Source organism: Rhipicephalus sanguineus, chromosome 2 (assembly GCF_013339695.2).
Source record: "Rhipicephalus sanguineus isolate Rsan-2018 chromosome 2, BIME_Rsan_1.4, whole genome shotgun sequence".
Lineage (NCBI taxonomy): Eukaryota > Metazoa > Arthropoda > Arachnida > Ixodida > Ixodidae > Rhipicephalus > Rhipicephalus sanguineus.
This window is the reverse complement of record NC_051177.1, coordinates 33,180,439-33,434,038: the sequence shown is the minus strand read 5'-3', so window position 1 is coordinate 33,434,038 and position 253,600 is coordinate 33,180,439. Positions and strand designations below refer to the sequence as shown.

General features: G+C 46.6%; 2 protein-coding genes and 1 non-coding gene across 4 annotated transcripts; 2 read left to right on the top strand and 1 right to left on the bottom strand.

Moving 5' to 3' along the window:
* Window positions 1-10,836: 10,836 nt before the first annotated feature.
* LOC119382682 (ecdysone-induced protein 78C) lies at window positions 10,837-152,169 on the top strand. 2 transcript variants are annotated; one of them, XM_049412290.1, is made up of 9 exons: window positions 10,837-11,240; window positions 89,404-89,528; window positions 110,319-110,460; window positions 118,367-118,605; window positions 127,482-127,679; window positions 129,738-129,863; window positions 130,669-130,774; window positions 136,790-137,122; window positions 142,332-152,169. In XM_049412290.1, the coding sequence occupies exons 1-8, from the start codon at window positions 11,135-11,137 to the stop codon at window positions 137,107-137,109; spliced, it is 1,362 nt and encodes a 453-aa protein (XP_049268247.1). In that variant the 5' UTR covers window positions 10,837-11,134; the 3' UTR covers window positions 137,110-137,122; window positions 142,332-152,169. The 2 variants fall into 2 exon arrangements, with proteins under 2 accessions (XP_049268247.1, XP_037506412.1); XM_037650484.2 differs by lacking the exon at window positions 10,837-11,240 and adding an exon at window positions 59,791-60,161.
* Window positions 152,170-158,095: 5,926 nt separating this feature from the next.
* LOC119382680 (uncharacterized) lies at window positions 158,096-204,661 on the bottom strand. Its single transcript, XM_037650482.2, has 8 exons — window positions 204,601-204,661; window positions 176,235-176,544; window positions 171,838-172,081; window positions 171,257-171,353; window positions 170,341-170,463; window positions 164,512-164,692; window positions 162,144-162,327; window positions 158,096-159,062 (listed from the first exon to the last, which is right to left on the bottom strand). The coding sequence occupies exons 2-8, from the start codon at window positions 176,523-176,525 to the stop codon at window positions 158,932-158,934; spliced, it is 1,251 nt and encodes a 416-aa protein (XP_037506410.1). The 5' UTR covers window positions 176,526-176,544; window positions 204,601-204,661; the 3' UTR covers window positions 158,096-158,931.
* Trnak-cuu (transfer RNA lysine (anticodon CUU)) lies at window positions 184,691-184,763 on the top strand. Its single transcript has one exon. It is a non-coding gene; the product is annotated as a tRNA-Lys (tRNA).
* Window positions 204,662-253,600: the final 48,939 nt, after the last annotated feature.

Below are 253,600 nucleotides of genomic sequence, written 5' to 3'. Positions count from 1 at the left end.
TGAGACTGTTTGCGGATGAACTGGATATTAACTGGGGTAAAAAGTGTTGCTAACCACGTCTTGCTCAATGATGCTTTGTGTTTTCTGTTGACTGAAAGGTGTGAGAAATGGAACATGAAAATCAGTTTCAACAAGACTACTGTTGGTCGATATCAATAAGAAGTGCCACTGCCGTTTACGTGTAAAATAAAAAATAAAGAGTTAAGTGATCAAGTCAGATAAAATATCTGGGTGTTACAATTACTTAGAATCTAACCTGCAACAAGCATATTAAAAATATTTGTGCTTTGTCTGAATGTAAGCTGGGTGTTCTAAGGTGAAAGTTAAGAGATGCCACACCTAAAACAAAGCTGACAGCTTATAAAACAGGAGTGCGGCAAACTCCAGAGTATGCTAGTATAATCTGGGATCCATACAGTCAAAAGCTAGCTGATGAGCTAGAACAGATGCAACAAGTGGCAGCCAGATTTTATTATTCATACTACCAGAACTTCACAGGGCTAACCTCCAGACGCTGTCTACGTGCAGAGAAATCACATGCTTGAAGTTCCAGGACAAGCTGTATATTAAAACACTAAACATAGAGATCTTACCTTGTACATGCACCCTTCGCCAGAGTGTCACTGCGTATCAATCATCCATGTGCTATTTTACCCTACACTATAAAAATTGATGTATTAAAGTTTTAGGTTCTGTACCGTACAATTATCGAATGGAACAAGCTCATGGGAGACTTAAGGCCCGGTCGGCGAAAGCTCTGCAGCACTATCAATAAAGTTGTTAGCAACCAAACAAGCTCGATTCCAGTGTATTTGTTGATTGTCAATGAGCAAGAGTTTTTCAGCAACATTTGAAACTGCAGTCTTTGTGTATGGTATTGTATAATATCTTTTACCACCCCTGTAACAGCCTGTGGTGGCTTACAGTATTGTCAAAACACACACACACACACACTTATATACATACATGTATTACATTCATGACACAGCACCTGTGTCGTGTTTTATTCATCAAATCTAGTGTTCCACTCTTGCACTGTTCAAAGAAGTATTTATAGTGCCCTCACGGAGGCCTCCACAATCAAACTGAATTTTGTGGACTCAAGTATATCAGGCATTCCTGCAGTTGTCCTCAGCACACCCTACAGGACAAGGATATTTTGGTCATTTCAGGACGTCTTGAGGATGTGTTGTGTTTTCTGAGGAGGTACGTATCAGCGCATGACCAATGCATGCAATCCGCTCTTTGTGCAGCCTTATTTTATCTCCAAAAAATCACGTGATGGCAATATCGGGCGGTGAAGTTGAGCCTTTTTGGAGTAACTCTAGGCCTTTCCATAAATCACAGTGACATGTCCTCCTCTGGGAGAGAAGTGCAAGGAGATATGACAGAAGAAAATGTCGGCCTCTTGAATCACCTGTGATGCCAAGCACAGCAATATTCAGTCGCGCAGTACGTGCTGTGCTTACACAAACTATTCTTTAATTGTTCGCACTGCTTCATTCACGAAGCTTGAAATACAGTATGCCTTTTTAAAGTGAAGCTTGTATTGGCTCACAAGTGTCGATGTCGTCAGCATTAGATGTACAAAAAAATAATCATCGTGAAGGCAATGTATGAGCACGTATTTCTTCTCTTGTGTTTCGAGCGTTCAATGGGACTTCATTTAATTACCAAGCCTTGCTTGTCTTAGTAGTTTGGTAACATGTGTGATTTCACTGTGGTTGTTTTCCTTACTTTTTTCTTCATTCCTTTTGTTCTAAATGTTCCACTTTTCTGTGTGAAAAACTGCCTCGTCTTTTCCTGGTCTGAGGCCTTGCCTCAATCAAACAAGCTAACCTGCATTACAGACATTTAGCTCCATTCAAGTTTGCGCAAATAAACTGTATAAATCACACACTATATATTTATTTTGTAGTATAGGGATGCTAAAAACAAGCTGAAGTAATAAATTAGCACTCTAAAATATGCAAAGAAATATACGATTACTGAACAGGATTAGTGCGGTTCCACCCGTGCACCGTCGTGTGCTAAGCGGTATATTCACAGTGCCATCCTGATAAAATCAATGCAAATTGCATCAAATAGAGTCTCGGATGTCATAGAGACACGCTGCACACACCCCAGAAAGGGAATGGGTAATTATTTCAACTGCTATTTCTTTCTTTGCCTTTTTCTCCCTTTTCTTTCCTAATTTTTTTTTCTCTTTAGCTGTCTTGCTGTGTCTTGGTTTCTCTATATGTCTCAGTGTAGTCGGTCTCTCACCTTCTATGTTTTCACCTATTTCTTCTATCTGTTACTTCTTTCACTCCCCCCCCCCCCCCCTCTCTCTCTGTTGTCGGTCTCTCGCCTAATACCTGTTTCTCTGTTGCTTTGAAACTCTTTCTCCGTCTGTTTCTTTCGGTGCATTTCTGTGTTTTTCTCTCTCTCTATTCCCTTGCTTATCTCTATTTTTTTTCTCTTTATCTTTTTTTTCTATGTCTTTTGTTGTCTCCCTCTCTCTGTGCAGTTGGTTTTGTCGCCTTCTATCTTTTTTTTTTCTCTGTTGCTTTTCTTTCTGTCTATTTCTCAGTTTCTATGTTCTCTCTCTCTCTAAGTCGCTTTCTCGCCTTCCAACTTTTTTCTCTGTCTCTTCCCTTTCTGTCTATTTGTCTGTTTCTATTTTTTCTCTCCCTCTGTACTCGTTCTCCCATCTTCATTTTCTTCCTGGTAACCCTCATGCCTCTCTCCTTCTCACCCTCACTTCCCTTTCTAATAACCTTGCTGAGCTGCATATACTATTCAAGGCTATGCTCTCCTCTGCAAGCGGGCCTGGATAGCCGAGTGGTTATGGTGCTCGCCTTCAAATAGTTAGTTCACTGGTTCGAATCGCGCCTCGACAAAATTTCTTTTTTCGCCAAGAATTTTTTGTTCTCTTTCCTTCTATTTTTTTCTGTTTATTTCCTCTCTCTCTCTCTGTGCTATGGTTCTCTCGCTCATGAAGTTATTGCATCATTTGCCGGACAAATCGGCACGCGTCTTCTGGTAAAAAGCAGAAGAGGAAGAAGGCGACGACGACGAAGATGGCACGTGCTGGTTCATGATGATGATCATTTTCTATCTACGGCACACGGCCAACCTCGACTTTAACAGCTGTGCTGTAAAAGGGTGGTTCGTCGTAGGTGGGGCCCATCTTCCAAAGCCACACTGGCCCAGGGTTGCCAGTTAGCTTCCCAGTATAGTCAGTCAAATAGTTGTGCCTCCCCAAACTACCTATATTGTGTGCACATAATGGACGACAATGAAGGCGTGGCTAAGCTTGTTGCTGACCTATCACCAGCCTTGCTGCAATTGTTTTAAACATACGAGGGCTATGTTTGTTTTCAAGTTCTAATTCGTTCAAGGTGAAAACCACAGCGAAATTAAAGACGCTTATGTTTGGAACATGTAGATACACTTTCCAGCTGCCCCATAGTCGCCACTGCAACTGAGGCATTTATTGTGGCGTTGTGCCAGCGTTCTTTATGGCCCCCACATTGAAGACAGCCACCTTTCAGCCAATTCTGTATGCCGCTCACTGTTGTCTACACATTCTGCTTCAATGTTCCTGCACTGTTGCTACACTTTGCTGTCACTCATGAAGGCTTTACCATACACAATACTCATTCAACGATGAATTTTGGCTGTATTGCTGCATGCAGAAATCAAATGACACCACGCACGTCACACATAGTGGGAGACTTAATTGTTCGAGGCATGTTTGTGTGCCCAGTGTGTGCTCGGAATTCACAACTGCTACCTCGCAAGATCGGAGGACATACGAGAGGTGCTGTGCAACACGTCTGCACACAACGTCAGACTTTCACTATGGCTTTAATCGATTAAAAAACTGATAGGACCTCAAAAAAAAAAAGGAGAAAAAAAAATGAGCGCCGCTCTCACGTGCAAGGCAGGGTCACTGCAGAGTTGGTGAGCTTTTATCCTCTAAGCTCTCTCTTTCCTAGCCCTTTCGCTGTTCTCTCTTTTTCTATCTTCTTTCTTTGTGACTTTGTATCTCTTGCTCTCTCTCTGTTTATTTCTTTCTTTGTCTTTCTATCGTTTTCTCTCTTTCTTTCCTTTCTTGCTCGCTCTGTGCAGTCATCCCCTCACCTTCTATCCTTTTTTCTCTTCCCTTTCTCTCAGTCTCTTTCTCTTCTTCCTATTTCTTTCTATTCCCATCACTCTCTGTCCTCGTTCTCCCCTCCTCCTTTCCTTTCTCCTTACACTCACATCTCTGCTCCTCATCCTCAGTTCCCTTTCCCACCCCCTTGCTATACTATATACTATACAAGGCTATGTTATGCTCTGCTAATGTGACTGGATAGCCAAGTGCAATGCTTCCCTTCTATTCGTTGGTCCGCGGATTTGAGTCTTGCCTCGCCAAGAAATATTTTTGCTGAGAATTTCTCTCTTTTTCTTTCTTTCTCTCTGTTTGTCTCTTTCTTTCTCTCTATACTCATTCTCTCGCCCATCCGAGTTATGGCACCCTGTGCTGCAGAAATAGGCGCGCCTGTTCTGGGAGCGAAGCAGAAGAGGAAGAAGACGGCGAAGAGAGCGTGTGCTGGTTCATGATGATAATGTTCTATCTACGACATATGGTAAACCTCAAGCATAACAGCTCTATTGTAACTTTACTCTGCTGTAAAAGAAAAATAGCTTTCAAGCAGATACTTTACTATGCCCTAGCCAAAGGCGAGGGCATAGTAAAGTATTTGCTTGACCTATCTGCATAGTAAAGTACCTAAAGTAACATAGTTATCTGCGTAGTAAAGTGTCTGCACAGCGTGGCATAAACTTTACTGTGAGTAAAGTTTATGCCACGCTATGATAAATGTCTCAGTTGGAGTGACGACAGTTTAGAGGTACCTGGAAAGTATGTGTAAGTGTTCCAAATAAAACAGTTGTGAATTTCATTTTGGTTGAAATTTTGCGACCAAGTGGGCTTTGAAAAAAAAAAAGGTCGCCCTCATACTTAAGGTTAAAAAGCACATATAGTTGTGATGAATTAGCAGTGCAGTCTACACTGAGCCATAGGGGTATGTTATATGTTGTGCTTACTGGTTTGCGTGTACCGCTAGCTATCTCCTTAATATTGGCATAAAGGGAAAGTAAAAATATGCACGTTCACCTGCTTTTTTAAGGTGCAAGCCTTTATGTCTCATGTGGAGGCTGCACCGACAAAATGGCGGCAGAAAACACGGTACAAAAATATGGCACAGATACAGAAAATAATGGTACTAGAAAAAAACAAAAACTGGCAAACTCAAAATGTCCTGAAGTAGAACTGCTGCAACCAAAGCCGTGTCTGAGAACACAAGGTGCCCAACCAAATGGGGACAGTCGGGGTGGCTGGCGACGTGTCGTATGATGCGCCGTCGCTCCTAACTCATTTCTTGTTCACTTGGTATGAACAAAAATTGGCATAGAAAGGTAAGAATGTATGACTGATTGAATGTTAACTTTTACAGCCTATGCCAAATTACATTCGCTATGATTTTGGAATCCCTAGGTAAAACACATCCACACGAATTCTTTGCTTATTATGCAGTAAAAGGAATTGATGCTGAGAAGTGGTGCATGCACCACGTTTAAAAGGCATTTCGCACATGCACTCTGTCATGGCAGAACTTGGCGCAAATAACACCAGAAGCTGTCGGCCACTGTTTGCAACATGTGTTGTGTATGAGACTCCATCGGCAACAAATATGATAAAAAATATTTCATCGCCTTTTCCCTGTTGCCATTGCATGATTAGACACTCTGAATTGTAAGCTGAATTGTAAGCTTTCCATTGCAATAAAAAAACAAGTACGTTATAATTTGGTTGCCTGTCCATTTAAGGTATAGATAAGAACTCCTAGAAATTTTAAAAACAGAAATACAGCATCTCTAGGAAATAATCATGCCCTTCGAATCCACAGAACTCTTAAGAAAGGGTAAGTGGCCATTGTATAGCTGGTAAAATCACTTTCCTAGAGCGAAGTAGCCAGCTGCACTACATAAGCTCTCATGTTGAGTGCTTATAATCTACCAGCAGGGATGAAATTTGTCATACTTTTACACAAGTTTTCTGTTTATTTTGGTGTATTTAACATTTTGAAGCATTCGTAAGATATTAACAAAATATTCAGTTTTACACATAATGCTTATTGAATCGAATACGACAGTATTCAATTTGATCTGTTATATCATTGAATATTTGCACACCCATAGAATATTTGCAGTGTCGGAATTTTCCTGGTGCGTATAATTCTCCATGTTGGCTTTACGTGTTTCCTAGAGAAAGCTTTTGTTCCATGATTTGGAATAGAAGAGCGAAAACTCGTCGATGTGCTACATCGACAAGCTTTCACTCTTTTATTTCAAAACATGTTTCACCAACTAGCCCAACAGTTCACGCTTCTGTGCCATGATCATAAAACTATTTTAACCAAGCCTTCATAGAGAGTGTTGTACTTGTACTACATTTGCTTATTGCAAAGCAACTGTATGGTTCACATATATTCATGCTCGACAAGCACAGTTGTGTAGCTAGGTGAATAATATAATGACCCATCTGGCCTATGACCAATGGGAGGGTGGAGGGGGTGGGGGGGGGGGGGAGTTCTTAGGAATGTACTTACAGGCTGTTAAGAGTGGACAGGCAAATCTGTCTTATTGTTGCATGAGTGGCAGAGCATGTCAGTTGAGAATAAATATGAGGTAAGGATTCGAGGCACGGGTGGTGAGAGAATGGCATGTGAACTGTTGGAAGCATTTCATGATGGGGAAGGAGTGATGTGTGTATTAGTGACCCATCTGTTGAAACTCGGAAAGGCAGGAAAGTTTCTTGAGCATTCTCTTGTGATGGTTGTTAATGTTAAATGGCTGTGACGTTGCACCTTGCCCTACTGCGCATGTGTCTGTTCCCTTACATATTTGCTGGCAAAGCCACAAATAAAGATAGATGGAAGTTAACACATATCCTGTGTTTCTTGTCGTGAGTGGTCACTTCTGCATTTTATTACCTCCCTGAAGATATGCACGTACATCTTGCCGAGTTATAAGCTTTGTTGAACTATTTATTGTATGTGGCATCGTTGACACAAGATGACAACAGGGCATATGCTAAAGCTCCTGTAAGATCACAGGCCGAAGGTAACAAGCAGCTTACCTTTGTTAGCACAAAAAGCGCTGACATTTAGGATATCACTGTTCGCATATGTTGTAAGTGCTTCAGTGGAGTCTTGTGAGATTAAAATGTGGTGCTCCCACAAAGATTTTTTTCTTTTTTTACTGTCACCAACCTGGAAAACTATGTAGACGATAGGTAAAAGAGATCAGGGTTAGGCAGAATGATGTGATGCCTGACACTGCAAATGAATGCAAGAGTACTTAATTACCATTGTATTGCAAGTGGAATATTATATTCAATATGAACCTCAGCTTGCTTTGCCATGGTGTTCCTGTGGTTGTACACCTTCTTACCACCGTGGCAGGATTGCGAGAACTAACGTCTCTGTCAAAATCTTGTGCAGGTGTGTGACACAAGCAGTCACTGTTTACAACTTCAAGGTACCTCTTACCACCTGTGGCAGTATTGCCAGAACTAACGTCTGTGTCAAATTCTTGTGCAAGTGTGCAAGGGACAAAACAGAAGTGGTCACTGTTTACATCTTTAAAGTCCTAAACAAGCACACCAGACCACGAATGTACAGTGTCTGACAGCTCCAGTGGAATACACATCACGATGGCTGGAGCCATCCCTGTGTGGCACCAGCTAGCCTGTGACAAGCTGCATACTTTTGCTTGCGATAACTGTGTGGGAACAAAAAAGGGACACCGCACAAGGAAAGGCTTTTAGGCAATCTTAACGGCTTGCGGTGAGGGAATTCTGAAAAGGTCTGATGTGCCATCTTGCAATAAAGAAGCAACTTTTATACCTTGTCTGTCTTGTGTTAGTAGGAGTCTGATAAACGTAGACAGTACAAGTTCGTGGCTAGGGTAGGATGATGGTGAGGAGATGCCCTCTTGAAACGTTAACCGGCACCCCCCTCCCATCCCCTTCTTGGTGCACCGGAAGCTTTGCCCTATAGGTATTAGTTCCTTCAGTGGGTGCTCCTGAACGGCTTGTGATTGAGCTTGCTCTTACTACCTGCTTTACCCAAGTACCAATTCTGGTGTTGGATTTTTCTTGCTCCGTAGCAATTCTGAATAGAAAAAGAGGCTTCAAACATTACGCAAACAAACAGAGCGTTAAATGATTACCATGGATATTCTGCACACAGACCTCCCCTATACAATTCACTAAAGAGTCTAAATTATATGCCTGATTAAACTGTAAGAAAGCATGTAGTTTCTTGATGTTATTTTTTTTAAACAGTACAATAACTTTGCAAAAACCAGAGTGTCATCAGTGGTGCTTGATATACAGTGCATGAAGCCAGTGAATATAAACTGCAATGATGCCACCAGAAGCATTAGCAAAAGTAAATTCACCCTGATATAAACCTCATTCTGCATTAGGACTGTCCCGGCATTATTAACAAAGTATATTCAATAATTTCATTACTTCTAATTGCCCCATTTGCATAATCCTATCTCATCCATAGCATGCTGTGAATCCAATAATTATTGACCTATGAGGGGTATTACTAAAGTTGCCAGCTCATTTAAGGTACCTGCTAGCCCCAGTGCTAACCTCATTAAATTGGAGGCTTTAATAAGTACTGCGTTGTGTTAATTCCTTCAAGAAATTTTTAGCATCCCCTTCATAGCTACTTTTTAAAGATTTGATGATGCATCTCCCCATCTGATGACAGGCACTTGCCTAATTACCACCCCATCTTTCCAACAAGCAGCCCCTGTAAGATGCTTCAACGCATGCTATCATCGCAGGTCACCATAAGTTTCCTGAAACCACCTTGCTTTTAGTTCTGGCACCGCATGGCTTTCGTAAATCATTTTCTTGCAAAGCTCAACTTGCTTCCTTGACCAACTGCACCCATAATTTTTGACCATGCTTCAATATCTATTTTTCTTGATTACTCGAAAGAACGCAATAATGTGAACCATAAGCTACTACTTTTCAGAGAAAATTAATGAAATATAGATGATCATCTCCTATACCTAGCCTGAGTATATACTTCGTTAATAATCATTTACATTTTGGAGCATATATATGTGATGGCACGAAATCTGGAGTACCCATGGAGTCTGTCATAGGCATTTCGCACTTTTTTAAAGGCGTCATGCAACAATTTTGAATTAATCCTGCAATAAATTAGAAGAATTACTGCCTTGCCAATCGCTTGTCACATTTTTTTTTCACAGAGTAAATTGATAAGGGCTCATTACAGAGGCTGGAGTTGGTGGTGATGCTGTCCGCCGCATCACCACTAATGAGACAGAGGACGGCGCGTGTATAATTAAGGCCCACACGCGCGCGCGCGTACTATGTGTGCTTCACCGCAATATACTTTGTGCACTTCACCGCATGACACAACTGTGTTGCGGCAATGTTGACTTTTAGAAAGACGTTTAGGTGTCGGGAATGTAAGCTAGACAATGCTCCTAACAATAAGATTTCTATTTTATTTCCGTTTTCATTTGTACACAACTACCTAAAGAGGCACTGCTTATAAAACCGATTGTCATAATCGGCGACAGCATATATGTTAAGCCACTCGACAATAACGCCGGGTGAACGCCGGTTCATATCCCGTCGCTTCCAGCTTGCGCATTCCATATCTGTCACGCGCAGTTACTCAAGACGAAGCTTAAATAAACGTGTTGGTCCAAGTAATTCGCCCAAATGACAGTCCAACTGATAGCGATCGATCCTCGATCAAGCAACACACGCACTTCTACCACACATCCACGCACGCCACAACACTAGTTGTGCATCAAAGAGACATTCACAAATCGCATAACACATGGCCTTTATTTCATGCTCGTACAGCTCGTTATCATTGCTTATAGATTTGGCGGCCAACATTTCGGGAGATTGGCGTTACCTGCTAAGCACCGCGGAGAAGCTCCCTCCGCTCATAAGCGTCCACTGAACACGGTGATATCGTAGAACTGGCAGAACTAACAAAACGGCAACGACATGCAGATGAATCGCTTTCTACAACACTCTTACACAATGCGACCACGTAGTACGTCCCCACGGGCAGAGGCGGTTCTCGCTAGTGCACACAGCTCACTGTCAAAATCTACACCAACAACCAGCACGGAGAACAAACTACCATAGAGTTTCTCACAGTTAGTGGGAAACTCTATGGTTACCGTACCAACCGTACCCCGTAAACCGCCTAGAAAGTATTTCTAGCCCAGCGATTCAGCGATTCTGCCGCCACCTACTTATACACTTCAAGCCAAGTCAAGCCGGTTTTAAGCGGCTATATGGGTGCGCCGAACGCTTTACCCCACTTTCGTCTCGTACAACCCGGGCGCAGCAACGCCGGCCTTTCTTTAACTCCTCTTACTTTTTTTTTTACCAGGGTGGCTAGATCTGTGTAACCAACTTCTAGTCAAATCTAGCAATCAAGTCAACACAAGCCAATCCGCCATTGCGTTTTTGTTGGTTTCGTTTTTATCAACGTCGACGCTGAGTGAAGTTCAAGCTTGAAGCGTATATATTATTTGTTGCATGGCTACTGCGAGCACCATGTTGTGAAACGTTCTGCGCGCGCTCTGTTTGCGCGAACGCGCTCCCAACAACTCGATGCGTCTAATGTATACACAAAGTAGGGACATCTGGTGGCCTAACGGTACTTCGCATTCGCCATATTGCCGCTGGGCGCTCGCGCTCTGCGGCGCAGGAGCGTCTGCTTGGCAATTTTCTCTCCGCAGGGCTCGTGCTCGCCGGGCACCTGCAAATGGCTGCACCGCGTCGAGATCCACTGCAATGCAATCCGGACGGCGGGTGCGCGTCCAATGCAAGGCCTAAATGAGAGCTCGGGGCCGGACGGTGCAAGTTGCGAGGGCGCATTTCTGGCGGCCTGGCGAAGGAGTGAGGAGTGCGGGACCCCCTGAGCGTGCGGCCCGTTTGCAAGCTCGGGCGCCCAGCCCCTACCGCCCATTCGAGGAAGTTTTGCGTGTGATGTGCGATGTGCCCTGCTGATGCGTTGCTATGGACTCTACGGATAACACGGAGGAAAGAGAAGACGAAAAATGTCCCACCACCGCTCGCCCCGCGACTCCTGACATCAGCGAGGATACTTCACTGCCTGACCAAGGTAAGCGCGCGCTGCGCTGGCTATGCGAAAACGCGCTTTTTTTATTTTTTTCCAAGTGCCTATCTCTAGGTGCAAATCTGCACCTTAGCTTTCTTTGGTTGTTTACTGCTCTTACGATAGTTCGACTACTGTGTGGCTTTTTTTTACCCCACTGCTTATATATATATATATATATATATATATATATATATATATATATATATATATATATATATATATATATATATATATATATATATATATATATATATATAATATATATATATTTTTTTTTTCTCCTAACCATTGCGGGTGCCACTGACATAATAATGCAGCGTGGAAGTTGGTGAAAAATTGTGCGCGTTGATTGTTTTAAGCACGTTATAACGTTTGCACACGACATTTCGGCGTTCCCATCCGTAACATATATGCAATAAACGAAACAAGAGTCAACGTTTCCTGCGCTTTATGTAGGGGTGGGGCGAAATATATATACATATATATATATATATATATATATATATATATATATATATATATATATATATATATATATATATATATATATATATATATATATATATATATATATATATATATATATATATATGTTCTTTGACAGGATATTATCTACCGACCACAAAAAAGGAGAGCATCATTGCCGATACTTATTGCATATCTAGTTTGAATGCGAAAATGTATAAGAAAAAACCCTCCTTTTCAGAAAGAATCGCCAAATGTGTCGCTTCAAAGAAGCGCTTTACGCAATCAGTTTCGTTCAGTGCTGTCTTTGTAATTGCCATCCAACGAAGCGGTTTTAGAATCTTGCCAACCTGTCTGACCATCCGTCGACGTTCGATCGTCTTTATTTTTTATGTATTTACTTTTTTCAGTACAGCTCTTTGCGGCGTTTGTTGGCTTACGGTTTATCGAACTTTTGAAGACCGCTTTGACAAGACTGCGGTCGATCTTTCCTGACTGTGCGCTTCTTCAAATCTTGTGGTATATGAAACGTGACGCTCCATACATGCCCTTTTATTTTCGGTCACAATTTGGCATTTATTGACTTCTCAGAACTACGAGCAAGGATGTGAAATGAGGTGGGAGGAAAATAATTTTTATTATTTTAATCCTGCCCGTTATGCTGCGGTCTGTTTTGCTTCAATCTTCGCTTCGACGTAATATCGAGTTATCGACGCGTTTTTGCGCATATTATTGAACCCTGCCAAATATTTTTCGCCGCTACGGCATGTAGCTGTGATTTCAAGTTAATTAATGCAGAAAATGAATTTTAGCAGGTCATCAACAAACGTTTTAACGTAGACAATGCATAAAAGCAGATACTTCAGTCAGTTTCTGAAAAAATTCGTACGATTTCCGTACCGCGCGTAAGTTCTAGAATTTTACTAGAATTAAAAAGAGCTAAGTGTAATTGAAGATGCGCATACGTGGAAAGGTTGTGGGGGGAAGGCGCTGCCATTCTTTTTCACGCTAGTAAAGCAACAAATTCAAAACGACTATGTTTTTAAAGACTACAATGCTCTAAGGTGTACATTGCAAACGTAACTGCGCATTAAGTTTTTTGTATGCGAGAATCTCCATTTATTGTATATCCCTATACTTCGCACCGTTGTGTGTGTGTGTGTCCGTTTTGCGAAGACATTCGCCGAGTTTTCGGCTATTATAGTCACGTCTTGGAAACTGCACCCCATCACGCTTTAGCGCATACTATAGTCTAAAATGCAGCCGCCTCCATCCATATTATCCGTTTTTCATGGTTAACAACAATGTATACATGCGTGTAGTGAAATGCCGGACCGCCTTTCTAATTTATCAGATAATTTTGTGACTCGTAGTATAGGCGAAATACCACGTAATATATATTTCCACTTGTCGAGCTTTCGTCTTATTCTTTGTTTCGGCTTAATCATTCATCCGATCAGCTTCCGATTTCATTCGATTTATTTTCTTTTCTTATTCGCTCGCTATTTCGTAACAGTTTCTTTCTCCGATAATTTCTGGAATATACCGTGTTTCCACCATCTTGACAAACGTATAGAAAGCGCCCGTCGTAAAAAGGTCACGGCACTATCTTTAATACCAACACGTATTCGTTTATCAAGCATCGCTTCGCTTGCCTGTTTCTTAATTAAGTAAATAATTTACGCGTAATTTTCTTCAATCGCGTCGCGATACGACATAGGGAAGCTATGAGATCGCGTTTCCATCGATACTTAAAGAATGAATGTAAAGGGGAAAAAAAGAGAGAGAGGACGCCAGAAGGGTTTAGCTCAGATTACAATCATTTCATCCCTTATACTCATTATTAACGAACTTTAAAGCGTGAAGTCACGGCGTACCTCCATGTGATACAACACGGAACTATCAGCAAGGGTATCTACAAACCGTTACGTAACTTTAGTGAAACGCGCGCGCGTTTTGAAACGAAGAAATAAAAAAAAAAAGCAGCGAGAGCGCCACTGGCGCTCAAAGCGTCACATGTACGTACGCGTCCTGTTTCTCTTGCTATTACTCGCAAAATTAAACGTTCGCCGAGTGTACACGAGTAAGAATAAGCGCGGTGAACGATCACAAACAAGAAAACGTGATTACGCTAAATAAAAAAAAAAGTATATGGGGCGATGTAAGAGAGTCAGATAGATGTGTATACAAAAACGCCGTCAGTCTGTCTCTCCCTTCAGTGCGGCACGACTGCAGATGTATTTGGAGGCAGCGCCGAGTGGGTCCAACGAATTTTTTTTTTTTTCCCTCTCATTTCCGGTCATCTCGTTTTTCTCTTTCGTCGACATCGATTATGGCCGTGCATGCCGAAATCGATGCAGTGTGTGTATTCCGTGCGGCAGGCAGCAGCCGGCCTCGCGGAATCAGGTCGGCGGCGCAGAGAGCTCCCGTGTGCGTCGGCGCCGCGCCCGCCCGGCTGCGGAGTCGTACGTACGCGCTCCGAGTGGACGCGCGCGAGCGCACTGCGCGCGGTGCCGTGCTGCTGCTGGTAACTTTGTATTCCGCGCGCGTCGATTTCCGCTGACAGCATGCGCGCGCCGATCGTTCTCGCCGCGCCGCGCGCCGCGCGCCGCACTAGTTCCGTGCAGGGCGATCGGTCCCGGCGAAATAGCTGTAACGTTGAATGACATCATTTTCTATTCCCTATGGGAGTGAAGTGCTATTTTCCTTTGACGCGAAAATATAGCTAGCTAGTGGATGTTTCTTACAGTTGGTTCATACAACATGAAGTTACCAGATAGCGAAGCCCAAGAAAACTTACAGAGTCCCTTATGCATTCACCTAAGAAGACTCGAAGGTGAAAGCCATCATCTTCTTTTTCCTCTCCGTCGATGTATCTATCCTCCCCTACCCTCTTCCGAAAACTTTCTGCACCTAACGGAATTTTACACTGACAGGATCGGAGGCATTGCAGGCTATCTGCACCTCGCCAGGTGTTTTGCACTGCATCCGTGGTCGGCACCCCTTTTGATCAAGCGACAATGTCATGTGGTGATCATGCGATGGCACGTCATGATGACGTCACAAATTTCGGCTATCCGTTACGTCATGATGACGTCGTATGGTGACGTCCTCACGTGATGATGATTTTTTGCATCACTCCTGTTGATGCCGCCGACGCCGGACGCCGACAGTGAATTTTCACGTTTGGTGAGGCAGCCATAAGGCTTTCGTTTGAAGAAACAAAAAAGAAACAGGGATGGCGCCAGCCATTTTTACTAGGGGCACCTACGACAAGTGAGTTCCCTCAGGACCGGTGTCATGCATGCTCACAGGCGATAAGCAGGAATTCAGGCTTTTCGCAATTCACGTGTCCCGTAGACTTTTGTTTGCTGGCTGTACGGAAGAATTAAGGCTTCACGCATACAAAGCTGGGTTGGGGGCAGCCACTTCGTCGTATACCAAAACTGAGCCAATATAGAGAGGGGACACACGTAAACGGTGTTTCTCAACCTTCATGCGATGCCACACGCGATGTCTATTCTCGACAGCGGTTATAGCATTTATATTACGGAATGCGAAATGCTCGGAACCTTCACTACTTAAGTGTTGCGATGGCACAGTTATTCTCAATCAGCCAGTCCATCGATCGTCAACTATTTTAGCGCTAAAACTTAGGATCAGTGATAATCGCGACCTATATGCTTTGAAATTTTTCTATATTGAGATAAATATAAATTGAAAAGCTGACGTTTACCGGTGACGGTTACCCAATTTCACTTGGTTACTGAATTAAATTTTAATTAAAGGCAAATTCTTGCATTCGCTGAATAAAACTTGTCTTCCAAAAGTTGTCGTTTTAACAAAGTCCGCGAATATACGTCGGGCCTTCAAGACACGCAGTCATACACGTGATGTGGTCGAGTCATGCAGCGTTCATCGCTAATGACAGTATCTTCAAATAAGCGAAGAAGTTTCGTGCTACGTTAGACTTATAGATATGGACATCCTCGCGATCTTTTAATAATTAAGAGCGAGCGTTGACCCCTCGCGAGAAGTAACGATATTTCCTATGATGCGCAAGCGCAGCCATGGCACATTCGTGTGCGAGCGCCGTCCGCTGCGCTGTTCGCTTAGGGATGCATACACAATATGAGCCTTAAGGCCTGAACACACGTACGCGTTGCAGCGCGTACGTGTGTTCAGGCCTTTATCCGGGCGATCATGTGTCCAGAAAGGCGGTGTGATGCTGATCATCGTACCGCTGATCTCGTTGCTTCTCGCCGGTATTAGAACCTACCGTATCCTGGGGCCGACACTCGCGCGATATTATAACAAAATTGCGTGGATAATACTTTGGCAAGGGAACGGCGCCCCTCACGTACCATACACTCTAAGGGGGAAAAAAAAGAAAAAAAGAATCACTTGACATTTTTTTACGCCACATATATGACTCTCACATATAACTCTCTTCAAAGGAGCCCTGCAACACTTTTTGATCACGGTCAGAAAACGCTTCCGATAGGTGATTGAGGCTCCTGCGAACACGTGAGCCGGCCTGGAATTTACAATTAATTCTGCAAAGTCAGCTAGAAATCGCTCCCTCTTCTCTCGACAAATGACGTCATAGACCCAAAGTCCACGGCCTTTGGCTGAATTAAGAATCGTGAGCTGCATAGTTACTGCGGTCGCCACGGGATGACGCGACGTGACCGCGCGCTCGCTCGCGGTCCCACTGAAAGTATAAGCAGCGCATTCGACGAGAAAAAAAGAAAGAAAAGAAAGTACTCGAGGTTATGACGGACGCGCGACGTAATGTTTTCCCCCCATGCCACGCCTTCCTGCTTAGCTTCCAGCGCGCTCGTCGGGACGAGATGGGAGAGAGAGAGAGAGCGCTTACAGCGTGTGACTGATCTCTGTAACTCCGCTCGTACTTGACGGATTCTCATTCTTTTTATTTTTTTGCGGCAGTCGATTCTCGAGGCAATGTAGTCCTTTAATGAAGATTACTTAGAAAAGTGTGGCAGGGCCCCTTTAACGAGAATGAACGAAAGAAGGGGAATTTTTTTTCGAGGATCTCGTTTCTTTGTTAGACGCAATTCCAAATGAACCCAACAGGCAATTTGACCGGGGAAAGCATGGGGTGCATTATTAACTGTTGTCTTTAACTGTAGTGTTGTAATTATGACGTAAATTGTAATGAATTAAAGTGGACGAAAAAACACCCTTTCTCGAACGTTGTGGGTTATTCTTATCCCACCGACGGGAAAGGGTGACATTTTCGTCCATTTTAATTCACTTCAAGTTACGTTATTGTCACTACACTGCAGTTAAAAGACGACAATTAATGGCGCCTATGCTTTCCCTGGCCTAATTGTGTGCTGGGTTCATTTGAATTTGGCTGTCTCTTTAACGAGACACGATAACTTTCTTTTGAAGAGACGGGTATACCACGACTCTCTACAAGAGAGTTATATATGTGAAAGCCATATATGTGGCAAAAAAGAGTCAAATGACTCTTTTTATTTTTCTTCTTAGAGCGTATAATATGGGTTGCATATCCGTTACTTGCAAACACCACGGTTTGTCAAGTTATGTATCACACACGGAGACAAGCACGCAGTCTATATAGAAGCAAAAGATGCGCCAGCTGCCCTGTGCGAATCGGGACAGCAATGTCTCTCCCTGTGTTTCTGATCCCGGCTGAGTTGGCAGGTTGCGTAAGGAGGGCGACACCGCGATTTGTCTTGAGGGGGGGGGGGGGGGCGGCAGTGGCCCGTCTAAACTTAAAGCGCTCAACACAGCGCCCGCGAACGTAATTGAGGCCGGTGTCGCTTTTTCTTTCCTTCTTTTCTTCTCGTCCAACCCCTTGAGCCCCAATTCTACTTTCTTGCTTCTGCGATGTTATCCGCCCGCGTTGGCAACGTCGCCTATCACAGTATCCATTCTCTTCCGAGACCCATTTCTCGAGGCGAGGCTTTATTATACACGGGAATGCTGGAGATCGGAGACAGTATCGCGTAAAAAAGAAGAAAAAAAAAGCTTGCAGAAAATTAGGCGCAACGCGTTGGAATACAATTGAAGTGCCGCAAAAGACGGCATCTCCTTTGAACGACATACGTTGTTTCACCGGATTCAGTGTAGCCAATTGAAAACTAGCGTCGTCGTCGTCGCGGAAGCAGCCTGACCGCTTGAACGGCAATACGTTTCTATTTTTAATGCATGGCCTAAAGGAGGTGTCAAAGCAAGCATGCTTTACGATGCGAATTTTACGCTGTGTGTGTGTGTTAATGTGCGTGTGTTAATGTGCGTGTGTGTGAGTGCGAGTGCGTGTGTTGCCGAGAAATCGATGAACTGGAAAAATAATGGGCACTGTGTGTATGCAAGAGAGTTCGAATAAGTTCAAAAGCTTGCCTGCCGTAATACTAGCGCTTCCCAACACAACTTTAGTTTCAAGCCTATGAACTGACCAAATCCACCTCTCTCGTATAAACGCATAACCGCTTTAATTGGAATCGTTGGAGCCTTCCAAATTAATTAATTAATTAATTAGTTAGTTAATTAATTAATTAATTAACTTGAACTCGCATGAACTCGCATGAATGAACCCTTTTCGAGCCTTGTGCCCCCCTCCCCTCGTATGTAAAAACCGAAAGGGCCTTTAAGGGAACAATAATGATGATGACAATAATGACGATTATGATGAATAAATAAAAAAATTAATTTAAGCAGAGCATGCGAATTAGATTGGACACGTTCAAGCTTAAGATTTTATTACTTTAGACAATTTTCAGGGCCCAAAATCACTGCTTCTTCCTCCTAACTGGTTTAATTTCCCTGCTTGAAGTCACTTCGCTTCACCTGTATGCGTCCACGTTACATGGCCTGCCCTTTTTTTTTTTCTCTCTCGATGTCAACCAGGATATCTGCTAAAGCTGCTTGTCCTCTCACTCACGCCTTCTCAGAGAGTGTAACAGAATGGAAAAGGCCTATAATAATAATAATACAATAGCTGAGGTTTTACGTGCCAAAACCACGATATGATTATGAGGCGCGCCATAGTGGAGGGTTGCGCAAATTTCGACCATCTGGTGTTCTTTAACGGGCACTGATATCGCACAGTACACGGGCATCCAGCATTTCGTCTTCATCGAAATGCCACTGCCGCGGCCCGGGATCGAACCTGCGACCTTCTGGTCAGCAGCTGAGATGAGGCGGACAGGTCTATGTAACGATGTTTTGAGCCCCCGTTCAACTCCTGTGTTGATATATATATATATATATATATATATATATATATATATATATATATATATATATATATATATATATATATATATATATATTAGGCGTTTTTTTTTTTCGAAATGAGTCAAATCCATCCAAAGAGAATTTGAGAAAACGGCAAAAATTTGCTATGCAAACTAAATACAACGCTGTTAAAGCTATTCTATGATATGTTTTACATGTCGGCTAGGGGAAGTTTCTGGCCATAACCAATTAAAAAATATGCAGCGGATTTCACCATTATTAGCATGATAACGTCGGATTTGGCTCATATTGAATTGAGACATTGAATTCAATGCGGTATTCTATAAAAACATTTATTAAAATTCCAGCAGCGGCACATTCTTGCTTCGCCGGCGTCGACATTGCTTCTGTTCACGATGTCGTCGACGTCTGGGGACAGATCTCTCGCCGATCTCTTCACTTCCATCAGAATCCATGATAATTCAGCGCCCAAAGGGCAAAAAAAACTTGCAGAAGCACCCAGAAAACAGGCAGAGCAGTCAGGCTAGGCGGGAAATCACACGGAAGCTTCCATGTTTGCTAAATCACGTGATCGCTGAAGCGCTCTGCTATTGGCATACTGGATTTGACTCATTTCGATCCATACAGCGCATGGATCTAGCTCAAATTCGTTTTGAAACGAGATCTGTGAGCACGAGTAGCTGTTGGTATTTGATCCATTTCGTTCTGATAACTCTCTTAGAGGAAAGTTGAGAGAATGTACATGCCAATGGAGCAATATTTGAGCTAGTTTCGGTTTCTGGATTTAGCTCATTTCGAAAAAAAAAAAAAACGCCTCAATTATATATGGGTGATTCCACGTAAGATCGAACAAACGATGGCTGGTCGACCTCTCAAATTTATTTCAAAATTTTATATATTATTGCCTGATGAGTGGAAAGAAGAGATCCGCAATTTGTTTTGCAGCCAAAAATTTTTTCGAACCACAGGAAATCAATAATGACGAAGAGGTGGAGTGGAGCGCTCATCCGCTCGGCTGTTTTGGCCAACTTTCGTTATGAATTGCACAAAATATATTAAAGTTAGGTAGCTGAAATTTATTTACCTAAATGTATGCATGTTTTTGCTTCTGCTCAGGTATTTTTAGTTTTTATGTGTTGTGTAGATGTTTTTATAAAAAACCTCAAAAATGGCCCAATCGGCAAAATTTTCTTTACTTTGAAGGTTTTTATCTCAAAAAAGCCTTGTAGCAGAGCGACAAAAATTCTGCATTACGTTCTTCGCATGCGTATCTACCAAACTGCCAAATCTTGTATTTATATAACTTTTCAGTAAAGAGATATGATCGGGCTAAGTTCAAGAAAACACCGAACAATGAAAACTTCTGACGACAATTAAAAAAAAAAAAACCATTTTTTAAATTTCTTAAACTTTGGCCACTTATTCTCCTCCACATCAGCTTTCACAATCATTAAAAACATGTTGCATAATGTCGTTGCACTAATAGTTACGGCCCCTCCAAAGAGACCCTTAGGCAAGGATGGGCCAATCCGACTTCTTGCCCAGCAAGTGTATAAAATGCAGGCAGGATTGAATTTCTTTTTATTAAAAGGTCAGCAGGTACCTAAAAAGGTGTCGCCGGCACTGAAGACGTTAATTTTGAAATTATTTGGTCACTGCAGCGGCCACGAGCGCGGAGCTACCGAGTAGGCGCGCGTGCACCCGAGATGCTCGTTGTAAGAGACGGCGCAGTGAGAGCTCGTTCTCGCGTCCTCAGACCGATTGAGTTCGAAACAGCAACACCTCTCGGGTGACTTGAACGCACGTGCACTGGAGCTTCGCTATTCTATCCGCCCTCTGTTCGCATCTCAGCTAGGCGCTGATAACACGGCGGAGATGGAAGCAAGATGAGAACTCTATAAGGGAGCTATGAGCGCTCGCTTCACGCACGCTGCTGCCACAGAAACTGCGCTGCGCCAGTTGCGATCAGTGGAAAGCATGAACGTGGCGCTCCTGTGGCAAAGCAAAATATGGATTGTCAAAGGAAAGAAAAGCAAAACTATCGGTAACCGGATGCGCTTGTCTATATTAGATGCCGGCAGCAGACGGCGTGAACTGGCCGCGTGTTCGGTGCGCTGTTCACACTTCATTCGGCGCGGATAGTTCTTGTGCTTTGCTCTTACTCTACTCCTCCTGTGCGTCTCATGACGAGAAAGTATAGCTCTGAATGAGTCTATTGTGGAGACTACCTTTCGAAGCACAAGAAGCTTAAAGGAGTACTGACACGAATTTAAAAAAATTTCGGATTGTTGCTCTAAATAAAAATACTGTTGTCGAGAAACCTAAAACGACTATTGTGGTGCCTGGGAATGCATCCTATACTTTAATTAGCGCCCCCTTAAATAGACACTTTCGGTTTCGATATCGAGGGGGTGGCTTCTCAGTGTCGTTTCATAGCAGTGTGACGTCACGGAGATACAGAAATTCGCGACGTACTAGCGGGAAATCCGTCATCTGCTCGTGGTGCAATAGACAACGATGAGTGAATTGTCGTCCAGTGACCCTGACAGTGATTTATACGATTTAGGCTGCATGCAGGACGCAGAACTCCCGAACTCGGAGGAACTGTCTTGACTTGTCGGGATAATGTCCTTGCAGTGTGGCTGGCTTGCAAATGCTCAGCGACGAAAACTTCAAAGTCAAATTAAAATATTTTATACTTGTTCTCCGACTCCAGTGTGTGGACAGCGTGGACACTGCATACCAACGAAGCAAAAAATGTCCCTTTTGCGATGTCTCAAAATCGTGTCAGTACTCCTTTAATTAATGCAAAGAAGCCAAAATTCCGCAGAGTTACCTACCTAGACATAAATGCTTTGAAGGAACGTTTAACGCCCGAAAGATCAGTGACTGTCAGTGAGACGGACTACTTGTGCTACGCGTGCTTTTGCTACCACTGCAATGAAAGATCTTCACGGAACGGACTGTATAACGATGACATTCTTGTGCCCCCTGAAAAAGAAATCGACGCAATTAACCAGATCACTGCGACTACCGGTGCACGTGCGTTCAAGTCACCCGAGAGGTGTTGCTGTTTCGAACTCAATCGGTCTGAGGACGCGAAAACGAGCTCTCACTGCGCCGTCTCTTACAACGAGCATCTCGGGTGCGCGCGCGCCTGATCGGTAGCCCCGCGCTCGTGGCCGCTGCAGTGACCAAATATTTTCAAAATTAACGTCTTCAGTGCCGGCGACACCTTTTTAGGTACCTGCTGGCCTTTTAATAAAAAGAAATTCAATCCTGCCTGCATTTTATACACTTGCTGGGCAAGAAGTCGGAATTGCCCATCCTTGCCTAAGGGTCTTATTGGAGGGGCCGTAACTATTAGTGCAATGACATTATGCAACATGTTTTTAATGATTGTGAAAGATGATGTGGAGGAGAATAAGTGGACAAAGTTTAAGAAATTTGAAAAATGGGTTTTTTTTTTAATTGTCGTCAGAAGTTTCCATTGTTCGGTGTTTTCTTGAACTTAGCCCGATCATATCTCTTTACTGAAAAGTTATATAAATACAAGATTTGGCAGTTTGGTAGATACGCATGCGAAGAACGTAATGCAGAATTTTTGTCGCTCTGCTACAAGGCTTTTTTGAGATAAAGACCTTCAAAGTAAAGAAAATTTTGCCGATGGGGCCATTTTTGAGGTTTTTTATAAAAACATCTACACTACACATAAAAACTAAAAATACCTGAGCAGAAGCAAAAACATGCATACATTTAGGTAAATAAATTTCAGCTACCTAACTTTAACATATTTTGTGCGATTCATAACGAAAGTTGGCCAAAACAGCAGAGCGGATGAGCGCTCCACTCCACCTCTTCGTCATTATTGATTTCCTGTGGTTCGAAAAAATTTTTGTCGGCAAAACAAATTGCGGATCTCTTCTTTCCACTCATCAGGCAATAATATATAAAATTTTGAAATAAATTTGAGAGGTCGACCAGCCATCGTTTGTTCGATCTTACGTGGAATCACCCATATATAGTGTCCCAGCCGTGGCGCTCGCGCATCGCAGATTTTGCTGATAAAATTTGTGCGTTTTTCTTGTGCCACATGGAGTATTGCGGCAAAACATTTTTTCTCAAAAAATATGTTGACGATCGTGGCGCCCCCTCGAAGTTCGCTTGTGTTTGTTAGACTATGCCTAATAGAAAAATGTGTATAAGATCAATTTTTGTGTGTTGAGCTTTGAAACCGCGCTTGCGCTATTACAGAGGTTCTGTTTAGTTGTTCTATTTATTATTTCCAACCTTTTTGTGTTTCACTACCAGCTACGCATTTTTGAAAAACTACAAAAATCTTCAAAGTTCGTGATTTTTTCTTTAGCTATCTCGAACTCTTCCTAGCCAATGTTAATGATACTATGATTTTCAAGAAAGTGTATTTCAAATCTTCCCGAAAAAAAATTGTGAAGTTGCAGAAAGTATGCAATTTGTCGCATGTTTGACTGTATTTTTCATACTGATGCGGTCCAAGTAAAAATCCTCGTCATGCGGCATTTAATAAAAGACTTCATTGTTAAGTAATGAAGAAAGTCTAATCAAATCATTTTTTTTAAGGAAGAAAATAATTTTTGAATTTGGCCCTCCGAACGCGCCCTGCATTGCTTTTTGTTGCCACTTTGCCGCAAAACACATGGTCGCCATTGCAGCTGACAGTCGTCACAGGCGGCGGTAAGATGCGAGATGTATGTCAGTGGCTTCTAAGTGCTCGAAAGTCTTGTCGCGCTGATGTCAGGGCGACGAGTAATGAATTCGCGTTATAGTTTGAGCTTGCTTGGCGGGCCCAATGGGAAGTATAGACGCCCGAGAGTAGCTTATGGTATCGTTGGCACATTGTACTGCAGGGCCGTATGATAACTAGCATACACATACTGAAAGAAATAATGCACATTGTATACACCTTTATTCTGGATATATATATATATATATATATATATACCCTGTCTTGGCTACGCAACTTCCTCTCTTCGCGTGAGGTCTCATCTAACCTTTGCGACGTCACGTCCGGTGTTCCCCAAGGCAGTGTAATAGGTCCGTTACTTTTTTTAATATACATTAATGATTTGCCCGCTAACCTTTCATCCTCAGTTAGGTTGTTCGCCGACGACTGCGCCATATACCGCAACATTAAATGTTTTAATGATCATTCCGCTCTCCAAAATGACCTTGACCTAACCTTCCAGTGGTGTGAAACTTGGCAGATGTCCCTTAATACCTCTAAATGTAAGTTAGTCTCGTTCACTCGAAAGCGTACTAACTCAGCATTTGACTATACGATTAATAACATAATGGTTTCGGCTACACCATCCTACAAGTATCTCGGCGTTCACCTTTCATCGGATTTATCCTGGACTACGCATATAGCAGCTGTTTCATCGAAAGCCTCTAAATCTCTTGGTTATCTCCGCAGAAACTTGCGCAGCGCTCCATCTAACGTGCGCGCATTATCATATATTACTTATGTTCGCCCACAACTAGAGTATGCAGCATCCACATGGTCACCATATCAAGACTACCTAGTACGTATGTTGGAAGCCGTCCGGAATAGGGCAGCGAGCTACGACTATCATTCAAGCATTACACTAATAAAACAAGACCTTGCATTTCAGTCACTGGAAGAACGCCGCACCATTGCTCTTTTATGTCTGTTTCACAGGCACATTTATAGTGATAAATTTCATTGTTTGCCACTTCATTCTCCTGTGCGCACATCCCGACGCATCCACAACGCACGTAGTTTCATGAGCATTCATGGTCACACGCAGGCATTTAACTCATCATCACTACCTCGAGCCATTGCACATTGGAACGATCTTCCTAATCACATTGTATCCATCCCTAATCGTGAAACATTCCGTGATAACCTGATTTCATTCTACTCTAGAATTGTATAACGTTGTTCCATCTTGCTGTTTGTTATCTTTTTCTTGTTTTGCTTTTTGTCTGTATTCCTCTGTATTGTTTTGTAAATACTGATGCCCCCCTTACTCAATGCCCTTCAATGGGCCTGTAAGGCATTTTGAATATATATATATATATATATATATATGCTGATAAAATTTGTGCCTTTTTCCTGTGCCACATAGAGTATTGTGGCAAAACATTGTTGCTCGAAAAAAATTTTGACGATCATGGCGCCCCCTCGAATTTTGCTTGTATTTGTTAAACCGTGCCTTATAGAAAAACGCGTGATTTTTCCTTGACCTATCTGTAACTCTCCCTAACCAATATAAATAATAGTATAATTTTCAGGAAAGTGTATTTTAGTACAAAAATGTTTAAGGGTAAAATAGACTTCAAATCTTCCCGAAAAAAATTGTGAAATTAGAGAAAATGTGCGACGCATGTTTGACCGTATTTTTCATACTGATGCGGTCCAAGTAAAAATCTTCGTCATGCGGCGTTTGATAGTAGACTACATCGTTAAGCAATGAAGAAAGTCTAATTAAATCATTTTTTGTTTTAAGGAAGAAAATAATTTTTGAATTCGGCCCTCCGAACGCGTCCTGCATTTCTTTTTGTTGGTGCTTCGCCGCAAAGCACGTGGTCGCCCTTGCAGCTGACACTCGTCACAGGCAGAGGCAAGATGCGAGATGTATGTCAGTGACTCTTGAGTGGTCGAAAGTCTTGTCGCGTTGATGTCAGGACGACGAGTAATGAATTCGCGTTACAATGGGAGCCTGCTTGGCGGGCCCAATGGACGCCCGAGAGCAGCCTATGATGCCGTTGGTTCAATGTGCTAGAGGGCCGTCTGCACAAGACGTATACCAAGACAAACAAGTGTATACAATGTGCATTATTTCATTCAGTATGCGTTTCATAGCAGCTCCCCCCCGCATTGGTCGAGTCTAGAACAAATGCTCAACAAAGGATGAAAAAATGAAAATGACATGATGACATACTTTTCACAATGGCCCACCTTTGGTCCCTGGCTTTCCGGGAGTAAAGGTAGGACGTAAACAGTTCTTGGAATTCAACATGACGGGCCTTCGGCGGCCATTATTGTCAAGAGCACGCGTGGCCATAACTCTGTCCTTTAACCAATGACGGGACAAGTCCGATTGAGTAACGGTATAGGGATGATGTTGGACCCCCCCCCCCTCCCGCCCCCGCTCTAGGGTGATTAGGGGGGTGCAGCAGCCGCTTCTCGTGGCACGCCTGTGCGTATGTCTAAAGCACGAAACGTGTGTGCGTCAGCCATCTTTCACTGCGTCACGCGACGAGGAAGCAGCGGCCAGGCCACATTTGTACAGTACATGTCCTCTGGTATATGACTGACTGCAATGCACGTATTCTCCTGAAGCGTTGCGTCGCAACGGGCGCATGTATTGGGATACGGCCGCGTCGTCGTCGAGATAAGTGGCCGTATCTGCGGCACCCGCGAACTGCAACTCCCGCGCGCGCCAAGTGCCTCAAGTTATCAGCGCCTGAGGAAGCGCTGGGCCTGGAGTGTCTCCTTCTCTTCTCGCAGATTGTGCGAATATGCCGAGGGCACTTATAAGCGCTCGAGTTATAAAAGATAGCGTCGAGGAAAAGAAGATAAACACTATATATGGATGACGCTGGTGCACCATTATAACCCCTTTACGCGCACGCACACTCACACTCACACACACGCACACACACACACACACACGCGCGCGCGCGCGCGCGTGTGTGTGTGTGTGTGTGTGTGTGTGTGTGCGTGCGTGTGTGTGCGTGTGTGTGTGTGTGTGTGTGTGTGTGTGTGTGTGTGTGCGTGCGTGCGTGTGTGTGTGTGTGTGTGTGTGTTTAGTGAAGCCAACAGACCACCATTAAAAACTCCTGCCTGTCTATCAAACAATCAGGACCAAGGAAACCAAGGCGTGAATTACTAAACTTGACTTAAATGACAAAAGTAGAATTTGTAAACAACGTAAATCAACGTGGCCAATAAAACAACGAAAAATACTGGCCGCGCAGATTGGATTTTTCATTTCCAAACTTGCGCAGATACTGACGCGGCAAGTTTGGCATCGCAACAGAATGCGTTGGCGGGCTACTTGGTGAGAATCCATATTGCTTTTTAGGGCAAAAAGACGACATCACAAGAAAGAAGACGGAACACAGCGCTGTGTACCGTCTTCTTTCTTGTGGTGTCGTCTTTTTGCGCTAAAAAAGCAAAATTGGCATCGCAAGCATCTCCCGCTTGTATTGTTCTTGCAGTTTTATAACTTTTTCTTGCTTGTGTTCCCCGACGGACATATATACTATACTTATTTTGTGAGTGTTTCGATATTTCTTAATCGATATTTTACAGTACCTGTTTTGTTTGCTGTTTTTGTTACATTTTCTAAGCTATGATGTTCGCATAACGGACTCTTTTTGTGCCAAATCATCCAACACTTCGCACTTGATAAAGACGACTCAGTCTTCTTTATTAAATGCGTAAGAATCATTGCAAGTCACTGTCAGTCAGGACAGACAGGAAGTGATTGATTGATCGACTGACTGCGGAAGTACGCACGCTCTGTGAACTTGTCGCGTGCAAGGTACACTTTCTGTTGCATGGTGTATCAAAGTTTCCCAGAGGAAAATGAAAGATAAAAACTTGGAAAGCTTAGACACTGAAGTTCTTTTCTTACAGCGAAGCCGCATATGGCTAGGCGAAGCCAATGTTTGTCTATCCTATGTACGCAAGACCGCGTTTGTGCCACGGAAATCGTACAGGCCACACTACTTACCACTGATCCACTAATTAACAAGTGCAAGCTAGTGCAAATGCGGAGCGACTGCAAAAATTATAAAAGAGAAAGAGAGGCGCGCCATTGGCTGCGCCGTCAGTGACGATGTTTTTTTTTCTTTTTCGTAAGAAACACGAATGTTTTAACGAACCGTCGAGATTAACCCAGTGATAAATACCGGGGCCGCACGTTTCAGCTTCTGTGGTTAAGCATCTGTAGGGAGTGCTTGAGTGTTCTGGCATGACCGGATTTATTTCTATGGTCCAAAAGGAAATCCATGCCTATCTACAATAAACGACAAGCAACTCACAGGGTCCCTGCTGCATTCACGTAAGACGACTCGAAAGCCATCTTCCTTTTCTTCTCGGTCGATGTGTTGATCCTGCCCACCCACCCTCCCAAAGCTTTTGGAACCTCTATATGAAGACCATATGAACACTGTATGGATGGGCCTCCGTGATCGGCCCACTTTTGGCCAAGCGACGATGCTATGCAATGACGTCATCATGCAAGTGACGTCATGTGACGTCATAGTGACGCCACGAGTTTTGCTCATATGTGACTTCATGATGACGGCATATGGGGACGTCGTCACGTGGTGATTATTTTTTGCATCACTCGTATTGACGCCGCCGAGGTCGACGCTCAATTTTCGCGTTTGATGAGGCATATAAGGCTTTCGCCTTAACAAAAAATGAAGAAAAGCCTGTGGCGAGAAGGAAAGATCCTCATTATGGTTAGCGCAAACGGAACACGGACAACCATCATGAGCATGAGCATGCGCTAACCATCATGAGCATTTTCCAACTCGCCCAATTCGCTACCATCTTAAAGGAAAGATCCGTTTGAAAGAAATGCCAACGCGAAGAGACGGGTTGTTGTATTCGAAAGCACCGAGATCCGTTTGTTGCCTGTATTGGCTGTGTTTTGTATCGTACACCCCATTTCCGGAAAATGTTTGCATTGGACAGAGGTTGTTGGAAACGGTCGCCGCGACATCACAATAACAAGTCGAAATGTGCATGTTGCTCACACCTGTCTGATGTATAGGCCGTGTGGCGGCAAGCCTTTCTTTGAAGTGTGAGCACATGTGTTTGACGACGAGGCAATTATTAAAAGAAACAAAAATCGAGTGACATTGCGGTGGCGTCCCGCATCAGCCTGTCCCTCTTTTTGAGCGCGAGATTGTATCGTTTAAAAATATGCGTTTTGATTTAACTAGGCGCGCAGATTGACGTTGTGCATTTGTTTGTTTCTGAATAACCTTGCTAGTTTATTTCTAAGCGAATGTTTTCGGGCTCTTGTCCTGATTTTTTTATTTCATTTTTTTTTTATGGATGAAATTGTAAATGTTCGCAACTATTGTTCCTTTAGCTTGTCCAATAAGAACAATCAGATTACTGGTTGGAAGGCGTTGTGAACAATATTCTAGACATAAATAATATTTCCACAGTTTCTGCGGTTATTTGTGTTTAGGAATTATATTGCACATAAATAACATAATGAAGTTAGTTCGTAAGCGTAGACACACGCCGATCGAGTCAGTTCAGCAATGCAAAGTAAACAAAATAAACACTCGCAAAGGCATTCTCATTAAGGGCGTTTATCAGAGTTATCAGGGCAGATTTCTGTAACAGCTCTATACCGCAAGATCGGAGGAAACCTTTTACTTGATATCATACGCAACCATCGGGGAAGTTTGTTACACGCACTATGTGAACTCAGCGGGTGCGGCGAAACAATCGCGCACCTTCTGTGCGAGTGCGCCCGCTTCAAATTGAAAAGAGCAACCCTCTCGGCCGCACTATAGGCCAGCTGGACAACCGCCCTCTCACAGAAGACAAAATCCCAGGGCACTGACCTACCCGGTCTTCAACGCGAGCCGCTCTGAGGGCCTTGGTGCGGTTTCTTCGAGAAACTGGACTGAACGACGAACTGTGACTGTTCATGAACGGCTACGACTCAGTGTGCACCGTTCGTGTGACTGCTCATGAACATCCGAGTAAAGTAACAGTTCAGGGGAAGATGGAATCGTGAAGCCATCAAAAATGCTCGGAACACGGGGTTTCGCTGACGTCAACACTCCGACAAGCGGCCATGTCTTCTTGCAGCCTTGAAGAAGACAAGACCACAAGTCGAAACGTTGGAACCGGTGACACCCCGGGTTCGAGGATTTTTCATTGCTAGTGAACAGCCACATGAACAGTCACACACAATGTTGGTGTGTCGTGCTTGGATTTTGTCATGACTTCGTAGTTTCGTCACAGACTTCTCTTTCATTCTTTGGCACCCTTTTTCTCCTTCTTATCTGCAGGGTAGCCAACCGGATATTTGCTTTGGTTAAGGTCCCTGTCTTTCCCTTATCTCTCTCTCTTTCTCTCTCTCTCATACTTCTTTTATTTATTTATCTTTTTTTTTTTTTTTGCAATGTGCCCATAGATCGCATTGCTGTTGCAAGCAAGACGAACCTCAATACGTGCCCCGCTACGAAACTCGCCAGCACTCTGGCGTGTTTCGGCGCTATGGATCTCCCGTTTTGAAAAATTCGTCCTGTCTAACGAATCTGGAACGCGTAGCAGTCACCGCAGCAGCAGTCGCAAATAGAGCCAGATATGTCGAAATAGGTCGCCTAGATCATAGCTAACCGTCAATCTCCGCAAATGTGCGTCTGCTCTGCTGAATTATGGCCGGCCAGGACAGTTTGAAAGGGAAATTCAGCGCAATGGGGGGAGAGAGAGAGGTCATTAATGTGAAGAGTGTGGAGCGCGTTAAAATAAAGTAACAGAAATAGGGCAAAGTGTGCAAAGGACAATGCGCGTGCGACCTGCACTTAATGCAACATATGAGCATTGTCATAAGCTGCACAGTATATACTGAACGCATCAAATCAAGTGCCATGATCAGATCAGCAATGATGCAGGCTTTGAGGATATAAATGTGAAATGATGTACGTATATATGCGTGCTCACGTATACCACATACGTAGCAGGCTCTACAGGGACAGACACTCTGCTTTGTTTACGATGTATAGTACGTTTATTTCTCTCACGTCGTACGTGATGCCCTTTTATGAATTGTAATTGTGTTAATGACCGTTTTTTTTATTTAACAAACGTTAGCAAAAGATTATGGGCAAAGTCATGTACACGATACTGACACCATTTTTTTAAAAAGTTATCTCCAGCAAATGATTAGGAAAAAAACTTGTTGCCACGTGCTGCTGAAGGCGTAAGGAGCAAGAGTATATGATAATTAAATAACTAAACATGTTTGCTGCAGAGGCTGCTGAATATTTGATCTATACGAATCTTTATCTTAAGTGCCGATATTGCATACCTCAACGGAATCTAAAATATGGTGTATACGCATGTGGAGTAGGCGTACAAGGCATCGGTGAAAGATTATCACGAAGCTCGTATCACAGGACTCGTATATAATTGACCACATGCACTTCGCGATTATGCATTTTGTCAGGCCCGTAGCCAGGAATCTTTCTTTTTTTTGATGGGGGGGGGGTATCTAGACCCCCCCCCCTGGCTACGGGCCTGATATATATTTTCACGGCCAATGCATGCATGACAACTGGGGATATCGGCACGGATTTGCGCCGCTGTCTTAACAGGCAACGCCGCCTGCGTGTGCGATGGCAATAAAAAGTGAACGACCGGGTCGTGTACTGGTCACGTGGTTCCGTGCCTAGCGCACAACAGAACAATGCGGAAAGAAGCGCGTAAGAGGCGAACAACGGCTTCCATTCGGTATCCGCGCTCTCTCGATCCTGCTCCTGCACGTATATACAATCGAGACGCCAGACAGTCAGGCCCGATAAATTTTAGTTCTACAAACAAATCCAGCTTGCACAAGACGTCGTGTGCGCGTCGGAAGATGTAATTGATCTCATAAGGGAAACTGCGGCGCGGCATGGCGCCGAATCAGGTTTGCGTAAGGGGCGTATAAGAGTGCATGGGCGGGTCGGTCTATATATGCATGCACTCTGTGCAGTTTGCAGAAGGATTTTCTGGTAAACGTGATTATTATCCGGTGAATAAATTAATAAGTACGACTGCGTAAATATTATATAAGTGACCATACGATTGGCGTAATAGCGCAAACTAAGGAAGCCGTCGTGGTCTTTATGAGGACTGCACGTAGTCACTTACAAGAAAGCAACGTGACGCACCCTGCAGCCTATCGACAGATTGAGGGAAGCAGGGACGAACTTAATAGACGTACCGACAGACTAGAAATATACACGAATCTGGCGAAAAGAGAGGCATCACAGTGCCATCATTTCTTCTCAAATATTATCGACCTCCTCTTTCCTTTTCTCTCCTACAATGTAACACTCACAGTGTGCATTTCGCTGTGCAAGAATACAAGCTGGGAAATGTTAAAGAGGCCCGTCTGTGGCGTAAAATGCACGCCGTCTTCGTCGCCGCGTATGCATGCTTTCGCGCGTGTTGTATGTATGTACACACACATCGCGTGTTTCGCACCGTGCTCTTTTTCTGCTCGGATACGCTTTGTCCGGGCGCATTTGTCTCCTCCTGTCGCGGAATTGGGGTCGCAGCTGCTCGTCGCCGCGACGTTGACGCCGGCGTTGCAAAGCCGCCGCGCTGGCGTGTGTGTGTGTATATACGCATCAGTGCGGTGCACGCAGCGCTGATATCAGTCGCAGATAGTAATACGCACATACGCGGCCTCGTAGGAACAGCTTACCCCCCCCTCTGCCGTATCGACTGCAACGACGCAACGAGGGTGTGCTGCGGGTTTTCTTTTTATAGCGACCACTGGCCGCCGCCGGCCTCACGTGGCTCTGGAAAGGAGGAGGGGGGCACACTATGTTTTATCGAACAGAAGCAGTGGCGGCGTGGGCATACTTCCAAATCGCTCGCCGCGCTTTTTGTGCGGACGGGTATTTCGATATTGGCGGAAAGTGCGAAGCTTTGTCACCCCCGTATGATCTATACACATGTGTGAACAATATATGGCCCAGGTAAACCAAACACTCGGAAGTTTCGAATATGCACTGATTGAAAGAATTACAACGAAGAAGACACACAGACGGACAGAGGTTAAAGGGATAGACGGATTTCCGTCTGCGTGTACTCGTCGTAATTCTCTCAGTCAGCGCGCATTCAAAACTTCGAAATGAACCAGATAGCCTCACTTAAAAACACGTGGCGTTCAATGCGTTACTCGACCCATCCATGTGTACTTGTGCGCCCAAAACTTTGCGACGCAAAGGATTAAAGAATGCGCACTTGTGTGGTGTATATGTCGTATTTATAAACATAGGCGTGAGCATGGGGGGGGGGGGGGCAGATTCCCCCCTAATCACCTAAGGAGGAGTCGGGGGGGGGGGGGAGGCAAAGTCTGCCCCACACATGTAGTCAGTCGGACCTGTTCCGTCGATCATTGTTTAAAGAGAACGGTTATAGCCACGCAGGTTTTTGACGACAATGGCGACCGAAGGCCCCTGATGTTGCGTTCCAAGAACTGTTTACTCCCCCATCTTTACACCCGGAAACCGAGGGACCATGTGAGCAGCACGTCATCGCTTCATATTCATTTTTTCATCCATTATGAAGTATGTCTTTGGTACGATGCGATAAAACCTTGCCCCCCCCCCCCCTCCGTTCCCTCTAATGGGGAACCCTGAACCCGCCTACGCTTACAAACGATCTAAGCTAAGCCTGTTAACTATAGCAGGTTGCATAGCGCCTCACAGAGACTACAATAAAAAAAAATTGCGAAGTGAAACTTGATGTACATAACACTTTAGCGTGAACACAGGGACTAAACAACAACAACTCTTTGTGGCTATTACTACGTCATTATGACATGAATAAATAAAACTGCACGACATTATTAATGTTCGTTCGGACATTACGAGAACGTGTTGACGGCAACAAAAATTTTAAGAGTTGAACGCGATAGCGATATCCTGCCCCTAGTGCGCACTGCGAACACTACGAGTGTTTAAGAGAATGCGCGCACTACGGTGTGTGCCTTATGTAATGGGTAGCATGCTTTCAACCAGGAGCAATTATGCTCGAGAAACGATTTCGAAGTTGCGATGCACCCACTACGTGGTCTTAAGGGAATACGCGCAGTAATGTGTGTGCCTTTTGTAATGGGTGGCTGTCTTTAAACCACCAAGTCGTTATGATATTGACATGGTGTGACGCCCGATGGCAATGTACGCTTGTACCACGCAATATTACTGCGCTATTACATCTCGTACTGTGACACGTGTATACAGGACGCGTATTTTTGGGAAGCATGAAAGTTAGTTTCAGTGCAGCTGCAAGCAGAGGCGTAGCTGTGTGGCAGAACACCTGCTTGCCACGCAGACGGCCTGGGTTTGATTCTCACTCGGAGCCAACATTTTTATTATTTATTTTATTTGCAGCTTTTTCGATTTTTCGGTCACGGACAAGATGATGATTTTTCGCTCACAACCAACGGCGCCGACACCGACGCCGACGGCGGAATTTCTGCGATACGAGCTCTTTAACGCTATCGCGTTAATACTTGCGCAATAGATAGACGCTTATACGCCTACGAGATGGCTAAATGCTCACGTTGTAAATCCCGGCCGAACTCTGGCTCCTTGAAAGGCGGCACTTCCACGTTACTCGAAAGCCGCTCATGAAAGCTCTCTCAAGTTAGCACTCGCGCGTGTAGGCTGTCGTGTGCAGATGGTTTGTGTTACGCTCAAATGTTAGAATTTTTCACCCTGCAGGATTGATCTACATATCTTTTCTTCTTATTCCTGTCTCTCTAACGACATTTCAAGCACATTTCAAGAATAATTCTATGCAGCATTTTCACCATAAGGCTTATCGATGTGTTAGGGTGCGCCTCGAAAACGCGCGCACTTATTTTAGAGCTAGCCATACAAAAATCATATCTTACATTCAATTGCTTCTTAACAGGATGTCTGCAAGGGCTACGGCACTAAGTAGGAGCTCAGCAGGGCTAAATGGAAAGTATACTAGGCTACAAAATCGTAATAGAAACTGAACACAGTTAATGTGACTGTTTTACAACGACTAAAAGGTAAGAACAACCTATACCTCTCGTTAAGTCACAGGCGCCTGTATGCGTTGCTCGCAGAAGTGGCCGAAGACTTCGAAATTGAACCAGTGATCGGTGATCGAATATTTCACGATTCTCGTTGAACACGTCCACGTTTCTCCTTTTAAAATGTCTCCGTCATTACACGGCTGTCCTTTCGTTGGCTTTCCGTCGTTTTAAATTGGCTTTTTGTCGAGTTGCAACTGAATAGCATGCAAAATTTTCCCTAAGGGGCGGCGACGAGAGCCGTTCACATGTCATAGCTGCGATGCTGCCACCTGCGTTTGCACCGCGGCTCGCACTGGCAGGTTTGCTCGGCGCCTTTGGCTATTCCGTTCACGTTCCTGCACCCGTACGTCATTTCTCGCCCTAAACTTTCCCGCCCTGCGTTGACCGTGTCCCATTTAGCCACTCAGTTGTCCTCTCCTTTACAGTTACATGGCTAAGTTCTGGCGGATAGCTCCCGCGGACAAAACACGCGTAGAACAACAATCTCATCGAACAACTCGACTAATCCACTGTTCTCTCTCTCTCTATCTCTCTCTCTCTCTCTCTATATATATATATATATATATATATATATATATATATATATATATATATATATATATATATATATATATATATATATATATATATAAAGAAGAGCGGAGAGCAGAGCAGACGTGTGTAAATATAAATGTGTATGTTTTAGCTGACATAGCAGGGTGACGTAGAGTACAATTGCTGTTTTGCCTCAAAGACAAAACCATCTGCATAAGAAACGAACGTCACGCCTTTTTTTTTTTTTGTACTTCCGAAACAACGTGGTTTTTTACGTACTAAAGCCTTTCATTTTTAGACTGCCGTTGAAATAATATGCGTCATGCGCAAGAGAAAGGCCAGAATCTTTGAGAGTTTGTCTCAACGCTCAGTCAAGTCAATAATGATAATTATATAGGTCCAATATAGCAACAGTCACTATGCTAGACCCACCACAGTCGCAGCTTCGCTGCATGGCGTCCATCTTCACAGTAGTGGAAGGGCTCTGAATTTTTTTCACCTTGGCTCTGCCGTTACTGCCTGTAGCTCGTGTTCGTTTTGAAAGATTGAACTCTTCTCTGCCTCAAGCTTCGATCGTTTCTCAGCGTGCTCGACTGGGCGTTATCGTTCATTTTACATCGCGCTGCTACTTTATGACGTCATAAGAAGGCAACGAGAAGCACGCGCGGATGTATAAGGAAACTAATCGATCGCGTAGCTGGTCGATCGTTTTCTGCGATGCTTTTACTCTTCCTGTGGCCTAGGGGACAGTGCACCGCGTCGATTGATGCAACGACGGGTGTACAATGAAAATAACGCTGACTGGAGACTCGAGGAGGCGTACGTGCTAGTGATGTAGAACTATCGATAGTACTATCGATACTATCGATAGCTGAGTCACTATCGAGCTATCGATGGTGAAAATACTATCGATAGCGCGATCGATAGTAAAAAATTCGATGGTACTATCGATAGTATAAAATCAATAACTGCAGAATAAACTTGTTTCCCCGCGCGCGTGGTACATAGTGGATCCGGAGGAGCAGGCTGAAGGGCAAGAAAGTTGACATGATTGTGTTCTTCACCAGAGTGCTTTGCTGACACATGATCATAAAGTCGAACTGTTCAGCTGTAGCGGAAAGGAAGCCGTTGCATGTGGTGGACCTGCGCGGCTTCAAATTGATATTGCATTTCATGATTTCAGAATAAAAAAATACCAAGAAAAATAATTGTAAGGTGTAACTGGTTGCTTTTGGATACGAATTTATTGATGGATATATTCCACCATTTTCACTGCGGAAATATTGATTTCTCAGCCGAAAATTGCTCATAAATTAAGCGAAGCTGGTAGTAGGCTATCGCAAATATTCTGCCAATATGGCCGGCCAGCAACCGCATCATTATTCACACCACTATCGATAGTATTGTCACGTAGTTGTGACGGTGAAGAATGCTGCAGCAAGACTGGGAAATACGGAGCTCTTTATTTGGGCGAACTTGTGCCCAGAAAATCAAAACTCAAAATACAAGCGATACATGCTGCGCACTGACAGCGGCGGGAGCAGTCGCCGGCCGTTGAGTAATCTGATCATCGGTAGAACGCGTCGTCCTTTTTACATCAATCATCAAACCTTCCAGCGTTATTGCTGGTCCTCGCGTAAACTCTCGAATAAACTTGACTATTCGCGTCCGGCGCGTAATCTTAACAGAATGATCTTAAGCAATCGTGAAGTTTCTCAAACATTACGGCGCGGTACGTCTGCGTCAAACGTTGCTAACAGTCTTTGTGGGTGAAACCCGAATACATAAAAAAAAAATCAATAAACACGCGTGGCCGTAATATCGCTATAGTAATATTAACGATGGTACTACCGATTGCACTATCGATAGTTTGTCGATAGTAACACAATCGATAGTTTGTTTACACTATCGATAGTTTCAAAAAAACTATCGATACTATCGATAGTCAATTGACCGATAGTTCTGCATCACTAGTACCTGCTCATTTTGTCACACGAATCACTCACTTTATACGCCAATCAGCGCGCACTGATATAGTGCTATTTTTTTATTTAAATATGAAAAAAAGGGGAAGGCAGGCTACATTAGAGCCGGCTATCCCATCAGCATGATAATAGTATTGAAGAAACATCAGAACAAGGAAAACTAGAACGAATAAAAGAACAAGAAAAGTTAAAAATAATAAGAATGTTGCCGCATGCATGTGCTTGCATAATTGCCTTAATTAAACCGATTAGACCTAACGTCCATCGATTACGAGTATTTACCGCCGTCGTGAGATTGCGGTGCTCTAAATTCCTATTCATGACAGCTAGCTGAAACCGGATACTCAGATGACATACTTTCGCTATCATTGCTGTGTGTCAAATTCATTTACACGATGTACTGTTATTCGGTGACAGATTGGGATTCTTGAACTCGGACGACGTTGCCACGTTGCCTACTAGTACTGCAAAGAAGCTAGAGTACGCTTTTTTTATGAGCAAATCGGCGTTCTCGCAATTTACGAGCTGCGTCAAGCCCTCCTGTTCCAATGTTGCTGGGAAAATCACCACTACAGCCCGCTTCTTCGCCAATTTTGGAATTTCCTGGGGCGATTTGTCTCTTGCTACCAATGCGTTTTGATCATGCCAGTTTGCGCGCGTAAGTTTGAAGGTAGGCACAGCCACGTTACACGTAAGCAACGCAAAGAAGCTTACGCACTGTCGTTGTCAAGCGTTTTGTTTAAAACTTAGCTTCACGTTCGGGTTATAGGGCCTTACCACATGATCATTTCTTACTGTCTTACAGATAGGCGCGCTTTCAATGACCCATTAAAAAAAGGAAAAAAATACCGGACGTTTCAGATATTTTTTGTGTGTTTAAGTTTTTAATAATACTGCCATCCATAAGTATGCGTTCATAAATTAAAACGAGCCCTAACCAGTGTCGTGTGTTTGCACGTCTGTTTTTTTTTATTAATAATATTTTTGATAATTTTTATTCCATTAGTTCTGCAGAATCATAGACTTGGGTGAATTCGTATCAACTCCATGATCAGGTTTCCTGCAAAGGAAGTGGGCAGCATGCAACAGGTGCCTCTTCAGCGTGTCTCCATGTATTTCGGTGTTCACGCTTTCCCGTTCACGTTGCGTCTTAATATACAGTTTAGTTTCAGGTGGTTTAGTAACAAACATCATAAAAGAAAACTCTACTTAGTGCAGTACCACGCAGCGCAACACTCTCGCCCCTCCCGTTCTTTTTGTTTCTTTTTTATACGGTAGCGCTAAACGTGTGTGTGGCGGAGACAAGCGTCCAGGAGCTCCTCACAGGCAGCAGCAGCCAGCCGGCCGAGTTCATCGACCCCTCGGTCACGTGACGCGCGCCGGCAATGACGTCACTCCGGGGATCCCCGGTGCCGCGTCGACTGCGGCCGCTTCCTCTCTCTCTCTTCTTCCTCTTCCTCCTAGCATCTTCAGCGCCCGGCAACTGTCCGCACTAAAGAGGCCCGCGTCGACGTCAGCGATAGGAGCGTGACATCACACGTAGCGAGAAACATAGAGTTTCCTACAATACTTACTAGAGGGAACTCTGGCGCTAGTGTCTATGGGAGCTGCAACGTACGACGCTTCAGCCAGCATGGGAATGATGGGTAGTACACAAATTTGTCTAAACTTCGTTCTTTCGGCTCCGTTTGGCTCCGTGTCGGCTGCATCCGCTTTGTCGCAAAACAAAGTTCAGCAAAAGTCAGCAGTTTTACTTCACCACTTTAACTTTTTTAGACTCACCAAATCAAACGTGGTCACGAAGTTCACAACGGTCTATTCTTTTATCCAAAACGAACGCCAAAACACAGCAATAAACAAAGCCGCAAGTGCGTTTGAAGCCGCAAGCACGAAGACTAGGCAAATTTGTGTACTACCCATCATTCCCATGGTAGCTGAACGATCGCAGCGCCAGAGTCCCCTCTAGTTAATTTTAGGAAACTCTATGGCGAGAAAGGCACGTTTCCTTGCAGTGGTTCCGTGTTCAGTAGGGCATAGCTAGGTGCTCCCTACAAGTAGCAAAAACTATGCATTGCCACGCGGTTGTAATGGTGAAGAAAGTATGACGCGGCAGGTAAAGATAAAACGCTTTACTAGGCGAACTTGTGCCCGCCCATGGGACACTAAAGAGCAAAACGATTTTTCTCATATTAGTAAAGTACTCCTTCACGATACCATAAACAACTCGCTTGCTGCGAGACGACCCTTAGCAAGCGAGAAAACACGCAAAAACAAAATGTGGGTGGCGACGCCACCTTGAAGTTTCCGCACCATTCACCGTGACGTCACATGTTTTGACGGCGCCTATTAGGGACTTCGTAGTTCATAATCGGTAAAAATGAAGTACATTGTCCTCTGAGGGGGCCATTGACTTAACATACCAAGTTCGGAGTTATTTTGTTGAGCCAATGGCACTAAAATACGATAAATACACTTTGAAATCCGTGACGTCACGCGAGGAGATTTCGGCGCGAAATTTAAAAATGAAACTTTGAACTTGATTTTCTCCTCTATTAATAAACCTATGACGACGAAATTAACGACATTAGAGTTCCCAGAGCACAATTTATCGATCTAAACCGATTCATTGTTTCTCTTTAGTGTCCCTTTAAAAGAAGTAGCGCTCAAAGGGCAGCTAAATCGTCAAGCACAGACATAGGCGTGCGCACAAGGGGGTGGGGGGTGCAAGGCGGGCGCCCCCCTCTATTCACCTAACAGGGGGGGGGGGAGGGGGCAAAGTCAGCCCGACACATTGACATAATAGGGAGGGGGGGGGCGCTGCGATGAACCTTCGCCCCCCCCGTGAAGGGGAACCCTGCGCACGCCTATGAGCACAGACGTCGGTAGTCGACAGGACTGATGGTCGTCGGAACATGTCGTGTTTTATGCAATCCACCCGCAGCGTTGGTCTTGTGGTTATGGTGCTTGACTACTGAACCGAACATTGCGCAACCGAATCCCGGCCGCGGTGGCCGCATTTCGACGCATTTGCGCGCACGACTCGACTACTCGAGTCATGCGTGCAATCTTATCGGAACAGTACAAAACAATCGCGAAGTTTTCCCAAACATTCGGACGCGGCCTGCGCCGAGAGGTGGTTACACGTGTAACATTCTAGTTACATAAAGGGACTAAAAGAAGCGCACGTGGCAATATAAGGAGGAGACATCGCGGTTATCTCTGGTTTATTTGTCCACCTGTTTCCTCAATTTTCAGGGGCTACGGCGAATCGTCGCGACACAGTTCTCTGCTAATGCACTATTAATGTATTATGTGTTTAACTTGGGCAATGGTGTAGGCCGCAGTAAATATATAGGTACTACAGGCTGAAACATTTTCTCGCAAACCTCGTGTCCCAAAGATTTTTTTTGGTGCCGAATGTATCATCTCGGGTATCGTTGTGACTTCCCTAAAGTTGCTAGTTGGGTCTATTGGGGAGCCATATTGTGCAACGTGACGCGTAAAAGGCGCATATTTGATTAAAGAACACGCACGCACGCGCACGCGCTCACCCACACACACGCACCCAAACACACATGCACGCACCCCCCACACGCGCACACACACACGCACACACACACACACATATTGTGCGATGCCTCTACATTAGTATTTTTTTTTTTGCTTCCTTCCGTATATTTTGCGCCAAGTTACACGTATTTTAACCGTGATGATCCACCCATCTTAGATATATTTTGCTAAATTGTCCCTTATTTGTGAATAACCTGTATATGGATTTTATAAAGCTAAAATTGTATGCTGAGCTACTTTTACAGTATTTCCGTTTATTACTTTTTTGTTTATTGTTTTCTTTGTTCTAGTTGACCACCCGCTTCCCCTATGTAATGCTTCTGGCCCTGTAGGTGTGCTAAATTCGCGGAAGAAACCATATGTATACTCTCACCTTACAGGCAGAGGGGTTTCTCACATTATCCTTGTGTTACGTGTGGCCCGCATATAACGGGGATGACAAGAACGCTGACTGGAAACCATGACTGGAAAGGAAAGCACGAACGGCATTCAAAGTGATATATCTTCGTGAACAACAAACTTGCACGAATTAGCCTAATTCATCGCACAGGCGCGTTCATTGCTGCTCAGCAGGATATTAATGAATCGTGGCTAAGCTTAACCACTCAAATATTAGTTTGTTTTCGTTTGTAAAGTCTGTCAGAATATAGGTCACAGTCTCACAGGTACACGGATATCTGTCATATATAGAAGATATACAAGATACGCGAGGTCTGGTAGTAAAACGAGGTCTGGTAGTGTACAAAGACAACAAGAAAGAGCAAAGCAAATAAGAATAAAAACAGCATTACAGAACGCTACGCTTTGTGCAGTGTTCAGCCCTTGTTATGTACGCGCCAGAATAATACGAGAAGTTCGCTATATAAAGCACAATATAACTATAACTGTACCCATCACTCAAATATAATCTTGAGCTACCCGTTTTACAGCTGAGATGGAACACGGTCACTGACCAAGTCTGATGAAATTATCCGACGTTTCGGAACCGCACACGGGTTCCGTGTTCACTAAGCGGAACTGGAAGTCGTTGTCACTTCACAACGTTGAAGTTAACGACTTCCAGTCCAGCTCAGTGATGAAGGAACCCGTATGCGGTTCCGAAACGTCGGATAATTTCATCAGACTTGGTCAGTGACTGTGTTTAAATGCCTGACCAGACGAACTTTTGTAGAACTCTAGACCCCGCTTTATAGCTGTGGATCACGCTGGACGTGATATTGGAAACACTGAGCGGCTAAAGGTAAGCTCTTACTTCTTTTTTCAGCTGTTATACTGTCTGCATTTTGTAAAAACGAAAATAACGACAGCGTTTAAGGGGTTAAATTTAAGAGATGTACAAAGGCAGCGGGGACCAATTCACCTTCTCGCAGACAGCGGCGGGCACCTCAGCTGTCGAGCTGCCAGAAAGGAATTTAATTTTAAAATGAAGATCCGGAGTGAGCGAAAACAAAGAGTGAAAGGAAAATGGGAAGCGCATAGAAGGTCGCGAGCGCAGCCGCCATGTTTCCCGGCGCACAGCATGTCCTCGTTGTTCTTGATAAGGGGTGTCCTCTTGCAGGCGTCAGCGCTGATGTCGGTTGTAGCAAGCTAGCGCAGTAAATACAGTGCTGTGGCTTTTTCTTCTTCTTTTTTTTACTATACTGCGCAATTGGTGTTGTTTTAATTTTCTGATTGTCACACACACAAAAAAAATGTACTAACAATGCGTGAACATTGCGCTTCGATGGTACTGTCTGGCATGTTTTCTACACTCTTTTTTTCCTACTTGCTCTCTTATCCCCCTTCTCTTCTGTCGTTAGAAGAGAGGGATGCATGCCATAATATCTGGGGCTTTACGTGCCAAAACCACGATGTGATCATGAGGGACGCCGTAGTGGATGGCTCCGGAAAATTTTGACCATCCGGGGTTCTTTAAAGGGACACTAAAGGCAAATAACAATCTATGTCAGAGTGAAAGCTCAATGTATGACGACGTCTAAAACGGCAATATTATCAACAGCAGTGCCCTACTTACCGAGAAATTAAGCAAAATGTATCACACGATGAGCGCGATGAGCGGCACATTTTGGAAATGATCCCGATGACGTGAGAGAGTTTGACTACAATTAATCACTCGTAATCAAACTAGCTGCAATAAAAAAAGAACCTTCCTTGCATCAAGAGACGTAATAAAATGCTGCTTGTTCGTTTCTGTTTGATTCATGTAAAAAATAACCTCTTTGGCGTTGCCATGGGGAACGGCGCTCGTGGTTCAAAGGTTCCGTTTTCGCCGAACTGCGCTTCGCCCGGCACCCTGCTTCGCTCACGCGGTCGCGTCTCAGTGGTAGTTTCGGTATCGCGTACTGCCGCGTGTGTTTTGCACGCTCGTGAAAGTCGCTCTGACAGAAAGTTCGACAAAATGCCGCATGCATGTGACGTTGCCGTATGCCCGAGTGGTGCACGCCGCCAGTGCACGCCGCCGCGCAGTAAAGGCGAGCAACGATGCGCACGGCAGCAGTGACGTGAGAAACACCGCTTTCAGGCGGGTGATTTGAAGTGCGCTAACGCGATGCGGACCATTAAAACGTGATTTTATTTCAAAATAAGTACTTCCTTGGCACAAAAGTAGCAATACGAGGTTTCTGGACCGTTATTTCAACAATCAACGTCGACTTAATATTTGCTTTTAGTGTCCTTTTAACGTCCACTGACATCGCCCAGTTCACTGGCCTCTACAATCTTGCCTCTACCGAAATGCGACCGCCGCGGCTGAGATCGAACCCGCGACCTTCTAGTCAGCAGCCGAGCACCTTAACCACCGATCCACGGTAGTGGACCGAAGGATGAAGGTGTACGCATACACGGTGCTAAAGAAAGCGATTGTTGCCTTGGCAAAGACAAGTCTGGTTGTCGAAGCGTTGGCTCCAACTTTAGCTCCAATGACAACCCTGTTCAAGAATTTTTTTATCGGTTTAAGTTTTGCAATTGTAGACATCACTTATTAAGCTACACACACGGCCATATACAAACAATGAACAGCTTCCCCTCCATGCCATTGGCCCGTTAAAACGTCTTGAAATGAACTACAGCCAAGCGTATAGTTCATTCCTCTCTTAGCAATTCACGGGCAGTAAAGTGCGATGCGTTTACGATTTGTGTGTTTACGGTTGCGATTTTGCATCTGCCCTGTCATCGGGCGCGTACACAATGCGCGAAGTACATATAGAGGGGAGTTTTTCAGATGCTGCGCCCGTTAGCGCAGATGCGGTGGCATCGCGCCTCCGTGTCTACTGCAGTCGATCCAGCGACACTATCCAAAAGTGCCGCTTTCCTGTCGGCGTTCCCTCTTCAGCTTATTTCATCCTTTTCCTCTCACGCATCGTCGGAGCGCAGTTCACGTTATATTTGCCTCTGGCGCGGGCAGATGGCGCTGTCGCATGCCTGCAGTTACATAACTCTGCTCCTTCGTATATACTCCGCCTCAGTGCTTCCGCGTGCTGCGGCGAAGTATAGCTTCACGGACCAGGGTCAGTCTCTGGGCGTGCGTGGGCCCTTGCGTGGGCGTGCGTGCGTTTCGATGTGCTTTCGCCTGTGTGTGCGTGTGCGTGCGTGCGCACGTGGCGTGTCTTGTTAAAAAGCGTGCGGTCATATGTGTATTTGTATGTGCGTGAGTAGCGTGCCGTTTGTATTAATGGCGACCTTAGTTAAGAAGGCGGGCAATCACCGTGCGAGGCCCTCAGCTCGGGCGAATGTTTGACGCAGACATTCTTTCAACAGCTGTCGTGTTCGTTATCTGACTTTATTGGGAGTTCTTTCACGGTATCCTTTCTTTTTTCGCCTTGTTCGTTAGCTAGGCTCGGAAAAGCAAGCTGCGGTGGTAAACCCTTCCTTGTTGTTTTCAGTGAACGGAACACAGGCTTAACGAAGCGCACCGGGAAACAAAAATACAGAGAGAGTCAAACGCTGCTGGAGGCTTCTTCAGGAAGTTGTCGCGCGGCTTGACTGAAAGCTTTTCCTTTTTCCTGAGTCTCTCACGACACTTCGTCTGTTGCGCCACTTTGTGAATGTATACCCGCACGGCCGCCGCTTTTTTATCGAGCGGCCGCGGTACCCGTTTCAATAGACCCAGAAAAGACGTTCCAACCGCTTTAGGTAGTCTCGACATTCGCAGAAAAAAATAATCCATGAGACACTGGCCGAGACCGTCCTCATGGCGCATAAGGCGCTGAACGCGTTGTTGCGCATCTTGCCGACAAGCGTATACTGTCATTCATTCTTACAATGTACAACTTTTTCCCCTTTCTTATTTATTTTTTAATTTTTTTGTGTCTCCTATCGTTTTTATTCTCTTTGCCTTAGAAAAACAGAGAGCTGAGCTAGTTGGTAAGTATTCATTGCAAACACAGCGTTTGTGGTGTCCTGACTTCTTTCTTGTGTCCGTGTTTGCACGCGCTGTCCCTTTGCCCCCTTTTCACAGCACATGGTAGCCAGCTGCACGGTCTCACCTTTCTGTATTTGCTATCCATTGCTCCTTCTCTTTCTTCGAATTTATCCGAACAGCACAGTTCAGAACGCGCCACGTCCGAACCTTTTGAAAATTTCTTTATCGAGCATGAGAAACGCGTTGCATTGGAAAACGTTGTATTTCGAAGCCGCGCGTCATTATGCTGCGTCCAGCACATACGTGGGTTACATAACCCTGCTTCATAATGGGACATAACGGCACAGCGTGAGCAGTACTCCGTATGATGTTTATGTTTTCATCACGACATAATATATTTAACGCCTGTGCACGTGCGTGACGTGGTAGATACAAGTGCGTCGCAGCTCTTGCAAAATCTGTAGACACAGCTTATTCAGCTAGCAAACACACTCTCCTACAAACCCGGTGACGTAAAGGGTTTCCGCCTATGCCGCTTATTGTAAGCTTCCTTTAAATGTAGCGAATGTAGCGTGTCTCGCAGAGAGTGCTGTGGCGATCGGAACTGCATTACGGCGTCTCGGGGTAATGGAGGGTCGCGTGACACGACACGTCACACACCATCGCATCATCCTCCCGGGGCGGCGTTCCCGATCGATCACTCATGTCTCCGCGTACTGATCGGCTAAGTGGTCAGAAAAGAATGCACGCCGAAATAAATGGCGCACCTATATAACGACCGTTCTTTAGTTTATTAACGCTAAGTAGATCTCGAAGAGATTACTTCAGGATGTCCGTCACTGTACTTACAGAAAATTGAGTAGTCACGCGCTGCATGTGAGGTCACGCGAGGGTGAACGGGAACACACACCTCCTATAATTGGCTGTCGGCGCTTGTCACTTCCGCTCCCACGTTAAGTATCACCTTCGCATATATATATATATATATATATATATATACACACGTGTGTGTGTGTCGAACAAACTGTATGAACATTGAGAATGTTCAAACAGGCCGTGAGCAGTGCTCCTTATGGTGCTTATGTTTTCGTCACGACATAACGTATTTAACACAATCATCCGCCCACATGCGTGACTCTGTATCTGTAAGTTTACGTGTCACAACGCTTGCAAAATCTATAGATACAGTTGATTCGGCTGGCGAACACACTCTTCTACAAACCGGTAACGTAAAAAAAAAATCTCGCTTTTGTGTCGTTATAACCAGCAGTATACACCGGAATAAGAAATGCACACGCCATGGGTATAGTGGCGGCGCGCAACGAGAAGTGAATGCTGCATAATAGATTACCACAAACGAAACGCATCCCGGGTGGCTGCAGAAATGCTTATCCTACACTGCGGCGCTAATGCCGCCGACGACTCGTATAAAACGCCTCGTACGACGACTCGTAACACGAGTGTCGGCTGCGTGGATCGGCGCACCATATCGGCCTTTCCGAAAGGAAGCGGAGCTGAGTTGGCGCGCGATGCAAACTTTTTTTTTTTTTTCATTTTCCTGCCAAAATGGCAGCGGGCTCTCTGAGCGCCGCCGAAGCGTGCTTAAGCGGCGAGGCAATCGAAAATGAAGAAGCGCGAAAAGAAAGCTCGCGGCCATATCCGCGCCGCCACAGTCAGTATAAGCTGAAGTGGAAGCGGTTACGAGGAGGAACTGCACATACTCTCTCCACGCGCGCGATAAAAAAGCGCGCCGCCGGAGAACGGCAGGCAGAACGCGGAAATGGCTGGGCTGTGCGAGCACTGGAGTGATAGAGGGAGAGGTGTGAGTGGCTGAGAGCATGCGCACTCGTCGTTTCTTCGTCGCCACCGTTGACGATCGTGCTGCGCGCCGGTGCTTGCTTCTCCGTAAGGCATCGTCCCTCTCTCCTCCTCAGCTACGCTGCACGTATATTGCCGAGCAAATAAAACTCGAGGCGCCTAATGACTGCGCGCGCGAACACGCAACACGGCAGGGCCGTGCGCGCGTATTACGTGCAACGCCATCTTTTCTCTCTCTCTCTATTTCGCCGCCGCCGCCGCGGGCTTCCCTTATTGAGTTTCCAATCAGGAGCTGCGCGCTCATTCGCTCTCTCCCTCTCTCTCTCTCTCTCTATCGCGTTCTCGATGATTCGCAATACGCTCAAACCCGATGCTGTTCTACATAGGCAGGCTGAGAAGAGAGAGAGAGAAAAAAAGAAATAAAACATAAACGAGAAACGAGATTGGCTAATTTGTTTGGCAAAAGAAACTCGATATGGAAATGCTTCCTGCATTACGAGGCAGATGCGGCAGCTATTCCCAGATCATGCCCGTCGGCGGCCGCTCGCTCTGATGGCAGCTCGAGCTCTTTCTCTCATCTGGTGCCTTCCCTTCCTCATGCGATGCAGCAGTGGCGCAAAGCTGTAGACGTTATCTCACTTTATTCTCTCTCTTTTTTTTTTTTGTTCCTTCCTTCTGTAGCCTTACACGTTTCGGCGTTTCAAGGGCTCGGCGCACTCACTCACACGCACGCGCACGCACGCACGGGAAGTACCTAACAGCCAGTCTAACTTCTTGAAAACATGACGTGTGTTGAGCAATGACATACGTGAATATAGTATATACTTGCGGAGGATGGACATAAAACTGCATCTGTTGTATCGTTTATTCGAATTAGGGGGCGAGGAGAAAGAAGAAGACATCACCCTCAGTGTATATCTGCAGAATGAGACGGAAGCAATCGATCACTTTAGACGTGCCGCTTTCCATTAAACGAAACAAAAACGGATTTTGGAAATTCCGCTTCGTTATCTCCGGCTGCCCTTATGCAATGCAGTTTTACTCTTTGAGCACCCGCATTCTGTTACGGAGTGTGATGTGCGATGTCTGACTGAAGTAAAGAGCAGGAAAATCAAAAGAAGTAAAGGTTGCGCACTTCCGGTCACTTAAAGTTTCTACTTCTAGGCTCTTAATTCAATTCCGGTTTTTACTTGCGGTCTCTTAATTCAAGTTGCGACGCGGCAACTCAAAGAAGCTAAAAATACCTATCATTATCTCCATTCAATCACAATCCAATGAATCAGCTGTCTGACAAGTTTATCTGTTATATGTGTTTATAACACAGGTCTCGTAATATTATTTACGGTTACCGCATTTTAACAGTGTTCGCAGATCTGCGTGTCTCTCCTAAAGCTCTTGTGAACTATTTAGGGATATTCGCGTTTTCTGACATCAGATACATTAATTATTTCCAGCTTAAAGCGTGCAATCATTCTTTTCGTCTCATCTGCTCGCGATACTTGCAATACATTGAAGAAAGAAAAAAATGAATGAGTGACCGTTGGCTACACAGATAAACAGCCTTCTCCTAGAAGGACGCTTTCCCTCACTGCGTGTAATGTGGTGAAGAGGACTTCGCGTGTGCGAAAGGAACGTATTGGTGCTTTTTGGCGCTCTCCTTTCCTTTGTAAACCAACCGACAGAACAGTTTTACACGTAACAGTCTTTCCCCCTCTCTCTTCCCACGCTTGTTAACGTTCTGTACAGCTCTTATAACTGCATTTAAAAGTTGCATGTAATTTTGTAAGATGTATAATGCACGTTTCTTCACTGAATAGCCTGTATCTCACGTGTAGCACGCTTACGTTGTGTATTCATCACTCTTTGAAACCTTTTGTTATCCTTAATATGTAGCGTAATGTAATCTCTTTTTTTTATTTACCGGGCAGTTTTCTTTTCTGGGTATATTTTGTACAGCGTGTGCGAGAGTCGCTATTGTTTTTCTTTTTTTAATTGTTGTCGCTGTTTTTACCAGTTATTGCTACGTTTTCGTTCCCTTCGTAAGACTTTACCTGCGGCTTGCACATTTCTTGCGTTTTTTGTTTTGCACCATTACTGCCCGTTGCACTCATACTCTTGTGTATGCGCTAATAAAATAGAAGGTCCTTCTGACATTTCCACCCGCCACGGTGGTCTAGTGGTTAAGGTGCTCGAATGCTGACCCGAAGGTATGATGCAGAACTATCGATGGTGCTATCGATACTATCGATAGCTGAGTCATTATCGAACTATCGATGGTAAAAAATACTATCGATAGCGCTATCGATAGTAAAAATTCGATGGTACTATCGATAGTATGAAATCAACAGCGCGGACTCGCTGCAGAATAAACTTGGTGCCCCGCGCGCGTGGTACATAGCGGAGCCGGAGGAGCAGGCTAAAGCGCAACAAAGTTGACATGATTGTGTTCTTCACCAGAGTGCTTTGCTGACACATGATCATAAAGTCAAACTGTTCAGCTGTAGTGGAAAGGAAGCCTTTACATGTGGTGGGACTGTGCGGCTTCAAATTGATATTGCATTTTATGATTTCAAGATAAAAAATATCAAGAAGTTAATTGTAAGGTGTAACTGGTTGCTTTTGGATACGAATTTATTGATGGATATATTCCGCCATTTTCACTGCGGAAATAATTAATTTCTCTGCCAAAAATTGCTCATAAGTTTAGCGAAGCTGGTAGTAGGCTATAGCAAATATTTCGGCAAAATGGCCGGCCAGCAATCGCATCATTATTCACACCACTATCGATAGTATTATCACGTGGTTGTGACAGTGAAGAATGCTGCAGCAAGACTGCAAACATTACGGCGTGATCTGCGTCAAACGTTGCTAACAGTCTTTGTGGGGGAAACCCGAATACGTCAAAACAAAGCAATAAACATGCGTGGCAGTAATATCGCTATAGTAATATTAACGATGGTACTACCGATTGCGCTATCGATAGTTTGTCGATAGTAGCATTATCGATAGTTTGTTTACACTATAGATAGTTTCAAAAAAACTATCGATACTATCGATAGTCAATTTACCGATAGTTCTGCATCACTACCCGAAGGTCGCGGGATCGAATCCCGGCCACGGCGACCGCATTATCGATGGAGGCAAAAATGCTTGAGGCCCGTGTTCTTAGATTTAGGTGTACGTTAAAGAACCCCAGGTGGTCGAAATTTCCGGAGCCCTCCACTTCGGCGTCCCTCATAATCAAATCGTGGTTTTGGGACGTTAAACCCGAACAATTATTGTATATATTATTCTGACATTTCCTACTTTGGGACCTCCTGTTGCCTCATAAAAGAAGTATACTCGTCCAGCCCGCGTACGTGCAACAAACAATAAACTTGAAACTTGTGAACTTCACACGTTAGGAAACAGATTCAAAGGAAGCGGCGGTCGGCACCTCGTTCACAATATTCTGAAGTTAATTAACGTGTCAACGAACCTTCCATTTTAATTAACAGAGGTAACATGCATGGTCACAGTGGCTGCTGACTTCTGAAAGATATGCAAGCTAGCTGTACTTTACCGGGGTCCTAGCATTAGCGGGCCACCAAAGTCTAACAGCTTCAGGATATGCTGACGCAGCAACTACAGATGTTAGCGCTGCCCGAGGGCGTTGACCTCGAACTTGACCCACACGACGGGACGCTGTAAGCGCTTACGAACGCAAGAACAAGGTCGCACCGGAAAGGTGCGTGAGAGGTTGCGTCGTATGCCACCCCCGCGCGACAGTTGGCGGCATATGGCGTACGTACTATATGAGTACGCAGATCTCCAACCACATATGGTACTTTCCTTTTTCTTTTTCCTGTGTGTACCAACGAGGCTTGGACCTCGTGAAATAACACTCGCATACGTACGAAACGATCCACAAAAACATAGAGAGAAACGCGAGAAACATACGCCGTCCTTTTGCTTAACTGTGACTTCTGTAAAGCGTCGCGTAAATCGCTCTTTCTCGATCGAAAGGGGAGGTGGAGGCCTCCCCACATAAGATCCATCCATTCCCTCAGGTTATCTGTGACAGGCGAAACGAGGCCAGGGTTCAACAGCCGCGGTACCGCAGTGAAATCGTCGTTTGCCCCCCGCGCGCCGATTTCACTTGTCACGTCACGTACGAAGCAAGGGCGCCAAGTGGCCCTTGCTTCGGAGACACCGAACCTCGGGTTGCAAGTGGCTGCGGTATACGCCCCTCTGAAGAAAGACCGCGAGCTGAGGAATGGGGGAGAAGGAGGGAGAGTAGAAGCTCCGAGTACAGACACGTCGGGATACTTTCGATGGTTCGTACACTTTCCCGGAGCTCTCTCTCTGTCGCCACCCCTCAAGCATGTTTGAAAAGATCCTAGTGAGAAGGACAGAAGATGCGAAGGGGGCGGGGGGGAACTGTTGTTTTTTTGCTTCTGCTGGTGGTTTTTCGCTTTAATCCTGGGGCCGTGATCTCGAAGACAGCATGCATTCGGGAACGAAGCTGAATTCCCCCCAAGCAGGTCCTTTTTCCGTGCATCGTTTCTTCAGCCCCCCCCCCCCCCCCACCCGCCCCACCGCCCTCTTTTTTTCATGTCGTAAAGAAAATTGTAAAATTGATCGCGACTAGCTCTTACGTTGTGCTTTCCCTCTCTTCAACTTGCCCCCCCCCCCACCCTTTCACGCTCCCCCTATCTTGAGAGGAGATGAGGGGGAGAGTAGAGAGGCTTCACAATGTACACTGCAACGTTAACTCCGGGAAAAGAAAAAGTATTAAAAGAAACCATTGTTGGTTCGACTCCCCGTAACCACGGACAATGAAGAAGGACGCTTGCAGTAAGGGCAAGAAGAAGCAAAAAAAGAAAAAAAAGAGTAAAGGCCGTGGGGAGGACGAAGAGGAGGGAGACGAAAGTACGAAGCCCACGGCTTTCTTTCTTCTTCGTCGTCGTAGCGTTTTCTGTGGCGCCTCCAGTTCGGGAGCAGCTCCAGTTCGCGGCCGACACAAAAGCCCCGCGCTCCCCACCAGAGCCGCCGCCCCGTCTCCCTCGCTTTCGCCGAGACGGCGGGAGAGCAGTCATCTTTCCAGGACGACGCTCCATTCCTTCTCTATCTTGTGTGTGTTTGTGTGCTTACGGAGGGGTTTCGACGAATAACCACATTGCGCCGCCGCCGCCGCCCTAGCGAGAGGACTCTCGTTTCGCTGTTTGTATGCACGGACGAAGTGCCGCCTTGGCGCTAAACGACGCCCCCATTCCTCCTTCGCGTATTTCCCCCTACACTTCCCACTCGGCGACTTTCCCTTCGAGCGCCGCTGAAACCCCGCGCCTTTACTCCCTCCCAATCTCGGGTCAGGAACCTCTGCAGCACTTCGCCCGAAATCTCGCCCCGTAGTCCGATTAGAATAATCGGTCGGGCGCGATCTTCGGTGCTTCGGTATACGGAACGGTTGCCGAGAGCGCGGGCGCGACACACCTGGGCCGCTGCTTTCTCCCTCCCTTTGTTTTTATTTTGCTTCTGTTTTTATTGCAACTCATAGGAATCCCCGAAAATAATAGGAGAAGCTGTTCGTTTAACAAAATTCGTTGCTGGGCTAATTTCTTCATAATCTTAAATACTGGATAACATTCGACACAGGACAGAGGAAAAGAACACTGGTGCACAGGACAAGCGCTTGTCCTGTGCATCAGTGTTTTTTGCTCTGTCCGTTGTGGAAACCGCACCATCCAGTAGATAAGCTGTTTGTTTGTTTGTTACATTTTTGGCTATTTTATTAACTCACCGCAATTAGTCGTCTCGTATTATTGCAGTGCGTCTCGCTCTGAACCTCGTGGCTTCTAGCTAAGCTGCCCTGTATTGGGGTGAGCGTGCGGGCATCCCGCATGTTAATGGATCAACTTGATATCGGTATACGGTCTGTCAAGCGCACGAGCAAACGGGCCACTTGCGTGTGCTTGCGTAAGCGTCCCTTTGCATGTGTCATCTTCCGGGGTACATATACACGTTTGTACAAAGAACGACAACACAAAAACAGAAACCACCAGGCCTCGATTTCTTTTTTTTTTTTTTGCTGCAAGTCTTCAATCGTACGAAGCAATATGGCGATGCAGTCAAACAAAGTACGGGAAAGAGAAACAATTTTGTGCTATCTGTAAGAATAATAAAGAAGGGGAAATCACAAGTTGACGAAAAGAAAGCGTCAGGGTTTTCGTCTTAATGTGTAGATAAAACAATATCGCCGCGTTGTCAAGTATGTTCAATTGCGAGCGCTGCAACGTTCATTTACTTACGTTTCGATTTATCTCTGTGCATAATAAGCCCGAGCCAAAAAAAAGGTCGCGAACAATCCTTCTTTTCGTCGCAAAGTAGTGGACAGTCACAAAATTATACAAATAGGCAGATGGATGGACGAACATTCACGCACTTAGATTAACTACTTCAACACAAACAAATGCTCACTCAACGGAAGAGTCAATAAAACATAAATATTCACATAACCGAAATGTCCACAGGTAACGTTTCACCAAGATGATCACCCAGCAGACACTGGAAACTTGCAAATTATTTCCTAACTGCGGATAATCTTCTTCATTAAGAAACCTGAAATGCGCTTCTTGCACTTAGCACAAAGAATCGTGTTTCAAATATATAGCCAGTTTTTTGCTTCTATACATATAAAAAAAATTCCGAAACACGGTCTTCATTGATGCACTAAAAGCTCGCCTCCAAGGGCAAAATAAAAGACGTTACTTAGTTTTGTGCCCAGTTCTTTTTTTTTTTTCCTTACCCGCGCAACAACCTCTAACTCGCAGTCATTCAAGGTATACCGAAGTTCATCTGGGCCACGCCTTGCCTAAGCTTTCAGTAGATTAGCGCACGTCCCAGTGATCCTAAACGGAGCTAAGTCTCGCCTCGATGCGTGCTTGGAAAGTGCCAACGCATGGCACAGGACCAGATCGTGACCTCGCAGCCTACCAAACAGCGTCACTGTTCCGATGAATAGGAACGCTTGACCGACGTTGTGGACACTGCTTGTGGGCGGCGTGCAGGTGTGCAGCTTAAGCGCCATTGATCGCGGTGGGCCCAACCCGGTGTAGTCCGGGGACGAGATGAGAAGGAAATAAACAATAAAAAAAGGCTTATTGAACGGTTTTGATGGAGTGATAGATGTAGGCCTGGGCGTTTGATCGAGTGCGCAACACCATGTCATTACTCAAAGGCGCCATATGTATACGGCCACGAGAGGTGCATGGTTGGTCGTCAGTTGTTCTTGGTATCATAGGCGTGCGTAGGATTCCCCATCAGGGGGGGCCGAAGGTTCATCGCAGCGCCCCCCCACCCTACTAAGTCAATCTATGGGGCAGATTTCGCCCCCCCCCCCTCCTAGGTGACCATGAGGGTCAATGTACAGGGCAGATTTTGCGCCCCCCCCCTCTCCTAGGGGATTAGGGAGGGCGGCCGCCCCCCTGCCCCCCCCCCCCTGTGCGCACGCCTATGCTTGGTATATAAGTTCAGCTATGCTTGAGTAGTGTAGAGGTTTCCTTGGTTAGTTGTTATAAGTTATGCTATTTAGTGGTGATATATGCGCTCTATATTTCTGCTAGCACGCTGTTCTTTACTACTATGCGCAGTAAAAAAGCCACTAATGATGTTTCCTTTTGCCACTTCAATTATGTTTACTTTGGTATTGCCGTATAACTCAGGCCGCTGCTCAGCCATGTTCAGGTCTGCACTTTCTGTTTGCAAGTCGTGCATTCCATAATTCCTATATACAGTAAAACTACCTGTTTCTCTGGCCTAATGATGATAAGTCAACCAGTACTCACAGTTTGATTACAGACCATTAACTACTATATTTCTTCGACATCCGAGTGTCCATTCTCTGGGTGTTAAAAACGTCTGGCTGGAGTAGCTGAGTAAAACACTCGCAAGATTCCTACTGGTTTCGTTTGAAAGCGATGCCTTGCATCTGGCATAATGCGTAAAGCTCGACACTCACCATATCTCTGATGCCCAATTTTTAGAACATCTGTGCTATTTATTTTCTTAAAACATAGAAAACCTCCGCTTTTGGTGCGATCAGTTTCTATTTTGCTTGTTTCCTTGCCTATATTTCGGTTGAACGGTGATGTCCTAAGTTGTTTCCGCGCACTGCACGACTATCGATATACATTCTCGACAACCCATGTGGGCAGCATACGGAGTCGCAAAGTTGCAGCTCTCTTATCATCGCTGATTTGGAAGTGTGTAAGCTCCATCAGGAAGTGCAAGGCGCGCCCTTTCCAAAAGAAGAAAGAGAAAGACAGTTCTTGGATGCCTCTCGGCGATCAATATTTCTATGACTTTCAAAGGGGGAAACGCGACCTTGATCCTTTACCCGTCCGCTGATTGGTTTCCCATCCTCCCGAACCAAGATTCTAACCTGCTTACGACAACTGAATTATTCTGAGAACATGCTTCCTTATTGAGCAGGACTTCGTGGGCCTCCTATGCTCAAATCGCCCGATGTATGAGCGAGCCCGAGCGGATGCGTCAGCGGGCAGTTATATATGCATCGTCGTTCAGTCTTGCAAGTGTGCACGTACACCGCAATACACTTCTCTCCATATTACCTTGTCTTCGGCAGAAAACGTGATGCATCACCGGATATCTTGCTTGATAGATTATCACTTTTTCGTTGACTTCCACGCCTCTGTTGTAAATGATTCTATTAGACTTGTCAGATATCTGGGCGACCAACCAACGCTGGCGCACTGTTAAAGAGTCTGTCAGCATGTCCGACTATATATATATATATATATTTAGGACAACCATCCAATTAGGACAACCAGTCTTTCAGCGTGCTTAGTGCGATCCATTGATTTTCTAATGTTGGCCGGTTGTCTACGCGTCCTTTCTGTTTTGCTTGTTCAGTGCAACAGGCTGCAGATGCTGTAATGTACTCGTTCGGGTGGCTGTTCGAAGATCACATATATTTCATTTCTTGTGTTTACTTCTTTCGCATCGACGAAAACAGCATCAGCAAGTGTGTCACTTCATCTTTCGGTGAGCAATCATGGCCGCTTCACGGCTCTCTCAAATCGATAACTTAATTGTGCGGGATCCAATTCTTCAAGCATTTTGTTCGTACAAGCGCTCCTTGCTATTGGTTTGCCACTTTCTCCTATTACGCCTATTTTTCATCAGAATAGGCTTGAATTTATTTTTACGGCGGCCGCGGCGGCTGCATTTTCGATGGAGGCGAAAATGTTTGAGGCCCGTGTGCTTAGATCTATCATCATCATCATCATCATCATCATCGTCGTCGTCGTCGTCATCATCATCATCATCAGCCTGTCTACGCCCACTGCAAGGCAAAGGCCTCTCCGATGTTCCGCCAATCAACATGGCCCTGTGCTTTCTGCTGCCACGTTATACATACAAACTTCTTAATCTCATCTACCCACCTAATTTTCTGTCTCCCCCTCACGCGTTTGCCATCTCTTGGAATCCAGTCAGTTACCCTTAATCATCATCAGCCTGTCTACGCCCACTGCAGGGCAAAGGCCTCTCCCATGCTCCGCCAATCAACTCGGTCCTGTGCTTTCTGCTGCCACGTTATACCTGCAAACTTCTTAATCTCATCTACCCACCTAATTTTTTGTCTCCCCCTCACGCGTTTGCCATCTCTTGGAATCCAGTCAGTTACCCTTAATGACCACCGGTTATTAATCTGAACTTGGCTACATATAACGCTAGAACTTTATCTAGTGAGGCGAGTCTAGCTGTACTATTCGAGGAATTAGAGGGTGTTAAATGGGATGTAATAGGGCTCAGTGAGGTTAGGAGACCACAGGAGGCTTATACAGTGCTGAAGAACGGACACGTCCTATGCTATCGTGGCTTAGCTGACAGAAGAGAACTAGGAGTGGGGTTCCTTATTCATAAAAATATAGCGGCAATATAGAGGAATATTATAGCATTAATGAGAGGGTTTTATGTATCGTGATTAAGTTTAATAAGAGGTACAGGATGAAGGTGATACAGGCCTACGCGCCTACATCGAGCCATGATGATCAACTGGTTGAACGCTTCTACGAAGACGTAGAATCAGCAATGAGTAGGGTAAAGACACAGTATACTGTACTGATGGGCGACTTTAATGCAAAAGTAGGCAAGAAGCAGGCTGGAGATCATGCAGTTGGGGAATATGGCATCGGCTCTAGAAATGCCAGAGGGGAGTTACTAGTAGAGTTCGCAGAACGCAATAATTTACGGATCTTGAATACCTTCTACAGAAAACGGACTACTCGTAAGTGGACGTGGAGGAGTCCTAATGGCGAAACTAAAAATGAAATAGACTTCATAATGTGCGACCACCCGGGCATTATACAGGATGTGGAAGTAGTTAACAAGATCCGATGCAGTGACCATAGAATGGTAAGATCTAGAATTCAACTAGACGTGAGGAAGGAACGGCAGAAAACTGATACGCCTGCCGACGTGCTACGTGCCCGGCCCATATCCATTTCTTCTTCTTGATTTCAAATATGATATCCTTAACCCCCGTTTGTTCCCTGACCCACTCTGCTCTTTTCCTGTCTCTTAAGGTTTACACCTGTCATTTTCCTTTCCATCGCTCGCTGCGTCGTCCTCAATTTAAGTTGAACCCTCTTTGTAAGTCTCCAGGTTTCTGCTCCGTAGGTAAGTACCGGTAAGATGCAGCTGTATCACTATCACTCTTGAGGGATAGTGGTAGACTACCATTCATGATTTGATAATGCTTGCCGAATGAGCCCCATCCCATCCTTATTCTTCTAGTTATTTCACTCTCATGGTTCGGCTCCGCGGTTACTACCTGTCCTAAGGAGACGTACTCCTTTACAACTTCCAGTGTCTCGCCACCTATCGCAAAGCGCTGTTCTCTGCCAAGATTGTTCCACATTACTTTTGTTTTATGCATATTAATTTTCAGACCTACTCTTCTACTTTCCGTATCCAGTTCAGTAATCATGAGCTGTAATTCGTCTCCCGCGTTACTCATCAATGCAATGTCATCAGCCAATCGCAGGTTACTGAGATGCTCTCCATTAACTCTTATCCCTAATTTTTCCAATCTAGGGCCCTGAAAACCTCCTGTAAACACGCGGTGAATAGCATTGGAGAGATCGTGTCTCCCTGCCGTACGCCCTTCTTTATTGGGATTCTGTCGCTTTCTTTATGGAGGACTATAGTGGCTGTGGATCCGCTGTAGATTTCTTCCATTATGTTTATATAGCCTTCTTCGATGCCCTGATTCCGCAGTGCCTGCATGACTGCTGATGTCTCCACCGAACCAAATGCCTTCTCGTAATCCATGAAGGCTATGTATATGGTTGTATTCCGCTCATTTCTCTATCACCTGATTGATAGTATGAGTATGGTCTATTGTTGAGAAGCCAGTGCGAAATTCTGCCTGGTCCTTTGGTTGATTGAGATTAATACTTAGATCTATAGGTGTACATTAAAGAACCCTAGGTGGTCGAAATTTCTGGAGCCCTCTACTACGGCGGACCTCATAATCATGTCGTGGTTTTGGGACGGTGAACCCCAGGTATTATAAAATTTATTCTTACGAACAACTTCAGTACAAGAGCGCTTTGTGAATACGGACCGAGATTATTTTTTGCTTATGCAGCTTCCGGCTGACAAAAACATAAAACTTCAATTCCCGACTCGGAAAAGCGGTAAATGCCGTCCCATGCGATGATATTTAGAAACCTAAGACGCTAGCCGGTAATGACGATCTCGCCAGCCTCCTTACCTAACACCATAAATTTAATCTGCCTTCAGACTTATACGTTCCAGGAAGCAGCGCTGTCGTGCTTGAAACCAGTGCTTTCAAACGCACTGCCGCCATTTCACCGTGCGCAAGCCACCTGTCGCCCACAACGCATATGTTTGAATCGTGTCGCTGCAGTTCGTGCGTGCCGCATGGATCGCGATGTCACACTTATGTCACTCTGAAGGCGAAGCACGGCGACCGCAAGAAGGAAGGAAAAGCCTTCGTCTTCATCGTCAGCGGCAACCTGATAATACCAGTGCTATGCACTACAAATATCCCTTTCTGTAATGCTGTGTCACTGCATACCTGTGCTGCAACTACAGTGTGCGTGATATGTATATGTGGACCGCACTAACGGAGCATTCCAGTGCCCGATTTGTAATGGTCTTACCTTGCTGCACTCTCGAGAATACGCGCACCGCTCTCGAGAATGCGCGCACTGGTTTAGTCGGTTAGGTGTAATGTCTGATGTTTTATTAATAGATTCAGATCAGACTTCGTCGCTCCGCTGATCAAGCACGCGACCTTGCGCTCTAATCAACTAAACAAACACGCGTTCCAACAAGTGTAGCGGGGGAACTCCAAGTAGACCAGATGGAATTCACCGGAGAAGCGCCGCGACTCATTCGTCCAGGCATCGGCTGCTCTTCCCAGCCCTCGGGATAGGTACGCTGCCAAGGTCGGAGTGGCGTACCGGCTACGGGACTTCTTTCTGCCGAGCGACGAAGGAAGGAAGAGCAGTCCTCGGAAGAGGAAGCCTCCTTCCGATGGAGAGGAGGGGGGTCTCCCCAGGAGGGGAAGGGGGGTAGCCGGCGGGCCCCCCCTCGGCAGGCGAGGAGGAGGAAGCCAACAGGTTCCGGCGGCGGGGTGCCCCTCCTCAACAGGTTCGATGTCAACGACCGGCCAGGTAAACAGTGCGGGGGGCTCACCGGCCGCAGTGTCCGCGCAGGCCATGCCGTGAGCGGGGGGGCATGGACGCCTTCAAGCTGGAGGAGCACGGCGCGCTGCCCAGCTCCACCGACGAGTCCGCCAAGTTGAGCGAGCTGGGCTTCGGCGCGGCCGCCGAGTTCGGCTTCTTCGAGGTCAAGAAGGAAGGCTACGAAGAGAAGCAGGCCTGCTACTTCGAGCCGGGCGACTACAAGGAGTACACGCCGCTGCCGCCGTACCCGGCCGAACCCCTCGCCAGCCCGGGCTCGCCGCTCACCGCGCCCCCCGGATCGCCGCCCGTCGCCCTGCTGTGCGCGCTGCCCGAGAGCTCGGGCATCGCAAACCACGCGGGACTCGCCAAGGCGTCCATCAAACAAGGTGAGCTCATCACGTAGCGGCTGTGCGGGCAGGCTGTTCTCTCTCGGTGAATTTTGGCTCTGCCGTCGGTGGTGACGACGCCGACTCATTCGGTCATCGAACCCGCGGTCGGAGAATGACACCCCGTGCTGCGCTCTCTTCCTGAGAGACAACGGCCGTCCAGCGAAGAGCAGAACGTCCCGCCGGTCTGGACGGACCCGTGGCCCGAGCTGCGGGCCCACTTTCCATTGGGCATGCTTGCGAGCCGGCGCTCCGAGCGGCCGTGGCATTGACCTTGCCGAGTCGCTCACCTCCGCCGCCGCCGCCGCTGCCGTTCCGTTGTGCTTCCTCCGGCCCTGGCGACTTTCCGGCGGTTCGGTTATGTGCCTTCCGTTGCGTGCTTCGGGACTACACCAGTGGTGTTTTTTTTTTCTTGACTATGTGCCGTCTCGACACAGTTGTTTTCACACTTTCGGTTCGGCTAACGCAATCACTTTTTTGCTGATGTCAGTGAGAGCTTCCGTCCTCGACTGACACGAAGCGATCCGCCGGTGCACGTGCTGGGAGATGAGAATTTCCGTACTCCTTGTTGGGACACTTCGTTTCCACACAGGTTACAAAGGCCACCCTCCGCTGTTGGCGACCGTCCGGTGCGCTTGGACGGCACTGGAGCGGAGAGCAAGCATCCGGCGGCCACTGCACCGGCGCAAGGTCGTTGACGTGCCGGCACGCTAGCAGCATCGTTGTCGGCTCGCAAACCACGTCCTCTGCTTCTTCGCGGGATCAGAAATGTTCCATTTCTTTGAGAAGCAGTCCAAGAGGTGATTTCGCTTAGTTTTATCGGAAATTCGCATTGCACGTGCTTCAGGGGTCATCGTCCCGCCTCGGGGGCGTCCGAGTTTCAATTTCACACTTTCAATTCCGCTATCACCGTTTCTTCCGCCGAAAGTTATTTAACGTGAAAATTCCACCGGCCGACGCTAGAAAATATTTGACTTTTCTTTGCCGAAGTGCATTTGCAAAATGTTGGTCGTGAGGTCAACGGCCCTGGTCGCCGACCCCAAGTCTTGAAGTCACCAGTCTCGTAATAAAACTGGTGTAGCGCCGAAAATGCTACATAACTCGAACTTCTAAAGGGACTCCCAGTTATGAAACCCGAATTTTTTCCGCGATTTCGGCACTTTTCACCATTCCGAGGTCGTTGGCACGGTGAATGACCCCGAGAGCCGCTCGGTCCCCGGGCGCTCGCTGCTGCGCCTCCGAGACTCGCTACGCAAAATGTCGTGTAAATCACGGAACATGATCATCTTTCATCGATGTACGACGCGGGTGCCGCATATTGTTGACTTTTCTTACCGTGTGTATCGTCAGTGGGTCAACGAACCCAACGTGTTCCCTATGAAGTCAACTGGGCGCTATGTGTTTGTGACTAATTCACTCATATCTCACTGACCCGGCTATAGACCGAATTCTATTCCTTGAAAAGTGTACACTTCGTTTCCGTCGTAGGTAACGCAATTAATTTTTTAAGGATTTTTAAGTTTGTCAATCATCCGGTCATTGAACTCAGCGTGTCCACGTGTCTGCATCCACGGCTTCCTCTTAAGTTTTACTTTCGTTATAGTGTTCTGTTCTTCCGGTTGCGAACGATGTTGCGCAACCGCGAAAATTCGCCGGTTTTCCATTTAACGAATTTTTTTCGGCTCTGCCGAAATATCGTACGTCTCGGTCATTGAACTCACGTTCACCGGCATACGTTGATGGTCCTTCCGAAATTCCATTTATTTCACGGGGAGTTCTGCCCCAGCCCTCTTAAGCAATGCAATTTTTTGTTTAGTATACATAGATAATGTCCTCGTGCTCGGCAGGCACTGTCGCCTACACTTCGTGCAACTTTGCTCTCAGGGTCATCGACCCTTAGATCGATTTGGAACTGTGTGACCACATCTCGCTTTTACGAACCTGTGGAGTCTCTTTGGTGACGTGAAAAGGTGATCTGACTGAATCTCGTTCTAGCGTCCATCTGCCATATACATGCTTTTATTCACCTCATTGGTGCTATTAGGTCATTGACCTTTCGCGCTGGAAGGTGTATCAAGCGTTCTCACTTGATGACAGCTTCGAAAGCAATCGTGTTTGGAAAATTTAAAGTTTGTACAACCGGGTTGTGCTGTGTTCGTTCGCCCCTTTGAGAAGAGGTCATCAAAGTATACGGTTCTAACTTCATCTGTCTATCAATAAGTTATTTTTATAGCTTCCTTGTTCTTATTCGTGCAAGAGCGAGAATATTTCAAGGTGTCGCGTCAACATTGTCGTCATCCGTACTCTACAGTCTTTACTCTCTTGTATGCTCGGGTCATCGACCCCTCGGCTCGACTTAGTCTTGTATCGCACTTCTACACTCGTCTACGAAGTTGCAACGAAGCAACGCTGACCGTAGGATTGTCATTCCCTAGTCTGGCTCCTTTTCCGCCACCTGTCGTGAATGCTACGTCATTTTCGCGATTGAATGTGGCGCGCCGCGTGGCCAGGGTCATTGATCTGGTTCTATGGCGGCGCTCGCCGCGCCACTCGCGTTCTCCGTGAGTTTCGATTATCTTATTTTGTGCAACCATTCGCAGAATTATCAATCAAACATGAATACATATATATTTTGCTCGCTATGGTCGTATCGGGTACCGAGATTTTTGTCGAGTTTCGGATGTCGCCACAGTAGGTCAGTGAACTCTGCGCCTTGGTCCAAACGTTCATTGCTCCGTTAACGCCAGCTTTCAAAACGTCTTCTTGCTTTGCGCAACGTTCATATTTTGATTAGCGTAGACATCGTATGCACGTTTACATGATCGCATATGGGGTTTACTCGAATTCGACACATTAACGACGTAGGGGTCACTGACCTTGCCTATGCCACACTTCGCGCTTACTTGCCGCTTTCGACAGAGCGTGTTATGTGGCAGCATCGCTTTCAGTAAGACCGGGGATGCATCACCGATAAGTGCGATGTTCCGTCTAATTTTGTGACAGGCTGACTGCGGGGTCATCGTACTTCCTAGGTCCGTCCACGCGCTGTGTGCTGGTGTGCCACGCCGTTGAGCGTAAGTTCTCGCAATGTATAGCATATGTCGCAGAGCCATTATTGGCCGCTTTCTGTTCCGATATACTCAGTGTTGTGTTATTAGTTATCCAAGACAGTGTCATTGACCTTTTGCTGGAGACTTAAGTCATGCTTGTGTGCCGGTGTGCCATGTCGTTGAGCGTAAGTTCTCGCAATGTATAGTATATGTCGCAAAGCCAGTATTCGGTTGGGTGCTTTCTGTTTCGATCTACTACATATTGTGTTACTACACATACAAGACATGGCCATTGAGCTTGTGCTGGCGACTTAGATCGTGTTTGTGTTATTCATCTTAGTGAAAGCATCGCGAGAGTAGCTTTGAGTTTACCTCTCATCTGTCATCTATTTTTGTTAGCCTTATAATGCGTTGTTCGTGTAAGTATACCTTGTTCTTTTTTTTAAGTATGCAAAGCTGATTAATCTCGTTCTTTTTATTTTCTGTCATTGCCAATAATAAGTGAAAAAGTTTCGGATTTTACTCTCGGACGTTTGTTTTGATCCTAAAGGTGCAGTAATCGACGTGTGATCCTGTTTCGCCATTATTTAGTTTAAACACTTGTTTCTTTAGAACATTCATTAGGAAGCCTCCAACCTATTCCATTATTCGCAATATGCGACGTTCTCTGGTAACTATATGATATTGAAACTAAAACCTGCGTCGCAGTTCTTTTTTTTTTCCCCACCCTCTCGTCATTGTGATGGATTTTCAGTGGCCACATTCAGGAACAGGACCTTCTCCTTTCTATATGCTGTCCTTTTCATATGTCATATGAGGCGTAAACCAGTACACTTTTAAAAATCTGTGTGTGTTGCTTTTTTCGAAAATATACCCTCAGTGAGTGTCTGCGCTTGGTATAAAATGCCGGAACTCAAAAGTCGCGCACGCAATATTCATTCGGGTGGCCTGTGAATAACCGGTGCCACAAATCGCTCTGATACACATGCCAATAGATGAAAACACATAGCAGAAGTGCCACTGAAGTTAGTGGTACAGGCGGTACTTCTGTTTGCCGGCGTAATACCGCACTAAAATGTCAAGAAAAACGCAGTAATGGTCAATATCAGCTTTGCTTTGATATTTTAGGGTAATGTGGTCTTGTATATTGCACGAAGTGTCATTGTGGGGCCATAGGTATGGTCGACAAAAGGTACTTCATTCGCACAGACCGCATTAGTGGGAGTTACGTAAATTTCACAGTTGTCCTGGTGCTGTTTTCCGAAGTAAGTTATGGTTTTCTTGCTAGTGAGTTCATCTTTGAAAATGAAGCTTGGCTTCTGCCATAGAGTTTTCTGAGTGCATATGTTATAGTATCTTAAAAAGTATCTCTGAGTTTCCACGGTAAGCATGTGAAAAGAATGCAGGTTTGTGCGAGGAGCGCTAAGATACGAAATGCTCGCTGTACCATGTTCAACAGCACTCTAGATTAAGTTGAGAGATAAAAAAAACCCTTATATAGTTTTTTGTAGTTTCTTTTTTTTTTCGTGTAATAGAGATAACGGCATTGAAAATCTGCATAGTGGTTCAGCACCCATTTTTGAACCTCGTGCACGAAGCTATAGCTTGTCGCTTGTGGCAGTCGACGAATGAAGTTGATCTCGTTTACCCGAGATGTATGTAAAAAGGTAGTTGCGATACTTTGACCCAGATAGCACTGGTCAGTGTCATTGAACTCGAATAAAACACGGTCTCTCACCCGCCGGTCACCGGTAACTGCACTGTCATGTCATGAAGCATTTCCGCGCTTATCACTTTTTGTTTTCTTCCGGTACTGAGGGAAGATTATTGCAGGGAACTTTAGTCGTGTTCACAGCACAACCCACCCGAGGTCATTCAACTCAGTCGACTAAGTGAACCTGCCAACGCTATGCGAAAGTAGCTGAGTCGCGGACGTAGTCGCAATAACTTTTATACTGCCTTTTCCTAATAATTGTTTCGGTTGGCCAGTTTTATTTCTCAAGGCCATGCCGGTAGACCAAGATACAGACCACCTGGTTCTCTTTGGGACCAGGTCAATGACCTTTACTCGTGCGTATCTTGCTATGTTCTTACTCATAGTTGTCTTGTCTAATGTGCTCAGGTTAAACGTACTGTCGCGATGCTGAAAAACCCGGCTTTAGATTGGATGACATCATCTCAATTACTGCTCAGGCATTCCACGCTAGCTGAAGGTCAATGACGCCAGACACCTGTGCCCCGGTGCCACAGATGTTCCGAGGTGTCGGCTGCGGTTTATGAACGACGAAATCATCGCGTACACGACTGGCGACACGTCTATTGTGTACTATGCATTGCGTATATTGTACCACATTTGTGTTTAGTGAGTGAAAGGTCATTGAACCCTTTCGTCTTGTTAGACACACGTATCTTAACCAGCTGCTTTACTTAATTTCGATGTCTATGTATTCAAACAAATCGTCAAACGGGCTCTTTTATGAGTTTGGCTGAGATCGTCACTTACCATGCGCAGTCGTCTGGGGGTCATTGACCTCATCATAGGTCATTTTCTTGCTTTCGGACTCATTTTACGGACATATTTGGTTTGTCTGTATAGGTTTGAGCTAGAGATTTTCTTAAATGTGGTTTCTAACGCTTATTGTGGCAGTGACAGTCATGCTTCACCTATTGGCAGTCCCCGCCGTAATTCAGGTTGCCGCTCTCAAAGATATTCATTGCTTTCGTAATCTATATTCGTTCTTTCAGTTGCAGAATATCGAGAGTTTTTTTTTTTCTTTTAACATGTGAAGCCGTATTACCGAAATCTTGATATATTTCCCGTTTATTACGTATGTGGCATACCGTGATTCAACGGGGGTCGTCGAACTCCGTCCGTAAGAGAAAAAAAAAAAAAATCCGTAAAGTCCATTTCCCTCTCAACATTTCCGAATTGCTTTCGGTTGTGCGCATCTTTCTCACGTACTTTTTCCCGCAACTTGTTTGACTGTATCTCCAGGCGCGCTCCATTAGGAGATCTCGGCGATTGCCCGTTCCTCGGTCATTGAACTGCTTTCCGTTGGTACGCCATCGTTTGCAGTAAACTATAAGCCATTCGCGTCATTAATTTGTGTGATTTGTAGTTTGTGGGCATTTAGCTATACCCCACGAAAATTCGGGGTGCGTAGGTGATTTCTGCGACACTGACCGACATCTGAAGGCAGTCGGGGTCGTTGACCTCTCCACCTTTTCCATATATCAAAGCTTAAGTAGAGGATGGGAACCAGCGTGCTATAAAAATGACTACACGCTTATATTTGAAGCAAAAAGCTTGCTCATTTGTCGTTCTTAGGCGAAAATTTTTTCAGGGTCAACGACCTTGGATGCCAGTCGCTTGGTTTCAACGCTGTCTTAACTTCGCCTCGCAAGCCTGGATGTCCCTCTTTGAAAGGCTTTGTCTCGATGTTTGAAATTTCGAGTACCTGGCCGGAAATGTTTCCCCCTCGCGCTACTTCTTCGGTGGCCGCCAGACGATGGTCAGTTCATTGACCTCCTCGCGACGTGGCGGCTTGGCGGAACCTGTGCGCGTCTCCTTCCGCAGTACTTAGCGACTTAGCGATTTGATTAAGGCGCTCGTATGTGGACGGATGACACGCTTTATTACCGGAAACGCTCACATTTCGAAAAGAAAAAAAGAACGCGAACTGTTGCGTACGGATGACCGGCGACACACTGTAGGTCATCGAACTCCCGTATGCCGGTTCGCAATACGTTTGCTCTTCGTTCGGCGCCTACCGTTTCAGGAACGCCGTGATTAATTGTCACCACTCTTTTTTAAATTGTACTGCTACGTAGCTAGCACACTTCAAAACTTAGGCTTCCTGCCTACAGAAGATGACAAATAAGAGGACTAGTCTCTCCGCTGCGCATGTTATCCTCCATCTTGGTCGGTGCTGTACACCTCAGTGTAAATACACTTGTAAATATATTTACGCCTTGTGTCATTTTACGTAACAGCTTTGTTGTGGAGGTGCTGGGTATGACCAACGGCGACGGCAATAACGAGAAATTAAAAAAAAATTACATAAAGGAGCACCTAATGAAGAGTGCCCGCCACGGTGGTCCAGCGGTTATGGTGCTCGACTGCTGACCCGAAGGTCGCGAGATCGAATCCCGGCTTCGACGGCCGCATACTCGATGGAGTTGAAAATGCTTGAAGCCCGTGTGCTTATATTTATGTGCACGTTAAAGAACTCCAGGTCTTCAAAATTTCCGGAGCTTTCCGCCACGGCGTCCTTCACAATCGAATCATGGTTTCGGGACGTCAAACTCCAATAATGATATATGCCTATGGAGAGTTCACGAAAGTCAGTCGAGCCATAAAAATTATCGCATATTTACGACGTCCATTCACGTAGCGACGCGAAGAACAACACAAAATACAGTCAAGTCACATAACACCGTAGTTCACATAAAATGCATTTACACGAACATTGCGTGTGCTGAAAATAACGCTACACATAACGTCCAGTCACGCAGCAACACTGAAATTGGCAAAGTACAGTCGCAGGGACTCAGGATAAGTTTACACGTGCACTTTTTTCCCCTGCTGATGCATTAGGTTGAAGCGGGGCAAGCGCTATGACTATGCCTTTTTTTTCTTTTTTTTTTTAGCGCGTGAGGCAAGCGCACAAGGTAACCGCCTTTTTGTTTTGTCCGAGCCGAGTGAAGTCCACGCCGGCCTTAACATGGTGCCGCATTGATAAACGAACGGAAGTTATCAAAACAAAACGTGGGCAGTTTTTGAAGCAGCTAACAAACCGATGAACAGGCATCGATGAACTGTAATCTCGGCATTAAGTGCATGCATCTACAGGATGAACGCGCACGCATTTATATAGCAGGCTTCGTTGTACGAACTGTACATACTTCGATGAATAAATAAAAAAAATGTCATAGAAAAGAATTGCACCTGTATCATTTCTGGACACACTTCACTTGCTTTGATTGGGGCCCCTCGTGGTATCTCATCGCCTAAGGTTTTCCGCGCGCTAAGCTCGAATGTTCGATACCCGGTCGGTTAGCCGCATTTGCATGGGAGAGAAATGCAAATGAACCCGTGTACTTAGATCTACATGTGCACGATATATAACTATAAGCGGTCAAGATTAAGTGCCTCATTACTGAGTCGTGGTGTTAGCGTGTACAACCCCTCAATTTAATTTCTTAATGTTTTGACTATAGTTGATGCTCCGTCATCGAACTATGCGTATTTGCTGGCCGGCGCATTGAGTCCAGTGTGAAATCAATGGCACAAACACTTTACTCGACCTCATAAGCCGATTAGGCATTGGTAGCATTAGACTATGCGCTTATTTTGTATCTTTTTATGTGAAATTTTCGCCGAAATCTGTATCTTACGTCCGGTTTCTGCGGAGACTGGGGTCAACGACCGGCTCTTCTATGGATTGTGAGCGAGAGAGGGAGAGAGCTTTTGCGGAGTTATACGGTCTCGTATAGCGCTTGCAGTTACGGGTCATTTCACCATAAAGCCCCGAGGACTGCCTTTCGCGCGCTGCTGCATAGTTTCATTTCCGCTTTTTGCAAGATGGCATAGCAAATCGCCGTTGAAGCAATGGCGTTGCGTCTATTCCTTTCGGTCGTGGCCCTCATATCGATAGCGTCTCCAGTACAATAGCGTGCAATGTGCATAGAGGCAACCATGCAGGCTGTAATTTTGTATACAGCGAACTTGTGTCGTATATTTACTTATGTTCGAGCTGAGTGCTTCCCATATTTTTGCCTTCATTTTTTTTTAATGTATTAGCTGTCAATCATTTCCTTTTTTCATTGAAGTTTGGTGGAGTTTTATTGGGTATAGTCTCACCCTTCAGACCCCCGCCGCAGGTGCTGCTTCGTTGTTGTTACAATTGTTGTTGGTGAGGATTTCACAGAAAGCATCAACGACTGCTACGATGGCATTTATAGAGTTTCTCAAGAGTACTGGACTTGACAATGCACTTTAGGAAGACCACTGTGTTACGTGGTCATTGTGCATACGCATCGCCTCTTCCTGTCCCCATCATCATCTTCATTACCCTTTTTCCCCCTTCCCCTTTTCTCCTGTGCAGAGCAGGCTAGAGCGCTCAAGCTCAGGCCGACCTTTAATTCTGCCTTCTAATAAATTCGCTCTATCTATCAATGATCCTTCGCAATGGCTCGTACCCACCGCGGTGCACCGACCTAAGCCCTCTCGTGTGCTTTCCTTTCAATCCTGGTCACCTTACTGCAGTGATATTCAAAAGCTCAGCGTGGTTGCGTGGCCGCCTTTCCAGGGCCTTTTCACAACCGCCGTCAGAATGGACGTCAGAGCTCGAAAGAGCCCTACAGAAATTGGTAAAGCCATGTTTGTCCCCTGTTCCTTTCGATTAGTTCCTTCGTTTCGTACTTTTATTGACTTCTGGATGCTGTTCGAACTATTTTACCCTTATGTCTGGTTGGTTGGTTGTTTGTAAAACTTTATTGAGGTCCTGCAAGGCGCGCTTTAGCGCGCACCGGGCGACTCCCACGTCTGGACCGTCAGGCCAAGCCTGCCGGCCTTATGTCTGGAGTTGGGAAGAATTTGACTTTGCGCCATTGTTATTGTTTGTTGTCAGATCAGAAAAAGAAAAGTTGTAATTGCCGTTTCAGCTATGTACGCGTACGTCGTGGCGGCACAAATTTCTGTTCAAATTGGCACATTTTCGCCCTAGTAGATATTTAGTGCGCAAACGGTGAACGTGACAACCACCGCAATAGGCCATCGAGTTCCTGGAAACGAAGCGAGCACTTACTTAGAGTAATCAATGGCCAATTTGGAACAGCAAAGCCGGGATCTTTTTGTGAAGTGAACCCAGATTGGCCTTCACTGCAGCGCTTACAGGTGTGCGTGAAAACGAGACCCGTGGAAAGAATAGATCAGACAGGAGCGATTTTAATGGGAGGTACCAAGGGCGTAGCCAAGGGGGGGGGGGGGGATTGGGGGGGTTCAACCCCCCCCCCCCGAAATTTTTCAATTTTGCTTGCGTATATATACACGCACACATACAAATGCACGCACGAACATACATAAAGTATGGTTGAACCCCCCCCCCCCCTCCACCCGAAAAAATTTCTGGCTACGCCCCTGGGAGGTACAAATGAGAGCAGAGAACTCATTCAGTACAAAATAAAACGCCGTAAAAGCCGACGAGGTATCGCGACCGCTACTAATGAGTGCGCATTAATGGCCAGATAACGACATATCTCCTAATTCTGTTCAGCCGATATACGCGTGCGTCGTACCTGTAATTATGAATAATCTAATCCAGCAATGCGTTTCACTATCACCTTAAAATGTCGTAAGGAAGGCGTTTTCCTTATTAGCAAGCTCTCAATCAAAGCACGAGTCGGACGCACTGACGTCACCGGATTTACCCTCTCGAGGCGCAACGTCCACATATGTGGACGCAACTTGTTTTTGCCAGTTCTTTGGACTATGCGTAGTGGTCAACGAAGAGCGAGATACATTGCACGTAGGATGAACTGAACCTTCTGCATAGTCGGTGTGCCTTGACTTAACTTCAGCGTTCTGTGTATAACTGTAGCCGACCACACTGGCGAAGTCACTGCGATGTTCAACGGGTCGTTCGAACTGCTGCGTTCCAGGAGCGCCAAAATTATTTTTCTTTGCTCGAAATGAATACAACCAAACCCAAATTGCGCAGGTATTTTAAGTTTACGATTTGATTCTTTTTATGTAAAAATATGTGGAGGCTAACTGTTCAATAATTACATGTTTAATTACACGCTAATTACGATTAATTAGTAAAGCTCGCACAAAACATATTCATTTTCTTTATTGAAATCTAAAATTGAGTGACTTAGAATTACGTTCCGCGAATTTTACTCATTCGCAGACAGTGCATCATAATTCGCGCCTGAAGGGGTTACGAGTAGTAGTTACATGACCAAGTGAATGGCATTCCTAACGAACGCGGAACGGTTAGTCGGCGCTCTCTTAGCCGGGCCCGCAACGCACAATACCGCACCGCGAACGTATAGATACGGCCTCTGAGACAAAAGGAATACGTGCACAGGAAATGGAACACGCGGTGTGTGTATACATACATACGCGCGCGTATGTATATTTATAGATGCGCGGATCTTGGAGGGGCGCGAGGTGAGTGAGGGGAGTGCGTGGCACGGCCTGTTACGCGAGCGGTTACGCGGCGTGCGCTCGCAGTGCCGAGTGAAAGCGAGCAGCGCCTTTAGCGGCGATCGGGGTCATTGCCACGGCCGGACGTCGTGTGGTCGACGCAGCGGGAGGCTCCGCCGCCGCCGCTGTTCGGAAAGAGAAAAGAAAGGCGTTCTCTTTATCGTTGTTTCGTTTTTCCTTAGCGTCGTTGTTGGCTTCCGCGAGCGCAGCGCGCGGAACGTCACGCACGGGGCAGCGCACGCAACGCCGCATGAGCGATGACAGTATGACGTCATCTTGGTGACACTAGCGTATACTATGTGGTGCTGCTGTGCCCTTTGGTTTTCGGACAGCGCTTGCGTTCGGTTAACTGCGCCCGTCTCTCTCTCTCTTCTGTCTATCTATCTGTTTTATTAGGGCGAAACGCTTAGATGCTTCATCAAACACGAAAATTGACCGTCGGCGGCGTCGGCGTCAGTACGAGTGATGCAAAAAAAATCATAATGATGTGACGACGTCATCATGACGTCACAGATTACCAAAATTTGTGACGTCATGATGACGTCATTACGTGACATTGTGCAAGGTGCAGGAAGCTTTTGGGAGGGTATCGGTACAAATTGACTGAGAAGAAAAATGAACAAGTAGAAGATATGGCTTTCGCCTTTGGGTCATCTTATGGGAATGAATAAAGAACCGAGCGGCTTCTTTTACAGCGAAAGCTGTTATGAGATCATTTCACCGGCCGTTTTTGGCGCCGTAGTTGTCCGCCGCCGCCGCCGCCGCCGCCGCCGCCGGTGTCCGTAACCAGTATCGCTCGAAATAAGAAAAGAAACTAAATAAGAAAAAAATTCCAGGATGGAACGAGGTTCGAACCTGGGTCCACTGCGTGGGAGCCCAGTATTCAACCTCTGAGCTATGCCGGTGCTTGAAACTGCTTGCTGAAAGGTCCTATACAGGCTTCATGTCGGGAAGGAACCACATTAGCATATGCAATATAGCGTGGTAGAAGGGTAAAATAAGCACCAAGCGTAGCACAACGCGAATTCCTTAACCAGGCGTCACACAATGCGAATTGCGCAACGAGCAGGTTGTTGAATGCTTCCAACCCATTACAAAGGACCCTGCCATAATTCTTCATCATCAGGCACAGCATCAACAAAGTGCGCATAATGCCTTACATGGGTTTAGCAGGTACCAACGCTCTCCGTAGAATGACAAAAAATGGCAGAGTGCCTGCTGGCCTACTTCTCAAAAATTACAATTATTTATAGCGTAGTGGGTTCCTCGCAAGTGCACTTGGATTGGTTGCCAAGGAAGCCCATAAGCGCATGATACACTTCCTCTGGGTCTCAGTAAAATTACAATGATTTATAGCGTAGTGGTTCCTCGCAAGGGCACTTGTTTTGGTTGCCAAGGAAGCCCATAAGCGTATGATCCATTTCCTCGGGGTCTCAGTAAAGTTCTTCGCTCCCCCCCCCCCCCCCCCCCGTCTCTTTCCCACGTCAACGTATGTTATACAGCATGACGGGAGAGGGAAATAGCGACCGGGCGTCACCCAATGCAAATTACATAACTGGTGGGCCGTTTAAAGATTCCAACCCATTAAAAAGGGCTGAGCCATAATTCTTCATCGTCATCAGTCGTCGCGTGAACAAAGTGCACATAATGCCTTACAGACGTGTAGCTGGTGCCTCGCTTCTCCGCAGAATGACGAATAATGGCTTAATAGGTGCTTCCAAACTTCACAAAAATTGTGATTTATGGCGTAGTGGGTACCTTTCTAGTGTACTTGTATTGTAGCCCCAAGAGAGCTTAACGGGCTCTAGAAACGCCGCTCTTCCAGCTTTCGCTGTGACTGTGCTGCGGTTTTAGCGCAGGCCTGGCGTTTTTTTTTTTCTTCGTGTCCTTTTTCTTTTCTTTTTTCTTTTTTGATAAATCTTTTAGCTTCGTGCCCGACCAATAAAGACGAGATGTGAGAAAGAATGCGAACAGTGGAGAGTGAAGTCGCGATGAACTCTTTAAAGTGTAAAAATGAACTCGTTAAAATGTAAAAACGTTGCGATCGTACGCGGTTTTCGAGCTGGTATGTTTCGTCTTCGAGCCGGTACCAGTGTTTCGTGTAGCTTCGACTTGCGGGTGTTTTTGTGCAACCGTATTCGTCGCTGCATACCTCTGTATAGGTTATGTAACCCGGTTAGCCTCCCTGCCGCCCCTGTGCCTTCTCTCACTCTCTCTCTCGCACTATCTCTGTCTATTTACGGGTCTGTGGAAAAAATAGAAAAGCTCATTGTATTACAATGTGTAACTTGAAGTCCAGGAAGTACTTTTACTTGACAGGCCATCTGACGTAGCTACCAATATTCTCTTTAGCACGCGCAACCCAAGCGTCAAATTGCTTGTGGGATCGCCTGGATTCAAGGTATATATGAAGGAACAGGAGACAGAGAAAAGGCATGGAATATGAAAGTGTGCCTGTCTGAAAACGGGTTCGCTCAGCCCAGGCCGGCAGTCAGTTCCGGCCAGTCTCATCGCTGCTTCTAATAATAATAATCAATCAATCAATCAATCAATCAATCAATCAATCAATCAATCAATCAATCAATCAATCAATCAATCAATCAATCAATCAATCAATCAATCAATGATTTATTTAACGTGCCCAGGAACAACCGTAAGGTCTATGTGCTGGCGCATGCAAAAAAAAACAATAAAAATAAACAATACAGTACAGACAGTTTTCAGAAATAAAAAGAGCAAAAACACGTAAAGAGAAATAATAATAGAAATAATAGAAATAAAAGAAAAAATAATAATAATAATAATAATAATATCTAGCTTTGCACGGTTCAAAACCGCGATATAATTATGAGGCACGCCATAGTGGTGGGCTGCGCAAACTTCGGTCACCTGGGGCCCTTCTTTAACGTGCACCTAAATCTAAACACACGGGCGTCTATAGCATTTCGGCTCCATCGAAATTCATCACGGCTTCTCGTAAGGTTCTCAAATCGATGGCGAACCATTGCTATCTGAACATATATCGCAGAAAAGCATCGCAGAAAAGCAGTCCATAACATGCACACACTAAGCTGTGACTGCGTGGGTTCTTTTTAGTTGTCTGTTAGTTAAATTTCCAGTCATCTTTCCTCTTTCTCTCCTCCTACCTTCCTTTCCTCTATCTCTTCCCTCCTCCCGAAAGTGTAGGCAGGCGTTGTGCCCCTCTAGGTGGACAGTTGTCAGCCTGCGCTCTCCCTTACTCCTCTGTGTCCTTGTGTATTTGTGTGCGCATATCAAATAATAATAGTAAATGACGATAGCGTAGTGCAGTCCTTCGGTTTATGTATAGCCACTTAAATGAAAGCATAGAAGCTTCACTGGTGGCTTGATGAAGAACTTATAGTCGGCAAGCCAACCTGTATAACAGTTCTTTCAGTTAAAGCTTGGCAGCTGTGAGAATGCTCTCACGCGTAGTTCTCGGTTCTATGCATTCAAAGTCGCAGCAGGTGGTTATCGCTCACCGTAGATGCATGAACAGAACACTTTCTCGACATGGGATCTACATGCATTGGGCTCCATGTCCGGGTGTTACATATAGAAGAACGTTCTATTTAACATGCATTCCTCGTATTCTTAAAAAAGAAGAAAAGTAAAGTGAGAAAACATGTACAAGTAAGAAAAACGCTCTGCAAGATACAAGACCTGACTTTGGATAAAGCGAGCTGACTTGCAGAAATGCTATTGCACCGTATATGGTTTAGGCGCCGTGCTTTGCCGAACCCGGAAGGCATACCTCGCCACGCTTTAAAAAGCGTTGCCTCTTAGCAGTTTCGCTCTGGAATGAAGACGAGTAGGGAGGCAAACAGGTCGTGTCATCCGAAATGTCGTATTATCCTGGGAAAGCTCCCGAAAAGTATGAAAATGGCCGTACTCTGTGACCGAATAGTGGGCAAAGGTAGGTGTGTCTTCTTCGAGTGATACTGCTCCGCACAACACTATTCGCGGAGCAGCATCACTCGAGGCCCCAACGAACCGCAGCAGTGGCAGTGGCCCTCCAGAAGAGAAGACGTATAGGCGTGTTGGTAGTTGATGGTACTCCAGAAGCGCAGTGAACGAACAAGAGACTTGTGGTCATCTTGCCTCGTTTTCGTTTAGTGCGCTATGGTTTCTGAAGCATTGACCCTCTCCCGGTGGTAACTTTTCCGCACTGGTCGGAAGCGTGGCGGCACGGCTGCGGGCGTATGACACGTTGTTCATGGATCGTTGGAATGTTATTTAAGCTAGTGAACTGAAATTAAAAATACTATTATAGTTACTATTATAGTAAAGTAAAATACTGTTATTATTATAGTAAATAAATGCCAGTAAAAGCTTACTTCCGCAGTCGTATTACGAAATTTCCGGTGAAAACGTGGTCGAATTAACCGTTTGAGAATACGGTTCCGATAGGTTCCATCGCTCCGAAAGCACGTTGACAGGGGGAAGAACGAACTATCCATGAAAGCGTATTATGCAGAATCATGCCAACGACATTTCGCTGTTACGCGTAAGGTATTACGCAGTGCCGTTTGAGAAACATGTCCGTGTTGTTAGAGAAGCAATGTAGAGTCAAAGACCACACTCAAAACCCCCAATAAACAAACAGTCGACTTGATTCGTGGAAGAGTTCGCGTTTCTCAGCAATACATTTGATGCGACGGGACTTGGTGTAAGTGCATCTTCGTAATTCCAAGTAGTCGTGCTAACTCCTTGTCGGTGTCTTTTTTTTTTTCGTCCATTTTTGCTTTTCTAGTTCACAGTTCGTTTTGCTTGTTTTCACGTTACCTATACAATGCGTCGTAGTAATTCCTCTCACTCCGGCACTTTTGTGCACGGTGATACTAAAATCAGCCGCTTTCCTCACTACCTTACGTTGGCATCTCTTCCCAGCTTCCGCGCGTTCGATCCTTTTTTTTTTTTCTTTTTCTGGGCATCTCCTCAGAGTTTGGTTCTCAGGAAACGTTATACAGAATTCACCGTCGTCTCTCGCGCGACGCGAGTGGTCTGACGTTTGCGGACAGGCTGCCGTGGCGGACTTCCGGCACGTCGTACGTATACCGTTCGTTTCCCCGCACCTCCCGGTCACCTCCTCTCTCCGAGCCACCCACGGAACCGCAACGCGTCAGCGCTTCCCGTTGTGTCTGTGCACGCACGCATGGGCGCGATTGATAGTGGGGGCCACCGCATCGCGGTTTCGCTCCTCCTTCTTTGTCAACTACTCCGCAACCCTTTGTGATCGCATGCGCACGTGGCGACGTGCACAGTAATGTCTCATTGAAATGAATATACGAACGATCTGATGCCACATGCACGCATTGAACCCCCCTCTCATGTGGTTGTGTGCCATGGACGTCGTAACGGAAATTATTAGCGTAAAAATATGCGCGTCGCATTGTGTTCCCGTCGATGTGGGATGCGTGGCTGCACGCTTCCGCAGAACGAATTGTCAATGAGAAGCAGAATGGAGGCTCGCAAAGAGGAACGTGTGAACCTCCGTGTGGTGTTTGCAATCTATTGCGCTGCAGCAAAGTCTTGAATTGAGTGAGTGAGTGAGTGAGTGAGTGAGTGAGTGAGTGAGTGAGTGAGTGAGTGAGTGAGTGAGTGAGTGAGTGAGTGAGTGAGTGAGTGAGTGAGTGAGTGAGTGAGTGAGTGAGTGAGTGAGTGAGTGAGTGAGTGAGTGAGTGAGTGAGTGAGTGAGTGAGTGAGTGAGTGAGTGAGTGAGTGAGTGAGTGAGTGAGTGAGTGAGTGAGAACTGGAGTCCCTTGTTCCGCCATCACGAAGATGCATGTGAACCAGAGATTCAGAGAGGGAATAACGTATTTGTACAGATTGCAAGTGTTCTCCCTTAACAAAACCAACAAAGACCGCGCCGTCACCGTCGTTCACTTAAGTTCGCCGCAGGCGTTTTCTCTGTCTAACACCCGAGCACAAAGCGGAAGAGCTCTCGTAGGCTGTAGGTGTATATATAAACGCTACGCGCATTCAAAGAAGCGCTCAACCCGGACATGTTACACGCGGTCGTGATGAATTAAGGTGTCGTCGAGCGCAGTGTTCCCGACGTGCGCGCGCACACACACACACACAGAGGCGGCGCTTAATCGTTCATTTCGGGCGTCGCCCCATCCGTCCACATTACGTAATTCGGTGCCCGCATAAAACCCGCGCGGCGCGAATGGAGGAGCGCCGCAATTATGCGATGCCTAAACGTTTCCGGTTTCCATGAGGGCCAGCCCTTTACGGCAGTGCATGCATGTACCGCGGCGAAGCATGCTTTCCACAAGTGTTTGTGGCTGCAAGGACAGACCAAACAAGGACTTGTTGCGCGCAGCGCCTTAATACCGTGCTCTATTTTATGGCACACAATGTGATCCGCGTTCTTCTTGGTTAGATTCTCAAGAAAGGGGTTTCGATTGCGACTTGATTAACACCACTTCATATTTATATTGTTGGGGGCAACGCCCTCATTCTTAATGGCGGTGCGTATATCGCCAAACGTTTTACGAGAACCGCCCTCTAATTCGTAATTGGGCGGCGCGTGTGTGTGACGCACATGTGCAGCGATGCCACAAGGTTGACGCAGGTTAAAGGTCATAAGGTAATTTCAAGGTTAGCACAAGTTCAAAACTAAGTTACAGTGTTACAGGCTCCCCTTTTGTTGGCACCTGTCAACCGGAAACGTTTACTTATCGTGGTATATAGGAAAACGTTGAATTTCCCAGCGCTTTGTGATCCTAGTCAGCAGAACCGTACTACGTTTAGTTATTCTCATCCATAAGTGCGCGTAGGAAAATACTGTCAAATGCTTTCATAACACAACGCTCGGGACCTTCAATATATTCCATTGTACATGTCACTTCGTCGTAAAGAGCGCACTTCTTAGCACTCGTATTATCAAATCAAATCACGTCAAATCAAGTTTATTCACCTTTCGAAGAAAGGAAAGATAGGAGCTGTCACAAAAAGCTACTACAGTGAGTAGCTTGACGAGGTGATAACCCCTCCTTGATAGGACAGCAGCAGGCAGTGAACCAGACAAATAATAATAACATGGAACAGATTCCAGAACGCAAGAAATTCTTCTCCGTTATACGGGTCATTTCGTTATGGATGCGTTCGGCTATGCGAACACGAAGCAGCAACCTGAATTGGCGGAGACATTCAGCGTTTGTGTCAGATTCCTAGGGCCCGTAACCTTTGTCGGTTTGCTGCACTTGCCGACACAGAATGCCACACGTTTTCGGAGCACAGTCTGCCCACGGGATTCCTCCTCGACACTGCGGTCGCTCTGTGCGTGCCTTGTTCCTCGCTAGCTTGTGTCATTTTATGCTGTCCGCTTCTCAAGGCCGTCAACAACGTTCAAAGTCGTGACTGGCGCTTTTCTAAACGACAGTCGTCCATAATTTTCCCATCGCCTTCGACTGCTGCAGCACCTAATTGCAGACGCGCCTGACTCTGTGGTCCCGTTTTCCCCGCTAAGCCAGTACTCGTCTCGTCGTTTACAGCCCCTGCTCGCAGCAGGGAAGCAACAACGCTGTAGAGAACGCTGGGTACATCGCGGTGTTCATCGCGGGCACTTGTTGCCTATCGACCCGCCCAGTCGCCGCCACGGAACTAACCAACGCCGTCGTATCTGTATAGCGTGCTCGTAGAATATGTATACATGCGCCTGTCGGCGTTTTCTCCGGCCTCCCCGCGGAGAAGCGAGCACGTCACTGCAGTTAACGGTCGAGGCTGGCAAAATAAGCGCATCGTGCCGTCTCAGAGGAGAGGAGGTCAACGCCGGAAGATGCCGACAGACCGGTAGGAAAACGTCGAAGGAAATAACCAATGGTAGCGAGAAAAGCAAAGGAACGCTAATACCGTTGGAGATAGAAAAATTGAGAGAGGGGGATGCACGCCGTCGCGGCACCGTTGCGCCAACGTGCTCTGCATGCATTGCGTGTACTATAAAAACTTCGGGATTCGATCCCTCCTTGCCCTTCGCTTTATCTTTCCCATTTTTCTGTATCTTTCCCCATTTTCATTTTTTTTTTTTTTTTTTTTGTCGAGGTAGCTCCGACAACCAAATGCGGCTTGCGAGGCCAGTGTTTTTCAGCCGTAAGCTTTTACGCCTGCATGCTGTGCGGAGAACAGCAAAGCAAGAAAGCCTGCCGGAGCTGCCTACCTACAATTTGCCGCGCCGAAACGTCATTGCGATCGCCCCGGGCGTGCCCGCCGGGAGAGGAAGAGGAGAGTGAGAGGCAGAGCCAAGCCGGGCTTCGAAGGATGAGGAATCGCGGGGTGAGGGCGATTCTTCTGGCGACGGCAGCCTCGGCTCTGTGCGGTTCCTCCCTCCCTCCTTCGCTCGCTGGAAGTTTGCAGAGCGTTGGGCGGGTGCGCTCACCCTCCCTGACGGGTGGAGACGCGCGGAGATCTCGCGAGCTGCCTCGGAAGCTTCGCCCGAGGGGAGAAGAAGAGGGGGGATGCGCGCGCGCTTTCTCGGAGTCTCGGCGAACGAATCTGGGGCAAGTTCAGGGCCAGCGCCGGAGGTGAATGACCGCGCTTCCTGGGTGAACGCACTCTCTCTCGCGTGTCCCCTCGCCGCCGTGGTGCAGGGACGCGGTATCGGCAGCAGCAGCAGCCATCTGCGCTGTTCCGTTCCGCGTTTCAGTGCGCCAGTGTAGCTGGCAAAATGTTTCCCTCGCCTCCTCGACCTTGGGTGCCTGGTCGCGTTGCTGGGCAAATAAATACGCCGCCACTGAGCAAAAAAGTTATAGCTCTGCAGGTGGCTTCCGCAGTGGAAGCTAAACACTAATTAGTCTGTATTGTTTAGTGAGTGAGTTTGCGAGCGAGCGTGCTGCTCCTGCTTCTTCTCTGAGATCCAATGGGAGGGGGGGGGGTTCAATTTCACCCCTCCCCAAGGTTTCTCGAATTTGCAAGTGTACATACATATACACGCACACATAAACACACTCACGAACATACATAAAAGTTAATTGAGCCTCCCCCTCCCACCCCCACCCGAAAAAAAAAAAAATTCTGGCTACGCTCCTGCTGAGATCTCTGAAATCACGTTGGCAAGCCTTGGTTGATATTTTACGTGATGTCAAATAGCCACCAGCGCCCAACCTTGCCTCAAGTTTCTAGTCGGGGCAGCGCGCACACTCCACACGATATACATCAGATAATTTTTACTTGAATGCAGCCTAACCGCTTCGTGAGAAACCAGTTTGCCTGCATCAGATTCTTTACTTTTCGGTGCTTCTATAAATGGCTTGCACTTGACGTCATGGACGCCGCTTCTGAATGTACTGGCATTCCACGATGGTGGTCTTGATGACAAACAAATTGCGACAATGTGAAAACGACGTGGCAGGAGCGTCTCTGCGCGTGCGTAATGAAATAACTTGCATGTGATGTTTTGATAGCATTAATGTGGCATCGCTAGCGTCGCGTCTCCACATGCTGGTGCTCCAACATACGGGGTTTCCGGGACGTCGGTGCAAGCAAGCCGCGGTGACTCAGTGACTATGAGGCGTTCGGGCTCAGAGCACGAGGAATGACGCGGGTTCGAATACCGGCAGCGGCGAAGTGGTCCGATTTATCCTGCCGCCTTGTCTGACTGCGTTTTTGCGAAACTTTTGTAAGGGGCATATCCGGGATTTCATTTCGAGGGATGCAGGTATGACTCCGACACCTTCACATGACGCACGTGTGTTTGTAGATGTATACATGCGCATGCAAGCTCTAAAAAAAAAAAAAATCGGATCAGGGAGTTTGAATCGCCATCTTCACCACCTTCCCACTCCTCCTTCCTGACTACTCCTATGCTTTTTATAGGACAAATCCTAAATAATAATAATACTTGTTGGGGTTTAACGTCCCAAAACCATGGTATGATTACGAGGGACGCCGTAGCGAAGGGCTTCGGAAATTGAGACCACCTGGGGTCCTTTAACGTGTACCAAAATCTAAGTACACGGGCCTCAAGAATTTTCGCCTCCATCAAAAATGCGGCCGCCGCGGCTGGGATTCGACCCCGCGACCTACGGGTCGGCAGTCGAGCATCGTAACCGCTAAACCACCGTGGCGGGTAAACACGGCAAATCCTTGTACGATACAAATCAAGTTCCGCTTCACATTATCCATCTTCAGTACCCATCAAGATGTCGATATATTTCGAGTAATCGTGTCGCGCTTAACTTCGCATCCGGCAGAATTTTCTCACAGTACACTAATGTAACACTATACACGAACATTGTTCAAACAGTACTCTAACTCTGGCTTATAAAGGAGACGTCGATGGCTACATGTAGTTGCGTCGGCTGGCTTTTCGTTGAAATATACAGAACGTGAGGCAAAAAGAAACGTTCGTAGAAGAACCTTCAGAGAGAGAGTGGGAAACGAAGAGGAAAAACAAGGAGGTTAACCAAGCTTTGGCTCGGTTGGCTACCCCGCACTTGGGCTGGGGGAGAGGGGGAGTAAAAACTCACAGGGTCCCTTATCCGCCACAGTCGACTCGAAGGCGAAAGCCATTTTCTTCTTTTTCTTCTAAGTCGACGCACTGAACCTCCCGCGCCCCCCTTCGAAAGCTTTCTGCAAGTAAAGTGGTTCTTGCAGTGCCTCCAGGATCAGAGGCATCGTAAGCTTTCTGCATCTCACCTTGTTTAGCACTGCCTCCGGGATCGACCCACCTTTGGTCAAGCAATGATGTCACGTGATGACGACATAATTACGTTACAAATTTTAGCGATCTGCGATGTCTTGATGACGTCGTATGGTGACGACATCACGTGATGATTATTTCTTGCATTACTTGTGTTGACGCCGCCGACGGGGGACGCGGGACGCCGACGCGGGACGCCGGTCAATTTCGCGTTCAGTTAGTGTGAACACGCACAACACGAACTCGCGCTGGTAAGGGCCTTCCCCTCCGAATACTTCGTAGGTTCACCTCAGCACGCACTCGCTCTCCGCACGGCGTGAGCATGAGCAAGCAGAGCCTCGAGGGCTTCTGCGGCGTCTCTCGCCCTCCGCTCGCATCACTTGGCGTCTGGCGGAGAGAACGGGACCTTCCCGGTTTGTTCGTCTTTTTTTTTTTTTTTTTGTTCAAGCCCGTCGACGGGACGGGCACAAAATATGAGTGCTCTTCGAAGAATTCGGCGGTTCCTTTGCTTGTGTGCTTTGTGCCATCTGGGGCTTGGAAGAATAACGGCTGCACATTCTTTGTACGTTGCCTTCACGTGCGCGCCGGAAAATCTTTTCTGGTGTAAATGTTGGCTGCCCTCAGGTGTTCTTGGGATCTTCCTCTTCTTGTTGTTATTGCATGTGGTTATTTGGGTAAAATAGTAGTAGTATAGTTGTGGACTACTGCTTGTTGTAGTAGTAGTAGTAGTAGTAGTAGTAGTAGTAGTAGTAGTAGTAGTAGTAGTAGTAGTAGTAGTAGTAGTAGTAGTATCAGCACAGGGCTTATGTTAAAACTAGTAGTAGTAGCAGCAGCAGCAGCAGCAGCAGCAGCAGTAGTAGTAGTAGTAGTAGTAGTAGTAGTAGTAGTAGTAGTAGTAGTAGTAGTAGTAGTAGTAGTGGGAACAGCCTGTAATCTAAAGATCCACCTCAGTGATTTTTTCTTCGCCTTGCCTTTACTTCGGGAACAAATGCTGGCGCAGCCGCTTAATCCAACTACCTGTAAGCACATTCAACACTCACTGTGTACTGCATGCACGTAACTCATAGGTTCCCTTCACTTACTTGTGTTCAACCAAAAAGCGTACATCGCTCACTCGCAATAACAGCGGAAGCGCTACGAGGTCCGCCCCAAAAATAATGCTACTTAAACGCGCACTTTTTAGATGAAAGTGATGTCTTTGACGTCCTAAAGCTGCACGCACGATCTTAGCGACGCCCGGAATCATCGTGATGCACGCAAATCGCGGTACATGAATGTTTTTGAATCTGTTTTTGAATCGTTTCCGCATTCGCATTTGCTCCTCTCACAAGTTGAAATGCGGGAGAGAATTGAACTTGAAACCTTGTACACGGTAGACGAACTACACGAAGCAAAACTTTGGGCAAAACTTTGGGCACTAATCAAAAAGATGACGTAGCACAAAAATACCTACTAGTGCCCAGTGCATTGCAAGTCCCGTTCGGTGATCTACCATAGAAACGTGTTTTACCACAAGACAGTATGTTTTACCGCATTGCCTCTACGTTATGCGGTAAAGACAACGTTTTCTTATTTGGTCGCGATTATCTGCAGAATGCGAAAACTTTTGAGATATTGAAAGTCGTTCGTGGAACAAAAGGGTAACACCTCGGAGGTATTTATTTTAATGCGACAACATTGATTCGTAACTGTCACTGGGTCTCTGTTGATGTTGACGCAGCGCTATCTGCAGGATGATGGCAGAGGCAGGGAAGACTGCTCTTTAGTTCGCTACTCTGTAGGGCATTATTAAACCGCGCAGTTTTTAAAGTTAGATGTAATGCACACTAGTTTCTCGCTTACCGCCAGGATGGGACAGATTCGAGGTACGAAAAACGCGTGATTGTCAAGCAGTACACGCAGGCGGCATGCATTTGTCCACTGACCAGCCTGCCTTTTCTTCCGCTGACACAACGTTGAGTATCAGCCAGCTCAAGTTTTCCTGATTCTCATCGCAGTCCACATTATAATGTTCCACGCCTACTCGTCTTTTGTTCATTACCGCACATCGCTTTCGCTATAAGCACTCGATTTTCATGAGCGGTCGCATATATTGTCTCGGCACTGAAGAATGGCGCCTATTTAAACATCCACGAGGTGGCATTCTGATTACCTACACGTGTACCCTGTTCGCTACGCAGAGTATCCGAATGAGACGTGAATCGTACAAATTTTCGAACGTGTACGTATGCCGCTGAATGCTGGCAATGCCATTCGCCGTACACTCTAACAAAAAAAAAAAAAAGGAGAAAAGATAGTATGTGTTACTCTTCGACGAGAGTATAATTATTTCCTGAGAGAGCTCAAGTGTCTAAAAGACAGTCATTACGTGTCAGTTCTCGACTCACAAAAAAAGAAAGACAGTCAAAAGACTCTTCATTTTCTTAGGGTCTATAGACGTCACTTCGATCCCATTACGCTTCTCCGATTGACATCACTGTCTTTTCTCCCTCCTTTCTTCTCTGTCTGTCTGTCCCTGTCCTGCCAACCTGATTCGGGAGTTCTCTCTGAGCATTCGTTTGAATCTTCAATCTCAATCGTCACTGGCATGGGAGAGCGTGCGCAGTCTTGAGTCATTAGAGAGCTACCGGGGATGTCTCCCGTAGCCCAGAGCCAAGCAGCAACACGCTTATGCAGAGAGATGCCGGTCGCTGTGGTCGCGTGAGCAACGACGCAGGAATGCGAAGCCAATCGCAACGCCCCGCAGGCGGAACGCGGGCGGGTGGGCAAGCCGCTTCGTTTTCTATATACGTGCATCATTTCCCATTCGCTGATCCCGCGTACTTTGCGCGACAGCGGGGGTATGAGCTTGCGAACTGGCCGTGTGATCATGAGTTAGTAAAAGAATATGCCTTTGTCTTAATCGCTCACTAGCCGCTATTAAATTATGTTTGTGCGTCCGTCCGTTTATATGTAATTGTGTCTGAGTGGGCTTACTGACACCTACTAAGAAAGACTGAAGGATGTCTCGTACATTCATGACGCTGGAAGACGCGATCGACGGAGCAATTACATAGGTCCAAACTGGCAGGCTTAGCCCGCCTGCAATGTTAGCGCTATTATCTCTATCTTTATATTTCTATCTTTGAGAGATTGGATAGGGCCACGAGGCAGATCTATTAACACGTCGAAGCGGGCGTCATTAGCATCACCATCATTATCATCATCATCTGCAGCCTACCTGATGTCTACTGCAAGACGAAGGCCTCTACCCATCCTGTCCTGTGCAAGTTAGCTGATCCCCACTTTATGCCTGCAAATTTCTTCATTTCATCGCTCCGCTCCCTCGGCCGCGCTTGCATTGATCTCTTGGTGTCCATTCCGACACTCGAAGTGACCATCGGTCATCTGTCCTTCTCATGGCGTGACCTTCCCAGGTCCATTTCTTCACTTAATATCAACTATATCGCCTACCGCTGTTTGTTCTCTGAGCGGGTGCAATTGCATTTATTACGGAAAGTTATGGGACACGACGATCACGTAATTGTATTTAGCTTATACATGGCCTAACTTGTGACGGGAAGTGATTACTTCGGGACGATTATCGAAAGGCGGAGTCGGTGCGAGGGAACCATGAAGCCAGAATGAATAAGCACAAAAGGTATTTACAGAACAAGCCCCACGATAGCCGTTCCTTCGGGGTGCCGCGACGAGCTGAATTAATTGTTTTTGCATTTTTGCTTCTGTTTGTCCAAGGACGAGTTATGTCTGTACCTATTCGTGCACGTTACAGTTGCCCTCACAAATCAAATCAGAAAACAATCACTTCGCCACCATCGTGCGAGGAGAGGCGGGGAGCACATACAGTTCGTGCGCACCGAAGAAAGTGTCGCAGCCGAGCGTGTACACGGGCCAAAGTTCCTTGACGTCGGTAATGTGGGAAGCACTATCTTCACGTCCTTGAGAGCTCAGGGTACGGGGCTGAACGTAAGCAAGGATGAGACTGAAGTTGGGCGCCCAGGCGGGCAACGAGGAGCGGCTGGACCATGCACGCATGCGACAGCGCCAAAAACGTTCACGCGCCCGTTCACACGATAAAATGGAGCAGAGTACGCGATCGTGCGTCAGAGGTGTGTCACAACTACGTGGTCACAACGTAGCTCCTCTTGGTGGCGTCCTTGAACTCGCCACCGACAGTTGGTCCGCATGTTGCCTAACGTCTCTGTCCGGACCTGCCTAATTCCCTGAGTCTAAGGGATCTTGCGAAACCTCGACGAGCTTATATCGAAAGCGATAGGCCGGAAGTGGTGAATGGGACCGCGAGGCGTCTCGCTTTCTATACCTTGTCTGCCACTCTGTAAGGACAGAAAGGAATCGTCGAGTTCTTTTGAGCCCAATTACCACTGCTTTCTCCGACATGCCGGCGTCCTTGCGACGTCTTCTAAAGCTTCCACAATGTTTGTGTTTGACTACGCGCGTTATTTTCAGGTCCAACTCAAACCGTGGTATACGAGCGGTAACGATGACGGCACTTGCGCCGAGCTTTTCGCGTGTTCGAAAGTAAACGCACTTTAACGCCAGGTCCTTCACTATCCACGTTTTCTTTTCGCATTTCTTCCCCTCGATGTCTGAAGCACTTGCGCCCGGAGTACGCGTAAGACGTACCGGACGTCCTGCAGTCGTAAACTGGACCATTCGCTTTTGCAAGTGGGCTCACCGAGAGAAAAAAAAAGTGTATGTAAAGAAATGATAGTCCGTGGCGCTGACTCCCAGACGGTTACAACCAGTCAACCGGCCGTCGGTCAGTGGCCGCTTCACAGCCAAAGTACTCTCGAGAGAACGGTCACTATTTTTTGACGACCTGCCACAGCGGGCCATTTTCAGCTGGTTCACACGTCCATAAACGAGTAGCCCCCACGTCCGCAGCGTCGAACGCTTGGACCTAGGAAGCCATGCACGCAGCCAACGCGTCCCTCGAGAGACGGCGCGAAATGTTTCTTTCCTGTTATAAGCCCGCGATTCACGGACCGAGCACGTCTTTCGGACCGCGGGATGAGTCTAAGCCTCGAGGGTGGGGAAAGCGATCGTTCCATAAACTACGGGCGCGGCCAAAACGGTCCGCCGGTGGGCTGTCACCTCTCTATTCGGTCCCATTTTGACGCGACTACGAGCCCTGGGCACCACTCTCATTCTCTGCTGCCGCCCTCTTCTTTCGAGATAGACCTCCCCATGGGCCTGTCTTTGTGCGATCGTCAAGGAAGGACGCCGAATCAAAGACGGCGGCTCTACACTGAGGAACGAGACGAGACGGGAGCGGCATCCGCCTCCTCTTTGCAGACACAAAAACACACGCACGAGTGTTGGAATTTACGACGTGCACCTAATCTGAACGTCCGACGGGCCAAGAAGAGACGTCCCCTTCCTCGGCCGCCCCGGCTGACGGGATAGCGCGACAGCTGCGCCAGTAACTGATCGCGTATTTACGACTCGATTCGCGGACGTGCAAATCACGCCGGGGCTTATACACCCGGTGTTTGCGGACAGCGTCCATGTTTCTCCAACGACGCAGGGCCGCATGTGTGAGCGCTGTAAATCTGCGCTGCAAAATTGACGCTGGCTCTTTCGCTGTTGCGCGATATTTCATACAGAAGTTCAGAGACTTCAAAAAGAGGAGAGAGCTGCTGAAACACGGTGTCACTGCCGGCCGGACGTGTGCGGTTTTGTATAATACACAGCAGTTTCGAATGCTTTCTTGTAACATGGGTTGGGCCGCGCTGTGCGGAAAAGTATACACATCTGGTTTACCTTATGCATTGGCTGGACGTGTCATTTCAAGGCTGATCACATGCAGCTGACCGTCTTGTTCATGCGAAACTGACAGCGAGCGCTCATCGTTGCGGTCAACTGGAAACTGCGTTAAAGATAAATCTCTTTTCTCCTTTTATTCCCCTCTCTCTCTTTCAGGATCTACCAATAGTGTACGGCGAAAAAGAAAACACGCCGATTCCTTTTGGATAGTTGTGTCTCGCTAACTAGTTATCCGCGATGGTTGTCAGAACAAGTTGTTCTGACATTGAAATCAAAGGAGCCTTCAAGGCTGCACGAATTAGCGTGGATGTGGCCTATCGGAGGAAAACATCAGGCATTGGTTTCCCTTCAAGCGCGTCATCAAGCGCTATGCAACGTTACAAATTTCTCTCGCGATTGCATTCTATCCATTGTCGGAAAGATGCCACTTAATAAGCCAGATTTGAAATCGGGTCATCCATTTGTTCCTGTGGACTGTCCTGTCAAACATTCGATGTAGTAAACGTGCACATATCGGATGTGACCCTTTGCCGTATGGACTCACTTCGAACGACTTATTTTTTCGTCGATTTTTCTTTATTTTTTTTTATTTTGGGCCGACAACGGCCTCTACATGTGAAAACGTATTGAAGATCATGTCGTCATGCTGACGTAGGTGCCGGTGCTGAACATACGGCGGAAGATTGAAGAATTCAAGCTTTTTCTTGTCGTTTTCACCGCCAATAAACAAAAATGTTTCTTATGTAAATCTATTAAGTGATTCCTTAGACTAAACTTAGCGTTGCTCTGTCGTGTTCTTCATTTATAAATACATGCACACGACAACTGCTCCTTGGCATTCCATTATCTCGCCTTGTTCTTTTTTTTTTCTTTTTTTTTGCGAATACCTATAATACAAGGCAGGCAGGCAAAAACAAAATCGTCCCGCCTATACAAACGTCTTCGGTGAATAATTATTCAGTCCACCGATACTGAAATCCGCGTCTTCATCCTTAATACCACCGTACGTAAAATTTGCTCGTAGTCTCAAGCTAACGTATTGCTCCCCCCTCCCCTAATAAAGTCCTAGCAATTGAACCAGCGTTGCAAATAGTAAAGGTAGTTGTCGTCCATCTCGTCGTATTCCTGAAGCATCTTTCTAAGATGTTCTCTGCAGAAACTGTCCGCAATATTTAATGTGCGCAGAAACAATCTATTATGTTCATCTTATGATTATTGTTAAGTACCGCCGAGATGCTGTCGACTCCTAGGTGATAATGCCAGGAGTACATTGACGCCCGTGAGAGTTATTCAACGCCTGTTCCTTATGGCCGCTGAAACGTATTCCAGTGGCCTTAAAAGTATCATCGAATCATTTCGTGCACGGGCAACGCCGTTATCACGTATATACGTTCAATTTTGGCTACGTAACGGTATTTGAAATGACTCTGTAACTATCTCTCCTCTTGTAATGGGCTGCATTTGATTGATTGATTGATTGATTGATTGATTGATTGATTGGTTGATTGATTTTCTCTCTATTCTGCGCAGAACAAAGCTTCGCGGCAGCCGACTCCAATAGCAGCAGCCCAGCCAAGTCGTTCGTGGCGTGCAAGGTGTGCGGAGATAAAGCGTCCGGTTACCACTACGGTGTCACCTCCTGCGAAGGCTGCAAGGTGAGCAGCGCCACGCCTCTCACTACACGTCATCCGTGGTACTGAATTAAAAAGATGCCACCACGCTGCACGTTCGTATATATATACCTTGAAGTTTCTGAAAGCTCTTATTATCAAGGAGAAACGTTAAATGCTTCATCAAACGCGAAAATTTACCGTCGGCGTCGGCGTCAGCATCGGCGTCAACATGATGATGCAAGGAATCATCACGTGATGACCTCACCATGTCACGTCATCTTGACGTCACATGATGCCGTCATTAGACGACATCGTCGCTTGGTCAAAGGTGGGCCGATCACGGAGGCAGTGCAAAACAAGGGGAGGTGCAGAAAGCTTGCTATGTATCCGATCCCGGAGGCAGTGCAAAACTAAACTAAGTGCAGAAAGCTTTCGGAGAGGGGGGGATGGTGTTGGATCAATACATCAACTGAGAAGAATAAGACGATGGCTTTCGCATTCGAGTCGTCTTAGGCGAACCCTATGAGCTATAACAGTGAAGTTGTTTAAGCCCACCGTAAAAACTTTGGGTGCACAATGTGTACAAAAAACTATCATCATCATCATGAACCGGCACGCGCTCTTTTCATTCTCCTTACAGTGAAGCTATTCAAGCTAGCGGTGACTTGTGCTGCGTCGTGCAAAACTCCTCAGCTGGGTATGTGCCACAGGAATTGGGCCAGCCTATACCGAGTACAGCAGGTGCGAGCGTTAAACGAAAACTCGCTCGATGATATGGAGCACGTGCAAGAGGGAAAGAAAGAAAGAGATAGAAAGAAGAAATATAGAGAAAGTGAGAGAGAGAGAGAGGGGGGAGAAATAGAGAAAAGATAGAGAGAAAGAGAGAAAAAAAGGCGAAGCTTAGTCACGCAAGGCTTGAAACAAGGAAGCTGAACGATTCTGAAGTCTAACAAAACAACCAGTAACCTAGAGACAACCTAAGAACTACCTAAAGACCAGCGACGACCTAGAAGCAACCTAGAAAAGAACATAGCTAAGAGCCTAGCAGAAACCTAGAATCACCTAGCTAAAAGCCTGGCAACTACCTAGAAACAACCTAGCATCACCTAGCTAAAGCCTGGAAATAACCTACAAGTAACATAGAAACAACCTAGCATCACCTAGCTAATGCCTAGCAACAGCCTAGAAACAACTTAGCATCACCCTATCGGGCATCAACCTAGAAGCAACCCAGAAGCAACCTACCAACAACCTAGCATCTCCAAGCTAGCAGCAACAACCTAGAAGCATCCTAGAAACAGCCCAGCATCACCTAGCGATAGCCTAGCAACAACATAGAAGCAACCACATTAGACCGTCAGAATCGTCCAGCCTCGCTGTTTCAAGCCTTGCGCGACTTACTGTAAGCTTCGCCATTTTTTTTTTCTAATATTTTTTTCACAAACCAGCACATTTGATGCTTTACTATACCGGGACGAATAGTTTGGCGCGTATGTGGTACAGTCCCATACATTTAATGCCTATATAGCACACGACAGGGGCGTAGCCACGTTAGGGCACACAGGGCCCGTGACCCCCCCCCCCCCCCGAAATTTTTTTTTTTTTTTGCCATAGCATACAGAGCAGAAAATGACCCTCGACCACATCTGCCTGGTCGTCCCCACTACAGATCAAGGAGGTGCCCCGCCCGAAAAAAATTTCTGCCTACGCCCCTGTTACACGGCACTGGCGTAGCAGGCGGGGGGGGGGGGGGGGGGGGGCGAACCTCACCCCTCCTATATTTTTCAATTTTGCATGTATATAATATACACGTGCACATACAAAAACACACACGTACATACATAAAGTATGGTTTAACCCACCACACCCCTTCCAAAAACAATTTCTGGCTACGCTACTGGTGCGCGAGCGGAAACGATTTGAGCACCGATAGCAATGCAGTTTCCATGGTCGGCATGGGCATTTGCATTTGCCAGGGGAGGGAGGTCTCTGTGTTCGAACCCTCCCCACCTCGACAATGCGCATCTATATATATATATATATATATATATATATATATATATATATATATATATATATATATATATATATATATATATGAGTCATTCCATGCCAGATCACCCAGCGTTTTTCCGACCATCACAAATATGGCTGAAAAAATTTCCACGCTTTTCTTGAAGTTCAAAACTCGTTCTGCTCGTTTATTTCTGTTGCCAAAAATTTTCCCGCCTGTTTGTGAGAGTGTGTAGTTTTGCGCCGACTGAGCTAAAGGGCATCAAACAACAATTTTTTTCAAAGGTCGTTTAGAGGATGCACTCAATAAAATGGTATTTCCGGCAAGCTAATGAAGTGCTGTAACTGTAAAAATAATGACTTATTTATGTATATCGATTCTTCGAGGGCTTTTCGCACGAGCAAAATTGAATAAAGTTGCAAAGTTTGATATTTTTTTCCAGGAACAAGGCAAACTCAAAGGGTAGAAATTAATTATATACTGGAAGCCTGTTCGACATACTACAAAAGAAAAATAATTTAGTCCCTGAAGGTTTAGCAAATCGTCTGAAAAAAAATTGCGAATTTCACTTTTCTTGAGAAAAGCTCTGTATTCATCGTCAAAAAACTTGGTGGCCTTGGTGGTCGGACTAAAAATATGCACGATACTTCATTTGAAAGCTCTATGTATTAGATGAACATAGATAAAGTTACAAAAGGGTATTATTTTTTTAACTTGAGAAATATTTTTTTGAAATTTTGTATCTCCACCAGCTTTTCGCCGATGTAACTCAAGCGGCATGAAGCACTCGCAAAGGCAATCTTCAGCCCATGCCCACTGACCTGGGATGCAGACGTCAAGCATGCTGGCTATAAAGGAACCCCATTTCCTTTCCTTTTCCATTACTTTATATATATATATATATATATATATATATATATATATATATATATATATATATATATATATATATATATATATATATATATATATATATATATATATATATATATATATATATATATATATATACCTTTTTGCTTCATATACGTAAGTTGCATCAGGTTACGCTTTGCTTAATATGAAGAATAAGTCAAGGAGCGTAACGGCAGGATCGTCTTCAGTTCTGTAGCGTTTAAATAAGTTCTGTAGCGTTACTAAAACAACGCTGCACATATATTAATAATAGCTGCTGGGGTCTAAAGCGCCTAACCATGATATGGTTATGAGGCACACCTTAGTGCGGGGAGTCCGGATTAATTTAGACCAACTGGTATTCTTAACTCTAAGGGTGTTCCTTGCATTCAGGCCTCCATCGAAATGCGGCCGCCGTGGCGGGGAATCGAACCCGCGCCCTCGAGCTCGGCAGCGCGACACCCTTCGTGCTACACCGCGGCGGGTGTGATATATTCCAAAAATAACGCGTATTTGGCCTATAGATGGCGCTATCACGTCCCACGAATTTGCGTTTTTGTTGTTGTTTTTATTCTTTAATGGATAACATTAGTAGGATAGCACTAATATGTTAATAAGGCTGAAACATAAAGGTTAGCGAAGAAGCTTCTCATGTTGACTATACTGAAGGGGCATGTATAGATAGATCCTTACATAGATTTCTTTACTACTGGCTGCTGCAGGCTGCAAAACTGCAAAACTGCAAAAAGGGATTTGCCATCGCCTTGGCATGCCATTTTCGTACAACTACACACTTTGGCAAGGTCACTGACGATGTTGCTAGTGCCGCGGCAACATGTTCTTTTATTTCTATTTGTATGGTTGCTTGCACGCACCTACTCATTTGCAGCGGGTGAATGACCTCTGCAACGTTTTATAGTCAACAATAACCCCGCCCACGTGTCAATCGAACGCCGAACGTAAATGTCAGCTGCAGCTCACCGGGTGGCCTGTATACGCGAACTCACGAGAAATCATCCAGCCGGAAAGGCCAATGAAACATTGCTACATGAAAACGTTAAATCGTGCAGACGTGCAAGCTGTGTGACTCTGAATTTCGCTCGTTGTTACGGCTCGAACGCTGTATAAAACAAAGCCTATGAGAAAGGAAAGGGCGATAGGCGACTGAGCTTCGTAGAGTTGCCAGAACCGGCTTGATGGCTTCAAGATCACCGGAGGTCAATGACGCTGAGAGCCCGAAATGCCCGGCGAGATAGTTAGCCGTAACAAAGTACTGAAGCGCAGCTGTGGTTTAGGTTTACTGGGTCATTCGGAACGCCCCAGAGGCATCCTGCTTCACGTACGTGGCCGTGCGAACGTCTGCCTAACGTTTTTCCACGTATAAGCTGGTTGTTATAAGAGAGACCCGCAAACTACTGTTTCCACGAAAGAAAAAAAAAAAACTAAAGCGGCAGAATGGCAGCGGGCTCTTGTTATTTTTTTGTTAATTTGTTTTTGCTCTTTATCTGTTCGTATTCTTGCATCGGTGAGGTCTTGACGTCCACGGGTTTTCTTGGGCGTTATAAACAGCCGAATTTTCGGAGAAATTCGGAAATTGCGAGGTGTTTCCTCGTCTTTTTTTTTTTTTTTTTGCAAGACGAAACAAAAAATGACACTGCCCAGCGAATAAGCTCTGTGGTGCGGCGTATGCCTGGAAGGTGAACTTGGCTTGGACTTTGACAGCCTCGCGCTGTATGTATGTAACTTCGAACTTGCCCAAACTTCGAACTTTCGGCTTTCTCGTGACAACGCTTTATAGTTAGCAGATTGAACGACAACAACAAGAGTAATAATACTACAGGTGTCGCACGGGTACTTCTGATCGCGATCAGGGCCGATCCTGATCTGACCTGATCGCGATTAAAAGCGACCGTGTAGCACCGGATTAGGCTCAATCCGGACCGGCTCTGATCGCGATCAAAAGTGCCCGTCTGACACCGCTGTATAATAATAATCAATCAAACATTTCTTTATCGTGTCCGGCAACGATCACAAGGTCTTCGTGCTGGCGCGCGGCAGAGAGAAAAAAAAAAGAACAGTACAAGATAACAAGCAGTAGAGTAAAGACAGTCTACAGGAGAAAATGCGGGGGGGAACAAAAAAGCGGAAAAAAGTTATAACAGGAAGTTAGTACAGCAGGGCAAAAATAATGTAACACAACACGAGAAAATATAGGATTCATGGATTTAGAGCGGCGCAGCAAGGCAAACGAAAAGACGAATGTTCGTATCTTCGTCTGCCTTGTTGTGCCATTCTAAATCCATGCATCCGTACCAACTCGCCCAGTTGTCAGTGCTAGATATAGAAGGACAATAATAAGAACAAACTGCCTACAGCAATGCACAAGGTATATAGCTGAAAGACAAAGTAGAAAAGGATTTGAGTAAAGTATGACGCTATGTTAAAACAGCGCGAAGGCTCGGAGGAAAACAGCGACTTTGTATACCGTGGACGGATGTGTGTTAGCAGAGGCCAGAGGCATGCAGCTGCATGAAACGGTCTATGCCCTCTGGTTATCTTATACGCGGAATTCGAAAGAAAGAAACAAACAATTCAACTGAGCAGTTCAGAGCAGGTTATATGATGTTGTGAACAAGCTTGAAAAGAACAAGCAGATCAACGCGATTTCATCAGCAGTGATATGATTGCAATGACAATAATCCAACAGTGCCAGAACAAGGTACAATGTCAATTCTAGCGAAGCGGCGGTTGTAGTACATGCTTAGGACTTTTGTCTGGACCCGCTAACTGGTGTTACTGTTGAATTTTGAAATGCCATTCCATATCACAGCTGCATATTCAAGCTGTGGAAGACAGAGTGTTATGTATAACTTGGGGAAGGACATGGGAGAATTGAATTGTCTTAGGTGTTCTTCAAACAGGGCTTAAAGTCTCCCTTTATTGGAGGGGGGGGGGGGGGGCTCATGAAGTGGCAATATATTGTCACGTGGTCGTGACGTGGACGAAGACCGCAGGCGACGTGTCCGAGATGAAAGTCTTTATTTGGCCGAACTTGTGGCTGAACTTGTGGCCACACTGTATGCACTGATAGCGGCGAACAGAGCGTCGACCGTCGATCAACTGACAAGCGGTGAAGCGCGTCGGCATTTAAACATGTGCCGTCGAATATTCCAGCGTTATCGCTGGCTGTCGTGCAAATTCTAGAATAAGCTCGAGTGTGCGCGTCTTGCGCGCAATCTTAACAAAACGATCCACAATGTGCGCGAAGCTTCTCGAACAATGAGGCGCGGTTCGCGCTGAGCGTTGCTGACAGTCTTTGCGGCCGAAAACCGAATACAGCAAAAGCGATAAAGAAATGCGCGTGGCAATGTGTGTGTGTGTGTGTGTGTGTGTGTGTGTGTGTGTGTGTGTGTGTGTGTGTGTGTGTGTGTGTGTGTGTGTGTGTGTGTGTGTGTGTGTGTGTGTGTGTGTGTGTGTGTGTGTGTGTGTGTGTGTGTGTGTGTGTGTGTGTGTGTGTGTGTGTGTGTGTGTGTGTGTGTGTGTGTGTGTGTGTGTGTGTGTGTGTGTGTGTGTGTGTGTGTGTGTGTGTGTGTGTGTGTGTGTGTGTGTGTGTGTGTGTGTGTGTGTGTGTGTGTGTGTGTGTGTGTGTGTGTGTGTGTGTGTGTGTGTGTGTGTGTGTGTGTGTGTGTGTGTGTGTGTGGGGTCATTCCATATCGAGTGTACCTGATAAATTTTCAACCATGTCCGATCATGCTGAAATTAGGCTGGTATGTGTGAATGTCAGCCATAGTTATTGAGGCGTTATATTTCGGGAAAAAAATTTATGTTGCCTAGAGGGCGCTTCGAACTTGGGGCACGGAAGTGAAAATGTGTCGTACATAACAATTTATATAAATTTACTGGTTTGAGCCATTACTACGAAACAATTTTTTCCTTAATTTCAAGGCGCTGCGTTTTCATGACTATGATAGTTATTCATTTTTGTTTCAACTTTCATTATTTTTGGCCTTGAGGAAAAGTCGCAAAATGCTGCGTGTTTATCATTTCTTAGAAAGAGCACCGATTTTTCCGCGAGTAATATATTCACATTGAAGGCTTTTTAGGTTCCTATAATAAGTGATAAAAATACTGCGAAAACGAAAGAAGAAGAAACGTTGCGGCAATATTGTGCCAAATTTCGGAAAAAGAGCGTTTTGACCCATATTGAGGCTTCATTTTCACAATGTAGCGGTCCAAGTGAAAATATGAATTTTACATCGTTGTGTACTATGCTTTGTGGGTATGACGTACAGGAAGCTTGAAAAGAGTAGTTTTTGTTTTAGGCGAGAAAAAAATTTTTCTAACTGAACAACCACAAGGTCGTACGAAGTCTTCCTTTGCCTGGCCTTCACTGCATAGCACGTCAGCGCATGGTTCCAGCGGGGGCCTTTTCGCAGCAAATAATGCAAGTCACACAACTGCTTGCCACTTCTTTTAGTAATACTGCTGTATATAACGTCAAAAGTGGCAATAGTGCTAAAATTATGGAATGGTACTAATACCCCCTTGGACCATGAAAAGGTAATATTCAACCGCTTCATCGTTCAAAGTGGCAGAAGAGAGAAGAAATAATAGAGAAGGAAAGGCAGGGAGGTTAACCAGTATGGGACAACCGGTTTGCTACCCTACACATGGGGACAGGGTGGGGGAGATTAAAGATGGAGAGGAAAGAGAGAGAGAAAGTGAGAAAGATAGCACATGACACTGCACACACAGAATCAGTCGGTCACTCTTGCGTGGTACGCGACATTTTTCTCACAGCCGCTTGTCCAAGTTCGTCTCTCTTAAAAACTTCAGCGGTGCCTTCGTCGCCTTCAGCTGTGATGTCTTGTGTTGACGGCATGCAAGAACTGTTTCAACTGACATTTGTCTACTGTCAAGGCGTGCTAACGGACGCATGCCTGCAGAGCTGTTCTAGGGCGTCGTGTTTGGCTTCTGATAATTGAGATACATGATCTTACGCAATAATTAACGGCATAACTAAGCTATAGCTTGTTTAAGTTGTTTTTATGATCTTTCAGGTATAAGCCAACGCGTGCCCTATACGATGTCAGGTACGATGGAACGATTGTTATATTTACAGCAAAGGCGCGCGAACCAAAAACCGAACGCCGGCGAGCCAACACGATGATTTGTATGCACAAGCGGGGGCGTAGCCAGGGGGGGGGGGGTTGGGGGGTTCAATCCCCCCCCGAAATTTTTCAGTTTTGCTTGCGTATATACATATACACGCCCCCCCCCCCCCCCGAAAAAATTTCTGGCTACGCCCCTGTGCACAAGTGAAGATGATGACCGACACAGTCAGCGCTCACACTATATATATATATATATATATATATATATATATATATATATATATATATATATATATATATATATATATATATATATATATATATATAAATATATATATATATATATATATATATATATATATATATATATATATATATATATATATATATATATATATATATATATATATATATATATATCAGCGATCTTTTCGCCGCAAAAGCGATCCATGCTGTGGCCTACGCGGCTCTGCAGCAACGCGCAGATCGTGGGTTGTTGGAACGCGGTGCGAGCTGGCACACCAAAGAATAAACGCAGGATTCCTCGATATGTCGGTCAAGAGCCACTTTTGCGGTCGTATTATTCAATTTCGGGCAAAGCTGAATGCAGCATGCGACAATTGTTAACAGAATGAATTTCCTTAAATATATTTATGTCATCTCTCAGGACTATATTTAAGAAAGTTCCACCATCCATCCATCGGCATATGGAAGGAAAGATGAATTACGAATGGCGAAATAAAGGTCATTAAAAAAAATCACAGCATATCCACGGAGTGAATGATGATGAGTGGGCGAAGCTGCGGAGGTTCATCGGTAAACCGTGAATCTTCCGTGAATTCTGCCCAGTACATCATCACCGACGTGAGATCGGGCGCGTTTATACTAAAGGTTCGATGAGAGTTATGACGACTTGCAGCTCACTTTAATTTTACATGTACGCTGTGAATTTTCATTGTTTAGAAAACCATTGCTTTAGAAAACATCTGGCGTCTTTCGTTAAGCAGCTGGCGTCTTTTCGTTTTGCTTTAGAAACATCTGGCGTTCTTTCGTTCTGCTTTTACAAAACATCTGGCGTCTTTCGTTGGTTTATTTCATCAATCAACGGCGTTTTGAACAAAATTTTTATTGTTTAATCACGCACAGGAGAAATCTCACCAGGCACTACCTTGGAGGTAAACAATGGCTGCTAATGGGAATGAGAGACAGAAGAAGTCGGCTTTTAGCTAACACTTACACTTCTACTTCTACTAACGTTTCCTACTGGAACATGCCAATGGCTGCTAATGGGGAACGAGAGACAGAAGAATTCGGCTTTTAGTTAACGCGCACGCTGCGAATTTTTTATTGTTCAACAACGCACAGGAAAAATCTCCAACCGGCACCACCTTGGAGGTCAAAGCGTAAGACTTGTTACGGACTACGACTACTACTACGAGGGACGAACGGGTGCCGCCTTAAGGAGCTTCGCCTCTAAAAATTGAGAAGAGGAGCGGGCCTAATACTGACCCTTGAGGGACCCTAATGTAGTTTGCCTTGTACCACTGGCGTAGACAGGAGGAGGGGGGGCACAAACTCCCGTCGAAAATTTTCAGTTTTGCATAGGGGTTCCCGCGAAAGCTCCTCAGTATCAAATAAAGCTAATTGTCTGTCTGTCTGTTGCATGTGTACATATACACGCATACATACAAAACGCAAGCACGAACATACATAAAGTATGGTTGAACCCTCCCCCCTCCCCGAAAAATATTTCTGGCTACGCTACTGCCTTGTACAAAAGAAGACGTTTGGCCATTTACTGCAACATTAACACGATATATCAAGAAAATAATAATAACTCCGGTACGGCAGATGGAACTCACTATCCATCTCAAAGGAGCTGTATAGTATCGCATTGGGGCCGTCAACCCCTCACGACAATAGTCAATAGGAGACGGGCATTGTGTCGTTTGAATAAACGCGTTTAACGCATTTGACGTAAGGAACATGTCTGTCGTCAGGAGCACAATTTCAGAATAGCATTTCTCCACAATTTAACAAAGCATTAGCTGTGTACGCATGCGTATGCATGTACAATTTTTGAGTTCACACGTTCCCAGAATTTGGCGCTATATTTGCATGATTTCTGTACGTGTGATTCGCGTACAAACTATGACCGCCTTCTACAGTCGAACCAGGCCCGTAGCCAGGTATTTTTTTTTTCGGGGGGGGCACTTGCTGAAAACTTTGACCATTTGAGAAAAACTCCTATTTTCATTATTTATTTTTGGTAAAAACACCTAATTCACCAAAATTTCGGGGGGGGGGGGGGCTTGAGTTCCCCCCTGGCTACGGGCCTGAGTCTAACTTTGGTTCAACAATAAATTATTTACCATTTAGTTAATTAATCTATGAATTAATATTCTGAAGTTCCCTACGCCGCGAACTACGCATTATTGCGGGCAGTGGCGTAAATCCAGTTAAATCACAAGGGGGGACACACATCTTGCCATGGTGGCCATATTGTTTTTATTTTTATTTATATAAAATTAAAACCATGCTTCAAAATAAAATTTAAAAAAAAAACGAGCATGGGTTCCCAGCTCATGTAATTGCATTGTTCCGTTGAGTCTTCTCGGAAAGCGGTCAAGCGGCAGTTGCGATTTCATTAGTCTCACACAACTGAAGTGTATTGAACACAGGCTTACACACACCACAAAATAAACAGGCATTAACAAAAAAAAAGTTTATTGCACTATACTTACAACTCAAGCAATACAAACATATATGGCGTTTGAAAGATAAATCTCAAGGAGGGACAATGCAAGAGGTGTCCCCCCCCCCCCCCCCAGCCTGAACACAAGGGGGTTATACATGCCAACGCTTTCGTTCGTGCGCTGGTTCCTGGACTGGAGAGCATTCTCTGCATGCCTTCTCTCGACGATCGGTGCTGGCATACGTAGCGACCAGATGTCGTCGAAACTCTTGCCAGGTCGGTATCACCGCTTCGTGGTTTTCATACCATCTCCTCGCTGCATCCTCCAACGCGAAGTACACGCGATTCAGTTTTCTTGCCTCGTCCCAGCCGTTGATGTTCGCCACCCGCTCGAAGTTTTCTAACCAGTCCTCCACATCTTCGTACGTATCACCGTGGGAGGGCTCAGGCATGCACGGTGGGGACACGATGAGTGGACAAGAAAGGAGCTTTTAGGGGCGAAGCTCCTTAAAGCGGCACCCGTTCGTCCCTCGTAGTGCATAACCAGTCGTAACGCTAGTACCAGATCTTGACCTCCAAGGTGGTGCCGGTGGGAGATTTCTCCTGTGCGTTGTTGAACAATAAAAAATTCGCAACGTGCGCGTTAACTGAAAGACGAATTCTTCTGTCTCTCATTCCCCATTAGCAGCCATTGGCATGTTCCAGTAGGAAACGTTAGTAGAAGTAGAAGTGTAAGTGTTAGCTAAAAGCCGACTTCTTCTGTCTCTCATTCCCATTAGCAGCCATTGTTTACCTCCAAGGTAGTGCCTGGTGAGATTTCTCCTGTGCATGATTAAACAATAAAAATTTTGTTCAAAACGACGTTGATTGATGAAATAAACCAACGAAATACGCCAGATGTTTTCTAAAAGCAAAACAAAATACGCCAGATGTTTTCTAAAAGCAAAACGAAAGAACGCCAGATGTTTCTAAAGCAAAACGAAAAGACGCCAGCTGCTTAACGAAAGACGCCAGATGTTTTCTAAAGCAATGGTTTTCTAAACAATGAAAATTCACAGCGTACATGTAAAATTAAAGTGAGCTGCAAGTCGTCATAACTCTCATCGAACCTTTAGTATAAACGCGCCCGATCTCACGTCGGTGATGATGTACCTGGCAGAATTCACGGAAGATTCACGGTTTACCGATGAACCTCCGCAGCTTCGCCCACTCATCATCATTCACTCCGTGGATATGCTGTGATTTTTTCACTGTCTCTCGTAATAGGATTTCATGCGCACTACGTGTACGACCTCCGCAGTGTTTTGCCGTTTTGAGCGCTCGTGTCCATCGGGGATGACTTGGTAGTTTAGGTCACTCAGTCGTCGGAGAACCTTATATGGACCAAAGTACCGACGGAGGAGCTTTTCTGAGAGCCCGCGGCGTCTTATTGGTTTCCATATCCACACTTTATCGCCTGGATGGTACTGAACTTCTCGGCGGCGCAGGTTGTAGTGGCTTGCGTCCTTGCGTTGCTGTTGAATTATTCGGTGTCGTGCCAACTGGCGTGCTTGTTCAGCTCTTTGTACAAAGTCGTCAACTTCAGATGGCTCGTAATTGTCGTTGTCTACTGGTAACATCGCGTCGAGTGTCGTAGTGACAGTGCGGCCGTAGACCAGCTGAAATGGAGGGACGCGCGGGTAGTCTCCTGTAGGGCCGTATTATAGGCGAAAGTTGCGTATGGCAGGATTTCGTCCCACGCCTTATGCTCAATGTCAACATACATCGATAGCATGTCAGCAATGGTTCGGTTTAGGCGTTCCGTCAACCCGTTCGTTTGTGGGCAGTATGCAGTGCTTTTTCTATGACTGGTATTAGTCATAATCATCAAGGACTGCATCAACGCAGATGTGAAGGCTGCTCCTCGATCGGTAATCACGACCATTGGGGCACCATGTCGAAGAACTATGTTTTGAACGAAAAACTTGTCAACTTCAGTTGCCGTTCCTCGCTCAAGGCAGCCGGTTTCAGCGTATACCGTGTCAAATAGTCCGTTGCGACGACGATCCACCTTTTCCCTGATGACGACATTGGAAACGGTCCGAGATGGTCCATTCCCACTTGTTTAAATGAAGTCTTGGGAGGGTCTATGGGCTGGAGAAGGCCTGCCATCTTGAGGGGTGGTGCTTTGCGCCTTTGACATTCGCGACATGTCTTCACGTAATGCCGCACAGACGCAAACAACTTGGGCCAGTAATATTTTTGGTGCATTCTGGCGAATGTTAGACTGACGCCCAAGTGGCCCGCCGACGGTTCATCGTGACAAGCTTCTAAGATTTCAGGCCTCATGGCTGACGGTACAACGAGTAGGAACTTCTCCTTGTGGTGCTCAAAGTTCCTCTTGTAGAGTGCATTAGCTCGGAGGCAGAATGAGGATAATCCTCTCTTAAATGCGCGTGGAACTTGGACGTCAAACCCTTCGAGATGCTTTATCAATTGGAGCAGTTCTGTGTCAGCCCGTTGATGCTCGGCAATTTATGAAGTTTCCATTACACAAAAGAATGGGAAGTCCTCTTCTTCTGAAGGAGTAGAGTCGAGTGGCGAGCGTGACAAGCAATCAGCATCGTTGTGTTTTCTGCCAGACCTATATACAACGGTAATGTCGTATTCTTGGAGCCTGAGGCTCCATCTCGCCAGTCGTCCCGACGGGTCTTTTAAGCTCAGCCAACAAAGTGAGGGGTGGTCGCCGGGGGCGTAGCCAAGGGGGGGGGGGTTCAAACCCTCCCGAAATTTTTCAATTTTGCTTGCGTATATATACACGCACACATACAAACGCACGCACGAACATACATGAAGTATGGTTGAACCTCCCCCCCCCCCCCCGAAAAAAATTTCTGGCTACGCCCCTGGTGGTCGCTGACGGCACGGAACGGCCTGCCGTAGAGGTATGGCCTGAATTTGCTGATCGCCCATATGACTGCCAAGCACTCTTTTTCTGTCGCGGAGTAATTTCTCTCAGGTTTTGAGAGGGTGCGGCTCGCATACGCTATCACTTTCTCTGCTCCCTTTTGCCACTGAACGAGGACCGCGCCGAGGCCAAGATTGCTTGCATCTGTATGGACTTCCGTGTCGGCGGTCTCGTCGAAGTGGGCGAGGATAGGCGGGGCTTGCAAACGTTGCTTCATTTCACTAAAGCCATTTCTTGCTCAGCATGCCAAACGAATGGTACCTCCTCTTTCGTGAGTCTTGTTAGAGGTTCGGCATTTTTTGAGAAATTTTCCACAAATCGCCTATAGTAAGAGCATAAACCCAAAAATCGACGCAGCTCTTCCTTGTCTCTTGGCTTTGCAAATCGTGCGACGGCCGCAGTCTTGTCGGGGTCCGGGCCAATACCTTCAGCTCTGATCACATGACCCAGGAATCGAAGCTTCTCAAATCCAAACTGGCACTTTTCCTGTTTAATCGTCAAGCCAGCGGACTCAATAGCCTGAAGTACTAAACGTAGTCTCTCTATGTGCTGGTCAAACGTTGCCGAAAAGACCACTACGTCGTCCAGGTAGACTAAACAAGACTGCCATTTGAGGCCCGAGAGGACACTGTCCATCATGCGCTGGAATGTCGCTGGCGCACAACAGAGGCCGAATGGGAGTGCTTTAAACTCATACAGGCCGTCCGGGGTTACGAAAGCAGTCTTTTCACGCTCTCTTCCATCCCCTTCAATTTGCCAATACCCGCTTTTTAAATCCAATGAAGAAAAATATCTTGCATTCCGGAGCCGATACAATGTATCATCGATTCGAGGCAAGGGGTATACATCCCGCTTGGTCACGCTGTTCAGTTTGCGGTAGTCGACACAGAATCTCAACGTATTGTCATTCGACTAAAACGCGTTCTTGGGCTAGTTGGTGCATGGTCTGACAAAAATTTGGAGGCACAAAGGATTGGCACCAGTCCTGTCATTTCTTGTCCTTGTTCCTTTGTGCCTCCAAATTTTTATTGTCCTTCTTCCTCACAAGAATTACCGGCGATGCCCATGGGCTTTTGGATGGCTGAATGACATCGTCCTCCAACATCTCTTGCACTTGACCCTTTATGATCTCTCGTTCTTTCGGCGATACTCGATACGGGTGTTGGTATACTGGCCTTGTTGTTTCGTCTGTTATTATTCTATGCTTAACAATCTGGGTGCGCCGAACTTTTGACGTGGTGGAGAAACATCCTGCAAAATCTCTTATCAGGTCTTGTATGATTTTCTTCTCGGCTGGCGACAGATTTTGGCTGATTGCAACTGTTCCTCCGACATCATGCACAGTTTCTGAGGCAGGTGGTCCTGACGGCAGGCTACTTAAATCTGTCACAGCTGCAAAATTGTTTAGAAAGGCAATGGCAGTGTTCTTTGCAACATGCTGAATTTCATTTCCGAAATTCGTGAGCAATACATTGGCACACCCACCACGTAACTGAATAATGCCCCGATCGAGCTATGCAAATGCCTTTCTTCAGCAGCAATTCGACGTTGGCATCCGCTATGACTTCATAGTCGACGAATGCGTCATTCCTTACGCCAACCAGCACGCTGCATCGTGGTGGCACCGTTACGTCATCGTCGATAACACGCAATGCAGGACACTCCGGCTCCTTCGAGTCTATGGCCAGCTTCGTCGAGAAAGAAACGCTAGAATTCTGCAGGTTGATTTTAGCACCGTTCGCCAACAGAAAATCCATCCCGAGTATTACGTCCCTCGAGCGTTCTGGAAGTACGACGAAATCAGCGACGTAAATAGAACCTTGAATTCCAATTCCTGCGGTACATCTTCCCAGAGGTGTAATGAGATGGCCCCCAGCCGTACGTATTTGTGATCCACTCCAAGGCGTCAAAACTTTCTTTAAGTCCTTTGCGATAGCATAGCTTACGACTGAATAATCGGCACCTGTGTCGACTAAAACGTTCAATTCACACCCATCTACGGTTACGCGCAAGTCCGAAGAAATTTTTTCTTTACTTATCTTAGTCGTCGTATTCTGCTCGCCGCTGCTGCGCTGGGGCATTGACGGAGGATCTTCGCTTTGTCGGACATCAGCGGCCTTGCCTCCCCAGGTCGCTGGCTTCAGTTTTCCTGACGGGGACTCATTGAACGGCGCCTTGTTGCGCTTGCAGTTGGTGAACTTGAACGCCGAGGGCTTGGCGATCGATAACGAGCAGGCGCTGGTGACCTTGGCTCGTGCTGGAAACTAGCAGCTGGAAATTGATGCCTTGACAAGTAGTCCTCGATTTCGACGGGTCTTTCACCATTACGGTGGCATGGCGCATTTACAGAAAACCCGCGGAGACTGACTCTTCGATATGGGCACATTCTGTAAAGGTGTCCAGCTTCTCCGCAATGAAAACAAAGCGGCGTCCTGTCGGGTGTGCGCCACACGTCGCTTTTTCGTGGCCTCAAATCTTCTAGAAAAGGTGAGCCGCTCGAAGCCGATGGACGGCCACCGGGGGCTGCAAACGAAGCACTGTGCACGACGGGTTGGCGCAAAGCATCGGCGTACGTTGGTACTCGACGTTCCTGCAATGGCTGTTCGAGTCGAACAGGTTGCGCCTCGGGTTCCGCTTGCAGAATGGCGTGACGAACTTCATCCCGAATAACAGTGGCAAGAGGTGAGACTGTCGGCGTAACCTGTGGGTGCAGAAGCTTTCGAAGCTCTTCCTTTACAATGGATCGTACCATTTCCCTCAGCGCTTTGCTGTTGCTGCCCATGCTTGTCGAAAGGACATCTGTAGCTACTACTGGCATCACGGTTGTAGTGACGGGAGCGCTGCTGCAATGCGCGCTCTATGGTCGTGGCTTCGCTGCGGAACTCAGCAACGGTCCGTGGTGGGTTGCGAACAAACCCTACGAATAAGTCCTGTTTGACTCCTCGCATCAGGTGACGCAGTTTTTTCTCTTCGGTCATGTTCGGATCGGCGCGTCCGAAAAGGCGGGACATATTCTCGATATACATGCCAACGCTTTCGTTCGTGCGCTGGTTCCTGGACTGGAGAGCATTCTCTGCCTTCTCTCGACGATCGGTGCTGGCATACGTAGCGACCAGATGTCGTCGAAACTCTTGCCAGGTCGGTATCACCGCTTCGTGGTTTTCATACCGTCTCCTCGCTGCATCCTCCAACGCGAAGTACACGCGATTCAGTTTTCTTGCCTCGTCCCAGCCGTTGATGTTCGCCACCCGCTCGAAGTTTTCTAACCAGTCCTCCACATCTTCGTACGTATCACCGTGGGAGGGCTCAGGCATGCACGGTGGGGACACGATGAGTTCGGATGTCACCGGGCTGGCCATCGTTCTTTCGTTGGCAGTGGACGATGCCTGTGTTGCCGGAGCAGTAGGGAGCGGTCCAAATTCAGGTGGGTCTCCTCGGAGGCGGCGGCTTGCACGCTGGTGTACTGGAGTCAGTCCGCCAGGTTCCAATCGCTGAGGGTCAGGGCTCCGCTCTCTTGCACCCAGGGGACTTCCAATCATACCCCGCACCTCCACCAGAACGCGTATATTGAAGAGGGGAAACACAAACACTCGTTTATTGTAGGCGATCTTGTGCCCAGATAACTAGGTGCAAAATCAGGGGGTCCGCTATAGCGTGCCACACATAAAAAGTGTCCGTTCGACGAACGCCCTTCTTCTTCTGGCCCGCAGGTGAACCCACAGTCTCGTGACCGTGCGCGAGAGGCATGCGTTGCGCGGCCACATGAAGCACGAGCAGGCGCGAGACATTGCGGACGCTGGCTTCTTGGTAGAGAAAACTTATTGTCGGCAGTCTCTGCGGCAATACATCCCACGACTCTCCTAAAGAGAGTCAATGTGACTCTCTAAAGGGAGTTATGCATGTGAGAGTCACATGTGTAGCAAAAAAAAAGTGTGAAATGATACCTTTTTTTTTTCTTAGAGTGAGTCTTCAAGTATATCCCTAATGGGGAAATTGACCGCATCCCAAGTAAGAGGGCATACAGATGTCAAAGTTAACAAAAGTATACACATATGAAGTAAACGCTCAGGTTTGAACTTCCAAAACCACGATATGGTTACGAGGCAAGCAGTTGTGGCGCTATCTCGATTAATTCTGATCACCTGAGGTTCGTTAACGGGCACTGGAATCTACATGGTCGTTACTGCATTTCGGCCCGATCAAAATTCGGCCTATATATAATATGACCAGGAATCGAACCCGCATACCAGCCCTTTGTAGATAAATATAATATGAATCAGAGGCTGGGTCAGAGCTAGTTGGTACATTGACATTATGAAACCGGTAAGCGCACAAAGACGGGAACAAGAAGACGACACACAGAGCACTGTGTGTCGTCTTCTTGTTCCCGTCTTTGTACGGTTTCATAAATATAATCTCTCAGCCACCTAACGTCATTTATATTGCGTCGAGTGTGTACCTACGTCCCCTCCTCTCTCCCCATCTCCAGCGACTCTCGATCATTCCTTTCCTGAATAAATGAGCTTATCATTTAAAGCACAGAAATAAAAGGAATTTACATAGAACAAGAAAAGTTGAAAATAGGTATTAATTAAGACCACTAAACATAAACGCGTCCAAACATCCATTTTGCGACGAGAAGAAAACACACACACACACACACACACACACACACACACACACACACACACACACATATATATATATATATATATATACCCTTTCTCGCATATTTTTTCCCTCGATTGTCCTCCTTTCTACGCGTGGCTGCGTTTGTTTTTGTTTTAATGCGGATAATTATGCTTACAAACATGCACCAACTACAGTACCAGAAGATGTCCCCCTGTTTTCTTCCACGAGAATGTGCGTGAGAATGCCTAACAGGCGCAGTATCAAGTAGTATAAATATTCATAAATATTCAAAGTCGATATTACAAGTAATAAGTATCATCACTAATAAACGCCATCATATGTCACCGACCGAGTACCGTTCGATAAAATAACGTGTCTTCTTTTATTACGGCGACTATAATGTTTTCGTTCCTAAATGTGTATATTTTCTTGTACTGTAACAGTTCAGACCACCAAATAAGCATTTGCCCTGGTGCATTATGCATGCTAGTCGGATAATGAATCTCTAAGCGTCCGAAGTGGTAGAGCGCAACTAGGCTGCCACATTCTATTTCGTTATCGCGCGTGGCTTCGTTAAAGAGGCGGAATTCGCCTCAGATGTCCGACGACCGCAATAATGCATCCCGCATAACATCTGTCCACCAGCGTTTGCTGATGTCACGCATGTACGTTGGATATCGGATTTGTTATTAGCTTTCCAGGTGAACCTTGGCGGTCAATATTGCTGTGTTTTACAAGGGAAGGCAACCGCGACAGAACGCAAGGCCCTCGCCTGTTTCGAAACCGAAACTCACTTCGGTGGCGCCCGCTCCCGACTTGCCGAACCGGTTACCGGCAGCGCCATCGCGGGAAACACTAGCGGGAGCTACGTCGGCAGTTTAGAAACTTTTTAACTTTGTTGCTTGCGGGACGGCATACCTAAAACAAAGGGGATCTGGCTCGGCTGTGCCGCTGCTCGCCGCGCGCGGTGACAGGACGTTAACCTAAGCTCTATAAATTCTTATTACTGCAATCGAACAACTGCCGCTAGCGTCCAACCAACTTTCAGCGCCGAACCTCCCAACTCTGCTCGGGACGTTGCCTCCGAAGGAAAGAAAAAAAAACATGCACCGCACTTGACGTAAGTGAGAGTCCTAACTTTTCGATGTGTAACCGGCTCCCTGGTTTGAGAAGGACGACTGATTCTGTGCTCTGTGATATTTTTTTACTGTGCGATCGGCTAGGCTAGCGTTGTTGCGTGATACTTCGCAGCTTCGAGTCGATTGTAGGAAGTAGTGGCGAGTTATTTTGAAACTAGGCTCCACTGACAGGGCAGCGATCTGCCGCGACGAGAAAAAGTTGGCGAGCGACTTTCTTTTCGCTTTGTCTGCTTGGATCGCCCGAAAGAATTTGCGTGTTATGTCTCCTTCTCATTAAGAGTGAACACTGCTCCGTGTTCCGAACGCTCATCGACGTTTTATGAGGTATTTGACGTGCTGCCGAGTGGCGCTCTTTCTGGCCTCTCTGCTGTGTCATGACGCCCTGGCCGTTGACACCAGCCATTTCTTTGTTTTTGTTTTTAATGTCGCTGCTTGATGTCTCGGTGTGCGCGCGTTCATAAAATGTGAGGGTCGATAGTTGAACGTTTTTTGCTCTCGATCTATTGCCGCATGTGTTCTTTATTCCCTCTTGTCGCTATTTCCTACGCTTGGTAAGCTGCCTGCGCTTCACGCTTGTCTGGTGTTAAGATTCGATGCTTTTTCGCGTGAACGCCCAGTTATGAATGCATTTGGGCAGCATATTTGTTACGGTTGTCTAATTCCAGAAGCTTGATATTGACTCATCACTATATAATTCGTTAGAAGTGCATATCCGAGCGTCAGAAGTATTGGGAAGTGTGGCCGATCGGGGTTGTCGGTCCCTGCGTTCATCGCACATACGAAGTTTCTTTCTCCTTGTTTACTTTGTGCATAGTACGTCGTAATTTTGAATTGTTACGGGCCACACTATGTACTAAGCGCACTTTGCTTTCCAGGAATGTTATCGTCACCGGGTAAAGGAACTTGCTGTGATTGGAAAGTCCCCGTTCGTTTAGCTAAGCGTAGGGTCTGCAGATGCCGTTGTAATCTTATCGCCCTAGTGAAGCACAGTTTAGTGCACCCACATGACCAGTTCAGCATGGCGATCTACTGGTAACCTTTTCTCGTGGTGTGTACAGAAGGTCAAACTTGGGGTGCGTAGATAATACTTACATCGTCTTGGGAGAAAGTGATTTTTCACTGTTGCATTTGAAACCTGCTGCCGTGTTTAAGTAGCGTTAAGGTTGTGGCATGCTTTTATTTAGAGTCTAATATGAGTCTGCTGGCTTTATGGTCATTTCTTTTCTTGCCAGTAGGCAGCCTTTTTATTTGTTCTGATCCGTGCTCTCTGGCAGTTTAATTCTTTCTGTAGGAGTCGAATTATTTCTTAGATGTTCAGGAAGATGAGCAGGCGCACACTAAAGCCGTACGGTTCAATCACATTTCTTCATGTTTTGTTTTTTACCCTTGTGTCACAGGGATTCTTCCGAAGGAGCATCCAAAAGCAAATTGAATACCGGTGCCTACGGGATGGCAAGTGCCTGGTGATTCGGTTAAATCGTAACCGCTGCCAGTACTGCCGCTTCAAGAAATGCTTGGCAGTGGGCATGTCTAGAGACTGTGAGTATTTGTTTGTTTCTCTCATTCTCCCTGATGTGTGTACACATTTTCCTAGCCTCTCTGAGCAAGTTCAACAGTTCAGTTAAAGACGTCCTTGTTTATCTTAATTGACACAAAGGAACACACTGAAGAGAGATACTAAATTAGCTTAGACTGACAAAGTATTCTTTCAAAGCTCTATATTAACTGATTTACAACCCAACAGCTGGAGTAGCATACCAGGCGAATAATGATACTAACGTCTTCATCTTATCCAACTTTATATCACACTGCCTTGTACTTCATCCACTGCTAAAAAGAGTGCACCTCTGAGCTTTCAATATAAATTGTCTCTTTTCACTGGGAACTGCGTTTAGGTTCACTTACAATTGGCCATGCTGTGTCGCACATATTTCTTTTAAAGTAAGATCCAAAAATACCATTCAAAGAAAAATATCAATGTTGCTAGTACCCATTCCTCTTCGTGTTCTGATGTGTTCCGATACTTTGGGAATGTAACAATGAGAGGGCAAAAAGAAAAACAAAATGTGCTGAAGGAATCCATGCCCTAGACTTCGGCAGCGTGCGTTCAATGCTTGTTGATTGCTTACCAACCGCAGTAATTGTTACATCCAAAAGTAAGCAAAGACTCGAACATTTGGGAAAACAACGCTAACAAATAGAGGAACAGAAACACACAATCGACACTATGGTCTGTGCCCATCTATGTGTTTCTGTTCCTCTTGTTTTTTAGCACTGCCTTCCCAAATATGCGATCATGAAGCAATGTGCCCAAACCAAAGTTCTGCAAAAGGCTCAACTTGTGAAACTGATGAGAAACCTCCCGTGTAAAAGTGGTCCCGTATAAGTGGAAATTCCTTAAAACTCATGATGGCCTTCCGGCATAAAAGTGGTGCCGTATTCGTGGAAATGCCTTAAAACTCATGATGGGAGCCCAGCACTATTTGTGCCACATTTTGGCTGTGAACTTCTAGAATGGGAAGTTTGGACATAATTCTCTTTGCCAGTGAGTGCTTCTTCATTGAGGAAAGATAAATTAGAGTTTTTGAATAGGCAATGTTCCTGCTTAGGCTGACATTCTTTATCTTTAGCATTCCCATGTGGCTGTCATACTTGCGGTGGCTATATGACCACGTGTATAAACCATCTTAGAAATCTACTTAGTGCACATTGCGCATTTTTTTTTTTTTTTATGGGCATGTATGACTGTCATGCACCCAACACTGTCACGAAGGTATGAAGGAAATTCTACTGATTTTCGCAGAACTTAGATAATCCTGCATTTTGAGTTATCAATTTGACATTGTTCTAAGATTTCCTTACTCCTGCTTATTTAGAGGGACACTAAAGGCAAATAACAATTTATGTCAGAGTGAAAGCTCAATGTATGACAACGTCTAAAACGGCAATATTATCAACAGCAGTGCCCTACTTACCGAGAAATTAAGCTAAATGTATCACACGATGAACGCCATGAGCGGCACATTTTGGAAATGATCCCGATGACGTATGAGAGTCTGTCTACAATTAATCACTAGTAATCAAACTAGCAGCAATAAAAAAAGAACCTTCCTTGCATCAAGAGACATAATAAAATGCTGTTTGTTCGTTTCTGTTTGATTCATGGAAAAAAGTCACAGTTTCGCCGCAAGGCCGAAGCAATGAATGCGATAGCAAGAAACTAATGCTATATGAAGTGAGGCTCGCCAATGGATACTCTCAGTTTGAACCAACGTTACTAGAACAAACTCAGTTTCAAAGCTCCGTATCTCCGCCAGCGGAGGAGGGTGGTCCGAACGGCGGTCGCGAGAACTAGCGGCACTGCAGTTCCGTCTTGCGCCACTATCGGCGCGTCGTCTGCTGCCACGGCATAACGCTGCGGTGCGCCGCGCAGTTGCTCGCGGCAACTGCGCGGCAACTTTCTTATTATACTAGTTAGGTGGATGCTTTGGTGGATATGCATAAGGTCGTCTGTATGCATTGGCCCGCGTGCGTTCTTTGATTGGTTAAGAATCGATGTTCGGTCTATAATGTCACGCCCACTTCTTGTTTTATTTTGATGTATTCGAGTTTGACCAGCAAGGACGGTTATCAACGCCCGATGCTGTCCGCGAAGCAGTGTTCTAGAAGCTTCGCGATTGTAATAGATCGTTTTGGTAAGATTGCGCGCTGCACGCGAATGTTCCATCTTTGTCGAGAGATAACGCCGCCACCAGCGATATCGCTGGAAAGTTCGATAGCGCCTGTATAAAAGCCGACGCGCATGACTGCTTGTCATTTGATCGACGGTCAACGCTCTGTTCGCCGCTCTCAGTGTATTGCTGTAGTTTCACTTTCAGTTTCCCGGCCACAAGTTCGGCCAAATAAAGACTTTCATCTCGGACCTGCTGACTGCTGCCTTCGTCGACGTCACGACCCTTTGACAATATTTGAGCTGTCTACATTGCGCTTAACTTAAAAGCATAGGTGTTTCTAAGAGAATGAGGTTTTTCAGAGTAATTTTTATAACTACTACCACAATTTTAGCCGCTGCCGTCTTATCTAGACCAAGAACAACCTAACACATTTGTAAAAGCCTTTATAGTGCACAAAGGAGCGTACTTACCCGATATACAACAACGTTCTAGAAAAACAGTACTAATGTTTCTACAATTTATTGAATAAAACTTTCTCCAAAAACATCACGAATGCTTTGCAATGTTTACAAGACACGTTTTCGCGACGGTTAAAGGGATACTGACCCAAAATCGGAAAATTTTACGAGAACTCGGTAAATGAAATCTCAGTGTGCGATTACACCGAATAGATGTCTTCTCTGAACCATTTTAAATGCGAAGCATTTCTTAGCGAACCTCTGGCACTTTGAGCGTTTCTATCTACGTATCTATCTATCTATCTATCTAGCCGCCTACGTCTGGGTGCTCTCGTCATCGCCTCCTTAACTTGGTGTAGACCAAAATTAGCATGGGAGGGTAAGAGGACTAGACAAATATGACTGTGTGGTCATGACTTGAATAACGTGAAAATCCTGTCGCGTGCGTCGTCAAACTCTTTCCTCCAGACACGTGTGGCACATACCCGTTTACCACCGGCCGCGGTGTACGGGTATGCGCCACAGGTGATTGACAGTCTATATCTACACAGGAACGGCGAGAACAGACATTGGTAATTTAAATGCGAGAGCGTTAAGAAAAACCGACATCGGCAGCGCTGACCCGACGAATGGAAATAAAAATTAGGATCCAAGCAGGAATCGAACCTGAGCATTCTGCGTGGCAGTCAGGTATTCTACCACAAAGCCACGCCAGGTCTACAAACTGGTTTGGAAAAACAGCCTATGCAGGCGTGATGTAGGTGCAACGTCGCTTGTGGTTGTGGTGCCGGGTATCTAATTTTACAACAAAGCAATAAACACTACATATGTAGTCCTACAACACAGACGTCATATCAGATTAACGTCCGTGATTCCAGTGTTGGCTCCGCTTTTATAGATGTCTAATAAGCATTACATTTGTGCATCTTAGCAGCGCAGTGGAACGAACACAAGAGAAAGGAACACGTAGACAGGACGGGCGCTCTCATGTGTTCGTTCCACTGCGTTGCTAAGATGCACAAGTTCCAAACCCACCAACTAGCCCAAATTTCCGCGTTGATTACATTTTTATTCCTATGATTCAGCAAGCTATGTTGAAGCATTGCTCGACCCCGGAGGAATACATTAACGAGAGTTACGTATGATATTCACATCATCGCACCGTAAAGTGCACTTAGTCCGCCAGAACGACGCAGTGTCCTCTTCATTTCTTATGAGGCTGGGCGATGGCCTCATGCTGACCGAGGATGAAGACAGATTGATTGACAGCCGCTTTGTAGACTAGGCTACGTAGGTCACATACGCCCAGGTAGCTTGCGAACACGACAAGCGCCATCCACAGATGGTGATCTACGTAGCCCTATCCAGGCTTACCCGCCTCAACGGCCTAAACCTCGCCAACGCGATGGGTGAGTTCAGATTCCGACATGTCGCCGGCTCTATACACAGACAATTTGTTGACCAAATGACCGAGGCGTCCACGATTTCTAACAGCTGTAGTATAACTCAAACTTCACTACACATGGACCCCTCGCCACCGCGATTGCGACCGGATCCGATAACAAGTCATGAGCACCGTCTAGTGCTCATGACTTGTTATCGGATCCGGTCGCAATCGCGGTGGCGAGGGTCCATGTGTAGTGAAGTCCGGTCGCAATTAGGCGAGAAAATAATGCCAGTACCATTTAGAAATTTACAAAGCTTTATTCCTTGAGAAGCCGTGCGCGGCATGCGGCCCTAGGATCACGGTGATGATGACCTTGTTCAAGAACTGTTAGGAACCCCTTCCACACATGCACACGGGTTCGTGAAACATGCGTGCTTTCTCCACGATAACGGACAAGTATAAGCACTACATATAAGCTTACCGCTTTTGGTGTTGGTAATACCCACGTTGCCGTTGGCAGCGTTCCCCACCTGTAAACAGCTGATTTATAACACATATGCGGCTCTTCAGTATATATGTGTACGTGTAAAGTTTATACAAATCTTTAGTGTCATTTCGTAACGTTTCGCTCAGCAAAAAAATTACGCCACAGTCACCTTCCCGCCGCATGCTTCGCGTAACATCGACTCCCATGGTACGTGGGATCTGCCGAATTTTTTCAGCGGATAGTTGTATTTTCGGTGTCTCATCTTTCTACGTCGCATCCTTCTACGCTGCCTTAAACAATTCGAACAGATCGGCCGTGATGTGAGCACCGAGCAGTTATTCGCGCGTACTCTGTCGCTAGAAGTGTCGTCAGTATTCAACTTCAGTTTTTCAACTTCACCGAGCAGATGTTCCATGCCCGCAGCACTTTACACTGTACGACAGCCGTTTGCGTTTCGTGCTGTAGCCGTTCACTACGCACTTAAACTGCTCGTCAACTACAATGATCTTTTGCACAAGTAAGTCTCCCTTCCCGAAGCAAAGTGTGGGATTGGGCTAGTTGGTATTCCATTATTAAACTGCTCAGCACAAAAATTTTGACACGGTACATATAGAAAAGACGAGGACCAGCGCTGGTCCTCGTCTTTTCTATGTGTACCGTGTCAAATTTTTGCGCTGAGCAGCCCGTTCCCGAGCCGGCGAGTGTAAAATATTCCGCACATCTTGTTCAATACCTCGTCGTAAAATCTCTCGAAAATCCACTGCATTGAAGGCATAGCGACAGCTGACAACTGATCGAATGTCAGTGTGATGCAACTCTCATTCTCGGTAGCGTATATATGCAATCGCCTGCCTTTCGTTTTGCTGTTCTATTTCTGGCGGCTCCTCCAAATTGGGCACTGGGCTTTCGCGGGACGCCGTGCGTTTTGGGGGGGATTTGCGCCTAAAACCCGAAAATTTTGGCTTTGAAATGTGGGGTGGAAGTTCTGGGAACAAGCGCGGCACGGCACCTGGCGCGAGTTCCCACTTTCCACGTGGGATCAAAACTTCTTGTCCCGCTACAACACGACGGTAGTGCTTTATTTATGTGGTCACTCTCAAAATGAACGTCACAGACCTTGCATTTCACAGTAAGCTTTCTATCTTTGCCATGCAAAGCTTGAATGGCGTAAGGTCTTTTGCAGGTGCGAAGAAGTGTCGTGAAGCAGAGTCGTCGTTGCGGTAGCCGCTCTTGCAGCCCGGCGCAAACCAAGTCGGCATACCGCACTGTGAATATGTTCGCCCTCGTTACGCTTCGTACATCATGCACGTGTCTTCGTACAAGACGCTAAGCCTGGTCAAGAACAGTCGCAAAAATGACGAGCTAACAAAGCGCAGGCGACGCTGTAACCCACGTGCGCTCGTACATCGGCGGCGCCGATCACAACAAGCGCGAGCCGTGGGAGCTAGATGTGACTGCAGCGCCACTAGTTCTCACGACCGCCACGCGGACCGCCTCTCCGGCGGAGCTTTTAAACTGAGTTTGTTCTAGTAACGTTGGTTTGAACAGCGCTCCTGTTGCAAAGGCGGCGCAGCGAAGGAAACTAGTGTGCTTCAAGTGTCGAGCTGTGACTCTTGATAGTTCGCGCTCATCTTCTGTTTGTTCGTTTAGCGGCGTCCCTTGAGCTCGAGTGGCTTTCGTACGCTCCGTAACATGAGCGCAGACATCACGGTGAAAGCGTGAAACATCCCTCTTCCCCTCAGCACAAGAAAACCGCGCGACCAGACAGCGGAAGGGCAAGGTTCTCCCTGCGCAAGTATAAGAAGAAGCGAGCGAGCTCGCTGACGACTTTTAAATGCGCTTGTCGCGCTCCTAACGCCGTCTCGCTGGTAATGAAGAAACTCTTATAAGCGCAGCCGTCTCTGAGTCCGTCCAGCGGTAAAGAATGTGTATATAACGCTCGCCGTTAGCTACGTGGAGGATCTGCATTTTGTGGCGTAGTGGCTAGCGCCACTCGCTGCGGAGCAAGAGGTCCCTGGTTCGATTCCGCGCTTCGGAAGCTTTTCTCTGAATTATTTTTCTTTGGGGCTTTTATTTATATATACATACTTATACATATACGGTGCATGACGGCGACGACGGCAAAATTCAGCCGAGACTGTCCATATAATTGCTATCGCAATAAAAGAATCTCTTTGGCGTTGCCATGGGGAACGGCACGCGTGGTTCAAAGGTTCCGTTTTCGCCGAACTGCGCTTCGCCCGGCGCCCTGCTTCGCTCACGCGGTCACGTCTCAGTGGTAGTTTCGGTATAGCGTGCTGCCACGTGTGTTTTGCGCGCTCGTGAAAGTCGCTCTGACAGAAAGTTCAACAAAATGCCGCATGCATGGGATGTTGCCGGATGCCCGAATAGTGCACGCCGCCAGTACACGCCGCCGCGCAGTAAAGGCGGGCAACGTTGGGCGCGGCAGCAGTGACGTGTGACTGATTTCAGGCGGGTTATTTTAAGTGCGCTAACGCGATGCGGACCACTAAAACGTGTTTTTATTTCAAAATAAGCACTTCCTTGGCACAAAAGTAGCACTACGAGGTTTCTGGACCGCTATTTCAACAATCAACGTCGACTTAAATTGCCTTTAGTGTCCCTTAAAGGTGATAGGGCAATCACCCACAAACATATCTCGTCCAGGGTTTGATCTCTGAGCGTGGACGATTTTTGTTCAGCTGTAATATTTGCCCTCTGAGAAATCTGTTTCGTTTTCTTTGAAACTTCAGGCGACCGTTAAATGGATGACAGTCTTCTATTTGATGGAACTTCCTCCAGCCTGTGGTTTTTTGTATAACTGATACGCCTGACTTATTTAGTGTATCAGTATTATATTAAGCTATGCCTCGATACACAGTGAATTCGTCGTCTTTATTAAAGTATACTCCATGTCCACTGTCTGAAGAGGCATCAGGTGATCTCTATGTGAGGTCAGTAGGATGTGTGGCCATGGCCATTTGAAGGGCATACAGTGACTGTCCAGCACGCCATATGATACAAAGCGTTGAACTGGGCTAGCTGGTATGTTGTCAGTACGGATAGACGGATGCCTGAAGTTACAAAGAAAACGGAACAGGTTTCTGAGAGGCCAAGCCATGACACCAGCCGAAAGCATAAAGCTATGCAGATACTGTTTGTCGATCATGCATTACAGATGAATAAGAATCATCCGTGCTCGGGAATCAAACCCTCGACTAGAAATGTTCGCAGGTGATTGTCGTATCACCTGAAATAAACAGTAGATAGCAAATCTCTGACTAATGTCAAATGGATAACTAAAAATGTGGGCATGTCTTGAGTTCTGCAAAAATCTGCAAAATTTCCTTTATAGCATTGTGCCAGCTTGTCTCATTGTTTTCGAAGCCTTGTTTCGTGTTTTATGCTGTTTTTTTATCCGTATTGATGCCGTGTGCAGCGGTGCGATACGGGCGAGTGCCGAAGCGTTCCCGGGAGCGAGGTGGCTCTTCAGGGCTCGCGGGTGAAGAGGGCCTCTCACTGGGCAGCCCCGGGGAGGCAGACCAGTGTGCACGGGACCTCGAGAGCCAGCAGCTCGCCATGTACGACATCATCCTGACCATCTCCCAGGCACACCACGCCCATTGTGCCTACACGGAGGAGAAGACGCGCGCCCTTGTGCGCCGGCCAGCCATCTTCGTGAGTGTGGATAAGCATGAGCCTGGCACAGGGTGCTTGCAGCATGCTCAACTCTTCTAACCTTTTAGTCCACCAAGAAATGCATGAATGTTCATAACTGGGCTAGTTGGTTTTCATTTAGTGTGTGGGAATGGTGCAGACAACAAGATGCAAGGTATGAGTGCATCTCCACTGTTTGTCAATCATCTTCATGAAAAGGCACGACAGAAAGTTGGGCGAGTTCGTTCGAATTCATGCTCGAAAACGCGCAAAAACACAACCACAAAATAAAGGCAGAAAAACAGGACGATGCACAACTAACAACTGAAATTTTTATTCAGAACACGCGTTTATAGACCTTATGCAAAATTGCTGCCATCTGTCGGAGGTTTGACGAAGCTGCCGATTCGGCGCCATGTTGGAGGCTTCTGTCCGAATCGTATTGCTGTCGCTGCTCTAACTTCTTGCTTGTATCTGCTTTGATAGCAGACAATGGGGGCATAAAAACGTCAGACGAGTGTGCAAGGGCCGGTACACGTTACCGGCATTTCCTAGTTATTACGTTGACAGTAATCACTTGTAAAGAACTGCCTCACAACGAGAAGGTACAAGTTCGTCACCGAGACCCATGTAAGCCTGTCGTCGCTGAGAATGAAGCTTTGCGCTAGGTTATAAATTTTGTCTGCCTGTTTTCAGTGCAGCGAATAAAGCGTTCTTATCTATAAGAATATCCTGCGTGTAGTGTAGGATGGTTTGGGAGGAGGCTTTAGCGCGCGACATGGCTAGGCACGGCGATGACGCTAAGAAAGTGCTGTTGACCCATTTTAAAGCGCACAAGAGACAGCCTACGTCGACCTCATGCATCTATTTTTAAAGAAAACGTTGTCTTCTTTTTTATTTTTGAAATAGAAAATATTTGGCTGCTGTAGTCGCCGCCGTATGTTCTGTATAGATACACTGCACGATTAAAATGCGAAAAGATTCCGCATCTCACGCGCGTGAAAAGGGAACATGAAAAGTGTTAGTTGCCCCAAAAATAGGGCTCGATAAGCTGGTATTTTACTGAATATCGTTTCGACATGTGCTCGTAAATAACGCGATACACCAAGAGTATTTGCGTTCGCATCGTCGTTTACGAGGCCTACTGACGCTTTACAATTTCAACCCGTTGCAGCAAGGCAGTTTTGTGTCGCCGACTGAACGCTTGCGAAACCACCTCAGCGCGTAACCACCAGTAGCGCACCCACGATCGAACGCAACATATGTATTGGCCGGAACAGCATTTTTCTTCAAGTGCCACGCACTTGAAGCATCTGTTCACATCAGCTTTTGACAGAACCTGAAATATGCTATTCTTGGGGTATAAATAAAAAAAATATATATGGGTGGGCGGGGGGTGCGGTCAGGACATTCGGGCAGCCCTTCTGAATTTGGCAGTGACAGTACATGAAATACTTGAAAAATAAGCATAGTGAAGCAGTACACGCGCATAGCAGCCCAACAAACGCTACTTTGTTAAACTCCACAATCGAAAACAAACTATAGACAACACCCTCCAGCCCAATCAGTCCGCTCGCTGAGAATCGACGGCGCGCACGAGCTGCCTGTCTAACTTGTAATTGTTATCACAATGTAATAAACAAAGTAATGTTGTCAACAGCAGCGCAGGCATGCGCGAGTAGCCACGGTGCAGCTTTGAAGCTCGTACACGAAGCCGTTTTTTCTGTGCCTGCAAGCACACGGCGCGAAAACTGACTCGTTAGGGCATGGCACGAAAGAGTGTTCTCTGATGAGTGCCGATGCTGTCATATACTGCATCTATTAAGAACGGTGAACGTAAACATGGCGTTAGTCATACACAGTAGCCGGAGTGACCGAACGGTCTGCTGCTGCTCGTCGGCCGAGAGGCAATCTAATAGCATGGAGGTTAGTTTCCTACAAACCTTTTTTCAGTATCCCAGTTTACTCAATCGGAGCAACACGGCCACACAAAAATATGTCTGCATTGCCGTCCGTATCAGCCGCCACACGTCGATACCTACGTTCCGTGTGTGCACATGAGGAGCGCGCTCAGCCTTCAACATGGCGGAAATGCGCAGGGCAGCCGCTAGATGGCAGCAGATTTTGCATAAGGTCTATAAAACGTTTATCCCAGAGAGCTTACAAGCTACCAAGATAGCGTTCCTTCAACGACACATGCTAGTTGATGACAAGCTGCTTTAGATGACAGTTTTTATGTGTTGCCATGGCGAAGGTTCTCGGATATAAGCGTTTTATAAATGTGCGTTTTGAATAAAAGTTTCAGTTGCTTGTAGCGTGTCGTCCTGTGTTTTCCGCCTTTCTTTTGTGGTTGTCTTTTCTTGCCTTTTAAGTATTCATGAAAAGGATCACACGAGTGCAGGCCAGGCAGCCTCAAACCTCACACGTGGCCTGGCACCTCAGTGAAATGTGAAAGATAAAGGAGAGAGCGGTGCCATTCATTCCTTCTGTTGCCTGTACCTTTGCTCCTGTCTGTGTCGGTAAAATCCATTCAAGTGGAGAAGAAAGCAAAATATTTATGTTGCCTGTTCTTGGTAATTAGTCCTACTTGCACGTTCGTCAGCCATGGCTGCCATTACGTCTGTGGCCAGCTTCTCTGAAATTGTGAAAGATTTTTCGTGGTACAGTGTGGCGTCGGCCACATTGCAACTTCAGGGGTGTATGTGGAACTGGTAGGCATAGAATGAATCTTGGTGTACAGCCATGACACAGGTGTTAATGATAACTGGTGTTGCTGGTCTTGTACTTCAGTTGGGTAGTGGTGTGCCTAGTAGCGGCTGCAATACAGTTTTTTCTACCTGCAGTAGCTGTGCACTGATTTTGTCATATGATTATGCTTGAAAAAAAAAGCTATCAGCTCAGATTCAAATGAATCTTGTGTTAAGGCATGAAAGCCTTCTCGTTTGGTATTGCTGTCAGGTTTTAAAGTTGCACAGCTGAGGTTTGTACAAAGCAAATGTGATGAAGCAATACTGGCATGAGTAACTGTTACACTACTTATTTCTTCTTTCTTTTTGTAATACTATCTCTGTATGTCATCAACACAGCAGTTAACTTACACAAGCACTCCTTCACTGTGCTTTCTGTTGCTACAGACACCTCTGTGCCGGCTTTGTTTCACCACTAGTTGCAGTCTGCTTTTGTACATAATTCTTGGTGACAGACAGGCCAAAGCATGATTTGGTTCTCAATGAAAAATATGCTCATGCATGCCATCTCATACCATCGAACTGTTCTGTTTTGGTGATAGCATTAAAAGGATCATTCTGGGTCCATGGTATCAATGAAATGAACTGACATCAAGGAGGAACATGCATGGGTGTGGAGGGGGATAGCATTGGAGTTGGGAAAAGTGTGGAATCAGTGAGGAAAAAGGGGCCTGTGTGTAGTTAGTTATGTCAGTGTTGTGTGACAGTAGTGTGGGATGCGGAGTCGGTGAAGGACGGATCCCAACATAAAACAAAACGATGTTTATTAACGTAGTAGCAGCAGCAGGGCAAGCATGCCGATGCTGCGCTTCGGAAGGTTAGAGAAAACAAACATGCAACCAAGCTTGGTAGCTTGGGTTATATAGCCAGTAGTGGTGACGTAAGCCTCCGACGAAACTGCGTGGCGCTGTCTTTTATCGGAAGCGTGTGGCAGCAAGTAGCTGTGTCACGTCGGGCTAATCAGTGACGAGACGGAGGCTGCGTAGGTCTGTGCGCAGTGGTCGCCACATCACCCCCCCGCGGAGTGCAGAGCCCTCAGGGTCTGTAGAAATCCGGGAGGCGTACCAAACGTCCAGAGCGTGTCGTGAAAGGAGCGGGCTGCGACGTCGGTGGCTGTGGAAGGACGCCAGTTGAAAGAGTGGCGCTGCCAGGTTCGTTCGGCGCGATGTATGCGGGCTTGAGTCGGTCAATCGAGACGCGGACGTCGTTCCCGTTCAAGCGCAAGGTGAAGTTCTTGTCGTCGCGATGGACGACTAGATAGGGTCCGCTGTAGGGTGGCTGGAAAGGCCGGCGGACGGTGTCGTCGCGGAGGAAAGCATGCGTGCACGATGCTAGCTCTTTGAACACAAAAGGTGTGGGCTTGCTATGGTGGGCTGCAGGGGACGGGCGTAAGGCAGCGATGGTGCGTCGGAGCCGGGCGACGAAGTCGGTGGGGTCTGACGTCGTAGTGCTGGATGGCAGAGCTGCGAGAAATTCACCTGGCAGACGGAGTGGTTCCCCGTAGACGAGCTCTGCTGGCGTAGCATGGATGTCCGGCTTGAAGGTGGCGCGAAGACCGAGGATGACAGCTGGGATGGCCTCGAGCCAGGTTGAGTCCGGGTGGCACATAATGGCGGCTTTGAACTGTCGGTGAAAACGCTCGATCATTCCGTTGGCGCAGGGGTGGTAGCTCGTGGTCCTCAAGCGTTCAAACCCCATGGTCAATCCCAGGAGCCTGAATAGGTGAGACTCAAACTGTCGCCCTTGGTCGGTGGTTACGCGGCGGGGAGCGCCGAAACGGGCAATCCAGCCGGAGAAGAAGGCCGAGGCCACGTCTTCCGCGGTGATTCCCTCGAGAGGCCATGCCTCGGGCCATCGAGTGTAGCGGTCGATGGCGGTGAGGCAGTAGCGGTAGGGTCCTGCCGGGGGAAATGGTCCTATGATGTCGAGGTGGACGTGCTCGAACCGACCTGAGGGCTGAGCGAATGTTCCGAGTGGGGACGTGACGTGCCTGGTGATTTTTGCACGTTGGCAGTGAATGCAGGAGCGCGTCCACGTGCGACAATCCCGCTGCATGGAGGGCCAGACGTAGCGGTCAGCCACGAGGCGTGTAGAGGCACGTATGCCGGGATGGCTGAAGTTGTGAAGCTGGTTGAAAAGACCACGGCGATGGCACAGGGGCACGTAGGGCCTGCTTCGTCCTGTCGACATGTCGCAGCAGATAGTTCTTGCCGACCCTGGAATGGGGACTTCTTTTAGCTGAAGTGAGGACGTGCCCTTGAGAAGTTCCTGCAGCTCGACGTCCGTGGTCTGAGTCTCGGCGAGGATGTCTGCTGTTATTTGCACCGAGCTGATGGTGGCCACACGTGAAAGCGCGTCGGCGACCATGTTGTCTTTCCCGCTGATGTGTTGGATGTCGGTGGTGAACTGTGCAATGAACGAGAGTTGGTTCTGCTGAACAGTCGGGAGTTTATCGCGACGTTGAGAGAAGGCGTACGTTAGAGGTTTGTGGTCGGTATAGATGGTGCAGTGCTGCGCTTCGAGAATGTGGCGAAAGTGCTACACTGCTTAGATATCGCCAGAAGTTCTCTGTAGTAGGCTGGCAGAGTTGTCGGGGCGGTTGTCGTGGTTTCGTCAGCGGAACTGGCGGTGGAAGGGGCCGTTTTCCGATCTGCGAGTTTCTTGGAGAAGAACGCCAAGGGATGCCAGGTGTTGTCCACGCGTTGCATGAGGGCGGCGCCGATGGCGAAACCAGATGCGTCCGTGAAGAGTCCCAAGGGAGCGTCTGGCACGGGATGGGTGAGAAGCGTGGCGGTGCAGAGGGCGTCTTTGCATTCTTCGAACGTTTTCGTTAACGTTGGTGTCCACGTGACGGGTTGGTTTCCACGTAGACCAGCCAGGACATCATGAAGGGGCGCCTGGTAGTCGGCGGCGTGCGGTAAGAAGCGTCTATAGAAGTTCAGCATGCCGAGGAAACGGCGAAGGTCTTTAGCGGTGGTGGGTTGAGGGTACTTTTGCAAGTCAGAGATGCGATCAGGCAGGGGTCGAGTTCCCTCTGACGAAACTTCGTGGCCGAGGAAATGGACGGTGGAAGCACCGAGCGTGCTCTTCTGGACGTTGACGAGCAGGCCGTGGTCGTCGAGGCGTTGGAGCAACAGACGAAGGTGCCGTGGTGTTCTTCGGCGTCACGTGAAAAGATCAATATGTCGTCAAGATAGACGAAGCAGAAGTCTAGGCCACGGACGACTTCATCGATGAAGCGCTGAAAGGTTTGCCCAGCGTTCCTAAGGCCAAAACTCATGAAGGGAAACTCGAACAAGCCAAACGGGGTGATTATTGCAGTTTTCGTGACGTCGTCCGGGTTGACGGGTATCTGCGTGTAAGCCTTCACCAAGTCTAGCACGGAGAAGACGTGGCAGCCATGAATGCGATGGGCGACGTCCTGTATGTGGTGGACGGGGTACCGGTCCGGGATGGTGCGTGCGTTGAGGGCGCGGTAGTCCCCACATGGTCGCCAGCCAGCGGTCTTCTTCGGGACCAGGTGAAGTGGCGAGGCCCACGGGCCGTTGGAGCGACGGGCGATGCCTTCTCGGAGCATGGCTTCGAACTCTGCCTTGGCTATGCGCATGCGGTCTGGGGCAAGGCGACGGGCACGGCAAAAAACCGGGGGGCCTGGAGAGGTCCGGATGTAGTGCACGGTGGTGTGCTGCACTTTGCGTGGCAGTCCGCTTGGGCGCGTCAAGCCGGGAAACTCGGCGAGGATGGCATGGTACGGCGAGTGATCATCGACACTGTGGACCTTGATGCTTGGCTGTTGAGCGGTCGTTCGCTGGCCTGGTGTGGAGTGTCCCGTTGTCGCGTCGATGAGCCGGTCGTTGCGGCAGTCTGGAAGAAGGTTGTAGTGAGCCAGGAAGTCTGAGCCGATGATTGGCTCGGCGACGTCGGCGATGACAAAGTTCCAGTGAAGGTCGCGGCGTGAGTTCTTGAGCTGGATGTGCAGGCGCAGCGAGCCGTACGTCTTGATTGTGGACCGGTTGGCCGCGCTGAGCTCGAAAGATGTCGGCGGGTGAGGGCCTTGAAGGTGAGATCGCGGGTAGCAGCAAATGTCGGAACCGCTGTCGACCAGGTAACGCTGCTTCGTGATCTGGTCGGTGACGAAGATGCGACGGCCTCCGAATTGGCAGCTTGCGGCCGTCTCTACGAGCTGCCGTTGTTGTTTTCCGCATGTCCCATGGCACAAGGTGGACGACATTGCCGGGCTTTGTCGCCGAAGCGTCGGTGGTAGTAGCACGGACCGTTGATGTCAGGTTGCGGCAATGAGGTGGTGTTTCGGTCGTGGCTTGGCGAATGGCGGCGCTGTCGCATCGAAAGACGTTCACCCAGGTGTTGTTGGATGGAGGTGAGCCGTCGATCGATGTCGTCGATACGGCGCGCAAGCTCCGTGGTGTTCAGCGGTGCGGCGACAGCCTGTGTGGTGGGCGACAACTGCGGTAAGGAGGCCTCGACGACGCGATCAGCAATTTCCGCAAGTTCGTCGAGAGGTAGCCTGACCTGTGCCTGCAGAATTGTCTGGGCGTGCGGCGGGAGTCGTTGGAGCCACAGCAATCGCAGGAAAGAATCCTGTACGTGCATGTTGCCCACGAGCGCACGCATGTGGCGCAGGAGCTGCGAAGGGTTGCGCTCAGCGAGCTCAGCGGACTGCAGTTGTCGTATCTTTTGTTCTTCTGAGGGTGATAAGCGATGGATAAGTGCGGTCTTCAGCTGTTCGTACGCGTTAGCCGTTGGCGGGTTTGCGAGGATATCCCGGACCTCGTTGGCGTAACGTGCGTCCAAGTGGGCGACGACGTAGTCGTAGCGGGTCCGGTCTTGGTTGATGTGCGCCAGGGAGAACTGGGCCTCGACCTGGGCAAACCAGACCTCGGGTGAGTCCGCCCAAAACGGCGGAAGCTTGACAGCAACACGCCAGGAAGCAGCGTGCGGGGTGGCTTCAGCAGCTGCGGGTCCGGTGGGCACGGCCTCGTTTGTGGAAGCGTTGCGAGCTTGCTGCTGTTGCTGGGTCAGTAGTTCCTGTTGGAGTTGTTGTACCTGATGGCGGAGAGCGGTGAGGTCTTCTGGGTCGGCCATGGCGGTGCGGTTAGTTCGATTTCCGGGTCACCAGATGTGGGATGCGGAGTCGGTGAAGGACGGATCCCAACATAAAACAAAACGATGTTTATTAACGTAGTAGCAGCAGCAGGGCAAGCATGCCGATGCTGCGCTTCGGAAGGTTAGAGAAAACAAACATGCAACCAAGCTTGGTAGCTTGGGTTATATAGCCAGTAGTGGTGACGTAAGCCTCCGACGAAACTGCGTGGCGCTGTCTTTTATCGGAAGCGTGTGGCAGCAAGTAGCTGTGTCACGTCGGGCTAATCAGTGACGAGACGGAGGCTGCGTAGGTCTGTGCGCAGTGGTCGCCACAGTAGTATTGCACTGGTTAAGTAAGTGCGTCATCCCTTTCAGCCGGGTGCACTAGCAAAACTGTTCACTGTATAAGGCAGCATTCGCTGCATGAATAGCATCAGTTTACAAGACACCTTGCGAGAAGGTGCTCGTGCTGAATGAGGAGGTGACCAGCTCTACTATGAAAAGATCGTGTTAGTCACTGGGCTGACAGAATGACCACACAATGCACTACTTGCCTGGAAATCACTTGACAGTTGAAGAAATGTCATGGCTTGCTTGTATCAAGGCTGAGGAGGAGCTAGGTACGTCAGTGCGACACATTGGGTCATAACAGCAAGGTCGATTCAATGCTAATGTCTTGGAGACTGATAGAACTATATTAGACTAAAGCAAATGGCACGAAACTTGACAGGACTGTAAATGAGACAAATGGGAAATGCGCTACTGTGCAGGCATTTTTTAATGGGAGTTGAAAAATTTGTGCTGTTCCCTTGCTGGTGTGCCTTACCGATTGGCCCAAAATGCTATCCTTTTAAAATGATAGAATCCTGCAAACGATATATCATCATATTTTCACTCAGGTAATTCAGATTGTGTAATTTTTTTTCCCCATTTACTGCATAATGAAGTGGTTTGTGCATGTTGTTTTAGAGAGTCTGTTCTTATCTCTTGCATTTGTGATGTGGACAAGCAAGGGTGTGGTGTTTGTGTCATGTGCGGGGGTCGCAGAGCCTGGATGAGGTTGGGGGCAGTGGCGAGGGCCCGGGCAGTGCACCACAGCCGGACAGCCCTGAGCAAAGCAAACTGGGCCTATGGCAGCAGTTTGCCACCCTGGTGACCCCCTCGGTCCAGAGGGTGGTCGAATTCGCCAAGCGCGTGCCAGGATTCCTTGATCTCGTCCAAGACGACCAGCTCATTCTCATCAAGGTATAAAGCGATGTCACAAATGTGCACTCATGATGCACATTTGCAATCTTAAAGGGGGGACATGGCTTGTGGAGACCAAAAAATCATCAAAGAAAAAAGTGTTTTTTTTTTTATTACATTATTGAGTATACAGCTATTATTTCGCATATAAAGCCTAAGATAAATCTTATAAGATCAGTATTTCATCTGTAGTTTAGATCTGTGCAACGAATACGAGCTGAATGTTAAATGTTTTTGGGTCATTTATTTAGCTTGTCGGAGTGATATCTCATGATCTAGAACAGCTAAAGCTGTAATTACATTTTTGACATAAAGCCCAAGCTGTATATCACAAAGTCCTGAGAGCAGAATTCTCATTTTCTGCTCATAGATTTTTTAAACTTGATTTTGTTTTTTCTTTACGGTAGTCGTGGTACAAACATTGAATTTTGATCATCTGCAGAATGACTAGTTATGATTTGATCTGAAAACTGTTTGCAGTGTTGCACTTATTCCATATAGTAGTATCTAGCTATCTGATAATATGCACTTCCTGCTGAACGTTTTTTTTCGTATTGTCTCCAGAAACAATAGAGAGGCAGCTTTGTGTATCTCGTAAACCAGATTACTTACAAGAAAAATTATTGCATATTTAAAATCAGCGTGAAAAACCAAACAAGTATATTTAGTTTTATCAGGTTCGGACATTAGGTACAGCAAATATCTCCGCACACCATGTCCCCCTTTAAAGGCTGTAAATGTTTCTTGTTCGGCGTTTTCAATACTGCTCGGCATTTGTACAGTAAAGCCTCGTTGATACGCTCCTGTTACATTTTTCCCAGCTTTAAGGCTCGTTCACACCTGCAACTAGCACCGGTTGTGCGACCAAGTTAGCTGCAAAGCGACTGGTCTCGAATGGCCGTTTTGGTCGCAGAGCTACTGCTTTGGCTCAGTCGCTCACTGCTCGATTTTTCAGTCTTGTGCCTGCAGTCGCAAACCTCTGAACCAATCACGTTCGCAGGAACAGGACATCATCTTATTTTACGGGGCAATGGCAATGCGAGCCACATGCGAGCAGATGTGAATTCTGTGTGCTGACCGGTATGTCGCACACAGGTGCGAACATCAGTCTCGTTGAGTTGCTTTTTGGTCACCAGTCGTAAATGGTTGCGCTACCCGTGCAAGTCACAGGTGCGAATGAGCCTTTACTCTCTAAAACTTGTTGAATTCCCATGGGGTGATGTGTATCAGCTTTCGACTTGTAACGTTCCTCTTCCCTGCTTTTGTGTCTATAAATTGTGACAGCATTTATGACGAGTGCTACATGTCGTCACTGAAAATGGTCGCAGTGCCTGCTGTATGTGGCATCGACTTATGTGGAATAGCAGAATTGCCTGTCGTGTCTTACTGGCACTGAGACTACCTTTCAGCAGGGAGCCTATGTGCACTCAAGTAGGCTGCCTAAAGAGAGCATATGCCCATGTACCATTGTGGGCGTGTCATCCCTTTATTTTGTTGTCTAATTATATTCCTGCCATCTGACCAATATACCAAACGGTTGTTATATAGTGCGCACTCTGTCCTATCGCCCTCTTTTGCTTAAGGTTCTGCACACTGAAAAGAATTGTCCTCTCTGAAAACATTTTTTATTAGATGCTGCATTTTCCAGGTCGTGGTTTTCTGTTTAGGTTCCCTGCTTTTTTACCTCATTTTAGCGATGGCACCTGCCTAAGAAACATAAGAATGGGGTTCCACTGTATTCGTGTGCCATAGTACCCTAAGTCACAAACCTTCCTCTGAGACTTGTACCACTCTCATTTTCTTGCATGTCAAGATACGAATTTTATAATCTACACCAGCACATCACGCCATCTGAACCACGAACTATATCTACACCATCTGAAAGTGGGCTTTTTATGCGATATGGAGTTTTGTGGCAGCTGACCCATAATTTGATTTTTAATTGCTTACGTTTTCTGTACAATTACTTTTATTAAGCTGTGATTTGAGGTGTAAAGCTGTTTAAACTGTTTTCGTGCACAGTGATGTCCATCTGACAAGGTTGCATTATCCGTGCAGGCCGGCTTCTTTGAGGTGTGGCTGGTGCATGTATCCAGGGGAGTGCTGGTTGGTCTCCCACATGACACGCTCACTTTTAGCGATGGCACCTACCTCATTCGGCAGCAGCTCGAGCTTATGTTTGACGTAAGTACACTCCCTTTACTGTAGGACCATTTGCAGGGTCGGTGTGGTTACCAACAAGGAAGTCTCGCACCAAAACGAAATGCAAGGCAGCTTATGCCAATCGGGTAAAATCTTGCTTGCATGGGAAAAAATTGTTGGCAGCTCTTCCTTTATACGGAAGCTGAACGCTCTGTTACAGTAAAGGACACTAAAGAAAAACGCTAGTTTAGTTTTTACTTGTACTGATAAAGCATTCCTCTCTCCTCACTTCCGAAGTAATTGACTGATTGTTAACTAGAAGAGATGGCACTGGCAAAAGTTTCATTTTCTGAACAAACAATGAGGGGAGCATTAAGGAAACTGATTATGTTTAATCGAAGTGTACAAATAAGGAAAGTGGAAATGAAAGTGAAACTAAAAGAACTCCCTGCCAGCGGGATCTGAAACCACACCTACCTTGTTGTGCATGCAGTGCTTTACCTATTAAGCTATCGTGGCACTATCTTTTAGTCCAGTTTCTTGGGTGTTTGCGCATGTTTGCAAGATGAGTGTTGACAAGTGTTAGCCAGCAACACTCAAGCTGTCAAGTGTATTATAACCGTCTTTCTCTAATCATAGGTCCCACATAGTGTGTGAGCTCACATTCTGTGTGATCTGATCTGGGAAACGCAATTAACAAGATAACAACTTTGTCGTGCGAAGAAAGTAATTAAGGTGTGTTGATGCAGACATTTTTAACTAGTAGTTTGCAGTCATCTCAAATGGTCACACAGCTTGTCCACGACGTTGACGTGTTCCTGAATCGCTTTTCGTATTTGTCTTGCAGCACGACTTTGTATCGGCAATGTTCAACTTCTTTGTGGCGTTCAACAACCTCCAGTTGAATGACACGGAGATTGGCCTCTTCTCAGCCGTTGTGCTGCTCACAAATGGTAAGTTACAGAACAGATGTTGTTTCTGATGGCCTTGCCTGAAATTTATGCTTTGTGGAGATTGCACGCTAGAAAGAAAGTGGGATGCTCCCATTTGTCACTACTTCAGAGTATATTGAATGTTACATTGACGACCTTGTCGATTGTTGCCGCTTGCTTGTGCCCGCATACAAAGAGAAAGTAACCCAATTGACTACGGAAAGTTCCAGGGTCTGGAGCAATTGTGCCTAAGTGCAGTCGTTGACCAACAGCTACGTAAGACTCTATGAGGACCACCAAGTATTCTAAGTAATGGGAAGTATCGAAATACCTCATCTATAAAAAAAAAGCAACATCCGACAAATGACCACAAAAGATGTGCCATATTTTTGATGAATTTTGGAGATGCCTTCACTTTCACTGGATTTTGCTTGACTAGTGTCCAATGCATAAGCATCAATGAGTGACAGCATTTTTGGCACAGGCTGAGAACACTGTCATATCATGCTGCCAGGAAAATCGTTATACAGTCAAACCCCGCTACAACGAAATTGACGGTGCTCGGAAAAAATTTCGTTGTAGTGAAATCGAAAAAAATATAGCTGACCTGAGCTAGTAGTAGAACAGAGAAACTTATATTTCCAAAATTCAAAAAGTGTCAGCTGCTTCCTTTGTTCCCTCAGCAGCGTCCTGACGCGATTCTCATATATGCATAGCAACGTCAGGTTGAAAAGCACGCTGAAACAACAGCTTCTGTGCACGAACCAAACAGAGGCACGGGCGTGCAACACGAACTGCACAGTTGCACTAATACGCCAACAATCGCTATTCGCCAACGACAAGGTATCCGACAACGCCGATATGCAGGCGTGCTATCGCGGAGCGATGACTTACGCCTTATTCTACGCTATTCTTATCATCCACCACTTGCGGCTGGCTGATCCCGTAGATAACGCAGACGAATTGTTGCTCCGACCACCGGTCGCACTGGCTAAGTGCGAAAAACATCGGCATTGGAAAAGGCATCGTCCCGCGATTGCACCCTAGGTCTGCTCATGTTGATAACGCGGATGTACCATTGCTCTGACCACTGGCGAAGCACGAAGAGCATTGGAAAGGCATCGGAAAAGGAATTGTTCCACGATTGCATCCCAGCGTGCGTGGACAACTGAACTTTGGCTTCGGATTGTCTGCGACTAAGAAGCAACTCAAGCCAGTTGCGAAAGCAGGGCAGTCTGATCGCCGTTGCTATCAAGCAGTGGCGGCCCCCGTGTTATGGCGGCTAGAAGGGGAGATGAGAGCATCCGCGGTTGCGGAGCGTACCAGCAGATCGTGCCAGCAGCGGTGGCGCTGCCGTCGCACCTTAGATCGGTCGTCCACAGCAGACGCCTTGCTGCCAAGCTTTCATACGCTCCGCGAGCGAGGTTTGAGGAACATACAGAACTTCCAAACAACTGGTTTTATCTGAAATCCGGTTGTGCATTGTTGTTGGTGTGTGAAACTTTGCACATAATATAGCGAGGTCAAAACGATGAGCTATTTCTAGTGCCACGTAAATGTAGAGGCAGCACCCAAGGTTCGGTTTACCCCAAGAGCGGTTTACTCCGTGATCGGACTGTGGGTTAATTTCTATGTGCCGTCACAAGCATGGGCACAGGAGTGTGTATGGGCTCTCAGTTACGAAAGAAAATGACTGCAGAAGAACTGACGTTTGGGCGAGTTGGATTCCGTTGAACATATTGGGGGGATTCAGCGCGAACAACGAGGACAGAGATGAAGAAGGGACACGAGTGTTCGTGTCCCTTCTTCATCTCTGTCCTCGTTATCACGCTGAATCCCCCAAGTATGTTCAACGAAAGAAAATGAGCTGCTTGAACCGATTAAATCATATGCTGCTTTTAAGGATAACTCATTTTCTTAACTTTGTAGCTGTTTATTTTCCATCTCTCAGATAAATGTTTCGTGTTTGGTGCATTTTCCACATCTCGAGTGATGCATATACAAACACAGCGTGCAAAGGCTTGAAAGACTACATGTTTATTTTTGTACATCACAAATCCTGTGCAGCAAGCAGTTCTAAGTAAGAATTATAGGAAAGCAGAAGTCCAATCATGTAGCGCGATTAAGTATCGCATATTCACTGACGCCGCATGATCCCCGTGCCTTGTTTTCCGCTTTTACAACTCATTGACCGCAGGAAGCAGGCTCTACATCAAACGCGTCCACTTTCTTTAGTGACTCCTTGAGCGAACACAGAAAAGTGGTAACGAGTATCCCAAGTGGAACACAACACCAGTTTCTGTAAGCACAAACTGTCACTGGGTTGCGCACGAACAGTAAACATGACAGCCTTCAGGGAGTCCATGAGTACGCATCCAGACCAGTATTTGTTGGGAAGCGCCTTGCCTTGTATGGCATCCGGCCTTTCTACGGTACATGCACCAGGAACAGGTGCACCATCCGCTGTCACAACCAAGGCTCTGCTGTGTTCCATCGGAGATTCATTCTCATCATTCGTTTTTCGTTTCTTGCCGAGCACTTCTCCTCCGGATGTTCTGGAGTGGCGCTTCTTAGGAAGTTTTTTCTAGACTTATGACGGCATGTTCGGGAGTATCGTCCACATTGCATCCTCAGTGAGGCATGGGTGACCGCGAGGAATCTTCACAACTTCTTTTTTTTTTCTTTTTGTTAATTTCAAAAGGCTGCCCTTAGACATAGTAGTTCATGGTATCAAAAATACATACAAAACTTGCTCCATGTATAAAGTCTAACAGTGAACCCCGCTGCCATTCTTTCAGCCGGTCCTCGTAGCTCGCAACGGCAAACGTGGACTTTTTGACACCTACTTTTCTGGCTAAAACATACCCAGTCGAACATCCATGTACGAAACAATGCGTATGGCACCTCACTGGCTTACTCATCGTCATTCACACCATGAAAATGCTTTAAAATTTTACCAACGACAACGCAAGCACAGCAACGGAGGTGTACATGGTGCACGTGCTACGCGTCTGAACGGAGAGAGTGATCTAAGAAGCTACGCGAGCACCACCTCTCGTTCGCATGAACGACTGCTTCACCCCTACCGTCGCTGCAGGCTGCGATGCTCGAACCTCCCCATTTAGCAACCATACCCATGCTCAGTCAAATGGCGCCAACACGCGATTTAGACTTTGAAATCATATTTTTATGTTCTAAAATGTACCAAAATGTCGAGATTGTGTTTATTGCACGACAAATTAAATTTTTGGGCCTGGAATAGAAACGTCAAATTTTGTTGAAGCGGAATGGCAGCAGAAAAAGCGTTCGTTGTGGCAAGCATATTTATCCATTGACTCCTATGGACTGTTGACGGGGAACCGAGAATTTTTCGTTGCACCGGAAATTTTGTTGAAGCGACGTTCATTGTAGCGGGGTTCGACTGTATTGAAATTACAGTCGACGTCCGATTTCCTGGACGCCCGAAATTCCAGACATGCCTGATTTCCCGGACTCATCTGTGGCACTGTCAAGTTCTCCATAGAGTCAATGTATTAAAAAGTCCGAAATTCCGAACGCTTACAGCCTTCGCCATCCGATTTCCCGGACTTTTTATTTACTGTTAAACGCCGACCCAAAGTCACCACCGACACCGCCATTTTGGTTGTTTTCATATCCTCGAACCCACCATACTCGCATCGCAGGTGTGGCCAGCAGCACCGCCGCACCGCGCAGCGGCTGCCGTAACCTCGAAACCACACGTGTCAATCCGTTGCCAGCCGTAGCTTAGCCAAGCCAAACCTCACTGTGTTCGTTCACGTGTTGTTTTGTCAGCTCTGCGGTCGTGTCTGCGGTTGATCGTTTGCTGCTGCGCGCTATCTTCAATGATCACGTTTCCCGACCTTCAGCATCCACCGAGTTCCTAGCTGTTACGTGCTGCGCTTTTCGTCGAGCGGATTCGCCGTTTACAGCGATGGCACCGACGCTCCTTCGTCTTCGTCCGCACCTTCGAAGCGCACAAAGTCCCCTCGTAGGCTCACGATGGAGAAGAAAGCCGCCATCATTGAACAAGTTCAAAGCGGACGGTCGCAGACAGAGGTGGGGAGGGAGCTCTGAATTTCGAAGCAAACTGTTTCGGACTTCATCAAAAACAAGGCAAAGACCTTGGAAGTGGCTGCCAAATCAATCGGGGCTGGAAAGAGAAATGCGAGTCGGGGTGTTTACCCGCAGCTCGAGGAAGCGCTTCTCGTGTGGCTCGGTGCCATGATCGCTAAGAAAATCCCGGTGTCAGGCGACATCCTGAAGCAGAAGGCGGAGGTTTTCGCGCTTCAGATGAACGTGAAGGACTTCAAGTTCAGCGATGGATGGCTTCACAATTTCAAGAGCCGCAATGACTTGAAGTTCAAGAAGATGTGCGGAGAAAGCGGCGCCGTTGACGATTCCGTTGTTGCCGAATATCGGGATGGAAAGCTGCAGTCCTTGCTTCAGCAGTTTCCACCTAATGATATTTTCAGCTGCGACGAAACTGGACTGTTTTACAAGCTGCTGCCAGAGAAAACGCTTGCATTTGCTGGTGACCCCTGCCATGGCGGCAAGCACAGCAAGGAGTGGCTCACTGTCCTCGTTGGCAGCAACATGTCAGGCAGCGAGAAGCTTCCGTTACTAGTAATAGGCAAGTCGAAGCATCTAAGATGTTTCAAGGGGGCAGTAACTCTGCCTGTTCTCTATGAAGCTAATAAGAAGGCGTGGGTAACGCAGCAGCTATTCGAAGCATACGTGCGCAAGCTGGACAGAAGGTTCGAGCAGCAAAATCGAAGAGTTCTGCTGTTTGTGGATAACTGCGCTGCGCATGGCCACATCAAGGACCTAAAGGCTGTACAGATTGAATTTCTGCCGCCGAACACCACAGCAATCCTGCAGCCGATGGACCAAGGCGTGATTCGTAACTTGAAGCATCATTACAAATCACGCGTGCTCAGCCGCATGGTGCTCTGCTCCTACAGCGGGAAAAGCTACGCTGTTGACCTCAGCTCTGCCGTCGGCATGCTAGCGGAATCGTGGAAGGCAGTTACGCAAGAGACTCTGCGGAACTGTTTTTGCCATGCAGGCTTCACATTCGACGCCAAGACGGCCGTCTCGCCCCAAGTGGACAGCGTGTGTGACGAACTGCCATCCGCGGACGTTGCCTTCGACGATCTGCTCGCTGTCGGCATGACGATTCCAGCCGGGATAACCTTTGAGGGCTTCACCGACGCTGACAAAGACCTCGAGCTATGTGCGGAGTTGACCGATGACGAAATCATTCGTCAAGTTACGGAGGATTCCGACGACTCTGACACCGAGAACAAAGAGCCAGCTCCTACACAGCCAACGAGCTCGGAGTTGACGCGAGCACTGATGACACTGTCATCGGTGTACAGTGGCAACATGACATTGACTGAAATTGGGGCAGACATGAGCGCGGGCAAGCGGACCGTGCAAAAGAAAATAAGCGACTTCTTTGTGCCCAAGTGCTGACCTATGAGGTAGCGCCAGCCACGTCGTTTCCCCCCCCCCCCCCCCCCCCCCCCCCCCCCGGCTCTTTTCAGAGCCACCTAAACAATGCATTGGCTGAATTGCAATGGGAATCTTGTACTCCGGCCGTGACCCTCTCCGTCAGCGAAAAATACCTAACAAAAAGGTGCGTTTTCACGTGCATTCATTTTTCCGGACTGCCCGATTTTCCGGAAGTTTTCATGGTCCCGTGAGGGTTCGGGAAATCGGACGTCGACTGTATTCTCGTAATAGTAACCTTGGAATTCTGAAATCAAGTTATTCAGCTTTTGTTCTCTGTAACCAATTCCTAACCAGCAAGGGCCTACGTCAAGACCGAAGTAATGAAAGTTTCAGCGTGTATATTTAAATGGGTGTGTCTCAGATGGTACGTTGGATCGACTTGCTAGTTCAGCGTTGTTTGTCGTGTTGCTTGGATGTCATCCCTTGTGCTGCTCCCAATCCCATTCATGCATGAATACGCCTGAGAGGATTGAGTGTGTCATCCCTGCCTCGTATGTGCAGAGCGCAGCGGGCTGTACGACAGCAAGGCCATCGACATGGGCCAGAGTCGGCTGTGTGAGGCGCTGCGGCTGCAGGCGGGTCGCAACCACCCGGGGGACCCGGGGCTCCCTGGGCGGGCGTTGGCCCTGCTGGGGCCCCTGCGTGCCCTGGGGCTGGCACATGCCCGGCACTTGGCTTGGCTGCGCCCGCACTGGCATGCCCTGCGCCTGCCCCCACTCTTTGCGGAGATCTTCGACATCCCTGCCGCACAGCCACAGACTCCGCAGCAACCACAACCGGCGACAGAGGACGCCGCTGTGGCAGGAACAGCTACTTCTTGAAGGCTGTTCTCAGGTGCATGTTCCCTTGTCTTTGATGCGTGCGTTAGGCGCCCCTTTCCAAAGAAGCACGTGACTCTTACTTGAATGAGAAGGGTGCGTGTAGGCTACATCCAGAACAATTGTTTTAAAGTTTGTACCCATGCAAGTAAACAAAGCGACTGCATGCATCTGACATTGAAGCGAGCACTTCCACTAACCGATTTGCATTGGTTATGCACCTCTTGAAAATCCTAGAAATTTCATAACCATATCATGGTTTTGGCACGTGAAACCCCGGATGTTATTCGAATCCTAGAAATTACATGCAATGAAAACAGATCACATGTGCCTTGGTGGTTGAACAACTGATACAGTACAGTAGAACCTCGCTGTTACGTTCGTTTCTGTTGCGTTTTCCTGGCTGTTACATTGTTTTCCGCTGGTCCCGGCACAGCTCCCATAGGGTACAATGTATAGGGAACCCCTCTGTTACGTCATAACTGGGGGACCGTTCCCGTATGATACGTCGCGAAGTGCACTCCGAGCCAACCGAGCGACTACCGAAGAGAGCGGCCATGGTGACTTTTCACGCAGCTTGGCCTGGTTTGACCGTAACGTTAGCCGCATGAGAGGTGCAAGCGACAGATACTTTCAGTTGACGCAAACAAAAGCATAGCCTTTGAGATTTGTATTGCAAAGATGGTGTCTATGATGTAATTGCTTGCAAAAGCAAGGCCTTCGAGATTGGCATTTACTTCTGCCATCATATTGGCGTAGACTCATCATCATTGTTATTTGTTGGAGGGGTTCGAGCTCATTGGAGTTCGCGTGGTCATGCGCGCGGTTCGCGCTCTCACTCGCCGCGCTGGTGCTTAGTTATTTCACACCTACAGCTGTTGGTACTAAAAAATATCGCATACGTTGATTACATTTCTGTGGATGACGCCGTCCCCAGCTCCGCGTTTCTATCCGTCGACTATATCGTGGCTGAGTGCGCCAATGTGTGCACCAGTGACGGAATTTAGGAGTTGGTGGAGCCGCTTTCGGGGGTACTTCTACTTACGCAAGCCGTTTACTACAAGCCACAGTGGTCCAACACTATGCCAGTGGTCCTACAGTATCGATCGGAGACGCCGACGCAACCGGTGACAATCTCGCGAAGGTGTCGCCATGAGGGATCGCTTGTCAGGTTTCGGCCGCGGTGGCACTAGATTTATGAAAAGGATGTGACTGCAGGTGCTCGAAAAACTTTTCGTGCTGCTCGGACATGAGTAAAAGCACCAGGCAACGTTGCACGGTTTTTTCACGCGAAAGCATTGAAATAAAATTTTATACCACTAAATATTTGTCGTTTTTCCTGTTTTTCGACTCTTGCGTTTCCCGTCTCTTACGTTTATTTCCTACGGTCCCTTCAAAAACGTATCAGCGGGGTTCTACTGTAATCGGCATTTGTCAGTTCGAGCTGTGTGCTGAGAGAGGGTAGTACAAGCCCAAGCAGCTGCTGCAAAACCACTTCCTAATTGTTATGCTCTTATGGTAAGGTAGATAAATTTAAAAAAAAGCAATTTTTTTTTCATTACTAAAGAATAATACACACTGAGGAGCAAAACAGTGCATGGGCGAGCGCGTAGAAATGCTTCGTCATTCAAAAATGGCGCCATAGACCGCGCCTTCTAACAGATGAGAGCCCTCTTTTCCATCATTGTTTCTGCGTGTATGCATCTTTCTTATAATAATTATGGCTAGATCGGTTGAATATATTCACTTCCTACACTTCCTACCAGTTTCATACGTTTTGATTGCAAATTTTCCCACCAAAATGCTTTCGTAGCATAGTCACTGCTGTACGTTTTGAGCGTGTTCCGTGCACGTTTTTAGACATAAAAGTGTGTTTTTCTTGGGATCACTTTCTTTGAAAATTTTCCAAACTAGATATACCTTTTTTGAAAACTATCTGACCGATCGTGCTGAAATTTTATCAGATTATACCTAAGCCTCTTCCACTTCGAAAAACTGTTTATGATTAGGAAAAACAAAAAGATTAATTGGAAAGTCTCTCTCATGACATGTGACAAGTGGGGATACTATTTCTTTTTCTTGTGAGTTAAATGTAGGAGCTCATTCTTATAGGTAGGGGTTGATACCAAGATCATGTGGAATAAGCGTGCGAAATTTCACGCTCATACTGTTTTTGCTTTCTGAGAACAGGTACAATTAATTTTGTACACCAGCCTAAATTTGGTACTCAACCAGAAACAAGTAATAAAGGCTGCAGGGTCAAAACTGCACAGGCTGAAGGCCACAACCTTTCTTATTGAGCGGGCATGCAAAATTTCACAACAAAATATGGAACGGTTCCTCGGATATGAAGCTGAAACCAGGGCAACCTGTTTACCCTACCATACCCCCTTCAGATCATCTCGATCTTCTGCGAAAGGCTTCAGTGCCCAGCTTTTTCGAAAAAAAATGTGCATTTTCAAATTTGAGTTGCTTTGGATAGATGGTTTATTAAAGAACATGCTCACCAAGTTTGGTTGTCATCTGTACAGTAGAAAAGAATTTTTAAAAATTCTTTTTGCGAGAGGGTGATGCTAATTTGCTGGGGAGAACGTCTCTGAAACACTCCTTTGAAGACACGGCTGCAATGTGGGCAAGAAGCCGAACGTGAAGTGAACACCCGTGTAAGATTGTTTATTTTTCGCACGTTTTTGTCACAGAAGACCTTCTGTCGAGAGTACATCAGTGGACAAGCAACTAAATTAAAAAGGCACACTTTCAGCCGCGCGCCGACATCATAGTCTCTGGAAATCTGGAACTGAATTGGCGGAAATGTATCACGTGACCATCTGTCGCTGCATTCGCGTCAATTCTGAGTTACTCCTGCTGTGTTTGTGTGCCACTCGGCTTATATATTCATTTTCCTGGATGTTCATTGCACTCAGCGCGTGGTCCGTTTTGTGACCAAAACGTGTTGTGAGCAACATTCACAGCTCGAACACTGCGAAAAAAGTCTATTGCATGAAATTGTCATAGAACAGTGTTATGTTGATGAGGAAGGCTGTAATTGTGCAGGAGGTCACTTTGATTTTTTTTTTTACCTACGAAATACAGTCAAACCTCGTTAATACGTACCCGCTTTAAGCGTACGAACGGTTAAAACGTAGTTGCAACGAATCCCCGACCGAGTCTCATAGAGCCTAATGCATTTGTTGACCGCTTAAGACGTAGTGCTTCGTCCTACGCCTATCGGTTAGTGCATACCTTAGCTGCGTACCACGATAACTTTTTGTGGCATAAAATTTTGCTGCGTCGCTGAACTTCCGGACGCCATAATGTGCCGCCAAAGGTTTTCCGTCTTTTCGAGAAGTGCGTAGATTAGTCCATCACTGATTCCGACTTCCGCGCGATTGCGATGACGCCTTTGCGGGTAAGCATTGGGAAAGAACGAAGGTGAGCCGGCGGCCACCGACGAACGCGCCAGCATGACTTATCGCCTGCAACCTTATCACAATAGGTATCTTCAGATATCTGCTCGGGCACGCGTGCAGCGCAGCACTACTTCAAGCCTACTGCACGCCTTAATAGGCGACAACCTGCATGCGCTGGGCCGCCGATCCCTGCCGCGTCGTTGTGTGGGGCAGCTCGCTGTTGCGGAGTTGAGCGTTGCTGGTCGTGGGCGACGCGAAACCTCTTTGCATCGACGCTATCATGTTAAACTCAAGCGTACGGCACAGCAAGCGTAGCGCTGTTGTAACCATACAGCACGCTTTTATTGGGCGACCACCCAAACGCGCTTCCGTCCACTGCCAGGACCGCTAGAGCGTCACGAAGTGCGCATCGCTTGCAGGAAGTTCGTCATCGCCGCATTAACCAAACGAGCTACTCGCCGCATCTGTGCACGGTCTGGAGCGAAGTGGGTACGAAGAACACTCCCTCGACAAATGCGCGTGTGCAGTACAGCAAGTGGCCCGGCAGAGACGGCGTGAACCAAGAAGGCGACGCGCTGCACGCAACTAGCCAGAAGACAATCGGCTCCACGCAGCTGTAGCGTGTTTCACTGAAACTGAGTCAGTTTCCGTTTAGGAGCACATCGCGGTACAGACACACGCACATATATCGCGGAAAGCCGACACTGTCCGTTCTGTCCCTATAGGCAGTTTTAGAATAGCGAACGCTAAGTTAGCGTTAGCGTTTGCGGCCCGATATTTCCGTCACTTAACGGGAGCCCGCAAGTGGTTAGCGTACGACGCATGCGCAGTTGCCCGAAAGGCCAACGCAAAGCTTTGCGTACGCTATTCTAAAACTGCCTTATGTCGGTCACTGCGTATACCAGACCCTGTAATAGTTCCGAAATGCTCCTTGCCTTCGCCACCGCACGCTATCGGACAGTCGTGCGAGAGTACCAGAATCTTTTCTCCACTTTGGCAAAGAGAAAGAAAAGGCTTTGCAATGGGTACTTTAGGCAATATTTGCTGTGGTACTGTATTTACTTCTTTGCTGGCGGCGATGGGGTACGCGAGGAGATGCGAAATTTTTCCTGGTTGGTTAATGCGTACTACCGTTTAGTGCATAGTTATGCGGCATTCCCGGCAGGTACGCATTAACGAGGTTCCACTGTAAATAGCATGTTGTGAAATCTTCACACATTTCTCTCAGTTCGCATTTTTTGGGGGAACAAGCCGCTTAGGAAAATTATTACTTCCAAACTGCTTTGCCAAAAGCTGTAGGTTGTTTTAGACTGAAATTTTGTAAGGAACAATATAAGGTACTTTTTTGAATGCTATGGAGTTTCTAACAAACAAATAAAGTCACTAGTCTGACACGCAGTGATAAGGAAAAAAAAATCTTCGCATTTTAGAGTTATGGCACTTTTACAGAAACGTCATAAAAAATGCGTGAATGGCCTTATCCTGCACTACAAATCTTCTAGAGGACATAAAATTATATATAACTCATATATTTTCATTATTTTTGAAACGATAGTTTTCCTAAGTTACATACATGATTGATCATTATAGCAGCTGTAGGTTTTTTTTGTATTCGTGCTAGGGTGCTCGAAATTGGAATATGTCCTAATATCAAGAATATTAGCCATCCCTCAAATTTTCATCAAAATTAGTGCAGCCGTTCAAAAGGTGACATTTAGCCCCACATCTCCCCTAAAAGCCACTGTTGCTACAGGTGTCACTTTTTCGTGCGCATCGGAGCTTTCTTTGCAACACTGTTCACATTGTTCTTTACAGGTAGCCCATCTCAGCAGGGCCATCGGTCCTCGCCAATGTTTTGAGTGGTGTGAATCTGGACCGATACCCGTGAAGCATCTGCAGACTCCTGCAAGAATCTCATTGTGGGACCTTTTGTGTCCATCATCAGTAATTTATTTCTTCATGCCGTAACCACGGCACACACGACGAGCCCGCAGTGTTCTCGCGACACCTCGCACTGTGCTGTCCCGAGGACCCTCCTGGAACGATCGCCTTTCGTGGACATCTCATAGGCATTCCTGTTCTGGGGCAGTCCACATGGGTGGAATGGCACGGAATTGCTTTAGCCGCTCTGGGTTTCTAGATAACGTTGCGTTGGCAAAAACACGGTTCTAAGTCTGTTGTCAACCTTGACATGGCATGTGATGCCAGCTCCTCCAGCAGGGGGTTAACACGCAGCCACACAGGACTCCGCGAATGAGAACAATGAACATACCCACCTTGATGCATGTCTTCTATTAGGCCAGCACACAAGAGTTGCAGTTGTACAAATCTTGCCCAATGTTTTCCAAGTCCAATGCAACAGGAAAGCTTAGAAAGGCTGTAATTGGTGCATCGTCATTCTAGTTTTGACTGTAGATTTTATCTAAACTCAGTCAGCAAGAGCAACTATACGGTGATAAAAGACAGGCTGTTCTTGTCGGTTAGTTTTACGGCTAGCCCGTCTTCCTTTATGTGTCCCTAGTTGGGTGCATTGGTTTAGGTGTGCGTGTGAGAAAGCGCAGTGCCCGCTTGACGCGTGTACTTTCAATGCAAAAAGATTTGGTGTTCGTTGTAACTGTGCTTATAATGTATAGTGTACATTGTTTTAGGCAGCATCAGCTCTTCATACCCTTTAGCCGTTATATGAGAAGCTCCACCGCCGTTCATTATTTTAGGTATCTTGTCATGTAAAATGTACTACGAGGCTATGTTTGACCATTCAATGCCTACTTGGAGCCATGAAAAAAAGTTTCTTTACAGTAGCCAGCCATTTCTTTATCCTCTTTTCAATTTTCCATGTCAATTTTCTTAGGGAAAGGCACTCGTGTGGTTGTCATCGATTTAAAGCAGTTGTTTCAACATCAAAATTTCATCAAGATCAGCTTTAAATTGGCATTTCAGCTGATTGTGTGTCTTCCGACACCCGCAGCACCTACAAGACAGTTTCTACAGCCGTTGGTGTCATCATTGGGATCAGGCACACCTATTCTGACCAGTCGTGTGAAATACAGTTAAACCCTGACATAGCAACGCCTGTAAAATCGGCCATTTACTTTGTCATACCGAGAGTTCCTTAGATTGAAATTCAACCTTTTATACATTGTCCAGTCATCAAAGGCTTCTTTTTTGCACAAGAACATTTTAACAATACGGCACTAGAAAAAACTAATTCAATTATGTAAAAAAAAAAAGAGAATAAATTTTCTTGAGAATTGGATATGGAAATTGAAAATTGGACTGCGCTCTTTCCTGTCTCCCTCCTTCTTTCCTGCTGGTTGCACAGCAAGTCGAGTTTACAAACATGGATATGGAGTCCGTAACTTGATGTAGCACCTGTGAGGTCCATGTCACGCGTGAAGCTGAAAGAAATTCAGGTTTAACACACTGTGGTGATAGGGTTAGCTGAGCTATCACGCCTATTCTGCCACTGTGGCTTGTCCTCAAAGCCTCAGTTGTAGCTTGGGGATGCGATGCCAACGCTATTACGTTCACCGAACTGTACCACTTGCTTTCCACTCACTCCGATGAACGCACAGCATCGAAAACCATCCAATGTCAGAAACCCAAGACATCTGCGATCTTAAATCTCGTGAAAGCAAGGCGACAACCTGAATTACAGCACCCTAATTTGGGGCGTATACACAAGACACGGCGCATATGCTAGAACAGTCGGGCAAGACACGGTATGGCATCGCAAATTTCGGTCACCACTATACATTGGTTCAACAGTCGTTTAAGTTGGCTTTCTCATTGAAAATCCGCATAATTTTATAGAACCCTATAGTAATGTGGCTTGTAACTGCAAGCATATTAAAAAGGAACAAAAAGAAATCAGTTGGCTCCTAATTAAAACTAGCTGCAGCAGTGCCCTTGCACAAAAGAAAACTTTCATTTGCGATGAGGGCAGCTGTTTCGATTGCTTCTGTTGAGAATTTATCCTATGTACTTCAGAGTCCAGAACAGCTTCTATCTGAGTTCAGGATAATGAAGAGGGAGCTCTGCGATAGTCAAACTCGGATATATTGAATCTAAAGGGGATCACAAAAGAGTTCTATATATACAGGGTGTCCCAGCTATAACACAGCACGATTTAAGAAAAGAGGAATGGTGTTACTCGAAGCAAACCTACTGCATATTGTTTCTAGTGCACTGGATTAGCCACTGTTATTTTTTACGTTAATGAGGTTTAATTAATTAGTCATAACTATATTTGTAACTCAACAACTACTCACCTAATTGTCAAAATGTCAATGAGGCATATGTAGGCATGTTCAAATGGCATCTAACTGTGCTACTTTCAACAACGTACTAATTATGTACTCATTTTTTCCGGCTGATAAAGAAAGCCCGCGAAATATGAAAAGTAACATGTGACTATGCTCCCACCCGCAAAGGAAACCAGCGCCCTCAAATAAGCTTAACGCAAGCAACTGCTTTGCCTGTTGTCCGTTGCCAGAGACAGCGTTCCGCATTTGTCAAGGGTACAGGTCAGGCACCAACGATATGCGTGCAATTTCGCTGGGATTCATTCCGTTGAATAGTACGCCACAATCATTATCCATATCTCATTGCTGACTGTTCTCATTGATAACGTGGCAGGTGTTCTGATTACGCTTGACTCTGTAAAACCAAGCGGTGCGTTTCTTAGGCCGGGGAGTGGCAGATAGGGCGATACATTTTTTTTTTCTTTCTGCATTTTTTCCTCGATACTGTCCACCTTATAGGGGGCCTGTATGAGGGCGCTGGTTCCTGACATGGGCAACAGTCTAGTCATATGTCACTTTTCATATTTCGCGGGCTTTCTTGATCAACCGGAAAAAAATGAGCGCACAATTAGCACGTTGTTGAAAGTGGCGCAGTTAGATGCCATTTGAACATGCCTACATACGGCTCAGTGACATTTTGACAATTAGGTGAGTACTTGTCGAGTTACAAAAATAATTATGACTAATTAGTTAAACCTCATTAACGAAAAAAATAGCAGTGGCTACTCCAGTGTACTAGGAACAATATGCGCACGTTAAAGAACACCAGATGGTCGAAATTTCCGGAGCCCTCCACTACAGCGTCTCTCATAATCATATCGTGGTTTTGGGACGTAAAATCCCAGATATTATTATTAGGAACAATATGCAGCAGGTTTGCTTCGCATAACGCCGTTCCTTTTTTTTTTTTTTTTTTAATCGTGCTGCGTGATAGCTGGGACATCCTGTATATAGGTAAGAAAGAAACACAACAGGACTGGCCAGTGCTGTTGTATGTGTTTCTTTCGTCTTTGTCGTTTGTACTTTTCAAGTACTCTCTAAAGTTGCATCAAATCGCCCAAATCAAGGTATTGAAATACTTCGTTATATTGAGGTTTAAAGGGACACTAAAGAGAAACAATGAATTGGTTTAGATTGATAAAGTGTGCTTGGAGAACTCTTGTGTAGTTTATGTCACCACCATAGGTTTATTATTAGAGGAGAAAACCAAGTTCAAAGTTTCATTTTTAAATTTCGCGCCGAACTTTGTAATTCGTGACGTAAAAGACTTCAAAGAGCATTTAACGTACCTTGGCGCCACTGGCTCGACGAAATTTCCACAAACTAGTTATGTCAAGTCTCTGGCCCCCTCAGAGGACAATGTACTTCGATTTAACCGATTAGGAACTAAGTAGGCCCAAGAAGGCGCCGTCAAAAATATGTGACGTCACGGCGAATGGTGCGGGAATTCCAAGGTGGCGTCGCCACCTGTATTTTCTTCTTGCGCGTTTTCTCGCTTATTAAGCGTCTTCTTGCAGCAAGCGTGGTGTTTTTGGTATCGTGGAAGACTACTTTACTAATGCGAGAAAAATCGTTTTGCTATTTAGTGTCCCTTTAACTGTGTCTGGCGGGGGCCAATTTTGGAATCGAAATAACGAAAGTTACAGCCCGTATGAATGTGTGGGTGCCAGAGGGGCTTATTGTTAAGATCAAATTAACCGAAAAATTGCAGTTTTGCCCATAGTACAAAAAGAGTAACGTGACAGTTGGTACACAGTTGCGTATGGCAGTCTTTTATTGTTTCGTGTAGTATCGGATGGAGTTATGCGTATTTATTTTGGTGACAAAGTTAAATGTAATAAAATAAGCTTTTTTTTTTAAACTGCTCGGTCTTTCAGCAATCTTTGTTGCAATTTCCACTCTGTTTAAAAAAACATTGTGAGCATCCATATGGCTATTCAGAAAAAAAAAGACTGGCAGCTCTTGCAGCTTCACTGAGGAGTGTGTTGTGGCACACTTTTATGTAGCTGTAATCTGTGTTCTGAATACCTGGAGCCACTGATGGCATCTGCAAAATATGGTGTACATGTTCGTGAGCATTATTCATGCTCCACTTCCTTTCTCTTTTAAACAATAATTTCTTTTAATGTTCCATGGTTGTATTCAAGCTAGACTGTATGTGAACAAAGCAGGTCGCCATCTTCTCCTAACATGCACTTCAGTTCATCCCTAACATTGTATCTGCACTTCTTGTGCTAGTTTTTTTTCTCTCTAGAGCCTATGCATGACACCATTTTCTACACATCATGATCATGGGAACATGTGAGCAATGTCGGTTCACTAGTAGTCGGGCCATCAGTCTTATGAACCTGTTCCACTTCACTGCCAATAAATCTTGGAAAGGCCTTCACAGGTTCCACTGATGGTTAGGCGATTCTTCGTTTGCCTTATAGACCGTTAAAAATATAGCAGCGTTATTCCAATGCAAGAGGAGTGTTTCAAGCGGGCGGCAATTATAGCAGCTACATTGTGAATCGCAACATTGCAGTTTTAAATTTTCTTTAGGACTAAGTTTTCAGTTGTTTCGGAAATCCACATGCACAATTAGCTATGTCTTGGAAGGAGAGATGATTTTATTACCTATGCTCAGGATATTATGTAAGAGAGCAGCGTGTGACAGGTCACAAGCACTTTGCTGTAACATTCATTGAAAAAACATTTATGTTTTGTTTCAAGTGATACAGTGGTGCAGTATGTTGTGCAAACCCTTTTTCTGTGCACCTTTATGCATAAGGAATGGTTTCCTCTTTAAAGGTCCTTGCTTTACACTTTTTCCTCGAGCGGTGCTGCCTTGCATCTGTCTGCCCCAGAACAGGATGTCAGTGCGCGTCATGGTGTGCCAGTGTGCTGCCGTGCTCTCCAGTGCCGCCAGTGAATTTGCATTTTCGAAGGTAGCCGAGTTCCAGAGCAGAGTGCCGCCATTTGAATTGTGCAGAGGAATGTGCCCGTTTCGTGTCATGCATGCGCACAAATGCAACGGTTGCCAGAACACCGACCAGCGTCCTCTCTTTGGGCTCGGCCAGTGGACGTGGGCACTCACAGAGCAACCGTTTCCGCCGCTGCCATCCCCACTTGGAGCTGGGCTCAAGCTATGCGGCGGCATCTTTGAAAACGACAGCGGCGTCCCCTTCTCGTTCGGTGTCATCTGGAGACTTGCCCCCATTTGTTGACAAGTGTGTGTATGTTTGCATGCGTGAAGTTGTGGTTCACTGCCAAGCTCTTGCCCAGCCTTCATTCTAATGCATACTGCAGTTGCTCACTGTTCCTGCGATTCTTTGTTACCCGAGCCAGATTGATAGCAACCATTATCGCCCCTCTTCAAACTCATCATCATCATAATCTGCTGCTATATAGGTTGTTGGTTGGTGATGTTTAAGTAGGGGTGCAAGATGCCAACTGCCCAATCCGCGTAGCTTTGGCACAAGGCCTAGTAATGGAGGGCTGGCTTGTACGCCGAGGTGTGCAAGATGCCTGCGTTTTAACAATGTCACGCCAACATTGATCAGCAAGCAAGTCGGTGCTTTCGCACACGGTAGAACAGCAGCATTGGTGAGGCTTATTACCGTAGAAATTCTTTCCCATCTGTTCATAGGATTTCTCATCTTTTAGCAGTGAGGAGACATTCCTGACCAAAGCAGTGGTTTGGCAGCAAGCTAGCTACCTTGATATCTGGCAAAAGCTATTGAAGATTAAATGAGTTGCTGCAAAACATGGTTTCAGAACTGGATATGCTTGACTGTTGCTGCGTTTTTAAACTTTCATGACTCTTTGAAACTACCGACATCGCAACGCATTAACAGAGCCAACAATGTACGAGAGAAATTTCATGGATTGGTTATTTAGGTTGCTCCTGTTATCCTGATTTACTGTGACAACCAAGCTAATGATTTCCGCACACAGAAGCGAGATGCTTGTTGCTGCCGTTGCTCTCAAGATGGCTTACTATAGGATCCCTGTATCACCCCAGTGTCTTTGAGTATGCCCAACTTGACAATTTTGCTACCTTAAATTCCACTAACATGCCAACTTGCTTTGCGATCAGTGCTCAGTTGACATTGTTAACTGAACTTGAGAAGGACGTGCACCAACACTTGGTGTACATGCTGCCCTCTGTTGAAAGTGTGAACTCATAATATGCACTGTCTACCAATGTCTCACATAGCCAGCCACAGTTTGTTTTGCGTGGCACCACATATATGCATAGGCAGCTAAGAGTTGTGTTGGTTGGTGTCGAAACATTCCAGTGGCTTAAATAATTTGTGAATTACAATACTGCCAGACGAATTCGTGGCCTTATTTTCCGCATGAGCTTTTGCATGCTTGGAGCTACGGCACTTTTTCATCTATGGCAACGTAGCTTCCTTTTTTTTCCTTTTTCATGAATTGTTAGTACCCGAGTGTAGTTCACCCGGTGCTTTTAGTGGTACTTTGTACACCTGTGCAGAAGAAACTACGACATTTCCTCTAGAGTTCTTGCGTTCCTTTTGTTTATATCATGCAGTTTGTGTGTAAATGCTCAAGTTACTATGAATGGAAGCTTTTGTAGCTGCTTGATATGCCACAGTCACTGGCAGTAACCATTTTCTATATTCACGCTGGTGTGTGTGTGTATTAGATACGAGGGTGTAGTCTTTCGACGGAGCAATGAAAGTGATTTTATAGAAGTTGTTTTGAAGATGTTTGAATGTGTTGGTGGCGAGTGTGTGGAGGCAGTCATGCATACAAGATTGATAACATCTACATTAAGGTTGTTGGGCGGGCATTGGTTTTATTTTTTTCACTCACAAATCAGTCTTTGCACACGTTATGTAAACATGCAATCCACATAACAATCAAAATTAAAAAGTTCCTTTTTTCCCCCTCTTTTGTAGTCCGTTGACAGTTCGGTGGTCGGCTTCCTTAAATACAATCTTGTACATTACAAGATGTCCCCATGAATCAAACTTTATACACTTGAGATGAAAAAAAAGTTCATTTTTTGTTGTTTATAGCACAATTCTCCACTTTGTATTGCACTAGTTGTACAGAGCCCGAAAACGTGAATGTTGATTGCCTGCTGGGAAGAGACCTCCTTTTGCAACATGCTTCAGATGAATCCCTTGGAAGCTTAGAGCAAAGAAGTATGTTATTCTGTCGTTAACTTTAACTTGTGCAGCTCCCAGTGACGTAGTTTTGTACATTTTTAGAGTGTTTTACACCTAAGCTAGGGCAGGTTTTATGCTGTAAAAAAAAAGCGTAGTAAGTGACAGCTTTTAGTATATCATTGTTTTACTTTTGACCACCACTTCTGCGTACTTTACTGCAGACAAATCTGACTTCTTGGATGCGGAGACCATCTTGCAAAGCTGTAGGTAGCTGTTGTTCGTCACCTTGATGTAATTTTTTTAAGGGTCTGTGCCTGTTTCGTCCAGAGGTGTGATTGTTGGTTGCGAGCCCTTCCAAGTGTTAGAGCACTGTTAATACTTGAATGTTTGTTCTTTATATTAAAAAAAAATACAAGACAGACTCGCCTATATTGTGGAGGTGAGTGGTGCAGGTGATGTGTTATACACGAGCAGTCAAGTGAGCAGTATGTCTTGCATGTCTCGTAACCGTTGCAAGTGTACTTGTTGTTCTGTGTATAGTTTAGGGCTTTTCTTTTTTTTTTTTTCCCTCTTGGCCCACACTTTTATTTCTCCATTTTTGAGAAGACATCCAAGCACAGCTCAGGTGAAATCTGCACAGACGCAAAGCATTTAGAATCTCGTCCAGGCAGCTTGGTACAAAAACGATCGGCTGTACAAGGTGTGCTTGGTGCTGGCATCGCAAAGAGATGCCGGTGAGGTGCAGAGGAAATAGATGCATGCTCGGCGCTTGGCTTAGGCACAAGTGCCTCGCTTACTTTGAGGCCCAGCTATTTCATCTGTTGCTGGCATATCAACTGCGAGTTGTGTGGAATTTATATTGCGTACACATTAACCCCTTCCCTGTTTCAAGTGAGCACGGCTCGTCCTTGCCGAACTGTCTCCAAATCGTTTTGGACGAGTGTAGCTTGTCCACTTGATGCGAGAGCTTTTCGTTGATGGAATGATGAAAATTTCTACCATCATTCTTGTTTTTATTTTATTATAATTATTAGCAGGTAGCCAGCCTGTTTTTTCATAAGCAATTAACAAACTTCTTTAGCTAACTTGACTTTGTATGTGCTTCAGTTTTTTTTAATAGCAAGAACTTGCTTTTCAGAGGAGAAATATTCAACACCAACTTGTAAAAAAGTAAGAATTTTAAGGAGAAAACTGCTCGAAATATCAAAACTTCAGGATTGTCAGAATTTACCCGAAACCTCCCACTGCAATCTCTCCCGTAGTTCAAATGGCAATTTGCAATGGTGAACGCTTTCTAATTGATTCTACATTGTACTGAGCTTGTCCATCTGTGATTGTGCCAGAGATGATTCTTGCACAGATATGGCTTTTCATATGTGCATTGCAGCTTGTTGTATTGGGATTTCACCACCTGTTCAATAAATACCAAGGAGGCAAGCAAACTTTAGGGCACCAGACAGAGAGCAGCTTGTACTAAATCTCGTGATCCACATGGCTGGCTGGGCTCTTGTTGCTTGAAGCAACAGAACAGGCAGCTTGCACCATCCAGGTGCTGAGCATGCGCTATCGCTTGTGCCTTGTCTCTCTCTCTTTTGTCAGGCCAACACCTGTGGTACTATGCTGCAGTGCCACTCTTTTACTTAGTTTTTCTCGACCAAGAGGACAAGTCCCAGCTGGTGATCATGCTCACATTCCTTTGACCTGTCCTTTAGAAAGCTTTGTACGGTCTGTAAAATATATTGTATGTAGAACTTTCTTGGTCTATGTACCGTGAGCTTGCGCCAACTTTTCAGTGCAGTGTTTTAGGTGTAGGCAGCCATCTGTTGACGAATGGTGCGGCGGTTTCTTCGGGTTGCTTTAGTGCAGCCGAGTCATATCTCGTCCTTTCTGGCCAGTGGCAGTTATGCAAGTCACTGGCTGATGGGGCTTTCTTTTTATCAGATGTGGAAGACAGCCACATCTTTCATGTCTGTGCAGTGCATTTCAGGCTTTTATTTTTCTTTTTTTTGTTCTACACCCCCAACCGGTGAGTAGGCACCAGTGAGGAGAGACATACAGTGGCACACCCCCCAAAAACATCACTGCCAGAATCATTCTACTGGGAATGTGGCACAATATTTTTTGCTCACCTCCTTGTCTTTGTTTTCATTGTGGAAACAAGTGTCAACAGGTTCTCTGTACTAGTTGTTACAAAATAAAGGAATGTCTATTCAACCCTGTCCACAATGTGTCCTCGTAGAGCGTCAAAAAATCTTGTGCACTGCAAGTATTGCACAAACTTTGAATAAGAGATTCAGCCTTTCATGCGAGAGCTCATGCACCCGGTTGCATCGGGGTAGCACTTCACAGATGGATTGTTTTTAACTCGTGGAATTTATCTTTGTCACCTGAGATAATAAACGCTGGGGCAGTTGAGACAGTGTACATGCCAACTTACGCTCTGGGAGAATTTTCTATGGCTAGGCAGCTAAATATGTGCATACAAATTGTATGGAAAAACCCAATGCAGCTTTCGGCTTCAATTTTGATGGGGCAAGTGGCGGGTTCTCGGAAAACTTCAATGCTGTGACAAAAATTTTGGGAGTATCTATAATCTTTGGATGTACATATTGATCACGTGTCTTGATCTTGCCAAATCTGGTGTAGGAAATACATTGCAGCTGCCACATGCCACACCTGTAGTGTGCCTGGTACAGGTGAACACTTTGGGCTTCCTGCTGGTGCATCTCGCCGATTGAATGTGGTAAGGTTGCGCCAACTTATAGGAATTCCACAAAATTTGCACGTTTTTTTATTGCAGGACGTGCAATCGAAGCTGAAAGTTTGGGGTTGATAGCACCCCCAAAAAATGCTAATTTATTCTGGCACAGCTTCCCAGCAAAGAATTGCTTGAATGCATTGCATTGGTCGAATGTGCGCATTTAGGCTGGACCAATCTGTTTCGAGTAACATTCTCAGACTGCGAAAAAGAAGATTCTTGGCGGCACCAATTGGTCTCCCAACTTTTTCTCGCAACTGTACGTGCACTGTGCAATCTCTCCTTGAAGCACCAAGTCAACTTGTCTTGCAAAGACACATCGCAGAATGTTCAAGTACATATATTGCTTCACCTATGTGTCAAAAGCAGCAGTTTAAGCTTGCAGCCATTTTGAGAGGTGCTATCACACACCCACTCTAGTTCTGTAGCTTCTAGCTGCATAGCCACAAAAGATGCCAGAGTATAGCCACGTGTGCTGGCCTTGCTTGCTGGTTATCTAAGCGAAGTCAGCATGTCCTTTAGAACAAGTGCTCTTAGCATGCCTACCGAGATTAGACTCAAATGAGTCGCTACACAGTAGCTTGTCTCTTCGGCCAATGCCATCACAATGTGTCCAAGGAGCAGCTTTCATTGGTTTGTATCAAAATTTACAATTGAGGAAGTGAAACCTAATCATGGCACTCAAAGACACCATCTTTCTCATTGCCATGACAAGACTTCACCTTCAGGAAAACTGAAAATGAGGTAAACAAACTGCACGAGAGAATTGGTGGAGGCAGCATTGTGTCATTCTAACATCAGCATGGGGAAAGAATTGCATGCTGTAAAGCATAAAGATTTCTTCTGCAAAAAGCCGACCTACTACTTGCAAACTATAAACAGGATATGAAATTTCACCGACATCTTTTTTTTTTTTTTCCATGGCATGCCAAAGCCCTCCCATGCCTTTGCAATTATCTCACTTAAGAAACATTCATTCTATATCAGTGCTCAGCTTATTTCGAAGTACCCGTTAAAACTAGTTTTACAGTATTCATCATTGGTGAGTTTGCATTTATGAATGTAGTAGGTTCCCACAAAAAAAGAATTGCTAAAGGGAACTCTGGCACTTCACTATCACAATGGGTACCAGTTCATGGAATTCTCCAATTATGCTCATATCTATGCTTTTTCATTACCCCTTTAGGGGTTTTCGCCGTACATATACGGCAGAAGCTTCCTGGTACCAAAGGGTTTTCGTCCTACATGTACGGCATAGCGTTTATTTTTAAAACGCGCGTCTTTTTCGATCATTTCTCTTGCTTGGCCTGTGCTGCCACACTTCGGGAATACGTGGAATTTTTTTTTCATGCGCCGATGTCTCCGATGTTTTTTTTTTTTTTTTTTTTTTTTCTTCCCAAAACAGCGCGCCGGCTATCGCTTGCCCATCGGAGCGCGTTCGCGGTGCAGCTAGTTTAAAGTGCGCGCCCTTTTTCGATCATTTCTCTTGCTTTGCATGTTCATGCGCTGATGTCTCTCCGGTGTTGCTTTTTTTATGCTTCGCAAAACGGCGCGCCGGCTATCGCTTGCGCAACCGAGCCACCGAGTGACCGAGTGCGCCCGCGGAGTGGTTGGTTTCAAACGCGCGCCTTCTTCGATCATTTCTCTTGCTTGGAATGTGCTGCCACGCCTCAGGAATACGTGGAATTTTTTTAATGCGCGGATGCATCTCCGTGCGCCGATGTCTCTCGCTCACAAGCGTCGGCGTCGCTGCCGACGCTTGTGAGCGAAAAATCGTCCGTGAGCGAAAAATCGATAAAGATGCAAATAAAATAAACAATAAAAATCTTTGGTCCCATTGAGGATCGAACCCGGGCCGTTTGCGTGGCAAGATATCCTACCACAAAGCCACGATGTTACTTGCAGCTGTTTCGGAAAAAAACACTACATAAACGCCATGCTTCGAAAAAAGCCGGCATAGCGCAGCCAATGTGCGGCCATCTGTGAGGCATTGTGAGAAATATGTCTCAACTCTTTATGGCCTCCGAAATGGCGGGCGCGCGGCGTATATCTCGGAGGCCATGCGACACGCTCTCACAAGGAAGTGCTTTAGATCGAAAACCTGTACCATTACTGTAGACACATCGCGCGCGCGCGCGTGTGTGTGTCTGTGTGCGTGTATATGTGTAACAATACACATTAATAAGTATGCACTTAGTGGTTGAAGTGCGCACTAGGGGCCGGATTTCGCTATCGCGTTCAACTCTTAAGAGGCGAAGCTTAAGCCAACTCCAGCGATTTTTTGGCCATGTCAAAGTAATGATGCTTTTATGTTCCTGAGACGCTCCTGTTACGGGCCCGATAGCAGAAATAATCGGCAAATTGGAGAATAATTTTAAATAAGCAAAAATGCGCAACACCGAAACCGAAACCCAACCGAGTGTGCTGTCTACGTATGACGTAGACGTTGTTACGAACGAACCGGAAGTCGTGCAAGGCATGCCGGTCACGCCGGCGCGGAGTATGAAAACTGTGACAGCCAGGACGACCAGCAAAGCACCGGCCAAACCAACGCTGTCTGTCGCCTTGTGCACAGCAGACGCTCGCTGTAGTGGCCGAAGCGCCGAAGTTGACGGTGCCCTCAGCTGCGTCACTTCCGCCGCCTTACCAATACTGACGTCACAGACGCAATGTTGCCAATAATTGTGGGAAGCCAGGAGGGCGTTTGCAGACAATCTTTAAAATTCATTTGTAAACAATCTTCGCATGTCTCAAGCCTGTAATTTGGCATAAATGACGGTAACGTTCAAAGGAACGTACCCAGCGAATTTCATTGAGATCCATCGACCTCAAAAAATCGCCGGAGTGGGCCTTTAAGGGTCCTTTAGAAGGCTGGCGGCTTGGGCTAGTTTTTTTAAGGTCCCCCAATTTTCTTTCTTTCTTTTTTCTTTCCAAAGCGGCGCTGCGGCTTTCAGTTGCGCATCAGAACGCGCGTACGTGGTCCGGCTGGTTTCGGTTTCGTCCTTCAGGTGGTTTTCGCTTCTTGCGCCCGCAAAGCTGATAGCTGTTTGGTTTCTAATCTCTCAAAGGGTGACCGCTTGTTACTCTCTCGTTTATTGCTCCCCGGGGCGCGATTACATCTGTTTCCGTGCGGCGCTAAATTAAACAAACGACGCCGCCGTAATTGCGCGCTTCCCGTTTTGGGGTCTCGGAAAAAGAATTTACTCGTATCTAGGCCGGCCCCGATTCTAAGCCGATCCCCGAAATTTGCAAGGCAAGAAAAGAAAAAAAAAAACCTATTCATTGTATTCGAATCTTAAGCCGAACCCCTACCCCCCCCCCCCTCCATTTTCGCGCATCGTTTTTTCGAAAAAAAAAAAAAACATCAGCTTAGATTCGAGTAAATACCGTACGTCTTGTTGGCGATAAGACGAAGGATTACTGTAGCTTTTTCACTCGTTTTGCTTTCCGGACGGGCGCACAACCATAGAGTTTTCTTCCGTGCGCTCACTGACGCAGTTCGCTTACGCTGTGGCAGCGCGCGGCGCTTGTTCTGCTGCCGGAGAGTCGAGCAGCGATTCTTCCGATGCGGACTATGCCCCAAGTGCCGAATCAGAATCTGATTCATTGGATTTCAGTTTGTCAGACGAGGATTTTTTGACGAGTTCAGACTCCGATGACGATCAAGCGTGCGCGGCGAGCCATGCTTCAATGACTATCACACGCTGAAGAGTTTTTAGTGTTAGAGCAGGAACATTTTTAACCTGAAAAGTACTCTGGTGCGCTTATTTTTGTATATATTTATGTTTGTTAATGCAATGCATAATTTTTATTTATAAAAAACTTACTTTTTCTAGGATTTTGCTTTTATTACTACGAATAAACCATGTGTATGTAACAACAAAAATTATTTTTTTGTCACTTTGCGGTCACGAAAGAAAATTTTAGACATTTTTTTCCTAAATGGAATCGTCTGAAGAATTTATTTCACCAATAAAATTCAAAGGGTAATACAGTTTAGTGGCTTATTTTTTCCAAGCACAACATCTTTTCACAAAAGTGCATGAATGCAATAAGCCTGTACATGTGCCTGTCGGTGCAAATTTTTGGACTGGATTTCGCGAAAAAATTCGACCCTCAAAGGCTCTTCATTTCCTCTTGGGTGAAATCCTGGCCGTCCACAGAGCCCGCGAGAGGGCCGTCAGGTTTAACCTGATGGTCACCGAGTGGGGCTAGCCAGGTGACATTGAGTTTACTCGATTTTATTGTGGACCGAAGTTGTTTCACTCACTTACACTCAATGGGTTAATACAGTTTAGTGGCTTATTTTTTCCAAGCACAGCATCTTTTTACAAAAGTGCATGAATGCAATAAGCCTGTACATGTGCTTGTCGGTGCAAATTGCACGGGTGTACAATTAAGCCGTCGTCGTCACCTACGTGCAACAGGCCTCAGGCCTAGCCGACCACCCGACCTTGATCGCTGGATTAGTGGACCTCACCACCACTCATTACTGGACTTCATACACGACGCAATTTTGTATGTGTATTTCTGAATCAATAATTATTATGCCAAAGGGCAGACTTTCGAAAATAAAAAAAAAATCTCAGCAGCATTTTTCATTACGGTCATTTTGCAAAGCTACATGCCTTGCATGGGCGATAAATACAAATTATTGCATTTAGATTACACTATTTTCAATGTAATCCATATTCAAAGCTACCATGCTGTTTGAAACCAGAAGGCAAAGTGTGGGTAAATCCATGTTCTATTGCCACACATTGCTATGCTGACTAAAATGCCATGCTTCCGGCTCTCGCAGGCATTTCTGCCCTATGTCCCTATATCCCGTCCTGTCTTTGTTGTTCCCAGAAACCTCTTCCACAGTATGTAATAAGGGGTTATGCTTGTCTATGATAGTGGTGCAAAGTGGAAGTTGAAAAAAGAAAGTGCACAGAAACACCACCTTTTAGTCAACAGCTATGCACCAACTACCCAAAAATCCATCTTGTTACAGAGGTCACATGACTCATCACTGAATCTAGGGCTAACTTGTACAAGGAAGTGGGGGGAGACCACAGCCCACATGGGCTGCTTGTATGTGTGCATTTGTGCACAAGAGATGGAAGTACGTATGCATGCAGATGTTGCTAATCCACAGGCAAAGGCAGCCTTTTAAATTTCAGTGGAGACGCGCGGTCGCCTGCCCTGGACTAAGCTCTGTAGATACATGCTTCGATCCGTCATTAAAGTACCCAGCTCTCTTCCCTTCAGTCCAGAACTTTGGTGGGAAACTGTGTAGAGCCTCTTTATTAATTTAGTTGGTCCACGTGAGGCCAAGTGGGCATGTCTGTGTGTCCTTGAAGTTTTTAACCGCACACATTCTTTGTCTGCATCAAGAAACCATGACAGCACAGTAAAACAAATTCATTTATTTGTATTGGTCAATAACAATATACACGCATTGGCTTACAACAGGTGCTAGCTTTTAGTGTTTATCTTACATAGCATCCACTGTCAACGCGGACATGTTACCACTTCAGGTGGCATTCAATAAGCGAATGACCTAGTAAGAGCAGCGGTGAATATTGGTCCTTCCATTTCTAACCGCGCACTCTTAGCATTTCTGCATGCTGTCTGCAAAAAAAAAAAAAAAATGGTGTTGGTCATGTTCGTTGCACACACCTGCATACGAGCGATGCCTGCAGAGTCTTTCTGCTCTGCCAATATACAACATGACTGCAGAACAAATGCAGCATCGCGAGAGATTTCAACATCGTGAATATTTGGGCTGCCATGCAGCATCTGTCATCAGTGTTAAGTGAGACTGGCGTTAATCAAGACTGTTTTTTTTTCTGTCTTTTTTACTTTGGTGCAAATTTCTTGACTGTTCCCAACTGTAAGCAAAATGCTTGAAAGACATTTGAGCTACCATAGGCACAACATTTCATAAATTGTGGCAACAACCACATGCTAAAAATTCCTGACTGCCATATTTCGTGGAGCTGGTGAGGAATACAGACATGGCATTTTAATAGGGAGCAAGTGCATGGCTGGGGTGGCCCCTGCGATTGGATCACTCAAACCAAACTAACTTATACATTTGTACAAATAAATTGTCTTTAAAAACAATTGCACAAAAAATAGGCATTTTCACAAAAACGTCCGCAGTAATGCCTGACAAAACTCCTAAAACTGCACTATAACAAAAAAAAAGGGGGGGGGGATGCCGTAATAATCTGTACACAAAATTAAGTGCGAGTGTGTTCGTTCCTCTTCCAGAACTGAAGTATAAAATCGTTAAAAATGTTTGGGTACTTCTTAAATGCATAGTGCGTTCCTTGCTTGAAGCAAACAACTTCACAGTTTCCATCAGGTTTGCCTGAAAATAGAAACGAACATGAGATAGGTGGAACATTCAACACACAAAAAAAATAAATGACCCTCAGTAATCTCCACTGACAATGTATGTTTTCAACTACAGTCTGATGAACTTTTAAAGCACTTCACGAAGTAGTCTTAGTTTGAAACAAAACCTGAGCGTTATTCTCGCACTCCAGCATTCTCATAAATTTATGTAGGCACTTTTAAGGGAATTAAACACTACGTCAGTTGAGATGGATAAAGTATTTTATATATATATCAGACCCGTAGCCAGGAATTTTTTTCGGGGAGTGGGGGGGGGCACTTGCTGAAAACCTTGACTATTTGAGAAAAACACCTATTTGCATTATTTATTTTTGGTAAAATCACCTACTTCAGCAAAATGTTTGCTAAGCTTGCGGTAAGATTTGTGTTACTAGGTGAGAAAATGAAGCACAATATTTCATCCTGCCCCGCCATGGTGGTCTAGTGGTTATGGTGCTCTACTGCTGAGCCGAAGGTCGCGGGCTCGAATCCCGGCCACGGTGGCTGCATTTTCGACGGAGGTGAAAAAGTTTGACGCCCGTGTACTTAGATTTAGGTGCACGTTAAAGAACTCCAGGTGGTCGAAATTTCCAGAGCCCTCCACAACGACGTCCCTCGTAATCATATCGTGGTTTTGGGACGTGAAACCCCAGATATTATTATTAACCTTTCATCTTATTACCGTATATTGCCGATTATAAGTCAACGTTTTTTTTTTTTTTTCATAAAATGAGCTTCCATAGTTCGGGGGTCGACCTATAATCGGAGTCGACCTATACGCGCAATCGTAAGGTCGACTTATCTGTGGGGTCCGACGAAAGGTCGTCGTCCTCGGATTTCCCGCTATTCGACGCATCGATAACATCAGCGGCAGAGGCAGCGGAGTCGCGGCAACTGCTATCTCCCAACGCGCGCGCGCCGCTTCCGGAGCCGGACATTTTTGCAATCTGCCACAACTACCACAACGATCGCGAAACAATAGCGAAACCACGCGAGGCGAAACTACGGAGCGCGTTTAAAAGTCACCGCCGCGCGGCATTAATGCGAACTGCTTGGGAAACACGGTCTCGAAAGCAGTATTTGAAACCTTTGATTGAGGGCGAACGATGCTCTAGGAATAAAGAGAAATTTATCTTGCGATGCGCCCTGCAGTTTTGTTTTCATACAATAGAAACGATTCGCTGACAAACCATCGGCGTTCCACAGAAAAGCTGGCAGCGCCGTGTGGGCTGGCAACACTTCGCGGGGAACTAAACCGCTAAACAGTGTATGGGTGTTCTCTGACTAAACCACATGACCAGTCATATGCGCCCATCTATGCATGCGCCCACAAGCGTCTTCTCGTTATGTTCGCGTCTTTTTGCACGCACGACTGTTCGCCATTTCTGCATTTCGCTTGGTTTGCGAGCAGTGATGTGCGCGATTTGCGACGCTGCCCAACGGACGCAAGGATGCCATCGCTACGCCGGCAACAGTACAGCCACGGCCGCTGTATAAAAAAACAGGTCGTGGTACAACGCTGCTTTCAAGAGGCAAGCGATCCTCTACGCAGAGTCGGAAGGCAACGTTGAAGCAGGGCGCAAGTTCGATGTGTCAGAAAAGTGCGTGAGGGAATGGAGAAAACAAAGGACCAAGATCTTCGAGTGCGCTGCTACACGCCGTTCCTTTCGCCGCTCCCCGCAGCATGCTCATCCTGGACTCCTTCCGCGGCCACATCACAGATCGAGTGAAAAAAAGCGGTAGCGGACTCTGGATGTGAGCTGGTCATCATTCCGGGCGGACTGACACTTATTCTCCAGCCACTCGACGTGGCGCTCAATAGGCCATTCAAAGACTGCATGTGCGCGTTCTACAATGAATGGCTCCAACAAGAAAATGCGAAGACACCGACAGGGAAGCTGAAGCGCGCTTCTTTGAGTGAAGTGGCGCAATGGGTCAACGATGCCTGGTATGGACTGCCAACTGACATGGTCCGCGCGGCGTTTTTCACGCGCGGCATCTCAGTACCACCGGCACCCGTTCCGACGGCGAGCAGCAGCAGTGGCTCACACGATGGCAATGACCGTGACTACGTCCTTCTCTCAAGCGACGATGAGTCGTAAGCAATGTTTCACGGGCAAATAAATGTTTCTTTGCATCGCTCCCTCGTCTGAAAAACTTATTGGTGAGCTATGGGCGCAGCATGAGGCTGTGTTCGGAGTCAACTTTTTTTCCCCTAGAAGGGGTTGCAAGTTGGGCGGTCGACTTATTATCGGAGTCGATTTATAATCGGTAATATACGGCAACTGCACCCCGAAATCCTAACATTGGTGTAGGCATTGGTGTCCTGGAATTTTTTTTTTTTCCTTAAAGACGGGACAGGCAGCATGCATTTCAAAAATCAGTGAGGACATATTTTTCTTGTCAAGAGTTGTAGTAGTAAAAAAACTTTGTTCGTACAAAAAACGCACAGGCTCCTACCCTAGTGCTCCGCAGGGAATCAAGCACTTTTCTTTTTGTCTGTACAGAACTTCATCACTGAGTTGGCTGTTCACCTGTGCCAACATCAAGCATGTCCACTCAACTCCTGTTTTCCCTAGAGCAACTTCACCTAAACATGTATTTTGTCTAGCCAGTTTGGGTATTGCCGGCCCTGCTAAGCACTTCTCTTTGACTCCCTCGTCTTCAGATATCGTGTAGCAGTTATACTAGCTCAGCAGCTTGTTTTGAGTGTGAGGTACTACACGTTGCACTGACATACTTAGCATGCAACAGTGAGCAGCAGCTGAAGTGGAAAATCACGGATTCAGAAATTACAAGCTTAACATGTTAAGTTTGCCATTCCACTCATATTGAGGACATAGTGCCAACAGATGATCAGATGAAAGAAGAAAAGATGAACACCATCGCTTGTCTTTGTTCATGCCTCATTTCATTTGTTTGCATTTTGCATTCAGTCCTCATGATACCCGCTAGCCCAGATTTTGGTTCTTTTGTTGCCACTCCACCTACAAGTATACAAAGAAGCTGATGTTCACCAAGACAACAACTTTGACATATCAAAGTGCATGCTTACCGGACTGTAATAAGACTGCGGTTTTGTCATCTCTGCCATTGTAGACGTGCACGGAATCTAGCTGCACACCCATCATGGCGGCCATCTCCTCGCTCACCGCTGCATCGATCAGCTTGTCCCGTTCACCATAGAACATCAGCATTGGCACTCCACGACGTTTCAGCTGGCATACCATGGGCCCTGCCTGCAAAGTTCAGTGATTCACTTGAGTCACCAATGGTCCTGCAATAGACTGAATGTGGCACTTCATGCTCTCGTGCAAGCAAATAGCTCCAAATCCTGTCCTTGCTTGATTGGCACAAAAAGCACTCGTGAGACACAAGGTAGATATGCACGGCATAATAGATAGAGCTCTACTTTTGATCACAAGTGTCAATTTTTGCGTAGATGAAGAAGCCTTGGAACAAGGAGTGTGGCTGGAGAGGCGTCGACACCCCGTGTTCCAAGAGGCTCCAGAAACACTCAGTGTTCCAAGGGCACCAGTGACAACTCGTGTTCCAAAGATTTTTCGTCTCTTCAAGATTCCATCTCTTCCTTATTTCACCTTATTCCACCTTATTCCACCTTATTCCAATTCTTGCGTAACATGCGTGTATATAATAATGTTCTACAATTCAAGATTATCTTACGCTCCATACGCGTTGTTATTGAACCTGTTTCGCCCGAAAAGTAATTGAAGCACTAACATCGATAGAACAGGGGCGTATATAGCCAGAAATGTTTTTAGGAGGGGGGGGGGGGGGTTCGACCATATGACCCCCCCCCCCCTGGCTACGCCCTTGCGTTAGAACATGATTAAACAAGAAACTCAAGAGAGGTTCGTATTTTTATAGGTCGTGTAAATTGCAGAAAAGGTACCCTAGCTGTCACCAAATTAACAAACACTGCGAGGCATACATGGAGCACATATCACTCGGCAGGCCCGTAGCCAGGAATGTTTTTTACGGGGGGGGGGGGGGGGGGGGCACTTGGTGATGGCCTTGACTATTTTAGAAAAACGGCTATTTTCATTATTTATTTCCGGTAAAACAACCCCCTGAATCAGGGCTAGGGCACCCCCCCCCCCTGGCTACGGGCCTGTCACTCGGACATCGCGAAGGCATTGTCAGAATCGCTGTTGTATTGATGAATGTCACTCTGAGGGCGCGAGCGTTTCGCGCTGTCTCTCTCCGAAACTTAAAATTACGCGACCTACGCTCCAACACACGTTTATGTTTGAAAATTTGATTGAAGCGCACCGAAAAACACAGACTAGAAAGAAGCAGACGGGGTGAGCGCTGCCCTGTCTGCTTCTTCTAGTCTGTGTCTTTCGGTGCGCTTCAACCAAATTTTCAAACATGAACGTTAACCAACTGGCCCAACTTGCCATCTTGCTCCAACACACGTTGCGCGGTAAGACCACTCACATGAAGCGACTTAGTACGCGCCGCCGATTACCTCCCAAAGGGAACGCGGGTCGCGACGTCTAGGCGCTGTTGCGCGTATGCGCTCAGCTGCGAGCTTGAGGTGGAAGAGGAGCGCGCGGGCGCTCGCCAAAACCCCTCCCCCTCGCGTGGCGCGCGCTTGGTCACGTGAACTGACGTGAACTCCAACGGCAGGCGCGCATCTCGTTATCGCGAGCATACGCCATTGACAAGCAGCGAAACATATGCATGGCTGATCAAGTAGACTTGCATAGTCTCCCATGTAATCTTACAACTCTGGAATGACGCTTTCTAAAAGCACTGTGCAATGTTTACGTATGGAACAATTTTCAACTCACAGTAGAAAAAAAAAAAAAGCAATATTATACGCAAAGTGTCGAACCCACGGAGCTATGAGTGCCTGAACCATTTGAACACGCAGGGGGATGCGTTTGGTGACCGAACTTCTCGCGTAGCTTCCACAGTGGCACGTTCCGGTCTATTTTGCCCGCATACTTTTGATTTAGGGTTAAGGTGTAGGCATGGCAACATATGTGCAGCAAAAGCCATCGCTTTACACGAAAAAAAGGCGAGGCAGGTTTTGCACTTGACTTCGTGTGCGTATAGTGGTTTTGAACGTTTTTTTGTTTTGTTTTTTTTTTTTAATTTGAGACACGACAGCATGATTTCGGGATAGCGTCCACCTCTGGCGCAGCCTTCATTCTTTGTTTTTACGTCATCGTCAACAACAACAACAAAAAGCATGACAACATGGACCTATCAAACATAACATCACTAAGCACTCCGTATCGCTCGCACGGCGCACACGTGCTTCGAAGACTTCTCTACATGACTAACTCGATCGTGATTGACTACTCCTGGATTCAGGTAAGATCGAGTTATTACCTAAGTCGCATTGCGGTAGCATTAGTTTAATTCTTATGGTCTAAACTGAAGCTCCGTACCTCATCGTATTTGGAATTCCTAACAGTGATCATGGACAGAATGGTGCCCTTCATCTGATTGTTGTTGGGCTTGCCCAGCAGCCGCACGATGTACACTGCAAGCCAGCACATAAAATCCTGAAGCCAAGGGACCCGGAACCAATGGTCGAAGCTCTTCATCATCCAGTATGGACTCAGCTGCCTGCAAACAGGTGTGAAAGCACAAGAGACGGCAAAATTAAAAGGTCTGGGACACACTCAGCAAGTGGTGGCAGAGTCGCACAAACATGTCTTCGTGTACTGGTCCCCTCTTTCGGGTGCAATAAAGCGACCGCCACCGCCACTCACTTGAATATACTTCCGTGGAAAGAAGACAACGTTAAATAAATCCGGGCCGTACAATGCACAAACAGTCCAAAGGAAGTTGCAAAATCAGAGCAACTTTCTCAGCTTTATTTCCGCCCGCGGACGATACGTACATCCGTGAAAAAAACATGAAATTTTATTTCATTTCTAACAAGTGATATAGGTGTGAGTCAACAGTTAAGTAATAATTAGTGGGCTGGCTGAACTATCTGCAACATGAAGACGCGTTCCGCCGTTTCGGCGCATCAAAAACATTATGAGCCAATTGCCCCATGCTTAAACAAAAGACCACAAACTCGGCGTCGCATATTTATTTTTCATTTGGAGTCGCTCTGCTTCAGTTACACCTCCTGTAGAGTCGTCTGCAATAATTCAATCACACAGATACCTATTACGTGCCATGGAATGTCATTCCACTTGCTCTGTTTCGCAAATTAGACATACCGGTGTTAAAAAAGCACATTATCTGCGAAGATTCACGACTGGAGATGTGGTAATCACGTTTTAGAGCACGGCGAATTCAAAAGGGCATATTGACACCTTTAAAAAAAAGGGGTAGTGGCGTTTACTAACTCTGAAGTAACTGCAAGTAGTAACTGCCAAGTTAGTAAACTTGCAGTTACGACCTTGTTAGTATGATTACAAAAGCTAGTCAACTACAATTACCCAACAATAGGTTTGCTCCTATATGGTTTATGCGTGCCGTTGGAATTTTCATATCAAGTCGAAATTATTACAAAATACGTAAGCTCGAATAAAAAAAAATATTAAAACGGTAGTGTCGGTTGGTTTATCCTAAGTGACTCGGATTAAGAGAGACGACGTAATGGACACGGTACTCATTATTAATCGCTTATTATTTCGTGTGGTTCACCTCAGTGACATCATCAGACAATGTAGACATACATGGATGAACGAACTACATATAAACGAGAACACACACATACATGCTCGCACATAACGTCAGAGCATCTACGCAACGTATGCTCAAACAGCACCTAGTTTGTGGTAGCACACATTTTACCGGTGAGCAGCTATGAACTTTGACATATAATCGATGTTTTGCACCCAGATTCTTATACCTTACAACTTTCATATACACGTGTCGTATGGAACCATGCATGTCAAAAACACCGCCTTTTTATTTGAAGACCCCTTGCTGTATTAAAATATTGTGCTTAGGGTATTCGTAAGAGCACCCAGTATTTACACGAGAAAATGGACGCGATGGAAAATCTTTTGTCCAAGAGCTCGTTATTCCGCATTGAAGTTGCCCTCCTTGTCGCCCCCATTTCACTCCTCTCCAAGCAATTCTTGGAGCAACTGCTTGGAGTGAAGAGTATGCACTGATTCCCGTAAATGGAACTTAAAGGTATCCCTTTGAGTTTATTGTAAGTACCGCATGTGCGCACGCCGTTTGTCCAGTGTATCTCACAGACGGAGCTCTGGAACAATCGTTAATCTTATGTGTGCATTCAATCTCAGTTCCTAAATTAGTTTGCTAAATCCTATAAATATTTGCTGGTCAGAATTGACGAGTCTGAGGTGACAATGTGCTCTTGTCAAGTTGCTTACGCTAATCGAAGAGGATCTTTGTTATTCTTTTGAATTTTTAATTTATTTTTTGTTGTAGTCGCGGCTGCTCCTAAAAGCGCTCTGTGAGCTTAGTTTCCGTTTGCTAAGTGGGGTGTTTGAGACGTTTGTATCGAACTTAGAAGAGTGTGGTGCAGGCCCAGGCCCGTAGCCAGGGGGGGGGGGGCTACCCCCCCTTCCCGAAATTTTGATGAAGTAGTTGTTTTTACCAAAAATAAATAGTGAAAATAGGAGTTTTTCTCGAAAAGTGAAGGTTTTCAGGAAGTGCACCCCACCCCCCACCCCCTCCGAAAAAAATTCCTGGCTACGGGCGTGTGCAGGCCGATTGGCGATTCAGGATTAGGAAAAGTGACCGTAAAAACACGCGGAACACAGAAAACGTGCTGACACTTCCTCGAAAGAGACAACACTCTTTCTGTGACCCATGTGTTTTTGCGGATACTTTTGCTAAGCTTGTATCAAGTATAGCGTTGCATCAGGGCGGCGTGCGACGCAAGGAGAAAACGGACGAGTGGAAGGCGCGATTGCCACGCCCATGAATACTTCAAGCTGAGGCGTTGTCTCTCGGTTTCGAAGGCCTTTTCCGTTCAATCTATACGACAAAGCGTGCCTCTTTTACGCGGGCGTATTGAACACTAATTAATAACACACCCGGGAAGAGGAAACAAGACCGTGGATTTGCAAAGTGCTGTCGTGAAACGATCGCACCACGTGCGGTGTCCTTGGCCCTCATTCATACATGCATACGGGATAAACGCAGGGTATATATACGCTAATGCACAAAGTCGACCGCCATGCGCGCTCACGACCTTCCCGAGAAGCACGCAGGCAAGGCTCGTGGCGCTGTCGAGCGAAACCGAGCAACATGGCGGCGTCTAATATATTTCCGCGTTCGGGAAATTTTGACTGAGCACGAGGAAAGTAGGCGAATGAACCTGTTCCGCTGCGCGCGCATGCTACTGGCGAGTCTAATCGACGTTGTGTGAAACACCAGAGGACTTGGCGCTAACTTTGGCGCTGTGGCGCGCGAAGCTTATTTCCACGTGTCGCTTCGTGCCATTGACGCAGCGTAAATATCGGCATCCGCGTCATAAGACGGGCACGAAACGTTTCCTGGCAATATAACAATCCACGTTTTCTTTTCGTGAAGGCTGTAGATGAGAAACCTTAAGCATGGCTGTATGAATTGATTTATCTATAGTGTTGTAACCTGTATTCATTTGTTACAATCGTGGAGATAACCATTGCCTACGTGTCGTGTTTCGTAATTTGAGAACGAGAGAGATTGTAATGGACATACAAGGAGAGGCAGTGGCGGCACCAGGATCTCTTTAATGGGAGAGGGGGGGGGGTGCAGGAGGAAATTGTGGGGGCGGCTGCACGCAAAACAAAGAAAGCAAACAAAACATAATCGGAAATTCGCATAAGCCGAAAAATTATGCCGCGCCCCCGGTTGTCTGTTTTATGACGTAGGGTGTACATATAGGCGAGTTTGGTACATATCGAATTCCTATAGTTCAGAATAACAGAGAGCTGAGCTAGTTGGTAAGTATTCATCCTAAAAAACAGGGCGTGCAAACACGGACACAAGAAAGAAATCAGGGCACCACAAACGCCGACTAACAACTGAAGAGACGCACAACGGCGGAAAAGAAAGAAGGCACGAAAACTTATCTGCGCGTGCCCATGCAATCCGGCACGCGTGGGGGTCTACGTGGAAGATAACTGTTAAGGCATTTGATATCATCTTTATGCAAGTTAATCGACGGTTGGCTCACGCATGCTCTACCGCTATTCTCGATATGCCATGCTTCAATCATCAGGCGCGTTTCTTCATTTCTATGCCGGCACAACACTGCACATTCATCGAATTTCAGCGTGCACTTACAATCTCGACAATGTAAAGATAGATTAGAACGTGAGCCTCCGGTTAGCGATCTCTCATGCTCCAATAATCGCTGGTTAATGCATAATCCTATGGTTCATTTTGCGAAATTTATCTTATTCAGTTGCTAAGTTTTTTTGTGTTCAATATATACAATATAGTTCGTTTGCCTGAGCTTGTTGCAATATGATCTGACAGCGCGTGGCATTCTGCGCACTGCACATCACTGTCACTAAGCGTTGATAACACTCCACTTTGTTTGCTCAGGCTGTGTCGAAGCAAGGACGTGCGAGACACAAAACGATCGCGTCGATGATAAGGCGTGTTTAGGATGACCTACGATAAGCGTTATCAGCAAACAGTTCTTGTTGTGACACCACGCCAACAATGAAGGTATGCGATCGCCCAAAATTCCAGAATTATTAGCGCTGCGCTGCCACACAATCATAGGAAGAGGCCCGCCAAAAATAGCTTCTATAGAGGACGCCGCGTGCAGTGCGCCTACCACTACGAACGAATAACACCGAATATATCGGAGGTAATTAGAGATGAACCTTAAAAAAAACGTACAGACGGTGGTGGACGTCATCAAATGAGCCCCACTCTTCATTATTACAAAAAATAAAAAAGTGAGGGGGGGGGGAGACAACAGGAAATTCCCATAAGTTAAATATCATTTAAGGACCGTAGACGGGTATATCGAAGATATTGGTTCGGCTTTGGCTAAAAGGGGAACTATCACTGGAGGTCATCGGAAGAGGCTTTAATTCTTCCTGCAGTCAAATGATAGGGATGATAGTCTCGTCCGATAACCAGTGAGTGGTTATACCCTGCAGAGCCTCCCACTTCAATACCGACGGTACAGCGTGTGTACTAATAAGGCAGAATCATACAACTACTGATTATAAGTTTGCTAAAGGGAGCCGCATACGATCTGACGTGTGACATTCATCGTTAGACAGATGCTGAAAAAAACAAAAAGAAAAGTCGCCCGCATCCTCCCACGGGGGGAACTCGAGTAAATGCGTCGCAGAGTGGTGGGGGTATCGCGTGAATGTTGCGTAATTGGGTATGGTTTGGGAATGCTTAATTGTTACACGATGCGCACACCAAGTACGACTTGAACGGCTCCAGCGTGCACGAACTTCCGGGTCCGCAGCTCGCTTCAAACGCTTGCGTTCAGCGTCGTATGCTCGTCTCTTCGCAGCCTTGTCTTCTGCGTTGGACGCTGTTGTTGACGCCGGCGACGGTGAGGTAACGTTGCCTTCAACGAGTGGTGGGACGCTGATTGAAGGTACTGTTGCTTCAATCGCATCTACTCGAGTCAAGTCAAGCGCAAGCCAAGTAAAGACGCCCTTGACTGAATTCCTAAAGCGCGCTCCGCCGCTTATATACACACCGCCCGCGTTCGAGGGAGAGGAGGGAGGGACGGAGAGGAGGGATGAGAAGAGGGAGGGAGGGAAAGGAGAGGCTTGCTGCCGGCACGAGACGAGCCGAGCATGCGCAGTGGGGGTGTGGACGGCGCCGCCGACGCCGCATTTAAATGCTCCGCTGGGGTGGCTACCCTAGCTCCGCATTTAAAACATCGAACACACGCTGTCGTGTGTACATCGATCTTCTGTTTGTGCCGTCCAGGTTCAAACACGACCAACCGATCGTCTTTATCAGTTTGTTTTCGCTTGTAACGCGGAAGACGTGGTCCGAAAGGACATCTGTGTACGCAGCTTATTTCTGGCAAATACTTTACGACATCGGGCCACACAGAATACATACAGTCATTGTTAAAAGCATGCGGGCTGCGTTGCCTGCAACAGCGAAATTGACATGTTGAAAGCCATCCCTACATAGTGTTGTGGGAAAATTTCAATCGCGCCGGAAAATGAAAATAACTCTCGTGCTTATAGGATGTTAGGCGTGTCACGGGAAACGTACCGCATAGCCGAACGACGTGTAGTGAAGCTTTTTGCTCTTGCTACAGCGAGAACTTCGTAAGAAACAGCACTTACGTGATTCTCCGGCAGCCAGAAGGGGCGATGAATACTAGAGACTTAATATTGATTTCCGGGTCTCGTAACGCCAGATGGAGCATTGGATACATGGAGCTACTGTGTGCGACCATCATGTCGATTCTGGAAAGAAAAGAGACGGATGCCAGCCTGTAAGATTTTGACACTCACCGATGTACACACGAAAAAATGTACCGACTGCGAAAAGTTCTGGAAGCCAAATTGTTTAGGTCGCCATCGATTCTGCTTACGAAAAGGCCATCATGACTTAGCGTCGCGATCTGCGCATGCGCGTGTGCATGCGTACGCTAAGTATTTTTATGCCTCTAAAACAGCCCACCTTCAGCTTTTAATGTGCGGGATGGGATAGCATTAAAAAAAGCGTATACATTAGCCTGTTAGTAGAACTGTTCACATGTTACGGGTTGCCTATGGCTAACTGAGATGCCGACAAGAGCAGTCGTGAAGCTCATCCACTGAGCCGGAGGACACAGTCCCATAATAATCTACGTAGCTGAAGGCACCGGCAGCAAGAACACAAACGTTAACATGCTGTGTTTTGTTATTTGTGCATTTGTTGCTTGCACAAGAACGCCCATAGGCAACAGCAAACAGCTTTTCATTAAAATGTTTATCTCTCTCTTGGCTTGTATAAGGAAAACGCATCCCGCGATGTCACATTACTCCATAGATATTGCTATTTAGTGTTATACGCGCGATGTTAATGTCATCAAGTGTACCTCTTCATTCATTCATTCTTGGAATGGAGCCTGCTAAGGCTCCATAGACATTAGTTCCAGGTTGCTCTGATACGGAAATGTTACATCTCAAGCCACTTTGGTGAGCGAAGTTCGGCACAAAATTCTACACCACGAAAAAAATATTCTGATCAAAGGCGTCAGTCGCTCGTGCTTACTCTCGTACGTTGATGGCCTTGAGGAACTTTTTGAGGAGATCCGTCCGCTCTTCCACTGAGTGCCAGAAGCTCTGCGTTTTCATGGTGAAATTCAAGTCTGGAAAAAGCATGGGGCGAAGCACTATGGAAACACCATCACCGCTCCAGTGCCAAATTACTGTAAACGAAAACCTCCCGCCCCTTTCGTTAGTGAATGGGTGTCGAAAGAGAGAGAGATTAAAGTGTCAAGTGCCGATAGTTCTGTCATATGAACGCCTACATGCTACTCCGTATAGGAAAGCGGATTGAGTAGAAAGGCCCTAAATATGTGTGTCGAGGCAAGTGGTGTCAGTTGCAGTTGGCAGTAAGTGCAGTTCGCTTCTGTTAACTAAGGTACGTCGTCAATGGGGGGACAACGAAGTTTCTGCTTCCAACCTACCTTTCCCCTTCCTACTTCTTCATTGAGTTTTCGTTTTCTTTGTCTACGCAAACATGTATCCTTTCGACGTCAGTCAACTCGACCAGCAACAGATTTTACTCGATGTTACAACGACCATGCAACTCTAGTAAAGTGAAGCCACGTCGGGGCGTGGCCGTCGTACCTGGCAAGGTGGGCACGATGACCGACGCGCCCTGTGCGTCGAGCACGGGCACCAGGGAGTCGAACTCTCGATACGTGCCGGGCGCCCCGTGAAGAGCGAACACGACGGGCTCGCCGGCCGCCGCCTGGCGGTCCAGACCCGTGTGGATGTAGGTGAGGGGAACGCTGACGCCGTCCTCGTTGACGTGCTTGTAGCCCGGCCGAGTATGCTTCCACTCGCGGAACAGCTCGGCGCACGTGTGTACCTGCGCGCAGTCAAACCCAAAAGACCTTTTTCAAGCACACGAGCGCCACCAACGGGCGCGCAAGTGCTCATGGGAAATGTGTGTACGCCACAGCAGCCGCCGCGACGAACGCGCGGGCCTCGCGCTGTAGCTTTCCGTACATTGTACTTTCCGCTTGCGCCGTGCCAGGACTTAGACACAGTGAATTTGGCAAGGTGCAACATGTTACTGCGCAATTCAGTCACAAAGTTCAGTGTTTAGTTGCGACGACCTCTCGACAATTTCCATCTGTCCCGCTGTTGGATCAGTTGCGCGGCTCAGAAGCGTGACCTTTTATTTATTATTTCTTTTTGGCGCCAGTGAGCCTTACGGCATAAATGGAAAAAAAATACAACTCGGTTGCCTATGAAGTGCAGGAGCGGTCTATGACTCGCGGATGCACTTGGAATCAGCGTCTATCGACACTGTCGACGAGTACAGTGTGAGGTTCTGATATTTAAAGAGTACATTAGAAAGTGTAGTCGGCATTTAGGGAAATGAGATACATTCATTGCGCCGCTCGCACCATATATGTAACGAACTATAAGTGCCTACTAACCTTCGTTGGTTCTATAACTACAGGTTAGAATAATACTTAGAGCGAAAAAAGAAAGGAGCAGTACAAGGAAGGAAATGCACAAACCAGCGCTCACACACAAGTGAAAGTTTATTGCATGCGTGAAAAAAAAATGCATATATACTAAAACGGGAGTGCGTCGCGCGTGTCATAAAGAGGCACAAAATGTCAAACAACCAAGGCGCGTGCTTACAGTAGATTAATAAAGCTGAATTCTTTGTCTTGTAACGACTGAGCAGGTTGACTGACACAAAGTGTGGCGTTATTTGTGACATGATATGCCTCCAAAGTCTCTCGCGTTGTCCGATTAGGTTGATGGTACAGAATTACTGTGCTTTCGAAGATGGGATTACATTTTCATGACTGACATAGCGATGCGAGATGAGACGGCTCCATTCAATGAACTTCGATGCTCGCTGAGGCGCGTATTAATACATCGACCAGTCTGGCCGGTGTACATGTGGACACAAGAAAGAGAAATTTGCGGTTAACTCCTACACAGTGTACAAAAGAAATGGCATGCCTCTGATCGCATTTTTCTATGCCCACCGCAGACCCCTGCGACCTTAATGCAACTTAGCTTCTTTGGGACGGCAAACACAACCTTCCGACCCCACATCGCTTCCCTACGTTCTTCAGGCCATGCGACTTCTTAAACATATGTAGAATAACTGCAATATTTCTAGTTTCTTCATTATATTTACGGATGGAGGACGTCCGTGTTAATCTTTCTTTGCCATGCGAACAGATTTTCGCAAACCGATACCGCGATACGCAGGATGTCCCGCCTCTTTGATCACTTTGCAGCTGGAATCTACTGCTCATCTTATGTGCACAAAATTTTTTCCAATGCTGTGCGTAATCATGACATCACAATTCCTCGTTTAACAATATTCGAATGCGCCGACGCGAAATTAAACACCGATTTCGCTGAACGCGGACTATACTGCCCGCAAACATGCTCCGCAGTGAAACTTAAAAACATGTATCAATAAGAAACTGCAAGTTATCAGAGCAAGGCATCTCGCAAATGAATTCTAGTCCCATATCTTTTTTTCTTTAAGCACGTTTAGAATGTGCTCACTTTTTTGTACAGCGCGTGACTTGTCAATTAAAATCAAATAATCACCCGTATACCTGAACACTGTAACACCTCTCTACAGTTTGGTAAAACCCGATCACGAGCCGCTATGGCATTAAATGCCATAGCGGCTTGTGAACAAGTAATCATTGAATAAATACGAATTCGGTGTTCTAGCTCACATTGCTCACGATGGCACGTTTTGACTGCATGTATCAGCACGTGATTACCCGCATGCCGCTTAACTGCTACATCCGGTATACATCCGCTCGGTAATACTTACACTGACTGCATCATTCCTTTCGCATTTCATGTGTAGAGATACAAGCAGGCGCGTTCAGACATGTGTAGTATTTAGGATTTAATAGTCAACCAGCGGTGACGCGTTTTTTTCGTTTGGTGCTCCCACGGCGCCAACGAGCAGCGAGCGACGGAACAGCCGGCGGGCTCGCCGTACACACTTTTCCCATAGTGCATCGCGCGCCCGCGGGGGGTTCTGGGATCGCTTGAAAAAGGTCTATTGGTTCAGCAGGTACCCTCTCTCAGTGCCCGCTGTCATTACGCTTAACGCTGACACAGTAGGTTAACAATTTGTGGCACGTCGATAAGAATTGTTGCTTAGAAGTTGCTTCTCCAGTGTAGGGTATACCATACCAGTCATTCTAACCTCCTTAACATCCCTACGTTTCCTCTCTCTCTCTCCTCTTCCTTCCTTACAACTTACTTCCTTACATTTAATCAGCCTAACTTTTAGCATTTACCTCAACGACCGCGCTCTACTGGTTTAGCCTCTAAACATTTTTTTAAAGTCTGCCTTTTCTAAAACGTGCTTCGAGATATTTCTACTGGTTTAAGGGTGGTACGGGCTACCCCACGCAATTTTCTTTTCTCTCTGGGGGACAAACAGAGCGCGCGCGCGCGCGCGCGCACACACACACACACACACACACACACACACACACACACACACACACACACACACACACACACACACACACACACACGCACGCACGCACGCACGCACGCACGCGTGCCTTTAGCAAGCACTATTATTGCAAGGTGGTCTCCTTTGTGTAATTGTTATTTAAAACAAAAGATTCAGCGTCATCATCATAGCACGACTAATGGTGAACGAAATGAGACGGTTCCCTTGCAATGGGTAAGAAAGACGACGTGTTGCACAAAGGGTAGCAACGCACGCACCAACCATTAGCGACGCCTTTTTTTTTTTTTTCCATGCGTCGCGAGCTTCCACCAGCACGCGTGGCCGTGGTGGCCTGAAAACATGCTTGAAAAAGTGGATCGAGGTCACTCCTCGCGCGTTCGGCGACCACATGTGCGGAAACGCCGATAACTCGGCATAGCACGGTGTTGCAGGTATATGGCATTTTCTTTCGTTGAAAATAAAAATGAACAAGAAGACAATCGCATTACAATATTGATGTTGTGCCTCTTTCAAAGCCAATCCTTCTGTTTCCGTGTGCTGGCCATAGGGCACTACCAAGCTCCTGTTTATAAGCCCACTTTTGTCGACATCGACCGATAGGGGGGCCAACAAGACACGAAAGCGCGTATCCAGGTTCATCGTTCATCGCACGCAGCATTAGACATATTTAGATTAGAGATACTCTTGCCTCGTGATGAGAAGTTGAATGTCACGGCTAATTATGGCCCAATTTCACTCCTTCCGCTCGCTCGCGCTGCTGTCACACTCTCGATGCTGTAGAAACGTCCCGTCGGTCTTCGCTGTCGGTTAATAGTGCTTAGTAAAGTGCTGTGCGTGTATTGTGGAAGAAATGCGAGACACAGAGAGAGGTGTAATGCAGGAAAGGCAAGGAGGTTAATAACCTGGCGACAAATTTGACATTTTCTCTACTTTCGTTTCCGTTTTCCTTGTGTTGTTAAATTTCCATTAGAAGCCGATGTAGTTTCCCCAATGTTTTCTTTGGTACACCATTGTCAGTTTTCTGGAAAGTTATTAGTTGTTTGGATGCACTAACAATTCTAAAATTACTCACAAATCATGGTGACGCTATATGCGGCCACTCGAGTGTCCGAGTTGGCAACCCCTAGATAAAGAGTAATTGACTCTCTGCGCAGTTTAATAATATCTGGAGTTCTACGTCCCAAAACCACGATATGGTTATGAGAGACGCCGTAGTGTAGGGCTCCGGAAATTTTGACCATCTGGTGTTCTTTAACGTGCGCTGACATCGCACAGTACGCGGGCCTCCACCATTTCTCAATTTAACGAGGTTCCGTTAACTGTATTAAATCACTGCTTTCAAATATTCGCTACTACCAATCATGAACCTTAACCAACTTGCCAATTCGCCGCTCTTCTAAAGAGAAATAGACGGAAGGACAGGGAGGACAGTCCGGCTGGCTACCCTGTGCTGGCGAGAGGGGTAAGGGGGGTAAACTCTTCCAGACGTCGGGGATAGCCTGCAGCGCTGAATACGAGAACCACAACCCACCGTAACGTGTCGTTCTTTGTAGGGCCCTTCGTGGATGACGGCGGTTTTCTTCTGTTCGGCCTTCTGCAGCGGAATGGCCTCCTCGCGGTACAGCTCAGTGGTCTGCATCTGGCAACACAGCGGCCCGCTGCTGAAACCTCGCAGGGCAATGGCTCCGGGCGCCGATACTGGCCAGCAGCAGTGCGCCGATACCACAGCCGCCGGCTTGACGTTACCACCGGCGAACATAGGCCGGGCCACCTGGCTGGCCAGCCTCAGCACGCGCCTGGCGCTGCCCGAGGTAGAAGCCATGATGACGACCACGTCAGGCCTGTACGTGAAGAACAGAGATTGATATCGTTTGTCAGGCATGCAGGACGTATGCAGTGCACAGCGTGGATATATACGAGGTGTTCAATAAAAAGAAAAATTGCAGTAGACCATGGCAGACCCTACGCAACACCTGACATTATTTATTGTGATCCAAGTTATTAAGTCCCAAAACCCCGATATGATTATGAGAGACGCCGTACACTTTGGAAATGTCGACCACCTGGGGTTCTCTAACGTGCATTTAAATATAAGCACACGGGCCTCTAGCATTTCGCCCCCATCGAAAAGCGGTCGCCGCAGTCGGGATTCGATACCGCGACCTTCTGGTCAGCAGTCAGACACTATATAACCACTAGACCACCATTGCGGGTCAAGCATTAAACTCGTCGTGTAAAGTCAGAAGTGTTGAATTGGTGGACCGTACATGAGTGCAACTAAAATATACAGCGTCGCATTTCTCTGCGCATTGAGTGCGAATACATGAACTACAAAAGTTACGAGGTGTTGTGTATGTTAATTGCACTACTTTGCTTTAGCCTTAAAGTACGAGCAGAGAAATGACGTAGGCGTAACCGTGGTACTTTCAACCACACTCCCTTTTCGTCGTGCCCAATGTTTTACGCGCTGCTGTTCTCGAGAGACACGGAGATGGTTATTAGGGAAACAAGAGAAGCAAAAGTTACTATGGACCAGTGATGAAAATCTTCGCAGGTCTACGAGAGATATACTATAGCAAGGTCGACAACTGGGCTACTTGGTAAGTTTCCATTATGGTTAAAGCAGCGCAAACAACACGGGCGAAGGAGGAGGAGACAAGCACTCGTTGCGTCTCCTTCTTCGTCCGTGTTGTTTGCGCTGCTTTAACCATAATACAAGAGATAGTCTCACATTCGTATATAGCACAAACCGTGGCGAATACATCGCATACGCGCATGAACTTCCATATACAGGATAAACTGCTATAGCTGGCGCATTGTAATCCCTGTACACGTCCTCATTTTATGCTTGTCTACTTGAACCAATATGCACTCCACGTATGCTATCTAACAGTAACCAACAAACGACCTAGTTTTCCTATCTCCATACTAGGAAAGGGCAATTGCTGCATACAGGAGATTGCCGACGCTGAAGTGAGACATAACGATAGAACGAAGATTCGAGCGGAAATTTGCCCTTTTCGAACACTATAATGTTACACACACATCTATAGTGCTGCACTTACCACGATCTCGTTCATGGACACTCCACATGGTTTCTCATGATCCTGAAAGCGTATTGCGCAAGTATGCAGCAATAAAAACGACGCTATATATGCCGACGGGCTGCTTTCTATATATATACCGGTACAATTGGCTGCACCGTTCGAGATTTAAGAAACGTGATTAGAAAGAATTTACTTCGTTGTGTATAATTGCAGGCTAAACCTTACAGCTCAGAGAACACCAGCGAACCTATGCGAGCACTGCTCGGAATCCTCCCATATTTTATAGCGCCCCCGTTTCGCATTGACGACAATAGCCGACGCTGCAGCGGACGGATGTGGCATGTCACATTCGAATTAAAAGGTCACCGACGCCGCTCTGCAGGCCCATATGCTCTCTTCAAGCACCGAAATGTGACAGAAGTTCATTCAAGGTTGATGAAGAAATAAAGAGAGAAAGTGCGACTATACACAGGAAGTTGGCACCTCAGCAATTAAGGTGGCTGAAACAGTCGCACCAAGTGCGTAGATGTTTATTCTCAGGCAATGCGGAAATCAATACAAGCGAAGTCGCGCTGTTATGACGCATTTGTGGGGGGGGGAAAAACCTTCATTTGCGTCATTCTAGGAATACGGGTTATCCCATTGCAAACGCCCGCATGCGTTGTTTAAACTAGAGTTTACGAGGACACAAGAAATGCCACTTCCTACCCATCTATCCTCATTTTCTAAACATAAAACATCCTAATTTCCTAGAAATTGGTAAGCGTTTTTATATCGCGACACGATGATCAAGTGATACCACGCATATAGTCACTCACAAATGAAACGCAAAGAAATTACGAAGGAGGATGAGTTTTGCGAGTGAACTCGATAGGACTTTCTGGGACTATATGGTTGCGAAAGATGGTTTAGGCCTAAAAAATGGCGGGCAATCAGAAATCACGCATACCTTATGCGTACCGGAGGGGAAGAAAAAAAAAAGAAAAAAACGCGGTTTAGTTAACACCAAGTTGTTCGAATTTCAATTGTCAATGACTACATATATCGCATCGGATACATTCAAGACAAAGTGAATCTACAAGAAGGTTACGAAAAAATACATTTTTAGTCTGCACCCCTATTATACCACCACTTTGTACAGTGTGACCAAACAAGTTTTACGATGTCATGCTAACGATATAAAAGGTCCAGAAAAAAGGAAAAAAAAACGCGATGGAATCCTGCACCGTATATAGGCTATAGCCACCATACCTGCACTGCTGTTGATCACTCGAAGTACACACTGCCATTTTTTTTCCCCCAGTAATGGAAGCGATGGCTGATGAAACGAACAGGGTTGTGTTTGTCGAACAAGCCGATGATGTGGAAGCCGACGATGTGGAAGCGTACCTTCAAGTACGCTTTTCACGCTCCTAATGAACTCACAACGAGCCGATATGTAAGTCGCAACGCATTCCGTGCACAGCCGTCTCTGAGTGCTGTTCAAAGGCTTGGTGTCTTGAAACACGGCACTTTCTGCACGGTCTCTCACTCCCTCTCAACGGCCAAATAGTCAACTCATCAGTGTTTTTTCTCGATCTTCTGTGTTTACTCTAAAGTTATCGCTATTGGGCTTCCTCGAGCGTGACTGCATGAGCGTGTATTAAATCTTATTTTACAGCAAACATTGTGTAGTACACATCACGGCGAAGTTTCTAAGCTTTCACTCGCGGCACAGCGTTCATCTCCAGCAAAAAATAAATTGGCACTTTCTCGCGAACTCAACGCTTGCATAAACCATCGCGTTCATCTGATCGTTCTCTAAGAAGCCTTCTTGGTGCTTTTTTTTTTTTCCTCACGGGGGTCCTCCAGTGCGAAGCGCGCACCACCGTGAGAAATAAGCGTGCATGTCGGCTTATCGCCAGGTCCACTGTGTTGTCGCGTTCTCGCCCACTTTTGACCCACGAAAAAAAAAAAAAAAATCTCGTTTGTCCTTGCACGAGAAAGATGAAAGATAAGAGAGAGAAGAGAGCTGCATGCAGGCGCACCATATGGCACACTCTCAGTCTCAGTTTGAAGAGCGCATCCGAAAGCACGGACAGTAGAAGAGCGGGAAGGATGAGGGAAGGAATAAAGAAGGCTTGCTTTCGGCTAGCGTGTTTACCGTCGCCGCCCTTGGAATGGCGCGCCGTGATTAGGGCGTTCCATGCACCAGGCGGCTCGTCGCGCGCCCTCTGTCCCGCAGCAGGGTCGCCGCTTCTCCATGGGTGGATGACGTGACCACGCGAGTGGCAGGCAAGATCACGCCACCGACCGCTCGTAACGCCCAGATGATTCTGCACAGTGTGTTCTCGCTCCCTCTCTCTATAGTTCGCCTCGCCGTTCAATGAGCGCTGTTGCACGTCACGCTGACAGGTTCGCGCATGAAGACGATTGAGTTAAATGTCTGTGCAGAGTCAAAACGTCACGAAGAAATTACGTCTAACGAATGGATCGAACCAATTTATATTTCCTGTTTATCTTGTCCAGGAACGCAGCAAATGGCGGCCGGTCGTGGTCCACACACACACACACACATATATATATATATATATATATATATATATATATATATATATATATATATATATATATATATATATATATATATATATATATATATATAACTTAATGACTCAAATGAACGCTCAATACCTTTAGCAACAACTTAGTACTTAAAAACACAGATGAATGCATTTTACGCTTTTTTGATATCGGGCGCACGTCCATACGATCTACAATGGGCAGCTAAATGAGAAGCTACAGCAACTACAAAAGCACTTAGATATATAGACGAAGGTTCTCTTGTAACGCGACAAGGCCCTCAGTATGGCTCGGAATCATGAAGCTATATAACGTGGAAAGATAAAAGTGGGAAAAGAAACTCAGTAGGATTTAAACGACCCATCGATCTATGAACGCGTGCACTGCAGCGGGTGCATCGCTGTATACAGAGATCAAGGTAAACGTCGCATACTACTCAAGGACGACTATACATAGATATACATGCAACGTCGTTGTCGTTCGCCATTGAACTTTGATCGCTTGTGTATGTATTTCGAGGTGCGGTGGCCTCCGAAACACGTGCACAAGCGCCACCGCTCTTGGAATACATATGCGACGTGAAACCAGGCATAACATTTACAAGCATCAAAGCTGCCAGATAGGGCACTTGTAAGGGCTTCCATCTCCCAGCTTCGCATTAGCCCAGGGTAACTAATGAAAAGTTTCTCATCTCAGTGGACTAGTGAGCGGCTGTGTTTTTCCTCGCTCTATGGTGCTTATCATCAAACCGACATTACCGTACCGACATGTTTGCACAGCGCAAATGGAACGAGGACAGAGGAGAGGACACAACACAGGCGCTGTGCAAACATGTCCATATTGAATCATCAACTAGCCTAAGCTACCGTTCTCTTAAGTTACCAAACCGAGGGCCTAACAAAATGCACGTGGTCGAACAAAAACAAATCCAGTTTCGATCGCTGGACCGCTTTCGCCGCAAAAACATTTGTATGGTAATATATGTGAAGGGCTTTATTTTACCGGCAATACATTCCGTGTTTTTCATTTTTATGCTCTTCTTCAGTGGCCTGAGTACGACTGTGTGCTTCCGCTATCAATACAATAAGCAGCTCGTTGAGACATGTGATAAGAAAACAGTGCTACAAAGTACGGGTGCTGCAACCATCTATGCGGGTGCGAAAAACGATAGGCGTCCGCGGGGTTCTTCATTGTGTGTGTGAGTGGGAGGGGGGGGGGGGGATTCTCGCCGCAAGATACAGGGGCCTAAAAGAAGCGGTCGCCATATAAAGAACACACGCAACATTTCAGTGAAATATTAGCTACTTTAACACCATAGAATGAAATGTATTGGTATGAGTGGCACCAATATAGACCGAACCAGAGTCATTGAACACGAAGGTTTGGAACCACGCGCCCCACAAAACGCTATACTTTATCGCAGCAGCGACCTCCGGTAAATGTGTGCGATGTAAAGGGTGGTACAAAGTTCCCAGGCCGCGCATCCATTCGTTTAAATGGTATAGCGGCCTGGGAACTTTTGACCACCCCTGTACGTATGTCTAGGACCATAGGTAGGCAAATAATGTGGAGCTCACTCAGACTCACTCAAGAAACATATCTTGCTCTGAGGACTCGCTCAGACTCAGACTCGCCAAAATTTTCCTCAACCTGGCTCACTCGGACTTAAACTCACCAACACTCACCGACATTCACTAAACTTTTTCGTGAGCGAACTCACTCGGAGTCAAACTCACCAACATATTACTTATAGCCGGACTCACTCAGGCTCAGATTCGTGGCGTGACCTGAGCCTGAGTAAGTCGACTCATGAGTCCGTTAGCGTAAAATGAGCTTTTTAGGGGCTTGCTCCTTATGCGCTCGGGGCTTGTCCATCGCCGTAGCCGGGTTTGTCCATCACCGTAGTAACCGCTAGTTCTCATTGTTCCCGCTAGCTTGGCGTAACACAGGACACGGGGAAAGTATAACCATCTCAGCGCACGCTCGCGCGTAAGAGAAGTCGTCTTCTTCGTCCTTCGAGCGCCTTGATGATATCAACGCAGGCAAAGCCACATATAGCATAGCTAACTGAAGCATGCGGCGCTCGCTCTACTCCGGCGCGTGCTCTAGTTTGATAGGAGACCGCCGGAGGGCCACAACTGCGCGCTTCCTCTCTCTTTCGACGGTCATCAGTCAGTGCGCTTCGATACTAATAACATGAACGAAGAAGACAAGGCGGCGGAGCGGAGGACTCGCAAGGTAGCAGCAACGCGGGCTCGCGCCAAGACCCTGCGGTGAGAGCTCGCGAGGCCGAAGAAAGACGTCAGCGTCGTGCGGACCCCGAGATACAAGCCCGCGAACCCGAAGCAGCACGGAAGCGGCGGCAAGAGAACTTCGAAGAGATACGGGCGCGGGATGCAGCGGCCAAACGCCGAAAGCGGTCGCTACCTGAAGTTGGTGGCGCCGACGCACGCTTCAAGACCACACGTTCGGCCACAGCTGCAAGGTCTGCGACCGCTCGTGGTTCGACAACAACCTGACCACAATCGCTACTGTAACAACGTGTCACGTCTTTATCTGACAGTAGAGGAGTTGTACGGAGCATTCACGGTTTACCCGATTATCTCATCTCCGAGCCAGCTCCTCTAACATCATTCACTACGTGGATATGGTGGGGATTTTTTTTTATCGTGGTGTCAATGCTATTTAACGCCAATGCCTCACATCACCAGTGCTCTACGATACGCCTTTTGATCTTGTACCTTCCAATACTTGTTATCAGCGGTTTTAATCCAGTAAGGACATTTTTATGTAATACGCGACTCACACGAGGTATTTTTATCAAGAACTTGTCGTGACAGAGTTCGCGGGGGGATGCATAGCACCCCCTGCCCCCTAACTCACGCATCTGATCAATAAATATTGAAGTGGCGCATGAACGCTCATGCGTTGAGATATGTGTGAGTAGACTTGAATATAAACGTAGGCCGATATAAGACTGATAGTAATGCTTAAGATGAGTACACAGGACCATAGGTCGTCAATAGAAGGTGGAACTCACTCAAGAAACATATTTTGTGCTTAGGGCTCACTCGGACTCAGGCTCACCAATATTTTCCTCAACCGGACTCCCTCGGACTCAGACTCGCTAAAATTTTCCTCAGCCGGACGCACTCGGACTCAAACTCATCAAAATATTACTCACTCAGACTCATGGCCCTATCTGAGTGAGTCGACTGATGAGTGCGTTTGCCGACCTATGTCTAGGAATAATAACACTTCTGGCATATATTATGTTGTTTAGAAGTTAGTCGAGCTCCGTGTTCGCAAACGAATGAAATAAAGCACGAACGAAAGAGAAAGTATCCGTGTACAATCCACTGCAAGACGCGCTCATTTCGATACGAGTACACGTGTATATAACGCGCGTCCGACACATATTCTCTTGCTGTCACCCTATCTGCTAATTGCGCGCTTATCTAAAAAAAAAGAAAGAACAGGAGCCCTTCGCCTACCGGGATAATGGGGGCAAGCGTGTGCATGTCTGGTCTACTATACTTTCTTCCTATCGCATTGCGCAATGCTTTCTCCTAACTTTTTCCATCCTCCATGCCAGGTTTCTCGCCTATGACGCCACTAACAGAATCTTAGTTACTAAAGATTCGCTTAAAAGTGAAGAAAAGGCTCGACGACAACTTGTATACTTGCCGTCACGACGGCGCATCGGCGGCGCTAGAAAGTGTGGAGATAGGTTTAGCGCAAAGCTTACCCTACGAGGCGACCGTGAAGAGACGCGACATTCTCCACTGCCGCAGCGAACAAAGACGGTACGGCCGGGTTCGTCGACTCCGGCACGGCGCAGAAAAGACACTCGAGGCAGGATGTCAACAAACAACACGGGTTTATTAACCCAAGATGCAGCACAGTACGACAGTCACGGGCTTGCAGGCCGTAAAGGGAACTCCGCAAGACCGATCGAGTACGCTTGCCAGCGGCGCTACGACTATCACACAAACGGGCAGCAGTCGAGCACACAACGAGAAGCCGCCTGCTAGAGCAGCGCGTCAACCTCTCATGCTAGCCTGAAAGCATCTCCCGCGGGCAAGCCCGCGCCCGACAGAAGCGAGCTCAAGGGGGAAGGGGGTTGTCACTGGCGGCCAATGAGGACAGGCGTTGCGCAGTGACGTAAGCTAGCTCGGTGGCGTGAGCATGTGAGCATGTCAAGGCATGCCCGGACGCGCGCCCGTGCGCCGGGAAGCCGACGCATGGCTCGCACCAGACAAAGAGGCCTGGCGCTGCCGATTAACGGCGGTCTGCGGCGCTCGAGCCACGCGGGGCCCACACACGCGCTAGCTGGGGAACGAGGCGCCAAAGGGGAGGGCGCGCTCGATTCCCACATTCCCGGCTAGCTCAGTCGGTAGAGCATGAGACTCTTAATCTCAGGGTCGTGGGTTCGGGCCCCACGTTGGGCGCCAGTTATGTGGAGATAGGTTTAGCGCAAAGCTTACCCTACGAGGCGACCGTGAAGGGACGCGACGTTCTCCACTGCCGCAGCGAACAAAGACGCTACGGCCGGGTTCGTCGACTCCGGCACGGCGCAGAAAAGGCACTCGAGGCAGGATGTCAACAAACAACACGGGTTTATTAACCCAAGATGCAGCACAGTACGTCAGTCACGGGCTTGCAGGCCGTAAAGGGAACTCCGCAAGACCGATCGAGTACGCTTGCCAGCGGCGCTACGACTATCACACAAAAGGGCAGCAGTCGAGCACACGAACGAGAAGCCGCCTGCTAGAGCAGCGCGTCAATCTCTCGTGCTAGCCTGAGAGCATCTCCTGCGGGCAAGCCCGCGCCCGACAGAAGCGAGCTCAAGGGGGAAGGGGTTGTCACTGGCGGCCAATGAGGACAGGCGTTGCGCAGTGACGTAAGCTAGCTCGGTGGCGTGAGCATGTGAGCATGTCAAGGCATGCCCGGACGCGCGCCCGCGCGCCGGGAAGCCGACGCATGGCTCGCACCAGACAAAGAGGCCTGGCGCTGCCGATTAACGGCGGTCTGCGGCGCTCGAGCCACGCGGGGCCCACACACGCGCTAGCTGGGGAACGATGCGCCAAAGGGGAGGGCGCGCTCGATTCCCACAAAAGAGAAAGGCCGCTACGGAAGAGCTAGACGACAACGACCGCATTGGCCGCGCCACGCCACCGTGTGTGTTAGCGCAGTGTCACGGGAAGTCGTCCTTTGCGTGATAACCGCGCGCGTGGCCTCTATAGCGTTGTTGACGCTCGTCGACCCCGTCTGTGTGTACAAAGGAAAGGAAGGCGAAAGGCAGGATGCGGCAGCTGTTGCAATGCGACGTCTAGTCAGCTTGCACTGCGCGTGACGACGGAAGTGAGGTACAAGTGCGAGAGGTGAGCGGCTGTTGTGTATGCACCCTCTCCGGGTGACTGCCGCTGCATGCTCGGTCGGGTGCGCACCGATGAACTCCAATGACCAGGGCTTAAAGTCAGGGGGGGGGGTAGCCTGGCCACCCCTCCAGTTTTAAAGGAGGGGCTCGCCCCCCCCCCCCCCCCCCCCCTCGGCTGTCCAACCGTGGCACTGTGGCACCCGTTTGACAAGTGCCGGAGTTGATTTTTCTGGCAGTAGTGCTTTGTGTGGGGAAATTATACTCTGCAATTTTCCGAATAATGATTTAATCGCGATTATTTGCTTGATGGGCGCCAGCAAAACAGAATAAAACAGGTTTCGTTGTACTGCTGAATGCAGTTTACCGAGATACTGAACACCACGGGCAACGCCCCCAGAAACCACGAGTCACCACCCTGTTCGACAAAGCTTCTTGGCACGGCACACTGTTTCACGAGGCACCTGGGCGTGAAGCTACCTGCTCGTGAATCGGTAATGATTCACCTTGGCCTATTTAGTTTATCACTCAATTCTAATTCCTTTAGTTGTGCATTACAGGTCTGCTGTAAGCACAGATCGGCAAGAAATGGGGAGCTCACTCAGACTCACTCATGAATGATATTTTGCCCTTAGAGCTCGCTCGGACTCAGACTCAGCAAAAGTTTCCTCAACCGGACTCACTCGCTAAAATTTCTCAGCCGGACTCACTCGGTCTCAAACTCACCAAAATATTACTCACTCGGACTCAATCAAACTCACTCACATCTCCATCTGCGATAGTCTGAGTGAGTCGAATCATGAGTTCGTTAGCGCATAATCAGGTTTCTCAACCATGGTGTGAACGTCAATATTTCGCATAAATGGTGCTCTAGTTGGCGCCTTATGATCTCATACTTTCAAATATGAGTTATCAATGCTCGCAATCCAGTAGGGACATTTTTATTGAAAGAGATGACTCACAGCAGACATTTTTATCAAGAACTACCCGTGAAAGAGCTTGCGTGGGGAGGCGGGGGGTTTTCATCTGCCCCTTGCCCCACCTCCGTAACTCACGCATCTTATCAATAAATATTAAGCTGGCGTATGAACACTAGTGCTTTCAAGTATCTGTGAGTCGACGGGAGTATAAAGATGAGCCAACATAAGGCTGATATTAATGTTGTAGTTGTTCAGATAAAACCATAGGTCGGCAGAAAAGTGGGGAGCTCACTCATACTCACTCAAGAAATATGTTTTGTGCTTAGGGCTCACTCGGACTCAGACTCACCGAAATTTTCCTCAACCGGACTCACTCGGACTCCGGCTTACTGAAATTTTTCACAACCGGACTCACTCAGACTCAAGCTCACCAAAATATTACTCACCCGGACTCACTTAGAATCAGACTCACGGCTCGATCTGAGTCTGAGTGAGCCTCTGGAACCACACTTGAACACTGGAACCACAACTGACATTGCACCGACAAGGTCCGACATTACACCTACACAGGGTCTTTTTCCAGAGCAGTTTCTAGACCAGGCGTGGATCTGCGGTAGAACACCCGACTGCCATGCAGAATGCTTGGGTTCGATTCCCGCTGGGATCCTAATTTTTATTATTTGCATTTGTCGGGTCAATGCTGCCGGTGTTGGTTTTTCTTAACGCTCTCGCATTTAAATTATAGGTGTCTGTTCTCGCCGTTCCTGGGTAGATATAAACTGTCGATCACCTGTAGCGCATAACCGTACACCGCGGCCCGTGGTAAACGGGCATGTGCCCCAGGTGTCTGGAAGAAAGGGTTTGACTGCGTACGCGACAGGATTTTCACGTTATTCATGTCATGACCAGTCATATTAGACAAACCCTCTTAACCTCCCATGCCAATTTTGGTCAACACCAAGCTCAGGAGGCGATCACGATCGAGAGCAGCCAGACGGAGGCGGCTATATAGATAGATAGATAGATAGATAGATAGATAGATAGATAGATAGATAGATAGATAGATAGATAGATAGATAGATAGATAGATAGATAGATAGATAGATAGATAGATAGATAGATAGATAGATAGATAGATAGATAGATAGATAGATAGATAGATAGATAGATAGATAGATAGATAGATAGATAGATAGATAGATAGATAGATAGATAGATAGATAGATAGATAGATAGATAGATAGATAGATAGATAGATAGATAGATAGATAGATAGATACAAACGCTCAAACTGCCTTGGGTTCACTAAGAAATGCTCCGCATTTAAAATTAAATGAGAAACAATTTTCTATGATCGGATGGGATTTTAACTTACGCCCTCTGCGTGGCAGTCGAGTATTCCACCAGAGTGGCATGCTGGTGCTTGTAACTTCCTTCCCAAAAATACTCTATACAGGTGTCATGTCGGGCAAGGAGTCATGTTAACATATGTAATATAGCGTGGCAGAAGAGTAAAATAACAACCTGGCATCACACAATGCGAATTGCGCAACGAGTCGCACGTTGACTCCTTCCAACCCGTTACGAAGGGTTCAGCGATAATTCTTCATCGTCATCAGCCACAGCACAAAGTGCTCATAATGCCATACAGATGTGTATCGGGTACCACGATTCTCCGAAAAATGACGAAAAATGCCACAGTGTCTCCTCCGCTACTTCAGAAAAATTACGGTAATTTATGGCGTAGTGGGTACCTCGCATATGTACTTGTATTAGTTGTCCGAAGAGAGTCTACAACGGGCTCTAAAAAGGCCGCTCTTCCAGCTTTCGCTGTGACTGTGCCGCGTGTTCCGCGCAGGCCTAGCGATTTTTTTTTTATCATAACAGCGGATTTTTTTTTATCATAACATCAGAGGCTACGCTCAATGACCTGCTGCTTCTGCAGATCGTGCTCACTTCCTTGACGCAAAGCAATCAGCCCACTACAAAAAATCGTAATTGACTTGAGAAAATAAATACCATGAATTTGAAGGGTATACTGTTTGTGCTATTTGGTAGCAATCCGTGTTCCAGTTACTTCCGCTCTGAAGAACGTGGGAAGAACGTGTTTTACCACTGTCCCACTTCCGTAAGAGGAGGGCTAGTAACTACAGCACAAATGAAATGTTTTTTGTGATTACCTTAACTTCAAATTTTTGCATACACACAAAAAAAAAAAACGTAACGAACCGTTACGGAACTTTTTTTTTTTTTTTTCGTTTCGGAACAGAAACGGAACGGAACTTCTTGCGGTGGAACGAAACTAAAACCGAAACGAAAAACATTTCGTTCCGACACCCTGTAGGCTGCATTTTTTTGCTTTGAGCCAAGCGTTAGGAGGTGAATCGACGTGTTTTTGTAAGTGTAGTAGTTGTGTATTCCGATCGTGGGCTGACCAGGAACGTCGACTACACTAGCGTTTGAAGGGTAACTTATGGTCTGACGTAACGTCAGAACTCGCGTTAGAGGACAGACGCCAATATTATCGAAACTAAGTGCACTTTATGGTGCAATCATGTGCATATCATGCGTAAAATTCGTTAATGTATTCTTCCGGGGCCGAGCAATGCTTCAATATAGCTTGCTAAATCATAGGAACACAAAAGTAATGTTTATTAGACTGCTATAAAAGCAGACTCGACAGTGGAACTACAATAGACGTTAAACCTGCATTACGCCTATACGATAGAAGTAAATATGTAATGTTTATCGCTTTGTTATAAAATTACATAGCCAGCACTACAACCACAACTGACGTTGCCCTGACATTACGCCTGGACGGGTTCTTTTTTCCAAAACAACTTCAAGACCTCGCGTGGCTCTGTGGTAGAATACCTGACTGCCACGCGAAATGCTTGGGTTCGAATCCTGCTCGGATCCTGATATTTATTCTTTACATTCCTCGGGCTGACGCTGCCGAACTCGGTTTTCTTAACGCTCTCGCATTTAAATTACCAATGTCTGTTCTCGCCTTTCCTGGGCAGATCTAAATTGCAAATCACCTGCGCGCATACCCGCATACCGCGGCCCGTAGTATACGGGTACGCGCCACACGTGTCTGGAGGAAAGGGTTTGACGACGTACACGACCGGGGATTTTCACGTTACTCATGTCATGACCAGGGAGTCGTATACGTCAAACTCTCTTACCCTCTTGTGCGAATTTTTGGTCTACACGAGAGCACCCAGATAGACAGATTGATGTAAAAGCTAGAAACTGAAATGGTCGCCCTTCGTTTTCTTCGCTAACAATCGTCCTTTCTCTGGCAGAGTTTCCCCGGCTCTTCTTTAAGTCTATTTCTTTCTCTGTTTTTGTATATTTTTCTGCCTTTCTTCCCTTTCTTTCTCTCTCTTTCTATCCTTTTCTCTCTCTCTCTCTCTCTCTCCCTGTGTACTCTTTCTTTCTTTCTCTATACTATACAAGACTATGCTATGAGCGTGCCTGGAGAGCCGAGTGGTTAGGACGCTCGCCTTCGAATCGTGGGTACGCGGATTCGAATCACGCCTTGCCAAGAATTTATCTTTATATATCTCTCTCTCTACTCGTTCTCTCGCCCATTGGAGTTATTGCATTCCACGCGTACAAATCGGCCGTACACTTGTTCTAGGAGCGAAGCAGAAGATGAAGAGGACGAAAAGAGCGCGTGGCAGTTCGTGATGATGATGATAATAATTTCCGTTCGCGACTAACTGGGCTTCTCTCAACCTAAACAGCTCCGCTATTAGTAGGGTTTACATTTCGTGTAATTGTTGATGGACTGGTACAATTACAATGTAATCTTGCTATACCAGTGGAGACGCACTCGCGAATTAAATTCGTGAATAGTTATTGAAATCGCGCATTCGCTTCTTAAAGGGACACTAAAGAGAAACAATGAATCGGTTGAGATCGATAAATTGTGCTCTGAGAACTCTAATGTCGTCAATTTCGCCGTCATAGGCTTATTAATACAGGAGAAAATAAAGTTCGAAGTTTCATTTTTAAATTTCGCGCGAAATCTTCCCGCGTGACGTCACGAATTTCAACGTGTATGTATCGTATTCTGCGACATTGGCTCAACAAAATTACCCCAAACTTGGTATGTTAAGTCTATGGCCCCCTCAGAGGACAATGTATTTCATTTTTACCGATTAGGAACTATGTAGTCCCTATTAGGCGCCGTCAAAACATGTGACGTCACGGCTAATCGTGCGGAAACTTCAAGGTGGCGTCGCCACCCACATTTTGTTCTTGCGCGTTTTCTCGCTTACTAAGCGTCTTCTCCCAGCAAGCTTGATGTTTTTGGTATCGTGAAAGAGTACTTTATTAATATGAGAAAAATCGTTTTGCTCTTTAGTGTCCCTTTAAATATTGTTAATCAGAGTTTATGCGCGAAAGCAGAGACGATGCGGCACCTTCATCCACTTGGCTCTTTCCCAAGCACATAGTACACTACAGTAACTACAACAGAACGGGTGAGCGGATGTTAAATGCACGCGACGAACAATAACCGCCATTAACCTTGCCACTGAAGGACGCTCAAAGCGGCTATTTCATTGTCCCCCCAGCGTGTCAGTATCTCACGTCATCGGTGTACACATATATAATGCAAGGTTAATGGCGCGTCCGCGCTCGGCCCAAAAATGTGTTTGAATAAGCAACTTTCGTTTCGTTGATTTTATTATTTTCACGCGATACTATAGCCGTTGATTCCACAGTCACTTTTGCAGCTGCGCGTCGAGCGGAACAATTGATCACCCGTAGTTTAACTGTATAAACTCGTCTTAGCGATATTCCTTGGTACATGTACAAAAATCTTAATATGACAACACTCGTTCTCCTTCTCGTTATATCAAATGACTGGGTTTGACGCAGTGACGCTGACATATAGACGAGAGAAGTTAAAACAAAATCGCAGCTGCCAAACTGCGAATATGAATAACTTTTTGAATAACTGACTGATTATCGATTGACTGGTTTCAACCACATAGGATCCGTTAGCGCGATTCTAAGTATACTACGTGGGCGTTTTTCTTTTCTATAACCTTCAAAAAATGCGGCCCGGCGCAGACGGCAATCGAACCTGCGATGTCGTGCTCGGCAGCACATGTAATTGGGTAACCGCACTGGTAGTTCACGCACAAATTTGGTAAAGCAAGAATCGGTGGTAGTCGCATAGGCTGATTTATAGGACCATGCCGGTCCTCGAGTCTGTTTTTATTTCCTTTATCATCGGGCCTCCGCATTTGTTGCGTCATTATGCAAATGCCGGAACAACTAGGAAGTCAGTTACGTCGCTCGCCGCTTACGGCGCGTGCACGTAACAGAGCTGAGACATCGCCTGAAACAATGATTCTACTGCCGGCTTGATCGGTGGCACCGCTCTGCTGATTGCCGGCTGGCTTTCAACAATCAAAAGTAACATTTCTTTTTAGGGGCGAAGCTCCTTAGGGTGTGGGTCGTTCCCTCCTCTGTAGTAGTAGTAATATGTATGTAGCCAGCTCTAGTTTAATGAATTGCTCACTAGATGGCGTTTCATGTATTTCTTAGAGCTCTAGTTTAATGAATTGCTCACTAGATTGCGTTTCATGTATTTCTTAGAGTTGCTGTTTAAAGATGACAGATGGCGCTTGTATAATGCGAATGGCGCATGTCATTGAATGCCTGCGATCGTAAAAGGCGCTCGCTCTTGGCGCGCTTTCTCTTTCGCTCGGAGTCGCCGGATGGAGGCAGACAATTAAGGCGCTCGCTCTTGGCGCTCTTTCTCTTTCGCTCGGGAGCGGCCACTGGTAAAGCCGGGGGGGGGGGGGGGTTCTAATCACCTGCATTTTACCGATCACAAAGCGGTGATAATGAAGGGACCACGTAAACCAACAGTACAATAAAAGTTTGATGTTTAATATATACACGGTGCTTCCCACTCCTCTTTATATGATGTACTGGGCGAATTTCAGGGAAGAGTTTCACGGTTTACCGATGATTCCCTCCGGATCTCGAGCTTCGCCCCACTCATCATCATGCACCACGTGGATATGCTGTGATTTTTTTTCCTTCTGCCGTAAGTCACTAATAAATGAAATGAGGTTACCTCTATCTCCAGTTGAAGCGGCGGCTTCGCAATCCGTATACGTTTGTAACAGCGGTACAACGTCGTACCCGGCGCTTTCTACACACACCACTTTTGAGAAGATCGTTTTTTTTCTCCCGATGTAGACACGGACCACACGGGGCAGAGCACCACACAATCTATAGAGGAGGCCATTCGATAGACGAATGTTTACTACTCGCACAAGCCTTCATTGTCCAACTCAACGCGATCACTTTTTTCCCCCTCTTGCCTGCCAAGGTGGAAAGTGCTCCCAAAAAAACCCCTCCAATCACCCCGTTGGTCGCGTCACGCGGTATTCGTGACGTGTGAATGACGCGAAAGGGAAGTTCGCGTGCGCACGCGAACCCGGTTTTATTTCTCGGGAGAAAATTTCGCCGGCGTTTAAGTAAGGGCATGTATTTGGCAACTCTCCCGATAGAAAAAAAGAAAAATACCCCTCGACCGCGGGATTATTGTTTACCGGAACGAGAATGTGTACATAAAGAAAAATGGAAATAAAAAAGAAAACGAGGAAGAGGGCGGGAAGGCCAGCAAACGCCGTCGGATTTCAGGAAGACGCGATAAAAAAAAAAAAAAAAGAAAGAAACGGGAAAGAAGCGCTGAACGCTCGGAATTTTCGTCGCTCATACAGCGAAGCGCTGCCATGTTCGTTTGGAACCTCGCTTTGGCAGCGTAAGAGGAGGAGCATGTTTGTGAAAGGAGTTTGTAGCTGACGATGAATTTCCCTCTCTGTTGGCGCTCGTCCAGAGGCCAAAGCGCCGCGTCGAAGGCCTCGCGTAACCTTGGCCCTAGCTTGGCGTGACGCCAGCGCGCCGACAAAGCGACTGGTGGGGAAGAGAGAGGCCGCGGGTGAACGGCCCCGACCGGTATACCACACAACGCCGGCTCGTGAAACATCCGTTCGACGCTAACCGCTAACACAGCGACCCCGGCAAAAGCGACGTTGCGTAGTACCACTGGTAAAGCCGGGGGGGTCTAATCCTCCAAAATTTTTAGATTTTGCATGCGTATATATAATAACGCACACAATAAACGCACACATACAAACACACGCATGAACATATATAAAGTATGGTCAGACCCCGATGGAAAATATTTCTGGCTACGCCCCTGCGTATATAGTACGTACGTCGATGAATCAATCACATCCAGCTGGCCTCCGGAATGCTGAATACTATTCCGCGTTAGTCAACTAAGCAACTGCCCCCGGCACAGTATACATACGGCACTACGAGCGTTTTTCATTAGCCATTTCGATATACCTCAGCCCCCCCCCCCTTCCCCCCACATGGGCGGCGCCCTGCGTGACGGCACGGAGCAAGCGGAATAGTATTCCGTATTCCGTGGTATGGTATAGGCATTTCGCTGCAGCAAACACTGAGGAGTGAACGCCGTTTCCTATCGAAATAAGCACCGAAATCCCCACGTCAACATTTCCGTTTGCCTGATCAACACAGCGCGTTTAGTTTCACTGCGCTGCACAGTTGTTGCGATGATAAGCTTCCGCGGGGCAACGATATAGGCGCGAGTTTATATAACCCAGCCGGGAGCGCGGCTGCGTTGTTGCTGTGCTGTTGTTGTGGTCAGTTGAATGTAACCAGTGCGCTTCTCCGCAGCTACACTTGCACGAGAGGACGAGATATAGGTCCAGGAGATGACAGGCGGGCCGGAAGTAGTTTGCTTAGCATGCCACTGCGCCTAACGATACCCGAGTATGTAAGGTGCATACCAGCATGGTATTACGTCAGCATATACTGAATAGCTATCCTATGCAGCTCCGCGTCGCCACGAAATATACGTGACACCGAGAAAACCGGTTCGAACCTATGCAGTATACAGTATTAATTCAAAGTCGGTAAACGACAGTACAGAGCACGGTATATGAACGCTATACACTGCTACAGTGGTCAACTCTCATATCTATAACGACGGAGCGTCGTGCTCCGAACTGCACGAGTGACATCTACAGTTGAAAACTGGGCACCTCTGAGCATGCGCAGCCCCACTGATGCGCCTACCTTGCATTTTCGATCGTTGGTTATCACCGCGAATGCAACAATTGCTTTGGCCGTTCGATGCGCTGTCAACAGTTTATCACAAAAAAAAAAAGAAAGAAAAGGAAACGAAGCGAAGCGAACCGTTGTCAGCGCGCGATGAAAGCTATGCTGCGTGTTGATTTGCCGTTCGCGGTCACATTGTCCCAGCAGCAGATTTGCGTCCACTTATGAGTTTATCAATTGTCCCGCGCATTGTCGGTATGATATGATGCTGCGAACCGAGAATAAGTGCGCAGTATAAAACACGCCGATCCGGTGATTGCACACTTTTTTTTTTAGGCGTTATACGGTTGACAGCGCTTCTGACGGCGAAATCAGGTGTCGCGGCCGCGGCGATAACAAGGACGGAAATTACATGGCGAGCGCATCAGTAACACTGCGCATGCTCTGATGTGGCCCGTTTCAAGCTGTAGATGTCGCTCATGCAGTTCCGAGCACGACGCTCCGGCGTTATAGACATGAGAGTTGACCACTGTACATTATGCACGCTCATACGGGTTTCTAAAGTGTACGCCTGCCTTGTGGATACGCCATTTCTTATAAGGACGATCGTTTTACAACTTCCACTTTCCGCCACTTTCATCCGTGTATACAGAGGTAAAATAAATAGCGATAAATGACGGCGTGTCGAAAATGGAAACATTAGCAATCCTATAAAGGCGAGTTGCCAAAGGCCGTTTATATTTATGTTGCCAGTGCTGTCGCGCGCGCCGTTGCGTAAAGCCCTATGGTCACGGCCTTGATGGCACGGGGAAATAGATTCGGAATCCGCGGCCCAACGACGTCCTTGCAGCATCTCGTCGGAACACGCTATAAGCTCCTCAAGGCGTGCCGCGAATGCAGACCGCTCGAGCGGAGCGCTGTAAAAACACTTGTACTCACGCGGGAACAAAATTGTCTACAGCGAGACAACGGAAGCTGCTGCTGCCGACAGCGGTTCCATTGTTGCGAAGATAACAAGGACAGCCGTAAATGCAATTTGTTTACGACTGGATAGACGTGTTGTCGGTGCATGTATAATGTCGTCTGTATACACCAAGCGTCGGTCCACCTCGGTGGTATACAGTGGTTATGCTCGTCCGCTGACCCGAAAGTCACGGGTTCGATCCCGGCCGCGGCGGTCGCATTTCGATGGAGGAGAAATGATAGAGGCCCGTGCATACTTTGCGATGCCAGCGCACCTTAATAAGAACACCACATCGTCGGAATTTCCGGAGCCCTCTACTACGGCGTCTCTCATAATCGTATCGCGGTTTTGGCACGTAAAACTCCGGATATTATTATTACGCCAAGTGTCAGAGGGAGCCATTAAGTGAAGAAAAGAAATAAACTTCCTGCGTGCGATATTCACTGCCTACGGCGGTGATTGTACAGGGCCACGTATACCTTATTCTTAGCACCGTGTGCTGGTATAACTTGGTATTGTCTCAAAGGCAGATTTCTTGCTACGCCTTTTTTACTAATTAATATTGCTCATTACCCCTTAATCTCAATCGGAAAATTTGACCCGCTCGTCAAACAACTTGCGGAAATATTCTCAATACTTTCAACTTCATTTACCAGATCAAATCTGCAAAGCATTCAATCCCCACAGCGGGTCTAGGCGGTATCACTTTTGCCACCGCCTGTCTCATTTGGTTGACATTATTTATACACAGGGTGTTTCAAGTAACAACCAAGGATTTAAAAAAAAGTGGTTAACTGCAACTATATGAGACCAACGACATATGGTGTGCCGTCATCTGGCGCTCGTTAGGATGTCTATGTATTGCGCTTAACCAATTAATTAAATAAGACAAATCATGCAAAAATTTTAATACTCACTTTGGGCCAAGTGGGTTTCGTTACGTTGCAGAGGGCATTCCAAATGACTGATATGATTTTTTGCGGCGACGTACATGCTGCGTGATGATCTTTTGCGGCGTTTAAAAGAAAGTCCGCGAAATATGAAATAAAGCTACAGGACTGCGCCCATGCGCTACCGTATTGCAGCGCTATCGACCGTGCTTCGAGCCGTGCTCGCGGACTGTGGCGAAATGAGCGGCCGCGGCTCTTGGCATCGCGGCTTCACAGTGCGGAAGCATTTTTGACGGTGGCACACGGCAAGGAAGCCCCGTCGTCCCTGATAAGCGATAGGGGTCGGCGCCGACGGTTGTGTTTGTGACGATGCCGTACAGAACATGCCAAGAGGCAGAGAGAATATAGAATCAACTTTAATGACCAAAACAGTAGGTGGACGCGTGCGAAAGGTGTGAACGAAAACGTAAAAGGGCGAGAAGAAAGAAAAGCACCAGCCGATGGTTCTGACGTTTAATGACGGATCTCGCAACATAACGATTCCTTCGGTGCGAGCTCCTGTCTGCGACAGAGTGACCACAAAGCGGGGACGTATGCTTAATGTGAGGACTATAGGTGACCATAGGCTATCGGTGAGTACTAATAAATAGTTGTTGGGGTTTTACGCCCCAAAACCACATTATGATTATGAGAGACGCCGTATAGTGGAGGGCTCCGGAAATTTCGACCCCCTGGGGTTCTTTAAAGTGCACCTAAATCGAAGCGCACGGGCACCTAGCATTTCGCCTTCATAGAAATGCGTCTGCCGCGGCAGGGATCCCATCCCGCGATCTTCGGGTGAGCAGTCAAGCACCATAACAACTAGAGCACCGTGGCGAGTTATAGGTGACTACTCGACGCCACACCGTTTCAAAGAGGAAATCAGTCACGATCATCGTCAGAATCGGGGATCGATTCTACGTATACATACTTGAATCATTCCTCTCGCGTCCTTTCTTTCTTTCTTTCTTTCTTTCTTTCTTTCTTTCTTTCTTTCTTTCTTTCTTTCTTTCTTTCTTTCTTTCTTTCTTTCTTTCTTTCTTTCTTTCTTTCTTTTCTTTCTTTTCTTTCTTTCTTTCTTTCTTTCTTTCTTTCTTTCTTTCTTTCTTTCTTTCTTTCTTTCTTTCTTTCTTTCTTTCTTTCTTCTTTCTTTCTTTCTTTCTTTCTTTCTTCTTTCTTTCTTTCTTTCTTTCTTTCTTTCTTTCTTTCTCTCTTTCTTTCTTTCTTTCTTTCTCCTTCACAGCTAATCCCTGTTGTATTCTCCCTAACAGGAGGCATCGGTAGGCTCATCCAGTGCCGCGGAATGCAGCGCGTCGGCGCTCATCCATGCCTCCCTTACAAAAGAAAAAAAAAGAAAAAGAAATAAGAAAGAAGCATGACAACATCAAGAAGAAACCTCTTCGCCCAGTGTTTTTGCACTTATCCGAGCCGCGCTCTGCTATCACTGCTTGCTTAATTGTCTGCCTAAAAGCTGTTTGCAATAGACAGTCCTTTCCGCTGCATACGTGTACGCGTCGGAGGTCATTCGCTGCGGCCGTGATACACCTACATCCGATGAGCGCTATTACCTCGTTCACACGATGTTTTTGCACTGGGCGCGACGTGCACCGTGTCCACATCTGCTGCTAAGGCAACGCTCAGTATGCGCCGCACGCAACCAGAGAGAAGTGCAACTTGTTTGCGTTTACGTGTACCTAGACCGAGCCATGTCTAGCTTGTTCACGTATACTGCAGACGACCTTGTACGACCAACCTGCGCACAACAGGCCTTCGCCCAGTACGCCTTCTCGACATATAAAACATTTTTCATCATAGGACATTGTTCTCGACATAGGACATTATATCCTAACAGAGGCGTATGTTGCCTAGAGGTGTGCGAATAGTCAAATTTGACCTCGAATCGAATAGTGCCGAATAGTGGCCAAAAATATCGAATATCGAATCGAATATTGAATAGTATATTAACACGAAATGTGTACCGCCAGTTACGGCAAGACAACGGAAAAATCAGGGACGCTACGGCGTGGCGACAGTTTTATTACGCACTTGTTCGGGAGTGGCATTTGTTTCAGCTTTTATGGGCACGCAAGCATGCTGATAGAAGAGCCGCCATTCCACTCAGCAGCACCACTCGTAACCTCCTAACGACTAACAGAGGGGGGTACGGTAGCTAGTTTTCTTCCCCCGTGGTAGCGCAATACGGCTCATATGACAACGGTAATGTCGTGCTTCGTCGCCATGGGTGCTCCATGCAGGCACAAAAATCTTGGGAGCCCGTTCACGGCAGCGTTTTAACCGCGCGCCGGAACGATGGGAGTTTCTGAACGAGTGATTCGGTGCGGCAGTGGCGACTGCCCAGCGTGAACAAATTTTTACAAAGCCAATGACCGAGGGTTCCGCAAGCCAAAGTCGGGACGTTTTACGGCGCTTGCGGAATACGTGACCGAACTACACAAGAAGTCCGTGCCTTCGTTTCGAGAACCAAGTTGTGAAGGGCTTGACAGTTTTCTCGTGTTTTTCTACGTGCGGAAATTACATAAGCTCCTTTAAGATCAGCATGCGCTCGCTTTTGAATCAGGATGTCGGTGAATGTTTTAACGAAATGCCTACTGTAACGACATTAGCGTTAGTTTTAGCCGCCCCACCCTAACCAAGTTGCACCATTGGCCTTTGTCGCGTTTTAGATATTCGTAATGCCAAAATTATTCGAAACTCGAATCGAATTATTCGATTCGACTTTCGAATTCGACACTCGAATATTCGCACACCCCTAATGTTGCCGATGAACCTGAAGGGCACGTACCTATAGGGGCGACCCAGCCGACGTCGTCTGTTGCGACTAAAATGAAGCCGCTAATTAAGGCTGCGAAAGTATGCGGCCCAGGTGGTGGGGCACACACCGGACCCCCCCCCCCCCCCCAACCATAACTGACGCCACTAGATCCCGCATACCGTTTCCATTTAGACTACCCGTATAAAACAAACGTGTTTGTCTAATCGCGAACTAAATCTTGTATTGTAAATTAAAACAGCCTTCCAAATTACAAAAAAAAAACGAAAAAAAAAACGCCTTGGAGCGCAGGTTATCACGGCTTTAATCTCAAGCTACGATACAAAGCTATGCACGGTGTTTTCGCTTTATTTACCGCAAAATGTGCTAATTGCACAAGGGCAGTAGGTATAAAAATACGTAGTGCTGTTTACGACGTGGTAACGTTTCACGCAGATCATATATTACTGAAAGAACGAACCTAAATATCTATAAGTCGTTTAGCCGTCTAATGGGCGCATATTACAGGAAGTAATACGTTAGGGTGCCAAAAAATTGTTACGAAGGTATGGATTTATTTACAGATGAGATGAAATGGTTAAAAGGAAAAAGAGAGTAACTGCGGCTCAAGACCAGTCCGGTTCGCCCAACCACCCAAGAGCCGGCTCCACTACTCTTCCTCTTCTTCTGCGTTCCACACACTCGCGCGTGTCCCTTATATTTCCCCCGGGGCAGACGAAGCTCGTCGAGCGAGCTAAAGATGCCCATGATGGTACTGCTTGAGGCGAGCCACTTGAACAACTTGCGTAACGCGCGAACGCCGGTTACTTGCCGTCACTTGGGCGACAACGTATACGTTACGTCACTTAAACGAGAGACTATCACGAATGGGCCGGAATAGCTGGCTAGAAACTTCCGGTACAGTTTTTTTTTTTCGAACAGGAGTCCACAGCCAAACGTAGTCACCAGGAGAAAAACTTACAGGAATATGCTTGGCATCGTAGCGACTCTTACTTTGTTCTTGCGAGGACAACGTTCTAAGGCGCGCAAGTCGACGTGCTTCTTCGGCACGACACAACGTCTGAGCGATGGAAAGATCTTCCTGATGCGAGAAAGGTATAGTGTCGAGAAAACTCTGAGGGTTGCGTGCATAAAGCAGGAAGAAAGGTGCATACCGCGTAACTTCATGCTTGGCGTTATTGTATGCGTAAGTTACGAAAAGCAAGATGGCGTCCCAGTTCCTGTGGTCAGCATCAACATACATCGATAGCATATTCGTAAGAGTACGATTCGTCCTCTCGGTGAGACCGTTAGTGTGCGGATGGTAAGGAGTGGAGTGACGACAAGAAGAACCACACAGACGCAAAGTTCTTCAACAACGTCGGCGATAAATTGCCGTCCACGGTCACTGATGACTACCCGTGGAGCGCCGTGCCGCAATATGACCCGCGTTGTAGGAGAAAAGAATAGACGGCGGCCGCTGAGACAGATGTAAGTGCCTCTGTTTCCCTATATCGAGTTAAATAATCCACGTACACTACAGCATATCGGTGGCCGGATGGGGTCTTAGGAAGTGGTCCGAGCAAGTCGATGCCGACTTTTTCAAAAGGAGACGTCGGTGGTGAAATGGCCTGTAAATAACCTGCCGGAGCAGTCGTAGTTGGCTTGTGGCGCTGACAAACAGCGCAGCTGGCGACGTACTGTTTCGTGGTCTTCCAGATTTTCGGCCAGTAAAACCTCTCACGAAGTCGGTGTAGCGTACGTGCGAAACCAAGATGACCGGAAGTTATGTCATCGTGCATAGAACAGAGAACGACCGGCCGCAAGCTCTCCGACACCATTAGAAGCAACGGCAGACCGTCGGCTGAGTAGTTCCTCTTGTATAGCAAGCCGTTAGAAATTGTAAAATGCTTCTCTGGGGAATCCAGCGCAGCTTCCAGTGAGGGTTTCAAGGCAGGGTCGCGTTGTTGCTCGCTCTTGAAGTTGCTGGGATCGGGAAAGTCGGACGAGACAGAAACTAAATAGTCATCAAAGTCATCGTCGTCAACATTGGTGTGCACTGAAGGAAGGCGGGATAGGCAGTCGGCATCCGTGTGACATCGATTGCGCTTATAGGTCACAGAAAAGCTGTACTCTCGGAGGCGCAACGCCCAACGAGCCAACCAGCCAGACGGGTCGCGGAGTCCAACAAGCCAGCATATATAGTGAGTGATGGTCAGTCACTATCGTGAACTCTCGGCCGTGCAGATACGGTCGGAACTTCTGAATGGCGAAGACGACTGCTAAGCACTCGAGCTAGGTGACGGTGTAGTTCTTCTCTGCTCTGGTCAGTGTCCGACTGGCGTAAGCTACGACATGCTGGCGGCCGCTGCAGATTTGGACGAGGACAGCACCAAGCATAGGCGTATCTACCGGGAGGGGGGGGGGGGGGGCAAGGGGGGGCGCTAGCCTCCCACTAAGAAATGTTAGGGGGGTCGAGCCCCCCCCCCCCCTTCCGAGAGGGGTCATTGTCGGCTGCAGACTGGAAAACTAACAAGTGAGGCAGAGTTTAACTTGAACGCAGCAATAACGTAATTATGTAAAAAGTTTCCCACAATTCTGCTGTGACGACTGTCCTCCGTTTGTCATGACCACGCATTGTAGGCTCTCTGCGGTGCGGGCTGCCTATTCCACGCTTGCGCGTCTTGCGCTCGAGCATTGCAGAGGAGGCTATCGCTCAACAGGCGCTCTATAAGATTACAGCAATCTGTCATGATTTTATTTTGTTCGGCCTGGCCTGAAATTTTAGTAATCGGCGACGCAAATACGGGCGGGAACCAGTAAGCGTTTTATAGCGCGGGAAAACGCTCTCCTTTTTCAAGAGGTTTAGTTTCTTTCTTTCAAAACGAATAGCATCGCCACTGCTTCAAATCCAAATGCTGTGAGTTGATGAGTGTGCAGAAGTGTCGAGTATGTTAGTTGTGCCAATCCAGGAGAGCTAAAAAAAGATTCCCACTTTAGTCTCAGACTAGCCTGCTTCACAAGTTGCTTATCATATGGTAATAGCCTGCAGCTATCGTGGCGGCTTGTAACAAGGTAGTGGACTCGAGGCCCAGCTGTCACATTTTCCCCGTTACTTGATCTACCTCACCAGGGAGATGATCAGCGTCCACGGTTTTCTGGACTACGAAGGCTGCTTACCTGGAAAGGATTGTGTCTGTCCTTAATAATGTTTATTTCTCTATCTACCTCTCTGTCAGCAACGATGAGTTCAGAGAAAGTTGTATCCCCGCAAGAGCAGCTCAACATAGTTATACTACTACTGACAGTATCTAATATATACATATGAATCCATCTCGCCCGCTGCTATCAGTAGCCGCTGCCAATGTGATTGGTGGTCAGCCTTCTTGAATTACGTTCAGAATGAGACACTGTCTGGTTATTCCCCCCCCCCTCCCCCCCCAAAAATATATATATATCGCTATTGTTCAGCACAGTAATGCTGCTTATTGTGCACACTTCATTTTAACGCCGCGAGTTTTCAGACTTGTGACGTCGCGTAACAAGGAGGCGATTTCGTGACTCGCCGAAATTTTTTGACGAATAGCGAAGAACCAATGTCGAACAATACGCCGTATTGAAAATAGTTAATTATTTTGTTACGTAGTCATGCGTGAGTGGTAATTACGCGGTGGATCACTTACGCGTCCTTTGTTGCGTCGTGTTACGAGCAGGTGCTGTGAGCATGACCCAGAAAATTTCGACCAATCATTAACAGCTAACGGCCTATACGGAAGGAACAATGCGGTGTAGTTTAACGTTGTAATCGCCCACATTTTTGCGAAGACAATTTGAGCTTACACAGTTTACGTAGGCTATTTACTCGGAGTAGCCGGAGGGGGGGCCGTAAAGAGCCGCTTTACCGCTTTCCCGTTCACCCCCCTCCCAAGCTGGGAAAAGTAGGAGGGCAAGGAACGACACCTATAGCGTATAAATTCGTAGTCATTTACAATCCTATAGTATACAGAACCAGCTCAATGTGGTTTCTATAAATATTAATCGACTGAACTTGGTCTTCTTTAGGAAGACGTTATATTAGAGGGCTCTGACCGTAAATAAATTGGCACTCGGCTTATTCTGAAGACTTCTGCGAAGTACCTTGCTTTGTCAGTCATGTGTAAGAATTTAGGGTACTCAAGAGTCCCATAGCAGGTTCTTCATACTCGCAGTACTTACAACGCCAAACAGACTGAAGTTTGCAGGTGGAATGCTCAGATGAAGAACAGGTTAACGGTGGCTATACTTTTTAAACTTGGCGGTAAATTTTCCAATATGTTATTAAACACTCCTGCGTTGTCGCGGTATAGGGCGGCCCAGCCTGCACAATCCCTTTGTGCAGATTCTTCCTTGGTTTCAGACATCTTTATGAATAGAAAAAATCGCGTCAAATTGAGAGCAAATGCAGTTATGCAGTTACACACACACACACACACACACACACACACACACACACACACACACACACACACACACACACACACACACACACACACACACACACACACCCACACCCACACCCACACCCACACCCACACCCACACACACACACACACGCGCGCGCGCGGCGGACAGGGTGAGCGACGCGAAAAGAAAGAAGGTACAGAGTACCTTCTTTCTTTTCCGCCGTTGTTTGCCTTTTCAGTTGTTAGTCGGCGTTTGTAGTGTCTTGACTTCTCTTTTGTGTACGTGTTTGCACCGCCCTGTCTCTTTAACATGAATACCAGTCAACCCGCCGCGGTGGTCTACTGGCTACGATGCACACTGCTGAGCCGAAGGTCGCGGGATCGACTCCCGGTTCCGGCGGTCGCATTTCAGTGGGGGCGGAATTCTAGAGGCCCGTGTAGTTAGATGTAGGTGCACGTTAAAGAATCCCAGGTGGTCGAAATTTCCAGAGCCCTCCACTACGGCGTCCGTCAATCATATCGTCGTTTTGAGACGCAAAACCCCAACAGTTATGAGAGTGATCAACTGGGCGTGTTGGTAATGCATGATTCGGAATATTAGGCGCGAAGTGGACACGGACGAAAAGGGAGACAAAAAAAAAAAAAAGGCGCCTTGTGTGTGTGTCTCCCTTTCCGTCCGTGTCCACTTCGCGCCTAATATTCCGAAACCAACAGTTACTCAGACAGACCAATAGGAAGTATGAAGCGTTTCTCACTCACTCATTTCTCGATGCGCACGAGTCAGCATTATCGCAGCAGTGACCCGTACACCGCCACACGACAATGACTAAGCGTTTGTGCTTATAGTCACTGCAGGCTGACTGCCTACTTTGCACAAGGTGTCACGAGTCGATTCTATGCAGTGCGCACGGACTGGCGATTTGGAAAACCATCACTGGCGACGTGTGCAGGTGCGCTCATTATATACAGGCTTCGCTGTTTGCGAAAGAGCACCGGCCTTTAATTGAAAACTGGATTTGAAAGGAAATGACGGCTATGCCGGTTTTACCATAGTAACGTTGAGTAAGTGCTAGTCGCCAGATGCACAGTCTGGCTGCATATTTTTATTGCAGCTTCGCAACGAATCTGGCGCTTTTATATATATATATATATATATATATATTGTAAGGACGAGAGTGTTCGCTAGGCCGGCTGTTCTATTCTCTGCCTCGTCTTTCTCATCTTCCCGCTTGCCTAGCGCGCGCCCTTGCAATAGCGGCGCTATCTTCCTTACACTCGGCCACGCTGCGGCACTGCATGGAGATCCAGCTGCGGAATTGTTTCTGGTGGGCGGAATTGACTGTTCCTTGTTGGTCTTTGCAGGTTTCGGTCCTTGTGCTACTGTGTTTGGTGAAATGCAGGTATTTCAGGCGGGCGGCACTGGCTATTGCGGGAAGGCCGCAGCTGCCGCTTCGCACGTCGCATTTTTGAGTGCACTGCAAGGGATTCACAAAGAACGGTGGGCGACCAAATCGATGTGCTGTGGCCGAAGACAGACCGTGTCCTCTGTAGTCGGACACGTCTGCACAGGCTTCGGCGTCGATGAAGGGGGCTCGATGAACTGCGGCGTCGATGAAGGGGGCTTGAGCCGCCGAGGAGGCCTGGACGCCGTCCACGGACGGTGCCTGAAGCGCCGACAGATTGGCAGGTCGTGGCGAGGAGGCATGTACGCCGTCCCTGGGCGAGAGGAGCCCGTGCTCATTGTTGCCGCGAAGTAGTACGTCACCGGACAAGTAGTTCCCCGGAACCACAATGGAGGCCTGGACGCCGTCCGCTGGTGGTGGGATGGATGCTTGCCGCGGTGGTCTACTTGCGGGTTCCATCAGCGAGGAAGCGTGACGGCGTTCCTCTGTAAGACGCGTTACCTCAAGCTAACAGCTGGGGTTCGCCAAAGCCTTTTGACGACTGCGCCATTGTAATGACGAGAGAAATAGACACAACGCATGTTCGCTAGGCCGGCTTGTTTGTTTGTTTGTTTGTTTGTTTGCCCTAAGGAGACTGGCTCATACCCACGAGGGGGATTGGCCACACTGACAATTATATATGAAACTTCAAAAAGAAAAAAATAAGCACGAAACGCGATGTAAATAAAAAAGGAAAGAGTTAAGAAGTTAACAAAGCCATAGGATAACGATTGAAAAAATATATTAATAATAATAATAAAAAAGGAAAAAAAGTTAGTTTCCGTGGTCGGTATCACTAGCAGCGTACTCTTCCTGTTGCTTGAATGAACTTGTGTAGCGCAGTTATAATAGCACTGCGGCTTGCCCCAAACTGATTCGCTCCAAAGGACAACAGGCTAGAAGTAGTAAATTGTAAGCCCAGCCTACCAGTCGGCATTTCCAGAAACATTCTACGGAGTGAGGCGAAACGGCGGCATGATAGAAAAAAGTGATCTATTGTTTCTGGTTCATTGCAGACTGCACATAGATTTGTTAAGGAAAAGGCAGATTTATGCAGGTAATAATTTAACCGGGAAACTCTACAACGAAAGCTTGTGAGAGTCACCTCGCATTGACGTGAAAGACATTTGGTGGTGTTCCATGGGAACTGTAAGTGCTGGTAATCCGCTGATTGTATGAGAGCTGTTTCGGTGTTTTTTAAGTATAACAGTCGTTTGAATCTCTCTCCGGTAATGAAAGAAAAAGGGGCTGTTCTATTCTCTGCCTCGTCTTTCTCGTCTTCTCGCTTGCCTAGCGCGCGCGCCCTTGCAATAGCGGCGCTATCTTCCTTACAATATATATATATATATATATATACACTGTATATGGCGTTCGGCTGCTTAGCGATAAGTCGCAGGATCTGGGGTTTTACGTGCCAGAACAACAATATGATTAATGTTCTTTAACAAGCACTGACACCGCACAAACGCACTGACCTCTAGCATCTCGCCTCCATTCGACCACCGTGGCCGGGATCGAACCAGCGACCTTCGTGTCAGCAGCCGAGCACCGTAACCACTGTACCACCGAGGCGGGCTAATTCGCAGGATCGAATCCCTGCCACGGCGGCCTCGTTCCGAAGGGAGATAGTAAATCACTTGTGTAAATTAAACAATTACTAAAATGATCCAGGAGCCTTCGACAACGGCGTTTCTAACAACTGACAGAGCAACTTCGCGAAATTAAGCGCCAACAGTAATTTATTATTATTATTATTATTATTATTATTATTATTATTATTTATTCGCAGATCAGACGGACAGACATAGATAGATAGATAGATAGATAGATAGATAGATAGATAGATAGATAGATAGATAGATAGATAGATAGATAGATAGATAGATAGATAGATAGATAGATAGATAGATAGATAGATAGATAGATAGATAGAGATAGATAGAGATAGATAGATAGATAGATAGATAGATAGATAGATAGATAGATAGATAGATAGATAGATAGATAGTAGATAGATAGATAGATAGATAGATAGATAGATAGATAGATAGATAGATAGATAGATAGATAGATAGATAGATAGATAGATAGATAGATAGATAGATAGATAGATAGATAGATAGATAGATAGATAGATAGATAGATAGATAGATAGATAGATAGATAGATAGATAGATAGATAGATAGATAGATAGATAGAAACGCTCGAACTGCCAAAAGTTCGCTAAGGAATGCTTCGCATTTAAAAAAAAGCGCTCGAGACTCACGCAGAAACAGCATATTCCTACTATCCTATGCAAGGTGAACGTCAAGCAGTCCATTTCGCTCCGCGACTCTACAGATGCATGACATTCATAAGCCGAGTCGTTCCACTTGTTAAGAAAATCGCTCAGCCTCACCGGCGTAAGCAGACTATGACCGTCTCTCTCTCGGCCAGCAACAAGGAGTTCATTGCTTTGAAAATCCGGCTGCAACCATGCCCCTTGGATTAATAATACGCTTGAAAAAGACTACAAAAGGCATTCAGACTACTACGAGGGCCTCTGCAATTAGGTGATCGCGAAACCATAACGAAACGTTCAGAGGCGTAGCCAGGATCCTATTTCATGTGGGCGGGGAGGGGTCCGACCCCTGTTGGTATGTTCGTGCGGGAGTCAACCAACCTTTATGTATGCATGCTCTTGCGTGTGTTTGTACGTGCGCGTGTGCATATACACCTGCATGGAAAATTGAGAAATCACGGGGGGGGGGGGTGGCACCGGCGTAGCCAGGGGAAATTTCGTCCCTCCCCTGAATTTTTTTTAAATTTTGCGATTGCATATATACAGGCGCACATACAAACACACGCACGAACATACATGAGGTATGGTTGAAACCCCACAGCCCTCCCCCGAAAAACATTTCTGGCTACGCCAACGGGGGGTGTCGAGCCTTGCTATCCACCCCCGCCCCCCTCGCTACGCCAATGCGTCTAATGCATGGAGAAGATAAATGCTTTGTCAAATTTACATATGCTGGCGCCACGTGAAGGCATCCGCAGTAGAGTAAGGTGGTGGCGTGATCTAATGAGAAAATATGAAACCCCAGAATAGACCACCGACAAGCGTAATCTGCAGAAGGAACTAATAAGTCAGGAATATTAACACGCATGACTCTAGCCGACACCTACGTGTGTTGCTCGAGCACGAGTGCAAAATTTATGCGCATAGTAAAGTAACAGGGGCTCCTAGCTGGCGCTCGTTGTTGCAAATCCGTACGACATCAGAAGCACCCAAGCACGGTAGGAGCGTGAGCTTTTTCCGACAACAGTGCTGTGCACGCCGGTGCACAGCACTGTTGCACGCATGCGAGTGAATAAGTTATAGCTATGGATGTACTAACATAAAGTCACGATATATGCGCAGCGAGAACGACACGAGTACGACACCGGCAGCCGCTTTCCGACGAGATGAGATGAGGATGTTGTAGGTTGCTGGCAGATCTAGCCTTGCGAAATTTGCAGGCAATTGGCCCGCCTGGTTTTAGATGCGAAGTATCTTAAGGCCGAGCTCAATCCGGTGGTGGTGGTGTGCGGCGTGACCACCCTTACTGCGCATGCGCATACCCTCTCCCCACACCTCCTCTCCACTCACCCTCTCCCCTTCCCCTATCCACTTTCCCGCTCCCCTTCCTCTCTCCACTTTTCCACTCCCCTTCCCCTCTCCACTTTCCCTCTTTCCACTTTTCCTCTCCCCTCCCCTTTCCACTCTTCCTCTGAAACGCGGGCTAGACCAATGGCTAGACATGCCGAAATTCTCTCCTGCGCAACGCCGCGATGAGCTCGAGCACATGCGCGTCCCCTCCCCTTCTCTCTCCTCTCCTACGCTGCCCCCCTCTCGCCCGCCTGTCGACCGCGTTCCCCGCTCGCCCTGTGAGAATTAACGGCCAGGCTAGATGGAAGATACGACGCGCGTAGCGTCCTTCTTCGCGTTCCACGACGCGAGGTCGGTAGCATGCCCAACGAACGCCAACGGACAGCGATCGTGCAAGTGCTCCGGCTTCGCATCGCCTCATGGTCCCCTTTAGCGGGAGATGGTGTAATTTTTCTCTTTTCAGATTACATTGAACTAATCTCCTTTTTAAAGCGAAGCGCGGCCAGGCTACCAAGAACAAGCCGGTGGCCTATGAGCTATTCCGCATAGAGTGTTTTACCGGACCCCTATATCACCGCACCGCACCCCAACAAAGTGACACTCATCACCAGTCACATGCGAGATCTGTAACATTTAAAAAAAATCACAGCATATCCACGGAGTGAATGATGATGAGTGGGCGAAGCTGCGGAGGTTCATCGGTAAACCGTGAATCTTCCGTGAATTCTGCCCAGTACATCACCGACGTGAGATCGGGCGCGTTTATACTAAAGGTTCGATGAGTTATGACGACTTGCAGCTCACTTTAATTTTACATGTACGCTGTGAATTTTCATTGTTTAGAAAACCATTGCTTTAGAAAACATCTGGCGTCTTTCGTTAAGTAGCTGGCGTCTTTTCGTTTTGCTTTAGAAACATCTGGCGTTCTTTCGTTTTGCTTTTACAAAACATCTGGCGTCTTTCGTTGGTTTATTTCATCAATCAACGGCGTTTTGAACAAAATTTTTATTGTTTAATCACGCACAGGAGAAATCTCACCAGGCACTACCTTGGAGGTAAAGAATGGCTGCTAATGGGAATGAGAGACAGAAGAAGTCGGCTTTTAGCTAACGCTGCGAATTTTTTATTGTTCAACAACGCACAGGAAAAATCTCCCACCGGCACCACCTTGGAGGTCAAAGCGTAAGACTGGTTACGCACTACGACTACGAGGGACGAACGGGTGCCGCCTTAAGGAGCTTCGCCCCTAAAACTTCAAGAGTATATAGCCGCGACAGTGGCGACATTTCTTTCCTGAATGTCCAGTTACCACGCGGAAACGCAAGATAATTTACTCTGTCGTGTTGCGATCCTAAACGCTGGAGAGCTTCAAAGAAACATTGACGATCTTTCCCAAGTTCACGACACTTAAGTAAATAATAGGGGTGTGCGAATATCAAATTTTTCGAATACGAATCGAATACGAATATCCCCCTTCGAATATCGAATCGAATATCGAATATCAAAGGAAAAATGCCTCCACAGTAACAATATTTTATTTAACATGTAGCTATTTGAAAAAAAAAAAAAACAGTAGCCTGACTGGCAACACAACATACACTGCTATCTCCAGAACACAATGTCCAGGCTAGCACAATGCACATCACAACAGAAGCAAATATCACGGCACAATGAAAGTAATGACTAGATGTTATCATGAAGAAATATGAGTTGCTCCACATGATCAGCCCCCCCCCCCCCTGCCACTGAAAAGGCACGCTCGCTTGGAACAGAAGTGGCTGGTATAGGGAGGTACATGGGGCAAAGCTTTGCCAGACTGGGTTATCTGAATGTGCCTACAGTCCGCCACCAGTCACATGGGTCACTGTCTTTCTTCAGAAGTGGTCCCGCATAGTGAACGAGTGGTAGTGCGGCACGTTACGGCCGCATAATATTGAAAATGTACGGTTACATGATCGCCAAGAGCGCTGCACGTCGGAGATGCACCAGCAATAAATCATACGTATTGGGGCGCTCGTCGCAGGCAGATATCGTGCCTCCGTGTACTTACGATGTTTGTCGCTCCTCTCGGCAATGGTTTTAGCTATACGAACGCAGCAGAAATGTGGAAGACGAGTTATTTTATGCATGATAATCGAATCGCATATTCGAATTTTTCGAATATTCGACGTTATCGACTATTCGAAACTTTTCGAATACATGATTTTCGAATCGAATACGAATATTTCGAATGTAATATTCGACGAATATTCGAAACTTTCGAATATTCGCACACCCCTAGTAAATAATGTTCTATGTCACCACAGGTCTCGCAAGTCGGGCACATTGACGTAGCGGAGAGTGTGTACGCGCTGACCCCGTCCGAATGCGATGTAACAGAGAGGCCTCTGCCCTGGTTAGCCCTTTTGTCACACATGGCTGCTGAAGTGTCAGCCATAAAAGATGGAGAAATGCGTTAACGCTTGTCTACTTCGGTCAATACCAAACCAGAGTACTGCTAGCTGGTATTCCATATAAAACCCAGATGCGGATGAAGACGTCTACACTCTTTGCCCTCTCATCACACACACACACACACACACACACACACACACACACACACACACACACACACACACACACACACACACACACACACACACACACACACACACACACACAGCTTGCTTTGCGCGCCTGAGCACTCACTCGACTTCCCTTGATGAAAAGAAACAAAGTTGTTTAGGTAAAAAAAAGTAGCGGCTACCTTTTCCAGCACGACTTCTCAGGCGCAGTATACACTAATCTCTAAACCGGACGACGTATATCAATAGAGGGAGGCAGTACTGTATCGGTGGCATCAAACCACGCATTGTGCTTTATAGCCTGCATGAGTTGTTAATCGCTATATCTATAACGATATCCAGTCGTTTTTTTATTGATATGATGTAAGTATTTCCTGCAGGTGATTTCAAAATGTACATGTCCGTCGCATTCATATTGAATTAGCGTAAGTATACCTGAGGCAAGGCACACTATTTCCCAGCAGGCGATAAGGACGAACTTATTTTGTAGCTCAGGAATAACCAAGGTGCATTAGCTATACAATTACACTTTAAGCCGAAAATTCAGATCGGAAACTCTTAGGCACATAAAAAATCTATGCAGTCTAGCCAACCTGCGTGCAAGGAATCTAAACTACCCCACGCGTCATGGAGAGAAGTAGAAGGTTGATAACACGGTTAAACTCCGGCAAACAGCGCTTATCTTAACCTCTTCCAGCTCTTCTGAATCACTGTGACCTGAAAGGTTTTACTTATTCAACTGCTCACACCACGATATCCATGAATTATTTGCAAAGATACAATACTTGATCTTTAAATCAAAAGCACATTCAGTTACACATCTTTCTCTCAGTCCCAAAACAAAACTCTTAGATGTATATTTGCTTTTTTCAATTGCATGTATAGGTACTTCTAGGGTTGTAATCTGTATAGTGTATAATGTTGTAATCTATATAATGTCTTTTTTATGCAATGTATTATCTGCTTTATTTTTTGTTTCTGGATGACAATCGCGTAATGATGTTTATGTTTTCTACACAGTGTAATAATTTTGTTTTCAATCTGCGGTTCACATATGTATTACAATCACAACTGCAATATGTACGCCCTGTTGTGGCGCACTATGCCTGTGAGGTGCCATATTGCCATGTTTACTGCGGTGCTGCTACCGCTCCGACTTTTTAGTTTGTATTTATTTTTCTGCTTTCTTTTTTGTATGGGGCTGTGAACTAGTCAGGCTGTTAACACAGCTTTTTTTTCACAGTTCTTTCTTTCTGTACGACAGAATGGAAAATAAACTTTGACTTTGACTGACTTTGATCGGACGAAAGCTCACGCGGCCGACTAAGAACACGTTAACAGGAATGCGGTATCCAACTTTCAAAGAAATATGCGTGACCATTTCCTCACTTGACCGTGCACTGCCCAAAGACCTTTGTGTTGTCTCGAAGGCCTTAGCGTTATTGAAATAGAGAATAAATGAAGGAGTTGTCACCATTGCTTGGTGACGGCTACCCCTCTCCACGTGGTTGTTAGGATAACAAAATAAATTATATATATATATATATATATATATATATATATATATATATATATATATATATATACAGTCCTACAAGTTCAAGAACTCAGTAGCCATCGCAAATATTAGTGTCTTCAAAAAAACGCTGGAGCACTTTCATTGCTTTATGGTTTATCCTAGTCGGCCATGGGCCTAGTATTTTCGCTAAGGAAAACGTTCGCTCAGAGTCCAGCGTGCGAAGTTCCTGTTCGAGTCGCTGTCTTTGTGTGTCGTGCTTGGGACAGTCGAGCCACAGATGGTGCACGTCCTCGTCGTCGTGGCCGCACGAACACGTTGACGATGATGCACGATGAATCCAAAATAAGAAGTGTTTTGTGTAAGCGGTTCCGAGTCTTAGGCGATGAATGAGTGTGTCGATACGTCTTGGGAGTTGAGGGTCTAATTGGCCCTCAAGGTTAGGGTCAACAGCGTACAAGATCGATTCCTTTATGCTGTCTGGGAACCAGGTGGATAAACATAATTCACGTTTTGTTCTTCGTAAAATTCGGTTTATGTCACATTGGGATACAGGAATGAGGCGGGTTTGTGTGTAATGATGAGCGCCTTTCGCCAACTCATCTGCCATTTCATTTCCCTTGATTCCGCAGTAACTGGGAACCCACTGAAATGCCACGTGATGACCTGACTTCGTAGCTTCTGAAAGCTCTTTCAAGATCGCGTATACTACACGTATATCTATTTTTTCTGAGTAGCAGCGCTTGTCTGAGTCCCCTCGCTCCGTCCTTCGTTTATTTTTCGCGCTGTCAGTATCGTGTGTAGTGAGTATAGGGCCGGTTACAGGGCGAATGTAAGACGAAATATACGATTATTGAGAGGTCGGTGTTCCTCAGAAATTAAATTAACCGACGTCAATGCCTCGTAAATGCAAGACCTTTCCTATACGAGAGTTCCCTGGGCGTCGCGATGACTTCTTCTGGACTTCTGTATGACAAAGCGCGAGCCTTCCGCAAAAGTATCGCAATACCTGCAGTGCGCGTTTTTGTCATCACACGCAGCAGCCCAAATGAGAGCGCATCTCTCCTTCAAGTGGAATAGCACAAAAGAACAAATCAAACAAAACCAACCCATGATAGCTCAAAGTACAGCTAGACAACTGGACGGACTCACGCGAAGTGAATGCCGTGAGTACAGGAGTTGCTTTTTCAACTTCAATCCCTTTGTGTTATCTATGAATCCAGGGCACTGGCCGTTACATTTTGTATCTCTTGCGCTAGCGTGTTTGTTGTTGTTTTGGTCGACAGGTCCACTGCATTGATTACGATCGTCATATGTAGGGGATGAAGAACTGCTGAACTCGTTCGTACGACTTTTATTGAAAAGGACGACACCTGTCACTATTTCGCGCTAGCCGCACAGGGGGCCTAGGGGCGCCACGGTCTACACTTCAGGCGGCTGCTCGATTACACGCTCCGGAGCGCTCGCGACGCGCCCTGACGTCACATCCTCGCCGCTCACGGCACGGAAACAGCGTCGGCAGCAGGGCACATGGAGGGAAAGCGTGCAGACAGCGGGCATGCCATGGCGGAAGCGCCGTCTAGTGAGCGAGAAGGCCGTGACCGAATATAAACCGCGTGGCCTACTTCCCCGGACGCGCCACTACAGGAGCGAAGCTAAACCTAGAGAAAGCAAAAATGCGGTGCGTGTGCAGGACAAACACTTCCTCCCCCGTCAATCTGAACAGTCGCCCCTGGCTGGTTGTATATATACGTATTCGCACCGCTAAAGAAACAACGCGAGCATGTCCGGTTAGCACTATAGCACGCATGCCCGTATCGATGTAAGGTGTTCTAAAGATGACTGCTATAACGCGAACTGAGGACAACGAGACACACGAGGACCGCGCTATACCAACTAGCCCAAACCGCCACCATTCTAAGTGTTCTAACGAACCACGTGCTATGAATGCCGAGGTGTTTATAGAGGATTCGCTCTAACGGCTTGCGATTGATGATCCGTCATTCATCGTAATCAGTCTATATAACATATACCCAACGCAGCTTGAAGACCATTCGAAGCGATATTCACTTAACCCTCTTTTGCCTCGAATATATGTATAATCGATGCCTATAGTTTCGAATTTCATCACACCGGCTAGTGGCCGCGAGCTCGAACAGAGTCGGCACCTAGCGGCGAGCGGACGAAACTCCAAAGTGTGGACACGGCCGGTCTAGAGGCGCGCGCTCGCTCCTTAGGAAGGAGCGAGCGCGCGCCTCCAGACCGGCCGTGGTGTGGATGCCGGTGGCCCGTCGCCGCTCCAGCAGCAGTGTGTGTTGTGTTTATTGTTAGAGAAATAACGATGGCAGTTGACAGGGACGATGTGGTCGACTTTTAGTAAACTCCTTTTCGTAATAGAAGTTCGTAAAGTCAGTCGCTTTTTTTAAGTAGCGATGCTAAAAGCATTTGTTTAATGCCACTGCAACACGCACGCTTGTCGCTTAAGTTTTTCAACGAGTTGTGAGACTAACATATGTAATTCTGTGTCTCAATACCGTTGCCTTTGAGCACAATTATGACTCATGTTGGGGACTTTGTCACGTTTGTCGTCGATGGCGACAAAGCTGTTGCGGCGGGCCACATCATTGAATTCAGTATCGTCTCTTCTAAGTGTTGCCTGACGATGCCGTGCACGTTATCATATTCCTGCTCCAGCCTTCCGAGGTCAGAAAGGGCCCGAAAAATATCTACGTCATGTTGACTGACGAGAAAACAATAGCAGAGTTGTCTGAATTGAAGTACTCATTCCTTCCAGGATGCTAATAAAACCTGAAGCTGTTCGGATATGGTTGGTCGCGGCGCGTACCGCAATTTGTTCTATCGCACCTTGCGAGGCATCTTCTGCTAATCAAATATACTCTATGGCAACTTCAACTTCGGCAGTATATCAGGCGTAAATTATATCTGGAAGATACATTAAAATTTTCAGAGAACAAATGTGTCAGAATGAGCAGTGGCGATAAGCTCGCCCGCGCATGTTCATTCATCGTTTACACGGTCCGTCCTTTTCTAGCTCGCAAAACAACATTTTTTATTCTGTACGAGATCATGCACAAACAGGACGAGTTTCGACGCTCAGATTATATTTCGAACCTCTGAGAACGCTTCTCGTAGTAGAGAAAGCGCGACGGAAAACGCGCGAACTTAGGCTCTCTGACACTCGCTTAAAAGGACTCGCAGCTGGCGCGAACAAACCTTGCATTCACTGCGAAGGTGGCGCACGGAGGATGTAAAACGAATTGTATACTTGGAGACTCGATTCATTCACTTGCGGAAGTACGCAAAAGCGTAAGCAAATCATGTCTGGCAGCCCTCGCCAAGCAGCCACCATCTTTCGCGGACTGCAGCATGCAACGGTGTAAATGCACGCAGCGCGCAGAAACTACGCATGCAACAAGCATGAATGCACAGATTACAGACTAAGAGTGAGAAACGTGTTAGCATCAACGCTTTTCTTCTGATCGAAGTGCTTGCTGCGCACCATCAGAAAGCGCCTTACCGTTCCGACACCTGACAAGCCCCTCTCGACGATGTTGCGCGTCGCCGGGATATGAATGGAATCTTACCTTTGGCTCTGTGCAATAGGCGTGGCATTGCGGAACCAGAAAATACCTCCCCTTGGAAATTGAAACGTTTTCGACAGCTACGGAGCGCAGAATAACGATTTAGAAACAGCTGCCCCGTACACTTCCACACACCTCACGGGTGACGGTTCCACACTAACGCAGCGACTGTGCTGCCACCTATAGGTCGATCTCGTGGCCAATAATTGTCTGCGGTTTTCGACCGTTCCCTTCCCTTGGCACCTGTTCTGCATGTATTCGCTCTTAGAGAACACCACTTATCTATTTCTACTTAACTACGCGTTACTGGATTTGCGTAATTCCGACTCTGGTGCTTCTTAGTTATCAGTTGGTCATCTGCCCGCACGCTTGCTCAACTGCCGCGTTTCCCTCTCTCAACGCTACGCCTATCATCTCATCGCTTGTTTCGTAATTCGCAATCAGCCTCCTCTGAAGCTTCCTTGTTATCCCCCGAGTAGTTACGCGCTCCTACGTGCGCTGGCACACTGGACTGACTATATATGTGTAACTTATTTTCCATGAATAATGGCAGCGTTTACAGCGCTCGTGTTTGTTCCAGCCTTCGTCCCGTTTTCGCGCTGTTTTCAACGCAGTCGACAATCATCTGCTCTGACGTTCATTTTCATTCGTTTGGAATATTCAGCTTTTCCTCTGCGGAGTACAAAGGGGTGCCGTGAGGGATCGCGCCGGTCACGAATATTATCCAAAAGAAGCTTTTACAAGTCGACTTCGAGGACCGCGGCACCTCGATCCCCTATACAGCTATATGTGAAACGATGTGCCACTGGACTGTCAACGATATATATATTCGCGGAAAAGCTCGGACGATGGGGCGCAGCGCACGTCGCGGGCAGTGCGTAGTGAGGACGTCCCCGTCCTCTTTGCGTTTACAGGCGTGCACGTTGCTTAGTGACATATACAAGTTCTCGTTTTGCGCACGCCTCGGGTCATGTCACAGAACACATGTATAGCAACGGAGAGACATGCAAACGGCATGAAGATGGCGAAGCAGTTTCCATGTATATCTGTATTCTCGTTTACATGTCATGTGCTGACCTACTACAGGCGATTCATATGCATCTATACATGCATGCAAGTGCCCCACCACCTGAGGCTTCGCGTTCATGCGGCTGAAATTATGCTTTCCTTTTTCGTGCACGTAGAGGCACACTGACGCTGCGTATTCAACGTCACCGAAAGTATGGCGCGAGACGAGTTATAACGCATGCATACATATGCAGCAGAACCTCGTTCATGTGTTGTTGAAGAAAACGCGGGAAAAACGTACTATCCAGGAAAACATATATAGAATCCGAATTCACTAAAACATCGCGCACTTTCGCTTGATAACAACATCGCGAACGTTGGCACCAGGAAGTCGTACGAAGCGGGAACGTATCAACAACGGACGCAAGAAAGCACATTGCAAATACACAGAGGTACGCGTAGATCACATGCTGAATAAATGACAGGAGATGCAGTGAACTTAGCTTTATGACATCTCGATGAGTTTTACCACAGAAAATAACTATATCTGCACTCCAAAGGCCGAGTTGTCAAAGGTGACTAAAAGCTGGCTAAAATCGACTTCCCCGCTTAAGTTGCCAGCACTAATCTTACGTGCAAAAATTACGACATTAATATGAGGTACGCCGCAGTGGGGTCCGGATTAATTTAGACCACCTGGGGGTTCTTTAACGTGCACCTAAAGCTCACGGGTGTTCCTTGCATTTCGTCCCCACAGAAATGCGGCCGCCGCGGCCGAACACTAATCTTCGCACCTATACTCTCAACTTTTGTTTCGTTCATATTGTAACGGACTGAACGGATATATTGTAACGGACAGTGCTGAAAAGCTTGTTTCACCCACATGTATTCTCTCATGTATTCTCGGACTCGGCGGAAGCCTATGCTGCATGCAGAAGCGACAGATTGGGAGCTTCAAAACAATAAGCCAATGACGTCTCCTAAACGCTGGAGTAATGGTGGACAAAAGGCACGCGAGGTAAGTAGCGCTATGAAGGCCGCTTGCATGTAGGACGTTCGCTTGTGGATGGCGGCCCAAGCTTGCGAGCACGCTCAAGCCTACACGCGGCCCTGGGAACGTCAGCCGCACCGGGACTCCATGGCTGCACGCTAAAGGCGATGTAACGCGCCATGACAAGTTGCCGCGAGCAATCATAGCGCGCTCGCAGAGTGGAGAATGTACCGTATAACGAACTCGTAATACGAGGCGCGCAAATGCACGCCTTGCTAAGGCCCGTTATGCCTCGCCGAGGGCTCCGTCTGAATAACAAAAACAGATCTCGAGGGATACGCCTTTGCGAACGACATTCGGCGGAAATGATTGGAAGAGCCGGAAGTACGTCACGGAGGCAACATTTTCCTTTACTTATACAGTTCTACCTAAAAAAATTCTACCGGTATGAAGGAAGTAAAAACTCTATAGTTGACTTGTAAATAAGGCAAAACGTACGGAATTAACGCCTTAAAACTGTGGCGCACCAAGTCGCTATTTTTTATTCATTTCTCTGCCAGTGATATCAAAATACTTTCTTCGCAGACATTCAGTGACGCGGTAACACCATCGCTTTAAACTTTCCACTGGTGTTTTCGTGAAGTTTTAAAAGGGCCCAAGCTAAATAGCGAATAAATACCCAGATGCGGTGTTCCTCATATATATTTACGTATTTATCAAAGTTCAAAGAATACTCCTTTTGCCGGCAAGGCAAAAGGAGGGCGTAACACTCCTGACTAAGGCCCTTCACCTCACTGGAACAGCAGAAGTAGTCACTACCCACGCATATAACAAAATAATACAACTAGCAGAATAGGATACGTTAAACAGCTTGCAACAGAGTTCGCAGCTAACACACCGCAAATTATTATCACCCTGAAAAAGTGTAAATAAATCATACAACACTGAAACAAAAAAAGAAACGTTCCGTTGTATGCATAATTAATAAAGCTTAGAATTCAACAGTGATAGCATCACTTATAAAACCGAACAATTTAAAAGCCATTAACATTCATTAAAGATTGTGTAATCAGAAAGAAGTATGTTCTGTATTCCGAATTTATGCAATTGCGCATTGTTGTACAGTTTACAGCTTAGGGTAAGAATTGCAAACGTAATTTCATATTCAATGGTCTTGCATGCAACAGTTTGCCCTTGGTTTTTTTTATTACTATTGAAGTGCGACGTAGGCTGTATCCTGTGTGCCTACTCAGGTAGCGGTTTGAATATTGTTCAAAGTTCGATGAAGTCCCTAATGCAATAGAAGGACTTGCCGAAATCAAGAAAAACAGCAAACGGGAAAAAAATTCGGCAGATCCCACGCGTTGTGGGAATCGGTTTCATGCGAAGCAGTCAGCGAGTACTTCTATGCTGTCCTTTATGGCTTTGAGCCAAGCGTTACGAGGTGGATCGACGTGTTTTTGTAAGTGTAGTAGCTATGTGTACATCGTGGGCTTACCAAGCACGTCGACAGCACTGGCGTTTAAAGGGTAACTTATGGTGCAATGTCGGCCCTCACGTTCGAGTACATTACGTCAGTATTATCGAAACTAGGTGCACTTTATGGTGAAATCATGTGAATGTCACATGTAACGTTCGTTATTATATTCCATCGGGGTCGAGCAATGCTTCAATATAGCTTGCTGAATCATAGGAATACAAATGCAGTGTTGATTAGACTGCTCTAAAAGCGGAGCCAACACTGGAACCGCAACCGTTAATCTGATATGACGCCTGTATCGAAGGAGTACATATGTTGTGTTTATTGCTGTCTTGTAAAATTAGATAGCCAGCACCACAAACACAATTGACGTTGCGCCGACATTACGCCTGCATAGGCTGTTTTTCCAAACCAGTTTATGGGCCTGGCGTGGCTTTGTGGTAGAATACCTGATTGCCACGCAGAATGATTGGGTTCGATTCCTGCTGGGGTACTAATTCTTATTCTTTCCATAAGTTGGGTCAACGCTGCGGATGTCGTTTTTTCTTAACGCTGTCTCATTTAAATTACCAATGTCTGTTCTTGCCGTTCCTGGGTAGACATAACTTGTCAATCACCTGTGGCGCATACCCGCACACTGCGGCCCGTGGTAAACGGGTATGTGCCACACGTGTCTGGAGGAGAATGTTTGACGAGAGAGAGAGAGAGAAAACTTTTATTTGAGAAGGCCTCAAGGATTATCCTCGTTGGGTGGAGCCCTTAGTTCAGGGCCCCATTGGCTCGCGCCACACAACGTGCCCGCTGGATCAGCCGACGCTGCTCCTGCGGCTCTGAGCTGGTCAGCGCAGTCTCCCAAGAGGATTGTGAGGGTGAAGGAATAGGGCGGCAGTCCGGTGGTTGTGGACATTCCCAGGTGCAGTGATACACCGTGGGCTTCGCTCCACAATAGGGACAGTATGAGGGATATTGTGTGGGGTGGAAGAGATGAAGGATGTAAAGGCAGGGGAATGAATTAGTCTGAAGCTGCCGCCAGGCAACAGCGTCTTCTCGGTTGAGTGATTTGTGTGGTGGTGGGAAGTACATGCGGCTTTGTCGGTAGTGTTGTAGCGTTTCAGTGTAGTTGAGTGGTGCTGTTGGTGCATCGTCTGGGTTGGACAGCTCTTCCGATGGCGCCCGGTCGTACGCGACAGTTATGACCCGACAGTCATATTAGTCCAATGCTCTTACCCTCCCATGCCAATTTTGGTGTACACCAAGTTAAGGAGGCGACCATGAGAGCACCCAGACGTAGGCGGCTAGACAGACAGACAGACAGACAGACAGACAGACAGACAGACAGACAGACAGACAGACAGACAGACAGACAGACAGACAGACAGACAGACAGACAGACAGACAGACAGACAGACAGACAGACAGACAGGACAGACAGACAGACAGACAGACAGACAGACAGACAGACAGACAGACAGACAGACAGACAGACAGACAGACAGACAGACAGACAGACAGACAGACAGACAGACAGACAGACAGACAGACCGACAGACAGACAGACAGACAGACAGACAGACAGAACAGACGACAGCAGACAGACAGAGCAGACAGACAGAAGACAGACAGAAGACAGACAGAGCAGACAGACAGACAGACAGACAGACAGACAGACAGACAGACAGACAGACAGAAGAACAGACAGACAGACAGACAGACAGACAGACAGAAAGAAGACAGCAGACAGACAGACAGACAGACAGACAGACAGACAGACAGACAGACAACAGACAGACAGACAGACAGACAGACAGACAGACAGACAGACAGACAGGACAGACAGACAGACAGACAGACAGACAGACAGACAGACAGACAGACAGACAGACAGACAGACAGACAGACAGACAGACAGACAGACAGACAGACAGACAGACAGACAGACAGACAGACAGACAGACAGACAGACAGACAGACAGACAGACAGGACAGACAGACAGACAGACAGACAGACGACAGACAGACAGACAGACAGACAGACAGCGACAGACAGACATACATAGATAGATAGACTAGATAGATAGATAGATAGATAATAGATAGATAGATAGATAGATAGATAGATAGATAGATAGATAGATAGATAGATAGATAGATAGAAAGAAACGCTCAAAGTGCCAAAGGTTCGCTAAGAAATGCTTCGCATTTAAAAATCTGATCAATATTCTGCTAAATAATTACTTTAAGTGTGAACAGATCTTAGTCGACCTTTCTTAGTTTGATAAAACCAAACTGACAATCAGTGATCACACTTCTAGAGCATAAAGAAAGTAGCTATACGGAAATAGGTTTTTTTTTTTCGAGCGAAGTTTTGCATTGCCTCATGTCGATGGCCGTTGTAGGTGCACGTGACCACGAAAAAACCCAGCGCCCGCGAGCGCAAAGAAAAGCGGCTCTCGAAGGGCACATGCTCATTTGAATGCGCCGTTTTCCGATAATTGATGCTGTCGAGATCGTGGGCTTGCCGCCGATCAGCCGTTTCTTATGTGGAAACCTGATCTTTTGTCGAGGTCACTGGTCAGTGTTGCCTGGATATGAACGCATGACCGTCGTTATTGCCTGCAGCAAATGAAGTGTTGCGCTGCTAGGCACGCGGATGACGATCCAACTCCCGGCATGGAGGAAGGAAACAGTTAGGAGGGAACATTGCGCAATGCGAAAGAAAGAAGGAAGGAGAGAGAGAGAGAGAGAAAGAAAGAAAGAAGAAAGAAAGAAGAAAGAAAGAAAGAAAGAAAGAAAGAAAGAAAGAAAGAAAGAAAGAAAGAAAGAAAGAAAGAAAGAAAGAAATGAGAAAGGAAGAAGGTAGTATACGTCACACACGCCCACGCCAAGCTTCACTTGCCCCATTTTTCCGATAGAGCATGGGCTCCTGAATTTCTTTGAACTGCTTCAGAAAACACAGTAATAATAGATATAGGCCTATAATTAGACACCTTGTTACTGTTTGCCCTCTTGAAAAACACGGTGATTCTTCTTTTTTTTTTTTTTGTGGAGCCCGCGGCCACGTAACGGATGCCATCATTTTTTCTTCACCTTTCATGGTTGGCTCACGAGCCATCGAGCCGCTATTGCTCACGGAATAGGGCATGCGGCGAGACGGCTAGGAATTTAAAAGATCAGTTGAGAAACAACTGTTACAAAACTCTGTCCCCTACAAGCGCTGTATGTTGCATTACAAATAAGGCACACGTGACGGATAATTGATACCGTCGAAACCCTGGGGCTCGCTTTTGCACAAGCTTTGATTTTATACAGCACAGCCCGTCTTCCGTGTTGCGCCATGTCTTTCCGAATGCCAATGGAACGCGATGACCAGCGCCACTTGGCGCCTATGTATACGTTGCAGCCCGTGCATGGTGCAACGCTCAACAGTCGCTCAAACACGCTCAAACAGTCGTAGGTGTCGTCCGTATAGTGTATAGTGGTGCCAAGAAAGGCGACGCGTGCTGTCACCGCGACCTTTATCTGACGTATAGGCGTGCTTTTGAAGCAGGCTCACCACAGCTGACACGAGCCGCACAGTTGTGACGCAAGGGTATAGCTTTCCGCGGGGCATTCTTGCGCGCACGCGCGTTTCGAGGTCACCTACGTGATTGCAGTTTCCGAAAGGCACGGTATACGAACCCCACCGGGCGGCAGCTATGTGGCACAAAGCGTGGCGCAAGAGAAAGCAATGATTAAATAAATTCTGAGTTTTCACGCGTGCCGACTCTACGATGCGACTCTGAAGCACGCAGCGATCCAAAGGAAGGGACAGGTTCGCACGCGCAGATTTGTTGTGTTCAGTTTAATAAGAATCTCTATACTTATGCATAATGTACGGAGTGGCCTACGTGCATAGGCGTGCGCAGGGTTCCTCATAGGGGGGGGGGGGAGCAAAGGTTCATCGCACCTCCCCTCACTCATATCAATTTGAAGCCGCGCAGTTCCACCACATGTAACGGCTTCCTTTCCGCTACAGCTGAATAGTATGACTTTATGATCATGTGTCCGCGAAGCACTGTGGTGAAGAATACAAGCATGTCAACTTTCTTGCCTTTCAGCCTGCTCCTCCGGCTCCACTATGTACCACGCGCGCGGGGAACCAAGTTTACGCTGCATTGATTCGCGCTGTTGATTTTATACTATCGATAGTATTTTTACCATCGATAGTGACTCAGCTATCGATAGTTCTGCATCCCTACTAGGTGCACTTCAATGCGTTTAAACGTTTTCAGAAACCCTATCACTTCTTTATATACTACTCTGGACATAGGCGTGCGCACGGAGGGGCCAGTCTCTATTCATCTAAAGGGGAGCGCCAACTCTGCCCCCTATACCTTTACTCAGCCGGACCTTTCACGTCATATTTTAATCAGCGGGGTTATGGCTACACGTGCTTTATGACGACAATGGCGACCAGCGACCCCTCATGTTGCATTCAAAGAACTGTTTACTTCCCAACCTTTACCCCGGAAAGCCGGCGACCAATGGAAGGCCTTTGTGAGAAGCACGTCATCGCTTCATTTTCATTTTTGCATCCATTGCGGAGCTCGTTTTCTTTCGGACTCGACGGGGGCGCTGCGGTAAAACTTGGACCCCCACAATGGAGAGAGCACGCCTTTGGCTCTGAATAACATAGAAGTTCCTCACAACGTCCCGAATTTAATAAGCAACTGTGGAGGTCGCAAAAGCTGCAGCAGGCTCGGGCATTTCATGGCGGAGGTTAATGTCCTCAGGCTAGGCGAGAATTCAGCATTTTTTCGTAGATTTCGTGTCGGTGCACTTCAGTCCACGATACGGCGTACAATAAGCACGACACACCGTCTCTCATATCAGCGTGACATGAAATGCAGACGCACATCTGGAGCAGCCTAATTAACCTCTTCTGTCAACCTGTCGCGTAGATGTCCAATACCGCACAGTCATAGGCTGGGACGCCTCGGGAATCGCTTTTACGGCGAGCCTGTACATGGCTGGGCGAGCGAAACAAAAATTCGTCCGTCCGATGTACGCCGGATGCATAATGTTAGCAGGATAAAGGCGAGAGCGAAAGCTTTATTGAAAGAAATTGAACAGGTAGGTCAAGAGGCAGCCCTCGTAGACGCCGCCTGGGTCAAAGGCAAAGAGGCCTACACGGCCGTGGTGGTCGACAGCCAGGGCGAGGTACGGGACGCCGTCACCCTGTTCATTAAGGAATCAACGGTGGCGGAGCAAGCCGCGATTGCTTTAGCTATCAGGAACCGAAAAGGGTCTTACATTTATAGCGATTCCAAAACAGCAATTAAGAGCTTCGACAAGGGCTTTGTCGCTGGGACTGCGGTTAAACTTATCGGCAATGTAGAAACTATAGAAACTGAAATCCGATGGTTTCCTGCACATATGGGACAAGTGGACGAGGCTCGGGTCAACCTCAACGAGGTGACGAATGACCTGGCACGAGGACTCGCTTGTCGTGCCGGTCAGAACCGAACCGACGCCCACTGCCATTCTGGGAATCAAAGATAATTTACTAACCTACAACGAGATCACTAAATACTACTACTTGGGGCGTAGGCAATTCCCACTGCCACACGCAAAGTTGAACAGGGCTCAGGCAGTCACGCTACGTTTACTGCAAACTGGGACGTACCCCACTCCGTATTTTGTAAAAAAAAAATTCACCCCGAAAGCGAAATTAGAAAAGAATGTGACGCATGCGATGGCATATTGAAATCAGACATATGCTGGCGGGCTGTCCCGCGACTCTCGCCAACCCCGAAGAAAAATGGCTTCACTGGCAGAAGATGATCTCCAGCTGTTCATATCAGGATCAACTACGGGCTGTCCAGAGGGTTCACGATGGCGCCCTAAGGCTCGGCCTAACGGTGCCGACGTGGACGCGGCCCGCCTCGGTCTGAAGAGACCGGGCTTCAGGACTCTCAATAAAGTTTTGTGAATGAATGAATGATGTACGCCGCGATGTCGTGGGCCCTCGACTGCCGGTCCCATCGTGGACGGAGCCACCAACTTTATCTTGGGAGACCTCTCTCGATCTGAGTTCGTTATTGTCATGCCATGTTCGATGTACGCGAGCCCGCATGTGCCACAGAAACTGGGCGAGCCCAGCGCCCGTATTCTCAAACGATCGCAAAAGGCGATAGTATCGCGTTTGGTGACGTAGAATCTGATGCGTTCAATAACTGAAGAAACACTTGCCTTTGACGTCATTGTTGAACTGGCCGTTGGTATTACGAATGTCTCACAACACAGAGCGACCCGAGTGCGGCGTTTTCGAGCGTATGCTGGCTTCTACGCAGTGGCCAAGCTTGGCTGTGGCTACTTGAAATATTGGATGCGTTGAAAGTGCTTTCAACGTTTTTTTGTGCGATTGTTTAATGCACAGTGTAATATTTGAAGAACGCAACTTTGCGTGAAATGTATTTTCGTTGCGAGTTTAACACGGCATACTCGGAGAGTTCAGCTGTAGTGTGCCGCCGCAGCGATATCGTCTCAACATCTCAGCATGTTGCCGGCTCGCGATAAACCACGCGAGCAACGCACGGTTCATGTTACTGGGACGTTCAAACTACGAAAAAACAGGCGCTGGCAAAGAACGAGTACTGATAACACCCCAAGGTAATGCTCGCTGAAGGCTTCAGCGCAAAAAATGCTGCGTACATCCACCGAGGATTGAATACTAGAAGCTACCGCCTACGTCACTGAAATGCTAGTCTTCACCACCAACCGACGGTAATAAGGTGTGTTCGTTTATTCCAGGCATTGCAGGAGTGCCGTAGAGCACCGTCACGTCGACGGAAATACTAGATGGCGCCCTCACTTTTCCTGTTTTGGACAATAGCCAATCAGCGCGCACCAAAGGCGATACTTTTGCGATTGCCGCCTTTTGAGAGTACGGCCCCAGCATTCGTCACCGCTGCCCTAAAAATGAAGTCGTTCGCGGGCAAAAACGCATGTGAATAGGCGTGCGCGCAGGGGTGACAGGAGGGGGGGGGGGGAGTGCCACCCTCAATCTTCTAAGGGGGCGCCATGTAAGCCCTGTATCTTTACTGAATCGGACCAGTGCCGTCATTGTTTCATGTGAAGGATCATGGTCATGCAGGTTTCTGACGATAATGGCGGCAGAGGATCTATGATGTCGTGTTCCAATAACGGTTTACTTTCCAATTTTACCACCGGAAAGCCGAGGACCAAAGACAGGCATCTGTTAGAAGCACGTCATTGCTTAATTTTCATTTTTACTTCCACTGCAAAGCTTATTTTCTTTCGGACTCGACCAATGGAGGAGGAGGAGAGGGGCGCTGCGGTGAAACGCTGCCCCCCTCCCCCTAATGGAGAACCCTGCGCACGCCTATGCGTACTAGTGCATATCTGTGGCATATACGCCTATGCAATTTCTGTGCAGGAGGGTTTTTATGGGTACTCCTCAACCACAAAAAACCTCCTCACCAACAGCTGACGAGCACCAATGATAGCTTAGCCAAGGGTCATGAGAAGGCATGGAGATAGTATACAGCAAGATAAGAAAAAAAGTGTCCTTTGGCCAATGAAGCGTAGCTGATGCCATTGCGCGGCAACTCTACCACCATCCCGACTTGCAGCCGTACATTACACCCCCCTCCTCCTTATATTGCGAGAGGGGATCACAAGTGCTTAGCCATAGAGAACCACTCCGCTTGAACGCTCATAGCTTTTCGGGGTGGAACCGAGCAGGGGTTGGGCTGAACGGGGGAAAGAAAAGGGGGGGGGGGATGCGGATAGGGAGCTGTCTCACAAACAGAGGAGACTCGAACAATACTCTAAACCCCCGCATCTTTCAAGAACGTCCTCTTTGAAGCAAGCAAGAAAGAACAGCGCATAACCTGCCTTCTCGTTCCTTTTTATTCGTTCGAGCGCGGCCTTTCCATCATTAGTATTTTAGCAAGTTACGGAAATACGGTACGCAGATGCGGTAAGGCAGAACGGCAGCGCTCCTCCTTTCCCGCACGTTGTGCTTAGCGCGCAGTCAAAGACTGAGCGGAGAGAGAGCCGAGAACGTAGTTGTATAACTTACAGTGCCGCGCTGTCTATCCTGCACGATTGACGTGTGAGCGGCAGAACGTAAGAGACCGGGATAGGAGGAGCGGCACCGTCATACCGTACCGTATTTGCGTACCGTACTTCCGTAACTCGCTAAAAAGACTATATTATAAGAAGCTTAGCCGTGTCCCCTCATAGAAGACCGAAATTAGCGCCGTTTTCTTCTTTCTCGTGAATCACTATATATCATTATAAACCCAAACCAACCTGCCCAGCTATCTTATTCTGCAAAGAAAAGCAACGCGACTATGTGAAACTTCGCGTGCCCCCACTATCCCGATAGAGTACTCCTTGTTTGTTTGTTTTTTCTGAATTTCACGCGCACGAAATGGAAGGAGTACACTTCTCTGACCACAAGCCTGAAACATTTAATTTCATACGTCATATAACCCAGGTGCATGCGTCGCACACCCGGGAGAGGCCTAACAAAAAATCACAGCATATCCACGGAGTGAATGATGATGAGTGGGCGAAGCTGCGGAGGTTCATCGGTAAACCGTGAATCTTCCGTGAATTCTGCCCAGTACATCATCACCGACGTGAGATCGGGCGCGTTTATATTAAAGGTTCGATGAGTTATGACGACTTGCAGCGCACTTTAATTTTACATGTACGCTGTGAATTTTCATTGTTTAGAAAACCATTGCTTTAGAAAACACCTTGCGTCTTTCGTTAAGCAGCTGGCGTCTCTTTCGTTTTGCTTTAGAAACATCTCGCGTTCTTTCGTTTTGTTTTTACAAAACATCTGGCGTCTTTCGTTGGTTTATTTTATCAATCAACGGCGTTTTGAACAAAATTTTTATTGTTTAATCACGCACAGGAGAAATCTCACCAGGCACTACCTTGGAGGTAAAGAATGGCTGCTAATGGGAATGAGAGACAGGAGTCGGCTTTTAGCTAACGCTGCGAATTTTTTATTGTTCAACAACGCACAGGAAAAATCTCCCACCGGCACCGCCTTGCAGGTCAAAGCGTAAGACTGGTTACATACTACGCTACGAGGGACGAACGGGTGCCGCTATAAGGAGCTTCGCCCCTAAAAACACGCAACATTTAACGTTGCTTGTGTTGCTGTGGCTGTAAGCTCTCGTGGAGGGACGTTTTAAGTACACACATGATAAAACGCAGCAAATGATGCGTCTCGCGTTAGGAGAACTGTCGTTTACCGTTGCTGACTCACTAATGTAAAGGCCCGAACACACGTACGCGTTGCAGCGCGTACGTGGGTTCGGGCCTTAAGAACGCGTTCACACACAGAGAGAGAGAGAGATTTTAGTAAACATAAGGCTCCCTGCATGGTTACAGGCGTCCAGAGCCCTGGGCCTGCTCTGCACCTGGCTTGAACTTTCTGTGCTTGTGAAGTATCATATACCTTTGTGCTTTATCTGTAGGAACAGAGACAATACCGGAAGTACACACATTTTTTTATCGTTTGATAAAACAGCAAAGCACTCGAAAGTCTCAGGTCGACCAACTACCTTGATGCAAAAGATTTTCTAGAGCCAGTTATGCTTTTGTTGTCGAGATCGGGTAATGCCGTGGAAGCTGGTCATGTGGAAGCAGGACATGCTGAATAAAATTGGAACGGCCCCTTCAGGCTCGCACGGCCGCCTGCTGTTCTAGTACACTGGTTCTATTCTAGTACACTTTTCACTGTTTGTAGTTACTTTTCACGAATCGCACTTGCGATTAAATTTTCATTGCTGAGTGAGTGAGTGAGTGAGTGAGTGAGTGAGTGAGTGAGTGAGTGAGTGAGTGAGTGAGTGAGTGAGTGAGTGAGTGAGTGAGTGAGTGAGTGAGTGAGTGAGTGAGTGAGTGAGTGAGTACAGACCCACATATTGTTTGTGCACAGACTGCACTTGTGAATGTGGGCGCGTTGCGCTTAGAGTCATCGATGGACTAATTGGTTTAATTAAGTAAGGTCAGGAACATGAAATGTGAATATGTTCAGGAAGATTGATAGAAGTAATATATAAGTGAATATTGACGCTCTTGCAGAGTATATATAAAACCAGTGTGTCGGAGCGGAACGAAAACCAAAAACAAAAAATAATTACAGCATATCCACGGGTGAATGATGAAGAGCTTGGGCGAAGCTCCTGAAGCAATCATGTGTACACCGTGAAATTTTCAGTGGTTTCGCCCAGCAGTAATCAAAGCGATACGCCGCTTTGATTATTTTTCCCTTTTCCGTTTTTCCTTCTTATTTTATTTTTCTATTTTTTATTTTTTATTTATTATTTCTTATCTTTATTTTTGATATATTTTTATTATATTTATTTTTATTTATTTATTTGTTATTTTTATTTCTATTTTTTTTTAATTTTTTTTTATCTCTATGGGACAGCGCCATCTATTATACTGTTCGGGAGATACTGCCGCGGTTACGCCTGACATGGGACAAGGTTGGACTAAGAGGAGCTACGCCCTTAAAACGATATTTTTAACTGGAACGAAAACGTAACCGAAACGTTATTTCGTTCTCCGACCGAAACGTTATTTCGTTCCGGAGCGAAACCGAAATTTTTGTTGCGTTAGCTACACTTGCCTAGCCGAGCCAGTTTCACGTGGCTCTTTAAGAGCCGCGCTGCGCATGCGCGAGGATCAGTGTTGTCACACAGCTGGCGCATCGAAGCCGGCACCTCCCGCGCACTCCGCCACTGCCGCGCGCGACTCGCTGCCGCCAGTCTGCGCTTTCCAGAGTGACGTCGTAGCCGATGTAAACGTGCGCTCGCAGCTATTCGCCTTCCCTTTGCTGTAGTGCCTAGAATGGCACTATACCTGTGCAGTCGCCGTCTGACACTGCGCTGGAGCCGCTTGATAGCGCCTCTGACTGGCGTTTGCCAGTGTGGTTTAGCCATGGAGAAGGAGAGCACAAATGCTGCTCAACGGCGCAGAGAAGCTTAACTCATCGGATCCCGAAGTAGTTGCCTGGCAAAATAAATATACATGTGCCACATAATGTGTATACCATGTGTGTGTCATTGGACCAGCAGTAAGCATGATAATCAAGCTAATCCTAGACAATCAGGAAAGCTAAGAACAATGAGCTGAACTTTTGCTAACGCTACGTTTTCCTGGCATAGCCGAGCTAGGCCACTGCAACATTTTCAAAATCGTTTTTAAAGTTCACGATAAAACTTGGCAATCCGGAACAACTGAGGTCATGGAACGTGAGCAATTATGCATATCTCAGGGTACAATATTAGCGTGTACCTCAGGCAGGTATTCCAAAGCAAAGATATGTTGAAATTGTGCGAAAAACGAAAAACAATGGCAACCAGAGATGTTTATATTAACGCAAGTGGACTTCTGCGCGCCTGTCACGCAGGCCAGCGTGGAGAGGGCATTGTCGGCGCTGACGTTTGTTACAGCGAAAGCTGTTGAGATCATAACAGCCGATTTTGGCGCCGTAGTTGTCCGCCGTCGCCGGTGTCCGTAACCGCTATCGCGTGAAATAAAAAAAAAATCGGCAGATCCCACGCCTTGTGGGAATCGGTTTCATGCGAAGCAATCAGCGAGTAGTTGTCTATGCTGCATTTTTTTTTTGCCTTTATCCGAGCGTTACGAGGTGTATCGACGTGTTTTTGTAAGCGCAGTGGTGTGCACATTGTGGCCTTACCAGACACGTCGACAACACTGGTGTTTAAAGGGTAACTTAAGGAGTATACATACGTGAGTATTAACGAGACGAAGTGCACTTTACGGAGCGATGATGTGAATGTCATATGTAACTTTCGTTAGCGTATTCCTCCGGTGTCGTGCAACGCTTGAATATAGCTTGCTGAATCATAAGAATGCAGATGTAATGTTTATTAGACTTCTATGAATGCGAAAAAAAAAAAAGACTCCTATGAATGCGGACAGCGCGGCGTGTGATGTTTGCGGCACCGAAGAAGACATCGAACACCTGCTGTGCCTCTGCCCTCGTTTTTCCTCGGAGAGACAAGTACTGTCCAACGCACTGCGGCGACTGGATCCCCGTCCACATCTCTCGACGGCTCACAAAGCAGTGAAAGCGCTCTTGTGTTTTTTGAGAACGACGGGCTTATGCGAACGCCTCTGACTTGTGGTGCAATCCCGCACGCTGTAGTGAATGTACTGCATCTCTTCTCTCTCTCTCTTTTTTTCTCTTTCCTCCTCTCTATTTCTCGTCTTTCTATTCCCCTTCCCCGACCCCCCCAGTGTAGGGTAGCCAACCGGAAGTGTTTCTGGTTAACCTCCCTGCCTTCTCCTTTTTCTGTTTCCTTATGAATGCGGAGCCAACACTGTAACCACAATTGACGTTAACCTGGCATTGCGCCCGTACCCTAGGAGTGCATATGTAATATTTATTGTTTTTTTTTGAAAATCAGATAGCCAGCACCTACAATCAGAATTGACGTTGCTCCGACATTACGCCTGCAGAGGGTCTCTTTCCAAAGCAGTTTCAACGCGTGGACTGCCACTCAGAATGCTTGGGTTCGATTCCTGTTGGGATCCTGATTTTTCTTCTTTGCATTTGTCGGGTCATCGCAGCTGATGTCGGTTTTTCTTTACGCTATACCGCATTTAAATTACCAATTTCTGTTCTCGCCGTTCCTGGGAAGATATAAACTGTGAATTACCTGTGGTGCATTCCCGCGTACAGTTGACCGTGGTATACGGGTAATTCAGGGGCGTATACAAAGGGGGGGGGGTCACCCCCCCCGAAAATTTTCGATTTCGCCTGCGTATATATACACGCACACATACAAACATACAAAACGCACGCACGAACAGACATAAGGTATGGTCGCTGTGACTGTGCTGCGTGTTCCGTACAGGCCTGGTGATTTTTTTTTTTATCAGAACAGTGGTCTCGCTCATCAGAGAGTACACTCACTGACGCGCTGCTTCTGAGATCCTGCTCACTCTCTTGACACAGAGCATTGATCCCGCTAAAAAACTGGTAATTGACTTCTTGCATACAAAAAAAAAACCGTTACGAACCGTTACGGAACTATTTTTTCGTTCCAGAACAGAAACGGAACGGAACTTTTTGCGGTGGAACGAAACTAAAACCGAAACGAAAAACATTTCGTTCCGACACCCTGTATAAAAGTATTCACCAGGGTGTACTCTATGATCTATCGTGTGATGCCTATCGTCGTCACGATACACGAGAGCGGCATCGTTCTAGCAAACGCACGCATTAGCTTTTTCCTGTTTCTTTGTGATCGCTGTGTACGACTTTTCCGCCAGCGTCATTTGCATCATTATATGAGGGGCTCTTTTCCAAGTCCAGCCCACCTGCATACAGCAGCGCTTGATTCAATATCTAATGAAAGAACTCCGTCATAGGTGCAGTCCGGCTCGTCCCTCTGAAGATTCCTGATGGCGTCTTTTTCCCCCCAACGTCAGACACAGTCGAGGCAAGCATTAACAGCAAAGCGCCGCAGATCAATGCCAAGCGCCGCATTTAGCTCACCGCTTTCTGCCAAGCAGCAACACAAGTGCGTAATCAGGCGCAACGAGGAAGACGCTTCGACACACGACGCGCTGTCCTCTAATGAGCGTTCTTCTCACACGACACGTAAGGGAAGTCGTGTACTCGAGGTTGTATCATTAACCAGTATCATGATCTGCCCAGTAAGCTATAAAATATGAGCTCATATGGTTACAGAAAACATGTTTGCTGCGGATTCGCGTCATAAGCATGAAGAAAGTAATACCTGTATTTGACGCATTCTTCCAAGATCCATTTGGCGATCGAGGTAGCGTATCGGCGTACCATTACAAAGGGTAAAATATATATATATATATATATAACAGGAAGATAAATATCCAGTCTTTTTTACCTTGTACTGGGGGGAGACAGAAAGCTCACAGGGCCCCTTATACATTCGCCTACGACGACTCGAAGGAGAAGGCCATAATTTTCTTTTTTTTCCGAAAGCTTTCTGCACCTAACGTGGTTTTGCACTGCCTCCGTGATCGGCCCACTTTTGTCCAAGTGACGATGCGTTGTGACGACGTCATCATTTGACGTTGCGTAATGTGACGCCATAGTGACGTCATAAGTTTGGCGATCTGTGACGACGTGATGACGTAATATGGCGACGTCATCACGTGATAATCGTTTGGATCCCTCGTGTTGACGCCGACGCCGTGAGAAGACGACGGCGACGGTCAATTTTCACGTTTGATGACTCCTTTAAGGCTTTCGCCTTAAAAATCTGGAGGACGCTTGATGTTCGCCTTCAAGAGTGGAACACGAAGCAGCGTAATCGGGCCCCGCTCGCATCGTCTTCTCATTCGCTTGCCTCTTGATGGACACTTGAACCGTCCCGCGAGGAAAGGAACACCTATGCGCGTAACTTTTGCCGTTTTTAAACTCTCATATAACGCCTACTGCGAGTACAGTTGCGAAGTGTTGACTGCGCTATAATTTTTTTCGAATTACCGAAGTACCACAATGCGTCCGTAAGGGCGCACCTACGCGGTGGTGGTGGTGGTGGTGGTGGTGGTGGTGGTGGTGGTGGTGGTGGTGGTGGTGGTCGTCGTCGTCGTCGTCGTCGTCGTCGTCGTCGTCGTCGTCGTAGTAGTAGTAGTAGTAGCAGTACATCATTGATTTTTAAGGCGCAAAGCAGGTCATACACAAGAAAGGACACGGGACGGAGCGCCACTAACAACTGAAGTTTATTCGCAGAAATTCACATATATATGTGTCGTCCTCAGAGCGTGCGCAGAAAGATGTATTGCCATCAATGGGGGCGGGATAAAGCATGTTCAATGAACTTTTTCTCTGTTTTATACAATACTATAGACGTGTCGCTGACGCACATATCACCTTTTTATCGATAAAAAATGCTCGACATGGGCTATCCTACACGAAATGTGCTGAAGGGGTAGTGTACGAGATTCCTCTTGCGTGCGGCTGTTCATATATTGGACAAACCGGCAGATGCCTAAATGAGCGAATCAGGGAGCACAAATGGAATGTAGAGCAAAATAAAGAGGGCCCCAATTTGCCTAAGCACATTAGGCAGCGCCCGTTAAGCTCTTGTGGACCGCGACTTACTGACGTGCGGGTTATCGCTAGAAGCTCAGACCGAACAGCCAGAGAATGGAAGCATTTTTTTATCGATAAAAAAAGGTGATATGTGCGTCAGCGACACGTCTATAGTAAATCAGAGAAAAAGTTCATTGAACATGCTTCATCCCGCCCCCATTGATGGCAATACATCTTTCATGCGCACGCGCTGAGGACGACATATGTGAATTTCTGCGAATAAACATCAGCTTTGCGCGTTAAAAATCAATTATGAACGTACACCAACTTGCCCAACAAAAATTCTCCTAAAGCAGCAGCAGCAGCAGCAGCAGCAGCAGCAGCAGTAGTTAGTAGTTAGTAGTAGTAGTAGTAGTAGTAGTAGTAGTAGTAGTAGTAGTAGTAGTAGTAGTAGTAGTAAACTACTTTTGTTCTTTTTGCTTGTGAACTCCCAGAGGATGGAGCACTCAATCCATTTGCTGCTGTGATCCGGTAGGCCCAGTCAATCAGTCTTCGCTGGTCGTCCAGGGCTGTGCGACACTTCGCTGATGTTGTGAAGATGATGATGACCAATGGTGCCTGAGCGCTTTGTAATGGCTGGGCCTTTAAACCATAGAATTTCCTAAAATTAACTAGAGGGGACTCTGGCACTGCGATCATTCAGCCACCATGGGAATGATGGGTAGTATACACGGATTTGCCTTCAGAAGGTCGATCTTGACCTTCTGAAGGCCGGACGTGCAAGGCGTCATTAACAGCAAAAATGTGGTCGTTCTCGATCTCGTTTGAGACAGGCGTCTTGGTAAGCACGGGCTCGGAGGCTTTGCCCATGCACAGCGAATTAAATGCCCGAACGAGTCTTGTTTCGGGAATGCCTTGGTTCGATATCGCGGCGTGGTGGTGTAACAGCATCAGCACGCACATCTAGTACATCTTCACCTGGATGACGTGAGGTCGCGGCTGAAGATTGCCGGACGATGCGCTCGCCGCTTGGGACGTAGGTGGTTCGCTCTCTGCCGGACCATAGAACACGGCGCTCGAGTCTGCCCAGACGTCGCTGTAGGGCGATTTGTCGGCCGTTATGCTTCGCCAAATAGAGTCGTTGGAATATTTGGTAAGCGCTCCACGGGGCGACGGGAATCTTGCTTTGCTGCATGGCTGCAGCCAGCGGCCAGAAGCCCGTCGTGAGCACGCGCACGGTTGCAGAGTCGACCCCGTGCGAGTACACTCTGCAAGAAGAAACTGCTTCCTTGAACTGCTTCGTCATGCTACTAGAAATGTGCATGTTCTTGAACATGGCTTCCATTTTGGATGTGAAGAAACAACCAAATTCATTTCGGAGCTTGGCGACCACCGTTCTCTCAGCCTGGTCTGAGGTGCTTTAGCTGAGTAGAAGCCGCTTGGCCAGATGCTGCTTGTAGTAGCGCTCGAAAAAGGTCTTTCTCCTGCTGGGATCGAAATACCGCAAATACTTCGTCCAGCAACTGGTCAGTCTCCTGCTTTGTCAGGCCTCACTGATCGTCCGCAAGCAGTCGTCAACTTTAGCGAACACGAGTGCACGTAATTGGTTGGCAAGGTGTTCTTTGACGGCTTCACGCAGTCCATAGTAGAGGCACTCCCCTTCGTTCCGTACCACCATGGCGTATGCGTCTTTATACAGATGATCGAAGTTTTGGTTGGCGCTTCGCTTCTCCAGTATCTCGTCGAAGGCTCTCCGCAGCGGCAGCCATAGGTGCTCGGTGCGACGGTCGTCCACCTGCGGTGCAGATCTTCAGACGCGCACTACCTAGGCATTTTTCATGCTGGAAAGCCAGGTCATCGCTGTAGAGTAGATCCTTTAAACTGTGGCACACACCCACGTTGGGGAATTGACCAAGCTGTCGAGCAGAGTAGTAGAGTAAGCTGTCTTCTCGGCCTACTTGTTTGTTTGTTTTTCCTTCAGCACTATGGCACATACCCACTCCGGGGGATTGGCCAAGAAATCTTAGTTTAAAATTTAGACGTTAATTTGAACAATGTTAAATCATTGTTCAAATTAAATCATTGTTCAATATGTAATATATCAAATAAATACTGCAATTACATTACTATGCCATGTCGCTAGTAGACCAGCCTGCAGTATTAATCTGATCAGAACATTTTCATATAAATTTGATAAATTTTAACGCATTTTTATTTACGAATAGTTGACGTCACGATTAAAATGGTGCACTCTTCGCGCTTGCCTCTTCGTCTTCCTTCTTCTCGGACAAGTGACCGTTGCTGCTGTTCTACTAGGGTCAATGAATGAATGACACGTTTACTTACCAAAAAGGTTGGTCCGTAAGTCTTAAGTGGAGGAAGACGTAAGAAAAGAAGCCAATTAGATCAATATAATCAAAGGTATGTTGTTTTTTTTTACACATCTGATCGAGCGCCAAAATTTCCTATCAAATTTGTATCAAAATGTTTTTATTCTATAACCTCCCTTATTCTGAAGTACTATAACAGTATATAAAACCACTCAATTCTTGGCCAATCCCCCACAATGGGTGAGAGCTACAGTTGAAGGTTAACAAGAACAAAAATCAATCTGATAGTATTGTGACTTCGTATCTCTCTGGTGAGCGCTGTTGAATGCAGTGTAGCCTCATAGAAGGAAGGAAGCGGAAAGGGAGAAGGCAGGGAGGTTGACCAGAAAAGATTTCGGTTGGCTACCCTACACTGGGCGATCGGAGAAGGGGAACATAACGACGAGAAGGAGAGGAGGGAAAAGAAGAAAAAGAAGAAAAAAACAGAGATATGCAGTGAAACTACTGCAGCGTGCGGGACTGCACCACAAGTCAGCGGGGTTCGCAAAAGCCTATCGTCCTCAAAAAGCCCAAGAGGTATACCCTCACTGCCTTGTGGGCCGTCGAGAGATGTGGGCGGTACTGCAGTAGCACCTGCACGGAAAGTGGCCGATCATCCAGTCGCCGCAGTGCGTTGGAAAGCGCTTGTCTCTCCGGGGCTAAACGAGGGCAGTGGCAGAGCAAGTGGTCGATGTCATAAATAAGAACAGGAGCTGCCACATGCTCTCGTTCAGTCAAAGGTTTGTACCATCTTAAATAAGAAAAAAAGGTCAACAAGAACGGCGTCGCCCAAATCGTGTGGCTGTGACAGCGGTAGTGTAGGTTATCATATGCAGAACGAAGGCTGTATATCGCCCAATTGGCGCTCTTTGGACATACTTGACCATTTTGCCAGGAAACACTGACTATCATCGTCATATTGGCGAATACGGGTTCGACCTACCATTCAAATTGGAAATAGAAGAATGTTACGCTAAGTTTTAGAATTGTATGCTGTTTGACGCGTGCTTTTGTAAAACCTCGGCTTTTTGCCTCTGGACCTTTAGTGGCAAGTACTCAACCTCGTTAATCTTTTTATTGGTTGACATACTGTCGTACCCATCCTGGCCCCATCACGACGTCGACATATAGAAAAAAAATAATTAAGGAAGCTTCGCACTAGTGGCGCCGAGCCTGAAGGAAGTGCGGAGTTGAGCGACCTTTTCTTAATTTTTTTGCTCTTTCTTCCTTTATCTCTGTTTTTTCAATCTCTTTTTCGTCTCTGTTTATTTCTACCTATTTGTTTCTCTTTTTCACTCATTCTATCTTTCTATTTTTTCTCTTTCTTTCCATTCATCGCTTCGTCTGTTTCTGTCGCTTTCTATCTCGCTATATCTACATCTCTTTCTCTCTCTTTGATTATCTCTCTCTCTCTCCTTTTCTTTTATGTACTCGCGCTCTGTTTTTTCTATCTCTCTTTGCGTCTCCTCCTTTGTCTGTGTATCTCTTTCCGTCTTTCTTCCCTTTCTTTCTATCTATTTCTCTCTTCCTTTCCCTTTCTCTCTGTACTCGTTCTCTCGCCCATCAGAGTTAGATTGCGTCCCACGCCGGACACATCGGCGCACGTGTTCTGGGAGCGAAGCAGAAGACGGAGAGGACAAATAGAGTGCGTGTCGCTTCATGATGATCATTTTTGTTTGCGACTAACGGGGCTTCTCCGAGCTTAAACAGCTCTGCTGTTAAAAGCAGACTAATTAACGAAGAAAGTCTATACTTGGTTCCGATGCATCTTCTGTGACATATGGTCATTAGCACGAAAAGGGAGAGAGAGAATACAGGAAAGGCTGAGATGTTAACCAGAGTATGGCCAGTTTGCTACCCTACACATGGGGAGGGAAACGAGGGGACGAAAGAGAAAACGTGAGTGCACACTAGTCACAATGATCATACATGTACAACACAGCGTGTCTGCAGGCGATCAATTAATTCTGCTGCCTTCAAGTACTATTGGAGGGCTCGTATGACTTTCTCCGTTGATGAGCTGCGAGGCCAGGCTAAGATTTTTTCTTCAGTAAAAGGCCGATCATCAGATCTTCTCAAGGCACAGTGGAGAGTCCGGCGGCATTGGTCAAATGGGGGTCAGCGGCACAAGAGACGATCTGTATATAGATCCTTTGCATTTGCAGTTATCGTGCATGGGTGAATCCGCCATGCCAACGCGACAGCTCTTTGAGTTGGTGAATGCTACACCGACGCACAGCCGACGCAATATTGTAGCGTCACGTAGAGAAACGCTCGTTGGCAGTTGCAGCTGCAATAGTGGGCCACGGATGTGTACGCGACGGTTTGAGTTTTGCGGAGAATTCCAGCGAGTTTGATTGGTATTGTGGCGAAGTTCTCTTGCAGCATCTATACTCTCGACAAGGGTACGAGCAGTGTGGGCGCTCTATCGTGGGCACATCGGGCATTGGGATCGGCGAGGTGGTTACCACGGATACCACAATGTCCCGACAGCTACTGTCCTTCCTTAGCAGCGCGATGCCAAATTTCAGTGACATGGGACACCGACTGGTCGTAGTTTCCATGTCGCAAACTTCAAACGCTTTGATGGCGGAAATGTGGTACAGCTGGGACAGAGCGTTAAACTTCAACTGACAAATCGTATTCAGAGAACGTGCGAGCATGCGCGCACTAATACAGATGATGCGGAAGCGTAGCTTTCACGCTAGGGAAATATATAACGCGTACTGTCAGGTGTTTTTCCGTAAGTTAACATCGTTTCAGCTCTCATGCGCAGCGTGTCCACCAGCCTTTTTCATGCGTGTTTTTCTATCTCTCTCTCTTTCCTGCTGCCGAAGCCAATTTACTTTTCATTCTTCGCTTATTTCACTTTTGTTTTGATGATCAAGCAGCTAGCAGTGCAACGAACATATTCGGGTAAAGTGGCGCCGCTTAATCGGGAAAGGAAAACGCTGTTGGTGTCGTGTTCATATCTGGAAATCCCGTAACGGTGGAATACATGGGCGTATCTGTGAAGGCTAATGCGCCCCAAACGCATTACGCGGAATATACAAACAGGAACACGACCTAGCATCGCAAAGACCGCCCATTTAGATCGGCCGTATACGAGAAGAGGGGCGTGCTAAGAAAGGGTAAACTGCAGAGCATGCGTGGCTTCCGTAAACAAGTATGTTTACGGCGTGGTATCCCACCGGGAGTGCCGCGGCAATACATTGTCAAAGTTGCAGCAGTGTTATACAGGCCGCGTGCTTCCGCGAATACTGATTGATTGCTTCGGGCAGTTTAACGCCCATACCAATAGGCGAATCCATGGAGTCCGGACCCTCTCTGCGTTCTTTTGTAAACCTGTTCCAGCGGCGTAGTCTGGGCGCGGGTTCAACCCTTTCCTTCCCGTTCCCCCCGTTAAATATTTAACTTTGCACGTGTACACATATACGCAAACATGCAATACATGAAGGATAGTTGAACGCCCCAAAAATATTTTCTGGCTCGCCCTGGTCAGCATTGTCCCCTTTATTTAAGTATCCTGCTTCTAAATCTCCCCAATGTTGGAGAGGCAAGAGAACAAGGTGCGCTTGATTCCATTCAATCATGCTCTCGGTTCGTGTATTGCATGCAGCTGTCCCGCGGGTGAGATTCTCACCGCAACTCAAATAATAATATCTGGGGTTTAACGTCCCAAAACCACGATATGATTATGAGAGACGCCGTAGTGGAGGGCTCCGGAAATTTCGACCACCTGGGGTTCTTTAACGTGCACCTAAATCTAAGTACACGGGCCTCAAACATTTTCGCCTCCATCGAAAATGCAGCCGCCGCGGCCGGGATTTGATCCCGCGACCTTCGGGTCAGCAGTCAAGCGCCATAACCACTAGACCACCGTGGCGGGGCTTCTCACCGCAACTCGTATATTTCAATCATTCATAGCGCGCGCTCTGAAACGCGTTTGAGATAAAACTAATTTGCAATAAGCAAGCCTGCGCCATGACCTTGTTGCATGCATAATTCACTCAAGGCCGCGCAGACAGGTTTTAGATGAGACACATCTATTTAGTCATATTCAGAATTGTCAGTACACCTGACTGCTGAGCAGTTTTGTGTATCAAAATGCATCCTACCCGTTTCCTCTGTATGCTGTTTCCTGCATGCTTCATTCATAACGTTGTGCGCGTAAGCATGGTAGGCTAGGCTGCATTAGTAAGTTACAATTAGGCAAGTAATAGCGAAGGAAAAGAAGAGAAGGCTCACCCGAATCAGCGCTTGTGACCTACAAACCCCGACTAGCTCAGTAAAAATACAACTCGTCCCAATAGCTGCGAGCATGATCAGAAGTTAAAGTGCTATAGATTCCTCAAGAACACTTACACGCGTTTCGAGGTCGCAAATCGTTCTCCAGGAATGTATCGCGGAGAAAGAAGTTATTGTTCCTTCAAAGCCACATCTAACTCGACGATATGCAAGTTGCAGCGTACGTGGTTTCGCGTTACCAGATATGTATAGAACGCTATTCGCAACAGAACGTATGTTCGTCATAGATTAGACGCGTTAGTTGTGACCAATTACAATCACTCGAAAATTAGTGCCGTTTTGTAAGACAAACCTTCGTCAGCAGATAACAGATTATGAACTAATTAAAATAAAACAAAAGCTACTTATGATTTCTAATGTACACACTGACCTTTCGGCAGCGACTGGCCACCGATTGCTTGCGACACTGTAGAGAAAGCCGCAGCGTTTGAGCGGATGGTCTCAACACAAGCGCAAGAAATGAACTGACACGCTGCGGATATGTCGCGGGGCCGGGACCGGCAAACGATGACGAACTCGAAAAAAAAAAATAATGCAGCTGCAGTGGTCGAGGCCACGTGTGTAGGCGGTCACACACTGAAAGAATGCGCCTGTAGGCAACAGTCGCCCAGCATCAAGTCAGATGCCTCAGTTAGGCAGGCGGGGTCAGGGAAGCACCCCCCCCCCCTTTTTTTTTTTCGCTTACCTTGGCAGCACTAATTAGCGGCTGCGTTTCGTTCTCGCACAAATAAATTACTAAGCCTAGCACAAACAAATTACTAAGTTTGATTCCAACGATGACAAACTTATATTGTGTACTTCACTATGCGGTTGATCTGGCTGGACTCCAAGCCCCCCTCCCCGGTCAACGTCAGCTGTGTCGCTTTGTCCGGACAAATGGGAAACCTCGAGCTCTGAGCGTAGAGAATAACGATTTCAATTAGCAGACAAGAACAGCGATAGGATGACGTTTCATCAGCAGACACGACAGATTAAGTGTGTCGTTTAGCGATGTTTTGTGTATTTACGCAGACGGATGTGGACAGCATTGGCGGCACTGTCAATACACGCAGACCTCGAGCTCCTTTTGCACCACATGGGTTCGTTCGTACGCAGATACAGCCGCGCAAGCTAAAGTTGGAATATATTGACAAACGCTTAGGAGGCGCGAGAAACATGCTGCGCAAGCTTAAAAACCTTCGTTCGCGCGCAAGCGTCCCGCAAACATTGCGACAGCTATTTCTGAAACTTAACCTATTCTCCAAACAAGAAACGTTCGGGGAAAGATGGAGGCCTGAAGTGATAAGAAAACGCTGAGCAGGGGGGCAATGTCGCTACATGGAGCCGACGTTTCCAAAGGCTCGTGAATTAGGCAAGTACACCTCTCGAAACGTTCGTTCCGCCGACATTCCTTGTTGAATGACTTATCATTTTACCTATTGTCCTAATTCATACACATGCCGAAAGGCCTGAAGTACCATTTCTACACACGTCGGGCACTTTCCTGCACTTTAACGCCGACATATCTGCTGGACGCCGTAAACGATGCACTCGACCTGTTAAAGTGACTGAGCGTTCAGCGACCACTTTCTAATGTCTCGCAGAAGTGCATGGACTGAGCCACGTCATAGTCAGACATGATCTACGTTATATAAAACTTAGCCGCTTCATCAACTTGCACGTCTTTCAGTGATTCAAGCGCGAAACATGCCGCAAAGAGCGAGCGCACGTGGTCGGCTTTCGAAGTCAAACAAGAGCGTTGAAAAGATGAAAAGTATCCGAAACCAGCTCTCACCTTATACGACAGTGCTGTTCTATCCACCACTAGGCGGAGGCACGCACCTGCCGGCATTCTTATATAACAGTCACCCAACTATTTATCAGATAACGCATCTCTCTCTCTCTCTCTGGGTGACAGCAGACTACGCAACATCCCCTCCCCTACGTTCATCGCTCCACCTGAAAGCGAGCGCGTAAAATATACTAAAAATAGAATCCGTCTCTGCTGCGGTTGAGCGCTATCTCTTAAGAAGGAAAAGGCATCGCACCCGCCTGCGTGCGGTGTGCGAGCTGATACGAAGAAGATGGAGCGCAAACCTCTCTCCCTTCATCTCCATCGCTCTCAGAAAAGAAGCACAGTGACGAGCAGGATGCGCGGTGCCGATGTAAGGATGCGGTACCGAAGATGATGATGGAGACAGCATAGCATCCGGGTACGCATGTCACAGATATCACAAGTCGACGTGCTTCGACGGAACAGACACGTTTGGCGATGCTGGAAGTACGCTTAGGACATGCATTGTTTCAATAATCTTTTATGCTCCCTCGCAGCATCCTTAAATCGTCGCGCTCGCCGCACGCAGGCGAACAAGTCGGACCCGGCGTGTGCAGCAACGAGTGAACACGCTGCGACCTTTAAACATTGGAACAGCGGGCTGTTTGCCCGTGTTTGGGGCGTGAGCGCTGTTTTGCACTTATCTGCACGGCTTCGGCGGTGGGACGCAGTGTTTAACCTCCCAAGAATACAGTTATGTGTGGATAAGCAGCGCTCTTCTCTAGCGATAAAAGATAGCATCGCGAAAATACGGGTATCAGCTGTCAAAACTAAATGGTTCAAATAGAAAGCGTCAAATATTTCGCTCTCTTTCAGAATGCCATGCGTGCACACAGTGGCGATGGGAATAAAAAGAACAAGAAAACATTCAGTGGCCTCACTCGCAGCACAGCAAGCCTGGTTGAAGATGTCTGAAATTCTCGGCGTATAGCTTGTCACAGTGAGGGCATGTTATTAATGTTGCGCAGGCAGTTTCGGGTTGAGGATACGAAGCACTGCGCGCTACGCGAACGCACACAAGAGAAAAACGTAACGAGAGGAGTTTGCGAGCGTGCCAAAAGGGACGCGAGTTTAACGCTGTATACTCACCGTGTCGCGAGGGGTGACACACACAGCTGTCAGAGGCCGACGACCGGCGATAATCCCATGGAAGGAAATGTTGGCGACGCGCAAAGAAGCCGGGCAGATGGTTCAACGACGACGCGACGACGATAAAACAGCGCAGAGAGGGCCTCGCGCGAAGCAGCGGACGATGCCGCGGCGTCGCGTAGACGTCGTCTTTTAGGGCTGGCCCCCCGGCACGAAATCGACGGGCGCGACTGCGGTGAGCCCAGCAGAGCAGGGTGGTACAGCAGCGTGCTAGAGGCAGAAACCAGCGGATGCACGCAAGGCGAGGTGGGAGAGGGGGGGCGGCGCCTGCGTAGCGCTCGCTGTGCTGCGTGGAGGCAGAGGGTAAAAAAAAAAATTTAGATAGACAGATGACTCAGCACTGAGCGGCCCCTGGCGGAGCGATGCCGATGCCAGAGCGCTCAGTCGCGGATTGGAGGATGCTGGTGGTGGTGCGATGGTGCGCGGTGCGCGCACGAGGTAGCCGAGCGCGGCAGCGACTTTCGCGCGTTCTCTCGAATGCTGCCCCGTGTAGCAGGGCCAGTTTTTTAGGCAGCGGTGCGTTTCGCTTTTTCCTTCCTCCTTCGTTCGGGCCGCGAGAAGGAGACAACGAAAAAAGAAAACGCGGAGCATATGCGCACTCTCGCTCTCGCGCGGGTTATGTGAGAGCTCTTGAAGTCGTTATTTCGGAGATACAACGTGTGCTCCCGGTTTTTTTTTTTTTTTTTCGTGGTAATGTCAATGGTGAGACAAACCGTGGGCGAACAAGGTACAGCGAGAAACCCATCTGGCGCGATTGACGCAAGCGCTGTCGAAATGTCGCGCTCAGCGATAACGTGTATTTTCCCGGGAAGTAGATGACGTTCAATTTCGTTTATGGGGCTTTGTATCCTGATGAGTAATGCAGCTTTATGAACATGGCTGCTCGATCTGGATTAGAGAGACTAATGGCCGAAATGTAGAGATTGTTCTCTAATTGATTACTGATTGATATGGAGGAGTGACTGCTTCGTTTCGAAACGATGATGCAGGGAATTGGGACTTATTGCGGATTTGGCTTGAAAAAAAAAAAAAAAAAGGAACGTTATGAGGCGAACGCATTTATTTATCTTTGCGCGAAGTGTCTCTTCGCATCAGATTCATGCCTCCGCTCATTTCATGCGTCATAGCGCGTCTTGTGGCTTCTGGTGCATCTGGAGATTTTTTTCCCTTACATATAGGTATACATTTTACGACGTCAGACACGTGCGCTTTACTTGGATGTGCGTTTTGGTGCAATGAATTCGGCACGAAAGGTTTCAGAGTAGGCTGCCAACGTAGACAGATAACAATGTTTAATAATTACCCCGGAAATAATAGCCTGGTTCATAAATGAGCGTGGCAATCCTCTACACCTCTCTCAAATTACTGTTTAACAGAGGCGTAAGGTGTTGCTCCAGAGCCCACCCACCCCTCTGATTACATGAACGAAACTGATCTGACAATGTACTGTATGCGTGACACTTGATACATGTCGAGGCTGGGACCTAATTCATCGTTTTTCGGTCCATCCTGTAACCTGTAAACGTAGGAGGCTGATGATAGGGTCTTTTAGTAGTTATGTTCACCATATCATCAATATATGCAAGTATAAACTATTAAAAAAGCTACAAAAACGACACATTATATAGCTAGCGTGAAACTATTTACCGTATTTATTCGAGTCTAAGCCGATGTTTCTTTTTTTTTCGAAAAAAAAAAACGATGTGCGAATGTGGGGGGTGGGGGGGTCGGCTTAGATTCGAGTACAATCATTAAGTTTGTTTTTTTTCTTGCCTTGCGAATTTCGGGGTCGGCTTAGAATCGGCGCCGGCCTAGATTCGAGTAAATACGGTAACTATTTGAAAAACTACAGGAAATCTTAGGAACACTACAATTTCTTATCCTTTCAGGTATCACACACCATACTTTGTTCCCGTCTCGCATACGCATTATGAAAACGAAAGGCTTGAATACCTACTGACAATCACACAGAAAGAGCTAAACAGCAAAAACGTTTACGTCCCAACCATTACTAAGAAAAGTTTGCTTGACCTAGCTGTTTGTGTAACTGTCACTGAAACTGCCATATGTGTTGAAATGAACATATTCCTGAATTGTGTTTGTAAATACGATATGTAATGGTATTATGTACTGTTTATATATCTGCTAACATGTGTGTATATGCAACCGTGTACTATATCTGTATATAAGACCTACGTGACAAATCATCCTGTCGCTGCTGCTGTACGGGTGACCAGAGCTTAGTCAAGCTGCGCAAATGCAGCTTTTTTCTGTGGCCTCCTACTTTTCGCTTTAGCATTGTATTGTTTATGGTGAAAATAAAAGTTGATTGATTGATTGATTGATTGATTGATTGATTGATTGATTGATTGATTGATTGATTGATTGATTGATTGATTGATTGATTGATTGATTGATTGATTGATTGATTGATTGATTGATTGATTGATTGATTGTGACTATGCAGTGTCTGCAGTCGTCATCATGTCGCTTTCTTAATCTGCGAGACCTCTATCAGTCACTATTATAATGTCATCACGTTATCGCGGGTAATTCGCGAGGCTAACACGTTTTCGGATTGCATAAACTTAACATGGAACGGTAATGCCGTAGCGTAAACGGTACGATATTTACCGCCAATGCTAAAGCACCATATAGTGAACCCGCAACTGCTGCACACTTTTGATGTTTACAGCGCTGCCGGAAATTACTGCCTCTGCGTGTATACAGCACTCGGCGTTTATTTTTTCGCAAATGGGCCCACATACGCCGCGATGTGTGCCAACGCTGCAGCTCCCAGTTCTATGCGCACCGAGGCATCGAGCTTTGCGTCAAGTGCGTTTCCTCGTCAATTTCCCGTGCGGCTTGTGATTCTGAGACTAAGAAAAAAAAAGTTTGCGTACATTTCTGTGCGCTTAGTTATACGGCTGCGTGCTCGCCAACGGCATACTACAGACGTATAACTGTGTCATATATTTATGTACTCGTACAAACTGCTGGTTATGAGAAAGGCTCGGCTAGCCTTACACGAAAGAAGGCACAGCGTGCTCGCTATAATAGTTACCTTTATTTTATTTATGCTTGCAGGCTGTCAAGGGGAATTCTACAAGTGCGTCGTGCGGCTATGATGGCTTGACAAGGCAGGGCAGGCGTCAAATATAAAATAAAAAAACGAACAAAGGAGCTTGCACCTAAGCCATACCCGCCACGGCATTTAGCTTAACAGGTGTTGCATTGTGAGCTCGAGAGCGCGGTTTTGCTTCCCCGCCACGGCGGCAGAATTCAGGCGGGAGCAAAATAAATTCATGACCACGCGCGTATTTTAATTCAGATGCACGTTAATGAAGCTGAGAGGGTCAATATTAATCCGTAAGCATCCCCTATACGACGTGTCTAATAATCACATCGTACACATGGTTCTGACTCGCAAAACAGGAGAACGTATTTTTTTGCTCTAAGTAATTGTTCTCTAGTCGCAAAGCGGCCGTATACAGGTCGGCGGAACTCATAGCTGTCGTCAAAATCCCCTTCAATCACGGCGTACGCAATTCTGTACGCGAACTTTGAAGGCGCGTCACACGCCGCGCCTTTCTTCAAATGGCCTGAAACTCAGTGTGCACATTCGTGCAGGCTTCCTGAGTGGACTACTGGCGGTCACTTAACTTCATTGTGATGTGCATTGCTGCAGAGGGTCACTTTGCTGGACACACCACCATGTCAGACGATTGTTCGACGTGCCGCGTTCCAGGACCAACGTCAAGAGGATCTTTTTTCTCCGCTCGAAACGAATAGAACCAAAAAAACAAGCTGTGCATGCATTTCGGGCCTTATAGTTGATTCTTTTTATACAATTATTGAAGCTGACTGACGGCAGAATAATGAGATAATTAGTTACACGCAAATTAACAATAATTACTGAAACTCACACAAAACAACAAATTCCTTCATTTTCTTTCTTGGAGTGTAATGCTGAGTGCCTTGGAATTATGCCATGCGAATTTGACGCATTTGCAGACAGTGCATCATAATTCGTGATCGAAGGGGCTATACAGAGCCGGTGAAGAATACTTGGACATACATATACATACATCGGTGTTATAAGCCCCGATGCCATGAAGGGCTTGCAAAACATCGATGTATACAGAACCTCGCTGATACGGTCCCGTTTCGTACGATTTCCCGGTGCCAACGTTCGCTACAGGAAACAAACACACAAACGATCGACATCATACAGCTAGGATTCTTGTTTACCTTTTAACACGCTCCCGGAAATCCGATTATTCGGCATCAGCGTTCGGTTTATCGCCAAACTATACGACCGGAACACGCAGCCGCACGCCGAGTTTGTTGAAGAGCATGCATGCGCGCACTTTGGGCAAGCCGAGAAAATGGCGCTTTTAATGTGCGCCCTGTATTTTTGTAGATCACGTAAAAAAGTGAACTGCCAGGAGACGCGGCGTACATTTAAGCAAGGCACAGCACGCGTGCTTTCAGCTTCTGTCGCTATATGGGACGTCGTCACGACAAGTGTATATACTATACTCGCTGTCATTGAATGAACCACAAGCCAAAAGCTTCGTGCGATAGTAAAATCTTTTTATTTCACTATCAGTGCTGTGCTTTTCAAGAGAAACTGCGAAATTATTTAGTGAATCTTCATTGTACGTTTTCACGGGTATTACTTAATTTCCGCGTTCTTTTTCTTTTTTTCAACGCACGAACGAGGTCCCTCTGCATATAGGTTTCGGGCTGCAGTGGCAAAGGAAACAGACTTCTGAACGAATGGGATAATTAACTGCCTTACAAAAAATTTTACGGTCAGTGACATATACATGCACAAGTCGTTCGAATTTACATGCATCTGCGAAGAATTTCTTTCTGTATGTATTTCTTATCTCACGGTGCTGATCTGTTAGCTGCATACGACGAAAATCTGTGCGCCGTGGACCACCACCGATGGTCCTGTAGTTGTTGGCATTCGTCATCATCATCATCACCATGATTATTATTATTATTATTATTATTATTATTATTATTATTATTATTATTATTATTATTATTATTATTATTATTATTATTATTATTATTATTATTATTATTATTATTATTATCGCTGTTGTTGTTCTTGTTCTTGTTGCACAACCAAAGAACGTCAACAAAACATTTAGATACAGGCCTGCAAATGATTCCAGGGGAATCGACGGCACCCGACGTTGATTAAGTAATGCAAGAAAATAATAAAGACACACCACTAAAAAGAGCTGCAAAAAGCGAATGCTACACGACAATCAGCAGAGACTATAGCATGAAACCAACAACAACAATAACACGAAAATGAAGCGCCGCAAGCTAAACGAGAATCGCTAAGCGGTGAGTACGAGATAGCCGCAATCCTTTACTCGAAGCCGATGGCATAGTAGTTGTATTCGGAGAGTCACGCGGTACGCTAACAAATACGCAAGCCATCGAAGAACCATTACTTAACGCCTCAAGTTTTCTATATACCTTTGGAACGGCAGGAGGAAAGAACATACAAGCACGCGATATGCAAATGCGCGCCTATAGATTTCGCCGCCGAGTCTTCCTGAAAGCGCGGATCCAGGAAGTTGCGCGCGCATCGAATTTACGAGCAGACCGACGGAGTCGCTCCTTCCCTCTCCATAAACAAGCTGGAGTAGAGAGCCACGCGACACGTGCGATGTGTTACAGCGCCGTACACCGAGCCCTGGCGTCGTCGCGTCTATGCATTAACCGACAAAGCAGGAAAAAGCAGCACTTTGGCAGACCGGCCTATTATAAGAGCTACACATAATTCGCGACGATTACGCAGATGCGTCAACTGCGTCACATAATATTTCGCACAAGGACGACACGAAACACTATAAGCGGAAATGGCGACTGCAAACTTATGGAGCGTTGCAGATGAGCTAGGCCATGTGTATCACAGAGGTCTCTACTATTATAGTAAGAAACTCTATGATGTGTTATATACTTGTCGAATACACCCTCTATAGAATTGTTTGTGAGCGACATGTAATATGCTTTGAATGTTTCCATATATGATCCTGCTATGCTTGCAAAAGCCAAGGACATTCGTCTTTCTTACGGAAGCTCGCAGGAATGAACTGCATCACAGACCCTCCCTAATGACGCGATTGCTCATCGTAAGGAGCGTATGAGGCCACCCTGCCCATGGCCGGCACCCATTAGGTCTGTGGGCAGCAGTGTCGCGGAATGGGCGCCTTCATTCCATTCCAATTCCATTCCGGGGAATTAGAACTTGCCGCAATTCCATTCCTTTCAATTCCTCGGAATGAAAAAAAACTTAGCCCATTCCCACTCCGGGAATGACCGTGCAGTTCAATTCCATTCCTGTAATTCCTCAACGTAGGAAAGGCATCTTGATAGTTTTATCCAGCCCCATAAAGCTGATGTCATCAGATGCGTTAAGAACTGCAAAAGTACGCAAAGCACGTCACCAAGGACGAGGGATAGTAGCTTCGTCACATATCTCGTGCAGTACAACCAGCCTACTAATTCCCATAGGGGCAGTTCTCCCGCAACCTATATGGTATTTACATGGTCAGCATGTTTGAACGAATGGTGATGTTTTAATATTGTTGAAGCTTAAAAGTTGTAATGTTAAAATGACGACATAGCGTATTTTTATGCTGACTAAAGTGGTGTTCAAGAAGACTAAACAGTTTTGCCACGCGTCTGGAGCGGTCATGAATATGGAGAAAACAAAGATTTGGTTAACGGAAAACAAAACCCTCTAGATCTGCTAGTATTAGTTGGAACAGTGCACCGCTCGGGCACCTTGTGCCTTTGCATCGAAAACGGAACACTGGGCCGCACTGCTCGTCAGCACTCACGCTTGTCAAGCGCGCCTCGCAAGCATGGATGGGGTGAGGAGAACTTTCTGCGTTCTCGTGTCCGCAGGTATGCAATGTCTTCCTTGTCGCAAAGGTTATTTACGTGTGTCAGGTACTAAACTGCTCGTGAGATAAAGATCAGGCTGTGCATAGAGTATTCGCCACTTTCGTGTGGGGGGTGTCAATGGGAACCAAAGCGCAGGGATGATTCATCCCACCCCGGAGCCGTGGGAGTGCGGGCTGACCAGCTCTCAGCTCGAGACTCAGGAACGCCTGATCTCCCGGGCTAGAGCAGCAACGGTCGCTCGTAGCTTTCTGAACTTAGAAGAGGACACCCACCTTTATATTATTTAGATCGGCTCAAACAAACGTTTCTACAACAACACGTCCGGCAAATGGTCACTAGTTCTTTGGCAATCACGACGTCATAAAAAGCGCATAGGTGTCCTCGTGGCTTTTAAAGGCTGCAGTCGCAACCTGTGCAAGGTGCAAAAAGAAGCTTTACTTTGGTTTTATTCATCGTGCGTAGTTCCGCACGACGGATACCAACGGAATAGAGCCGCGGTTACGCTAAGAATAGAACAACACAGTCTATATAAGGACAGAATTGTAGTAGGCGCGTTGCTTATAATGTACCATGTTTGTAATCAGAAAACCCGTTTTAAAAATACTGCTTCATTGTTAAATTCGAGGCTCTGACTTACTAACGTTTGAAGTTTGAAAAACAACACGTAGACGAAAACGTGCTCTATTTTCGGAAAAAGACGTAATTCCATTCCCATTCCATTCCTCCAAGCGTTGTTCACATTCCATTCCGGGGTCGCGAAAATGTGGAATGATTCAGGAGTCATTCCAATTCCGGAGTGGCAACTCCGCAACACTGGTGGGCAGCAGTGCATGTACACATGCGCGAAACCAGGAGGATGTCCTTCGTGCTTGGTCTTTTAGACAGTCTTCGTGAAAAACCTCGGGAGAGCTCGGGTCAAGAGGCCATTCGACCAAGACATTGATGTCGCGGTGTTTGTGCAGGTGCGTTTGTAGCTTGTTGATGATATGGTAAGGGAATGCGTTGCAACTGGCTGCATGGGGGCAACCTGGCTTTCGGGTTTAGAATGAAAAAAGAACGAGTACAATGTATTCTATTATGGAAGAGAGGTGAAGTGAGCTGTTCCAATAATGGTGTTTTCTTTTTATTAGTATTGCGATAGCAATTATATGGACACTCTCGACGGGTTTTTGCCGTCATGTTCCGTATCAAGTCCAAATCGATAACATCACCGCGAGTCAAAGTTCGCGAGCGCTGACGACGAACGCGGCTGAAGCAGAGATGACATCGGAGCCGGCCATCTCCGTCGCACGGAGGGAGCATGCGATAACATTGCTCCTCAAGCAGATTGCTCCTCAAGCAGAGAGGAAACGCCCCACCCGGCCTTCATCGCGCCAAGATGCATGAAGGGACGACGGGACGTGGAAGAGGGGGGATCTGCGCTGCTCGAGCAGCAACTGCGAACTTTGATCATAAAGGCGGGGTCGCGAGCGCTGGCGCGTGCGCTATTTCGGCAGACATCAGCAAACGGCTCGAACACCCTTCTATACGTGCCGTGCTCTCAGCGTTTCGCGTTGAGACGACATACTGCACGCAAACCGCTTCTTTCAGTGGAGCGGCCGTATTCCCTTATCACCAGCGTTTTTAGGAGTTACGCGAGATCAGATCCATGAGAGCTAGCTGCTAGCCTTACTTCGTATAAGATTGCAATTTGTTGTTATCGCATTCATTGCTTCGCCCTTGCGGCGAAACTGTGATATTATATATATATATATATATATATATATATATATATATATATATTTATCGTAAACAGTGCCATTATGACGTTGGGCGTTGGGTCGGTTGGCACCGTGATCGCTTTTGCTATATGACTGCG

Coding starts and splice junctions, on each gene's coding strand:
- LOC119382682 (XM_037650484.2), top strand. CDS start 59,828: ATGGACGCCTTCAAGCTGGAGGAGCACGGCGCGCTGCCCAGCTCCACC. Junction 60,162..89,403: donor CAAGGCGTCCATCAAACAAG/GTGAGCTCATCA, acceptor TATTCTGCGCAG/AACAAAGCTTCGCGGCAGCC. Junction 89,529..110,318: donor CCTCCTGCGAAGGCTGCAAG/GTGAGCAGCGCC, acceptor CTTGTGTCACAG/GGATTCTTCCGAAGGAGCAT.
- LOC119382680 (XM_037650482.2), bottom strand. CDS start 176,525: ATGGCTTCTACCTCGGGCAGCGCCAGGCGCGTGCTGAGGCTGGCCAGC. Junction 172,082..176,234: donor ACAAAGAACGACACGTTACG/GTGGGTTGTGGT, acceptor GACTGCGCGCAG/GTACACACGTGCGCCGAGCT. Junction 162,328..164,511: donor GGAATTCCAAATACGATGAG/GTACGGAGCTTC, acceptor TGAACTTTGCAG/GCAGGGCCCATGGTATGCCA.